The sequence below is a fragment of the Homarus americanus genome, unplaced genomic scaffold (assembly GCF_018991925.1).
Source record: "Homarus americanus isolate GMGI-L3 unplaced genomic scaffold, GMGI_Hamer_2.0 scaffold47177, whole genome shotgun sequence".
In the NCBI taxonomy this organism is placed as follows: domain Eukaryota; kingdom Metazoa; phylum Arthropoda; class Malacostraca; order Decapoda; family Nephropidae; genus Homarus; species Homarus americanus.
Genome location: NW_024723484.1, coordinates 481,384 through 769,741, shown reverse-complemented (window position 1 = coordinate 769,741; position 288,358 = coordinate 481,384).

Sequence of the window (288,358 nt, the reverse complement as noted above, 5' to 3'; positions counted from 1 at the left end):
ACAGTGAACACGAGGCAAGAGAGACACATTGCAACTGATAACTAGGATTTTCCGACTGTGCTGATACCTTATAGTTCCCATTTACCTAAAACACTTAAGAATTGTAAAGCAAAATAACGGTAAATGAGTTTTGTGTGAAGGTCATATTAGCTATCTATTTCACACAGACTACCATCAGGTGTGTTAATCAGAAGTGAGTAAATCATTGATGAAAATAATATCAGAAATTCATTGTTTAGCAGACAGTCGCTCACTAAGTTACTTTGTTGTTATTTCATTCAGTACCATATACAGTAGAATAGCTGTAACGGTCTTAAAATTAAAAAGGAAAATGGAAAAAATACAAAGTAATTTTATATTATATTTGCCTCTGAGTAATGTGTAATATATCAACTTTGTGGAAATTAGAAAAGTAAGACAGACACATACAGTGTTCATAAATTATCTGACCTGTTATAAAAATTTAGTAACTTCAAAATTGTTGTAGATAGAATACATTGGTTTTATTTTACTTGACGAATAACTCCTATTTATTTTGCTATTGTCTTAATAAACTCCTACATGTTCCTTGTGTTCTGTTTTTATTACTTTTGAGATTAATAAGTTTTGAAATGAGTCAGATAATTTATGATCACCCCTTATATTCATTATTTATTTATTGTATTTATATAATTTGTTTTATAGATTAAGATTAACAGATTGAACACAGAGAACTTAACCGGTACAAAGTCATGTCCTACTACATCAATTGGAGAAATCTCAGTCATATATTATTCATGAAGCTACAAACTGAGCCTCTGCATCGGGTAGGCCTAAAATGGAAGTGAAGGGACACCGAGTAGGTCTAGAATACGTGGAGTGATGTAGGATGTGCTGAGAAGTGAGCAAGAAAAGTCTGAGAAGGATTAGAGAGAGAGAGGTAAAGGAGGGTTTAGAAGAAACTTGGTGTGATGGCGCCTCTTGGGGTATACGCGAAGAGGTATTTGTTTTGTTTTGTTTTGTCTCGGGCAATGAAGGAGCGTTGAGTAGGTTTAGATACAGTATTGAATGGTGTTGTGTAATCCGAGATGGAGGTAGACTTACACAGGGACAGAGAATTGATGGGTCAATGTCCACCTCAGTCCCTAGAGTCAACATTTATCGCAATAATCCTACGATAGCAATCCTACCGTCGTCCACTTCGTTCTCAGTATTACTGTATATACGGTATACAATCGCCCTACACTTTTCACAAATGCATTACTTGTTTCACACTATCTTGTCCTATTCTTTACCACATACTGCATATTATTTCCTTTACTGCCATCTGACATCACTTATATTAGATTTTTATTCACAAAAAACAAAAAAATATTAATAATAGTTTACTTCATATATCTTCTTTGTCACTCTCATCCAATTTATCATTTTGTTGATATTCCTTAGCATCTGGTCTTGGCACGAGACTCCTTTATAAACATAAACCTGCCGAATTTCCATCATAGTTTACAGACCATCCTTGCGTCGCTTCCTTATTCCCAGTCCATCAGGCGGGGGCCACCATCCGCTCTGTCGGCGGCTATCCTCCTCGGCAAGCCTTCATAAATATTGCATGGTGCTACTTACCGACAGACGCGAGATACTCAACACTGTTTCCTCCGTCACATCAGCCACACCTGGGAGTCTTGCCCTCCAAAATCATTTTGCTGGGATTTTTCGAAGAACTTTGCTTCTTATCACAGTGCATAAGTGAACAGGATCTTGGGTGAGCGAGTCTTGCTAGCTTGGCTTATATTCAGCATCCATTATAATAAGCTGTACTTTACATTTTACATTCAACGCTAACGCTTAATAATATACATTAGCGTGTGTGTGAATGTATGTGCGCACGTGTTTAGGTACAAAGCTTGATTTTTATGTTAGTGAGGAAAAAGATTTCATTCCATCTTACTGGGAATATAACTTTTGCTTGTTTATCATATTTGTATGCATTATTTTTTTTTTGTAGTCATGACAAATACGTCATCCTGAGATAGTCAATCGTGAAGGTTGATACTTAGCTCATCAGTGCGGCGAATAGTCACTACTGCTGGCACATGGTGGTGTTGTGAGCACCGACAGCGTGGTCTTCAGTTATCCAGAACTGGTGTAAGATAACTACATACATGGCCACGAATCTTCCCATCTGAAAATACAAGTAGAATGGCTGACTGACGTTACGAAATTTCTTTTAACAGAAGTCATAACAAACAAGTTTGATTTCTAACATATTTTGTTATTTATCTCAGTGAATGGCGTACTGTATTAGTATGTAGATGTATATGCATGTACAATGAAAGACATGGATGACACCTTTTACGTTCTAACATGTTATTACTGACGGGTTCTTAGAGCACGTATTACATTATTTTTCTAGTCTACTGGAATTGTGGGTGGATTTAAAAAGATACCCTTTCTTTTTATAGCTTATGAACTTTTTAATGTCTTTTTATTACTTCAAAGCTCTGGGAAGTTAAAAAGGAATAAAGTAAAAATTAGAGACACATAGCTTGCCATACAGTTATCTTAACGGGATTTTTAAAACATTCCAGCAAATAATCCTCTACTGTGGCAACTGGTCAGAGAGGCTTATTTTAGCCCAGACAAGTCACGAGTTTCGCCTCAACAGCTGTCTTATATATTATAGCTATTATGCACAGACTATAAGTACTTATTTCCTGTATAAACAGTATTTAACACTACCGTACAGTCACTATGTAAATTGACTGCAGTAAATATTCGTGTGGAAGACACTTACAACAAGTGTTATCAGCGTTTCCTCTCACGGCTTTCGTGTGCGACCATGGGGGAGGGACAAGGTGCCTCTCAGTAGTTCTACAAGCCGCACAACACTTGTGTATTTCATATAGAATTATGAAGTCGCTCTGAATATGAATCCTCAGTGGTCTGTACATGATCTCAAAGAACAGCTTCGTGTTTCTCGCTTTCAGGATTACCAACTCTCACTCAGGATATTATGCGGTTTAGTGCACACAGTGAAAAATAATTACTGTATGTTCATATTGTGTAAGTTATAAGGTATGGGTAGCAGAGCTGGAAGTACTTACGTCAACAATCCTGGACTTGGCGAGCACGAAGTACCTGCCCATACAGAAGACTGGCGACAACTGCAGAAGTGGCAGCAGCTGGCTCACCTGTGAGAAGTAGTCATGAGTCACACCACTGATATTGTTTAAATATACTCGTCAACATCTTCTAATGACAACAAAGCACTGCAATTTATTGTTACGTGGACACACTCAAGATTTTAGTCACAAGAGGAAAATTGCCGTTACCTTGACAAAAACGCATAGGAAACAAAAGTATTTTGGAATAGAAATATCTTTTGTTGCTGTATTTTTCTTGGGACTAAATCAGCGCCACCACCAGGAACAGCACCGCCACTATTAGCACCACCACCAGCTGTCAACCTGGGGATAAATCCTGACCATAAAATGACTTTAGGCCTAATGGCGAAATTTTGAAGCGGTTTTGAATTGTCCAGTAATTCTTTTTAAGTTAACATGTAACCAAATCATTTCCGAAAACGTTCAATTTATTGGATGTTCGCGATACGTAGAGAAGGTCATCATGGCCCTCACCTTCATCAGTGCGTCACAGCTCGCGGCACTTTACACGTTACTGGGGGGAAAAATAAACCGCCGTCCCCATCTATCCTGGAAATGATATACCACAGCGAGTAATGAGGAAGGTGCAGGAGATATGAAAATATATTGCAGGGTGTTTTCACAGCATTTATTCTCATTACCGAGTTGAGTTACTGAGGAAAAGATCGGGAGGTGTTTTGACAGACTGCTCTCAGCTAGGAATTCCTTACGAAGACCATTAAACAGATCCCCTTACCATAAATTTGTTTTTTGATTGTGAAGGAGAATATGTGAATTGCCAAATAACATATTTCAAATATTAACACAATTTACACGTAAAAGTTCTATGTTATTTATTACTTATGGTTTTACTCCTCCCTGGAGTATTACGTAAGGAATCAGGGAACCTTGGGTGTGGATTTCAGGGTTCATTTCCAGGACTCAAAGGGGACAGCATACTATTCTTGAGCCTCTGTGTCTATGGGATAAAAAGCCACTTGTGTCACGTTACGTCGAACAGGACCAACTGTGAAAACTAGATATCACAATACACAAGTATCCATACGTTATTTTTCCCCAACCGAGTCTTAGTGTAATTTTAACGTCCTTTTACCACCTTCATCGTGTTGTACAAGACAAGAATTCAAAGCTTACACGTGTTCCCTAATGGTTACAATTTTTCGTAATTACCATTTGAATTCTTAATAACATTTGAATCCTTAAGAATGCCTGTACAGATATTTCCTTCCTCCATTATACCAGAAAGCTTATAGCTGGTACGACCATTTATTTTTTTTGTGTGTGTACGAAAGTAAAAGATTTTTGGAATTTCAGTTTCCAGGTAAAGAGTAAGAGTCTCAGATTTGTGCTTCGAGACCTAAACACATTTTTAATCACCCAAGTTAATTTCTTAAGTAATTAGGGGCTAATTAAGGCTGAACTCAATTACCCAACTTCATCAAAGTTTTCCATTATAAGCAGATAATAACACAGACAGACAGACAAACACACACACACACACACACACACACACACACACACACACACACACACACACACACACCAAAAAAAAAAGGGAACACCAGGGAATTGTTGGAGGACTGGTGTGGATGACATAGTGTTACGGAAATTGATGAGTGTTGGAACAGTGATCTCAATTGGTGGAAAAGGAATACCACATGTTGAAGAAATGCCAAGACTTAATATCCAGTGTTACAGAAGTGCAAGAGAAATGACATAACGTATGGTGAAATTATGGAAAAGTCTGGAAGTTATAAAACTGATAGATGAATAATTAACAGATTCACCCTAACTAATACACCTGTTTCGTCTCATGAATGGCAACAGTCTGTCAACTTGTAGTGGCGTAACCGATTGTGTTGATTTATATATTGGTGATTGTATTATATAGATAGAGGAAATTTAAAGAAAAGCCACTTACAGGATCGACAGAACAAAGATATAAATAATAGAGAGCAATGAAACAAGGAATCGAGATGGTAAGAGCGAGATCACGAGACCTTCCGCTGTCCAGAGGTACAGTACATTACTGACCTGCTGCCGTAACTGTGGGTCATCTGTTAGAGTCTGATGACGAAGGATGTAAGACGTCAGCTTCTCTCTCTGAAAAAGTAAAATGTACTAATTAATAAATTATATTTGTGTCTGTCTGCATAGGTGTACTTTAGATTCTTTGTGTATGTGTGAATGTGCTGTATGACTGTAAAGTACTTGAGTCGAGTGCATAGGTGTGTTTTAATTATATTTGTCCGTGTATGGATGTGTGTTTCTATGTTAGATTTTTGTTTCAACACGGCGCTGCAAATACTGTAATTCCGTATAGCTATGACCAGTAATATATAGAATATATTTTAGAATTGCATGTTGGGCAGGTGATGATTTAAACTTATTTTATTGGCCAAAACATGGGAGTCAGAATTTTAAATGTCCTGTTAAAATTATGATATTACTTGTAAACATTTACGCATACGAACGTTAATGATCACCCGCATATATACGTAGTCACAACATACCTGGTCGAGCACATGGTCGGGAGCTGAGCAGATGAGCACCACCATGGCCAGGCACTCCCACACTATGCAGAACGCTGCCATACTCGCCATCGGGAAGGACTTACGTTCCGATGTGATGAAAAAGACGACCCCAATGGCGTCGGTAATCGTCTCCAGCAGCACCATGATGACCGGCCACGAGAAATAATCGTTGAGGAGCTTTTGGTACTCGTGAAGCTCCAGGAGGCGCTCACAAGCTGCTGCCAACCACTCTTTGGTAAGAGCTGCAGGAGGGGCCACTGTTGGCTTGCAGGCCCCCAAAGCCTTACTGAGCGAATTGATGACGGATTTTCTTCTGGATCCCTCGGCAGACAAGGTCACTGTGGTAATGGATGACTGGAGCTTCTTCTGTTCTCTCCAGTTATTGATATCCTTCCTGTTATCTGAGCCACGTTTGCCTTCGTTATATACTATTTTTTTCTCTTCTTTCGCCTCCTCGGTGTCATCGTAACAGACTGCCGGTAACTGTATTAAAATGCTTCCATATAATGAAGCCATCATCTGAGCTGTAACATACAACATGAACGCAATGACTAATTTATAAACGAACTTCAGTATCAGACAGACCATCATAAGCGTGTACGCCGGAATGTTGTGCAATCGAGATATATCCTCATGTTTCCTTATAAAATAGGTAATTATGGGTACCAGCATCGAGGTGACAATGCTGAAGATGACGAATAGAAACTTTCCGTCTCCTAGAGGGTTCCATGTTTGTGTAGGTCGAATTCTAGAAAAGGCGTGACGCAGGCTGGTGACAAGGTGAACCAGACGATGGCTATGGCAGGTCATGTACAACACCAGCACCATCGTCATCACCCCGCCCAGTCTCAGCGACAGACTGTTAGCTGTACTCAGAACACTGGACACGCCGAAGAGTGAGTGTAGATCTGGCACAATAAAGTTGACGTAACACCCAGCTACGGAGATGATCGTTACCACGGTCGACCAAAATACCCAAAGATTACTCCTCTGGAACTGAAGAACATCACACACGTCAGCTGTCACAACATTCGTTTGTTGGCTCTTTAGAACATCAAATCCAGACGTTAGCGTGTTTGCGTTATCTTCTTTGTAGACAATGGAGAAGGGAAATCCCCCAAAAAGTTTGGTTAAGACCAAGAGGAAATTTATAATGACAAAGCTCATATCCATGATTGTTAGTGGTGCTCAGAACCAGTGAACAGTGTTAAGATTAGTCGGGTTACATCTACCACTCCTTACAGTGATAGCTCTAATTGGCGCTAATGATTTCCTCCAGTAGCAGGAAGTTGCCTCTAGAATTTTCTCTTGTCGTGAATGTCTGATATAAACGACACTCCAATGGTTTTATGTGGAAACCAGAACGTTTTCTAGCTGTGAGAGACTGAGAACGTTTATTTAGTTTCATGTAGTGGACACTAGAAATAGCCTCTTGTGGTGACCGAATAACTTTGCTTGCTTTTTCGATTAATGAGTGACTCACACTGTGTTCTTTAGCAGTGGGCGGCTGACTAACAATATAAGTGATCTCTCACACTGGGTCTAATACACCAGACGCGTCCTCAGTTAAGAACCACATAGATCAAGTGCTTACTAACCCTCGACCAAGTCAGGTGTGACACTTGCGAGGTCGTGTGGGCGTGTGTAGTGAGGTGCAGCGCTGGTATCGATGTGTAACAATTATCCCTAATTCGCCTTAATGGCTGATACCCTACACTACTAATCAACCTGATGGGGAAAGTGACCGCCCCTTACTGAGCTAACATACACAAACACGACACCGAGAACCTTGCCAACGAAACAGATGACCCTGAATATTGATCTGAGGTTAACCTTCACAACTCTCTCTGATGACCAGTCTAACTTACTCGGCCAGCAACAGTAATATTAATCACAGGAAGACTTCATATGATTGAACACCTTCAAGTATAAGATATATATATATATAGGTGTTCGATGGGTAATGTAAAGTATGTAAACGGGGATGACTATGGCACCAGGGGGTGGGGGGGGGATAGTGAATGGCACCGAGTTTATGGCAGAAGTTGGGAATGGGAGAATATTATAGACTGTGAAAACTGTAATGTAATCTTTTTCCTCTTTCTCTTCTTATTTTATTTATTTTTTTTACTGCTTTGTTTTTATCAGACATGTGGATCGAGAAAGTGAGAGAGAAAGGATAGCATAACATTCGTATTACACTTTGTAATAGAAGCTAAAAGATGTTTCGTCGGTCCAGAAAAACGACTTTCATATCTGACTTGCGCCGACTTCTGGTCCTTTCATAACAGCTTGTATGAAATAGGACGAAAATAAACTTTCATATTAAGTCGTTCTGCCGCACCAAATGAAAACTTATTTATTTTTATATAAAGTGAAACCAGAAGGAGTTTTATCGTTAGAAACATCTCACTATTAGGAAGAGTATTTTTGATGTGCTCTCTCATATGGTTAATCCCCGTTGCTTTACATTCTCTTTGGCTGTTTCTCATAGTCAAGCGTTCATCATCCCTACCTCGATATTTTCTTTCCTCGTCACTTGATATTGTTTATTCTTTTGTTATTTATCTTACTGAATGTTTTTCTTCCTTGTGATGAAAAAAATGTTTCATTTTGTTTTTAATTTTTGTTTAATTTTTTTTCAGGGTAACTCGATAGTTTCTTTTCTGTCGTCGTGAGTTAAATTTCCTCTTGTTTATTTCCGCAGTAATTTTTTTTTTACGTGTCACTGAATGATACACAAACATTTCTCGCGTTTTTCGAAGTCTTGTGATGCCGTTTCTTCTCAGTTTGTGTTGTTTTGATTTGAGTTTTCCTTACACATTTCACCTGTTAATTTGTTATCTTTTTTTCTTCTCACTTCTTATTTTTAGCATGCTTTTTCATCTCTTATCGGCGCTTTCACCCTTTATCCTTCATTCCATGTTGCAGGAAATTATATTTTTAGATAAGATATACCGTATATAGAGAGAGTGTTTTGGATGCAGAATGTAATTTTCAGTTAAATTTTTTGATAAAAATCAATAATTTGTTGAAGTTTGTTCCTGTTTACGTGATATGGAATTAAAAGAGAAGGTGTTTGTTACCTACTGCTTAGGGCTGAGGATTATGTTAAGGTTTGCTAATATAAGCATCATTAAGTCTCTTGTGAAATACATAAATTATTAATGAGTTATTCTGTGATATATTTAACCTTAATATCAAGTTGAAAAAATTGGGAACTTTTATTAAAAGTTCTGTATGTGAGGGTACGAACAAAAGGAAGTTTATAATCGATAGCTATTTTGGTAATGATGCTAATGAACATCAAGGAAGGGTAAAAAGTTGTCCTTCTCTAGTTCACACGCAAATTTGATGTTGTCACGTTTCATAATTATTAGGGTAGTTTAAAAAATAATGGGACATGGTCTGGTGATCTGAAGATTAAAAATGTGTCGTCCACATAACGACGATAAAGTAAAGGTTTAAATTGACCCGGGTACTCGTCCAGCCAGAGCTTTTCATGGTAACAAAAAAGATCGACTAATACGAGACCTAAAGGTGTGTCAATGGCAACACCATCACAATGTTTATAGGCCTTACCAGTTAATATAAATAATCAGTCATTCACGCCTAATATCAAAACAATTCTAAAGTAATTTTATATTAAATCTCTCAGTAATGTTTGTAATAGAAAATATTCAAATGGTGCAAATGTCAATAGTTTTAACTAGTCGATTACTGTATTGGTGAACAATGATTATATGTCAAAACTAGCCATAACACAGTTGTTGAAAGAAATGCTATTTAATTATTCAACAAAACAAAAAATCTTCCAAACAAAGTTTTTACTAAAGAGTGTTGAATAGGATGGGAACAAGGAATTTGGATAATTTTCAGTTAAATATCTCAACACTGGTGCTCTTGTTTTTCTGTACTTTATTTTCTCCTACACACACTAATATTTAGCTTATACTGTTTATGCAATCTGATAACACTGGCATCCATTGCTCTAACACTAGGTCTAAGTGTAATAATATAAAGCTTTGATACTCACGGTAGAACTTTTTAACGAATTTTTTTATTATATAAAAGTTAAGGTAAAATAAAAAAAAATAAATCACTGGCTAGTTATAATATCTAACTGAAAATAGCAACTATGCTGAGTGCTGTGATGCTGGTTAACGAGACTCGCCGAGGTAGGTTACTGCCGCGACTTTAACAGTAATGGCGTGAGCGGCTGAAATCCAACACTGGGCTGAAACAATTTTCATTCACGGCGCATATTTTGTGGATTTTTTTTTTTATGAAACCTCCTGCGGAACTACACCTGTTAAGAAATAATTTAACTCGTCTCCCACTTCACAGAACATGGATAATTCTTAGTATATAACCACTTCACAAACAAACATCCCACGCGGAATAGGTGGACCAAAGATGTATTTAATCAAAGTCACCACTGCCACGCACCTGTATGTCTGGGCCGACTGAGTGTACCCACCAGGGAAATCATCACTTAGGTTTTTGATACTCGACCATATGCTTACTAGTGTAGTAAAAATTCATTAGTAATTGGAGTGCTTAAAAATTGTACATTTGCATAATTTAAAAATCAGGATCGTGGGTTACATATAGTATTGAGGGCGAGGAGCATATCAACAGAACGTGTGTATATTAGTGGAATTTGTATTACACACATTTATATTAGATGTGTTTAGATTAATTATAGATATTTGTGTTTGTTAAAGATAGCAGATATTAAGTCCTGAAACGTATATAAATGTTTGATCTGATGTTATTTATATATATTTGTTGTTCGATACGAGTGCTATGTAAGTCCATACTGCTAAACTATTGAAAATTGCGAAATTTAGTGTTTCCTTATTAGACATAACCGGTTGTTTTTATGTATTTCTGTATTTCAACATCTAAGGTCTTAAAGCACTTGTGAAAAACTTGCTCTTTTGACAGAAGTCAATTTCTGGTTATTATTATTGTTTCGATTTTTATTCTAGTTCAGCATGTGAAAAATTGCCTAATCCTTCTCTTGTAAATCATTGTTACAGTTGTTTTTCTAATTTATTCTGTGGATTTGTTTCTTAATTCGACATGTGCAAAATTTATGAACTGATAGTCATAACTTGCTGAGCAAATGTTTTGTATTATTTTAGCTAACGTTACTATTTCTGTAATGGGTATTTTGCATTCGTTGTACAGTGTTCCTAAAATAGAAACATTGACAATACAATAAAGTTGGGTGTGTGTGTGTGTGTGTGTGTGTGTGTGTGTGTGTGTGTGTGTGTGTGTGTGTGTGTGTGTGTGTGTGTGATTCATTGGCTTCAAGCTTCATAAACATCATACATGGTAAAAAAGGAATAATTTTTATATGTAGCACGGTCATCATATCGCGAAGTTGGGAAAATAAAACTCTTAACCAATTACGTTTAGATGCACAATGGGAATGCTGTTGTGGTGCAGATGGCAAACTATATAATTTCTCTCTATATTGTGTGAAACGCTTAATGTTGCTCTTCACATTTAGGATCAGGAGTATTAATTGGAATGTTGGGGTCAGTAAACCACTCACTCTCTTGAATTTTAGTCTCCTGTCTCATATAACTTTACATAATAAGCCATAGACGGTTAAGTGCCAAAAAAAATCCAAAAGATGTCTACTGTTTTAGGGTTAGATAACATTTATTTTATATACCAAGGTTGATAAATGTTCAAGAAAGGTGGTGTAGTGTAGAACTCCAAACCAAAGATAGGAAGCGAGAAGTTGAAAGGTGTAATTTTTCCATTAGCAGAAGATAAACTCAGCCACAGTTTCAGTGACGCTTCTCATAAGTCTTAACAAAGCCGAAGAATCAGAAGAGGTCACTAATCACACAGTAAAAATTAGTTATCGTCTTGGACGTTTGAAACTTTAGCCTCGCGAGAAACGTATCTTGTATAGTTTGCATAATATTTTACAGCTTAGGTTGGACTGATTTCTATGACTGGTTCACATTTAAAGTGATGGCAAGTGTAGATGAAAATAAAACTATTACACTTAACCTAAAGGAGTAATATTAAAAATGGCATAAAAGAAACACAAAAATCACAATATCAGGGCAACATTTAGGGAAAGAGAAACACTTAAGAATGTTTTAATCACACGAAGATGGAAATGCAACACGTATTCCTGTAAAAGATAGATTTTCACCCCTGAACGACACCAAAAGCAGAGGCAGCCTTAGGTAGCGCAGAGTATGAAAGGGTCAAGAGGAGGGTGTAGGAGGGGAGCGAGAAAAATCTTGGGAAGGAAAACACGATTGCTGCGATCAAAGCGACGAGAACAGTTTCCATAAGTTGTAAAAGGTTTCAGTGATCCTAAACTGTACTGGAATTTCATTTGGTGGTACATAAGGTTTTATCAGCAACGTCGACCAGGGGAAGCAGGGAGGGGGGATATATGTGATGGGCTCGATCAGCACGTTTGTGTGTTTACATATATTGCTTACCAAATATCCCTAAAACTAAAAGATAAATTTCAATGACACTTAGAACATTCCCACGGTAACAGAATACGACAGGAGTTGGTCAGCTTTTACGATTTTTTTTTATTGAATCGAGGTCAAGGTCACAGCGGGAAGTTAATTCAGTGCCTCATTTTCATTCAAGTCTTGAGGTTTTATTGTTAGTATTAAGGTAGTGTTTGTGTTTAACACATCTCCTCTTCCTCCTCTGATTAAAAATTCCCTATCTTGCCCTGCCAGCTTCATCATCCCGACCTACCACTATTATCATCATCCCGACCTCCCATCATCATCATCATCATCCCGACCTCCCATCATCATCATCATCCCGACCTACCACTTTCATCCCAACCTACCTGCTGTATCATCATCACGACCTTGAACCATCACCAACCCCGACCTACCACCACCACCACCACCACCATCATCATCCAGACCTACCACCTTCACCCACACCCATCACCATCACCTCGACCCACCACCAACACACAGGACCCACCATTCCTGTGCCCCATCACTACCCAAGCGACCCTTCACCTTCCCCCATCAAACAAACACGAGGCCGAAAAAGGAAAAAAAGAATTGTCGGTCCTCTGTATACCACTGAGACTTTTCCTTGGTAAAGTTACTCGCATATGTGCAGGAAGTGTTGTGTAGTAAGAGAGCACCAGGCAGAACTGGATGAATGACAGAAACATACGAATGAAAGTCTCTTTCTCTCTCTCTTTCTCTCTCTCTCTCTCTCTGTATATATATATATATATATATATATATATATATATATATATATATATATATATATATATATATATATATATATATATAAATCTTGATAAAATCACACGGGAAAGAAACAACGGCACCTTGTTTTTATTCAAGACATCTTCAGAGGCAACTGAAGATGAATATCATATATATATATATATATATATATATATATATATATATATATATATATATATATATATATATATATATATATATATATATATATATATATAGTATATCGTGTGTGTGTGTGTGCAGCGATTTTCCAATCGAACGAAATTGGTTTGGACCAAACTCATTCCTTTAAGTCGCTTTTTTTCGGAATTAAATAGTGAAATGGCAACTCTCCCGCAATAATATTTTAGAATCGCACTTATTGTACACAAGTTAGGGAATAGTGTATAAATTAAAAAAACATTTCACATTTAATTTAATAACAAGATAAGTACGGCGACTCTGGAAACTTCGACTTTCGTACTTTTATTGGCTTTCAATTCATTTGATTGAATAAGTTTATAGGCCCTCAAATCATAGTTTGTAGTCGTTCCAATTCTATATTCATGCACGAGTTCGATTGCGGCCTCACCTGCATATATTCGCTGCAATATTTCTACTTCCTTGTTTATTGTTAAGTAACCTTTTCTTTGAGATGAAGATGCTGGTGACGCGGCATCCATTGATCGTTTGTTGGATGCGTAGGTAACACAGGGGTGAATTGATAGTTAAAATAGAATAATGTAAAATAACAAACATCAAGCTGATTTGAAGACCAGTTGATAAAATAGATTAATAGAAAGGTATTTCATTAGAATATTTGTATTCGTATAAGAAAAAGTAATATATAGTCAGAAGGTTTAAAGGGTGTAAGAAAAAACATGCAGGGGGAAGATGGGAAAGAAATAGATGGAGGAATAGAGAAAGCGGAAATAGACGGAGGTAACTTCACGTCCCATCAAAGGAATGGAAACCCTAAACAGAGAGAGTGGCCGGAATTATTGGTAACCTCGACGGGGAGAATGAATAGTGGAGACAGGAGCGGCGTAGTGAGAGGAGAGATCAGAAGAGAGGAAATAGCGGCTGTAAAACTTCGTTGAGTCTTGAAAATTTTTGACCGATAAATAAAGACGTCCGGGGTGTTGATATGACCCAAGAAAATTGGCCGTGTTGTGGAAGAAGAATGTGAGAGGGAAACATTTCGCCCTTTGATTGGAAAATATTTCTTTAGTGTCGTGTTTCCTTCCCATATGCGGCTCTCGCTCCATCTTATTTTATCATGTACTACGCAAAGTAACATGGTACTTTTAACTTGATGCATGAAAATTAAAGTGGATCCTGTAGGCCTGACTGCCCATTAGGGAGTGTGTGGATACAGCAATGTGTTCAGTATATTAAACCTTCGTTACTGTAATCGACTGCTCTTACCTCCCCAGCTGTAAAGTTTGGTACTATACCTCAAGTATATCCTAAGAGTATGGCGTAGAAGAAATCAAACGAGTAGATAAGAATGCGTGTAATGAAAGAAACGTAGGAAAATCAGAAAAACTATATCATTATCGTAATGAAAACCAAGATGAGTGACGCGTTGTATCCCAAGACAACTGTTTACATTGCGGTAAGAAACTAGTCGAAAAATATAAATGAAAAGAATAAATCATTGAATACAATGAAAATAGTTATTGTAAAAGAGAGACTATCTGTGAAGGGATAAAATATGCACTTACTATTAAACAATTGAGTTCAGACCTTTAAACTTTTGTAACCATAAAATATTTTTTTTGTACCAGATACTAACTCCCTAAAATCATACTGAAAAGTGTTTACTAATAACTCTTAAGGATTCTGAGCTATACTTGTTCAAATTTTATACAAGTTATACAAACTGGATGAAGCAAAAATAAGTCTTGTGATCATTGGTGAAAATTAACAACAGTGGTAGATGGAACAAGTGAGCTGTATTCTGACAACTCTTGGCGATGTTCTTTCCCAACCATCCGTTGTAATCCCGACTGGTCAATTAAAGATAAACTTTAATCACTTTGTCTCAGTCTTTTTCTTTTACGTTTGCCAAGGTTAATTGAAATTGGTTTGGTAACTTTCTAATGTGATGAAAATAAACACACTGTATATACATGCTAATGGATGTATGTATACTTGCGTACATATGTGTACACTGTACAGTATACAAACACGAATGCACGCATATATACCAATTGATACACATTCGGTGTCGAAAATTATCAATACAGTAGTAAGAAGAACAGTGCTGGGGACACCACACAGGTAGACGTACGATGAGAAGAGGTGTAATAATTTACAAACAGCAGCCGGGAGTCACCTGAAGGATATAGAGACAGAAGCAGGATGTGGATACGAGAGGGAGGAATTAATAAAAGTCGACAAAAAGAAAAACACGAAAGTTTTAGAATGGCGTAGATCTGTTTGAAGCAGTGAAAATTTTAGAGACTTGTTTGTTCCACTTTATTTATTTAGGAACTTAATGTTGCTTATTTACTGGATTAAGGAAAAAGTTTTTGTTATCATGCATACAGACAAAGGATTCGATGAATATATCGTTAACAATTTAATGAGGAACATTACAGAGGATTAAAAGCCGCGCAAGTTTACACAACAAACTTTATCGTTAGGACGGAATTATGTAAACCAAAGTTTTGTTTGGGCTATAAAGTTGTGCTGTTGTTGTCAATGGTCAACAATGATATTTTTTTATCGACTGTTACAAAATCTGAGAAAAAACTTGGAATATTAATACTGGTGACTGATATAGTGGTAAATTTGTATTTGTTTTTGTTATGAATTGTGAAAATAGGAAGTAACGAGACAAAAGAATGTTAGAGAAAAGAAAGGTAAAGGGGAACAGGAAGGTTGGGTAAGAGAAAAAAGTAAACAGTGGAAAAAAATGTAGAGAGAATGTATACAGTATATACTACTACTGCTCTCATATATATATATATATATATATATATATATATATATATATATATATATATATATATATATATATATATATATATATATATATATATATATATATATATATATATATATATATATATATATATATATATATATATATATATATATATATATATATATATATATATATATATATATAAGGGCAGCGGTGAGCCTTACAGTCGAAAAAACTGAGTTGTTAGTTTTAACTGCTCAGGTGGAGAGAGCCGCACCAATTTAATGGTGTAGAGACTTTGGGACACAACGTTGGTTTCATGTTCCGCACGTGTGTGTGTGTGTGTGTGTGTGTGTGTGTGTGTGTGTGTGTGTGTGTGTGTGTGTACTGTATATGTATGCGTATACATTGAAAATTATAATTACTGAGAGAAAACACATAAGCTGTACGCAATTTCAGTAATTTGAGCTTGTGTGCAGCACTATGGTCTGTTGTCAAAGGGCTGAAAACTGTATTTGGTATAAACTAAAAAGATAAAAAAATAAAAAATACGTGGGGGTACTGTATGTGCCCAACATCAGCACCTCACTTATCTTATCCTAACTCTGTCAGAGGTTTTGTAATGCCACCTGTAATTATATGTATACCATCTTTGTATGACACCTCACACCGAGCCATAATGAAGATGATAACAGTAATTATAAAATGAATGTCTAATAATAACAGTGATATTGATAATAATATAATAAAACTTATAACAATAACAGTGGCGGTAATTTAAGCCTGTCCATCACCACCCAATACTGATCTGGGAGATTACACAAAATCTCTCTTATTTTTTGCTATAAAGGAAATTTATAATTTTTAGTTCTGAAATATGTGAATGAATTAGAGCCATTTATTGTATTAGTACTGCCTGTGCGAATGTGTTCAGTGTAATTGTACATGTATTAACATAGTGATGATTAGTATTACGTTTACATATGAAAATGTATCGTATTAGCAGACTCTGTTATGCTTAATCTTGTAATGTGTATCTGATATAAGTCATTAGAATCACGGCCCATAATACGTAAGATTAAAGAGTGTGTGTTCAGAATTAGTACTAAGTTTTGGTACGATAATTTGCATGTGGTGACAGTTTTAGAATGGTGCTACTTCCCGACAAACACGTATCTAAAAAAAAAAAACATTAAAACACGTACATTATAAAAAAAAATCTTAACGGTATTTACTTAAACACAGGATATTTTAAAACAATAACTTAAAAAAAATTTAAGGCGTGAATTCATTCTTTCAAAACTCTAACTTGACTGAAAATAAATGACCGTGAACCTTATGAGCGAGGTGAAGGACTTAGCTCACTGTGACTCCTGCAACACGAGATGGGAGTAATGGTCACATCTTTATTTTATTCGTGTCTTTTTGACTTATTGTACACTTGGCCTATCGTACACTTCTCATTTGAAAGAGAATATAGTTACAAGATAAAAAAAGTAATCGTATAATTCCACTTTTGTAAAATATTCTTGCTTTCAAAAATATTTAACACCTTATTTTAGCCAGCAGCTTCAGAGGCCACCATCACCATTATAGACTTCAAGTAATAATACACGATGATACGGCGTATAACCTTAATTAATACAGTGACATGTGTAGAGCTCAAAAGGCTTACAGCAGGTAGATCCAACACCCAGTACCCACCACTGCCATTAAAGTACTATTAACAGTCAAAATGTAGAGGAGTAAGGAAACCACGTCACATACCTCCACGACATGAGGAAGGGGGAGGAAGAAGAATAAAAGAGGACTCGTTCTAACTGGAAGATGAATATTTTTTTTTCTCATTTTTTTTTTACAACAAAGGGGAAGACAAACACTACGAGATGGAGGGGTGTGTGTAGTGTGTTTGTGTGTAGTGTGTTTGTGTGTGTGTGTGTGTGTGTGTGTGTGTGTGTGTGTGTGTGTGTGTGTGTATGTGTGTGTGTGTGTGTGTGTGTGTGTGTGTGTGTGTGTGTGTGTGTGTGTGTGTGTGTGTGTGTGTGTGTGTGTGTGTGTGTGTGTGTGTGTGTGTGTGTGTAGAGAGAGAAAGATAGAGCCACCTGTCTCTATTATGGAATACATCAACTTACATAATTTACAACTCCCTTTTAAACTATCTACATATTATGCATTAGTCTGGTGTTGGGACTGTTCTCTCTAATGTTATCTTGAATTTAAACTAAAATGATAACGTATGTGTTATCCTAATCCTATTAAGTGTTATTATTAGCATTATCTGTCTTATAACCTGTTATTTCCACTGTTATCTAATTTGTCATACTGTGATTTCGAATGTTCATCAAAGTTTTCTTCTAAATTGTATCGAATGTGTTATCTCTATATGGTATCATAAAGTTATCGTATTATCGGCAATGTGGAATGTAATCTTAGTGTTCCGAGGAGAAATGTTACGCTGGAGGGAATGTTTACCTCACAAGCGACCTGTGACCAGCAGAGCGGCGCCTCAACCTCGACCGATTTGTTTAGCTCTTAGACCCTCAGGATAACAGGGGCGATCAAAGCACGACGGCGAGGGGTGAATGGCGAATGTTTCCCCCCGGCTGCACGGTACAGACTCCTCCCATCCACCCCCCCCCCCCCGCGCCTCCCTCTGTGTCCCAGGGCGAGTTATCAGCCTTCCTTCCTCCCCTCACCTGCTTGCCTACCTCCCCTCACCTGCCTGTCTACCTCCCTCTCCCTCACCTACCTCCCCTCACCTGCCTGTCTACCTCCCCTCACCTGCCTATCTACCTCCCCTCACCTGCCTACCAACCTGTCCTTATCTACATTTTCTACTTAACTGCCTTGGTTCCCTCATCAACCTTCCCTCACTTATCTACCCTCCTCATCTGCCTGCCCTCACCTGTCGAACCCCTACCTACCTACCTACCTATCTACGTCACATTATTTACCCAATTCTCCCTCACTCACCTGCTCTCCTTTAACCTACCCTCCCCTCACCTGCCTATCTACCCTCCCCTCACCTACTAACCCTTACCCACCTTTTCACTTTCACGTCTGCCTACTAACTCTCACCTATGTGTGTCCCCTAACCTTATCTCCCCCCGTCTCTCATTTCCATTTACGCTCCTTCCCCCTTTTTTCCGAGCTGATTTCCGTCCAGTTCCTCTCACCCTCAGGACCTCACCCATCTACCTCACCCCACCCCTCCCCATCTACCGTAAACCTATTTTCCTTACACGTTCTTCCCAGTTCATTTCCCTCACGCATCACCCCTCACCCACCTCCCTTACCCACCTCCCCTCACCCACCTCTCTCTCAAACCACCTCCCTCAAACCACCTACCCTCACCCACCTCCCCTCACCCCACACCTCCCTCACCCACCTCACCTCATCCACCTCCTCTCACCCACCTCCCCTCACCCCACCTCCCCTCACCCACCTAACCCTCCTCGCTCCAGGCTAACACGGTCTCCACACAGAGATTTGAATATATCCGCCTCCCCCTGTCTTATCTGCGAGACACACGACTTCCCCTCTGACCGATTCCATTCCAACGTGTCCCCTCAGATGTAAAAAACGTGAGGGTAAAGTAGAGGATAAGTAAGGGGCTAGAGAAAGAGAAAGAAATAGAGACAAAGTGAAAGAAATAGGAAGTGAGGGAGAGAGACAGGTGAAAGAGGAGACCTGAGAGACTTAGAGCAATATAGAGTATGTCGGTGAGCAATGAAGGATAGAGCTTAATACAAAAATGGGATATTTATGCAAACTGGTTTTGAAAGAAAAATAAAATAGATACAATAACAGAGAGAGAGAGAGAGAGAGAGAGAGAGAGAGAGAGAGAGAGAGAGAGGAGAGAGAGAGAGAGCAGGTCTGAGACGCACCTGGCCAAGAAGAATGTGACCAACGGAATTAATTTAATGCCGACATTGTGGAGGAACAGGCAGCCAGCTGGTCGTCTGGCCAGGTCGTAGCCAACCATCAGGCTGACAGCTAAGGTCGTGCCGGGGCCGAGTGGAGGGTGGTGGTCGTTGGGGAAAAGCGATAGTCGTTTAAGGGCGGGGTGGCCGTCGTTGGGATGGGCGGGACTCCTTCACAGGCTTACGTCGGAGGCTTCTTGTTATTCGCATCACCGCAAGTTATGGGACGTCCACGCCTCAGTACTGATGGTGAGTTACTGACAGTCACTCACTGCAAATTTTAACAGTTCTTCCATTATTAGTTAATCTTATTTTCTTGCATAGTTTGTAACAGTAACTATAATTCTTAATTGATAGCTGAATACCATTTCATTGTGTAAGTTAACTGACGTCCATAAATTCAGATAACCATTAGTGTTCTGGAAGTCCAAATAGTCCTCTTAATCTTACACGTTCAGAGAAAATCGACAACCAATTCGTAATCTTACATTCACCGATTTAATGCACATTCACATATACGCATTTTTCCTGTACCAAACGTTCATTATAGCATCACAAGATAGCAGTGATAAGACTGGGAAGGAAGGGAGCATTAATCATTGAAACGATGGATTCCTGCTGGCCTCTCCTTGATGATAACGGCCAGCTTTCAATTGGCTGCCCTCTTTTAAGATCTTTGAGTTCTGAGCTTTTCTTATTTTTTAGTTTCTGTTGATCTCTGCATAGATACTCGTGATTTTCTTCCTAATGGACACTTAAGTTCCTTTTGAGTAAGTGATGAGATATAACCGTGTGGTGATTTCTGTATTCTGTACACAGACAGTATCTTTCGGAATTCATTTGTTTTTATTTTTCTTGTATTCTCATTATTGATTCCCGTCCATGTGATATTTAATAATTTTTAAGTCTATTTTTAATTATTTTTGGTTCAGTTATGTTCCTCCTCAAGAAGCTTTTGGAATTGCTCACTGACTTCTGTTTTGGATTCCATTTGCACTCCCTTTCCTCAGACGTCGGTATTTTCCTTGGACTCAACACCGTGCAGAGGCGATGTATCAGCCACAACTGTCCTCTGGAGCCAGATAATACCGGGCCAGAATCCATTCCAGGATGTATCATACAAAAAGTAATGCAGCTTCTGTTGGAATACGTCCTGATGGTATAATGCAGATTAACCCTCCCCGAACACAATGCTGAACTAAAAATCCACAAAAATCCGTTTAAAACATTTTGCAGTGTTCTTTATCTGGAGGCAAATATCTACTTAGTAATGCTACTATATTGGTCAGCGTGTGTTTGGATGATCCCACTACTGACATTAGTTACTAAAGTCTATACTTGTGTAAATGACTTCAATTAAGGTGGATTTCTAAAAAAAAAATTGTGTTAATAAAACGTTCATTGTGCTTATCTTGCATATATGTTTAGCTGATGATGATGTTACTTTTTGTTTGCTGTGATATACCATCTCCTCTGTCGATGCAGTCAACTAGATAAACGAACTGAAAAGTTGTGTTTCTGTAATTTACGAGTATAAGGCGTGATTGATTCTCTTACCTTTCCACTTTGTATGCTGAGTATGATTATCTTATCTGTATAAAACAATGTACGACGACCGAGTGTATACTGAACTAGTCACGCACACACACACACACACATACACAGACACACGCACATATTACAGTCAGTGGAGGCATTTGAGCCTCACACCCTAGATTCAGAGCGTCACCTTTCCCCCTCGCCTGGAGACTTTGTTTACTGGCCACTCAAACAGTCCTTACGAGTCAGCGAACATCGTCAGCCACGCGGGACTGGAATTATACTGATGACAGTCAAGATGCCACAAGTTAGGTTTTTCTGTCCTGTGTTCTTGACTGGGCATTTGTGAAACAGGTTATCACAACACGGTGGTCATATGGCTATTCTTCAGGCTCCTGCATCTTCTGTAGTAATCCGAACTTTGAATCATTGGGTTTCTAGTTCAGTGGAATAATCACTACGCCACTGTAACTATGATTATTGCATGTTTCAGTCACATACATACATACATACATACATACATACATACATACATACATACACATTACACAGTACTACCTCACGATATTTACCATTTTTTTAATATAGCTGATAACATTAATCGGTTTCTTGTATGTTTAAAGCCTCGTGATGTGGTTCCTTCTACTGACCTACTGTAGAAGGGATTTATACAGGAGTTTCATAATCTTGTGATACGGATTTATCCTATCCTCACTGTTGCACTAGTCTCGTTTAAACAGTAAGATACATTTATTCTGCACTTCAACAAAAAATTTCAATAAGAAAATGTTGGTTTATATAATTTCTTGTAAAATATAATGTGAATTATTATAAATATTTACAGATTATGTAAAGACACGTGATCTGTATTTAGACAGTCCACTACACATGAGAATATAATATTTGTTTTGTTTATATAAATGTTTATCGTTGAGGTACAGTACATGGGGAGACTGGTCCGCCTCTCCTCACAATGTGGGCCCACGAACCCCTCCTTCCCCGGCAATTTTTGACCCAGCGAGCCATTAATTTAGATCAGTGAAGTATTTATTTCTCCCCAGTGTAGATAATGATACTGGACCCCATAGTTAATTTAGAAATAATTTGATAATGCGATATTTCTTGAGGATACTAGTTTTAGCCACTAGCATACTGTGCATTAATTTATCACTGACTGGAAGTGTAGTACAGTGGTTTCTGTAGTCTCAGGGGGCAAGACGACCCCTGGGAGGATCACTTCAACTGTGGACTTCCTCCGGATTTTCATACATAAATCTCGAGTAGATTTACCGTGAGGGCACCACATTAACCATTTGTAGGCACACGGAAGAAAAATAATGAAATGACACAAATAGGGAGATATTACTGATTATTTACAGCATAATAGGGAAGAACATAATACTGGTTGCTAGAGAATTCATATTTTGTTACGTTGCACCTAAGATGGCAGGACACCTGTTTGGCTCACAGTAGGACGGAAGTTATTTTTGTTCCAGGAGGAGCTCCGGGTGAGCGTTGCCATTGTAGTAGTAGCGAGACAAGAGGTACTTATACAACAAGTGTAAGAGAGAGAAAGGGCCTTTTGTTCCAGGCTAATTGCACTGGTGGTCATGGGAACACTCGGAGCGGACTGAAAACAAAATAATTTCTTGGTTGCTGGTAAAGCCACATTCTTAACTATTGGTGAGGTTGTTGTTTCCTGCTAAAGCTGTCTGGTGATATTAACCATATGAACAACAACAGGAGAATGTTACTCCGTATTTTTGTGCTGGTGGGTGAGACAGTAAAATCACACAGCCTTAACAACAGTAAGAATGAATGAATTACAACGAATAAATTAAAAGTTGTGTCGGAATTTGTAAGTGTCCACACCTTATTGAGCGAGAAAATGTATAGGGGAAACGGACCAGCGAGGAAAAAAGGCCAGAGAGAGAGAGAGAGAGAGAGAGAGAGAGAGAGAGAGAGAAAGAGAAAGAGAGAGAGCATCAGTGTGGGCGGGAGTGTTCTGAGTGAAGACCTGCCGATATAACAGTAACACAGGTAGCTTCAGTGTAGTGTAGTATTGTTCTTTGTGATAAACTCCTTAATCTTCAGAGCTTCTCGCGTATGGGAACCAATGTTTATACAATAAGTTGAGAAGGGAATGATAATATATAACACAGTAGTCGTGAATATGAGGCAGCCAATGGTTGGAAGGAAATATATATATATATATATATATATATATATATATATATATATATATATATATATATATATATATATATATATATATATATATATATATATATATATATATATATATATATATATCAGACTGAAATAAGCATATCGATAACAGCTATTAAACGTCATATGACAACGTGTGTGTGTGTGTGTGTATGTGTGTATGTAATATTACGTAACATACTCATCAGTGGATGTTCCAGGTGCTTAAAAATTCATTCAATAAAGTGCAAAAGCGCTGAGGCATGTCCTTCGGTGTTTGTTTTGGAATTATTTGATGATATTTTGTTGTATCAACTATGTAAAGATATTCGTATTCCTTGTGAAGAGTCACAACACAGCTCACCAGCAACACAATGCCTGCCTGACGCCCCTCCCTTTGTGTGTCACGTTGATGCCTCTCACCGTGTTTTCACTGTCTCCCGGTCTTTTTGAATATACTGACAGGACGTAAAGGAAGCAATGAGGGAAGGGAAGGATGGAGAGACAGAGACAGACAGACAGACAGACAGACAGACAGACAGACTGACTGACAGACAGGCAGAAGGAAAGAAAGAGTGAGAGGGAAGAAGGGTGATAAATATAGGTCAAAGGTGTAAGAAGAAGGTATGAAGGCTATGTAATGGGAGGAGACAATGAAGATAGTTGTACAAGGTGTAGGACTGTAGGTAGTCCGGTACTCCTTGTTGATCCGCTTCTCGCACAGGTGTGGCAAAATACTCTGGAAATAGTATAGCTATAAGTTTAAATTTGAACAGGTAGGTACAGATGTGCACATGCTAAGTATTATGTAAAAACGTGGAAATACTTAATCGCATTATATAGGCACACTATCATATAGAAAGGCACAGAGATAAATACTGATACACGTATACAGTCTCGCCTATTTGTATTCTATTTACAAACACACAAACATGTACAAAGACACACATCTATACATACACACATATACACCTACACCTTGCAATGGTAAACATAAAACTTCCACTCCAACCTTCCTTCGCCTCACAGCTGATATAACCCGTAATGTCGCGAGGCTTACGGCCAAACATACACATTTTCAACGGCCTGAGAGAGTGGCCCCAAACCCGTATAGACTCGGTAGTGTCACTGAATTTGTTCAATAAACATCTTCCTGATGGTTGACTCAAGATATGAAGCTAATAAACCCTGGAATTTTATCGAATAGGTGACAATATGGCTGCTGGGAAGATCCATAGAGGAATCGTTTGCTCAGAAGATGAAGTCATTGATTGCCTCATCGACGCAGCTAGGATGACACCTATTTCATCCCCCATACTGTTTATGCCTTCATTAGTAGAGGGTGTAATGGGGAAAAGGGAGGGAGGGACATAAGGTAATGGGGTGTAAGAGAAGAGGAGGCTCAGTGGAGTGGGTGTAAGGGAGGACTTGAATGGGGGTAATGCACTGAATATCGTATATCGTGAAGATTTACTGGTGAGCAGATGCTGTCTCTAGCACACACACACACACACACACACACACACACACACACACACACACACACACGTGGGTGTCTCATAGATCACGTAGAAGAAATAATTATTCTGAACATTTCATTCTGATTGTATCTGTATTGTGCAATACTTCTGGTTAAGACCTAAATGTATTGAAGTTTCCAAATTAATACATTACCGAAATGAATTATGAATATACGTATACAATGTTTGGGATTGTAAAAGGAATTGGTTTATTCAATAGGCTTCAAATGTCACTTTTAACACTGCTGGTTTCACCTAACAATACAATGAATATTAAAGTATGCAATTGACCAAATTATTCTCAACTTATTAGCGTTCCTGATTTGGAAACCATTTTAGTTATAAGGAAGTAAAAAAAAAATACATCCGAGTAATTTTGTGTAGTTTTATGAAATGAGGTCGAGTGAGATGAGACAAGAATGATACCAAGAACTGTAAAGTACGCTTAGGCATCTTGACCAAATAACGTAACGACGGCAGATCCTCACCATTTTTAAGGGAGTGGGGGGGGGGGGTTACTAAGTTGTGTTGTAGTGAGGGCACGAGATGTGATAAATATATAAACAAAATAAGGTTCAGGAATGCATATCAAACCCTCTTCGTACACTAACACTGCACCAGATAAAATAGTTATCCCTCATACAGGACTATATTCCCTCTCACTCACATTTTCTCTAAAGCAAAAATGTCTCTTGCAAACGATATATCTAATCAGGTCGGGATCTGGCCTTTAGTGTGTACTCTGTCGCATGATGAGCTGGACTAGTGATCCCCGTGACCATCCCGCAGTATTACCAGGAATAAGGCCATTGCAGAACTTTCGTGTCAATAATACCGCTATATTACAGCTACTTCCAGAACACTGCATAATATGGAGGACTCGCCTAGCTATAAATCCGTGAAAATTGTGCAAAATTGCTAGATAGTTATATCTCCTGCTGCTGGAGTATTTACGCGCCGAGGTCCGTCGCTCGTATCGTGCATCATAAAAGTTTATTGTGTATAAAAGAGAACCAGCGAGGGATGACACACTGTTTGATGCTTTGTTCATTGATACATCACTTTATTGTGTGCTTTCCTCCTTGTACCTGCAGGAAATTTATGATATTGGAGTTGTCTATTGTTTATTGACCACATCGTTACCTAGTAGTAGTCAGGCCTAAAGAGGATGGCACGTGCAGAATCTCACATGTGTTCTCCATATAAACAACATTTTCGATCATTCTCTCCCTCATTCTAGGCTTTCACTTCACTCTACTACATACAGTGGTGGGGGAGCTTGAAGAAAGTACCTTCGATCTTACCTACACAACTCTAGTTTACAAGGCATCGAAATCTTCCGTGGTGTGTGTGTGTGTGTGTGTGTGTGTGTGTGTGTGTGTGTGTGTGTGTGTGTGTGTGTGTGTGTGTGTGTGTGTGTGTGTGTGTGTGTGTGTGTGTGTGTGTGTGTGTGTGTGTGTGTGTGTGTGTGTGTGTGTGTGTGTGTGTGTGTGTGTGTGTGTGTGTGTGTGTGTGTGTGTGTGTGTGTGTGTGTGTGTGTGTGTGTGTGTGTGTGTGTGTGTGTGTGTGTGTGTGTGTGTGTGTGTGTGTGTGTGTGTGTGTGTGTGTGTGTGTGTGTGTGTGTGTGTGTGTGTGTGTGTGTGTGTGTGTGTGTGTGTGTGTGTGTGTGTGTGTGTGTGTGTGTGTGTGTGTGTGTGTGTGTGTGTGTGTGTGTGTGTGTGTGTGTGTGTGTGTGTGTGTGTGTGTGTGTGTGTGTGTGTGTGTGTGTGTGTGTGTGTGTGTGTGTGTGTGTGTGTGTGTGTGTGTGTGTGTGTGTGTGTGTGTGTGTGTGTGTGTGTGTGTGTGTGTGTGTGTGTGTGTGTGTGTGTGTGTGTGTGTGTGTGTGTGTGTGTGTGTGTGTGTGTGTGTGTGTGTGTGTGTGTGTGTGTGTGTGTGTGTCCTCACTCACGTCATTCTTGAGCTCACATCTTATTGTGAAATGAGAATCTCCGCACACACACACACTCACTGTTCTGTCTTCTTCAGTTACAAGTTTTGACTGTTGCAATAAGTTATCCGTTGTGTTAACTGTGGATAGAATCACCATTGCAACAAGTGGACTGGTTAAGTGTGCAGCGTATGGTTTATGTTGTTGTTTGGAATATATTATTTATTAACGTTTGACAGTAAGAGAGTCATTAGTATTTCATATAAAGCCAGACGATAGAATAACTAAAAAATAAATAAATAAAAAACCTTTCCCCTCCCTCAGTCCCTCCCATGTCTCCTCTCCCTGCCTCTGTCCAATCCGCATTCCTGTCCCCATTCCTTTTTCCTACCCACCATCCCATACCTAACCAAATGGGATGGAACAGGTGCACCGAGCCTCACCTGTTCCACTCCATTTCCCGGGAACGAAGTAACGTAGACAGATAGACAGGAAAACAGATGCTTTGTCCTATGAACATTACAATGCCATTATATCCCGGCGAACAGTGAGTGATAGGAACGCTTAGTTAACTCTACTAACCTTACTGTGTGTGTGTGTGTGTGTGCGTGTGTGTGCGTGCGTGTGCGTGCGTGCGTGCGTGCTCGTGTACAATGTGATGCATGTGTGGAAGTGGAAAAAGGAGAGAAGAAGGAAGAAGAGGAAGTTGATTGACTGGTGGTGGGGGGGGGGAGAAGGAGGGGAGAAAGAGGTCAGGAGCAAGATAAGAATATTATGGAGTGAAGGAGAGGAAGAGAAGGGGGAAGAAGACTTATATGAGGGAGAGGAGAGATTAGATTGAGGGGGAGGAGGGGAAGAGAAACAAACGGGGAAGGCAAAGGAGGAGGAGGAGGGGAAAGGAAGAAGAGGAAGATAGGAGGGATAAAGGGGGGAGGGGGAAGAAAGAAAGTGGATAAGATGGGGGGGAAGAGGGAGTAAGCTAAGTGGGAAGAAAAGGACGTGAAAATACAGAAAAAAAAGAGAGAAAGTGAGGGAGGAAGAGATGGATATGAACTCTGAGAAAACGAGATAGAGAGAAGAATAGTAGGAGGATAAAAATGAGAAGGAAGGAGGAAGAAGAGAGGTCGGAAGGAAAGGAAGAATAAGAAAAGCAATAGAAGTAAACACAGACGAGTGTGTGGAAGATGAGAAGGGGAAGAAGATTAAAGATAAGAAGCAGTAGAAGGAGAAGAAACTGTGAAAATGAAGCAAGATCAGGAGGAGGAGGAGGAGGAGGACAGAGGGGACGGAGGAATAAAAAGATAAATAAGAAGCATCAGAGAAAACAAGAGACGGGGTGATGCAAAAAGTCTGGGGAGAAGGAGAAAGAAAAAGTGAAATCGGAAGAACTAGAAGGAGGAAAATAACAAGAATAAGTACCAAAAAAAGTTGAAGAAGGAAAGGGAAAGAAAAAGCAGAAGATAATAACAAGGTATTGGAGTTGCCTCGAGAACATGAATGAAAACAAACAAGACTTGGGACTCCAATTTCAGGATGGGGGACGAGGCGTCACACAAGCACAAAGGCGATGTTTACCTTCGCCACGGGGGCTGTGTGTACTGCTTGGCCGCCCGTTCCCAAAAACAATTCAACAGCTGCCGGAGTAGTGAGAAGTTGTCGGCAAAAGCTGGCGTCTGGCTGTTGAGGTGAGGTGATGTGAGGAAGGGAAGAGAGAGGGGAGGGGGGTGAGGAAATAGGGTAGAACAAAAGTGTGAGGGAGGAAGGGAGGGTGAGAGATAAGGGAGAATGTGAAGGTATGAGGGAGGGAGGAAGGTAATGAGAGGAGAGCGAGTTGCGAAGGTGTAAGGGAGGGGGGGTAGGGAGGTGTGATAAGAGAGGAAAATACATAGTTTGGGGAGAAAATGTGAGGGACTGAGGCATGAAGGTATCAAGGAGGAAAGTTTGTATAAAGCAGGAAGCCTGTTTAAAGGAGGAAATATATGTGAAGAAGAAGAGAGAAAGGAGAAACGTGAGAGAGATTTGAGAATGGCGTGAGGTGAGAAGGAAGAAAAAATGAGGGTAATATGAGTCTGTTAGAGGTAGAGGGAGGGTTATGAAGTATGAGGTGTGTTTAAGGAATATATGAGACAGAAAAGAGAATATGATGAAGAGAAACGGGAGATTGAAGAAAGAGGAGAGAGATAAGACAAGGAAAAAAGTATAGATTAATGTAAGATGCGAGAAAAGAGGGAAGATTATGAAGGAGAAGAGAGGATTTGCTGAGAGAAGAGTCGGGCACAGTAAGGAAAAAACTGCAGCACAACACAGTAGCCCATTAATCACAAGCCCCACAGTCTGGGTTTGCTGCGGCAACTCTCAACGCCGCAGGGGAAGTGCTCACGTCAAGCCGCCAAGACCTGACAGCACTGTGCAGCAGAAACTATTAAGAACTGCCAAAGTTCTTGAAGCTTACTCTCCCATTCTGCCGCTAATTACCTCTTTTGTCATTTTTGGCAAGGAAGAGAAAGAGTAAAATTTTCGTGAAAAGGTTCTCTCGGAAGGCGAGTTGAATCGTGTAATAAGAGACGGTAATCTAATGTTTGCCTGAACAAATGAGCGTTAGCTGTTGCCGATTCTTTCACTTCTGGGCCGCTGCTCCTGAATTGCTTCTCAGTATACATTATTGCTCTTTTAAATTTCCCACGTTCACTTTTAATACAACGGAAAATTATGGAATGCAAGAAAGAAGAAATTAGTGACCGTTTATACTTTATGGCATCATACTCAAGGTTGAACATTTAGGTTGTCCAGGACCGACATACACACACACACCTACCTCTGTCCGTGGACTGTGGTGTCTACGGAGCTCAGCGGAGGGAATTGATAACGATAAACTCACTCAAATTGATTCAGTCGCAGGTAAAACTATACATTAAAGGGTGGTTGTGTGAGACTTGTATAGTCTGGCATCAGAGGAGTGATAGGTAATCTTCCTCTCGTCCCAAAATATTAACGAGTTTTCACCTTTGACTCTGTTAAGGTATCACTTCGTCTGCCTGTGTCTGAGGTTTGTCCTACGTTCCCTTCTAGCAAAGACAAGATCAAGTCTGTCAAAAGAAAATAGATTTATGAAAGAATTTAATTAATATTGATAAATGTGTTGTTAATTAATAGATTTCAACGAAGTAACATTCCAATTTCTGTAGTAGATTTTCAATAGATGAAGTTTAATCATCCGAAATAGAAATAGAGATGTAACTCTACAGTCGTCACATCATATTCTTTATACTTCTTACTGAATGTTTTTTATCTCAGCACTTTTCTCCAAGTTTCAAATCCAGTAGTTGGAAAAGAAAGAAGTTATCATCTGTTGTACTTTGTTGCCAGACGAACAAAGAGGAAACAACCAGAACAATATATCTCGCTGCTACTAAACGAGACATAAGAAGGACAACTAAACCTCGACCTTTGACCGTTATTACAGGTAAAACGAGGACGAGGAGTTGGCCGCCACACAATGGACGGCCAGCCTCACTAAGGTGGCCGCCACGGCTCCAATTTTCATCAACGTCCCATTGGACCAAGAATCATCCCCGATTGATGTCTCAGAAGGACTTCATCGCTCGTTGTTATTGCCACATTCACGTCAAGTTTTGAGTCCATCTAATGACCTAGTTCCGAGTTCAGCTAATGACGGCGCTCATTACAGACAAAAGACTGAGGCACCGGACACAGATTTCGTTGCAGGTCACTTTCACTTTTCTCCCCAGTGCTACACCTCTGTTGTTGTACTGCACGGCAAAGTAGACAAAAACATTATTTTGATCGTAGTTTGAAATTTGTTCTAACTTACATTGGTTTGACACGTTTACAACAACTTTAAATTACATTTCTTTTGTGCTTTTGACGTAAAATACATCCTTTCATGTGTTGCACTAAGCGGCTCATTGAAGTACCAACATAACAAGAGTTCAACTTTGGCCGCCATTGACTTCCCGCTGTTGTATATCCTTTAACCTTTCTTTTTATATATTATTTTTCCTCCCCGTTTTAAAATTGTTGCTGTTGTGTATAATTACTGTGGTAACTCTCCTCCTTTTCATACATTCATGTTTCACAATGTTACCAAGAGCCGACTCCAGCACTCGTAATATAAACAAAACAAAAACACGAAGACTACCTCAACAGGGGCCTCAGGAGGTAGAGTGCTGTTGGGTGCTCTAAAGTCGAGGGTCGTCGTTTGTGATAATGATATATTCATTTCTACAGTGTATACATTATTATTATTATTATTATTATTATTATTATTATTATTATTATTATTATTATTATTATTATTATTATTAATTATTGTTATTATTATTAATTATTGTTATTATTATTAATAATGTTTTGTTATCGATATTATTATTATTATTATTATTATTATTATTATTATTATTATTATTATTATTATTATTATTATTTAAGTTATCTCCATTGTTAAAGAATAAGAACTGATTAAAAGCATCAATGAGTCAAACCACAGCTCAAAGCAAGTTCCTGCCCTCTAATACACAGATCCAGTACTTTATATATAGAAGAACAATAACGCTTATAATGTTTTTCTGGGTATTACAAATGGGACATAAATAACACACACACACATCTCTTCGGTGTAGTTTAATGACTACTGATACAATCCTTATTTGCCACTATCAGGCTACATAATTGATACATAATCTAAAGACCCCGTAGTTCATTGATAGACAAGAGAGTTTTATAATTCTTGTAATATTAAGTTGATTTTGTATGCATAAATTCCATTGGCATTAGGTAACCATACTTTCAAACAGGAGTTACGAGTATTTTTTTTTAAACTGATAACTCTTCCTGTGTCCTTAGTCATACTCTCCGTATTGTCTCGGCTATACACATTGTTTATATATTCTTTCTTAGTATTACAAGTATCTTAGCCGACATGCGTAACATTATAGGCTATACATATTGAACATGTCCATCTAAATGTGTATTACTTTCTCATCAACATGCATACATAATGCTCTTATCCATATACATACATACATACCATTCTCAGCAACACTTATATATGACATTATCCGCACCACTCTTACATGCCATTCTCAGTAACATGCATACATACATACATACATACATACATACATACATACATACATACATACATACATACATACACACATACATACACACATACATGCCAGTCTCAGTAACATACATACTGTACTTGACTTTCTCAGCACCACACTTACATGGTATTCTCATCCACTTGTTCTAAATCTACACATTCTGCGTCCTAAACACACATACACGTCCAGAAACACACACGACAAACACACAAAAATACTGTCTACACACAAATAACCAAACAAACAAACAAATAAATACTGCCCTCCACTAACAAACATACAGACAAACACTGTCCTCCTGACACACAAACAAATACTGCCTCCCTCACACACAAACAAACACTGCCCCCTCACACACAAACAAACACAATCACCCCTCACAGACAAACAAACACAATCACCCCTCACAGACAAACAAACACAATCACCCCTCACAGACAAACAAACACAATCACCCCTCACAGACAACACACACACAAACACTCCCCCCCACACACACACAAAGGTCCCTCACTCGTCCTTAAAGCGGAACCAGAGCCAATCCTGTGTGCGGTTGTTGTTGTTATAGTGGCGTTGTTCATCACTGAAGGTAGAGGTCTCGCCCACTTGAAGCAATACCACTAGGTACGTCAACACGAACCCTCCCACCTGTAGCGAGGAGTGGGCAAGATAACATGGGGGTGGGGAGGGTAATGGGGAATAGTGAAAATGGGAAAGACTATGGTTTGGTTTGGTTAGTGTAAATGGAGAAGCCTATGGGATAATGAGGCAAATCGTGAAACAATGGAAATCGTATACAGGGGAGGGGGTGAGAAAGACTGTTTGTTTCTGTGTGTATTTCTGCATATAATGTATGTATTTGTGTATATGTATGTATATAATCGTGTTTTTTATGTGTGTGTGTGTGTGTATGTTGGGCTCAGAGATAAAAAATTAACCACAACGCGTTGTGGTTGTTTGGAAAATATCCCGAAAGCGAAATTTTGCTACAGGTTAGGTTAGACTAGTTTTCTAGTTCTTTTGAAAGCATCCACAACGCGTTGTGGTAGTTTTCGCTCTCTTGAGCCCAACATATATATGTTTTGATATGAATGTGTGTGTGTGTGTGTGTGTGTGTGTGTGTGTGTGTGTGTGTGTGTGTAGGAATATATCCCGTACACATATAGCTTCACTGAACCATAAATATATACTGCATCCTGCAGATTAAATTGTAATTACTTACTGTACCAACACATGCATTAACAAATTAAAACATGGTAATAATTAAAGTAAAAATGTAATCAAGGTAAAATCTTTTTTCTATACCTACAGAACTCTCGTATTTCATTCCATACACATGACTTGATGTTAAATTATACGTAGGGATGATTAATTATCAGGATACTTAAAGGTGAGGATAATTAACTTTTGAGGTAATTAGGTGAGAATGATTCAATTATGTGGTAATTGTAAGTAAAGATAATTCACATAGGATAATTTTCGGTGAAATTAATTGACTTCAAAGTCAATTATAAAAGTGAATAATTTATAAGTAACATGATTATAGGTAGGTGAAAATAAATCTTATGTGATAATTATATAAGAGAATAATTGAAGTCTAGGCTAATTAGGTGGAAATAATTGACGTTTAGGATAATTATAGGAGAGAATAATTTAAGTCTAGGTGAATTATAGGCGGAAATAATTGCCTGATGATAATAAAAGGCCAAATGACACCTGATCTAATAAATACAAGAAAAAAGTAATTCTCTCATAGATAATTATAGATGAAACAAAAATAACTTCTAAGATTGATATTATCTTTGACTTTTACGACAAATTATGTTAAATTTAATCACTTAACTTATGAGTATCTCTTATAACATTACTGGCACTTATTCTAGTTAGATTACGATGCCTTACTTAACAAGGTAGCTTAGTATGGTGCTCTAGCCCTTCGCTTCTTACTCAATGTTGGTGGAAACATTTGGAAATATTCTGCCATATATAAAAAAAAAATGAGTTACTTCTTGTCATTATTGTCTTAATTTTTTTTAGACTTATTCGAATTCCATTTTTATTTTCTTATATTTGTATTTGTATTTATCTCTCTATTCTATTCATATTTTGTTATATTATGTTTTTTGGGGGGTTATCTGTTTATTGACGTTTTCATATTATCATTCGTTTGGTAACTTACAATAAATAGGTAGAAGTGAGTAACGAATGTTGATTTGAGTAACAGAAAAGTAGAGATAAGTAACTGGGTCACTTACCGATATGAGGACGTGATTACCCAGGGAGAAACAGCCGCCTATGTTGAAATCTCTCAACCTATGTAGGATCCCCCTCAACACTGCTAGCTGTTGACCGGAGATAATATGTTAGTCTCTCTCTCTCTCTCTCTCTCTCTCTCTCTCTCTCTCTCTCTCTCTCTCTCTCTCTCTCTCTCTCTCTCTCTCCTAAGTGCCATCCAATTTCACGTTCCATTAAGCTCCTTCATGTTTTTTCCAGTCGTAATGGATAATCTAGAGTCTCAAATTATCCTCTCAGAAACGACGAGTACAGTACACCGATTTTGATGCCACACACGTGTTGGGTGCAGGCAGAGGAAGAGCCGATTTTATCTTGTAGAATATAAAGGAAAAGTTAGGTACACAGGGTAGGTTGGGTGGCTAAAATAAAGCTTCCAATACGACGGGTGATAAAATAATTTGAAATGATTTTATTAAGACTTTTGTGTTTATATTATATTTCAAAGTTAAGCTCAAACAAATGTCTTTTACAGGAATCGTGATATTTGTGAGGCCCGGTTACCAGTTGTCCTGTAATTAGTGCTCCTACTGGCATCACAGGATCATAGTTCACCAGTAAATACAGATAAAAATAACAACAGCAGCAGCAGCATAGGCGTTAAGGTTTATGTAGTTTGCAGTGCCACTTCCTGTAAACTGGGGAGAGGAAGTATGCTTCCCTTTGCCTCAGTGCCATCATTAATATGTCACAATGAGATAATCACCAATACGAACCAAGAGTCTTATAGAGAATTAAAAACATTGTCTCTCCATTGTTTAGAGGTTTAAATTTGAGGTGTTGGATAAATTGATTGCTGGCGTGACACAAGAATTGAGATGATGATGATTCGAAGACAATTACATTTAATTACATTATTAACTCACTCCTTTATTCACAGCTGCAAGTATTTCGTTGTAAAATATGTTGTTATAGGTTAATAATATTTAGTCTCTTATTACGAAAACTACTATCATGACTATTTTTTTTTAGGCTTTGGGAAAAATATCTTGTAGCTCAGAATCATCGGCTTAACTTTTAGTATTATCGTTTGTTAATACGTTTAGATTAACAATGTGAGATCAGATAATAATGTGATGATATTAATGCTGACGTGAAAGGAATTAGCCGAAGTGTTACTAAAATATATTTTTTTTAACATTTGAATAGAAATAGTTAACTTAATCTAACATCGCTATTACAAACATCAACATGGCAGTTATGTGAAGATTTTTGTGCTAGTGTAAATACTACTGCAGGAGGAGCTAGTGAGACGGGGTGATCTCTCCATAGGTTTCCTCCTGTTGACGTTTGACTAAGCTTCACTCACACCACCACACACACTTAGGCTTCACTCACACTACCACACTCTCACACTTATGCTTCACTAACACTAGCACATAATCACACTTCGGCTTCACTAACACTACCACACACTCACATTTAGGCTTCGCTCACACTAACACACACTCGCACTACCACACACTCACACTACCACACACTCACACCACCACACACTCACACCACCACACACTCACACCACCACACACTCACACTTAAGCTTCACTCACACCACTACACTCACACACTTAGGACAAAGGGTGTAATGAGAATATAAATAACCAAATTAGTAGTACCAGTTTACAAATGCTCAAGATCACGAATTAACGAAGAGTTTATTTTGCTATAAATGACGAACACCTTAATTAGCTCACCTGTTTGTCCTGGGTCTCACAAGTACACGTAAGCTGAAGGCGCTGAAGGACCACATCTACTTCCCACACCTGAAGGAGGGACATTCACATTGGTTCTCTGGGAAGGTCTTAGGATAATCACTTTGCTTGTCTTTGAGAGCGTTAGTTTATATGGGTGTTTGTGGATGTAATAGTGTGATTGATTTTGTTTGTGAATATGTGTGCTTGTGAAATTTTGCCTGTGTGTGTGTTAAAGTGAGGTTGAGTGCGTGTATCTCATCGTGTATACGAACGTTTTCGTGTGTTTCAATTGTCTTCGTGTGTCCACATGTTCTTGCATGTATTTATGTACAATGATATGTCTGTGTCTATATATTAGAGTAGACTGAAACCGCTGAACGACGAACTGATTATAAAAGGAACTTACAGTAAGTTAATGTGAGGAACTTGTATATATACTGTGCAACTAGTAGGGTATTCGCTAGTTACCTTCGTTACTCATAATGATCACTTCATTACATTTTTAATTCAGTTCAACGAGAAAAGACTATCCCAAATTACTATAGAAAACACATTATACTCTGTACACACACACACACACACACGTAGGAAAATTCACCTGTTTTCTAAGGATTTCTGGGGAGGAACAGATGAGGATGATGCAGACGAGAGGTGTCATGACGCTGAAGCCCAACATTTTGATGACGGGGTTGTTCTCCGTCATGGCCTCGTACGTGATGGAGATGATGATGACGGTGTACATGAACATGAAGCAGCTCACCGCCAACCCTACGTAGTCCAGAAACTCGGACTTGATCTCCTCCGTCTCCAGGTTGAAGGTCAAAATAAAGAAACATCAGAGGACATTCATACTATTTAATACAAAGGTCATCTAAAGTGTTTGGTGTAATACTAATCCAAGATAACGGGCATAAGTGACCTTCTACAATGTGCATATGAGAACTCGAAGGAAGTAGTGAAAGGGGGAGTGCGGTAAACTGCGCTGTGGAATAAGTCTTTTTGTGGTCCACGAGGAAGCAGCGTGGTCGGCTCTGCACTCGACCGCTTGCATTTCCTCAGATGTAAATTTAGGTTCCCATTCACCTCTGTTTGGATTTGGGGTGTCCTGAGTGCTAACCAGCGACACTTAAGAGTATAGCGTTGTTTTTACTCGGTTACTACAAATGTAATAAATGAAAGTCTATTGAACAAGGTTAAGTCTTAGCGCATGTGTTGATGACTATTGCATGGGATCCTTATCCAATCAGGACACAGTTATGGATGAAAACTCCGAAATTTTACAGGTTGGCCTAAACAAACTTCTGCATTGGACTGTAAAATGGTATAAAGAATTTGATTGTTAGAAAGATTTGGGGGTGATGATAAGTAAGGACCTAAAACCTAGACCGTACTACATTTATGTACGAAATAAGGTTAGCAAATTACTACGAGTTCGTATGTAGAAGCATTAGTAACAGGAGAAGCGATGTTATCTTAAAACCCGATCTCGCGTGAGACCCCACTTGGATTGTACGGTTTCCTTAGAAAGCATTCAGGTGTTGATGGCTAAGTTAATCCTGGCATTAAGAACCTTGAGTATAGAGGCAAATCAAGAAAATTTAAATTGCATTCTCTAGAGAGACGTAGGTAGGGGAGATTGATCGAAGTGTTTAAGTGGAAGATAACGTTAAAGGCGATATAGTAACTAAGTTAACAAACTATCTTATAAGCTCAAACTAGCTGCGAAGCTTAACGTATATGATAAATGAGTACCTAGAGACAGGTGTAAGCAGGCTGCCTAGTGCTGGCCAACAAGTCTACTGCAATTTCCTTCATTCTTGTGGTTTTGTTAGTGTGTTGCTTTTTAATTATTTACAAATGTCTATCGTTGGTGACCTTTTCTTGTAATAGCATTCAATTCAATGAAACTGCCTTCGTTATATAGTACATATTTAGCATTATAATGTGTATATATATTCTTGTTGATGATGATACTAGTATAATGACTATGTTATTAATATATAATAAAGTGCGAATTGTATCAATGTGATGTATTCTACTGTCTGGTATTTAATAATAACTAAGGTATCCATCATTCAGACACCAAGCACTGATGCAGTGTCATAAACCTGAAGAAAATATTAACCAAACACTTCGTCGTCACATGAACGTGTTTGTTCAATACACTGCCACAATAATACTATCTCACCAATATACACAATTACCGAGGTTGATTACTGCGTTGTTTTGTGTTGGTTGGAGGCTACTCGGACAACTCACTTACTCGGAAAGTTTTAGTATACCGGCTCAGCGACAAATATTTTCAAAAGACTGCTGGGCAAAAATAGATCTACAAACCCGGACATAAACTGAACTTAACCTGCGTTTAGTTATTGTGAAGAAGGTTGTGTTAGAGCAAGGTAAAGTTAGGATTGATTAAGGCAAGTTATGTTATTTTAGGGACAGGATAGGTTAAGCAAGGTTAATTCCTGTCATTCATTTCAGGTTCATGTTTGTGTTGGTCAAGGGAATATCGATTTTAATTAGTAGGGTTAAATCAATTCAGGGTACAAGCCTAGGTGTGTTTGTGACTAGAGATGGTTCCTCAGCCTATGATATGAAGAGTGTTGGCAGTCATTATTATATTGTCTAAGTAATCTTATTGTGAAAAACTGTAAAACAAATATGAATTTGAGGGATTAGTCAGCGCACTTAATCCTTTTTGTTGCATGTGTATTGTATTAGATAGTCTATTCTATTTTCTTTGCATTCATATATCAGTATAATGCCTCCTTGCGGACCAATTTTATGGTCATTATATAATAACAACGAGAGAATAAATTCCATTGGTGTTCATACAACAGTATAATATCTCCCTGCAGAGAAATTTTAATCATAAAAGAAAGTGTTCATATTATTCTGGTAACGTGAATGGTAACAGCCACTATTGTTCCGGCAACTAGAGATAGTTTATATCAGCTGGGGGCAAGAAGGCTTAGCTAAGTTGATGTTAAAATGTTACAACTGCTCTTCAACAACTAATGCCTTAAAGCACGTGTTATAGGTTAATAGATACACCAGTTATCAACAACTAAAATTAAAGTGCACGCATCTCTCTGGTACTCTGGATTGTCAAGTAAAATCTGTCATCCTTTAATAATATTCCCTTGTACTGCGATAGGGACTTTAGTGACGTTAATGTCATGATTTGTAGCAAAAAACTTGAACCATACCAAAGACAATGCCCTTTGTGCCTCAGTTTTGTCCCGAAACCCCTGCTTCCACTTACATAGGCTTTATTTACTGCACAGTACTGTACATAGTTGAGGATCCAAACTGTGATCTGAAGCCAAGTCATCATTTTACTACCAGGAACATGAAGCAATTGTACGGTGTGTGTGTGTGTGTGTGTGTGTGTGTGTGTGTGTGTGTGTGTGTGTGTGTGTGTGTGTGTGTGTGTGTGTGTGTGTGTGTGTGTGTGTGTGTGTGTGTGTGTGTGTGTGTGTGTGTGTGTGTGTGTGTGTGTGTGTGTGTGTGTGTGTGTGTGTGTGTGTGTGTGTGTGTGTGTGTGTGTGTGTGTGTGTGTGTGTGTGTGTGTGTGTGTGTGTGTGTGTGTGTGTGTGTGTGTGTGTGTGTGTGTGTGTGTGTGTGTGTGTGTGTGTGTGTGTGTGTGTGTGTGTGTGTGTGTGTGTGTGTGTGTGTGTGTGTGTGTGTGTGTGTGTGTGTGTGTGTGTGTGTGTGTGTGTGTGTGTGTGTGTGTGTGTGTGTGTGTGTGTGTGTGTGTGTGTGTGTGTGTGTGTGTGTGTGTGTGTGTGTGTGTGTGTGTGTGTGTGTGTGTGTGTGTGTGTGTGTGTGTGTGTGTGTGTGTGTGTGTGTGTGTGTGTGTGTGTGTGTGTGTGTGTGTGTGTGTGTGTGTGTGTGTGTGTGTGTGTGTGTGTGTTCCCTCTTATACCTAACAATACATGTATCCAGTGACTCTCCGGATCAACTGAAGGTTAAACAATCTCAGCTTATTTCACCTGATGATTAAACGCACTAATGCTATTTGGGGGATTACGTTAGCGTTGGGGTGTCTGATCATCAGGTCTAATTATCTGTGGTGTTTAATTTTCAAGTAATCTAATTCTTTTGAATGTGGGACACTATATTTTTCTGTAACGTCCCGAACGATGGCGACTATTAGCTATGTTTTCCGGTCAAATATTTTCGGTCCAAATATAACACCCAACGAGTAGAACCAACGTAAACAGCGAGTGAAGTGCTTCCTTAGACCACCACTAACTTGGAATATTCATCATAGCAACCTTTCAGAATCCAAACCCGTGTAGCTCCTCCATCAATAGGTGTAATGGTGTTCATATGTACGTGTTTTGTACCCAACTGTATCTAGAAAACGTAAATACAAAAGTTTGAAACATCACTTAGCATAGTATAGAGTGTGTGTGCTATGCTAAATGGTGTCAGGTGCGCGAAGTTTGGTCGACTTACCATGAAGAAGGCGACACCGAGACGACGTAGATTCTCCTGAGCGGTGCTTCTCTCTTGTTGGGCCTCCGTCACCTTCCGGTGTGTGGCAGTGACGTCGCATCTTGCCTGCTCTGAGGGCGTGCTTGTACCTGTTACCTCTTTCGTCAGTTTTGTTGTCTGTGATGTGTTGCTGTCGATGGGTGATTTGTCACAATCGACGGGTAGTATATTACGGTCGGCGGACGTTGTGTCACTGTCGACGGACGATTTGTATCTGTTAAGGTCAGTTGCTCTCTTGTCGACAAGTGATGTGTCGCTGTCCATAAGTGTAGTGTTGTGGTCTATGAAAAATATGTCTCTGGCGACACCGAAGACACCATTGTCTACGTGTGGGGTGTCGCTGATAACATCAACGTGGCTATTGTCGACGTGTTGGGTGTCGCTGGTTTCACCGACGAGACCATTGTTTACGCGTGGGATGTCAAGTACAAGCCGACCATCAAGATGATGTTGCCAATAACTGGGATGAAACACATCCGTGTCGTCCATGGCGACGCAAGCCATGGCACGTCGCACGTCGTAAGCCATTAGTTTCATGAATAATCTGTACAGCCCCATAAATGCCCACATTGCCGTCGATATGCTGAAACTGACTACAGATATAAGAACATGGCTGGAAAAGTCTTTAAGCTCCAAATATTTAGTTAAAACTATCTGAAGTGTGACACAGAAGGCTGAATGCCCCAGCAAAATCAAGAGCAAAGGATCATGTAAGATTCCCCTGGGTTGAGGTATCGTTTTGGCTTTACGGATATGAGTTTCACATTCTAAGTTTGTGAGATAAACATCCAGAGTGTTTAGCTTGATGAAGACTTGAGCCAGCTGAGAACCCTTGAAACAAAGAAACGCCAACAAAAAAGTAATGAAGATGGAGAAACTCGCTGAGGTAAAGTAAGCGGTCATGTTTCCAACATCATCTAGGGGTATATTAAATATATCATTAATAAAGAAGAAAGTGGTCATAATTGTGGTGTAACACCGCCACACTAACGCCCACAACAGCAGCAGCTGATGTTGCCTGGCCTTCACCCGCCGCTCTGACACTTCAAGTGCCATGGTGAACACCCCGCCAGCTCTCATGGCAGTTATTATAGGCTGAAGAAACTGAAGGTGACTCTGTCTGGGTAGGGCTTCTTTTGTCATATTTTGTCCATCCTCTACTGAATGGACGTTCAGATTTTCCAAATTTCTGTTTGTGTTAATTAAATAAGAATCTACTTTTTTCCAATACTGAAATATCTTCATCGCAGACAGCTACTTCTCTCTGAGGTACCTAATAAATCCCAGGGAAGAAACAGAATCCATAATTTCCATCTGCTTGCCAACTTCTTCTAAAAAGAAACGACAATTAATTAAGATCATATTCTGATTCGGATTCTTTACTGCCTACATATGTTAGTGTTCATGGCAGAGGCGAGGCAATTGTTGGATCATTTGAAATCAAAGAAAAATCACGGCATAAGTCTAGAGATACAGTAATCATGTAATATCCTTACAGCTAAAGTGCATTTTACAAGTATCAACAAAATAATTATTCAAATGTAATTACTGTAACTGTACTGTATATGATTAAACAACTAGATTGAAAAAAAAATAGGTGTAAAAAACTGCCGACTTTATATCATGACAGAGTTACGGTACATCGCAAACAAACGGCATTAAGAAGAAAAACGTAATGATAATTTTGGTGACCAAGACAAGTTGTACTGATGTTCCTCAGCGTTCACACGTAGACTATCGAAACTTATGATGTTAGAGAGAATAGATTGTAAACAACACTGATTCTGGATATATTGTAATCATGAGCTCTCACAATCACCTTACAATCCTCTCATCCACTTTACTCACCTCAACACAATCATCCCCCTCCCCCTCCCCCTTACCGAACGACCTTCTCCCTCTCTCAATATTTACTAAAGACCATTTTTTTAGTTATCGTTGTGTGGTAACTTTTATTAATGGTTATTATGTTCTATCTCACATCGCTCTCCTAACCCCGGGAACTTCTCTCAGTTAACCACCCCATCCTCCCTCCTCATAGTATATCTGTTAAACTTTCCTCATATCTCCTTCATTCCTCCTCTTGCTCCCTCCTCCTCCCACTCATTCCTCCTTGTGTTTCTAGGGCGCCATGTTGATACAAGTTTGCACAATCCATCTTCCTCGTGTCCGGCATCCCGAAAATTTTACCTTCTATCTCCAAGTTTGTAGATGTGCGTGTGTCTGTGTGTGTCTTTGCCCCCTCCTCCTTTGTTTCTGGTACGGGATATAGATATTACTCGAGCCTTGTGGTACTCTAGGTCTTGTCCTCTTTTTTTTTTTCAACATGCACTTATCAGTTTACTAGCCGTTCGGGAGGTTGGTGTATCCAGTGTTAGTACAGGAGGAAACAGGCGTCCGTCAAATCTGTGATGTTTGGCAAGGTCACACCGAGTGGTTCAAGAATACTCATTCACATCCGTATTGTTGTTACGTAAAACTTGATGTAGATTCATCGTTTAATATCTGTCTGTTTTCCCTTACCCCCTCATTTATCTGTCTATCTGTTTCTGTCTGTCTATATACAGTATATAATATCCCTTTGTGATAATACTGTACCTCCCGGCGCCTCTGTTTAGTCTTCCCTCTTGGTATATTGGAGTTTATACGCAGCCTCAACTCTCCCTGGCAGCTCATCCCTACTATGGCACAGTAACTAAGCTCTCTGAAGTTGTGAATAATCATAAAAACGCTATAGAATCTTTTCGTATATTTTTGTGGTTACCTGTGTACAACCAAAGACAAAAGTCGTGTCGCGGTTTTGTCCGAAGATTTATAACTAATGAAACATTATGAGAGCCCTACCACAAGGCAGAGGGCACCTAAAGTTTTAGCCCTTCGGCATATGTGTTCACCAAATTTCACGACATGACTTTTGTCTTTCATTGTACATACATAACTAAAGAACTATAACTCCCCAATATTTAAGGCCTTACAAACTGAGGGAGGGGCTTTAACCCTTTGTTTTCCAATTTCGCCGAGGGCAGTGTGGCTGTTTTTATCAGCGTCCGTGAGAGGAATGACCGCCTCTACCACATTAATCTCTGAGGCCCGTTAGGAATTTCAGTGAGTACGATGTGCGGGAGGAGGAAGGTGTAGCTGGCCAATAAAATGAACTTAGGACATTTTCGATGGATGGCCTGTGGTTGACGGAGGAATATACTGTACCATGTTTTATTTTTATTTTTTTAGAGTTTTACTGCTAGGCGGAAGAAGTGCATTCATGTTGCAGTAGGTTAATGGACTTTAAATCTCTTGTCACTTGGACTTTTGTGTAGGATAAAAGGGATATTTCAGTATTTTAGATTATTTTATTTGCCATATTGTAGAGTACACTTTTCGTCGTGCCATTTTGAAGTACTTTTGAAGTATAATGTTTGAGGGTTAATTGAATACAGTGACGAATTCCTAGAGCTTTAAGGTGAATTTCTGGACTATATTTTTGACGGATGATTTAGATGTTTATGAACTATACCACTTTAGAATTAATGTGTTAATGAATTCAAGTGCTTAAATGGCCAAGGTCTTCATGCACAGTTCACTAAGTCTTCAGTTTTACACCCAACAATAATATTTAAGAATTATTAAATGATTTTCTCTCTATTTTATTGTTTTATTTTTTTAGCGTATGACCTCTTGATACCGAAGAGAATACAAGAGTCATACAACACATAGTTAAATCAAGTAATTATCATATGTGTTAAGGGATCAGGATTATAGGGGGACTGGGTGTTTGAGATTATAGGACCTCTGAGGGATTATTGTATAAAGAGAGAAAGAATTACAAAGAATATAGGACCGAATGATAACCAAATTTTTTTTCCGTTCGTGATATCTCGTGTTTGTTTTCATAAGCTGGAGGCGCTTGATAGGGAAGGCACTTAGGCTAGTGGCGTACTTATCGTTATACGAGTGGTTTCCAAACATAACCACACGCAATTTGGACAACCACACTAATAATAATAATAATTACAACAATAATAATAATAATAATAAGAATAATAATAATAATAATAATAATAATAATAATAATAATAATAATAATAATAATAATATGTCAATTATAATAATATTAATAATACTGTAACTCCAAACATAAACTAATCGAGTCTTATGAGGTTGAGTATAATATAGAGGCCATTAGGTCAAAATTAAGTTTTAATTGCCGATGTGAAAAAGATTTGAAGAGGATTTTTTTGTTTTCAATATGCCACTCCCAGTGATGAAAAACTCTCAATAAACGAAACTGGGTTGAATAAAAAGCTTCCCCTGAAAATGACATTAACTTTTTATTATTATTATTATTATTATTATTATTATTATTATTATTATTATTATTATTATTATTATTATTATTATTATTATTATTATTATTATTATTATTATACGATAACTTGGATATGATCAGAAATTAAAGGTAAATTGATGGTTGATTTAAAATGGCATGGGTGAAATTTTAGCGTTGTTAGTTTATATACACTGAACTGAACTGAATTGTCTTTTACTACAATATTTATATATGCACTATTAACACATGTGTAGTGTGTCAGTGAGTGTGGTCTGTGTAGTGTGTTAGTGAGTGTGTAGTGTGAACAAAAAATACTTCTGATATTTTTACGAATAAATGGAGGGAGTATATTTTGTTGTATCTGAGTTAAATGCTGTGTTTTGGCACGTTAGAGACAACCTCGTACCTGGGTGTGTGCCTCGAGCAGCTGCCTGATGGGTGACTTGCTAACAAAATATAAATGTCTAGTTTTTGCAGCGATCTAATATACGAGATAAAACCAATTAAATTAATTTAACACTTTGGGGTCATTCACCGGGCTCGTGCGTTAGAAGAGCGCACGACTGTTGGTAAATACAATTAATTTCTGTACGGTCACTTAGTACATAAGGCTCACTCAATAGTTTTCTCCAATACGTCAACAATGGTACTGGTGCTGGACCACATCAGAGTGTTGTTCATAACGATCGTTCAGAGTTCATCACAAGTTTCCGCCACTAACATCTTGGAAGTCGCGTCAGCAGACTCCTTTCGAGGAAAAAAGTCAACAAGGTACCTGAGAGTCGTCGTCCAACAGGGCCGTGTGATAGACATGCACTGAAGCAACACGTCACTGCCAGAGTGGAGGGCAATATTGCCCCGCCCTTCACGCTGTGGATCTAATTGATTGGTTCAAGTGTACTGAGGTGATAACTGCTACACCCCACTTAAGTTGATAACATATCTTGACTCTTGGCTTAATAACTTTACAGTTCGTTATCAAGTTGGGTTTAGGTAGCTAAAGTTATTTAGGTCTCACTGTGTTCCTGCCTACAGAGACTAATGCTATATTAAACAGAGTAGGGTACTTATCGAATAACTACAGCAAGCAAAAACAGAATCCGATGTATCATACACGGTAAAGAAAGGTGACAAGAAACAATGAGTATTAATGACGTAAGAGAGTATAGCAGGTGGGAGAACCAGGTACATTAAACACAGATTCCGATACATATCTTACTCGTGACTAAAGGCTCAGTAAATATTCCCTCACTGACCCCACACACACTCGGCCACAGGCAAACCTAATGTGTTCATTTACTCAGCAAGTCCAGGAAGAGTACTCCACACACTAGAGACTAGACCATCATGTATTTCGCAGCTGTGTACGCGTTAGATCTACCTCACATAAATACTAGCTAAACCTTCTTAGCAATATGGAATTCCGTCATCTCATATATATATATATTCTCTAGACATACTTGATGAAGAATCAGTATGTTGTAAAATGCTCTTACGGGTGAAATTGTGTTTAATCACCATCACGGGAATATTTTCGGATACATATGAATTGTATTACATGTACAATAAAAGTATGACAGACTTAATTAATGTTAAGTAAATTTATCTTGTCGATTTTCCTTACAACGAGGTCATGTTTGATCAACCAAGAGTGAAACACAATTTCAACAATTCAGTCTGAGCTCATTAGTTTCCAGTTATTCAATAAAAGAATAATAGAACCGTCTTCTTGGAAATGGATCTGTGCCAGTGTAACGACGGTAATGATACAATTATATATCTTTTGAAATACACTGTACTGTATATATGTTCCTGGACAGCGACTAGCTACCCAGACTGAGGAAAATAAAACCTTCTATCATGTACTGGTGTTTATTGTACATAAGTAATTTCTTTAGCTTTTGTGATTTTTAAGGTAATAGTGCAAAATCATATTGTTAAATTAATTTTTTTGATCGCCGGATGACAAGATAATAATGCAATTTTGATATTTCTGCCTTGGGTAAATAATTGCTGTAATATACGTATTCAGTGTATTAAACTTTATTAGGCAGCTACAATGTTTTTTTCCATAGAGTAAAATCAAATTCAGTGTATAAATAATAAGCCAGTTTAATATTTTGTCTAAATAAATACCTTTTAATTTATCAAAAGCAGTAATGCATTTTTTTTTTTAGATATTTTTGCTTAGGGACATGTGACGTGGCAAGTGTATGAGATAAACCTTACTAGGATGTGTAGGTGTTGGTGTATGTGACTTATATACATGTTTTTATAGGCGTATCGACTTCGATGTGATATTGATGAGAACAATAGTTTTTGTTTCTTGTTCTCTCCATTTATCCAGTTCTGAGTAACTGAGCGTCCTCACTCACCAGTCCAGTGAGTTTATTCATCAAGATGGTCACACTCATCATATCCTTCATCCTACTTTTCTTTAATTATCATCCTCAAACTTGTATTCATACATCCTTACCACCTCTCTTCATCATCCTAGTAGTGTTATTCATCATGTGGAACAAATTTGTATTTCTCTCGGAAGCATTATTCATCGTACCAACTAATTGAGTTCAACCTAGTGAAACAATTATATAAAAATCTAATATATATCAATTTTTTTGCTAATTCACTCATACCGGGTAAATAGTTCCCGTACTTGTGCTGCTTCGGTATCATATCCCCATAAGAGCATTACGGTAGGAAAAAAGGAATTAATTTTGTTTTTGAGCTCTGGAGAAATATTACCTTAGAGAGAGAGAGAGAGAGAGAGAGAGAGAGAGAGAGAGAGAGAGAGAGAGACTTCGCTATATATAACACTTTCATACTTTATATAGCTATCTGGTCAATGAAACAGTTATATATACCAGAGAACATATTTATTTACCCCTTCTTAAGCCTCCCAGAGAGTTCGTATTGGAGGATTTCTTTTGTCCTCGAGAATTATAGGATGTTGAGCAGTCATCGAGTGGCCGGATTTACATATGCAAATGCCTCTTTTACATATGCACAGAGCCCATCTTAAGGAGGCATTACATTTAGTTTGATTATCTAGCCAAGGAAATGCTTCGATTCGCTCTTTATTTGTCCTCTTTGGCTTCTCTCTCTCTGTCTTTCTCTCTTTCTTTCTCTCGCGTCATTTCTTCTTTCCTTTGATTTTCTGGGTCTTTCTTTATCTCTGTTCACCTGTTCTTCTCTCTTTGTTTTTTTTTTTCAACTATCCTGTCCTCCCTCTTCTGTTTTCTTATTTCCTATCATCGTCTCTCCTCCCTTCCCCAAAACACACACACACATACACACACACACACACACACCTCCATTCTCTCTCTCTCTTGATTGATTGATTGATTGATCTGTCTAATTAATTATTTACCTTTTATCTATCTCCTTCTACTTATTTCTCTATCTGCCATTCTATCTATTCATTCATCCATTATCATCTCTAATAATATTTTATCTTGACTTTCATAAGATGCACAAATGGAAAGGGAGTAAATGTTGCAAATGACAGAAAAATGTGAGATGGAAACAGGGAGAAATGAATGTTAGTATTGGTCTTTTTTTTCTGTCATTCTTTTCTATCTTTTCTCATGTCTTGTTATCGTGTTTCTTATTATTTACATCTAATTCACTACAAACATTTCATCTATTCCCCAATTTATCCACGTATTTATTTTCTCTAAGACTGTTCTCTCTCTTTCTCTTCTTTCTCTATACAATTTATCAATGCTTCAATTACTTTCTTTCCCTCAGTTATCTTACGATTTGTATTTATCACCAGTTTTCCCATTCTTCCACACACCCACTTTCAAACCTAAACTACTTCTCTTCTCTCTTCATATAAACTAACATTCATTTCCCTTACTTACATTGATGTGATATGAATAATGTCAGAAGAATGAAAAGTGAAGATATTTGTGTATTCAAAGAAGGAGAGAGAGAGAGAGAGAGAGAGAGAGAGAGAGAGAGAGAGAGAGAGAGAGAGAGAGAGAGAGAGAGAGAGAGAGAGAGAGAGACACTAAATGTATGTATTATTGAATATTTTGTGAATGGGCTTCGACAACTAAGACTCGATTGCCTCTCTTGGTTTGTATGAGGCGACGGAGGTAATAAAAGAGGGAATCTGGATGCCGTGTTGTGAAAAAGAAACACATAGACCACAAGAACATGACTAATAAACACGCCTATTACGTTAAGTAGGATAAATAATGGAATTAGTGTTGTTCATATTTTCCTTTTCATTAAATGGTGTTACACTCAACACACAACAACTAAATTCATGTTTAAATTAGAGTTAAGGTCCCCGAAAGTAGAAACAGAAGGACATAATCTGAATTTCTCCTTTGTGTGTGTGTGTATGTGTGTGTGTGTGTGTGTGTGTGTGTGTGTGTGTGTGTGTGTGTGTGTTTATAAAGCTTACTGTGGGTTCCTCTATCACCGTTGTTTACAGTTTCGCGTTAGTTGACTAAATATCTCCAGCGTTCCAGGAACCCTAACTTAAGTAACATCCGATCATACGTCACCCTGGAGCCGCCACCCTCTCCATAACTCCTCCTGGAAGGTTTAAGAGCGATGGTAAAAACAGATAACAAACCATCGTGTGTTACCAAATTGCTCTCCAACAGTTACTAAATCTAATGTATTTGTATTATTTTATACTTGGTAATAATTTCATCGATCTATAGATTATTCCTTTTAGGTCAAAATGATTGTTGGAGTGTCTGTCTGTTTATATCTGTCCATAACATTTGCTATATGTTACCTATATACAGGAGAATACCTTTCTGAAGAACAGTCATGCTCCCTAGATCAATTTCATTTTTATTGTGAAGACATGGAGGGAAGAGAAGGGCAAAAGAGATACTGGAAGTGTGGGGGAGTGACAGAGAGAGAATTTCATCCGTCAGTGAGTGTGACACATGTCTATTTGAAAGGGTGTGCGACCTAGTCACTACACAGACAGCTAATTGAGACTTTGAGTAGCATATATTTACACAAGACCGGGCGTGTTGTATCGAAATATTCAAGGTGACATCAAACAATATAGCAATGTAACTAATTATAAAAAGAATAAATGAATAATGCATTATCTGAACGAGAATTGAACGAAAGAAAATTCTAATTCGTAAGTTAAATAAAAAATAAACAGATGGGAAATTTCTTTAATATCATATGTGAAGGAATTTTATATCAATACTGCAGTATAAATTGCGTGAGCTGTCAAGAGCAGAGAGTCGAGGAGAGTAGCTTCGTTAAGAATGGGATGATATACATTTCGTTTCAGAATGTTCAGGGACTAACAATTTGACTTCAGATTCAAGTTTCCTTTCAGGCGTGTCTATTAAAGTTTCATCGGCTCTGAGTAGTTAAGAACTGAATGCTACTTCCCTAAGTTGGCTTCTGTCTGTGTTGGTCTTCAAGGGTTAACCTATAAACAGGTTCAGCCTTAGAGAATTACTCCATAATGTTGTGGAGTTGTGCGGGTAACAAGACTATCACAGCATTTTGTATTTTACACAAAATTACTGTCATAAACTGCTGCATCTAAACTTTTGTGTGGAATGGATTCATCAATCTCTTCGTATTTAATAGTTTCCAGCGACCAAGCCTCACATCAACAGTGATATAGCGTCACTATCCTTAGAACATTGAAATTTATTCCATTTTCACGTTCGTCTAGTGTCATATATTCCAGGCGAGTGATTCCTTTACATTGTATGCCAGATCTTGGCGCTTGATGACCTCGGTGTCCGTCTTGCTATTGTTAGAGGTCTCATCACTAAGATAAGCGAATGTCTTCAACACCGTAGATCTTACTAAAGCAACACGAGGATTACTATCATCCTCAAGTCTCTTTGTTTATATACATACAGACATACACATTACACACACCAAAAGTCCTGGGCATAAATGGTACAGTATAACTACCACGTCTCACCACTTGGAAAAAAAATCTACCTGGGTTTCCACTTTATACCTGTGTTTGACGCCCTGCTGTCCAGCTGTACGTATATACTCAGTGAAATGGGTTATTTCTCTCCTGCATTGTTACGGTGAAGCCGGTCGTGGGTCTATAACTAGGTTTCCCATATCAGTTATCAGTCAATTGCATACCTTACCACAGTAGCATGGTGTGTGTAATCAACTGGCTGAATCCTTTTCATTTCACTATATCGTATCTGCAAACGAATCACGGGCAGAAAACGCTAGATCGCCATCCGGTCCATTTACCCAAGAGCTCGGGATTTTTAGTGTATTGCAGCAGCTCACGAACACTAACCGGAACCATGGCTATAGAGCAGTGCCCGTGTCTCGTCCCCATAAGATACCAGGGATGGATTTACTCTGATAGTCAAAACATTAATACTGGCTAGTGCAGAATGGTCATACACAAACATGACTACATCAACAACACTAAATCTTACGAGAAACTCAACTGAAAGACACATAAACTGTATATCCAGCCAAAAACAGCTAAGATATGTGGCATTCTCTACCGTATTCGCTGCTGCCTGTTGGCACATAAAGCGTCTCGCTCCATTTGCTATTCTGAACAATACCTTCAGTTGATTTATTTCATCTTGTGAGTAAATGTCTCCCGGCAGTAATGTCACGTTGAGATCGGTTATATATCAGTAGCTCATAATTGTACCCTACATCACTCACATTGAGGCCACACATAAACCACAGAGCTTCAGGAATAAATTGTATGTTTAAATATTGTAGATTATGATGTATTGGCCGTCACAATACAAAAATGGTGGTGATTATAAGCTGGGAGTTAACAGTCATCACACTGTTAGCGGCGAGGTTCTCAATATAACGTAACCCCAGATTATACTTAACTCTCCATTATTTACACACTATTTAGTAAAGTTAACATCATAAATACAGTAGTTTCATCTTGTTTATCTGGAGTAAGAGTGTAAATACTTCAAATAATTCGATTAATAAAAATCAGCAGATTACGAAGTTCAACCCGGGCTTCACCTCACCCTCATTTCGGCGCCAAAACCCCCACCCCCCTCCTCTTCCCTCCCAAAAGCTTGTCATTATCCGGAAGGGTCACAACATTTTACAAGACAATTTAATTTGTAAGACTTTTATTTTTTTTCGATGTTGGAATATTATGCCGTTATTTGGTCCTCTGCTATAGGTTCTCAGTGAACAGACGCACGAATAATAATCATTAGTTTCTCATGTTTAACCTGTATCGGAAATCTTCCCCGCCGTTGTTTCACGAGTGTTGAGTGAGGTTCACTTTTGACTCAGCCCTACTGGACTAGCGCCACATAGCTCGCGTCACTCTGCAAAGACTTTAGGATGCACGGTCAGGCTCTCCTCCCATAAGATGTCATGGATCGTGGCTGTCTTGGTATTTCCTCTCAGCAACAAGCAAACTGTGAAATGCCTTCCTGAGTGTGAAGGTGGAACCGTGCAGATTTTTAAAGTGAAATCCATTTTTTTTTTGTGGACTTACTTATTCTACTTTTATTTTTAATATATTTTTATGAATGTTTCTATTTTAGTCTATACCCTGCGTTTTTGGAAGTCTCTTGGTGGTTACAAGCCTATAGTTGTAATGCATTATTAATAGTAACCTACAATTGATACATTCACTAGCAGTAGCCATTTTTTGACATTTTTCTTCTATACGGATTATGTAAAACAGAGATTCTGCAAAGGATTGGGATGGTAAAGACCGTATTCAACAAGAGTCAGAAACTGTTGACGAAAACTGTGAGAACTCGCGGTGTGACGTGTTGGGGTGTACTGCTCTGTAAACTCAACACTTAAGAAGAGAGATGTGGAACAGTTCGAAGCTTTTGAGATGTGGATGTGGAGGAGAAAGGGAATGATTAGTTAAATGGATAAGATAACAAATGAAGAGAGGACTGGATAAAGAAGGAGCCTTATAAGTGTGATAACTGGCTGGTCAAGATAAGCTGGATTGATCATGTTCTCTGGGGTGAGGAACTGTTACGGGATGTCAGTAAAGGTGGAATGAACGAAATCAATCACGGGGAAGACTCAAGACTGGGTTGTTAGGTGAACTGAAGGAAGGACGACGATCATGCGCCATGTTGAAAGGGAGAAAAACAATGATGATGATGATATTTAACATTAATATTTTCCTCCTCAAGACAGATTTTTGTAGTTCTTTCCTTTATTGTTGCTGTTGTTGTTTTCGTAATCGGTGTATTTCTTATTGTCTTTCTCTTCGGTTCTTGTAATTTATTTTTCTTATACTGTGAGGTGAGATGAAAACATTTTACTAAATAATTTACACTGCACTTCCTCATGCATTACTTCATCCCTCTTTCAGATCAATACAAAAAGTCATAGAGAATTCACTTTGTAACTTGTCATATTCTTGGTTAACTGCTTCGTAACTTATTCACATTAAAACTTCCAAATCAGATTTTCTTCAAGTTAAAAAAAAATGAGGTGAATAAAACGTTTCGATTTCTTTTTTTTTGGGGGGGGGCATTACTTTTCATCTTTATTGACTTACTATTTACTTTGTTATTCTCTACCACTTAACCTCATGATTTATCTGATATCATAATTTGTATTTTTATTGCCCTCTCTGCTGCCTAGATCCCCCTCCTTCCTCTTCACCATCAATTCCACTCATCGGCTCCTTTTACTCACTCTTAAGTCCTCTCCTTTTATCAGATTTTCTTTTCTCTTTCATCACATCCTTATCTTTTTTGTTCCCTTGCTCAGATGGGTTTCAATGAGTCTTTCACTCTCTCTCTCTCTCTCTCTCTCTCTCTCTCTCTCTCTCTCTCTCTCTCTCTCTCTCTCTCTCTCTCCTCTCTCTCTCTCTCTCTCTCTCTCTCTCTTATCTCCCCTCTCTTCTTGGCTTCCTCCTCCTTCCCGGCATCTCTCCTTCTGGGCCACTGGTTTCTCTTGATCACCTACCCCCCCTCTCTCTCTCTCTCTCTCTCTCTCTCTCTCTCTCTCTCTCTCTCTCTCTCTCTCTCTCTCTCTCTCTCTCTCCTCTCTCTCTCTCTCTCTCTCTCTCTCTCTCTCTCTCTCTCTCTCTCTCTCATCCTACTTAAACACCACATCGTGCCTCTTACACCGTCCCTCTCATTCACCTTTAATTAAATGCAGCTCAGTATCATTACCGTTGTCCAACTCCAAGACACACACACACACACACACACACACACACACACACACATATATACACACACATACACACACACACACGTGCACGCACACACATTCTCTACCATACCAAAAAAAAAACGCTATAACTTTATCCTCATCGTCTCATATATCTTGGGATTATCAGCAAAATATTGGCGTTGGAAGTCTGTATATATAAAGTGAGGGAAATCAATTACTCGCGGCAGGAAAACTGTAAACAACAAAAAAAAAGCTAAGAGATATTTTAACCTGATGAGTTAGTTGAGTTAGTTAATATCAGATAGTGAAAAAAAATAAAATAAATAAAACACGTCATATAAACACCGAATTTATTTTTCTGAAAGATTAAATACCTAGAGAGTTAAATCCCACTCTGAATGATACATTTTATAAATTGATCGTGATTAATCAAAATATATAAATTAATATGATGAAAATATAACCAGCCAATAATATCTTTGAACGTTCCCCACTATAAATGATATCTCACAGTTAACAATTTAATGATGATTGAATATGTAAAGTTGTGTAATTCTTTATGAGGTTATTTTAAATGGATGAGCTGCCAAGAACAGACAATAAGTAATAAATATATCCAGATCAATGCCATTTTAAATCTATTACCTGTCCATGAGGGGAGTAAATTGCTTTCTCCTTCCACTGATGTTTTTTTTTTAAAGTAAGAGGGTAGGAGAAAGAAGAGAGAGTGACCCTTCCACCTGCCTACTCCACCTGTCCTTCCATCTGACCCCTTCCACCTGCCTCCTCCACCTGTCCTTCCATCTAACTCCTTCCACCTGCCTCCTCCACCTGTCCTTCCATCTGACCCCTTCACCTGCCTCCTCCACCTGTCCTTCCATCTGACTCCTTCCACCTGCCTCCTCCACCTGTCCTTCCATCTGACCCCTTCCACCTGTCTCCTCCACCTGCCTCCTCCACATTACCCCTTCACCTTCTCCCTCTTCTTACTTTTACACTTCTCGTCACCAATCCTTTGATTAACCGCTTGGTGACGAAGAGTAAAAGCTAGAAGGAGAAACACAAGTAACACTTTGAAAATTGACGAAACCAGTAAATAACGGAATATCTACAGACGTGATAACCTATGATGTTGACGGCCAACAAAACCAACCAACCAACCAACCAACCAACCTGGATCCACCACCTCCCTCTTCCACTTGCCCCCTCCACTTTACCCCTCCACCCAATCTTCTACCTGCCCCCCCCCCCTCCACTCTGTATCACCTGCGTTACCTCTAATTAAGCTAATTAGGAGTCCAGGAAATCCTCAGGGCATAAACTTATCCAAAATACGATTCAAAAATGCTTATGTGAGGTGAATTTTTATTTCGTTCTGCATTTGGGTCGGGTCGGGTCGGACCGGGTCGGGTCGGGTCGGGTCGGGAAGGGAAAGAGAAGGAGGAGAGATAGGGGGGATAGATGAGATGAGGAAGAAGTGATAAGATGTTAATAGTTGTATAAGGGAAAGAGGTGGATGGTATGTCTATAAAGGGAGAGAGATTAAAGAAGATTAAAAAACAAAATGAGGACTTTGAGAATGAAAAGGGGAAGGAAGATGCTGATGAAGTTAAAATATGTAGAGGAGAAAGGGAAGGCGAGTGTTGAGGATGAAACAATGGGGAGAAGGGCGAGGAGGGAAGAGGCCAGTTTGGGTTTTCCGTTTCACAGCGTCGAAGACAAAGAACAGACACACACACACACACACACACACACACACACACACACACACACACACACAAACACGAGAGATGTTATGTTACGTGTGTTTTTCATTATTTTTCTAGCAAATATTCTTTACTACATCCCCACACGGTGATGTCACTGGGTAAGAGTTAATGGTCACCAAATTGGAATACTTTGAATCTTTTTCTCCCTTCAGACCCTTAAGAAGGTCATAGTCAAGTGGAGCTAAAGAAGTCAGTCTGTTATTGACACTGGCAAATGTTGGACTCTTTAGCCTTGATTGTGTCCTGGCTGGAGTTAGTGTTGGCAAGTAGTAAATTTGATGGTGATTCTGGCTCTAATAATGGTGGTGTTTGTCGTCGGGGTAAAGTTGATTGTTATTGTGGTGATGGTGGTAGTCGTGAGGTCGATATTAGTGATTATGGTGATAGTGATGTTAAAGTTAATAGGAAGGGAAAATTTTTAAGGTAATGGTGTTAGTTGTAATGTTGTTAACTTCTTGCGTAAGATACATAACTACAAAAGTCATGAAGTCAAATTGCTCAAGGGGATAAATCATCGTATTCAAGAGGTTAAAAGGTGGTCACAATGTTAGTGGTATAGAAGATGATGATGATGATGATAATGATGGTGGTGCTGAGGTCGAAGTTGGTGCTGGTGTTGACACTGACCGATACAGGAATTAATTAATATAATAACGGTCATATACAATCAGAGACACTCATTCCATTCCACAAGGGAGAAGATAATGGCGGTACTAATGAGAATAACAAACTCTAATTTTATCCTAATTATTAAAATCACTGTTCCCTTCAATCATTATTTCTCAACTCTTACCTCACAGCTCAGAAAAGTCTATCTAAAAATGTGAATAATAAAAATATTACTGATATATAAATTGAGTAAGATCAAAACATGGCGCCAAAATACACGACCTAACCAGTATAATCCTTACCCTTTACTAAAACCAGATATTCATTACTCCTTCCCCTTGAGAAATAGCCTTAATATAACTGACTAAAATATTCAGTTTCAGACACACACCATTGACATGTCCGTATCCCACCATTGACATGTCCGTATCCCTCGAGAATTAAAATTTCTACCCTGTGAAACTCTGCCGTTCACAGTGTCTCCTAAACCAACTGGTAATCACGTGTTCGTCTCTTGATATGTTAAATAGTGGCGGGAGCGGACACTCACTCCAGGGATGGCACTAGTAAGTTACATCCCTAGACTAAAGGTGTCACTGGGGGGAAAAAGACGTTGAAGGAAACGAAAATAATTTGATAATAACCAAATGTAAATATATAAACAGTGGGGAAAGTGACAGGAAATACTATACATTGACCGTAGAAGTTGAGGATGATGAGATGATGTGTAAAGTTTTTTTTTTTTTCAAGGTACTCATTACCTCGATGGATGATCTGGGTGAGTGTTAGTTGAGTTGAATGTAAGGAATTTATCAAACAAAGCAACATGACTATTTGTTTCTTGGATGTAATTTTTCTAGCATCTCACGGGAGGAACTTGAAGAATACTATAAAATCAGGCATCTCTCTCAGGCATCTCTTCCAGGCATCTCTTCCAGTCATCTCTCCCATCCTTTCCTCCCCCAAGCAGTTGATGTACTCACCATTATTTCATCAAGAGGTGGATACAATGTATATCCCTTCAGATGACAGGCCCGACAACGGCGATTTCTTTTCGCCTCGAGAGTTTCATTAATATTAGTGATAGTGGAGCTGTCGCCGCGCCAGATATATGACGCGACTGGAAAATTCGCTTTACTTCTCACGAAAATTCCGACGGCAAAATTGCACGCATGAAATTTAAATATAATTGTCTGTATATTTCCCCCGACAACGAGACGATTTCTTTTGAATTTTTCGAGAGTTTCATTAATATTAGTGATAGTGGAGCTGTCGCCGCGCCAGATATATGACGCGACTGGAAAATTCGCTTTACTTCTCACGAAAATTCCGACGGCAAAATTGCACGCATGAAATTTAAATATAATTGTCTGTATATTTCCCGTGGTGATGCGTAGCTGAGACACAAGTTGAATTTTTGCCTCGAGTAAGTAAACTTTTCCTACAGACTAATCATTTCTTTGACACATGAATGACGTATTTTGTTGTTGTTGCAGTTTTCTTTTATTCTGCTATTAAGTATTTCTCAGCTCCTCCACTTACCGTCGCTGACTTATTGAAATTGACGTTATCTGCTTGTCTTATAAATGATTCTTTCATTACACTTGTTATGATATTCTTCTCGTTAAAATTGTCACTCTGTCTGCATTTTGGTTGTCATGTCTTCATTATCTGCAGCTGATACTAATGACCACACTATTAAAAAAACCATCACAACTCCTGCTGTTACCTTCATATATTCCTGACAGTTTCTGATTTAATAATCTTTGACTCTTTCAGGTACAGTATTTGTGTTGTAAAAAAAAATATAATAACAATATTAACTCTCACCAAGAAGAGTGTGTTCAGTCTTCAGAAAATAAACCAAGGGCCCAGAAATATGAAAATTTTCTACCTAAGCTTCACTTGGACTCTTGTGTGTGGGGAGGAAGGTGTTGGTAAACGACCTAAATAGAGAACCAATATTTCATCCAATAATTTGTTTTCAACTCCGGGAGGTAACTATCTCCCTCCTATAACACACCTCCTGAATTATTGGATTTCTATTCTTGAGGCAAAAGCCTTTTACGCTGCGGAAACTTTCTGTCGAAGATAATGCAAATTTCGTGTAGGAGATGGTGTTTCCACATCTATATTAGGACCCGAAACTCTGGTAAAATGGTTTGAGATCAAGATTGATATATTTTCACCTAAAGTTTTGGTTGAATTATCCGCAGACCTTTTTACCAGTGGGGTCTAGTGTTTACTCGTGAGAGAGTTGACGCGGGGGATGGTGATTGATGTTCCTAGATTACTTAAAGGTAAAGCTCTTATTGAAGTGAATAATTTGATTAAACAAACTCCTAGGTAGTGACGGTGTGGGCAGTGGTGGTGTGGGTCGTGATGGTGTGGGTCGTGATGGTGTGGGTCGTGATGGTGTGGGTCGTGATGGTGTGGGTCGTGATGGTGTGGGTCGTGATGGTGTGGGCAGTGATGGTGTGGGCAGTGATGGTATGGGCAGTGATGGCGTAGATAGTGGCGGTGAGGTTATAGGGTTGAGGAAACAAAAGGAGAACATCTCATACGTACGCGTTGATAAACAAGAGGAAAACATGACCTTCTCTGAGTGTATCATATCAGGTTTTAACAATGACCAAAGTTTTAAGTTGATGCATGTGTAATTCGCATGTATGTCCAAAAGCAGATATGAATTTTTACAGCTGCTGTCATCAAGTCGTATCTCGCAGGGTAATTGTTTTTTATAACGTGATGACAGCAAGTTCACTGAAAGCAGCGTACTGAATTATTTTTGTCCTACCTGTTGTTTGATATCTCTGACGCTGCCCTGCCTCGCTTATATCTGTCACATTTATACTGAACTTGTTGAGTATTAATTATATCCATCAGGCACAGTTTATATTGTTAATTGTTATTAGTTTATATTTATATTCGTTAACATTTGCTTAATATTAAAAACAAACTTTATACATTGATGTAAAATGGTAATCGTTATTCCAAGGTTTCAATATAATGATTTCATTCATATTTTTATTTCTTTGGCAGAATTATATACATAGACACTTGCCTTTCCTGTGAGTTTACAATGAATCTATGAGTTGTTTTAAAGGTAAATAGATTAACACAGCCACGAGGATCTGCAGTATCTGGTAGTTAGCGATGGCTGCAATTAAATACGAGGTTTATTTTTTCCTTTAAGTGTTACAGTTTTGGGCCGTCAAACTTAATCAGTAATATATCATCTTCACCTGCCCGTAGGAACGTATCGAGCAACAGTATTTATTTCTTCTTAATAATTCAGCCTGGCTTTTAATCCCCTGCTGATCTACTCTACCCTGCGCATTTACGTGAGAGTGTGTTTGTCATCCTCGGGTCTCTGTAATGAGTTTCGACCATCCAGTGATCCTCGGCAGTGTGCAGGAAGCATATCAGTTATGAGCTCACGAGCCATCAGTGACCAAACTTTGGGACTCCAGTTTCTCCCGCGTCTCAACTTTGCAGCTAATGGTAAGTCATCATTCATGAGTCTTCTTCCTCGAAAAACTTTTACTCGTGAGCTTTTATGAACTTTCCTACTTTACCATGCTCTGACGTATACTCCTGACATAAACGCTAAACTGTTCACGCTTCTCTTGAGTTTCTTTTGAGGTTTAGAAATATCTGCTTCCGCAAAATTACTCTCTTCGTCAACTCCACAGTTTGTGTCCTTCCCTCTTTCTCTATGAAAAAAAGCACAAAATATGCGAGTGATTACTGCATTAGTTACACAGTGTTGTCCTTGTGTGGAAAACTATACAGGAGGCGACAGTCATATTTTACAGGAGAGTTAAGACATTAAAGATACTTGCTGCGACAGTGAGTAGAGCACAAGGTAAATGTCAGAAAAAAACAGTAGTTGGCTGAGTTGTTTATAGTTACACTGGGAGTGAGGGCTGGTGTGTAGCAGCGGGTTTTTTAATGATTTTACAGAGGGAGTTGTAAAGGGGATATTGGGAGGTGATACAGATAGAAACAAAGAATGGAAGAGAGCTGGAGGGGGGGGGCAGGAGAATTACAACACTAAGTAAAAAAAAAAATAAGAGGGATAAAGGTAAGATCAGATGTAAACAAGAGGTTGGTGGTAGTTGTGGAAGTGAGAGAGAGAGAGAGTGTGTGTGTGTGTGTGTGGCTGGACAGTGAGAGTTTAGAAATGGAAAGAGTTTTATAAATTTCATACTCTAAAGACTATTCCTCGTGTGGATGAAGAAATGGGTGTCAAAATACCTGAAAGGGTAATGAAAGGTGAGCAAGCTGCCAGCAATCCGAAGAATGTTATTAAAGGTAAGAACGTGAGCCAGCAGGTATGTGGGAGTTTGCTTGCATACATAGTTCACCCGTTCACCCAGCTTTGATGATGTAGGAGAGTGGAACATGGATGTGATAAAAGTAGCCAGATGGATGAGAGATACTGTAAGCTGTGGATTCTTTAAGATAGGTTGTGAGGTAAAATGAATTGGATCACGTGAAGAGAAGACACCCCAAGTTATTTGATCTAATTATTAATCATCCTAACGCGAACCTAACCTAACCTAACCTAACCTAACCTAACCTAACCTAACCTAACCAAACCTAACCATACCCCCTCTCCCCAGGTAGCGTTAGGGTGCTTAATCATCAGGTGAAATAAGCTGGGTTGCCTAATCTTCACATGATCCGTAAAAAATTCTGAATAGTAACTGTAGATAATTATCTACAGTTACTATTCAGAATTTTAATTATAATTATAATTAACAGTTCTCCACCCATCCGGAATCAGAAGTTATAAACAGATCATTTATTATCCTTTAACACCAGGAATTGTACGATAACATCTGGGTTTGGTTGATCTTTGTCGTATCAAGTTTTTTACGTAATTATAATGATGATCAACTTGTTAGCAAATCCCTCTGTCATTTGTCTTGTATTTTATTCATTCTTGGCGAAAGTTTGCAATATACCAAAATACCGCAACCTGTAATTTTGATTTATGTCTGTTATTTTTCTTTGTCAATCACATTTTGCTTTCAATTTCTTCATTATATATCTATTATTTTCTCAAATCGGGGGCACACAAACTATCGCTCTTCACCTATTTCTTTCTCTTGATATTTTCCATAGTCAAATATAAGCTCATTTAACTTCAAGAGACAGAAGACCTTATACAACATTTTCAACCCAACAAATTTCGAGAGATGTTATTGAAGATCATTCTCATCATCTGTGTGTTCTCAGGAAGGTCTATTTCAAGTCTGTATCACCTTCTGTGGTTCGCTATAGAATACTAAAGATGAAGTATGTCGGAGAAATATATTTGACGTCATTATTTTTCCCCGATAGGTTTTGACTTCCCTCTTTAGTCCACGTCGTTAGTGATGTCTCGAGAGGGGTTCATTTATATACGGATGTGAAAAGGGAGAATTTTATTAGTCTTGTTTGTTTACTTGCGTTCAGCTGTAGGGGAGGAATGGTGGTTCTATCGCCTGAAGAACCTCTACAGTTTTCAGTAAGATATGTTGTATTATTTCATTTATAATACAGTTGACTAACAATGTTATTAAATCCATGCAATACAAAAATAGCTGAAAAAAAAGGAAAGTGTCGGGAAACGTCGACTCGTACATCCTGCTTTGTGGAATCTCATCTTAAAACAACAAATCGGATCCTTGTCAAGTTAATAGGATCCACGGCGACTGGTTAAATAGGACTTAACCCTAATTCGCCACTGCAAAATAATGTAGCGTAACCTATCAGAATTATCGCACAGTCGTAATGTTCCTATTCTTAGTGGCCGTATAGTTAATGGGTTACAAATCTAATGGTTAGTTTCGGTCAGATTGAAACCTTTTAGTACAGGAACCCATTTTGTTTTGTAACTAAATTTGAATCTTAGACCACCAGGTAGAACATCGAGGTTGAATGTCATATTTTAAAAGAACATATCAAATAATAATACAGCAATTGATTGAAGCTCGAGGTGCGGTGAATCATATACAAAATAAACAATCTGTGTAGAGCAACAGCAGGTAACTGGACAAGAAGAACAAGGGATAATCAGGTGTCCTTTACGAGACTGGGATCTTAGAAGCTGGGGGTGAAGTTTACGATCCACTATACGTTCTGGTATATAGAGTTAACCCTTTTATGTGATTGTTTTAAATGTAGACAGATTTATGGATTTGTTTTGTCCAGTCTTAAACTGAAATTGTGTCCCAGTAAAGTTAAGCAAACATAAATAGGTGGCTGCCTTGTGCCTTTCACTTAGTTATTTGTGTATTGCTCAAATAATCATCAGCATAGTACAGTACATTGAATATAGGATGATGCTATTAACAAAGATCTTCCTCTACCCTTTTAAGTATTTGTGTTAGTCATTTTTCATCCCAGAATAGCGTGACGAATTTCTCATACAGTAGTAAGTGAGCAAAGCTTCTCCCTGAGCTGTAGTGCAGTAGTAGCAGCAGTTGGATTCATCTTGGGTCAGTAGGCTGAATCTGAATATCAGCAGGAGTAGGTCGGAGAAGATACATTTCCTACTGCAATGGATTGTAAGGGTTGAGGTGTGAGGCGCTCTAGATCCAGGAATGGGGCGTGATGGGTGAACTATCGGAACGGAACCACTCGACCGAGCACTGAAGGGAAAGAATTTTAAAGTGTAGAAGATCGAGACCTTTAAAATGTGAACCCGAGTCGTGAGGTAATAGTCCTTCGGCGCTTATTGGATTACGAGAGGCATTGTGGAGATCCTGGAGCCCTGAATCGAATTTCTTTGTGGCTCTAATCCTAAGGACTTGGGGAGTCGGATTAAATAGCTTTTACCAGAAACCCTAAGACTTGTGAAGTAATATGGTCGACTATGATACGAGGGGAAAATTTCAAGCGTGACTACATTCCCGATGAGCTGAATTTGTCGCAGGTATGAATTGTAAAACCATTGTGTCGAAGTTAAAGGAGGCGTTAGGTTATTTATATAGATAATGTAATGCCACTATCAAAGACCATTTAGTAATCTGTTAGGATTTTTGAAACCGCATTCATGTAGTACCTTAGACGCACAGAAACGCAGGATTTAATACGCTCACAATAAACATTTCAACGTAAATCCATTATACTTGAATAATCACATTTCAACATTTCAACCTTTTCATTTCACATTCGGCAATCTGATTCTGATTAAAATTCAGCTTCAAACATTCAAGCTGGGCTGTATATAAGGACTATCGTGTAAGGTAATTCTCCCTGTTAATGAATGTCATCGTTACTGATTTAATTGATCTAACTTTACCCAACTTAATCTGTCTTTGCCTTAACTAATTTAGGTCTCGTTTGGGTATGGTGTAAGTGGAAGTGCAAAAAAGAGACCATTAATCAATTACCTTACCTGTAGAATTAGAGGTGCGACAGCTGGTCAAACGAAGAGCAAGGTTGGTAGCGCCTACACCCTGAAGCGCTACTAAATTGTCTGCCGTAGAAGATAAGTGATTTGGAATAGGTGAAAGTTGCCGATCTATTATAGGATGGTTAGGTGAGGTTAAGTTAGGTCAGAGCAAATGTGTTTTTGATGATGTAAAGTTTTAACGTTGTGAAAGTTCTCAAATGAAAACTTTTTGGTTCTATTGAATGAGGGTTTGATATATTTAGTAGTCGTTATAGTAAAAAAGACATTAAGAAGAGTGTGAAGCTACTAGTGGTGAGACAGATGAGGCTAGTATCTTTGGTATATAATAGCAAGTTTCCATTTTAAATAGCAAAAAAAAAAATCATTGGTAGTCATCGTCATTAGTGCAGCATCACAAAATATCTTTCCGACACCTGACATCACCGGTAAACGAGTGAGATAACCAAGTCTCAGAGTATAAGTGATAGCGTAACCAGATTTAATTTGAACTAAACTCCACATATGCTAAAAGCAGATTTACATTCCAAATATGTTACAATTACTTCACTGTGAAATATTATGCTTAATAGTATATAATACGTAATACCGTACACGGCTTGGCATGCCTGGGCGTTATATTCCAGGTGTGGTTTCTTTACTGTATCACCTGAAAAATTATGACGAGTGAATAGATAACCGACATTATCCTTTGACAATATTCATTCTTTAAGGAAAGGTATAGAACAATTTAACTGTTGCTTCCTTGAAAAACATTTATCAGGTTGAGGTTGACTGTTCGCCAGGTTGAGGGAGGCAAGTTTATTATAGTGTGATACTAATTCTTAAAGAGAATTAAGGCAACCATTGTATTCATTAGTGTTACATAATAAAAAACTAATAAAGATAAGATATGTTCGTTTGTTTAACAGTAATTCAAAATTGGAAAAAAATAACAGCTTCACAGTTTGAGAAGAATCATACGCTTGAAAACTTTTTGTCTCTAATTCAATGAAAATATTGACATGATCAATACTTAAATCAATGTGTAATGCAATTATCATTAAATAAACTAGACTGATGTGAGGCAGTAGCCGTGTTGCAGTATCGTTAAGAGAGATATTAATGTAAATTATGACTAACGTTATTACCGATAATGTTTCCATCAGTTACATTCATCTTCCATTGTAAGATTATATTGTGAAACTGTTCAGGAATTGTCGAAATCATTACTCGCCTAATCGATGACAAACCTTATTACAAACCCTTGTGGTAATCATCTCATCACTTTAATAATATAACTTAGTGTAGACAGCTTTTTGAGGCGAGTAGTTAGTTAAATGCTCTCGAGATTAAATTGTAGGAGGAAGTTTAGGAGTTTACATTTGTCTCCGTTGGGTCTTTATTACGTGTATATATCTAATACCTTATAATGGCACTAAATTCATTAGTAAATATTTATTACATAACATGATTACAAAATCTACATTTTAGTATTAATAGCCATTGGTATTATTGATCGTTAATTAAATATTGACATCCAGCATCATTACTTGTATAACGTAACTCATTGATTACTCACCAAGTATTCATCCAATTTAAATTATATAAAAACATTAATTGATAATCTTCATTCATTTTTGTTTTAGTTATAATATTTTTCTTTTTAAAGTATTGAAGGTACACATGACAGCGTACTGGTCGCTTACACTACGGAATTTAAGGGTAAATTTTTTGTTTTTTTCAGCCACGTGGGTCAGGCGTCACGCATCTCATAGGCTGAGATATGAAGGTACTGTACATCTCCCTTATTAGTCTGAGTATTTGTGATCCATTTCGGTTTTAATAACAAGCTAGTGAGGCTATGGTTATACTAGTAGTTCTAACCCATAGCAGAATTAAATCACATATTTCCTACTCAAAGAGGATTCGAACCCACCACACGAACTACCGTGACTTTACTTAAATTACAATCAAAAGTGAAAATAGGAAAAGGAAATATTCAGTAAAATAGAGAGGAATTTCATTATTGACACTGGCATCATAAAGGAATTTTCCATTACAGAAACACATGTCCATTTTCGTCATTTCATAAAAGTTTCCCATAAAAACAATTTTAATGCCTTCTTTTTCTCACTATTACGCTTTTGTGAATATTAGCCGGGGTTACATCAATCCAAAATACTTTACAGTTAGTGGATAGTCCATTTGTTCATGAAAAAAGTACAAATATGACTTACCAGGAAAATATTAAGTAAAATAGTGACTTCAATAGACCACATGAACGGTATCTTAGAACGGCTGTGTGAATAGTGATATACATGCCCAACGATTACTTTCGCTCTAGACGTTAGACTCGTTCAAAACTTTCTATAATTTCTTACCGAATATTTCCTATCGGTCTTTAAATTACCTTTTTAGTTTTTTATCTTTCAAATTAATACTGTCAATTCTGTTTGCAATTCTGAAATTTTTGTTGTGTTTATTTATTTTGTTGTGTTTGTGAGGTGTTTCAATCAAGATTTTAAAAGATATTTGATGAAGAACGAGACAGAGGCTGATAGTGACTGTGATGATGGTGTCTGGCAGTGATTGGACTTGAAGTATTTGGTGAATTAATGGTTGGTTGTGAATGTGTCAGTGGTACCAATGATTGTACTTGGTGAGAGTGATGGTGACAGTGTTGGCTACTCTAAGGGGGGGAATAATGGTGAGATGGTGATAATACTGATGGTGCTTTAAAACGGACATAATGATAAGTGGTGGTGATAATAATAGTGTACAGTCGGTGCTTTAAAGGAGAGTAATGGTGAAATTCATGGTGACAATACTAATGGTGACAATACTGATGGTGATGAGCAGGGGATGAGTTACAGTGCACGAGGTATGGTGGCTCAATAAATTTCAAAATCACTAGATAATAATTTAATAATAAAATGTCGACATGCGCCTTGTTCATGGTGTAGTGAACACCCCCCCCCCCCCACCCAATGGCTCAAGTGTCACTCATCTGTAGGTACAGTAAACAGAGACGTGAGAATAACATATTGTCGCGGAAATGCTGTTTGATCCTAAATAACTCTGTCTTTTTATCATGTAAATGTAGCCCCAACTATACATTTTTAGCTCACTGATATAAGTATTTTTTCTCGTACTGTGTATATTTTATTATGTAAATTACGGTCTGAATACGTTAAACATCTTCAAGGCGATGGTCCCTCTGCTGGGTCTTCTTGGCCACTCGTTGGACTGTAAGGAGTCGGTACTTTTAGCCAAGACAGTAACAGTACTTCACCCAGTCAGTGAATCATTCACTCACCAACAGAGGTGAGATTCAATCATGCATTAATCTGCTATCACCAACCAATCCAATCTTAATATAACTTTGTATAAATTTATACAATCGGTTATACTTGATTTAGTTTTATCAGAAAGGTTATAATCGCTGTCGTCCGAAGAGTGATTTTTTTTCTTCAGTTTACGACGTAGTTCTAGGAGACTTTAGCCAGTAAAAAAAGATAAAAGTTTGCAAAATGATCAATGTCGATAACACGAACCGTAAGATTACCTCATGCCTCTCTCCTGCCTCATGAACCTCACCCGTTGTTCATCCATCAATCTCTTTACCACACACTCTCATCCTTCAGCAAGAGGGGCACGACGCTAAACATTATCTACATCATAGTGCAATTATCTCTTGTCATTATTGAAAGTATAAAACACCTTTACCCAACGATTGATTGGCTTAAAACTGTCCAGATATGAAGGAACTTGATAATACAACCTAAAATTTTGTCGTTCGTCCAATATATATATATATATATATATATATATATATATATATATATATATATATATATATATATATATATATATATATATATATATATATATATATATATATATATATATATATATATATATATAGGTGTTGGTATTATGAACAGTTAACAACTATGCATAATCATTAATCATCGTTTTTAGGTTGTTAGGCCGAAGTTTTGCGACGGAGCGAGGAAACTTTTATCTATCTTTGCCGATGGTGATGGTAGTGATGGTGGTGGTGGTGGTGGTGGTGGTGTTGATAGTAACGGTGGTGTTGTTTCTGGTGGTAAGGCATCAGTAGTGGGTAAATGTTAGTGGTTGTGGTAGAGTGGCGTGGTTGGTATATGCAACTGTGAATAAGGATGGTGGTAGTGATTCATGGTGACTGTGTTATGGTACTGGTAGAGATGATGAAGATAGTGATGGAAACGAAGCACATTGAAAAGAGGAAAATATTGAATAAAGAGAAAAAAGAGAATGCAGGGAACAGAGGTGAAAGAGAAATGGGAATAAAGAAGAAAGATATAGTGGATGACATATTGCATTAATAAGTAGATTAAAATACACGAAGTAGAACAACACACTAAAGCCGACCTTGCCCGTATGTCTGCCCAGCCGCGTATATCTACCAAACCAACCAACGACACACACACACACACACACACACACACACACACACACACACACACACACACACACACACACACACACACACACACACACACAACATTCTGGGGGGCGGGGCGCGGAGAAGGAGGGTCAAAATTCAATCTACATATGAAATTGACCTAATCCATCCTCAATATGCTAGGGCCACCGTCCCCGGGATACAACATGTGTCTTTGTTTCCGTCGCAACACTTTGAGCGTGGGTCAGTGGGGTGGTTCTCAAAGGAGGGAGTGAGGCAAAAATTTCCATCACTCTGCCTGGTGGAGAAAATCTTCAAAGGAGATACCAAAGAAGAAAAAAAAAATAGGCGTCGTCCAGTTTTAATCTCTCTCTCTCTCTCTCTCTCTCTCTCTCTCTCTCTCTCTCTCTCTCTCTCTCTCTCTCTCTCTCTCGTGTTTGCCCTTTTCTTACTCAGCGACGTTGTTGAAATGTTTTAGGTTGAAGAACTTTTAAGTATTATGTAAGCTTAACTTAGTCTTACATGTTGGTGGAAGTGAGTTCTGGTCTGTATTTCCTGAATAGGTTTTTACTGTTAAGATTCGAGGAAAGGGGGAGAGAGAGGGGAGGAGGGAGGGCGAAGAGGCCTTTGAGCTCGGTGCGTATCACGAAAAAGTCTAAAGTAATTTGCATATTTTGAACCTTTTGTCGAGGGGGACAGAGGAGAGGGGTGACTTGTGGCCACCCAGCTGTGATCCCAAACGAGGAGAGGGAAGCAGGTGACGGCGGGCTGGTGGCTACTGGCTGGTGGTGGCGCCTGGCTGTACGCCACGTGAGCCCAGCCCTTGAACAGAGTCACACTTCAGCTAACCCACCAGGATTAGACACCATTAGAAATGAACACCATTAGGTCTTCATTCCACTAGAACTGGGGCTCACTAAGTGTGGGGCCCATTAGCACTGGGTTCTAATCATAATAGTTAAATTAGGTTGGGGTCTATTAGGACTGGGGCCCACTTGATCATTCACCATCTGTTTTGGTCAGTCTCTCCCATGTTCACACGAGTATATTGTATCTCGGTATTCTTGCACAGTGTTCTGGAGTTGTAAAAGTAAACAGAAGCTTCTTTAGATTTACGTCGTTCACTGACAGTTACATTGATGTGAAAAATAGTATTCATACAATAATAATTTCAGTTTCTTATGCCACACTTAACACATTCTGTATACGATGCTGCTTAGACATGAATTCAGGAAGCTCTCAATTTACTGTATTTGGAAAAGTTGTCTTTACTATTATGTCTAAATTTCAGATTCTTGTCTTAAACAGTGTCTGAGATATTGTCAGACAAACATGATGTAAACAAACAATCGACCATAGTATGTCCCCAGGAACCGGCAAGGGGGGGGCAGGTGGTATACAGTAAATCCTTGTTGTCAGGTTTATGTCGTATGTAGTATAGTTTCATCACCCGGCTACCCAGAGTGATAACGTGACGTCTCCACCTTCACCTTATTTGACGAGTGACGTTATGTCGTAGAGCAAAGCAAAATATTTCACATGTTGAGTATAAAGGTAAACACAGGTGGACGGTAACGAAGTACAGTTACTTTGTTCCTGTGTGTGTGTGTGTGTGTGTGTGTGGCAGTAGTATATTGAGGAATGATAAGTGTGCGTGTATGTGTGTAGATATATGTAGTCTTCAATGTTGCTGTGTAGTGGTGAATGGTGTGTAATACCGTGCGTAAAGTGATACACCTAGATCGATAGAGACCGTGCTTTAGTGGTACGCGATTAACTCGTCCGATACAGCGTTTGGCCTTACAAAGTTGCCTTGGCAAAATTAAGTATATTATACGGAAAAAAATATACGAAAAAAATGTTATTTATCATTTTTAAATTTTGTGTGGTGTGATTTATTCATTGAAAGAGTTGGTTATTCATCTACTCATTCCTAAGGCACTAGCCATATTATGTGTTAAACAAATTACTTAAAACACTTTTCAATTCCTTAATAAAACAAAATTTTAATATATATTGACAAATAAAACAATAGTATACTTCAAGTCGCGTATCTCATTAACCCTAATAATTTAAACAATCAACACGACAACATAGACACAATGCTAAATACTGGGTGGGTATAAGCTAGGAGCAGGGTGGTGCCCATGTCTCAGCGCAGCCACAGAGGAGTATATGATGAGGGCGACGTGTAAAGGCTCCGTGTTATTGCGCATAACTCGTTTATGTATCAGCGTTACAACCAATACGCCTACAGCTCAACGTGGTCTTGGGTTTACTGCCGACACTTGCCATTATAACTCTGGAGGAAGGGGGAAAGAAGGTGGATGAAGAATAGAGCGAAGAGGAGGAGGAAGAATTGGAGAATGTAAGAGGAGACGGGATAGAAGAGAGAATAGAGGGAAGAATTGGATGATAGAGATATATTAGCAGACGGATAAGGAGCTAGATAAAAAGGAGGAGAGATAGTATTATGAGTAGAAGGAACTGGATGAAGAAGATAGAGGGTAAAGAGTAAGAATAAGACAAATGAGAAGGAAGAACAGCAGAAGAGGAAGAAGCAAGAGTAGAAAAGGTAGCAGGAAGGATACTATCCTTTGAGACTTTAGAGTGTTACACGTCCTAAAGTCCACGATCAAGGACGTGTATACGATGTTAAGACGTGTATCCCAGCCTGGTGTTGTCAAGAAAGTAGCTGTTGAGTGCCGTGTGTCCTGGCCTTGTGTCGCTTGTCAAGAACTGTTTAGTGTTTTCCAGTTCCCAGCGTTGAGAATCGTGTAGCAAATCGCTGTTTGATCGTTGTGTATTCTTCCACTCCCTTCGTTCGAGAGTCCTTTGATATGGCCTCGCGCCGTGTGTCGTGTAGTCTGTTGGGTTGTGTTATCTTCCCCTAAATCACATCCTGCGTCGTGTTATCCGTCCCAGTGTTATGTGTATTGTTGTGTTGTCGACCCTTATATAATGTGACATTTAACCACTTCGTACACTCTTGTGTTTCCTTCTCCTACATCCAGTAACAGATTTTGTTAGATTGCAATGTCAGTCACATTGAATAATGAGTCTCCAGTGTGCTATATCCACACTGTCTCTAAAGGGCCGTCAGATCTTTGGGACCCAGTTTTGCTTTCAACCTTATCCGAGTTAGAAGAAATATGTGCATCATCCTCTAGAGTCTACCTTATGAAGAGGAAAGATTTGTATATGTCCGTTTCTCGTTTGTTTGTGTCTAATGACATAAAAGAAACACCCGAGACTTGTGCAGTATAAAGCTTATTTCTCTTGAAAGCAGTTTTAAGATATGGTTAAACTTAGGCAGATTCAGACTAATATTTACTGTATATATTAATTCCTTGTCTGGCATGAGAAATTAAGTTGTCTAACCCTTAATTCACTAAATACTTTTAAAAAGGCTTTCAGAAGCATCTGGCATTGTAAGAAAACATAAGATTTCGACATAAATGAACAGTATTGTTAGACATGAGTGACGACAAACAGTGCGATGAGATATGTCATGTGTGATGTGACTGTCTCTTCCTGATGGCTGCAAATCTCTTAAGAGGTGTAGAATTTGTCAGTAGGGAGAATTTAAGCGTAAATAAAGCATAGAAATTTGAAAAACGTGTTTGTGTTTACTATTAATAGTGGGAACATGTTGCAGTGTTGGCGCAAAATGCTATAACCAAGGGAATATTGATGGAACCTGTGAATTAATGTTATAGTTTAGGAATTTGCAATAGAGTGTGCGAATTTGTCATACTACATGGGAAACTGTTATAATCTACGTGAATTATTATTTATTTTTTTAAGGTGGTGGAAATTTAGTATTACTTTTTTTTTTAGAAATATAGGAATTAGTCACATAACTTGAAACTCGGAGTAAAATGAGGACTCGACAATAAAGGGAGGCTGTTTGTGAAATAGAACTCGAATTCATAATGACTCATGGGAATTTGTGACACACAATTGGAATTTGTACTGGAATATAGGTATTAATATTAAAACGCGGGAATTGGTTATTTTTCAATGCAAATAGTATATCCGTGTTTCCATCCTTCCAATGTTTACACGCTAATACTCATGTCTTGCCATTTTATAATATTTTTTACGTGGTGTTACGATAAGCAATACCAATAATCAAAGGACTAAATGCAGTCAATCTTGTGATACTAAGTAAAAGTCTTAACTCAACTTCATTCCCTTTCGTACTTGTAGTGTTTGCCTTTTGTTTATATTGGCAGCTCTGACATCTGTTTTTTTCATGACGTAGTTTCCCTCATAAAAAAATTATAACGATATGTTTATAAGTACGAACCCATTACCAGGTCCATCATTCCTTATATTTACAATGGGCTATAATAATTAAGGCTCTCTCACCCTGTCGTAATTATACTCGTCGCAGTAGTAGTAGTAGTAGTAGTAGTTATAATAGTTTAAGTATCGTATATTAATGATCATGTGAAGAAGGAGTTCATTGTCTTGATTCACATATTTTAAAAAGCATTAGACACAGACACACACACACACACACACACACACACACACACGGCCCAGGACAGCTTACTCCCGCGTGTGGTGCTGATTATTCTGTCATCAATGTGTGGAGGAATATTCTCTGCCAGGCATACACGTAATTAATCAGTATGATTTAATTTATGTGGCAGGTCATTTAAATTGCTCGTTGACTGACATTTCATAATTCATCTCTTTACTGTTCCTCTATTAATTGTGAATTGATGGCTAGTGATAGCTTTGTTTAGTTCATGTCGATATAATACAATGTGAATGTTCTCGTGTTATTAGTAGTTTGGTGTTGTCTTTGATGTTATGTTCATTTATCAACTCATATCATCTGTCTTTCACTTATAGCCTTCAGGGGAATTTAGTTCAGCTAGATACTTATTGTACTCAGGTCCCCAAAATACTCCAGCCCATTGAACCATTTATTTTACGTTTGCTTAATTGATTCTTATTTGCATTTTCCAATATTATTTGACTTCTTCTGATTTTACTTTATTGGCTTTTCTCAGTACGGAATCTGTGAACGTGTAAGGTATTTCAGTAGGTACCGCTGACTCAAACAGGGGTGGTAAGTACCCCTCACACCATTACCGGATTTATGGCTCTGATTTCACAATACGTCTGTGGCTCCCTGGCTCTAACGACCAAACTGTACATCCCCAAGAGCATCTTTCTACGTTCCCTGCCACGTTGAGGTAGCAAGAGTAGGATTTAGGAAGTATCGCTCTGCACTATGCGTGGACCCTACCTCTGGTGAAAAAAATTATTTTGCATTGTTTAGCTTACTCCGTGGTTTGCATCCATATATTGTAAATGAATTGTTTACACATATTTTTCAGAGTTCCCATTCTCATATGTAGGCTCATACAATAATGTATTAAATTATATATAATTATATACTGTAAAAACACAAAAAAACTTAAGCTCAGATTAAATAAGCACATGAAACGCAGAACAGACATTTCCGAAGGCCCATTCACAAAAAAAAGAGCACGGAAAAAAGCAACCCCATACCGGCCTGCAGGGTTCACCAACTCCTTTCACCCCACACGGGATAAAAATAACATAGAAACTAAAAAATGGGCGTGGTCCGTCCAATCACCCTAAATGTATTGAGGCTCTGGGCCGGGCTGAGCGGGCGGTGATGGCGCACCGATAGTGCCATCAAGGTCAGGGTGGGTCAGAGGGTGCAGGTGGAGGAGTCCTGGTGGGTGGGTGTTGGGGGGCAGGTAGGATGGTGTGGGGGCCAGGTAGTATGGTTTAGGGTCCATGTAGGGGGGTGTAGGGGCCAGGTAGTGTGATGTAGGGGCCATGCAGGAAGGGTGTAGGGGGCCAGGTAGGGAGGGCAGAGAGCCAGCAAATTGACGAATGGATAGTACTGGACCACGCCCTTCCTCCTATCTAATACACCCCTTTTAGCCACACCCAACGATATAAATTTTTAGATGCCGCGGAAAACTATGCGTTGGTTCTCTTCCTTTCTTTCAGCTAGAGTGGGAAGGGGCACACTATGAGTCTGTATATTTCGTAAACCCTTCACGCAGAACTTACATTGCCATCATGATTATATTGAGAAGACGATCATTTTCCTGGCAGAGACAACAGTAAAGTATATTATTTACTGTGTTAATTTTTATATTAGAGGACATAGAATCGATAAAAAAATATTCGTTTTTGGACCATACATGAATGCACTTAAAATTTGTTTTAGTGTGTGTGCTGTTCATGGTCATAATGAAGTTGTGGGTAATCGGTCGTAATAAGAATTAATTTGAGTCATATTCAATTAAAAGAGAATTCTTAATTGTAATCACCAACGATATTCTGTACCAAATCGCTATATATACTTGGAGTACCAGTCATTAAACACAGCAGACGTCGTAACATACACAGCTTCCTCCGATATAGTTCTATCTAACAGTTTGGTGATATGAGCCGTATAACATTAACATGGATCATGGAAGTTAACAGCAGCCATTTACTGAAGTGCAGTCATTTACATAACACAGTTCATTGGATTGTCTCCGTATTTCCACGTGATGTCCGCAGTCTCTAAACCCCGGGATTTCTTTAGAATATTTTCCAACGCTTCAATAATTCTTTAAACGTATTGCCGAAAACCATAAATTTATCTTTGTGTTTCTGTGAAGATATTCTCACCCTCCCATTTCTATTAAAATATACAACTCCTGCAAACGCAAATTTCAATCGGGAGAGAATTATATTTTGATACAGAGATTTCCATATTGGTATTTCATAACGATAGCCGTTAATATATATATCCGTGTGGTCGTTTAGGAAATGGACTACTCACCGTATTTTCCATGAAGATCGGATATCGCCTTGATAATTTTGCACTTTGTATCACTTTCGTACTTTGTTTTTCCCATCTTAAATATCTAAGAAAAATACAGTCCGAGGTCCTCTATTTCATCAGGCTCTCCCTTCACAGATTAGCCCTAACCTCACTCTCCCCTCACAGACCAGCACATTTCACAGCCTTCCCTCGCAGACAAACCCCATTCACTATACTACCCTTTACAGACAACCTCTATCCTTACGTTGCCTCACATTTCAGCCTTATCATAACACACCATTCACAGACAATCTCACCTCTCCTTTACTCTAGAAGACCCTCCTCCCCTCCATCTCCTCCCTCTCACCTATCCTCTCACAACCTCATTACCTCAACACTCATTTTCCCCTTAAAGAACTTTCCCTCTTACACTCACAAACAAACTTAACTCATGTTCCCCTCGAAGATCTCCCCTCACCCATCCCCTCACCCCTTCCCCCTTTGAGGACCAACCCACCCTCTACTCCCCCTCGCGCTGCTCCTAAATGACAACAGGGCCCTTTCATTATATTTGGGATTTAATTATTGTACAGCAATTCCCCAGGTAAACTCCCGAGGCTCGCTGGGCCCTCCGTTAACCCGTTATCTCCCTCTGGCAGACGTAACGGGGATCTTCCTGATATAATCTTTACCCGTTGAATTCCCTTTTGGACCACCCTCCGCCTCCCGTGTTGAGGTGGTGGTGGTGGTGGTGAATGAAGGCGTAGGTGGTGAACGTGGTTGAGATGACAGTGACTGTAAAGATGGACTATGATGAAAATGAAGAAGGTGTGGTTGGTTGGTGGTCTGTACCTCACGCTCACCTCGTCGCCTGGAGAACCAACCAAGGTGTTCTTTATGACTTTGTTTATTTCCCGGGTGATAATTTGTGTCCCACTACGAGTTACATCTCTGAGCACGCGAGGAGAGAGAAGGGGAGGATGGAGGGGGGAGGAAGGGGAGGGAGGGTAGATGGATGGAAAGGGAATAGGACTGTACGAGTAAATGAGGGGAAAAGGAGATAAAGAAGAAAACCTCATTGAGACAATATGATAAAAAAAGAGAAGCACGTGAATGTTTGATAATGGTGATGATGATGACGAAAATTTCAATAATGATGTGAGAAGATGGGAATATATTATGATGATGATGATGATGATGGTATCACAGGGGACGCTGGTGATGGTAATAATTATAATGAGGTTGGTGGTGATGATGTTTATAATGATGGTGAGGATAATGATTATAATGATGATGGCAATAATAGTGAATATATATATATATATATATATATATATATATATATATATATATATATATATATATATATATATATATATATATATAATGATAATGATGGCGGTGACGATGTTAGAGATGGCATTATTGATATGGTGATGGTGTTGATAATAGTGGTAATAATAATGAATACAATAGTGATAATAATAATGATAAGTATATTATGACCGGTGGTGATAATGATGACAAAAATCCTTTAGTTCATGATGATATTCATGATGAAGTCTATTAGGATAATGACGATAATGATAATGACGATAATGATATTGATGTATATGATAAAACAGAACAGATTCTCATTGTCCGATTAGACTAGGATTAACGACTGATTATCACATAGTTCAAGAGGAGAGGCACTGACGGTGATGCAGAGAAACGAGACAAAGCCAAAAAGAAGAAGAAAAATCAAGTCGATATCTTATTGTATTTAAGGAGAAAATTGAAAATACAAAAGAAGCATTAATAATGTCAGGAGTAGACGAGATGATAAGACAACACAACACGAGAGAGGAGACAACATATTACACAACGAAACGAAATATCTTGACACAGGGAAGAGAGGGAGCATAAGAGCGACACAAAATATAAAAATACAAGGAAGAGAGGAACTTAAGTTAATATATGAACACACAAAGAGGAGCAATGAACTCTACTCGCCGGCCAAGTTAAGATAGTATAATTGCTCTTAATTGAAAATCGTTGCAGTGAATTAAGCGAATTAATGGAGTCACTTAAGATACTGTAATCTGGGCTGATGTAAGATGATGTGGAGTAACTGTAGGTGATCTGGCTAAGGGATTATAATAATATCAGGTTTAATGTTGATACAGTACTGTATTTGTTTCATCTACGTGAGTGAATTTGTTGATAAGACTGCTAGTGTGAATGCAGGATCCCGTAGACTAGCATCTCACTCGATTTATAGTGATGAAGCCCCGAGTTTACTTAATATTAGAGGTATAGGTTTGGTTTGGTTTGGTTAGGTCAGGGGTAGATTAGGTTAGCTGAAGGTAGGATAGTTTAGAATTGGCTGTGGTAAGTTAGGTTAAGTAGGTGGTAGATGAAGTTAGGAAGATAAACTTTGGTTATATTAGATGTTGATTAGATTTAGTTAGGTTAGGATAGGTCAAGTTTTGTTCAGGTTTATATTAGGTTAGGTTTATCGTTAAGGAATATATATTTCAAATTTATTTATATATTATAACAAATAAGTTCATTATGGCTATGGTCCTCCATTCTAATTCATATCATCATCATCATCATCATCAGCCAACATAACTGTCACTTACCAGTCATCATCAACAAACATCATTATCATTATTATTATTACTCAGACTAACTGGCTCGAGTGAGTAAATCAAGCAGTGCCTTCAATACAGTTTATTAGTGGATCATGTTGTTTAAAAACACTCAAAATCAGCTTCTAAAACTTACTTGAAGTGAATAATTAGTGATGGGAAATGCGTGAAAAAGTTGTCCAAGGTTATTTAACAAAACTATTTACCCAATTACAACTTTTTTGGTTAATCTCAGGTGCTTTATCTACAGATGTAACAATAGTGATATTTTTATGGAAATTCAAATGCAAAATTATAGGCAGTTATAATTGTTGAAATGAACGAAAGAAAAAATCAGCAAAAGTAAATCTGTCTTCATAAATGAGAGAATTTAGAAGGAAAAAAATAGTCATATAGGTTGAGAATTAAACAGGATTTACAGAAAAATAAAACACAATAAAAACGGATCCAGAAAATCTGTTGTTTGAAACGGATCTGGAGAGCATCTTTAGGGAAAACATGTTTTTCTTCTTTTTCCGGGATGTGTTTCAAAAAAAAAAATAAATACAAGAAAAAAAGTCTCGCTAGAGCCACGAGGAAAATGTCTAAAGTCTTATTTGTCCGGGAATATGTTTGTCCGTCCAGGTGGCTGAGTAGTGAGCTCTGTTTGTCCTCTTGTTTCCGTCATCATCTCTAAAGTTTGCCAAATTTATCATTGAAATCCATGCACAGTAAACCCAGGGTCATGAATATTTGTTCGCCAGGTAAATGAGGTCTATAAAAACTAAGGAGACTTTATATCTGAGAGAAAAATGATAGTTTTACGCGTGCAGTCATGAATGTGTGTTTGGTGCAGTTATATGTTTATTAATACCCTGTAATGAGTACCGATATGATGGAGAATAGATGTAATTTCCTAGTATAAGCACGTGCTGTAAACATATACACACAAAAACACACACACACACACACACACACACACACACACACACACACACACACACACACACACGCCCTGAGGCTGAACTTTTCATTGTTCATTTCACTACATGTTAAATGCTATAAATATTTGTTTTTTTGTGACCTTACATATCAGGTTGTTTGTTTTATGAGATTAAGCGTTCAAAGATTTTCTCCGTTTGAGTCCTTATATTGAGGTTGCCTTCCAGACAGGCTGAAATCGTTTGTGTTTGTCTTGAATGATAAAACATACCAGTATTTTTTCTTAGCCGTGTGTGTGTGTGTGTGTGTGTGTGTGTGTGTGTGTGTGTGTGTGTGTGTGTGTGTGTGTGTGTGTGTGATAAAAAGATGAGGAATAAAGATACAAAAACGTGGAGGAAAGAGAGCGACACCAAATTAACAACGAGTAGCAAGAGCCTTGACCTTTACACCATCTTCACCAAGCATTGACTGGTTTTAGCTCCAGTTCGTTTTGTGTGGAAGTCAAATTACCTTTACAGAACCATGAATAGACTGCGCGGTCACTGTGGTACACTAGACAGCTTGACTAACAGCACAGTTGTAAACACAGGCGTGTGAATCATCTGAGGTACCCACAGATGCAGGTATTGGGCCATAATTCATCTGTGTATAGATAATATTTTCCCATGTATTTATGAGAGTAGCAGACCATAAATCAAACTGAAACATTGAAAAGGTAAAGAAAATGTGTTGAACAGATTCGACATAGCATAGTATTTCTCTCGTTTGTCTGTGTTCTTGCTCGTGGATTTGCTGCGTCGAAAGTGGTAGAATTCACTTAAACTAAAACATATCACCGTTACTACTCTTAAATTTATAATATTTTGCGATTCGGTGAAAGAATTCATAACGAGAATCTTAGTATAATGTCGAGTCCTTCCTTTTCGTAACAATGAACTGAACACAATACATGTAGTGCTCTGGCCACACTCTCTTATATTCATTGTCATCCTCTTTGGCTGACTGTGACATACAAGTTTGTACTCTTTGTAAATGTGGACTATGTAGTGTGTGTGTGTGTGTGTGTGTGTGTGTGATGGTTTACATGTGTGTGTGTGTTCATATGTACGTTTATGTGTGTTGGATATTACGTGACTACTTCTTTGTAAGTTACGGTTGTATCTCTCTAACGTTACACCACGCAATATTGAAGTACTGTCTCTGACTCTCTTAATAATTGGCAGTTCTAAGGATGTCGTGGTCCCTTGTCTCCAACACAAATCGTCTTGATGAATAGTGTAATCTCGGCCCAAACTCAGAATTTGATGATGCGTTTCTATTCCTTAGACTCATGATGATCTTGGTTATAGAGTAAACGGGAATAATTAGGCCTTGAAATTATATTATATTTTTTACTTTGTCTTTGTTCTCTTTGGGTCTGTCATTGTTGTTTTTCTTGTTAATACTTCGTTTGAAAAATATTACGTCATTATCTTCGTTTTCTTTTTTGCGCTTCCTATTTTTTTCAAATTTACGCATATTTTAGTTTTTCGTCTCGTTCTGTTTCTTTTGGTTTATCTCCTATTTACCTTTGTTTCACCTAAGGTTCATCAGGGTTTTTCTTCATGAATTTTCCCTGTACACGTATGCGAGTAATTCCAGGTAGCAATAGCAGCAAGTCCACCAACACCTAGCAGCAGCTCAGGTCGTAGCAACACCAGCAGTACCAGAGACATAGGTCGTGGCAACGTCAGCAGTCACAAGAACAAGAACAATAGTTCCAGCTGCCTTAGTTTGAGCATCACTTAACAATAACAGGCACAGTATTAGCAGAAGCAAGAGGCAGCGTGTGGCACTGGTAGAGGAAGAAAACTCAAGAACCATCATAAACCACCACTGGCACACGAAGCACTGGATAAAACCATGAGCAGCAGCATTAGGTACATTCAGCACAACAGGATCGCAGATAGAAGGTGTGTAACATCATCACCGCCTGCAGGAGATCAAGTTCATCGCCATCTGGAGGCAGGAGGTGATTACAGAACGATGATCTAGTAAGATCAAGAGAGCTGTGGTAAATTAAAGGCAACTCCAGTAGCTAGCAGCAGCAGAAAGAAAAACAGAAGCGGCAGCAAAGGAACTAATAAAAACATATGCATTCACCACAAGGGCAGCAGCAACAACAACAACAGCGGGAACAGCAGAGGCCTCACTCATGGAGGAGCGCCATCAGCAGCACCTGCAGCGCCCCGGGTCAGCTCGAGGCGTGGCCTCCTGCTGAAGATTATAGATTTCTCGGCCACTGCAGGAGGAGCACAGGGCCAGGCTCACAGTGGGCGTTGCGTGAGGCCGACTCCTCGTACTTCTCAACGCCTGTCACGGAGGCCAGGAAACTCAAACATGAATTTAAGGACAATTATTTAATTAAAGAAGATGACAAAAATTCACAAAGAGTAATGGATACTTGGACATGATAATTCATTGGAAAAATAGTTGAATTCATAATCAAATTATATTAGAAATATGATGCACCAAAAGAGAATTAAAGGAAATGGTTGAATTTTAAATGAAAATGCTGATTTAATACAGAAACTATATAAAGTGAACACAAATATAATCCTACTTAGAAAAACAAATAAAAACGTAAAATTAAGGAAAATATATGTTGGTTAACATAGAAAAAAGTGTACACTCGCTCCATAAGAATCTTTACGATTTTTGCAAGACATGACACAACGAAGTATTTTGACAACCCTACCGAGACGAGTGTGTATTGATCAGGGAAGAACAAACGGAGTGTAATTAAAAAAATAAGCCTTGATGAAAAGGCTGAATACAATTCATAAGGCACACTGCAGCAAAGAAGAAAATAGTATGCAAATTTTTTTAAGGAAAGAAAATACAGTAATTTCAATGTTACTTAAAAATAAACTTTAGAAGAGATGTACTTAGTAACGAGAGTATCAATAAAGATACCATGGAAGTAGAGAGAGAAATTAGAAATATTCTTGATTAAAGTAAAGGAAGGAAAACAGAGAGGGAAAGGTTGAAAAAAAAAACAGCAACAACACGGAGGTGAGGATTGCGTGCAGGTCTCGAGGAGGCCGCCGGTATTGGAGAAGCCAGATGATGAAGCTGTAGCGAGGTGTTATACATCATGACCAGGAGGAAAATACACTTCACTCCTTATATTTGAAATTATTTTATTTTTTCCTTTTATATTTCACTACCATGACGTACAGTGACAGGTCAGGAAATAATCTTAGTATTTATTTATCAGTTAGTAAGCTACCCCCACCCCACCCCATCCCTTAGCTGGTACTGGTTCCCCGAGGAGTTTTCCACTATTGACAAGAGCACCCGATAACTTCCGATAGTGTGTTCATTTATTGCTTAGCGCCCAAGGGCCAGTATACAAGAAGCGATCCCAAACCTCCAGTACAATTGGGAATCGAACCTGTGGCTTTTTCCCCACATACTTATTACCAGATGGTACCGGAATCGCGAGAGCACACACACACAGACGCGTATATTCACCCTTTATTCGTTATAAATCTGTCCTTACTTCTTTAACTGACATATTCTACTATAGAATTTTTATTGCTCAAAAAGACCCAAAATCCGATTTGTTGTTCCTGCTGCTCCATAGACGACAGCTCCACTCATCAGTAGCTCACTCTCCACCAGAAATCATTACGCAAAATGACCTCCGTTCATTCACATGCTCTGCTGCTTCCTGAATATACATCTGCCTCATTCCTAGTGCGTCTTTCACCCCATCCCTCCATCTCCTTCTTAATCTTCCTCATCCGACTTCCAACATCCACTTCTGTTGTATACATTTTCCTTACATCTCTCGCACTTACCATTCCTTCAATACACCTGAGCACAAAACTTATCTACCATCTTGCACAATCCTTCTTTCACTTTGAGAGCTTTTCATTTTTTTCATTTTTTGTTTCCTTTATCCAAAATATTTCTCTAAAGCTTCTAATATCTAATTTGTTCCGTTCTCTTTCATCCAGTCCAATTTTTCCATTCAAGTTATAATATCCACTATTCTGTGATTCACTTACCCACATATTTTGGTTGATACTGACAGACAGAAGAATGAATGTGATGCTGAACTGCAAAAATGTCGAAATATATACTTGTACTAAGAAATATTTGGCATCGAGTCATATGGATGTGAAAACTGCCAAGAACAGATTTTTACACGGGAATCTTTAAAGTGCAAATAATAAAAGGCAATTCTAGTAAATACATTTCAGTGAGATATCGATGAGGAAATGCAATGTTTTGGGTATTCTTGACCTGAGACTACTATGTGTAACAATGAAAATATCTTGTTCGACTTTATTGGCTCCTAAAACTTTTAATATTCATAACATGAACTTTTAGTGGTAAAGGATACGAGTGAAAGCCACACTGTAGTCACCAGTTACCGTACGAACGCACGCTTCAGAGAGGCAACCACACTAATTGCGTAAATTAGAACGAAAATTATATTTATACAGTATATATCAACTTAATGCCTTTTTTTAAAAGCCGACTCAGACTGTTACCAAGTGATTGAAGGCTCTTAGGTCTGACAGTTTTTCGTTGCAACTAATTCTAACGTTTCGAATCTTTTGTGTTTTGCGATTCTTACTTATCAACGAACAAATAATTCTGTTTACACGCAATAATTTTTTTTTTTGCTATATATTCAAAGTAGACTCCACACAACCCAATATATACCGTACATAGACATGCATGTAAAAGACAAGAAAGTTATACGAGCATAGTTATTCTAACATATCACACGTGGATATAAAAGACACGAACCCTTGCGTATACAATCTACATAAAAGTACAGAACATACACGTTGTTATCTATACACAAAGTTCTGCACGTCACGGTCATCAACATAACTTTTTTTTCTCTTTTCGGTGAGAAAACCTCACCACACTCGTGTGCCTACTTTAGCCCAATCCCCCAACATTTACCATCACCGTTTCAGGTGGAGGGAAAAGAAGGCAAGACTAATGGCGGTGGGATTTTCACGCTACCATAGCGGCCACAAATATAAGGAAAATATTTGTACAGCCTAAAGTTAGGCGGTGTGGCTGTTTCTCGGAAGTGTGCGGTAACTGGAGACTATAGTGCGGCTGTCATTGGTAACTTGTAGCAGCTGGTGCCTGTAGTGTGTTCGTCTCCCAAACACATGAGAAGCACGCACCCCTGAAGCATAAAGGGGAGTTGTTCTCCTTCCTCCTTGCATCAAAGATTTTGATAAATAGCCGTATCCTCGGATAAGTTGATACCCTCGCATCATCTTACAGGAACTTCAAACGTTGGTTCGTGTCACTCCGAAAAACTAGATGCGTATCATGCTGTATGTTACTGTACCTGCGTCCCAAACCTGTGTTACCGGATTTGTTTGTACAGTAGAGGTATAGGGTTTTTTCTTGTACGTTGCTAACCAAACCAATCTCTTCATCAAGCAACGGGTCGGGGTACTTGTGAGCGTCAAAGTTGTTTTGATGTTCGGCATATATATATATATATAGAATATCTGTCCATTCATCAGGGTGTTGCTGGAAAAGGAGCAATAGGTCGTGTGTGTTCATAGATAAAAGACAAGTAAAGGGAAAGCCGCCACGTGTCCTCTAAGCCTCATCGTTCAGCCAGTTTTTGAGATGTATGTAATTCCAAATCCAATTCGGCCGTCAGCATACAAATGATAAACTAGTACTGTATGGTAAAGTAAATAGCAGATGGTGTTGACAATTTACAGTAATGACAGAACGTGTAAGGAGTTTTGTTTGTTTGTCCTTGAGTCAAATGCTGGTCTTTACCGCCCAAATCATCATCGATAACGAAACCAGGATGTAGGAACCCAAGTCATCGGGTAGTTAAGAAGTTAATGAGTAAAGCAATGAAGCAGTAAAATGTAGAACCTAAAAAAAAAAATCCAGGTATACAATATGTGTTTTAAGGGTCTTTATTAAATATAAATTATGTATAGACCGCATGCATCATACATAGTTGTTGGTTTGCCTCACGAATATTACTGGGTTTTCTTTACGTTACTTTCGAAAGACGAAGACATTGACCAATAATGATACCAATTAACTCGTTGTTTATGAATATCTGATACTATTACCGGTGCTCTCCAATAATACAGGTTTTTATGTTCAGTTTTAGTTGGATTACCTTCCTTCCTTCCTTCCTTCCTTCCTTTGTTGATACTACTGTAATTCACCGACTAATTGGACGTGATGATAAAGTGATTGGGTGTGGGGGGGGGGGGAGGCACTGCGTGTAGTCTTATTCTGTGAGGACGTTGCAAAATATTCTAAATACGAATTACTTAATTTTTACTGAAGAAGCTCCAAACTACTTATTATAATGTGTAAAACCTTTCAGGGTTAGGTGAGGTTAGGTTATCCTAATTAAAGTTTCTAAATATTGAGTGTTGCAGAAACGAGATTTATTGAACGTTGCTTAATGATCCTGCCTAAACGGTAACAACAAAGATATCATTAAGCCCCAAAATCATAAATTTATTAAAATCTTCTATGAAATAATTTTGTTCTTATAAATAAAAAATATCTTGGGAATGGATACCTACCAGACGCTGTCACACACACCTTGAGTTTTACCCAAGAGAAGCACAACACACCTCATACTTCAGCTCCAACTTGTTATTCTCGTCATGTTAACCTTTACCCGATGAACGACAACAAGAAAACGACACATGTTCAGAAATACTCTTGAAGTCTAACTTTATAACAAGTGAATCTAATAACATTGTTCACTCTCATCGTGCGGTAATAAATGATAAATAAACGATCAAATTGAGACACAGACGGACAGGAGAGATCAAACATTAGTTACAGGTATTGACAACTCCGGCACCTGTCGCATATATCCCTAACATTTATATAGTATTAATATAAAGTCTTACCAGCCAAACGTCCTCTCTGGTAACGCACAGAGGTAACCTGCAGACCTACCAATTCCAGCCTACAACACCACCTAGTCCCCGAGTACGATGCTGCTGATATATCAGGTGTATACGTTACTGGGCGGGCCTCGCTGTCCTCCACGCCAATTAGTTTGCATAATTACCCGTAGAGGAGCCCTGCGACATACACACTGCGCGTAATTGATCCCTTTGGAACGCTCATATACTCTCGTAAGTAACGTGCTACAAGCGCCCCTTGACTGTGACTGAGGAGAATGTGGCGGAAGTGGTGGTGGTTGGGTGGTGGTGGTGGTAGTAATGGAGGTTGTGGTGGTGCTGAATATGCAAGTAATGGTGAAGTTTTTGTTGGTAGTAATGGTGGTGGGGTTGGTATTGGTAGTAATGGTGATGGCGGTGTAGGTAGTGGAAGAGATAATAGGGTCGAGGTATTGGTTTGTGGTAGTGGTGCTGCTGCTGAAGGTGATGTTTTTCGTGTTGGTGACGGTGGTGGGGTTGTAAGAGGCTCTAAAGAAATATTTTAATTCCCAGGTAAAAAACAAAAATACCGAAAAAAGATAAAATATTTATTTATTCAGGGGAAATATAAGCGTATGTCTCCCCCCCCCCATTCTATTCTCCAAAGAAACATGTCTACACTGGGCAGAAAGAAATAATTCATTATACAGTGAATGGAAATATATTTTTAAACGCCTTTATTCGTGTATCGTCCGGCACTTATACAGTAACCTAATGTATCTCTTCCTAAGCCTCCCATAGCGTAACGTAAGGGTGGTGCTCCGGGTAAAGTAGGGGATGGTAAAATTCATATGTAAACATCACTACTTCATCTTGGATGGATGGTGGCTAGAGGCGACGCTCCCAGCCCTAGTAACCTCAGTTGTAAAGCCAGGGTCAACAAAACTACCGGCTCCTGTTACATATCCCGAGACACTTCACCCAAATTTTCAAACCAAGAGGTCAGTTCTTGGCGATGAAGATGAGTAAGAAATAAATATTGTTTTCCCACATGTTACGTTATTTACTTCTTTATGAAAGTGCTGCCACTTAGGAAATTGCATTTATCTTTTTAATTTGTTTATATTAAAGGTTCCTGAATGTAAATATACTTGTGGGAGGGATGTTGTGCAAATTAGCGTCTCCAAGCTGTAATTCCTGGAATGCCTTCCATTCCAATCGTGAGTTGCTGACACCAATGCTCAGTTTAGTGACCCTTCCCCCTTTTGGTTTAGATTAGATTATTGGGTTAAATTAAATTAATGTACTCAGGTTAGGTTATGATAGTACATTTGAGTTAGTTTGAGTTAGGTTAAGTTAGAATTACCCACCATTTCATTTGGTTTAGTTAGGGTTTAGTTAGGTCAGGTTAAGATCCCACACTATTTAATTTGGTGAGGGTCTGTGCAAGCGCTGCGGAATTGGGTCAGTCCACTGCGGACCTTTAAATAACAAAAGAAATAAAACCCAGGTTGAAAGTGAGCCTTGCAAAGATGCATGACACTTAACTTTTTTCTTTTATTCACTTAATATTCGTATACAGGAAAAGGGTAAGACAAAAGTAAAAAGCCAAACAGGGAAGCATTAAAAGGAAAGTTAATCAGAGAATATAATTAATTATCCAATCACGAACTCGTAGGTGTGGTGGTGATGGTCAGCCTTGTATGCTTTTCCTTCCTTTCCCTATCAGTAGTCCTTGACCTAACACCGTTACCCCTTCCCTTACTCCTCCAGGATAACACTGAGAAGGCGGAGTTATACTCCTTATCCCGAATCCTTCCTAACACCCAGAGGTCTTCTACCTGTGTCTCATTTATGCTTCTCTCTGTCTTCTCTTCCACCATGTCGTGCCCCCCCCCCCCCTCCCACTTTTCAGCCGAATCGCCCTCCCTCCTTTCTCTAACCCCCCAGCCCGCCTCACTTCCCCACGGGCTGTCATATACTAAGAATCAATGTCATTAAGTGCAGTAATCTCTGGCCTCGGGACAAGGGCGGTCATTAAGGACAGCACCTGAAAAAGGTTTTTAATCTCTCGCTGTTAAGCTCCGCCCGCCGTCTACTAACTCTCTTTCTTGGGGGAAAACGCCACATTTCTCAGCGATAATGGCGGACGGAGCGGTTATAGCGTTCTAGGCCTTGTCGCTCGTATATAAAAATGCTGATGGAATATGAGAAATTAAGGAAATTTATGGTAGTTTTTTCTGGCGGCGTTGGCAGGAAGGCAATTCTTACAGGTGTATATCACGCGTGTTTACCGCCAGACCTCACCATTATCCCGGGGAGTGGTCGAGGCGGCAGCAGTGGTGGCGGCACCAACTAATCACAAAACCAGAGAGAGAAAAAAAATACTTTGTTTACGACATCCACTTCGAGACCCTTCAGTATTTTGTGGAAAGGACAGGTAACATTTGGTCAAGGTTGAAAGTAGGTGGTAAAAATCTCCTAAGTTCAAGACGGAGTGAAAATTTTATCAGTATTATTTGTGATTTTTCTTCTTTACCATTTACACCACAATACTCTTGTTAAGTGTGTGTATGTGTGTGTGTGTGCAATTTCTCTTAACACACATGAATGCCAATGGAAAGAAAAATATAGAGAATAAAGGCCAATTTAAAAGGTATGTATGATAAGAGGGGTGAGTGGTAGGAAGGTAGTGTATTATAGCAGAGGAAAACCACAGTGTTTCTGGGAGTGGGAGGAAGGTGTGGTTTGGGCCAATCTATCAGTAGTTTTATTTGTTGATCATTTATGCATATTAAAAATTCTTCCAGCAAATTCACTTCACCTAAATCGCATACAAATATTGTGAGACAGGTAAGTTTTTTTGGTAAAATATATATCTGAATTGATGAAGAATGTAAATGCTTAATGGAGTATGAAATTAGATCAGACTGTATGCAGGAGATCCTTCACAGACCAATTCCAGTGCTCGTATATATGTATATGTAAGTTTGAGTAAATTTATTTGATTATAAAAATGAAGTAATAACAGATAAAGTGTTAGAGACAATTAAAAGACTAATATATAGAAGTGTAATTAAGAAAATAATTGAAATCTAAATGAAAACTACAAAACCATAAACACAAATAAATAAAATACCAATAAAAGAGGAAGACAAAGAGAAATGCAGAGTAGAGCAACCGAAATAGATAGATACAGTAAGAGAGAGAGAGAGGCACCAGCAAAGACATTACGATCCTCGAGGGAGCTGTTTCTCCGTTTTCCAATACTCCTCTTGGATTTATGGATATCAAGAGCATGTAGCTCCTGGACCAGACCAGACCATGTCCTACCAGCAAGTTACGTCTGAAGGACTCCTCTGTTGCCCTGCATTGTCCTGAAACATTATCACATCAAGATTAGCTATGTCTATTTTATTTACCAAGCATAGTGTTACGTTCACTATATCCTGTCCATAATTAACTAAGAGAAAATAGTGTTTTTAGCTATGAGTATTGATCATAGACAAGGTAGTAGAGTATGTGTTAGCAAGAGGTTTAATATTTATTGCTCAGGTTAATTCACGAAGGCGTTTATAAATCAGCCAGCAGCTAGATAGGTTTGGGTTGGGTGGAAATTGGCAAGGAAACGAGAAGATTTGCCAGGACTGACGTATCTGAGGCACAGCAGCGTCTCCCCGGGGTGGTGCGAGGCTCTGTGTGGGGACACCGTGAGTCTGTTGTTTGTGTTAAGCAATCCCATAATATTACTGCATCAGTGACTATGATCATTTATCATTTAATGAAATACGTCTAATCATTTCACTTTCACAATTAAGATATTTATACACTGTCTATGTTAATGCAAGCGTTTATGTAGCTAGTAAATTATAAATGGCAGGCAAAATAGGGACAGTTGCGAAACAAAATTCCAATAATGTAGTTCTGTCTATAGGGATAACCTGTCTGACCGATACTTCTTTTTCCTTCATATCCAATGTCCATACTTTAACTTTATACAGGTATAGCATTAACAGCATATATATATATATATATATATATATATATATATATATATATATATATATATATATATATATATATATATATATATATATATATATATATATATATATATATATATATATATATAATTCACAGCCATGCAAAAGAAGGTAATGCCATTTCAATGCAAACACGTTGGAGATATTTAAACGTATATGTCAGACAACCAGTGTTTTCAAATTACATTTGAATTCAATCTGCACAAACTAACTGTGTCGTGTGCAGCACAATATTTTCCATTGTAAACTTTATACAGTATGAAACAGATATTTTGAATCTGTAGCACCCAAATGTACTTTATGATTGTATCTGTCGCCCACATCACAGACACGAGAGAACACTGAAGAGAGTACTGTAACGTTTCGATTTGTTGTACTGTATTCCTTCTGTATCAATACAGTGGTAGTTTAAACAGACTATATTTAGTGCTAAGCTCTCTGCTTTATTTTTTAGGGGTGTTAGTAATTAAAACAACAAACTACGTTTTTCCATTACTTTTACCAATGGTGGTGTTGATACAGTAAACCTTTGTGGTATGTCTGTCCCACCGTCTCATTTTTGTCTTCATGCAGAGAACTCTACATCCGAGAAGATTAATTAAAACACCATTTCTTAACAAATATATCAATCTGGTGAAAAAACTTGCTGAGAGTTAGTATGAAACGCTTTTTAATGTTATTACAACTGATGATAATGAGTCTCAAGTTAACAACGACGACTTATAGTGTGAAGTCAAAATATAAAAAAAGGGGCTGGCGAAACATACAGTAGTTAATCATTTTGATAGGTTCCATGGCATCAATTCTCTGGCAAATTGATCGATTTCAACTAATTCCTTTTTTCATAGATAATGATGATGATAATAAATATAACAGTAGAATAGAAAATATAAGAATTATAATAACAATAATAATAGACGGACGACCCAGCAGAAAAATAACACACAACTGAATATTCTACGTTATGACGTGAAGAAGTATTTAGGTTACATTATATGAAGGATTATTAGGGTGACGCGTTTAAATAGAAATAATGACATTGGCAGAACATTGTATATGCAGCACATAAAAACAGTGGAAAGTATTAAAACCAAAAAATATGTTGGACTGAACTGGGAGGAAAAAATAAGTCAGTGAATAAGTGCCAAAGTCCCTGCGGTATTTCACTGGGTGCTGCCAGGAGTGAATGGAGATGGTGCTCAGTGAACGCGTCGTGGGTGAGAGTGAAGAGCGTGTGGAGATGTGGAGCTCTTCTCATGACCTAACTTGGTGTGCAAAGTGAATAGACAAGGAACGTTCTTAAGAATCTGAAAGCCCCACTTTGTAACATTATTTACAAAAGTCGAACGTAACGCTGACGAGGATTTATGTTTTCGGCCATTTAAAGATGAGATGTGAATGGGTTATAGTAGTGTATATATATATATATATATATATTGACAAAATCACACAGGGAAAAGGGAAACAATAGAGAACTTTAGCTTTCGTCTTTATTCAAGACGTCTTAAATAAAGACGAAAGCTAAGGTTCTCCATTCTTTCCCTTTTCCCTGTGTGATTTTGTCAATATATATATATATATATATATATATATATATATATATATATATATATATATATAACGGTGGTGTCCACACTGTAACACGGTGTGAATCCATCTTGGTGTGTACATCCGGTGCTTTTCTTTTAGTGGCAATGATCATCTCTCTCCTCCAACACCCTCTCTTTTAACATCTTCCCTCCATCAGGAGAAACTCCCCGAACCATTTATCTTCCTCGCCTCACACACTCGTTACCCCATAATATTTGTGGCCATCTCTCGCACCTCTTTTTGTATTTTAAGAAGTTCCCCTAATCTTTCCCTCGTCATATTTTCATCTTTTCTCAAGCTCCTTTCTGTCAGTGAATTTTTCTCTTAATTTTCTTTTATATTTGACAGCTCTTCTCTTTCTTACAGAGATACAGAGAAGTTCTGAATGCTATGAGCAGAAAGTTCCTATCAGAAGCAAGTCATATTTTGGCCTATAAAATCGTGCTCCTTAATCTTCTCTTCACTTTGGTTTTTTGAACGTTAAATTTAACTTAAAGCGACTTTTCCTCACACTTGGATTGGTCATCACTTACATCACGTTATATAAACAGTACCCACGACTACGTCTTAATTCCCCCCTCCCATATATACAGAGGGGAAGAAGGCACAATTAGAAAAATGGAAGTCCTAAAACTATTCGTTACTCGTTTTTTCCTTCCCCCACGGCCTTCATGAGTCCATTCACAGGCGCTCTCCGAGATGAACAAGGATACCAGCACACCTTTAATAGCCCTTACTAAAGTCTTCACGCCTTAATTACCAACTAATGAAGTAGCTTATCTAATTATCTACACAGCGATGCCCGTGCCAGAACCTTGGTCGCGGCGTGCTCACTGGAGAGGATTGTTCACCGAATTTGTGCCGACCAACTTGAGGGAAAATGAGCGAATGAGGATGATGCCGACCAACTTGAGGGAAAATGAGCGAATGAGGATGATGGAGCCGAGGCAGCTAAGGGAAGACTAGGAGCGAGGAAGAGGAGGACAAGGGTGGAGGAGCGAGGAAAGGAAATAGGAGAGAAAAGTGTATTAAGTGAAAGAAAGAAAGTAGGGAGTGGGATGGTGGCGGATGAGAAGTGTGTAAGAAATAGAGGGGAGGAAAAGTAAATGGAAGAGTATATTAAGATATAAAAGATATGGGAGAGAGAAAGAAATGGGAATAGGAGTGACAGGTGAGGAGAGTGTACTGAGAAAGATGTGTGTGAAAGAAAGTGAGGAAATTAGAAAGCGCCAGGTGGGGAGGTTGACAGTGGCTTGTGTGGGATGACCCTTAAATAAATACTGGAACAGGAAGAGAGACGAAAAAAAAGTGTTTTTCTTGGATCACCTGAAGATTACACACACTAACCTAACCTAACTTAACTTAAACCCCCAACCCACCAGGTAGCGTTTAGCCGGTTAATCTTCAGGTGAAATAAGCTTGGTTGTCTAATGTTCATGTGGTCCGATTATTCCGTGTTGAGTTTATTTTTATAAAAGGATTAACAAAACCATATGGTAACCACATTTGCAGTATACAGTGGTACATGCCTTTTATTTTCATACGAACATCGGTTTTACTCTCAGTCGTCGAAACAATTACGGTATATTGACACTGATGCTGCCTGGAGGGGCTGTGGTGACTTGGAAATAGCGTGCTTAGATGCCTTTCACTCTCAGGGATTTATCTGCTACTCGCCGTTAATCAATAATAATCACTAGTGTGCTCGCAGGAACCTCGCTGGAGTAACTCAATATTGCTCTAGGTAAGGACACAACAGGATACGGTTGAATTCTGAATTGAGAAAATTATATATTGTGATATGTTACTGTGTCGGGATAGTCTTAGGTTTTTTAGTTTCCCTCGTTGTTATTCTGATAAAACCTTTGAATTATACCTGCGGTAATTAACAGTGATGTAGAGAGACTAAGTGTTTATATAACTCTGGTGGATAATCTTACTCTTAGCCATCTTATAGGGAGATGAATTTCGATTTTACGTAATACAAATTTGGAACATTATTTATTCATTAATTAAATGTAATACAGATGACATTGTTAACGATACATATCAGAGCTTGTAATTAGTCCATATTAGCATAATATTACTTTGCAGTCCAAATATACACCTTATTACCGTAGTTATATTTTCAAAATATTTTTACGTTCGATTTATTAAAAGACTTTTTAATGGCCTGTCCTATGTTTGTGTCCAGCAGAAAAAAAAACATGTAAGCACAACAAATTAAATCACTAATCAAAATTGCTTAACCAATTTGTTTTAATTGGGCGCAAAAATTCACGCAGCAAAATGTGCATAAAAAATAATGATTTACATCACACAGCGGCTGTTTACTTTCATCACGAACAACCAGCCTTACAGAATAGAAGGAAGTCTAAACTATACCTTTGTCACTAGGGCGGTCTGAGACGTGATGGCCTCGATCATGATGGAATAAAGGTTTATTTAACAAGTCCATCTGCATCTGCCTAAGAAGAGGGGGTATTATGAACTATACATAAGACACCTCTAAAGAGAATACTCGGTTCAGTGGTAGCAGGAGAGATGTGTGTTTTCTCAGCACTTTTTTTCCAACATTAATTTTTTATTGCCTCGAGAAATTACATCTATTGGACGGGTTATGAGAATCTGACCTGAGCTCCGCTAAAGAATAAGTTTATTTATTTTTGATCGAAACGATTTGTTGGAAAAAAGAGCGTCTTGTATATTGGAAAACTTGATAATGCAGAAAATGTTTGGAAACACTGTTCTTTGTGGTGAATGACAGAGAAAGAAAGAGAGAGTGAGGTGTAAGAGAGAGACAGACAGCAGTATTTGTTCAAGTGGTAAATAATGTACAATACTGGGATAAAACACAAAGCTACGTGGACACAACGCGCCACCATTGACAGTGCCATGAGCACCATTATGCATTAACCACATGTCAATGAAGTGTTCATGACCATAGCCGAAGTGTGTCCACTGCCAGTGTACCAAATACAAACGTTTCATTAATTTACATGCACACCGAAGTGTATTGTAGTAGTTGATGTGTGTAGTGATAATGTGCTTTTTGTAAATATGTTTTATATTTAAAAAAATCTGAAATGCCACTGGCGAATATCCTTGTATTTGGTAATATAATAATTTAATATTTCAAGATTTAATTGTTTACCTAACACAATATATATGTAGTACGCGGATGATTTACATTTTATTTTCACAGTGGACTGAGTAAAGTTATTTTCCGTGATTTGTTGACAACCATGAGAAGTTACACACGTCAACTAAAATTAGGTGGGAGTCAGAAAGTAAGGAAAAATTGCCTCGTACAGACAGTGTGATAATGAATCCGGGCTGAAAGATGAGTCTACTAGGAACCTTAAATTCTAACTGTGTGTTGGGCTGGTCCACAAAACGTGTGCTATTGGAATAGAAAAATAATAATCCACTGCGAAACTTATTTTCGTTTTAAATGAATCAAGATGACACGCGGTGGGATTTCTTAATACTGTATTGTAAATAGCAGATGAACCGGAGAACAGTTGTGTTTAATCTTTCTTATAATGGGCAATGTTATCAAGCCGCTGGGAGTTCATTTTGGGCATCCACACACGACAATGGGACATATTTTTCTGCTCGTATTTAAAACCTCAGGATTGAAAGCCGGGTCCTATACCAGATAAAGGATGTGATAACCAACGTCTATTATATGAGTCGGTTTTAATTTTTATAACTACGCATTTTACGTAATGGGTGTGCCTAAACCGAAGCTAACTGAGATACGAATTACATAAAATTAAGTTTTAGTTATTGTACGTAATATGAATGATTATATAAGTTAACTAACATGGGAAATACATGAAGCTCTCCTTCCATCTAATGACAGATAACAGAAGTAATAAATGTGATTCGACTTTCTACAGTTGTTGACATATTTGGCCAGAAATAGGTTCCTTTGGGGTCGATGAGAATTTATGATGTATAGCCGTATAGTCTGCATAATAATTATTGAATAACAAAAAACTATCTGACACTGCCCAATATCAGCTTTACACTTCTTCTCAACTTCTGGTTTACAAGAATACCAGCACCTCTCTCATGCTTTTCACCACCTGAATATATGAAGAAAAAATCTTCATCGCTAATGCCATTTGAACCTATATATTACGTCACTTAATCCCAAAATGTCCCACTGCAGTCTTTTCATTTCCCTACAAACATTTGCATACTCACCAGCCTCATATAGTAAGTTGCACTAATTTGATGAGGAGATGGTGCTTATGAGATGGGTTTGGGCCAGGACTTAGGGAAGTTTGCCAAGATCTTACAGGTTGTGAGAGCCAGGGCCTTGCGGGTGGCAGGTGCGGGCTCAATATCGTGCCCTGCGCTGAGGCTACATTATTATTATATATAAGGACACTATAAATAAAGACATGCATTAAAAGCACTAATAAAAGAGAGTGATTCTATTTCTCGTTTATATGAGAGTTTTTAAGATTTTTCTCACCTTCACTAAATAGCAGGCGTGATGCTGAACCCCAGAATCTCATGCCGGAGTCCATTAAGTTATCTAAATGTGTGTGGCAGGGGATTTATAAGTTGGTAGCGTGGACCATTAATGCTAAAAGCAGTAAAAACGACATTACTTACAGCAGAATTTAGACTGTAAGAAAAGTTAGCAATATGTAATACGATAAAATTTTGCCAAATACACTTTTAATCTTATGTGCTTTTAGTACGGTGCCATAATAAAGGTACAGTAATTCCTAAAAGGACTTTAGTATCCTTTTTAAAAGTCTCTTTGAGATGTAATATTAATTACACTTGCTGACTAGTGGGAATATACAACACATTTCTACATAACGGACACGTAAACATTGTCACAAATTGCTAAGCATAACATTCCTGGTGAGAAAAGTATTTGTGACGGTCCAAGAATATATATATATATATATATATATATATATATATATATATATATATATATATATATATATATATATATATATATATATATATATATATATATATATATATATATATATATATATATGTATATTTTAGTGATGGATGTCAAATTTTCACATCCACATCTGTTGATATCAGAAATCTGACATCCGATCCATCACTAGTGTAGTACAAAATTCGAAAATTCTTATGTAGCCATCGTAATGTAGAGACGGCAGAAATCAACAGTGTGTATATGAGTGGGGGCATGGGGCGTCACACCAGTGAGAACTCGACGAAGCGGCGAGGGCCGTGATAAGCTGTGATTTGTGTCCCTGGGTTACTGGGAGTCGTAACTCACAGCCACCACGCCAGCCTCGGCTGCGTGTAGGTGCAAGCCTCCACTCGCTGATGGATTGTGCAGAAACGAGTTGGTTTGATGCATCACCCAGCTACGCTTGGTGCATTATTCAAGAACAAGAGAGACTGATGCATAACCCAAGAAACAACGGAATTGATGCATAGCAATAATTCATGAACAAGTTGCCTGTATTCCTTTGTTCTGGAGAGGTTTACGTTTTCCCTTACGAGCAACATGCGGGTTTACTTCAGAGGATATTCTATGATTCATCTCATGTCATCCTTACACCAAACAAACACCGCAACATAAACGACAAGGAGCGAAGAACTAACACACCGAGGCGAGTGTTGTGTTTCACTTCTGGGACGAGAGAGAACACCGCCTCCCGCCTTGAAATATAACTACGATAAGAGGACATAATTTATATCCCTCAGCAGGTGATATCCATGTTCTATTTTTAGAACGTGGAAACTACACCTTCCACGAGCCACACTAATAGTTCTGCCAGCACCCTACACCTTTTCCCAGCCACACCCCACTCACACTACAGCCACATCCCACACCCACCACACCCCACTCCCACTACAGCCACACCCCCACTACAGCCACACCCCACTCCCACTACACCCACATCCCACTCCCAGTACAGCCACACCACCCTCCCACCACCAGCCGTACCAACAGAGTAAGTAACGTGATCCCCAACAACAACAGCAAGAAAGTCTCCAATAGTCTATTAGTCTTTTTCCTCTCCTACCGGTGTCGTCCACATGATGGAGAACACCTGAGTCTACCTTTTTCTCTCCCTCACCTGGCTTGTCCTTTGTCCTCTCGCTTCCCCCTCTCTTTCTCCTCTATTTTTTTCTCACTTCATCTTTCTTCCTTCTATCTCTCTCTTGCTCTCCTTTCATTTCTTTCTCTTTCCTTTTCTTCCTCCTCCCCCATTTTGTCCTTTTGTCTTTTCATCTTCATATCCCTCCATCTCCTCCTCCTCTCTTCCCTTTTCTTCTTTCTCTTCTTCCTCCCCCCCCAATCTCTACCCCCTGCCCCCTCCCTTGTCTTCCTCCTCTGTCTCTCCCCCCACTCGCTCCTGCCCTCTCTTCCTCCTTTCTTCAGGACACAAAGATGACTGTCCTTATGATGTCCACTTGATCAACTAGGATGGGATAGTGACATACGGCGCCTCGTTACACGCGTTATATACATTGTAGTTTTGCCTGTGCTCCTCTACCATTACTGTGACTTGATTAGTGACAGCCGCTGCCAGCACTGTTGAATCAGGAACAGCGAGCGACTCCAACCAGCTTCAGAGTTGACAGTGTGTGATGAGTACAGTACGTATCGTCGTCACCCGTCTCCTCTATCTCACGATCTGTCCTGTTGCTTACTACTAATGTTTTTTACTACGTTAAAGATGGCTTCGAAGGTGACTTACTGTGTCTGGATGTTCGTTCATCTCTGAGTTCCCTCGTATCCAAGGCAGTGGTTCATCTTGCCGTTCTCGTGTTGCGTCCACGTTATTTGTTTGTTGGTTGTGTCGTCCTCGTGTACCGCCACATGGTGTAATTTACCATTAAGGTGGGGATGCCGGCCTCACAAACACCTTCTTCACGTAAAGTTTTGTCGTCTAATCCACCACATGGTGACGGGCGCCTTAAATTTCTCATTTGTCGAGAACATTAAACATGTCGGTGACGTCCTTTTAGGGTGACACTTTACCAAAAACTACTTGAGATGACTTTATAATTGATATTTCCTTTAAATCAACGAAGAGCGCCGAGGATAGGAAATTATTCTGTCAAGTACAGATTGCCAACTAGCTGAGTCGAGATTGTCCCGTTGATAATTTTACTTTTAGAAATAATGCCTGGTCGGCCAAGATCATCATCAACCCGGGACCTCAATACACCGAGACGCAAAACCGATTTAGATTATGAGATGATTAATAGACTTTTCCGGCGAGTCAACTGCGACTCTTAAAGAGTTCTCGAGACGAAAACTTTGGGAAATTGCAGTTTAAAATCCGGTTGGAGCAATAAGCATTTTTCTTGCCGCCTGCAAAAGTTCCCAGCTGATGAATACCCCGACGTCCACACTCTGAGGAGAAACCAATGAAATTGTTTTGCAGGTCCTCCTTTTACTTGCCTGCCGGGACATCCAATTAGCTCACTTTTTGTTTTCATTTTTTTTCATTTCTTGGTCACGAGAAAACACATTTGGTCTCAATATATCATTAGTTTACTTCACGTTATGGCCTATCATATTACTTATACCATGGGCTACTAAGTTGTTAAAAACTGAAGGTAAAAACCTTAATTATATATATATATATATATATATATATATATATATATATATATATATATATATATATATATATATATATATATATATATATATATATATATATATTTCCCAAGAAAGATACCATATATCTTTCTAGTTCATTTTTTTTTATAACCGCAATATATTAAGCAGTAAATACCCTCTCTAGTAAATACAATAAACTTTTTTCTACAGTTAAACACAAACATATTCGTCCAAGTCTGTGTAAATTTAGGGGCTCAAATTTGTATAACCGTAGATAAATTTAATTCATATTTCATCCTACTTAAAGCTGATTTTTTTTCATAATTTCTCTCGTCTTTCGTCCTCGTCATCAAACATCAATTACCATCTCGATCATGTTATATCATCTCGTATTGTATATCATTTCCTTCACTTCTTCTTTCCTTCACTTCTTCTTTCCTTCACTTCTCCTTTTAGTCATCCTTGCTTCACATCTCGTTCACTAGCCAGCGGTTCCGTCAATTTCCAAATTTTGTGACTCAGATTGTATAAGTCGGAAACAATGTCACTAAAGCAAGCCTTAGGGTTAGGATGGGACTTAGATTCCTATGTTCAGGATTAGAATTTTAGGATTTTTCACAAGCCATAAGAGTAAGATTAAGCTCTCGGACCATAATGGACAAGATACGCTAATAATATGTTCATAAATCGCATTAATATTATCACCTTACAATTTAAATGTAGATAATTTGACAGGAAGTAGAAAAAAAAACATAAGTGACTTTATTAAAAAGTTTTCTCATTAGTGTTCATCAAGACTATATATTTCAGAGTTAACGAGGGGCGTCGAATAGTTCAACTGCCACATACTCTTAGTTAGTTCCCAGAAGAACTTCAGGCAGGCTTAACACGTCTTGGCCCTCAGTAAGACATTGGGTGTGGGTTTAGGGTTGACATGATGTAGATAAAATTATTTGAAACTGTAAATTAACTCATCATTTAAATCAGCAATTTTTTATTCGTTATAGCGTAAAAATTAATATTTTCACAACTTTTTTTTAACTCCTCTTCAATCTTTATAAAAAAAATAAATGACTAAAAATAGCAGCTTGGACTAAAACACGAGTAAGAATTTATTTGATTGTGTACTGTTGTATCAAATTTTCTGACGTATAACTAACTGTCTGCTATTAATTTCGTTTATGTCTCTAAGAGCACGCTTCAAAATACATGAGCAGAGGAATTCCTGCCAACACATAAATTTTGGTGTTATTAAATCAAATTCAAGTTCTGGAGCTTTATTTTAGTTATATTTTCCCATATCTAACCTTAATACAAAGCTGCATAAGAACTTCACTTGATTTCATTGACATTATTTAAACCAGTCAGTGTCTTGTCATATATCAATAATTGCATGTCTTTTTCCAACCCTGACGGTATAGTCCTTGGGAAGTATTCATTTATTTACCTCAACTCATACATAGTTAAAATGTATGTATGAATGCAAGTGTATGTATGTGTGTGAGAGAGATAGGGGATGGGGGAGGGGTGGTAGGTAAGATTAATGCCTCAAAGAAAAACTCACTTTAAATCAATTATTTTGCACCAATAATTTCAAAACAAGATTTCCCAGACGTGAGTAGCTTAACCAACAGGCATCACTGTGTCCCTCATGAGTGCTGCTTACCTCTGATTGATTGAACACTTCCTACCCTGACGTTGGTTGGCACCTGGGGATTAGTGCTCGTTTTTGCCAGCGTCTGTGTACATGGCGGCGGGGCGTCTTTGTTGTCTGGCTGCTGTTAAATGACTCTCTGTTCTTATAGACTCTAGTCCCAATAAACCTCAGCCTAATCTAACCATTGAGATTTGTGGAAGAGGGGGAATCACGAGTGAACAGTTCGGGGCCTATTAAGACTGGAGCCTATTAGATCATTCATCGTGTTATGTGAGTGTGTTTCTAGTATATTCACTCGTCACTTTTATCTTCAGAAGACTAATCGTGAAAAACTACGTCGTGTGTCCAGTGATTCATTAATAATATAATTAGTCTAGTTTCCATGGAGACCGACTTAGAGTGTAGACGAGGATTGAGGTGACGAGAATGGGTGAAAATAAAGATAATAGAGTGAAATATATCAATAATTTTTTGTAAGTTGAATAGTGTTTGAGGAATTCGGTATTTTCTGTACAATGGTCCATTACGATTTAATTCAGCTGTAAAGTTTTTTATGAATTTAGTTTGGAGAATAGCGGTATATTACCCCGAAAGGTGTGTTTATATAAAGCAGTATTGAGGAATGAATGAAAAATAATGAGAAACGATTCTTCATATTACCAATCCCACGTTGACTTGCGCGTGTCCACACCGGAATATGTGTTTTGTGGTCACCTGTGTGTGTTCCATATATTTCTGGCAATAATATTATAAATTTGCATATTGACCTCATATTTCTGGTGGATGTGTGTTAGTCTGTCTGTTTGGTTGGATGTGCATGTGTGTGTGTGCCTGTAAATTTATGTGTATGTATGTGTGTGTGTGTGTGTGTGTGTGTTTGACTGTATATAATAGTATATAGGTAAGCAAGTCTTTGCACGTTTTTGTACAATCTACTACACTTGCATTCTTTTTGAAACAGCTATGGAAATTGAGTCATTGGTATCACATAATGATCACTATATGATTTATCGAGCCAAGAATTACATACGTGATAAGTGAGACAATACACCCCAGAGCTGTCAGTGTCTTGTTGGGTCTACCCCCACACACTGTTCCCCTCACTGGTGGGTCAATATAACATCGTTCACATTAACTGAATAAGCAGAGTAATTGTAGATCATTGTGTTCTTCCAGCGTTCACTGTATATCTTAAGTAGACAAGTAACAATTCATTACAGTGCTATATGTTTATGTGGAGTAACTCCATGAATGAGATCTAAAGAATGAAGTCACATGATCACAAAAATTTAAACGAGGTAATATGTATGCAGAGATCAATATATATAAATATAGAAGAGTGATAAAAGCAAAAGGTTGGTAAGTTAAACATGGAGCAACTCATCGTGGCTCGTGCACATGACAAAATGCATCATCACACACACTACACCGCTACAGCAGTCAAACACTCCAGGTTACAAAAAACAAAGTCGGATACTCCGCTAAACAAACACCAGCAAACACACTGACACACACTCATAAGCAAACACAATAGTCCCACATTTGTCCATCATGCTCCGCCAAGCATAAATATAAAAGTTTTGGTTACAGAATGGAAATTCAACAGAATCAAAGCATTCGATTATACGGCGGATATTGCAAGACCGAGCGTTGACATTATTGTTAGTTTCCATTCCCAGAATTTATATTTCGCGTTTTTAATATCGCTCTCTGTTCGACATATCACAGACACGATAAAATTAAAATTATTATTTTAAAAAAGGAATATATAGCCAATATAATTTTTTTCACGTTTTTACATATCCTGGTCTGTTGATTTTATTGCCTATAAATTTTTTGAAATAAATGAATTTGTTGTAACTTGTCAGAGAGCGCGAGAGGATAAACAGAGTGGCGTTGTTAGATACCCGATTCACATTGATTGCCTGGCCGCTCGAGCCAAAGTTTACATACACTCCAGCTCCCTGCTCGAGGGCTGCTGTGGGACTTCAGTCGAACGTGTTATTGATACTCAGCAAGTTTCTTTTGTCTCTACTGGTCGCTGTACTGTCCCCTTCCCCCTCATACACAACCTTAGAGTGTTCTGGACCAAACGTTATTCCCATCACCAGACTTAAAACACCTCTCGTGTACCATAGACACCGAACATTTTCTTCGATTAATAACCTCACCAGTCAGTCACCGAGGTAGTCTCATATTAAAAGGAGCACAATTTCCACTACACTCGTAAACATATCAACATTATAATATGTTTATGCTAAATATAACGTAAAAGAACAATTGAATAAATAAGTTGATAAATAAATCGTTGATAGGAAATTTAAAGGAAAAGTTAATAGAATTTATGAAATTTTCTTGATGTGTGTGTTAGTCAGCAGTGTACGTCTTACATGTTCCTTTTGTAAGTCCTCTCAGCTGTATTGAAAAAAAAAATATTTAAACCTGTCAGTAATAGTAAGTGGTTGTCTGTTGTTATATTATTTCGTTGAAATTGGGTTAGAGTACGTGGCACACATCTTGCTCTCATTGGTTCTGTAGTGAGATGGTGTTGGGTCCGGCCTCACCGATCACTGAAAAATCGCTTCCCCGGCACTAAGGCGGGCAAAGGAGAATGGCGAGCGTTCTTAAATAGACCTCATACAGTTTCTGCCACTTCCTTTTCTTTCTAATAATCTCTGCCAGCTATTCTTTCCACCCCGGGGCACAGCTAGAGAAGTGATACACACGCTGGAGAAAACTCTTCCTTGGTGAGAGAAGGGAAATGTCAAGTAAGAGCGTGCAGGAATTTTGCAAGTATGCATCCCTAGATTAGTCATTAAACATTAAGGTGACGTGATGTAGTCCAGGAAACAAAATAATAATAATAATAATGTGAAAACGACGCCTAATTATTTCTTCACAGTACTCATATCCGTATCTTAGTTACTTCATATTTATAAGACCAATATCTAACAGTAGTCTCTTGTGTTTATCAAAAGCAAGGAAACATCAAAGTTCATGCAGGTACAGACTTTTAAAAGTACGCTTCAGAGATCCTTTTAAGTGGAACAAGTAACACGAAGACCTACTACACACGCACTCGTCCACCAGTAAAATGCAACTTCGTAATCCACAGAACCTTAACAATCACCAGCAACAAGTGTCAGCCACAGGATCAAGAGTTCCGGCAGCAACAAGTAACAGTGTCTTGAGCTGCTTGGCCGTCAGTGTAAATTCGTACGGAGAGGCATGGAACCTGTCCCTTTATAGAAAACAAATAAAGCTGATAACCAAAGAGCTTGTGTATAGTATAAAAAAGCACCATGGTGTTTAGCTATTAAAAAAAAATAATAATAATAAACACTGAGACACAGAGGACACGAGATCTTCATGTTTATTACATCTATTTTTTTTCCTTTACGAGTTAGAAGGTGATGAAGCAACAGTGATATATTCTTGCGTCCATCGTAACGAGAAGGGTCTCCCCCATTAACTATTGTTGAAGAAACCATCAAGAGATGTGCCTATCGAAAATACATTTGTGGTGGCGGTGATTTACAACCGACGCTCCCCAGACGACCCGGATCGTGTTCGACCCGTTTTGAAGCACCACTCTAATAATTCTCCCATTAGTAAAGATGTGAGCCAGACCGTTGTGAGGGCTTCATGCATGACGCACGAAATGTAGAGATAAATCTTCCCCACAATACATTTACCAGTATACTCGACGATGCGAAACACTCAGGTAATCTCAGAATCTTGTTTTGTGAGGACGTTATTTTGTTATCAGATTTGTAACCGATTGCTCAATCATTTTCCCAATTCCTATTTCTTATGTAAATAAGACTAACATTCCTCACATCTGGTAATGTTTGGTTACAACTTTGAATGTTCTATAATAATACTGGTGTCACACTTCGATAGCCTGACTTGACAGCCTGTAGTCTGGCAACAAGACTCCAACCATTTCACCCGCACTCAGATCAAAAGGATGTAAATTCTGGTACCAACTCCGGCAACAAGCACGAAAACAGGGAAATCTACATCAGTCACCAACACAGAGCAATACAGTCCTCAGAATCTCACCACCCCACTTATTATTCCTCAACTGTAGTGTGTCGTCTATAGCCCTTACCTTCTGTGGTTGTTGTTTTAAAAGTTCAATGTACTTATATCTAATATGTCTTCCCCTAGCCTTTAGAAGGGCTGTTACATTCTCTCTCTCTCTCTCTCTCTCTCTCTCTCTCTCTCTCTCTCTCTCTCTCTCTCTCTCTCTCTCTCTCTCTCTTTATTATTTTTTTCGCCATCTGTCTATTCTATAATTCTTTCTCTATCAATCCCTTTTTCTCTCATCCGGTTTGTTCCAAAATACGTCAACATTGAGCTGAATATCAACACACAGCACGCATGTGTCTTCAGCAGACACTCGCTCAATCTGAGATCAATAAATTTGAACGTTGACTTAAAAGAAGCCTAGGATTATCCCCCCCACCCCCCCCACCCCCCATTGAAATTCTCCCGTGCATGTATTTCAAGCACAAGGACTTTGGATGTCTCAAGAGGATGCTGACCCTGCTTGCCTGGGTGGTGCAAATCTCGTTCCTCTGGAATGTTTGGGTAAGGATGGAGTTCTCCGAGGCTCAAGTTTGTGCATGCTACTTTTTGCCACCAATCACGCTCGTATTATTGGGTCCTGTCGACCATGAGAATAGCCCGTAAGCCTTCTTTTCGAGGGTGATACGAGACTTTCTGCTTGCATGCTTGCATTTCACTTGAAGATGTCAATATTACTTTTTGTTTTCATTTTCTGTTCCTAAGATATTGTACGTTTTGTGGCGGCAGATTGGATAGTACATTCTTCTCTTTTATCCAATTTGTAGCCGGATCGAGTTACCAAGTACCACCCGTAGATGACCCACATTCAGTTAAGTTACCATCATAGGGATTCTGGTAGAGAACTTATCATGATTTTAGTTAAATTTTGCTGTATTATTGTTTTTAGTGTTATTGTTGATATATTATTAGTATCATTATTATTGTTGTTTTATTTATATTAGCAATATATATTTTTTCAATTCTTATTATTTCAGTAGCATTATAATTATTTAAATACGTTATAGTGTTGTTGTTTTTTCCGCATTGTGGTGAATTACCGTAGTTTTATTATTATAGTCTTCATCGCCATTAAGTAATACGAAATTTAGTGTTTAGTAAAATACCCGTTCCTCTGAAAGCCATGGGATGATGGGAGTGAGTAAAAAGATCTATTGTTATGCTCTAAGTGATGTGAAGGTTGATGAAAATCTTTATGACCTGAATAATGAAGTGAATGAAGGTCACAAAAAATTATTGACCTGTTATGGTGATCTTTAATCAGTCATCGGAACGTTAAAATAATCCATGGACCTGATAACATTAGAAATCACTTTAAAACAACATAGAAACTTTCTTTATACAAAAATCTTCTGACAGCCTAAACAACCATCGAATTAATTATTTTACCCTGTGACAAAAAAAAAATATATATTAATACCAGAAATATTGGCTTAAGTTATCTGTTGACGGGAGTACAGTCAAGGATACAGATGCATATTTACCAAATAACACAAGAAGTATCTTTCCACGCGACCAATTCCATCGTTGTAAGGAACAATGATAATGAATCGCTGCCGGCAAAAGTGAGAAACCATCTTCACAAATAATAGAATGAATTACGTTATGGTAAACAGATTCAATGCTGTGTTCTAAACAATGATACAAACGTCAAATGCAAACAAAACTGTTATCACAAACATCAAAGGCAGAGGAAACGCATCGCGTACCGTGACCTTATTTAAGTTTCGGTAATCAATGCACAACCTCAGCGTTCCGTCCTTTTTCCTCACTACTACAATGGCGGCAGAGTACGAACTCTCACTATGCTGGATTACTCCCTGATCTAACAGCTGACTAATGTGCTGCTTCACCTCTGCCATCGGTATGGACACACACGTCACAAATAGAAGAAACAATATGGCAGACACTTATGACAACAGTACCGTTGTTGCGATCCTTAAAAATTGCCGCCGCAGATAACAAGAACCACATAACAAATACAAGAAATACAGCAGAATCGTCTTTTAAAAATACATAACCAAAATCGTCTCGATGAACAGAACCACCGTTAACAGAATAACAAGAACAAGTGTCATAATAGGAGTCGGCCGTAGTATCAAGAGCGATATTTCCATGCTACAACCTCCATTGCATCTCACCTTATCGCCGACAACCATTGTGCCAGCGACGAGGGATTGGTGTCGGACGGTGGAATACTATCAGCACCGTGGAGGGAAGTGAGCACTGAGCAGTCATGGCATCACGCTGAACAAAGACTCAAGACCCTCACCTAGCATCACGCTCCAGGCTGTAAAACACGCTATTTCCGTCGTCAGATTGCGTTTCTGTGTATCTATATATGTGAGGTGAATTCGTGAGGAAGGTGACTACGGCTACTACAACTGTATGTGCGTGTGGTGCTCCATTCCAATGTTGTGGATGGTACAGCAGCAGGACTTCCGGTGAGAAAAGGGACACACAACACCCTGAGGTGGTGAGGTTTATGATCCGATGTCAAGAAGTAGCCCATGAAGAACGGACAACTTACCTACCTCACTGGCAAATCTTTACCCAGATATACGATCCTGCAATCAATGAACATCCAGGTCTCCGGTTACTATTGGGTAGACAGAGGCAGATTACATAAAATACTGTACTTGAGAAAATTTTCCGTTTACAAAAATTTGATATGTATAGTGTATATTATGTTGTGGTATGTCTAGGTTACGTTACGTTAAGTTAGATTATGTTATTCAACCAAGATTTGTGAAAATTTAACTATTCTTAAAACTCAGACTAACCTAATTTGACCTAATATATCAAAATCTTATTGTAAGTTAGTTAATCGCATCACATTCTTGTAATAGTTCGTGATACAGATGATTATCACAGATATTTTACAATTTACGTTGTCTTCTTACAAAATGACTGACTTGTAACAGCTCTCTCTCTCTCTCTCTCTCTCTCTCTCTCTCTCTCTCTCTCTCTCTCTCTCTCTCTCTCTCTCTCTCTCTCTCTCTCTCTCACACACACACGAACGGATCTCAGTTTAGTATGTGTGTGTGTGTGTGTGTGTGTGTGTGTGTGTGTGTGTGTGTGTGTTATTATGATCGTACAGGTTTGTGTCCATATTTTATCGCAGTATCATAGTCCAATAAGTTCCTCGACAGTAATATTTACTCATCTTTCACACAATCAATCACATTAAAAACCTTAAAAACAAACTGAATTCCCATAACATTGTTATTATTTCGCATCCAACTTCCTCTTCTCAAAACTCTGAGAGGATGAGACTACTACGTTCTCAATTTTCCCCTCTATTCAGCCATTTAATAACAGGAAATAACCACATCAGAAACTCGTCAGAACCAACGTGGCCAACATTTTTCCCCATTAGTAAATAACTTTCGGTCGTCGTGAAACAGAGTCCAGGTAAATGTTGACAGCAGTAGTGGTCCGGGGCGCCTCCAGCCTGCAGGTCGTCTGACGTGCCTCACGCCGTATCAGCTTTCCATTTCCGGCGAGATAACGAAATTGACGCTACCGCGGGGCGAATAAATGAGCATCGGGTGCTAGGAAGACATGGATGCCAAAGTAAACGTACAGGAAGATAGGCGTTCGGGAAAGACGCACACGAAGGTCGACGTACATTAACGTAGGCGTACAGGAAGGTAGATGTACAGGAAGGCACATCTTCTACCTTGTACAACATTAGTACATGTTTGTGACGGTATTATACAACATAACACAGGGTGTATAAAGTACATTACTGGTGAGGTACTGTACATTAGATGCATCACAACTGTATATTTCAACCTGCTCGCAAATGACGGACACTGCATTGTTTTCGGTCCTGTTTGTGTCCTCTCAATAACTCGAGAACGGGTCCTCGGGTGTGCACCAAGCATGGTAGGTTTGTTCTATGTATAACAAGGTCCTCATATTAAATTTTCGGCAAATCGTGTCAACATTTATCAAGTGTTGCCATGGTAACGGCTCGCGGCCTGTGTTTAATTGTAGATGATTTATGTAACATCTTTATCAATGTTATGGTTGACACCTACAGTCGCTTATCATCAGGACTTGTATTAGTTTAACAGTGCATCTCACAAGACCTGAATCCTTTTACTAACCCTAAATGATAAGATGTGTGTCAGTTGGATATTGAGACCTAAACATGTAAGAATTTATATTTATTACGGAAGCTGCGTATAATTGTCAGTCGGTATTGGTGGGTCTTCAATTCTAGCCCTACCTTTTCCTAATAATGTTTACTGTTTGTTAACACTGTATGGACTTCGACTCTACTTATGTAGTCTGAGGGCAACGAAGTTTAAGAAATTTCTCGAAGTTCAGAAAATTTAATTTGAAAAGTTAGGTCCCTTTACTACAACATGTTGAAGTCCTCTTGTTGATGTTGGTTCAATGTGAAATGTATTCTAGTATGTTTGAATCTATTATGATCTTTCGAACTTATTAATGTCCAAATAGATTTATGTCATTTTAGGAATCATTTAAAAAATATGGTGTTATCAACATCGGAAGGTCATAGAATATTCAGACATAAGGACCAGATGGTTTCATAATATATCATAAATAAAAAGACAAAAATAAAGCTTTCCCTTGTTAAATAAACGGGACTGAGTGAAGGGATTTGGACCCTGCATGTTAACATCGGGGAGAAATAGTTCTAAAAAATTAATTGTTAAGGAGTACAGTACATTACAATTAAATTAAAGTCGGTATTTACACACAAAAATGTAATGTAAAGACTGAATATATAAAGACAAGAACGCTGCTTAAATTGTATATATTTGTATTTTTTTCCGTATTCTTTTTGTAATAATATATCAAACACATCCTACTTAGATGTCAGTCACTCTTGAGTTGGCGGTTTTACTTGATATTCACGATTTGCGTTCTTCAGAAAGTTAATCAATACTGAATAGTGTTCATATGACTAGGTGTACAGCAGTGGTGTCATTTATAATAAATAATTAAATCAAAGCCCATTGTTATGTAATGAGGTGTATTGCAAATAACACTTAAAACATTGAAAATCCTAAAAAGTTATCGCTTGCAATCAAAGAAAACAATAATATTGATGAATTAAAGAAAACGTTTTTGGGTAAACTATAGAATATATATGATTTTCTTGTTTCAAGGCCAGATTAAGTTTCGGAAAACAATACAAGAAGAAATTATACGTATTTTAGTCTTTTGAAAAATAAAAGTAAATAAATTTTTATTTCTAAGACGTGTTTTAGACTCGCACCATTATCGATTTACTTTTATTAGGATTTTCATTTAGTATTTGCTTTTGTTACACAGAGCATCAGTCTTGCGGAGGAATGAAGAAAATAGCCTGAATTGCCTTAAAAAAATAGAATATTTGTCTGTGCATCTGGAAACACCGAGAGTAACGTATTATGTTCAGTGTATATATGTTCCAGCATTATATATAGGATCTTAATTCTCGATAAGTTGTTTTTATCCCATAGTATATTTATTAGTTCCCGTCAGAATGTTATTAAGTACATGATGGTTTTTGGTAACTGTCGGAGGACCGAAGGGATAACTTGCCTCTTAATTACGGTAAATTTACAGTTGATATTGCATTGTCTCTCCTCAGTGTTTGTATTTAGTGCCACGCTCCATTTGCCCTCATCCCTCGTTCTGTTTCCACACACGATCTGTCAGTCGATTAAGATTCCCAATTATTTTTGGGTAGACAGAGGTAAATGACAGAGAAATTTGTCCATAGTTTTGCTCTCCTTGGGGATCGAACCAGGGACTACTGCTACTACCTTATACGGAGAAAATATGGTTATTATTATCCCCTCCCCCCTCGCACACACACGCACCTCTTTCTCTATTCCATCACTTCTCTCCATGAACTTCTAAGTGAATATTGGTTAGCTTTCCTTTAGCAATGAATATACTTTGATGTTGTGGCTGAATTTTCACTGTACGGTATATGGGAATTGTCTTGATAACGTGTGTCCAAGTTAGAAATTGACCGTCCGAGGTAATCTTCTGGAAGAGACAAGATAGGCGGTCAAACTTGGGATATTTCAAAATATTAGCCAATAACTATCAAAGGTATCTGATATTATATTAAACTAGGATTGGGTCAGGGATGTATACTTTGCAGGGTGTATGAGGATAACCGGAAGCAGCCATGAGGCACATAGAAAGCTTGAAGGCAAAAATGTTTAGGTGAAACTCGAGTCTACGTTAGTGTCGTTCGATTTATGATTGATAACTTATAGATTGGAGGAGTAGCTGCTACTCCAAAAAGTTTAGTCTCAACGAATGTCAACAAAGCACTCGTGAGACAGCCCCCGTTGAATATAAGGTTATGCAAAATTACTTCAGTTGGGGATGTATTACCATTTTTCTGTTACATTATTCCATAGAAAACTTATCTTTTGCTCAGGAATTCTTGGGTAATCTAATAAAAAATTATATACTTCTCCGTAATTTCAGTTTATTATTAAGAATATAAGGCGTTAACCCCTTCACTACCGGCACGCCACTTAATTTTTTTTATTTAACTAACGCCAGACGATTAATTTCCTTATTGATAACATACTTCAAATTATCCCTGACATAGATTGCTACCCTGCCTCCTTCCCTCATATTCCAATCAGTATGATATAATGTACTGTATATCCCTGATTTGATATTTTACAGATAACTCATGTCTATGTTAATCCAGATTTTAGTGAATGCTATTATATCGACTTTTCAAGTATATTTAATTTCTCATACTTCTACTGTTCGCATAATACACATTTAAGCTAGTCGTCATCTGGATCTTCTATATTTCGCCTTATTGTTATTACAAGCACATTTTCCCGGTAACCTTTCCATATGCATTCCCGTGCTTACTGCAGTCTCCTTGATCCCTTCGCAATTGAAAGACTTTAACATCCTTTCAACTGCCCTATCAAAAGAGCTGCCCAGGGTTGCCACTCCCTCCCTAGATAAATGTGTCCTATCCCTAGCAAACAGGTCCCTTTTGCCGAAGTTGTCCCAGTTGTCAATTTATGAAACTGATAATGACTTGCAATATCTGTCAAGATGGTCATTGACACCAACTGTCCTTCACAACCAATCACTACCAACTCTCCTTGTAGGCAGGACACCACCTATGATATGGTGTTATTCCTTTCTTTCTAACACGGTCAGTAGCTACCTTGAACTTATCAAGGAGCTCTTCACTCCTACACCGGCCAATATCATTGCCTCGTGCACTGATGCAGGTAATGGGTTTGTTCCCACTACTTGACATGATATTGTCCATTCTGTCCGACTATGTCACCCAACCCAGCTCCTGGTAAACACACCCTCATTCAGCCTTCTCCTTTCATTGTTACAAAAGGCACTTATAATGATTAAAGACCTCGTTGAGTACGTGATGTTTTGTTTCATTCATCAGTGTAAGAGTTATGAGACAAGTTAATGTAGATGAAGGGAAAAATTTAACCAAAATTATGTACATGCTTTTACACTTACAAACTTGAACAAAATGAAAGAGCATCATATTGCTATCGATATTTCAGTAATCAACAACGTCAACTACCTCGACAACTGTAATATAGCTTTTTATTCGTCCCTATTGACAAACGCCACACTTTCACGAACCCTCCTTCCTATTGATCTGGGTGTGTGGGTCAAGCAATAACGCGTGTTTACTTAAGGGGCGGAGCAGCACATGTCCTCACCTGCAGATCACTAGTGCCTGCTGCCCCGCCTCAAGCACAATATCACTCACTATAATCCCCTGCATGGTGTCAGACAGTGAAGAACAACAGCTGGAACTCCTTATAGATGTAAAGAGAGATGACCAGTGCTTAAGAGACGTGATAAAACCACTTTGAATAGAACGCCGGTGGATAATTAATCACTCGCGAGTAAAACACAAGAGTTGCGTTGATGTAATGGATTCTGTTTTATAATTAATGTGAAAACAAATATACAATGGTCAACTTGGCACAACATTACAGTCATAACATTGTTTATGTGTAGTGTCAACACCTCTTTATACACTTGGTAGAGGTAAAAAGATAATACAAAAGGACTCTTTACAACGAAGACAATTAGTGATTATGCGAAAGTGTTAATTGTGACAAAGCATTTCATTCCCAACAGGCGTACCTCTGCTGAGCGTTGATCAAGATTTAAGAACGATGTAACAACATAGTAACTTAATGATAATGGCAATAATTAGGCTATAAACAAAATAAATTTGCACGAAACAATTAGTGAACCAAAGGAATATATATTAACCTTAACAAAACAACATGAGCGGCAAGACCCTGGTGATGGCTGTTGCCGAGACTGATGTGAGAGAAGCTCCAAACTACTCGTGATCTTTTCATCAACATGCAACTTGTTCATGTGTCGTGAAGCTGCAACACCATTAAATAAGATACACGACCAGTTAAGGAAACCCAGAACGTACTCAACAGTAGATCAGTTCACGTTATGAACTAAAGCCAGGCGTAACGAACGAAAGTAAATATGGCTGAACCAATAAGACACCCAGTTATATTGGTCCTCATTATTTTCAGGATTTTCGGAGGATTTCCATATAGAGTAAAAGAAATTCCCAAAACGAAGATGATAAAGATAACAGGAAGTAATAGGGAGATCAAAGCTGATTTTTTCATTGGAGAACATGAAGTGGATACAGAGATCATCGTCGAGTGGAACGGAACGGCCTTCCTGTGTTCCGTGTTGGTCACCCTGGTCACGGTACCCAACTGCTTCCTCTACCTCGCTGTGATGGAATATGGAACGGACAACACCTGGGAGGCGGTATCTACCATAATTCAAATTTCGTTGTGCTTAATGACGGTCATCACACATGTGCACCTCGTTCTTCGAAGTGCCTGTCTCTCTCATATCGTGAGGATGATGATCCAGGGAATGGTTCAGTTAAAAGGAGGGTATCTAAGTGAAAGGTTCCTTTTGTTTTACATTGTTCTTGGGATAAATATTGCCCATTATATTTTTTCATGTGCTGCGGTTGTTAAGAATTGTATTTTTTTCTGTTACACTGAGGAAATGATTATTTACATATGCAATGCAGTGTTGATCATCACATCTTCACCATTAAGTATCATGCTACAAGCGCTCATTCTTGTCATTTTCATTACAATAGCTACTGCAATTGATGAAAAGTTTTTGTATTGTATTGACTCGCATAACTTTACCGTAGAAGACACTTTAACCCCATCGTACCACCAGTTCTGGCTGTCACTCAAAAACAAACTTAGACACCACCGAAACATCGTCTCGCCTGTCAAAATCGTCTGCTCCTCGACTGTCAATGAGCCTCCGATCAAGGGGATGCCTCAACCCAATGATCAGGAACTTCGCTTACATCACAATGACTGGAAGACCCTGATCTCCTTCCTGGACACTGCAGACGACATTGTGAACTCCCTGATGTCCTACCAAGGACTACCTCTTCTCCTCGTCTCCCTCCACACTTTAGTCGCGGTTGTCACCATCCTCTACGGGTGGTTGACTGGTGACTATGCAGATTTTCCATACGTGACAGCCTTCATCCTTCTGTTTCGTCTTGTGTGTCTCGTCTGTACTCCCGATATCCTTATAGGACAGGTTAGTGTAAACTGGGCGAGTGAATGTAGGTGAGAAACAGATTAGAGGACAAGTGGGTGTAGGCACAGTCATGTATGCCTGGGTAAGGACATATAAGTGTATAAGGGACGATTAGAAAATGTATACGATGCTAAGGAATTGATATCCAGAGAAGAGTATTGGTTTTATAGTTTTGTTTTATAATTATTTATCATCTTGCATCTTTAGGTCATTACATCAAGAGACCAGGATCTAATGACCGACAGTAGACCAAGGAGATTCTCGATTAAATATCAGACAAAATTAGATCCAGAAAATTACAAACTACCAGACCGAATTAGAAAGTCTCGTAATGTGTATCTGGGTGCGTATAAAAGAATGTATTTATACTATAGCGTCATTGTCTTCACTCATACACTTATAATGTATTCAACGGGTCCTCAATCTCTCACAGCGCCGGCTCTATCAGCGAAGGGTGAGGAAGCTCATCAACAGTGCCGGCACCCACGACCAGACCAGGGAGGTAGGTCAAGGTCACCCAGGGGCCTGAGGTAATGCAGGGACCATAGAGTTTGATTAGAGGCCAAGGCAGGGAGCCAAGGTGACGGTGGGGGAGGTCAAAGAGGTATTACACTAGATTTAATATGACTAACAAGTTCTTTGTACAGTAACTCCCGATTATTTATGGGGTATATAACAAGTACGTTCTGTTTAGTAATGCATTAGACTTTAAGATGAGTAAATAAATTATAATGGAATAATATCAAATACAAAAGTTATGTAGACCCATATACTCATAGGCGTACACACACACACACACACACACACACACACACACACACACACACACACACACACACACACACACACACACACACACACACACCACTTAAAGGTTACAATAACTCACATAATACAGGAAAATATATATAATTTATTCATAACTAAGGTTGTCTACACCAAGACTTTGCACCATGCATAATAATGTTAATGGTGATGATATAATGAAAGTATAATGCTCTCTCTCTCTCTCTCTCTCTCTCTCTCTCTCTCTCTGCTGTCTTACTTAACCTTCACCTGTACCCGTTCGTTACTTTGTATATCTTTAACGAAGTACTTCATGTGCCACGGGTTTCTCCTCACACCTCTAATCGATGAATAAACGAAGTGGATTATATTCATATCTTATACTTGTCTCGGAAGATATCATTCAGGTTAATGAAACAACCATGACGATTCAAATACTTCTCTGGGAGCAATGGAGATAGATAGATAGGTAGATAGATAGATAGCGTCCAATAATTTGCAGATAACGAGAATATCCTGAATTTACAGCAAAATATCGCTTTAAAGTTTTCTTCATATTACTCTCTTTATTTTCTCTCTTACTACCCTCACTAACTCCACCCCTTTCGCTCTTCTCTCTTGTTTATCTCTTTCCTTCACCCTCATTACCCTCAAATACCTTCCTCACTCTCTTGACCTCCCCCATTCTCCTTCACCCACCCTCACCTTATCTCAAACTACCTCATTAACCCCCAAACTTCCTAACCTCCCTCACTACCTCACACCCTCAGAGAGAGCGTGTATTGTGGATGCTGGAGAGGGAGCCATCGTTCTCTGTATGTGGTCTATTCACCCTTGGACGTCACTGTATTATCCCGGTGAGTGAGAGATATTTGGACTGCTGTTAGAATGACCGTGTGTTTCCTTAGTCCTATTCAGATCACTTGTGACTATCTTGTTAGATTAATGCTGATGCTGCCATGCTGTGTTGTGTTGTGTCGTGCTGAAATTATTAGTGGTCTTTTTCTTTGCTTTTATGGTAAATTATTAAGTTTTGCCGCGTTGAAATTACCTTTTTGTTAATGTTTTTAATTGGTACGTACGCTACATAAATATCTGCATGTTGCTTGAAGTTGGAATTATTTATACTGTGTTTATCTTATTAATCAAACACTTGAGTTGTGTTTGGGAGTAATCGATTGTTGTGTTGTGTTGTGCTAGATCAGCAGTTAATGCCCTACCATGCTGTGTTGTGTTGTATCCTGTTACACATTCGCTACACCATGTTATAATACTCCCTGCCGTGTCGTGTCGTGTGGTGTAAATTAAATTGCTTAATTTTGTTGTACCATGTTGCGTCGTCTTGTTTTGGTGTCCCTAGCTGTCTCACACTCTTGTTTTCTGTTGTATTCTGTTGTATTTTGTAATTGTTTTTATTATTTTATTTTGTAATCCCAAAGGCGTCCATTCCACAATTGCACTTGGCTACCATTTGTAGTATTGGTTATTTGCATTACACTGTTTTGTGTTCTGGAGTGTCTGATGCAGTTTGTTCTGTTATGGTGTACTTCATTATAATGTTATGCATCATTAATATGGTACTAGTAAAGTTCTTATTGGTACTATGTATATTACTCTGGATTACGATTCTTGCTTTAAAATCGGGGCTTAAATGACCTAATATTTTCCATTTATCACAAAATTTTTCATTTTCTCCTGACCGAAAAAAACACCACAGTAGTTTTATCGACCTGACAATGTTATATTTTTGTAAATTTAAATAACATTTGTTTTTTCATAATCTATCCAGCTGTTAGAAGGTAATTTCTAAACACATCTTTTTCTTTTAATTTAACAGTAATAATATAGCGAAATTAACATTCACAATAATTAAAAACCATGAGGGAAATAACAAATAAATAAATAATTGATTGCTCTTTGGAGGAAATATTTGTATTATCATAATCTTCGAATTATTTAAATTTAATTATTTTCACAGGTACTAAGCACAGTGTTAACTTACCTCATTGTGGCGGTGCAATTCAATAACAGCGAGGTGCAATGTGGTTCAGTGGTGGACAATAACAATTTAACACTGGTGAAGAAGCGCTGATGGTGACACAGTGATAGTGGATAGCGTTGGTAAGGATTGGGTGGCGAGTCGGTAACTGTGAAGTGTTGATTGTGAGTCAGTGGTGATGGGTGATAGTGAAGTGTGTTGAGCCAGTCATGGTGAGTCATTGCCGGTGAAGATTTGATGGTAAGTCACTGACGATGATGAGGTGCTGACGAAATTTAATGTTAGTGGTGAAAATTTTATAGTGAGTCCTACAAAGAAGAAAGTGATGGCTTGTCAGGGATGGTGATGACTGAATGATGAGGCAGTGATGATGATTCAGCAGTGATAGTGAAACATTGGATGAAACATTGATACCAAGATAATGATGGTAGACAGTGTTGGTGAATGGTGATACGACAGTTACAATGACAGAAATGGTGTGACAGTGATGGCCAGACTGATTGTGAAACTGGCGGTGCACAGGCTTGATGAGCTGTCAGATATCGATGGTGAGCAGTGGTGTTAAGACGACAGCCATGGTGAAAGAAGTTGAATTACTGTAATGATGAAACCGGTGGCTTAATATATTATACAGTAAGTGTTGCCAATTCATTGTAGTGTTTAACGAGAATGTACTGTTGTTTAACTTATTTATCTATAGAGCTCAACAACTATATCTTAAGTGTGTAAACAACATCCAGTGGGTTCCAGTCCCACCTAAGCTAACCATTAGAATAGGGGCGTATTGGTAATAGGTCCCAAACCATTGAAACTTGATGGTTAGGTTATGTTTGGTTGGGCCAAGAAATATTATGGTTAATTTTTTATCTTATTCATCCTCGTGGCTTGCTGGTAACTGCTGAGATCGTTTATGTTTACGTGTCTCACTTAGAGGGCGAAATGCCTCCAAGTCTTGCCTTGTTAAACAAGGGCCCTTTATACACCGAGCAATCTGTGCTTTAGCCAGTCAAAAGCTGTAGCAGTGAGTCTAATCCGAGGTCTGACTGTGCTAGCCCGTGCTTTGTGTCTTGCCAAGTTGCACTTAAGTTGTTTGAAATGGAAAGATGTGGAATTTGTGACAAAAATGAGTTTTGTTAAGTATCATAAAGTTAAAAATCCCAACCTATATCTGAATAATGATTCTAAAAACATCTCCATATTTTGGCATAATGATATGCAATACATGGGTAAATATCATCAAGCTTTGTAGCTCAATGGCACGTTTTCGACTCTGGTATAATAAACATAAGAGTTCTTACACTTTACTCAGCTTCATATTCCAGATATTTTACAATTCCAAGGTCTCAGAACCTCAGTTAGTGAAGAGTTGTCAACAAATTCAAACGCGAAAGACTTAGATGAGATAGATGATTTCCTAAAAGTATGTACTGTATGTAATTACTGAAATCTAATTATATGATATTAAACAAAACAATACAAAAACATAAACTAATTCATGTGTCGTATAATTAGCGGATCGGGAGGTCAAGGAAGCTTACAGATCCCAGTATTCCGCCTTTTTTTTTTCTCCAAGGGTAACTGCCTAGGGCAAATCACAAGACTTACAGGCAAGGTAGCGTGGGAACACCTCGGTAAGGGACGCCCTGAAGTTCAAACTGGCTCTGATTAAGTAGATAATACACAGGTTTATTACTCACCAGATGTAAGTCCTGCAAATAACGAATTTTTTGGTCGGTAAGGTTTGGAGCCTCGGAACTGTCACTGACTCATGGTAGCGTCGCGATATACGTCTATCTAATCATAAAAACACATCTCTTTGTTCCAACTGGTTCATGATCATTATATTTTGTAAAGCCTAACGTTCGGTAATGTACAGTATTATGTTTCAACTGATATATATGTGTGTATGGTAATATACTGTATAATATTAAGTCAACACTCACTATAATGTTATGAGTTTTCTGATATACTTTCCACTGTTTGTCTTTCGTATGTAATAAATAGATTAGGTATAGGTATTATGGTACTACTTATTAAAACTGATGAAATTTATGTATTTATTCAGACTACCTGTAATTATTACTTGTTGAAAGATCATAATTGTGGGTGCAAGTTTCCTATTTCTGTTTTCATGTTTTTTGTTTATTAAGATTATATTAATTCTCTACATTTTGATCTGCTTCTAAATTGTTATCAGTAAATCATGATGTAACTCACATCTAAAATATTTCAATTAAAAATCCCAAACACGGCTATTTAATAAAACATTTCAATTTTATATTCTATTTTGTCTATCGTTTTGAACACCACTATAAAATGTGGTGACGAACACATAATTCAGAATGACGTACAGTTATCTTCATTATTACTATCCCCTATTAATACTTCACTATCAAAGGTAACACTTTAACATATCTGAAATATTCATATAAATTAGCAAATGAGAAACACATGGTATAACGAAATCAATCCTTGTAATAATCACCAAACCACAGCACACTAAACTACATTGATGGAGAAATAGACAATACTGGCTCCGGTGCCTTCCTACCCTTCGTCCTCAGGTAAATTATTGACTCACACTACACATATTCAAATAAAAAGTATAAGTGGGTCCTTTGGTGTATATTCACTCGGATTTGCATAATATATTCATTGCCGCGATGAGGATTTCATGAATTTTTTGGTCGGGAGAGTACCTTTAGTAGTTATCGGGGAAGCCACCGGCACCACCACACACAACCATTGGGCGGCACCACACGCCTGGGAGCTCTTCAGTGTGATAGGAAATAATAATTGGTCCTAGCTGGGTCTTCGATGGTTGAAGATATAGGAACGAGGTGAGCGCGAAGATCGGCAAGCTAATTTTGTGTGTGCGCACATGTGAATATATTCATGTTTGATTCTTTGTGTGTACGTATGACTCCATAAAACAAAAACAAAAAATGCGCAACTGCATGCACGTAAATAAAGGTAAATACTTGCATGTTGGTACATGACCATTGAAACAGTTGTGGGTATTTAAGCTATTATAATTGCCATCAAATGAAGCCTTGCTGTCTGGGATTACAAATGGCTTCAAGAAATTTATTGCTGGAAACTAATACTTACTGAATTATAAAATAAATACAATTCTTATACACTACCATTTTCTCTATCAGTTTATAAACCATTAATAAGTTGGTTGTGTTAAGAGGAGAGTTTGAGGTATGTAACAAGTTTAAGTGGACGATATGCATTGAAATTGCTTAAGCCAAATTATATAGTTTTGAACTGTGACGTATATAGATAGTGTCATGTGATATTTTATAGCATTTGATGATTTTATGTAAAACTCGATTATGAAGTCGTTTACGCCTCCTGTGCATTATATTTTTTTCATATATCTTCGATTTTATTGTTTTAATATTGTTTAATGTTTAATGCATGAGGGTTTGCTTCATCTTATAATTAATTTTTTTTAGATGAATATGATAAAATGTAAATGTACATCTATGACGTTTTGAAAAGTATTGGCTTTTATTTTGTGTGAAATGAACGATAAATGAACACCAGAAGAAATATGGAAGTATATTTTTGTGCAAGTTACTATCACTGCAACAACTGATTTAAACAAATTAGAAAAATAACGTGGACGCGTCAGTAGAATAATGTATTATGAGTCTGCTGCATATTTACCACTGCTCCTTCACTCACCACGTACCAGACGCTCATCAGGGAGGCACAAACACTTGATATCGTCTGGACACTTTAAACTGTAAGGCTCGGCCATTCCTTCAGGAGGACAACTTTTTTCATGCCCTTCAATGGCAACATTGTGCTCTTGTCCTCAACTCCTTGATGGAGAGCGAGGACGGTCAGAAAGCCCTGAAGGGCAAGCCAAATATACTGGCTTATTACTGAGGGACAACTTGGAAAAAAATGAAAGGAGAAGATGAGACATAAATCAGAGCTGCTGTAATCACTTGTGATTCTCCTGAAATATTGAGTCGTATTTTTCTCTTTAGTTCTGACAGCTCCTGGTGGTAATTAATGCAGTGTCTGTAGTTAAGGAAATTACCTGCACAAAACTCAGTAATACTGTAGATTGATTGGAAGAGAAAAACAAATATTGGTAGACTGCTCTAATGGAGTTTCTGTGTGCCAAGAACACTCGGTTCGTGATCAGGCAACACAGTTTTTATGAGATCGTGGCTCACTGGTACACCTGTCTCTCTCTGTTCCCAGGAGGATAATTCATACCTGCCAAGGAGTGGATCGCTAGATAACAATAATTACTAACTTGGTAATTATCGAGTGAACATCTTCAAATTATTATAAACTCATCCGTATTCACCTGCACGTACACAACGTTCCTGCCTGCCTGTCTGTTATTAAGCACTTCCCTTCTTCATTTCTTACAATTTTGCATCTCGGAACAGCATTGATCACGGACTGCCAAAACCAGCTTTTTTCTTTTCCCTTTTTAATATATCCATAAAATCGTCGTTCGATAAAGTTTTCAATTGTTTGGGATAAATTTCCTGATCATTGAAATTAACTTTCCATTGTTACTTTACTGAGGACATTAGCTAACTTAGGTATATTTTTTGGGGATTATCAATTTCATTAGTATCACTCTTTTTTTTCAATTATTTTTGCTTTGTACTTTACTTATAGATGAAATATTAACACAGCAGTGATGACCTACTTGAACATTTTCATCTCACTAAGGAACAGTCACACACAGGTTGGTTTATTTTGTTTATAAAAGATCATGAAACCGCTGATGACATTAATGCTTGTATATGAAGGTTATATACATTTTAGGTACCAGAGGGGATGTCTCCGAATAATAATTACCGTACTTTTATTTTATCCCCAAATCTGTATATATTAGTGTTCATGATTCTGAATAAAATGATTGAACCAGAGTCTAATACAGTGCTTTAGTTCCAAACAACTTACTCGATGACTTATAAGAATAGTTATTTGAGGAAAAAAACTTACGTGGCAGTAAAGAGAAACGATGCAATAATAATCTTAGTCACTTGTCAGTAAGGTGAAGCGTGCACAGCAGGAGAGGCCAGGGTAAGCGAATTCCTAATACAGTTTACAGCAAATTACTTGAGGTTATTATAGAAACCCTCTCTTAAAGCTAACTGTGGAATGACTTACACATGTTGGATTTTATTTCTTTAATGCTCACTGATCACTCACTGCTCACATTATTTAGTGCATCATTTGGTTGTTAGAGTATCACAGTGTCTGACTCCACTGTATCTGTATAATTAAAAGCGAGCAGTGGTGACGCAGTTATGAAGCCGTTCACCTTGTACGTCTTGATAACACCGGTGAGTTGAGGTGTCGGCCACGGGATGGCTGCTGTACCAGGGGTCATATATGCACAGTCCCCTTCACTAGTGCGTTTACAGGGGCTCCTCATATAAACATTCCAAAATCATTATGTTTGAGATATTTGTTTTAATTTGATTGCATAATGTGTTTACTATTGCTAGTTTCCTTCTGTCGAATGTAAACAAACACAGAGCTGCCACATTGCACCAAACCTGAAGAGCCCCTGTAAACGCACTAGTGAAGGGGACTGTACCACTCAGCCACATGTTCAGGCTCATATGCAGTGTATGTAAAATTAAATAACTACCATAGTGTATGCATATCTAAGCTTAACCGAGAATAAGCAGTCAATTCATGAATTCCCGAGAACACTCACTCCCATGTACACAGCACTAGGAAGGAACACGCACACACACACACACACACACAGGCAGACTGCATCCAAATTGTATAATCAGAGTATAACTTTCTTCATCAAATAATAAATCCCTACTACCCTGTACTCGGAGACTTTAGAACCAGTTTACGTGCATTCCTTCGGACTTAGTATAAGGGTCAATAACTAGTTACTCATAGCTGGGGGTATACACTAAGGAGTAACATGTAAAAACTGGGCCATGCTCTGGTTTCCTTAACAGGTTCATCTTTAAACTTTGGTTCTTCAACACTGACAACACTACCACTGACACTCTACTGCTGACACTCTACTACTGACACACTACTACTGACACTCTACTACTGACACTCTACTACTGACACACTACTACTGACACACTACTACTGACACTCTACTACTGACACACTACTACTGACACTCTACTACTGACTACTGACACTACTACTACTGACACTACTGCTGACACTCTATTACTGACACTCTATTACTGACACTCTACTACTGACACTCTACTTCTGGCACTACTACTGACTCTCTTCTACAGACACTACTACTTCATTATATTGCCAGTACATTATTATTCTGTCTGTGAAGTCATCTTTCTTTATCACTCTTTCTCAAACGCATATTAGTTACGTTGACTTCAGGCGAGGGAACGCAAAACACACACACACAGTCACTCCACGTTACTCAGTGAAAGACGTACGTGAGGCCAAGCGTAAAATAACCCCATATATGGATTACTTTTCTCAGTACCAACATTTAAAAGGTTCAAGAACATATATCGATAACATATTTCCACGCGGAAAGAAATGACTTGAAACACTCAATCAGTTTTTTTTAATTTACTTGAGAAATATAAGCAAGATGCATGCGTGTGACCTGCCTGACTGTCCTTGACGTCATTAGAGTGGAGATGTAACTGGGATAGAAGGCTTTTGACAGTTTATTGTGTGATTTATAATGTCATTCTCCCATCAGTAGAGATAACCAAGGTAGAATTGCCCAAGTAATGAAACACACTTTTATATTGTTATTAAATCATAGTAACTATTTATTTGTTATTTTATAAAACATATGTTACTAAGGTAACCGGTAGGCTGGGGAGATCCGGTGATGTGACAAGAACGATTATGTGACTCTCAGCTGTTACCAAAGATGCTTTTATGGTGTTAGGTCAATTCCCTGTTAGTCCTTTATCATGTCATTTGTAGAATTAATGCGTTGTTGATTTCCTATATAAACTTCTAGCGTATAAAGTTGTTTGAACAGTTTGATGACGTTACGGTGACTGTTTAATACAACTATGTAATTACAATTATAATTAGCTAGAAGCTTTTGTGGAAGGTAACGGCAATAACGGAATACAAATAAAACGATATAATTTTCAGGGTATTATTGTACAGTATATTGAGGGAACAAATAGTTCAAATTTCAAACCAAAGTACGAGATTATCATTACAAGAATCATGGTACTGAATGGTAGATAGAATACCACTCTCGTATTTCAGACGGCCAAGGATGAGTTTGTATGATCGGAGACTGGCGACCTGTGGTGTAATGGTCAACATGCTCGCCTTGCAAGTGAGAGAGGACCCGGGTTCGATTCCCGGGCAGGGTGAAACTATGGGCAAGTTTCTTTACGCCATTTGCCTCTGTCTACCTAGCAGTAATTGGGGATCTGGATGTTAATCGAAGTGCGGATCGTATTCTGGGGTAATGGTTAGCCAGTGCAGTTGGCGAGTTGTCCACTCTTCTCTGACTATTCCTTGACACTGGAACATGCGGCTCGTTAACTTAGGGTGTGGTTGTTGTGTTGGCGACAGCTTCTATACCTTAAACAAATTCAGGCCGAGGAGGCCCTAGGGCCGGCCATCCTCGTTACACGAGGGGCAACCATTATAATCGGATATTTTTTTAGTTGGATATACTGTAATGACAAATATATTTTCTTAGTTTATTTGTGAGTGAACCTGTGAGTTTACCTTTTTCATATAAAGAACTCCACATCAGTATTTACTTGCATGTTCAATATCCCCCCAGGGCAATACAACTTCATGAATAATTGATGTTTTAAAACATCAACGGAGAGGCCGCCGGCGAGTCAGTGAGACAGCCAGACGGGTCTGGTGAACGGACGCTCAAACATATTATCACTAGACAGCATTAGCGCCGCGTTTCTCTCCTCCTCTACCTTGAACACACCTCCACCTTTTGTCCTTTAGCGTTAAAAAAAGCGTGCATGTTATCACCGAATCTGTTATGCATTGTTATTTACCTTGAAAACCCATGGTGATTACATCTTTGTTCTTATACGCGGGACAAAACAGGTATTACGAAGTAATAAAGTAGCCAGTGGGATAATAATTGCAGATTGATGGCGAGGAGCAGCTGCCTGCCTGGCCTTGAAAGCACGCGCAGGCTGTGTGCCAGGCGACCTGATGCCAAACACCACCACAACACTATAACCTGCACCACTGTCCTGCTAAACACCACCACAACACTATAACCTGCACCACTGTCCTGCTAACACCACCGCAATACTATAACCTGCACCACTATCCTGCCAAACACCACTAGAACACTAACCAGCACCACTGCCCGGTCAAACACCACAAATACACTATAACCTGCAATACTGTTCTGCCAAACACCACCAAAACTATAACCTACATCACCAAAACACTATTAAATGCAACACTGCCCTGCCACACATCACCACAACACTATACCGTGCACTACTGTAATGCCACACAGCACCATGGCACAATAACCTACATCATTATACTCTCATACGCCACCATAACGTTAACTTACACCACTATGCTGCCACACACCACCATAACACCACTACACCACTATAAATAGCCACACTTCCGTCTCCCCTTTACATCGTTTATCACACTGACAGATCTTGTATACCTCATTTAAGCTAACCTTGTTTTTATTATTATTACCATTGCTAGTAATATTAGAAGTAGTAGTATCTTGAATAGTAATAATGGTAATAATAGTTGTATTAGTAGTTGTTGTAGTAGCATTAGTTCGCTATTAATTGTAAATTATTTTAATTAACATCCTTGTTATGGTAATAGTAGCAGTAGTAGTAACAACAGTATTAATACTTCCATTAGTAATATTAAAACCAGCTGAGTTACTCTGCTTTGCCCGGATCGCGGGGCAGGATATTCCATGACCTAGTCCACCCGCACCAAATTACATCTATGTCTGCAAAACTGTCGAAATACATAAAGAAAACACACACACACACACACACACACACACACACACACACACACACACACACACACACACACACACAGAATGTACTACATAGAGATATTGTCGTTTGCCGTCCGTCATTCGTATATCTTTTTGTCTAGGAAACAATTGTCGTAATGTCAGTATGTATTGTACTTCTGAATAGGGTTTTCATCGCTGCACGCCAAGTCTGCTTAGTTTAATATTTTGAACTATAAGTACGTGTTTGTTGATCATCACTTTAAAATGAGAAGCATCATAAGAAATACAAGCAATGATTCCAGAACTATCTAGAATCCAGAACAAATACAGGTTACAGGAAAAACCATTTCTTATCTTAGAAAAAAAACAAGTCGGTTCAGCAATCTAAATGATAAAAAACTTCGAGCAAATTGCCTCCTACGATGGACACACTGCAACCTAACATACCAGCGAGTCTTTGTACAAATTAAATCCAGTCGTCTGTTACGTGTGAAGGAGGAGGTAAGGCCAAGTTCAATTCTTTACAGCAGCAAGGAGTCTCCCGCCGTCGTGGGCTGGCTGGCTGGCTGGCTGGCTGGCGGGACAGTCGCTGACCTTCAGCACACGGACGCAGCACCTGCCTCAGCATCCTAATTGTTCTTCGTATTCTTCCTCCAGACACACCATGTTTGCCCTGGGAGGCGCTTCTTTTGCTTCATCGCCCTTTCATTTACCTGCGGCAGGGATACCAAAAGACTATAAGACCTTCCGCACGAGGATTTTTTCTTCCTCCAGCATCCAGTAACCGGAAAGAACTACCTCAGGTTGACCCTGTGTTAACTTCAGACACGGATACCTGCTCTGTTAACACAACAGGTCCGACCTGTGCACAACGAGGGCTTAAATGCTCTTTATTTTGCCATTTGCCTTCGTCAGCCGATGATTAACATGATACTGCATAAAATACATAAATCAAATTATTCAAGACAAATAATTGACACAGTAGCGGTAGCGGTCGAGTAATTGCACTCTGGTGTATAACAAGATGTTATTGTCTGTTCTATCACGGTGAAAGAATAGAACCATGGAAAAAAAATGACAGTTTATGAAAAACAATTTAAGTTTCGGTTTACAGTATATTCGGAATAACGATAAAACCTACTCAGCTCTGTCAACCAAACAAACAAAGTAAAAGACGTAATCATTTGCTCTACAGTGATCCAGGGTCAGCCATGGAACCTAAATGATACACGTTTCCCAAGTAGGGAAAATAAGCGACCGATTCTCCTCTTTTTCAAAATTGATGTAGAAGTTATAGTTAAGATGTCTGTCGAATATTTCTTACCTGATTTTACTCGTCCAACAATATCACATACTTATTATTCTTATTCTTTGTAACCTCACCCTTGACTTTGTGACGTCATCCATATCTTTCAGCTTATCTTTACCTTCTTTTTCATATTTTCGCCTCTTCCTCATCCTTCACATTCATTATCCTGTTGTGTTGCTTTATCCTTCTTCTAATTTTGTAACTCTATCCTTGCCTTCAGTTCTATAGTATACCCTATCTCTGTAACTATTCTTAATTCCATCACTAACATTATCCCGTCTCTGTATCCAAAGATGTATCCTTATCCTGCATCCTCACCTCTCTGTTTGGTGGTTAATGTTTTCTCACTTAACCATTTATACCGACCAACATTATTTGTCTATTAATATGAGCTTTTTTATTATATACAAGAAAGAAAAAACTCAAAGAACTGATTGACTGACCGACCGACTGATAGAACTTTGAGAACTTTTCACTCCAACGTCGCCCCCTCCTCCCCTGCCTGAGGTAAATTGTTCCGCACCATTTAGGTTTCAAATGCAGCTGATAAGTTTTTGTCGCCCTTGTTAAGTGGGTATTGAAACCGAGGTTTTATTTATATATACAAATTTTGTCATTTATGTAACACATACAGGTATCTATTATAGAAGATGACCAGCAACACTTCTTTGATTGGATGGATGTAGTGTATATTTAAAGAAACGAGTAGTAATGGAGTAAAAAATAATAATATATAATAATAATAATAATAATAATAATAATAATAATAATAATAATACAAATAATACAAATAATAGAATAATGATAATATAATAATAATAACTGATAAATGATCATGATTAATACGGATTTAATAATAATAATGATAATTAATACTACTAATAATAATAACTGATAAAGAAATATATATTAACATTAATAAATATAATGATAATTTTGATATTAACAAAATAAAAAAAAATCAGCGAGTAATAATTAATTAATATCGTTTTATTGAATAGACTCTGACAACATGCACGTCAAGCTGTTATCATCCTGACTTATATTCCGTCATTACAAACCTACACATACACGGGACAAACGTACATATGATCTTAAGGGCTAAATCAACATGCAAGAAGATGGCAAAGACGCCGTGCCCAGGGGGAGTGGTTGACCTCGCCCACTTGCTGTAGGAGACCGGGAAGGAGACAGACACAGACAGAGAGAGAGAAATAAACGGACAGACAGAGCGAGAGGAAGATGAGAGAGAGATAGACATTCATGGGTGGACAGACAGACAGACAGACACAGACAGACAGACAGACAGTGAAAGGAAAGTTGACCCAGAGTAAGGAAGCATCACTACCTGTTCGGCCATAATATACCACCCTATCATATCTTGTACTAGAATATAATGACAGTGTCTATCACAAATAACTGATTATTAAATAATATGGAAAAAATACCGTGTGTGTGTGTGTGTGTGTCTCCCATATACTTTTGACAGATACAATATGCCTATCTTATACACAATTTAAATATGAATAATAAATTGGCCTCTTCAAACTGCATTACCAACAAACTTTATTTATTTTTTCATTACAAACACATAATATAAAAATTGTTATATTAGTACTTTCAAGAACGCATTATAGTGTATAGTAAGAGAGTAAACACGGGTTAAAAGATAACTCGTTGTGGTGGCAGTATGAGTGGGGTGGTGGTGGAGGCAGTATGAGTGGTGAGTGGGGTAGTGGTGGTGGCAGTATGAGTGGTGAGACAAACTGCTACATGATCAAGATAATATGTGACTACTAGGATGACCATGAACTGTTGTTGCTACCTGGTCTGGAGAACCACACAGGCGCCCAAGGGAATTGAGGTGTTGAACGATACAAAAAAAAGGAGGGAGAGAATGAGAGAGAGAGAGAGAGAGAGGGGGGAGGAAAAGAAGCACACAGGTAAATAGAGACAAAAAGGAGATAGAGAGTAACGGGTAGACAGGGAAAGACAGTAATATAAGACATGATCTGTGGTAAGAGAGTAACGGGTAGACAGGGAAAGACAGTAATATAAGACATGATCTGTTTTTACCAGTCGTTTCCCTATACACGTGATATATTTAGGTATACCACACTCATCTAGCTGCTCTCTTCCATTATTACCTAAACACATTAAAATGAAAACGCGATAGAGATAAGCAGCAAATTGTTATCCAAATGTCGAAAGTAAATATTCCAGTGATGAAACGCCAAGATGTATAGTCATTCAAAACTGTTTTCTCAGTTGTCATGATATGTGCTCAATAAATGTCACAGAAACAATAATAAGGAATGATTGGAAGAAAACTAGTACAGTAATTCTACAAGACATTTTACGCCCATAGAGAAACATAGATTTGGCAAAGGGTCAAAGACTTTCTCGTGTATTTCATTGAGTCTGCCCAGTGCTCGTCCGGTTTCTCATCAAGTACTGGCACGTACTCAGCAAAGTATGGAATTGTGGTCGCTCTTGTGTTTTCAGTACTATGAATTAATCGCTTCCGTAATAAATCTCGACAAATGCAATAAATCCCTGTATAAATTATAAATCATTTATTGGTCATGTTTGTTGTGCAGTAGAGAGCACTGGGATGCAAATCGTCTCAGTATTCCCAGTCATATTTCATGTGTCGGAGCAGGTGATAGCAGCCTTGATACACCGCCTCAGGGGCCTTTTGTCTTGAGGTCTCTTGAAAACACACGTATGCCTTTGTATACTGGCGCTGATATTACTGTTACCTACCTATGCATTTTCCATCATTACATAAGAGCAGGGCATGCTGGTGACAGAATACCTGAAGTATGGAAAGCAGATGTGTACAAGGTAACGAGGTTTCAATTATACGTGTGAATCGCCGGGATCCATTTTTGGTGGTCAAGCGAGTGTCTGGGGGTAATCCCGGACCCTGGTCGCCTCCACCAACCATCGGCTTGGAAGATATGCCTGGACGGCAGGTCGTGTGCCAGCCACTACAAGTTACCATCCGCCTTGAGATGATAAATTTATTAATTTGTGCTATTTTCCCCCTGTAAACACGCTGAGGATTGAATTCACTGTTAGCAACAAAGCAACATCATCGTTTTGCAACCCTTTAGTACCCTTTTTACACACTAATGTGGTAAAGATGGTTAAAATAAAAAGAAAACGACAGCAAAAACTGGATATAGTAAGCATTCTTCGCGCTGCAACTTGCACGTACGATCAAGGTCACTTGCCCACCTAACCAGAATAGGATATTATCACTAGTGGTTTAGGACGATGTGATGATGCTAATTATCCTGGGCAGACACTACCCTACACAAGCCCTCGGGGGAGTCGTATTATATCTTATCTGGATTTTGTGTTTGCATCAGTTAACATGATATATATTCGAACTCTCTTATGTAAAAGGCCATAGCCTAGTGGTTACTTGCGGTTTATGCTAATTAAAATTTACTTAGTTATGGAAGATACCTAACTCGCTGTAAATATTTTATTTTTATAAATTCTCGACTACACAGGTGGATAAAGGATTATATTCACTGCACAAAGCTCTTAAGTGTGCGCAACGAGTACATTATTGGATGTGTCAACAGTTTCAGATTTGATACATAAACTAACCTTGATGTATTGAAACTGTTTTTCTTCAGATCATAAGTCAAGATTAAGGAGCCCATTAGTTCGTCAAGGAGTGGATGTTGTGGCTGCTTGTATATTGTTCTCTGATAAGTTTACGATAATCAGTAAATAAAATTTAGTTAAGTCATCATCATTTGCATTACATTAAGTCGGAGAGGACGGAACTTTCGTGAGAACTGTACAGTATATTCCTCACTTAAGAGTCATAAAAGTATACAAATAATTGTTTTCTATTTTTTGCTTTCCTAATGGCAAGACACGATTATATTTAAAAAAAAATACTCCTTATCCTGTTACACACACACACACACACACACACACACACACACACACACACACACACACACACACACTCACACCACCGACTGTGTCCGGGTCAAGTTTCCTTGTATGGATTTATCTATTTTACATTTTATTGACATCATTGTAGACTGTATAATTTATAACACGTACACGATACACCAGCTATTATAAAGTGATGTAAATCATACATTATAAAATATTCATAATAAATTGTCAACCATCATCTGAACCGGTCACCACCCCAGGGAGTGATCACAAGGGTAAATGTCAGGGATGAATATTTTTTTTTTATATAACATGGTATAGAGACGAGAACAGTTTCTTCTTTAATGTTGAAAACCACGTAAGGTTTCATTTCCAAGCATTGTAGTCACCCTTAGATAAGATGTTAACTAGATCAGGGGAACCTATTAGCCTGTGAATGGTTTTACACGAGATTACTGTTGACTTGTGATGTTTTGTACCTGCATTACTCCTGCCTATAACTGCAAACAGAAGAGGATCTAGGCAGTCATATGGTATAGGGGCGGAGATAGTGTGTACCTTCAGTTAAGAGGATGGAAATGATAAGTTGGTAGAGTCAGAGTGGAAAAATAGAACAAGTGTGAGTGAGAAGAACAACTTGGTGTAGAATATGTAGATTGTGGCATAACGGACTTGTGTATAGCTGGTAATGGAAGATATTAATGGATGCAGGTAGCGAGTAGGTTAGTGTACAAATGATGTAGGAGTAGAAAGGGTGTTGTGACTGTAGTTGGCTTTAAGGTTATTAAAGAGTGTAGTGGAATGCAAAACAGTGGCCTGGACAGATTCATACCGTAAGCGGATTGGTATGTTTGAGTAGACGGGGATTAGAGAGTAGGATAATAGGAATGTTTGGGTAGGCGAATTTAAACAGTAAGATGATGAAAATGTTTTGGGCAGACGAATTTAAACAGTGGGATGGTTGGAATCTTTGGGTAGACGTGTGGGATGGTTTGGATAGTTGAGGGGCGGTTATAAAAACAGAATGCTGGTAGATATAGCTGGGTGGACGTGTTGTGACTGAGATGCAGATACCTGGAGACAGTATTGCCATCAGGTGGAAGACCATATATATATATATATATATATATATATATATATATATATATATATATATATATATATATATATATATATATATATATATATATATATATATATATACATATATAAAGGAGAAGGAGAGAGAAAAATTAAAAAATTAAAACACAGTGAGAGAGAGAACGAGAGAGAGATAGATTAAGACAATGAGTGAGATTAAAAGATAGTGAGAGAGAAAAAAAAGTAGTGCTGCTTCTCGAATCTAAATTCCAAGTCCTTTTTAAACACTGGCCTAAAACTGGTTTCCCATTGCCAGCTCCATAGACAATAGGTGTGTACCTAATGAACGACAGCGCCTAACTGACCGTAGTAAAAGTAAATTGTGAAAAGAGTTGTATGGACGTATATATAATTACGTTTTATATTATTAAGTAGAGATTAAAATCATGCGATCGTTGACAGATATTTAAAAAAAAAAATTAATTCCTGGATGTGACAACGTGCCTTCTTATAAAGATACTCCACGCATTGTACACTTATTTCGTAGAGATAATTATAATCATTAAATAACTCATATTCTCATAGTTTTTGAATGTTTGTCTTTTTTAGCTCTCGAAACACGTTTTGCTTCCATCTCAAGGTCTAATTTAATCAGGCAATCAGAGCCACGTTTACTGGTTTTTATCTGTTGTTTATACAGAGCGGCGGGGCCCAGTTTAACCAGCCCAAACTCATTCTTAATTAACCAAACTTTGTTATGGACGCTAAAATTAGGCCCACCTATAAGGAAATAGCCAATTTAAAGTATATTATATTGAAATTTGACCATCCTCAAACATGGCCATTCTCGAACATGGCCATTCTCGAACATGGCCATTCTCGAACATGGACATTCTCGAACATGGCCATTCTCGAACATGGCCATTCTCGAACATGGCCATTCTCGAACATGGCCATTCTCGAACATGGCCGTCCTCGAGCATAGTCATCCTTGAATATAGCCACTGCATGGCCTTCCTCGACCAAAGCCAGTCTCGTACATTCAAGGAGGAATCAGTCTTATTATACTCAACAGCGTATAATTAAGCCATAACATTAAGAAGGAAGCTTTAAGATATAAATTTCACTGTTAACTAGAAACATGTTAATACCACATGCCTTCCGCTCTATTGTTTACTTACTTCTGACTCCCACTATTAGCTTGGACTGTCAACAAGAATCTGTATATAGTCGCATCTGGATTAGTTTAAGTACAAGTCAATGTTAGACGAGAAACACTTTTCTTTGTGCTAATGTATAAGTTTAGGCTTCGGCTACTATATTGAAAAATCTCATTTTTTTTTATTTATGGTCAAAGTTTCTTTCAGGATTATTGTATGTACACACACTAAAATATTATTCTGCACCTTTATGGGGTTATACAATATGACACACCGCTGGACCAAGAAATCTGATAACACTCATCACGGCTTCTGTCGCAGTGATTGTTGTGGGTGGTTTCAGAGCCAAGGGTGCAGAATATTTTGTTTAGCGAGCGTAGTTTTATTGGTTAAAATATTAGGACATTTGAAGCTAAAATTTATCACTATTGTTTGACTTTTGTTCCTTCTAAAACTCGATGAGGAAGGATGATAAGTAAAGGAAATTTACATAACAAGAACGATACGTCTGTGAGGGAGGCTTGATTATATTTTATCAGCAAGCTTGTGTGTGAGTGAACAGAAGTGAACTATTTTGTGAATAAAATGTGTAATTTCATCATCCACCACTTTCAATATGGAAATAAATCACAATTGTGGAAACTAGAAAAAACCCTACGTCAATTTCCGTAATATTCAAGTTTCATAAATGATAATGATAATATTTATGCAAGATAAAATATCGTGCCACGTAAAATAACTAAATTTAATTATAAAAGTCCCAGTATCAAATTTTTAATAAATTGCGCAAGTGTAATTTTTTTTATTTTATTAATGTATATACAGTAGTCTTAAATGCATCTGACAAGTTTGTTGACATTAGGATCGCCGCGCCGCCCGGGTGTACAATTTGACGAACAGGGAATGGTGCAATAAATGACACAATAAGTGCTATGTGATACCGCCCTTATGATGTGCAAAATTCACTTAATAGATGGCGCCGGCTGAATTTTTCGATGAGAGTTCTTGGCAACCGGAAGAATACGGCATCAAGGGTTGTTTCTTAGAGGTTTTCTATATTGGTGGTGTTGGTGATCATTAGTATTTGTTTTTCAGATACAGTGGTTAGATGTGTGTGTTAGGGAAGTTCAGGTTACTGCAGGACTCGCTTTAAAAGACAATAGTGATATGTGGTGATGGATAATTGCTGCTTTGAACGACTACAGTGTGATTAATCTTGTTTATTTACTCTGAATGCCGACACATTCGAGAGCAGCCATTTAGTTTCATGACTCATGTTTTCAAGCAAACTGTCGGTACCAAGTGTCGTATTTACAGACCGCAGAGTTACTTTATTATCATTGTGACTCTGGAGTTTAAATTGATACCATAAGCCTGCTGTGTGGCTATAGCAAGCAGTACAGTGTTCGATAAACAAGAGGCGAGCGCTGTCTGTATCCACCACATCCATAATGACGGGGAGCAGCGATATTTTCCACATCTCAATGTGTTTTAGGAGTTGGTGAAGACAAATGCATAATTGGACATAAGTTAGTGACAATTTTTTTCTGTATCCAAGATCCAGACTGAACTTTGTTAACGGGTAAACTATTCCCAAACATAGCTTAGTTAATTTGAAAAATCCAATGAATTCCTGTCGGCTTATCCAAAAAGTGTATTACGGAATGAAGTAACGTTTAAGAAAGAATGTTTTCTCCCATCGTCGGGCAAAATCTCCCTTGCAAAATAAATTTTGGCAATTAGACAACAGTGACGGTAATTTCGTTTTATTCATCAGTGACCAAGGCCTCCACGACATGTAAGTACTGTAATAATTTATCAGAACATGTTTATCCGTTACTTCACGAGTTTATTTACCAAAGATAGCTATTGTAGGTGCATAGATCTCGTTCCTTGTGAGCGTCAGTGCTGTATTACCATTCTTTAAGTGATAGTTTATTTAACTGCTATAGCTGTATTGGGTCTTCTAGTCTCTTTTCAATTGACTGCTTGTGCCGTGTTATTCTGTTATTAGAAAAGGTTACGCAACATGCACGTAGGGTTAAGTGAGAAAGTATGTTGGCCCTGTGTTGTAGTGGTTAAAGGTCATGGAGGTCATCCTCTATCTCTAGGCAGTACTGGTTCTTCACCCCCTTCATTTTTTTTCTTTTTTTACTCCCTTTATGGTAACAACTGCTGATTATCCTAAAAGTTAACGTTACTCAAATCTGTATATAATTACAATGTACAATGCTAAGTAACATGTTGTAGTTTGTAAAGTCATACACACCCAATAATAAGAAGGGTGAATTGTGTTAGGTAAAACCCGTGGGTGTTCACCTTTCACTTCAATATTTATGCAAATTTAAACTTCTAATTGACTCCAATTCTCTTGTCACTGTTTGAAAGATACACAAACGTTCATATTTTTATTTTTTAAGGCAATGCGTCGTGTTCCAAGGGCCTAAATCTCTTTACCTTGTTCTTGGTGTTAATTAAGTTATTAGTACAGTAATTACTTATTTATTTGACTATACCCGTCTACACATTCCTTTGACCTGTTTATTAATCAGCACATTTGGGCTTCCAGTTAGATAATGAAACATGTTTTAAAATTCAGCGCGGTCATTATCTGACGTTCGCAGCTTCACCAAACAAAGAGGGCAAAATAGAATAATATTTAGAGATAACGTTCTATTAAATACTTTTCATTTATTGCATGCACCTAAGGTATTTTTTTTTCTATACTAATGGCATCACTTTTATCACTATACTTGTTTATATTACCGTATTTGCGCTAAGGACGGAGCCAACAGCGATGACACCTCCGTCTCATCGTTGATGTTAGAGCTACTTACTATATTACTGTACCATACTTCATCAAGCGAGGTCCTTACGTGGGTATTCTTTATGTTGAAATCGTTATGATAATAAAATACAGAGAGTATTGTTATGGCTGAAAGTAATTACCCATAAATATCATCTTTTAAATGAATCCCATTGTTTCACTGGAGGTGTATTTGGTGTTAATATGTAAATCATAATTTCTAAAAGGCACTGCTGTGTAGAGAATATACCTAAATAAAATTAAACCCCAGGAATTTAAGAATCTTTACTTTGCATTTGAAATAAGCGACATCAGGCAAACATTACAACTTTTATATTCCAAATGAGATCCTCATCAACTAAATTAAAGTTGATACTGCATATTTGAATTTCACTCGTGTTATCTTAGTTTTAGTATTCAGTCATATTTTCAAAATACACCGGTAGTGAGAGACAGCAACTTGAAAAGGTTGTGCATGAATAAATGATCCGCCTCGTGTGGGTACCAGAGATTTGTAGATAATAGCGAGTTTTGACTTGTGATCACAGTACTGTATATACCTTTGTAATAACTTTCTTCTAGTGTTGCCTAGAGGTTATTACTGGAAGATGGTTTCATCGTTAGTGAATTATGAGTTTTCCTTTGGGTAATGAAGAATCCTGTTTATTGACATTTAGAATTACAGGGGTAAAATAATAAACGTTCCCTCCTTTTATCATCCTATTTTCTTCTGATATCTTTATTTATGGTATATCGTTTGTTCACGATTATTCAACGTAATGGCTACATGAGAGGTAAAAGACACCCAAACAATGTTAAACTCTGGCCATCACAAGTTTACCACAACCTTGAGATTGAGTTTTTACCTCTTTTTATTGATCTCCATCCTTGTTATTACCGAGACATCTCATGTTGACGTGTCTTATCAAACCTTCCTCCAAGGTCATCATTTTCTCATGTATTAAATGCGACCAATATTTTGCGCCTGTAGATTACATCTTACCTAATACAGACATCTTAATCCAAGGTGAAAGAGGAGGTACTGTACAGGAATGAGAGACGTAAGTCAAATTTTCGTTTTGAAATACTTAGGTAAAAACACACACACACACACACACACACACACACACACACACACACACATCTTTTAATCAGTTCAACATTGTTTGTCATTATATTTAGGCTGACTTTACTTATTACACTAGTGAGTTCTTCCCAAGTTACTGCTACTTCTTCAATACGTTCGTTTAGTAATTATACTAACTCCTCTTCGGTAGTTGTTGATTTTATTGAGTAGTTTATATAGTATCATGTAAATCAATCCTTCAAACTTGTCAAATTTATCAGATACGCCACGAATAAATATTATTATCAGTTACGTGTTATTTGCATCACAATTCTCATCAAGTTGTTAAGGAGAAATAATTCGTAGGTCTATACAGTACTTAGGTTTCTGATTACAATGTCAAGCTTTCTCTAATATTTTCAGTACGCATTACAGCTGAGCCTTTGGATAGGGTATAGCATTTTAAAATTTATTATGCGAGATATATCAGTTGCAGCACAGTTAATCTACATTTTTTTCGATAAACTTTCTACAAACGGCTTTCTGTTCTGTGTAATAGAGAGCAATTTTTTTTAACGAGCATTGATTACTGCTTCTGGGTGCGCCACTTATGTGGGTATATTTGGTTGAGTTTATACAGTAATTAACTGATCGTAATAATTTACTTTGTTGAGTGGGGTTTTTTCGGTGCATTTTTTTTTTTTTATTGTTTTTTTTTTTTGTAGTAAAAGGGTGATTCAGATTACATATTCTTTAAGGCACTGAAGACACTGCAGTTCTTTGACAAATTAATTCTACTGCTATTTCTTATTTGGTGGCTTTTGTGACCTTTCTTCGGCATCATCATAAAACACGCTTGGTCCTGGGTTTTGGCTGATCTTGATTCACGACCCAATTTCTTGCTCCTGGTATAACGTTTAGAGACATCATCTGAAGTTAACTCGGCCATATAGAGAGCCAACAGACCTAAAAGTATTAAAAACAAACATAACTCAAGGTTCAAATTACCTGATGATTTTTGTCAAGTGTATAGTTTAATATTGTATAAATTCGTTCTTACGATGATTTTTGACCAGAGTAATTGAAGTTTAGTAAAAGTCTTCGTGCGCTTAAGCCTTGTTGTCCTCACCTCTGACTGACCTCACCTAAAACCTGTTTCTTGTGTGGAAGGTTATAGCTCGGAGAGTTTTAACGCTTGAAAGGTCGTGTGAAACAGCCAGTCAAATCAAGGAGACAAACGTAAGCGAACTTCCAAAGACTAACAAACAAAACCTACGGAACAAAACATTTTGCGGAACTTCAAAGAAATAGTTTTACGTTTTGTGAGAGACAATACGACACAACGAACAAGGATTTTGACAACCCTACCAAGACAACAGGGGTTCCGATGTTCATTTTGAGATTCATTGGACCCCCCGAAATGATACCTTTTGGGGCGAGTGTTTACATTCCAAAAAAACATTGGTCATCAGATTATATATGTACATTCCATGGTAATGCAGACGTGTATTGAGGTTGGTATTGTTCGTATCTTTTATAGTGTAAAACCAAGCATTTTTTCTTCTGATTTAGGTGCTAAAAGTTTTGGCATGTGAAAATATTAAACAATTATGATCCTTATCGTATCAATTAGTTCACAAGCGATTTTCGAGGTGTAGGTAAAAGATAGCTTAGAGACTAAGAAACATCAAAAGAAAATAGTTAAATTAAAATACGAGTCAATTATGACAGTAATCTGGAACGTAATTGTTAATGATTACACACACACACGCACACACGCGCGCGCGCGCTCTCGTACGTTACAAAACTCAAACATTATCTTCCTGCGCAGCAAGCTTTCTTATAGCTAACGTAAAATGGATTAGCTTCTTTTGAACAAGTCTATGTCCTGCATCTTCAGTAACCTAAAGTAATAATAACTTTAAAGAGGTGAATGGGAAGTTGGTAATAGTGTCTCAGAGCGATGGCCGGAGACCATCCACCTAAAACAAAGTCTAAATTTATCCTCACTTAGCTCAGCAGGCGACCGTCAGACCAGCCACAGATCCTGGCACTACTCTGGCAGGGACCTTTGTTGCGATGGAGGTCCTGTATTATGTAGATACCCACGGTTGTATCATTATATCGAAGTCCAAAGATAGGTCATGTGGAACCCGTGAAGGATGAGGCTTGTTCATTCATAGCAAGTGAAACGTGTTAAGCTCCAGGTGATATATGTGTGACTTGGGCAAGTGAGGGTTGTAGGGCCCGCGAATAAATCATGAGAAGTCATAAGTACAGGGGGTTGCAAAACTACGGCACTTAGGCGTTGTATTATAGAAGCCCGGCAGGTGAACTGTGTGGACCGTAAAGCAAGGACTGTGTAGAATCTCGGGTGGAAACTACAAACTCCAGGCAGCTGAGGATCTGTTCTTGTGTTCAGGTCATTTAAAGATACTAGAAAGACTTCAACATCAGTGTGAAATTATTCAGTATTAGTCTGTCTTACAAATATTATGACCAAACAAGAGACTTCACCGAGAGGACAAATTTAAATTGATATACACTGCGTCCGTGGAAAATATTAAAGTCATGTGAGTATTAAATAATATGTCGAGAGGATACGTGTTGCCGATACGGGCACACCATAACCTCCTGGTTTCTACCTTTCTGAAATTATGCAGATTTTTACTTGTGGCCGCAGGTGAGTCTCAGACGCCTACCAGTCGTAGATCTAGGAGAGATTAACCGTATGATAACCCCGATAATGCAGCGTCCATGGGCACAGCCAACCCCTGAAAGTAAATTCATCATATCCTCTCCAGCGAAGTTTAACTACAGCGGTAACGGAATCATCATTACCAGAGTATTAGGTTAAGACTTGCTGCTTAGTACTACGGGTGTTGTGATGAGTAGCAATCTTGTTGATATTAACTGGTGGTGGCAGCAGCTCTCCTTTCCCAATTTATCTATGTTCCACCCGTCATGACAGCTTCTAAATCTAGTCTTCGAGGCAGATCTGAGCTCCGCTTATTCTGACACCTCTCGGCCCACTTTTCATGAAACTTCTCAGCTCCACCCATCATAGCCACTCACAGATCATCTCATCCTGGTAGTTGTCAGCTCTACCCACCATGGCACGTTTCTGATAAATCGATATTACCTCTCAGCTCCAGTGATCACAGCAGCTAATGCGTGTTGAACATGTAAGAGTGAACGTGTCCCAGAGAACATATTTTATTAAAATAAAATACATTCTGTGTCTGTATAATCCTTATGCATTTCCACAGTTTTGATGAGTGTGAATTTGGTGGCAAAGGGGGATGATTTTAGACTGTCTATCCACCCTGGCGAAGCTGGGTAACTTTCTTGTATTCCCTTTTCAAAGCGTTTAATAAGTTTCATTTTCATCTCTAACGAAATAGATTTCCTTTGCCAATGGCTATCAGCAGCGCTCATGTTACTTTTTGGTCTATTCGTATTCATGTTGGTGAAGATTATCGAGGACAAATCATGAACCGACAAAGAATAGCCAGTCACTACAAAATGCCTAGGGGGCAGGTGTGATGACGCCTTGATATCTTGAGGACATTAAAAATGTTTATGTGCATTACTTGTTGTTTATTGGTTATAATTTTACAGATGCCATAAATAATACAATACAGAGTTTATGTCCTGTTATATGTTAGCTTTACAGTTCATTCTTGATATTATTACGAATATTTTAAGGGGTTCACGTGATATAATTTAAGTAATGTTACAAGAACTGCTGGTTATATTGACCTGTTTCTGAGAATGGTATAATCATTTGTATATTAACTGCCCAAAACGTGGAATGAAAATTTACAACACAAATACTCTACTTTAGTAATGCGTGATTTACCAAAAAAGATATTGGTTATGAATTAATAAAAAAATACCGTTATGATTATTAACCCAAAGGCTGCTCATCAAGTACCGGATATTTTACCAAAGCACATTGCAAGTCTACACCCCTTGTATACTACCACTGATACTACTACCACGCCTCATCAATCATCATTATCGACATCATCAACATTAACATGATAGGCTTTCATCATCATCAGTGCACTTTCAGTCTTCATTACCGTGTAAGTTGAAGCTTCAAACCTGATCTGCAATCATAATGTAGTGGCCCAAAACATTTCCTCACAAAGAGTCCATCAGCTCCCGGGGGCAGATACCTATCATGATGTGTGTTCCTCTAGTGGCCATGCCAAGTGTTGCGCCGGTAGACCCATCAGTCCTCCTGGAGACTCGTTCACCACACCATCCATTATACTAATGTCTTGGTATCCTTTACCGTATACAGGCATTGAACTGAGCTACTTCCTTATTCCTGACTTGTATCTTTTATTTACCTCTTAAATCATGCCCATATCTACAGTATATTCCCCTCCTGCACCTCTCACTCCTCGTCTGAGATCCTCACCTGCCGGGTTATCTCACACCTGCATCTTTCTTTCTCACCACCTGCCCCCTTTTTCATTATTATTATTAGTACATCTGTCCTCAGTTCTCACCTGCATCCTCATCCCCTCACCTGCCTCCGCCTGTGCCCTTATCCTTCACATTCTTTCTTATTCCTCCTCTTCCTCTACATGCCTCACCATCGTTCTTACTTGTATCATCATCCTACACCGTCTTCCCTAACATTCATATGCTTCTCTGTCCCCTACACATTATTTCTTTCCTCCATGCTAAACTCCAAGTCACACGCTAAGGCCAAGAGACAGTCGCAACTACTCATTGCTACCAGCAGGGCGTCTCCGAGGTGATGGAATTATAGGTTGTAGAGAAGATAATGACAAGTGCAGCATGATAGGGCTCTAACAGTAAGCTGCCAACTGATGGTATGTCGTAAACAAACAGGTCTGCCATCAAGTTGTGACTCAAAGGAATAAATTGTTCAGAAGCATGAGGTGTATAATTAGCGGAGTTTGTTATTTCAGAACCATACGTGTCACATGTCGATGACTTCTAGTGTGAGAAACATGACTTTATGACCCGGGGGTAAATGTCAGGCTGGTTGGTCAATGATTGTCCTTTTGAAACAAATTGTAGATAACAAGAGCCATTAGGATAATATACAATATTAGGAAAGGGAAATAATTTAGTTAATATATAATATATACTTGACAATAATAAAGAAAATTATTGACCACTGTCACTGAATATAGTGCTGCATGTAACTATGTACTGTGCATTCACGAGGTAAAATCCTTCTATAAATCATTTCCTGTTAAAAGTAGGATGAAGGTGGTGTTCACAGTAACGAGGTCAGTAAGTCATTGTGGTCCTACTAACTGGTATCTAAGTCTAGTTAGAGTAGTTACCGTATTTGTTGAGCTCATTTACGATTATCTGAAAATTAAAAAAAGTTTGACAGCTGATAGATATTTGTTGTCGAACGTTCTATGAAAGAATCAGCCCATCATCACGAAACAACAATGCTTCTATCAGTTAAATTTGATTCTTATAATTCTTTTAAATTATTCAGTATCGTTGAAAACAAAAACAACTAGGTACCAGTAGAAGAGCGTGAGACAGGTCAACGAAGGTCACCAGCGCCCTCCATAAAAGGTCAGGTTGAGATGACTGGCAGGATGGCGACTAGTTACTCCACCCAACTAGTTTTGAATTCTGTCTTTCTGTTTTTCCTTTAGTGTCAGCAGCTCTCACTAGCGTCTTATATGAGAGATTGATTGACTGTGAATGAGGTGATTGGAATATTTTATTATAATTGTTATGATTATGGATGTTGTTATCGTTTGTCGCCATCGGCATTATGATTATGGAATAGATGATTGATTATGTGTGTGTGTGTGTGTGTGTGACCGAAATCATCTACGTCGTGTTCTTTTTCCACACACGTTGTTAAGTCAGTGGAGTTTAGTTGAATTCATTTAACAATGTGATTTTATTTATCTTTATTTTTCTAACGAGCTTGTGTGTATTTATCGATGTAACACCTCTACCGTAGTGATGTTTAGGCGATGATTTATATTCTACAGTTTATTCAATGTTCAGGGTCTTTTAAGCACTCCATTACGTTAGGTTCCTTCAGTGCAACAACTTGTAAGAATTCCCAAGGATTTTACAGCCTGTGATATTGCAGGGAAGTACTGCATACCATGGACACTGAGGCTGGCTGTGGTAAGAGGCAGCCACTTGCTGCTCGTGGAAGAATCACGTTGAAAATGAAATGTTTTTACAGGATCATATGATGGTAGTCTCAGAATTCGATTTTTTTTATTAATCGAATATTAAAATGGCTGAATTAATCATCGTGAAAAAAAAAGTGGTAGCTATGTTTTTTATTTTGGTTTTAATGAACAGATTCTTGTGACCATCAATCATATAGCTACATAATACTACCCCTCCCCCCCCCCAAAAAAAAAGATATTTTTCTACAGATGGAGAAGTTTGTTGTTTGTTGAAGGGCTCATTACCATAAAGATAATAAGATAAGAAACCAATTTTCCGAGCTCATAAAGCCACCACCGCCTCCACCCTTCTTAATGACTTGCTAATTATGTTCAGTGAAATGGAGTTAGAATTAGATACTGTTGGATACTGATCGTCTTTGTGGGAGAAGTTGACTTAGTGGGGGTCGATCCCTTTAACCTTCCTTCCAGATAATATTATAATATATGCGTCCGACCATACAGTCACCTCTATATGCGCACTCATTTGATACTAGCTTTTGGTTTCTCGTGCGTCAGGGTAGTTAAGCGACCATTCCAAATCTCAACAAGTGAAGAGTACTGCATGTAATACAAACAATAGAAACAAAATTACAAATAAATATTGTATTACTAAAAAATAGAGGATTATAAGAACTTGACACTTTTTTTAATCAACCTTATTTAGCAGTATTGGTGTGGGTAGTAGTTCCCGTGAAGGTTACGGTCCCCCGTCTCGTTCGTGTACAGAATGGGGCTGAGTAGGTCTGATAAAGATTGAATATAGTTACCTGCATACCAAAGGTAACGGTAATCATTTTCTCATAAAACTCTAAGACTGACGCAAGTTTTCTTCTTCGACCTTGAGAGTGTTTTTAGAAATTTGCGGATTACAAAGTGCTTTACCCAGAGGGGACAGTCCACACAAGGCATTGTGCAACATTTGTAGAAATTACAATAAGAGTGTTGCCAAAGCTGACAGACTGCAGAGGTTAGAGTGCAGGATAAGTTATTGTTGTCCAGCGTCTATTGTGAAGTCCCAGACCATTCTTCTTCGCTGATTGGTAAATGTTCACGGTAATTTCTTTTTCTTCGTTTGTTGAGAGACCATTAAATTGCAATTCGTTTGGGCCATTCCTTACGGACGATAATTTGGGCAAATAAAAAAGTTAAAAGTAATTAGAATGATATCACTCTTCTAGTAAATGAATTTTGATCCAAAGGTGTTTACAGAACTGGTAGGTTTGCGTCACTAAATAATTGTATCATGTCTTCCCTATCTGTGGTTATTTTTTTTTGTTTACCCGAAGATAAAGATGCGTTGGACATGGTCATTTAAGAATAAAATATTACTTTGCTTCTGGCCATGCCATTAACCTGTAGAACAACAAAATGCAATGTGTAAAAATTAAGTTAGTTAATATGTAGTTTAAGTCCAGCTTCTCAAAATTCCAACGTTGGAAATTTGGGCTTTGAAAATGATGGAGAATATTAAGAGTATTATGTACAACCATGACATGCAGTTTTCCATTTCATCTCTATGGTGAAACTATATTAAATTAAAGAATACAAAGTGATATCTATGTGTTAGCCATGTTAAGGAGACGACACGGTGAAAAAACCCTGATACTGTGAAGGCGGCGTGCGTAATTGCTTTAATTAATCACCTCCATCTTGCTATCGATTGGCCCGCGATTACAAGTGACGTGGGTTGTGTGGCTGATTGGATACACTACTCGGTCCTGTACTAAAGGTCGTTGGTTCGCGTCCAGTGCAACCATAGTCCACCCATCTAATAATGGAAAGTGAAGGCGGTCGAGTGCTGTACAGGCCACACGAACTCTATTTTTGTGAGTCCCAAGATGGCTGAAGAAGACTCATTGACAACCACCTTTAGGCTTCCTCCATTGATGTCTGGATATTTTGAACCAGTGCTGTTTTTTTTGTAACCTAATCAGTATATTGGTAAACAATTTTCTCAATGAATATTCAACCGACAAAGGTCCTTCGGTGATTATTTTGGCCCGGGACTGTTACCATTCCTTGTATAGTGTGTGTATTAAGGCAAATTACAGGTACGCAGCGTATGGTTGTTCATGTCACTGCTGTAGAGGAATATATGCGACACACATTTGACCATAAAGGAACTCTACCACCTGTAATTTCGTTGATCATATCAGAACACAACCTTACATCATGGCGGCTAATATCCTAAATTTTACCAGAGTAAGACGGCATCACACGGTCTATGCAACCATCAAGGCCACTGTTTTTATTATGTAACGTTCCAAGGCACCAAAGGCCTTTTTCTAAGGATTTGTGATTATTACTTATTAACTATTGTGTTTGAATCACCCCAGACAAAGTCAAGATGGGAAATAGTGAATATGAATGTCAAGGAGTACCATTTTTTTCATATGCAACTTATAATCACTTTTTTTTATTAATTAGTTATCCTGGATATCCTTAATTAAACTATATATGGTCGGAAATGTTAATGAAAATAGTTAGTTGTGCTCCATTGTTATTTTTTGATGTGTTAAAATATTCAAATAAATTAAATAAATTACTACTACTAATGTTCATATGTCGAGTGTTCAGGGCATTATTTTTGATAGAGACTGTTTTTTATTTCTACAAATCATCGGCCAGAGTGATTATTTATGAGGCATAATTTGCACAATTAGAATGTTAACAACCAAATAGACTTCGATACCTGTGGAAACTGTTGCCACAAACTGTACTGCACGAGGGTTTAGGATTACGCTTTAATTTCCTCAATAGAACGTAAATTGTGCTTCTCCACAATATTGCGTGACTGATTTTTTAACGATATCGACTAAACCAGTAATCTTCTGGAATGTTATTGACCACAGCTCAAAGTCCCCTGCATAAGATTGATACCAAGAGCATTATCGCACGGGAAAACACCGAAGCAGACAAACAAATATGGGAAAATGATTAGCATACTACGAACATCAACATCGCCATCTTAGTCTTAATGCCAAGTTAAGGTACATTATCTGAAGACGTTACGCACAGCATTATATCATAGACAGTTAGTGGGGAGAGGTTTGTTGCCACGATAGAATACCAATCATCCGCGCCGCCGAGCATGATAAAGTAGGGACGTGTGTGGGTCTGACTCCTGCCACTTTGTGATAAACTACTCAAGAAACAGACGCCGCCTGCCATGTTAGCTTATGGGTTATCTCTCCCTCTCGGAACAATACCACGGAGTATCATGAATTATGTTGTTCCACTTGTGATGTATATTCAGAATATCACTAAGAAAATTCATAAGTATAAGGATCCCTTGAAAAATTATACATATTTCGTGTTTTATTTATCCAATGTGGGTTTTTACTTCATTAACCACTATTACACACACACACACACACACACACACACACACACACACACACACATACGTTAAAACTGACATTTAATAAGTTGGAAATTCAAATATAATAAACGTATCATGTAAAAAATAAACTTCTCGTTTACCACTTCATATTTTTTTTCCTATGTGGTTAGATAATATTTTTCCTTTTACCAATCAAAGTTCATCACTACTAAAGGTTTGGCTAACGTAATTAACCTACTCATTCATTGGTTTTTTTTCTCAGTTTACAGCGTGAGCCTTAAACATCATCATCGCTGTTAATGAAACAATTCAGAGCTTCCGTCGACTATCATTATTCCCGATTAATGAGTTATAAGACAACGATGATTTATGGTTAACTATTAACATATTCATGTCCGGGTTAGTGGCTATATATATCTTGTGTGGGATGTACGGAGTTAAGATAGGGAGATATGAGGGAGGTTGTGGCGAAGTGTATGTGACCAAAGGCGACTGTGTGTGTGTTTTGCATCTATGTCTGTTGTTGGTGGGAGGTTTAATGCTGTTGACTAAGGGGAGTATTGTTAGAGATAAGGTGTATTATTAGAGACAATGTGAGGTAGTAGTGACCAGGGGAGTGTTGTAGGAGACTGATCTGGTGCTAATGGGGGGTGGGGGGAGGGATTATTGTTAATGACAAGGTGTGGCGCAGGTGATCAGGGGAGTGTAGTTTCTCTAAGGTGTTATGCAAGCCGGGTCAAGGGTTAAGTTATGCAGAGGATGGATAGATGGCAATATGGCTTAACCTCAACGTATTGTAACTGGTTTAATAGGTGATTGTGTTCGTCCATCCTTTATTCTTGTTGGTCGTGGCATTCAGTGACCATATATACCCGTACGTGTTCTCTTAACTTCACCTCTAGATCTTTAAGAACACAACAGAGAAAAATCCGCGAATAACAACAATAAGACTCCTCGGTAAAGTAAGACGTGGGAACTGACATTATCACAGATCATATCCTACACTTGTTTTTGTACGCTCTTCGGCTTGGGCTCTCTGCCAGGGTGATTGAGGTCCCGCCAGGCGCCTTTTGTCCTAGGTCATGTCGTAATTATCCTAAATTGAAAACTAAGATGATGGATCCAGGATTTGTCCATGAACTCTCAACTGGAGTTCATTCAGTAAGTGTTTGTTACAAAGTATAGGACGTAACTAAACAAAGTTGGAATTCCAGGGGGCCGTTGTTATGCACTTCTCTTCGTCCCTTTGAATTGTTAATCTGTTTTATCTGCTCACCCGATCGCAAATTACCCATCATCAGATCTGTACTTGCCACCCTCACCATCCGTGGCTATCGTGGTCATTACGGTGGTGGGCTGTGATTAAGGTGCATCGCATAGAATGAGCTGGAAGTGTTAAGTACCATGTTGATTGGCACACCTTGATAATAAGATAAAGTAAACATGAGGGTTTTTAGCATCTGGTATACGACATCAAGAACTTTCTCCCCTGTTTTTAACAATACACTCCAAACTAGCTTAACCTAACCTAACCTGTTATATTTCAGACACTAAAATTGTCCCAAGAAGTAAACGATACTTGTAATTATGGCGTAGGCCCCTTGTTGTGGCGGCGGTGACGTGATAACTTGTCACCCACAGAGAGGAATACGTGTCTTAACCTTCAGCTCGTAACTGGTTCTTTGATCAGATAGGGACTTGACCGTAAGTTCTTAGATGTAATGAGGGGTGATAGGCAAAGGGTAAGATATGGGGTAGAGGGTAAGAATAAGGTATTAGGGCCACATGAATAGATAAATGCGGTGGTACATCACATGAGAGTGTAATTGCAGGAGCCGTGATGAGCATCGGAGATTGTCCTAACAGTTCTCAGGGAATTTTTGCTACTTTTTGTGAAGGTGAAATACCGACGCCTCTACTGTGAGCCGAGACACCCAGGATCTCTGCTCCAATTTGGAATAATTCTAGGACCATCAATCTGAGTTGTTGGGTTAATACAAGAACCTCCATCCTAAGTTAGGATAACATCACAGCCTCTTCTCTAAGCTGAGATACCATAAAGTCTCATTCTAGGCTGAGCTGGTTCCAGAACCTCTACCTGACGATGATATAACATCCAGGACCTTTACTCATAGCTTAGATAACATCAAGCACCTTCAGCATTGGTTAATATAACGTCTAGTCTGCACCGTGCATGGGTTGAGAACATCGCACCCTCCACCGTGGGTTGACATAGCACCACAGCCTCCACCGTGTGCTAAGATGGTATCATAGCCTACACCGTGGGTTGAGAACACCACAGCCTCCACCATGTGCTAAGATGGTATCACAGCCTCACCCTCGGCTGGGATAATATGTACCAATAAGAGTAATATACCACGGTGATGGGACCTTACGCCAGAGATTCTTGGATCTGATGGGTTGAGCGGCTCCCACTCATGATCTCGAGGCCTGAGGCTGTGCTAACATATAATTCACATAATGGCTGATCTTGACGATGTCCATATCTTTTTTTCCTGCGTTAGTCAGTTCACTGAATGACTAACCTGAATAAACGATTGACTCACTGTCCGACCGAAAATTTTGGTCCCTCACCTGCGGCCCAGACAACGCTTACTGTATGCTAATCATGACATGGGAAATACTCCTCTTTGACATAGCTTAAGGTTAAAATTTAACTACCATAACGCTACCTGACGGGAATGGGTTGGGTTGGGTTGGGTTGGGTTAGGTTAGGTTAGGTTAGGTTAGGTTAGGTTAGGTTAGGTTAGGTTAGGTTAGGTTAGGTTAGGTTAGGTTTGGGTCGTTTTTCTTTAACTCCTTCACTATAGGGACACCACGTTTAATATTTTATTTGACTAACGCCAGACGATTTTATTCAGCTCAGAGGCGGCACCGTACACAAGGGGGTTAGTAGATTATATCAATTATATCCATTACAATGTATCCATTATATCCTCCCTTCCGTATTACAGAGCCAGCTATCTAATACTCACTGAAGATTCGTACACGTTGGTTTGGCTATTGTGTGACGTGAAACAGTCGTCCTTCGGTTACATTGAATAACTTGAGACAACATTGAATAACTTGAGACAATATTTGGAATGTGTGTGATTTATAACAAACTGTCTTGCTCAACTTCGAACCCCTGGAAATGTAGAGGGTTACCCCAGTATATACTTACAGACTGTGTTAATGATTTTACTGAAGGAGATGTTTTGTGATTTCCTGCAGCCCAAGTCAATGACGAGAATGGCTCCGTTATCCGTACCATAAAGTGACTTAAATACGAACCATTTATTTACAATATGCGTCTCAAGGCTCACTATTTCAGTCTAAGTCCTGGTGATGAAAATTTCGTTTCACCCAATGATATAAACACCCAATGGCTGGGTTATGGCTCGAGAATGAAGGGTTAAGTCGAAGGTACCGTATACAGCACATGAAAAGCTAACCTGTATTTTTTCAAAGTTCATAATTACGGGATTCTGACTACACACATTCCTTCATCAAACTTTGCCTTTTTTTTATAGGTTAGGTTAGGTTAAGTCAATGTTTTTCCGCTAGACAGCAACTTGAGGTATTCTCTTTGATTTGAATAGCGTCCCATTCTTTACATGTACTAAAAAACTACGGCGGTGTATTCATTATTCATCTTTTTAGTAGAAGAATGATTACGTTTTGAAGATTCGTGTAGACTGTCATTTGTTTTGAGAAAAATATACCACGTAGCACTAAGCTCTGGTTGAGTCGATTTTTACATCAGGATGTTTTCGAGAGAAATTTTGATGATTATATACCTGATTAAGAAAAATGTCTTCGTTAATACAGCTAATGATTTTTCGTCTTGCAAGTTTCTCTGTTGTTATTTTCACACAACCGGTTCAGTGATAATGGAAACAAAATACAAACAAACAAACAGTCCTGTGAAAACGCATCCATGACCAAACCTTGCACTTTGTCGTTGATGGTGTTCAGCCACACACAATTTCTGGCAGTTTTCGGCCACTGTTGTAAATCACGTATTGTAGTGTCGGCCAAGAAAGAGTTATTTCTCACAGGTCTTAGTTTGTTTTCTGGTTACTTTTATCAAGACATGTGATCTGGAAGGTCAGGTGACCACAACTTAAACAAGCATTGCTTATGTCCTGTGTTCGGAAGGAGCTGTTGAAGGAATAACTTACAGTCACTTAACGAAGACTGGCATGTAAAATACCAGTCGACTGTTTATTCACGTTGTAAGTAATTCACCCGCAGATGAGATGGTGTGAAAAAAGTAAGAGGAAATGAGATTATCTTCTAACATAACGTTAATTATATCATAAACTATATACACAGGAAATCGTAAAGCACATAATAGAGAGAGGTAGGACCAGTCCGTCAGCATCCTCTGTGGTGTATACCCTGTTTGTGAATGCTGATGTAGGTAAGGCAGGTGTTAGCCACCACCTGCTGGTGAGATGGTTGAGTAGGAAACTTTGCCCCCTTTGTGCTCTTTGTTGCAGTAGAAACTGAGCGTTGTCGTGTGGTGAAAACAAACCAATAATAAAATGCAATATGTTAGCTACACCTTAAAAGGACCACCAAGTCTTGTCTAGTAGATTGTGATTTTTGGCAGCAGCTGTTGATGTGGTCTCTGAGTCTCTACACAAATATCACTTTCTTTGTTTACCTATATTGCTATTTCCCTTTAAGAGCCGCTCCACACCACCTGACCTTTAACTGCAAGAAAGAGTGTGATGAGAATGTGTTGCTACTCTCGTACTCCGTTGTTTCACTATTATTTGTCCTCTTTGTAATAAAGGATTGTGATAGTGGAAGATAATCTTCAAGCTTATAGAATATCCATCGACATAAAACCCACTTGGAACAATAACCACATCATGAGTTATCGCAGGTGACTGTGTTAATGACCCTTGGAGATGTAGTCAGAAGCGCCGCGGCCCTCTGAGCAACGTCGCCTTTAGCAGCCAACTGATTAAATACCTGTTTTAGCATCATCAGGTGCAAGGGACACGAGCATTACTTAGATGAACCCACGGATGCAGGTGATAAACAAACCCATTAAGCAGCTACTCGGCTGAAAGAAACGCCTGAAGCTGTCCCAGTGGCGTGGCTGGAGGATAAAGAGAAAGATAAAATGGGTTAATCCGTCCCGGCTCCCACGACGGGCTGGTGGCAGGGGCCTTGGTACACACACAGCTCTCTAAATGTTGCTGACGTGTGAAATTGGTGTTGTGTGCGCTTACACTCGTCCAGTGAACCGCAAGGGATTAACTTAACAAGTTGATGTATATTTCATTTACAATTATATACGCCATGAGCAAGTGTGAGACAAAGACTGAGTCAACGGAGTAATCGATGCGAACACATCTATCATCTGTAAATGTCAAATTGATTATCTTTCGCATTTTTTGTTTTTGTTTACACCGTTGAGTAAGAAACGCGATGAGTGTTCGCATGTTGCCTCCTCATGTTTGTATCTAAGAATGGGTCACTCAGGAGTTACGTTGGAAAAAAGATAGTTTTCAACTTGGTGTTACGGCAGGATATGCAGCGACTTTGTTCGAAACAGACACGGACATAAATCTAGTGACAGGATACCGGTATTATTTCTTCAGTACTAAAACGTGACAGTGCGTTGCCACATACTGGATGGTAAACACTTTCTCTTTATTAGTTCACTGTCAGACTCTAGTGCACCGTTGTGAACCTTTTCCCATATCCCCAAGTCTCATAAACGGAAACGGAAAGGGATGTAATTTAATGAAGTCTTCGCAGTCAATTAAGAGATACGGCACAAACATTGTCATGCTACCGGGAACTTCGACCTTGTTTCGTGATAATCTTTGGTTTTATTTACATGTGTATGTTTGTAATTAAGAAATGTAGCAATAAATGAAGGTGTATGATGTGTGAGGGAGGGGTGAGGGATTGGGTGAGGGATAGGGTTAGGGAGGGATGAAAGGGTGATGTGTGAGAGGGGGGAGGGGTGAGAGGGTGAGGGAGGAGTGATGGGAGTGGATGATTGGATAGGGAGGGTGGTATGATTGGGCGGCGTATCCACACCCTTCCCAGGCAGTGTGGTTCTTGGCATCTATCGTAGGCACCTGACGGGATGGTGCCAACCCAACCCATCACACCATCCCAAGGCCACAATCTGATCCTAGTCCGTGTTGTGTGTTGGGTAAGGAGGATGGCCGTCATGGTGTTCCTGATAAGAGGTGAAGCATTAGGTACTTGGACATATTAAATTTGTATAATAATATCTTGTTTCAGGTACCAGGCGCTACACCTCCAAAATAGTTTATCCAAATGCTTTTAAATTAGTTGGTACAGTTTACTATACTTGGGAGAATAGAGCTAGCGTTAGGTAAGTATGTATCAAGTTATTAGTTCATAGGTGTGAGGTACAGGTGATTTATCTTGAATCCTCCATAAGTTGAAAGGGTCTCTCATACATCACGACATCTTTGAATGAAGAGAAGTTTAGGGATTAATTGAATATTTCGATCGCGTGTTTATATTTTTAGTATCAAGGATTTATAATGATGTAACTACCGGAAAAAAAAGCAGCATATAATGATTTTTCTGCTCTAGTCTTAAATCAATATCATTATCTGAGACCCAACAAAAATATCAAGAACTTTACTTGCATCATTTACTCTCGGTATTAGAAACAAACACTACAGGTACACACAAATACACGTACAGCCAAGGCCCTTCTCAATCAGGTGCACAAAACGAGCATATTGTTTGTGGGTGAGATAATTCTTCCTTTTTGGTCCCTGTTGCAAGTAGGAAAGGAAGTACCACCTCTTATCCACACACCCTTGACCTCTGTTTAACATGTCGCGTATTCTTCTCAGTCCTTGGGATGTGAGGTTCTTGTACATTTTGCTATGTTCGACGATATGAGTCAGTAAATGTGTTGGTATCTATGAAAGAATGGGTTCAATAAATTATTTGTGGGTGTTGATGTGTAAAAATTAGGGACAAATAAATGGTGTGTGTGTGTGTGTGTGGAGTCGGCAGTTTCCATTACTGAACTTCAGTATGCAGACGATCTCACCCTTGTTGCTCACACTGAACACGACCTACAGGAGATCCTGAACATGACCTACAGGAGATCCTGAACACCTACGCAGACGCCTATGCTCACGTCGGCCTTGAGGTGATGTACGTAAGACTCAGTTTCTCTTTCAACCTGCCCCTGGTTCAGACACACCTCCACCATCCATACAGCTTAACGATACTACCTTCTCTAATGTTACCCACTTTCGGTATCTCGGCTCCCACCTGTCCACCACCGCAGACGTCGATGAAGAGATTCAGCATCGGATCAGATGTACATCTCAAGCCTTTGGCAGACTCCGAAATCGTGTCTTCAGCTGTAGGGAGCTGAAATTTTCTACAAAGCTGCACCTATATCGAGCAGTGGTCCTCCCCGCCTTGCTATATGGCAGTGAGACATGGGTCACATACAGGAGGCACCTCAAGACACTTGGAACCTTTCACCAACGTAGTCGACGTTCCATCCTCGGAACCTTTCACCAACGTAGTCGACGTTCCATCCTCCGCGTTCGCTGGGAAGACAAGAGAACAAATGCCAGTACTCTTGCTGACACCAACTGTAGGAGCATCGAGGCTACCATTATCCATATACAACTACGTTGGACTGGCCATTTATCCGCATGGATGACAGTAGATTGCCAAAGCAGCAACTTTACAGTCACCTAACGAATAGTAAACGTAACGCCGGCGGGCAATTGAAAAGGTATAAGGATAGTCTTAAGACAAACCTGAAAAAAGTGCCAAATCGACCCCTTCACCTGGGAGTCGATTACTCCACATCGTAACGCTTAGAGGAGCACCACACGAGAAGGTGTCAATACTTTCTCGTTAGCCCGACTACAAACCGAGGCAGACAAGCGCCAACGCCGGAAAGTCGCTGCCACAGCTACTCCCGCAGTAGATGGAGCCGTCCACATGTGCAACGAATGTGAACTATGCTGCGGGTCCCGTATCGGTCTCTTTAATCACTTCAAAACTCACCAACCAAGGTGACATCCCTAATAGCTGGATGATCGTCATACTCGATTCCGAGTAACAGCAAAGGAGTAGTAGTAGTAGTCTGTGTGTGCGTGGAGTCACCGTGATAAAAGGGTCACCGAGAAGAAAAAAATCACTTGTCATATCACCTTCCAGTAGTGACTAGCCGGAGTGTGGGTCTCCTTATAAGGGGAAGCCGCGGACTGTGACGATCTTGGCGGGATTCTCGGACAACACACACACCTACCTACCTCCTCCTCTCCCTCATAACACAATCCTTTACCCTCACCGCACACGCACACACACACACACACACACACACACACACACACACACACACACACACACACACACACACACACACACACACACACACACACACACACACACACACACACCCTCCCACTTCCTCTCACACACACACACACACACTCCTGTACCTCACACACACACACACACACACACACACACACACACCTCTGTCCATTCACTACACTCTCACCTCCTCACTAACCCGCAGACATACTAATTCTCACCACGGAAATACAACTTGATGCACGTAGAGCCTCATCCTCATACATATGCAGTATGACACACATAAAAACAACTGATAAAAGGACGCACAAACATTCACACAGATCTACACTTGCATCATAATGAACGAGCATACACCCAACCTCATTCATATGTTGTTTTTTTTTCTTTATTATATGTCCACAAATGTCTTGGGTTAAATCATAGGTTTTATGTGACTTAGCAAAAGCTTCACTACAGTACAGGGAAGCAGATGAGGAGGAGACGACAGTGAATCTTTGTTTTCTTCCTTACTTCGTCTCTCTCTCTCTCTCTCTCTCTCTCTCTCTCTCTCTCTCTCTCTCTCTCATTTGGTAGGATGGTTATGTGAGTGATTAGTTAGGTGGGATTATAATGCGGAGTGATAAGGTGGTTTATTAATGTGGTGGTTGACAAAGGTATGCTCTGTGATTGACGACGGGACAGGCTCCAAAACACAGGTTAGTTGATGCAGTAGTAAAATGCTGGGTTGTGTATAGCTGGTGTTTATAGGTTAGGTTATGGTGGTGTGTGAGGTTAGGACATGATGAGGTAGTAGGTGACGGTGGTGGATATGGTAATTGATGTTGATGTAGTTTATGCGTTGGTAATCTTCTTAAAGTGGAGGAGGAGAGAGAGGAGGAGGGTGGTGGTGGTAGTTTGAGTAGTATAGGCTAGAGACGAGTGAGTAAATACCGACACAGAGCATCACCTAAATTTATACGAGATATTGATTAGTTGATGGAAATTAATACAGAATTATCATCTAGCAGTTGAATGAATTATCTAAATATGTCACTAATATATACATAGGATTACCAGAGATATTTTTTGTCTTGGTATGGAAAAACGTCAACTATCGTCATCATGGTCGTTACACCCTACCTAATATGAATACGTTACGAAATGTACACCTGAGCTCAAAAGTCCCAGATATTACCGGGCATTGAAAATTAGTTTCATCTACGCAGAGCAAACTTTAAGTGCTAGGGTCTTCAGCATGCGTGGACGGTGAACGACACAGTGTTTGGGAATTTTCACAGGAAGGACGCACAGCTCGCGACAATATCCAGCGTTGTGAAGGATATATCTATTTAAAAAAAGTGAGGTTTTGAGCTATCGTTATTTTTTTTTAATAATACGGACTACTAACACCAAAAAAAGTGACCTACCAATTTTGTTCTTATATATATATTTTTTTTAAACAAACTTGAGAAAAAGGTGTCACGATGTATAAATTGAGAAGCGTTAGTACCAAAGCCCAGCGTGTGGGTTTAAGTGGCGTGAAATTTTTATGTGAAAATCTTTAAGCCATTGTAATTCAAATCTAAGTCTCAGAGACTACCCCTAAACAATCGACAGCCCTTCACAACGCTGCCTTATCGCGCATAAAGGGTGATGGTAATGACAGGTGTGGCGCCGTTCAGGGTATACCGATAAGACGTGCATGCGTGAGTGTGCTATTTTTTTTCTCCTTGCAATATAATCCTGCAGTCGAGGTCAAAGTTAATGTGAGAAAAACAAGCAAATAATTTATAGATTTCACGTTACAATGTATATAATGTACCTGAATATACACCAAGACTTTTGCATTTACGAGGAAGAACACTTGTAAAATTGATCCTAAAATTTTATGTAACTTTAGGACATTGTACTCAGTAGTTTGTGTTTTAAAAGTAAATTATCAATGGGATAATCAAACAGGGACTACAGATCAGTGAACAGATAACTGGGAGGTACAGTTTATTATCACTTGAATACGGACATAGTAAACACACTACTGTACTCTCTCCTCCAGACCTGAGAGTTTGTGGTCTTCTGGACGAGACAAATACTAATGCCTTTGTTGTTGTTGCATTTGGTTTTGTTCTTGCTGTCATCTTTTTGTTGCTGTTGGTATTCACTGGTATTGGCTATTGCTGTCCTAACTCCTTGTCATGCTGTTGGTTTTATCACTGCTTTTATTTACTGTTGTTAGGTCGTTGTTACTGTTGCTATTGTTTCTTGTTGTCCTGTTGCTGTTGTCTTTGTTTCTTGTCAGGATTGTTGTTGTTCATGATGCTGTTGGTCCTTGTCGTCAGGCTGTTGTTGTTGTCGTTACTGCTGTGTTGTTTCATGTTGTCTGGTTCTTGTTATTGTTGTTGATGTTTTATGTTTCTTGTTATCAGGTTGTTGTAATTGATGCTGTTGTTTCCTCGTCAGTCGGATGTTGTTGCTGCTGTTATTGTCAGAGTATAGTTGTTAGTGTTTTTGCCGTATTTGTTTGTAGGAGTATTCGCTGTGTAGTTATGTTTCACTATTGCAGTTATTAATTTATTCGTTTCCTCGTTTCTTATTCTCTCTCTCTCTCTCTTCTCCTTTTTAAGTTGCTAAGATCATTTTTGCTCCTGGTCCCAGTCTTTAACGTGTGTATGCGTGTGCTTCTGTCGCTGTGTATGTGTGTATTTTTGTTATGTACGCACACACACACGCACACACTTCATTACGTGGCCACGACACAGGCAGGGATATGCGTGTCCGGGTCGGTAAGCGTAGAGCACTAGGGTGTGGGGCCTGTCTAACCAGCTTCTACACCCTGGGAAGGGGTCTGGCACGAAGAGCTTGAGGGGGCCGAGCGAGGGAAAGGTGGGCGAGCTGGGGGAGGGGTGAGACTGGGAATGACGACGAGTTAGGGGAGGAGGGCTCGAGTAGGGGGAGAGGGACGAGCTAGGGGAAAGGGACCAGCCGGGGGAGAAATACGAATAGGGGGAAGGAGACGAGAATGGGGAAAGGGGCGAGAAAGGGAGATGGAACGAGCAGGTGGGAGGGAGGGGTAAGGGGGAGAAAGTAAATGAAGGAGGAGAGAAGTAACTGAGAGGTACAGGGGTTAGTAAGAGTGCATGAGAAAGGTTAGAAAGGACGAGACAAGGACAGGTGTAAAGCTCCAGCCACAACCTTTCTGTACATCACCAGGTTGTTTTATTTCTTACTTTCTTGGCTAAATTTAGTCGCTGTCTATAGAAGAAGTTGTACCTGACAGCTGTGTCTGTGGTCGTGTGTAATGTTTTGTGACGAGCAGGCCATCCAGAAAAGGAGCCTGAATTGATGATGCAACTAACATTCATATGACAGGCAGATGCATGCGTAAGTTGGTATCTGCAGATAGTAAGTAGGACCCTTATTGGCTGAGCCACTAGCCAGGTGGCCCAACTCAATGAGTGTCGATGATTGGTCGCCGGGAGAACCCAGCGTTGTCCTGATTGGATGCTCGCACCCGTCGTCAAGGTCAAGTGTGGCGGGCAGCCGCAGGACAGGTCAGCGGGCTGGTAGCGCTGCAGGGCTCTCCACGACTTTTTGTCTTCCCAGCAACAAGTTGTTGTGGGACAGCTTTGTGGCCGCCTAAACACCAACAGTGCCCCACCCCCCCCTACCTCACCTGCCTTACACACTGTCAACTCCCCTCCTGGGATGCTGAAACATAGAGAGCATCAGTAAGCATTGCCACCAGTGACTGAGGAAATATTTGGATTAGTTCAGAAACTGATTTGTACTAGAATTTCGGAATCCTTAGTGATGAATCTAAAACAAAACTCACATTAATGGCCTCCTTCATTACCTTCACCTGACATGGAATGCCACATTAGACCCATCCAGTTTCCCGGTCATTTTTAAGTATATCCTAATAATTAGCTATAAAAGGTTTGTGGTTGGATGTTGTCTTGCTATTTTATCATCATGACCAAAGTGATCTTAGAAACTGGTCGTCTGTCTAGTCACCAAGACTGGCTCTTTATCAGCCCTCCCTGATTGTTATTGTAATGCTATGCAATAATACAGCCCAGTTGACTGTCAGCATAATGTGTTGGATGCCATAACAGGTCTTGGTGAGGTTGCCATGGTGGTAAGGACTTAGGAGAGGTTGGGAAAATTTAGAACAGAATGAAAGAATTTTCTGGGGAACCTTGTGGAAAAGAATGAGAATTAGTTAACGAGGATTGTGTTTAAAGGAGAAGGGAGGAGTAGGAAGACGAGAACATCAAAGGAGAAAAAGACGCGAATATTAGTGTGTGTGTGTGTCACTGAGCAGCTGCGTCTTAACACCTAAATTTTCTAAGCGTCTTTAAGTTAGCCCAAGCAACATACATCAATTAATAAAGGCTGAGAGAGAGACACACAGCTCCCTGATTTTTATAAGGGAAAAAGAATTGGATGGTAAGGGGTTTGAATGAGGGCAGTGTACAGAGGGCTGGGTTGGGAAGCCGGGACACCAAGAATGTATGCTGAGTTCCCTCCGGCAGTGAGAGGCAGATGAGTCTACCACCTGTAGAAGATGGAAGACACTACCACCTTGTGAATCAGCACAAAGTTTTACTAACCTTATGAAGTTTTACTTAATCATCTGTAACAACCTGACCTTATGCGATGTTCTTATTACCACTAAGCTATTGTACTATTCCAAATGATACTAAATGTTACATAAAACTTCCTTGAGATAAATAAATAAATGTATCATATATATCAGGTGCCTACAGGAGAGCTCAGGTTCTCAACTGGCTCAGTCATGTTAATATTGTTATTATTATCCACTCTGTATCTGTGTTTTTCTGGCAAAATAATCTGTTTCAATTCAATTAAATTCAAATCTGTGACCAGTGGTGACGAATTATAGTTGACCTCTGATGAATGCCTTTTGGTCTGTGAAACACGATAATGACTCCGATGGACAACTTTACCTATTTTGACCCTGATACATGAAAACAACAATTTAATTCCCCAGCAGGTTATTTAAACGCCATTGGATAGTTCAAGATATAAATTGATTGTATCGTACAACCGTTTTATACATGAATTAAACAATACGTTCGGATCTCCTGTTCTGACCTGATAGTGATCTGCTCTTGAACATTCAAATAGATGTGGGAAATACACAGTCCAAGAATATTATCTGGTATCGAACGTTTGCAGCATCACAAGTCATATAGCCTCATATTCATGGTGAGAAGTGCGTCAACCTGTCAGTGAAATGGTATATTACGAGAAAGTATTACAGGATTTGATATAATGCGTCACAATGGTTTAACATGAATAAATGAATAAATTTACCGAAGCATTTTATAAGTATTACTGTTATCACGAAACAAATTATATAAGAGAACACTAAAAAAAATCTGTAAAATCATATGAAAAAAGTACAGCAACCTGGCCGCTGCAGTTGGCAATACTTGGCGTCTGTCCAAGGAGGGTATTCGGTCAATGGGTCGACTCCGACATGCATGCCTGGAAGACAGGATTAAAACAAGCAAGTCAACCTCCCCAAGCAGAAACCAGATCAAGGTCAATGCAAGCTTGGCTTGAAATTGTTGCTATTATGGAAACGCCAACATCATTCCCTCCCCCTTCTCCCTTCGCCCTGCACACCTGCTTTGACGTCACACCTGACTAGCCAATCAAAGCGTGTGTGTGTGTAAAGAGCCTTGTCCTCTGCCTGCTGGTGACGTCTCCTGGTATTTAACTCTACGGGGGATTGCAACCACATATCCAGTAAAATATTATCACGTAATGTTCAAATTTTAATATCTTGTAATGTAATAGGAAGACCATTGGATAAATATTTGAACTAAATGACGTCTTTAGAATTATTACAATGTCGCGATGTTTACAGGCACACGAGGGGTTGCAGCAATAAGTATAAACAGGATTAATAACATCCAGATTGTAAGAAGCATCAAATGTGAATGGAAATTTTGGCACTGAAATGAAGTAACTGTTAATTTGCTCTCTCACAATTTGTACTGAAGAGTTCATATGGAATAAAGACATTGACTCACGAGCTCTGAAGAGTTCATTGTAATCTTTGTATCAATCACTATAACCAGGACAGCTGGCCATACGTAAACATTGTACAACAGTGTTTCATGTTTTTGTAGCTACTCTAGATAATTATATTGTAAAGACCTGTAGTTGAAGCTTTGGTCCAAATATTAATTGGCATTTTCCCTGGCAAGAGTAAGGGAGTGATCGACTTGTGGCTTACTTATGAGATAAATCTTAAAGAATTGGTGGTTTGTGTGGTCTGTTGATGTCTTTCAAGTCTGGGTATATTAGTTAGTTAGTTTTAGTTAGTTATTTTAATTAGTTACTTAGTTACAGTGGTTGTTTCTTGGCCTGGGATGACCAGCAGACGTCCAGCAGATGACCTTGGGGTTTATACTAGCAAGAGTCCCCAACATATTATTCAGCTTGTTCAGGGCCACCACTGAGAGGAGGATCCAAGATTTTTTGTATTTATTCCCTTAGACGCTCTACTAAAGCCCTTGGTTTACGATATTACTTCTCATGACTGTCTTATTAAAAGCTTTATCAGAATAGATAGTCGTATAATTAACTTAGTGACATTATATAATGTGTGTGTAAAAATGTCCGTGGTGTTATCTTAAAAGCATTAAAGCAGATTTACTGTACGTTAAGAGTAATGGCTGTACACTTGGCTGAAGGTGTCGCGTCGCCCACAGGTACACGTTGTACTGTTTGGACTCGGTCGGTGATTTCAGTTTGTTTTCATTTTTTATATTGAATTTTAAATTATACTGAAAGAACAAGTAGAGAGATATAATAAATAGCTATGCATAGTAGAATGAAAAACTAAAATGAACATAGAAAAACACGAAAGCGATTCATCATGTTGCTGGCAATACGGTCATTTACATTTGATTTGTGTACAAACAACAGTTGTACTTCGGTTCAGTGTGTCTCGACGCAACTTACTTCCAATTCAATAAATCCTGTGAACTTTTCGTCCTCCTATGTATTCTTGCGTTTATGTACCGGCTTTTAGCACGCACATACGTAAACAAATTTACATACAAACATACATACTCGGTTAATGCAAATGATATTCCCGATTTTAAATGTGTCATGTTTTTTAAAGCTGTAGAAATTCAATTTGAACTACTTTTGTAGCTATGCAGACATCGAATCTGTATTGTTTCCCTCCATACCTCTCGGAATCCCCAATGGTGTGAAGCAGCAGTCCACACAGCGAGGGTCTTCATCAGCAAGGACCCAACCTTTTTCTTCGTTGAACATGTAGTGGAGTCTGGAGAAGGCTATCAGCGAGGGGATCCACTCACTTCTCTGCTTTTTTGCTTAACGAAAAATGAACTTGTAAACAGCCTGCCCAGCAAATTCAACATGAGGTTCTTGGATGACGGCACTGGGTGTTTGAAGCACGTTACGAAACTTTTTGTTTATATTAAAGAAATGATTCATGTAGGGTCTTTATGAACACAAATGTTTACCGATGCCATCATGTAGATATTTTTTAGTTCACATCACTGAAGTTCATTTGTATCATATATTTTATTTATTTATTTTATTTTTTTGTTAATTATATATTTATTTACTTTAACTTTGAGCCATTTTAAGCCGTGTCTGCCTGGGGGCGCTAATGGGGAGAGTGGTTTAGCAGGACCACCTGATCCTCTTCGCCCAAGTTATGTGTTAGGACAGGACAATCCCTGCACGCACCCCCATAGCCTCACCAACGCTGTGCAGTCTGGACCTGTCCTGCATAATCTAATGTTACACTTAAACATAAATTATTAGAATAATGTATATCATTCCAGTGTAGTTACAAATAGTATGTTTAATATTGTTTAATCTATAGAGTTTAATGATAATCTCAGGTGACAAGCCACTCAGTGTGAGCATTAGTATCAAGTCACTCAGTAGCGCCTCAAAAAGCCACAAGTGATCCACGATACATCATACTTAATTAGCCAATTCACCGTGTTGAGAGGACAGATTCCTCCCTTACGCTGTACATGATTCTTTTTTGTTCACGGTCAATTTACTCATGATTTTGGTGACTTTTAACCTCTAAATTTGATCTCCTTCTTAATTTACCTCTTAAAGACCACCTAACGTTGTTTACAAGCTCTTCAGACTCCACGCTGAACGACCTAACATCCCCCACACACGAAGGAGGGAGGTGAGTGGTGAAGGATCGAGTTCCTTCTGGTGGTCCTTGTTATCTGCTGATGAAGATGAGGTTACTGCTTCACCCTCAGATCATTCAACTCCAAACACTCTTGTCTTAAACGTTCATTATTAATTCTTAAATCAGTATCACTACCTTGCCTGTGTTAGTGTATGACGTCACATACCATCGATATCTCGTTTCAGTATTTTGAAAGACAACAATTTTAAGACATCGCAGCATCGTTCACTAGGGCTTAATTTAACTGTTTAGGTTATCAAGCACACTGTGAAACTTGGTATTAACTGTTTCCTATCACTGTGTACTGCTACTCATTCATATGTCCATACTATCCTCATCTTAATTATAATCACACACTATTTTACCATTCGTGAGTTTAGCATTACAGGTCACCTAATTAATATAGACAAGACATTGATAATTTATTTGCAATTCGGTGTTATTTTTATGTTCTTATGGTCAATTCAGTGTCCTTATGGTCACTAAAGTGTTATTTCAGTGTTCTTATGGGAATTCAAGTGATAGAAGTTTTACAGTCACGAATTTGTGTTTCAATCAGCAACACCATCCTCTTATGCAATGATTATTCTAACAGAAACCAACAGTAAGACATCATGCTAGATTTATGCAGTACTATAACTTAAATTAACCCGTTGACTTTATATAACCATTAAACATAGCCATTAAGCATTTCTGCCAACATCTGTTTTCAAGAGCTAACCAATTATTAGCAGATCTATTGGCCATCATTTTATTGCTGTAACACTATTTATTATTATTCTAGCTAATATTAATATTACAATGTACGAATAATGGGTCTCATGTCTCGCAGCGGGACATAGGCGTTCCTGGAACATGACTTGCATCACACAATGAAAACTTTTGTTAAATAGCTCCATTCATTAACATAGTTTATTAGCCTAACACAGTATTAATAATAAAGGCAAAAACTGATATTGATATACTGTATGTGGTAAGTTTTGTTCTCGCCTCAGATATATTACTTTCTTTTTTTCCCCGAGATGTTTATCATAAGTGGAATGCATGAAGCATATCTAATGAGCAACAGTGTAAAAAACATTTGAAGTGTATTGGATCGTGTAGTGGGTATATTAGCGGGGTGATCTTATCGGGGCTGGCTGGCACTCTTGGCCACGAAAAGCCTCTTGAGATAGTTGTCTTTGTTCTATATATAACAGCAAGTGCCGTACCACAAGTTTGATCGTATATCCAAAGAGCATCTTAACAAAAAGGAAACAAATACTTATCCAAAACCCTGTAGTAGACTGGATAGTTTAACTGGTGAATTTTATTTTAAGTGGCCAGACAGTCAGGCAAGGTCTCGGAGTGGCAGGTGAGCAAAGTCTCAAGGACAAGGGAAGGCGTCGAGCCCACATCTGACTGTGTGACAACCACGAAGGTCCTACAGTACACTAGTTAAGAGAATGAATGTAATGTCACGCCTTGAAGTCAAGTCGTGTTTACTTGTTCCCAGGCTGTAGGGACGAGTGATCCGGGGTGTAAAGGGCGAGTGATCTAGGGTGCAGGAACGAATGCTCCAGGGTGTAGGAGCGAGTGATCAGGGCGTAAAGGCGAGTGATTCGGGTTGTAAGGAGCGAGTGATCAGGCTGTAGGGACGAGTGATCCACTCTGTAAGGGCGAGTGATCCAGGTTGCAAGGAACGAATGATCCAGGGTGTAAGGAACGAGTGATCGGGCTGTAGGAGCGAGAGGTCGAGGCTGTAGGAACGACAGATCGAAGTGTAATGATCCAGCCAATTTTACAGAGTATATCTACTTCAAGGTTACGTCCTTAGAATTAACTGTCCTGGTTGCAGAATTAACGGATTGGCTGAAGAACATTATCTCTTATCGCCCTTTTAACGCAGAGGCCTTTGATGTACCGCAGCATAATTACACGTTCACTTGATGACTAGGAAAACTCTATTAACTTACACTAAGAGATCCGTGTTAAGGGGTTTAGGATTTAATACAGCTTCAACGCTCATCAGTAAACTAACTTGCAAACTTAGGTGTCTCTTGATAGTTAATACGAATAGTGAGGGCAGTGTGTACCACCAACAGCAAAAAGTTTAATTTGCTAAGGTGATTTAAAAGCCCAGCTGGAGTACTGTTGGCCACCAGGTATTGTGACGTCCTAAGACATACCTAGGGTGGTTAGGTTAGGTTAGGTTTGGTTAGGTTAGGTTAGGTTAGGTTTGCGTTGGGGTGGGTAATCTTGAGGTGAAATAAGCTAATATGGCTTACCTGCCTTGATAATATAGACAGAGTTTAGGTCTACCATTAACGGGTAGTGGTGAGGTAGTGTGGTAGTGGAGGCTTCACCGTCTACAGTGTCTTAGTGTTACTAATACGCAGGAGGGAAGTGACAACTGGAACTATCCATTGATTACAATTACACTCGTGCATAAACATATTGGGTATTGTTGATTTTTTCCTGCTACTAAAAATAAACTCGATGCACAACAATAGTAATACCGAGCAAAATTTAATACCTTGTGTACGTGTGTGTGTGAATATGTCTTTATGCGTGTGTTTGTGTGAATGCATTTGAGTTAATAAGTAATCAGCAATCTACCCTCGTGCTATTTACGTGCTAAACTTCCAAGCTCATAATACAGGGCACAGTAGTTTAATAATTTAATCCTTCTAAACACTCTTGCTCGTGATGACTACTAATAACTTGGAAGTAGGGAAGATATTACCCCGTGCAGGAGAGGGAGGATGTTGCTGATGGATTTTGTCGGGAGGTGGTGGTGCTGAAGGAGGAGGAAGTGGTGGAGGGAAGACGAATCCACTGCAGGAGGAGCCGTTATAGGAGGAGAGTGGTGGTAGTGTTGGTTGAACTGGTCGGGGAGAGGTTGATGGAACTGGTCGGGAAAAGGTTGGTGAAACTGGTCGGGAGGAGGAGGAATTGTTACAGGAGGTTCGTGAGGGTGAACCTATTTGGAAGGAGGAACCGCAGCTGGCTGATGGTGGAGGTGGCCATGGGGTGGTGCTGGTCAAGAGGTGTTGATGCTGGGAGGAAAGTGGTGGATCTTATCTCAGGAGCCACTGCATGTAGTTCGTAGTGATGGTGGATCTGGTCGGGGGGGGGGGGTGATGAGCTACTGCGTGGGGCAATAGTGGTGTTCAAGAGGGCCGCCTAATACACAAAAACTGGCCCGTAAACTTGGCACATTAGCCGCGGTTCCTCTTGTAGTGGTGGAGGAGGTACAGTGGCGTGTGTAACTGCTGTACCTGTTGTAGCGTAATGATACGATGAAATTTTTTTGTTGTTGCTTGTGTGCATTGTTGTTGGAGTTCAGTCATCCGTTGAATATGTGCATTGTGACTGAAGTTTGGCCTCTGTGATTTATGCGCGCGTGTGTGTGTGTGTTTAGGCATGTCTGTATGCCTAATGAATGTGTGTGTGTGTGTGTGTCTGCAATAAAAAAACATACACACTTGTATGAGTGATTTATTAGAACATGAGCGCGTATAATCATGTTGGTCAAGTTTTTGTACTTCATCAATTAACAAAGGCGCGAGTCTTGAAAAAAAGATAGCATTAGTCGCTTTTATATGCATTACGTTCATTGCTTCTGTAAATCGTGATAACTCTAAGACCGTTTTAGGTCTAATTTAATAGTTCTTTCATGAAATACATAAAGCTAATTTACTGTATATTAACCTGCTAGGTGTGTGCATTTTTTGTTCGTATTTGGTATTCATAAAGCAAGGTACTTCAAAGTTGGTTGTCTTGTAAAGCTTAATAAAAACTGCAGGTGATTTATACTGGTGTGTTGCTGCTGTCTCTATTATCTCTTAGTAATTTTTACAGTCATTTATATCACTTCCAGTTTTGTTCATCATAATTTATACCTTGAAGATGTCTCAGAATTGGATCATAAACGGTAGGAAACTTTTTATCATACATGTGAACATAGAGTTTCCAGAGTTGAGTGATGTGTACGCACGAGTATTTGTCAGTGTGAGTGTGAAGACCAAGAGGAACGAGTCTCCAGCCCACGCCATTACCATAAGCCACCACTCAGGTATTATTACCTGTGTGTTCACATATGTTGTTGGTCAGGCAGGTACTAACAACGTCTCAATTAACCATATTGTTGACTTCTAAATAGGATCCTTTCATACATAATTTTAACCCGGGTTCCTGGTCAATGTTGCCGTCCGGTCGGTGCAGAAGGACGAGTGGTCAAATTCCTTTCAGTTTTTAGTGATCATATAATTCCTGGACGAAATCTTACTGCTGTAAAACTCTAAATATTTCATGATTGTGCCAAGGAATCAAAAAGTACAATATACCACTAATACAGAAATACTGGCTGGTACTTGTGTCCAGACTTTTACAGTATCTCGGATCACTGTATCATCAGAAGACGCTGGTCTGGGTAAGAAGAGGCAACATCGAAGAGGTGAAATGCGCTCTCTACACCTCCCGCATCATCCTCTTAAGCTGGTGTTATGGTGCCTCTCGGGTCGTTTTAGTGCCTCGTGAGCCTGGTTGGACAACACTTACCGTCCACAGCTGAAATGTATGGTCCGGCTTAGCTGATGTGCGCGTATGTTTGTAAAGCTCATCCTGAATAAACTCCAAATTACACTGAATAAACGTATGATGTATATCTCTGCTCCTGTACTCTCTTATTCTCCCTGTATTGTACTCATTCATGACTTTAACCAAGATTTACATTCTCGCCTCACAAGTCTGAAGGACAAATAAGAACGGCCGGCAGTGTGTGTGAACTATACCCACACAGTACTGAGTGAAACAATATCTTAGGAAATCGTTACTGGTTCTGAACGACAATATAAATTATGATCACATAAATTCTCAGCATATATTATACGGGGTGTTAACTCCGCAGTCATGTTGTTTTAAGCTATTAACATTTATCAAACAGAAAACATAGAATATAATCGGATTTTTTTATGCTTAAGGAAAACATTCTGCAGTGTTTTTTTGTTTCTGTATGTTTCATGTACACACAACAAGAAACGCATCTTTACAGCTGGTTATGAAGAATTTCAGAATGAACACTATGGCTCTTGTCGTATCGGAATGGAGGTTGTGCCTGATTGCAAAGTGAATTTCTTTATGTCGTAATAATATTTCTAGCTCCACTTTAGGTTACCTTTGGAATTAAATAAAAGAGTTGTAATATTTAAACCAAGTCACCACAGTTTATTTTGTTTTACGCAGTTAAAGCATCCAACTCGAGAGATGCGTTGTCTTATAGGTGTAAGGTTTATGAACGTTTGTTGTTATAATGTTATTACTGCGCTTCAACAAATGTTATGAAAAGTGGCTGTCACGAAATTGCTGACATATCTTACAAATGCATCTGTTTACCTGTAATGTAGACCCACAGACTTGTGTTCTGTTTATAAAAGAATTACTATTTTCACATTAAGATTGGGAAGTGTCAATGTTTATAATAGCGTTCATGTGATCCTAAGCCTAATATATACGTATGTTAATAATAATTTTCTTTATAGTTGTTGTAGGCAGCTATTAAACTGGCAGGTACTACCGCCTGGGAAGATATTGGAAGTATAATGTGTTGTCTAATGGTAGACCTTGCTGCTATATGGCATCACGAAAATTGTGACCAAGTCCCAGGTTGCTGATCTGACTTTCTGCCTTACAGTATTTATACAATTGCAGGGTCTCAATTGTTTCTCTTACTATTGGCAGCAAAACATACATACTGCCCATCGTTTCTCGCTCTTGATCTTTTTATTATTTTTGTATTTATTTATTGCTATAATTATTATTATTATTATTATTATTATTATTATTATTATTATTATTATTATTATTATTATTATTATTATTATTATTATTATTATTATTATTATTATTATTATTATATTTTCGCCCCCCGTGCCCTTGATGTGGGTTAATGACCTGTGCCCAGGTGGGTTAATCCCAGAAAAAAAAATGCAATAAAAAAAAATCGATACCTGATGAGCTCAACTGCTGAAGGTGCCAACTCCACTTTTAAGAAGCGGCAAATCTCAGCCGTGTTCATCTGTTTGAAAGGTCGACTTTTTGCTGATTATTGTACTGTACAAAGATTTTTTTTCTCGAAATTATATACAGATATGGACCACCATCCGAGTCGATAGTGTTAATTCGTGGTGTGACCTTGGTATTCACTATGGAAGAGTTCCGAAACATTGCACGTAACCGTTATCACTATTTCGGTGAGGACTTACCGTAAGCTTATTTTAGTTACGACAGTATTACCAGTGATGAGAGAGAGAGCCTTATAAAGCAAACACTCAATAGTATGACAACCAAGATTGATATTTATGACTAATTTTTTATATGATTGTCAGAGTAAACACATAATCATATAATATATTTATACTCGTATATCATAGGAAATATACACATCGTGATATAACATCAGTTTTCATCAAGTGTTGTTTACCTGACGCTTCCATCAGGTGTTTAAATACATTAATACATAATTCATCATTTTATGTCGGGTATAAATGAGATTTCAAGTATACTTTCCTTCACACTATCATATATTTTTTTTTGTTTACAGCGTGACCTCGCGAGCCGTAGTTGGATGACTGCAGCCTCAGGAATGTTGCCTCAACCTTCTTCAGGTATGTTACAGAAGGTTTAGTAGACTAGCTTTTGTAAGTAAGGTGATAATGTAATGTGTCAAGGGTTATTAATTTCAAAGTGTAAGTCAGGAAAATTCCTTCTTTGTCGTGTTTGTGCTGCAGTTATGTTCATGTCAACATTAAGTCAGATATTTCTTTTAACACCTTCATCTGGACGCAAGATTCATTATCGTATGGACATTCTCTGTGTGTGTAAGATGGTAATCACAATCTCCTGCATTATTTCAAACAATTAATAAAACTTCACTCGTACAACCCACTCATCCCCCGCTTTTCTTTCAACGCGAAAATACTCATTCTGAAAATAAATAATTTCTTATTCATCAATATACTTGAGGTGTATTCACGTGTTTGTAAAATCAAAATAAATCCAAAGAGAACGAGGGTATGGTAAAGGAACGATTAGATTACATTTTGAAGGTGAGTAACTAATGGTTAGGTGATCAGACTAGTAATCAAGTCAGCCGTCGTCTCGCCTTTGCCACCTTAGTGCGAGATGGAGCGGCCCGTCCTCCCCTGCAGGGTAACAAGTGGTTCAGCTCCATCGCCTCCTACCACCACTACCAACCACAGTTCACTTCATTTTCGTTCTACACTTTAAGTAACACTTTCGGCAGTATCAATACAAATCGAACTTCATTGGAATAAATAGCATTAAAGCCTTACATAATACTGTTTAATTTCACATTGAAGGTAAAAAGAGAGTTATCTCACGCGTTGTTATTTTTGTACTAGATATAAGACTTGATACTTATATTGTTCGGTGATTGTTCAAAACCCTCTGAGTGAAATGAACCATTTAGATGATATCTCCATCACATCACTGCGATTTGTTATGAGTTTTAACTCCGGGGAGGTTCGATGGTTCATAAGACACTAGGAGGTTCAGGTGGTCACAGTGATCAAGTAGACGGCACCTACCTGAGGTTGAGTTACAGGTAGGTCGATCCAAGAGAAGATAAAAATACTCGTTCTTAATAAGGGGACGGCAACTATGCATCTAACACCTGCTGAGATAAAGTTGATCCGTCGTGACTACCTTTATGTATTTTTATGGTTTGAAATATTGCACAATAATAATACAGTACTGTAGTCTGATTCAACGAAGGAAGTGCACAAAAAACTTCTCAGAGGGCTGCTTAAATTCCAGGTATTTAAGGAGGTGTTCTAATGCGTATACAAACAGATATATTAATGACTGTTATAGATGTTCTCTACTTAAAGTTAATCAATTCTTAGATCACGTGTCAGCATCATGGGAGGCTTTATTTACAAAATAAAAACCAGAGCAATCTGAAGTTTAATCGATTTTTTAATATATTGGCACTGACAAACACATACAGACAAATGTATTTAATACTACGTAAACATTCATAGATACAAACGCCTACACAAGGAACACACCTTCTCACCCGTATAAATACCCACATCCAGAAGACTCATAAGACTTAACAAACACTGTTTTATTATGATTCTGGGCAGATTCCGATATTTCTGTCACGCATCCTCAAGAACCTTCATTCTGTTTTGATTTGTGACAATAATAACGAGGAATATTACTAAATTCCCAGCAACTATAACGAAATACAGTAATAGCATGTAACAGTAAGCTAGTAGTACAGTACCATTTATATGATTATGAAAGATACAGCAGCACGCCTTGTATTGTGTTGCCCCCGCGTGAAGGATATCTCTAATGGCGTCTTGTGATTATATGAAAAAAGACCCTCGTAAAAAGTACCATATTCTCAAGCCAATCACCCACAGTTCTACTTTTTGTCTGGGCTTGATGATGTAGTAATAGATATTTCTTGTCGGTGTTCACGGGCGAGTTTAATGATCGAGGTGTGTCTCTCCTTCCAAGACGTGGTTAAAAAGACATTATTAAAAGTCTTATTTCGGTGTTGAGTGCCTCTTAAAAGTATTTTATTTCGTTGGTGAGCGCCTCTACAAAATACTCTTTATTTCGTTCGTTTTTGAGTATTTTCATGAAAAGTTATATGAACAAACGTTTCTTAATAAAAGTTTTATTTCGTCCATTACTAATCACCTTACATTCTACAGACCGGTTGTATAATGGAAGGATGATAAAAAGCTGTAATTCCAGTTTCTTTGACTTTTTTTTTCAATAGGCATTATGTGGTTGCTACTGTAACACAATCAGTTAATTGTATTTTAAACAATGGTAATATTTTTTAATGAGTGTAACTTGAAAAAGCCTGACTCTAATCCTACCACTGTTGGCTTCTTAACACAGTAATGTTAATGATGTCTTACTGCACAGAACCACAGTAGTGTAGGTCCTTAATTCACCAAACTTCGTACAACAGGTAAAATAATAACCCTACTGGTGCTCATACCTTGTGAAGCTGAATCACCAAACATAAAGGAATCGTATATCTTTTGTTGTGTTTCTTCTTGTTGTCTAGTGTAAAGATTAACATTTATGGACGACACTTAAACATTTATTTAGCTGTTGCATTACTAGTGTATATTATGACAACACCGATAACAGCCGCACATGTCAGCAGAGCACATTTATGACAGTGCTTCTTTGCAATTGCAAGAGGGGCGGCTTTTATTGACTTGTTAGCATTGCGCGGCTGAGTGAAAAAAAAATTATAAACATTAGAACTTGTATGACGATAAATAATATAAAGAAAAAAATGCTTAATAAATTAATAAATAAACTTAGATAATTACGTGATTACATTTGATAAAGAGTGAAGTAAATAAGTGAATAAAACGAATCTCAGTCGTAAATATCTTTACACTAGTCTTGGTTTTAAGTCGTGTTTATGTCGAGTTCCAAAACGACCTTAGATTTGATTGAGCCACGCCTCACTCACGCAGTTAAGTGTGTCCACGTTTAAAGGGATAAATATTTATATAATCATAATACAAAATACAGATAGATACCTTAATTACTAACCTAACCTAACCTAGCCTAGCCTAACCTAACCTAACCCAACCTAACCCAAACTTAAAGAAAATGTTTTAGGTTTTCTTTGTTAGGTTTTGATAGAAAATGACGTCTTCAATATAAATATGGACTAATTAAAATTGTTTCAGCAACAAAAACATAAAGTTATCTATATTTGGCAAAAACGTCAGTTGAGCTTTGAGGTTTAATCGGTCATATATGTATAGTGTATAACTGTAAATACAATTTATTATACAGTATATATCAAAACATTTGGAACATTCTCTCCATTCCTCGTACACAATTTACCTTTACAACAATTGTATCAGTAATCACAACGTTACTTAGAAACACCATAGCTCATTATTCTTATATCTGTAATTGAACTCAATTACATCTCCGAAACTAACAAAATATTTAGACGGTGTGATAAGTTTGATGTATGAATATACTAACTTAACTTAAATCAATTTGTGACTAACCATGGAAAAGTTTCTGTCGCCAGTATAACAATTTTCTTTATACCCCTCTGTGGATACTGCTTAGTGTAATTCAAGAGTTTTATTAAAAAGACTTCCACGCGCACAAGCACATATACGTATTTATTACAACACACACACACACACACACACACACACACACACACACACACACACACACAGGACTTTTCAGATCATTAAAGTTAGTTCAGCTTATTAGCTGTGTGAAAGAGTCAGGAGGCACCAAACTGTCTCTCATGAAGGCCAAATCCATGAGTCCTATACTGTGATGTTTTTATTTTTTTTATTTTTTATTACTGTATTTTATTTTTATTTTTTCAAATAGCAACGGTGAAGTTAAGCTCGCTCGGAATAAGTTCAACACTGGATGTGGCAACACTACCCTTGCAATTAAAATTCACGGCCCGTTTTAACCTGAGAGACGGGTGGTGACTCTACTATACACCGGGCCAGCGGAGGGCGAGACAGTCACACCCTCATGAAGAAGCAAGCTTGAATTTGCCTAATGACTGCCAGGGTTGTGAAATTCATTTTTTTCACACCTCTGACGTTCAGTTCCCATCTTCTGTGGCAATCATGAAGAGTTAATATCGTAGGAAAATACTTAAATTCCTAAACAGTCCACCAAATTGTTTTGTGGTTATACCAAGACTGTGGTTAATTGGCGAAATGACAAATGCGGTGCACGTTGTGTTGCTGGACGCGCCTGCTTCAGTCAAGAACGTTTTAACATTTACAGGTGTGGCAAGGTGAGGAGTCCAGACACGGCATTGTAAACACGCGTTGGGTGAGGGGGTGTGTGGGAGAGAGGTGTGTGTGTGTGTGTAAACAGAAAAGAACTAACGGAAGGATTGCACTTGACGGATGAGTTCAGACAAGGTTGGTGGCGCGTGGAAAGCATATTAACTAGTAGGTCGTCGCAACATACCCAGTTGATTAGCGTATTCTAGAGATAATCAGATTGCAGCTGTCGGGGAGTCTCGTTGCTACACACACACACACTGATAGTCAACACTAGCACAGAACATACATAAGTATCCGAGATACATTATTTCATCCGCTTAGTGTAATTAGCCACACACTTATGTTGATACTAGATAGGCTGACCATTAATAATAAAGAAATGCCTTCAGTGTTTTCAAATATCGACATTACGTATCACTTGTATCTTCTTATGTTTTTATTACGAATCATTGACGCTTGATTTTGAACGATGTGATTGAGGAGGAAATAACACAATTGATTATGCACAGTCACAGTTACTGGAAACAAGACGTGGCTAACACTCATAAACTAGATTGTGTCTGCAGGTGTATTATTACGTCCTGTTCGGTGGCAGGATCAGTTTTTTAGTTTTTTTTTATTTATATGATGTAATCAATTATTACGGCTTGAACCTGTAGGTGGTATAGGTGGAACTAAAGGATGAAGTATGTTGGAGCGAAAGTATTATTATAGATCGATATGTAATTGACCAGACTGCATTGGATACGAAGGGTTATATACGACGAAAAAAGAAAAAGAAAAAAGAAAAAGGGAATTCAGAGAAGTAATCCGGTGTATGTTCGATAAGATTGACATAATGTGAGTGGAAATGAAAAATGAAGAGAAAATGAATAAATTGTGTAGTTTTAAGATACTAAACCTTAAACGAGATGAAGAGAAAGGAATTCGTTGACATTCTGTGTGTGTATGTGTAATTGGTGGAGAACATTGTGATGCTGACAAGGCTAATGTGGTGACACTGAAAGAAACAGCAGGTGTTCACCCAATTAAGAGACTACAGGGATAATTTTTGGAAGATCTAAGAAAGTAATGCGTAGTATGGCATGGCAAAACAGCTGTATAGGAATGATAAGTGACATTAATACAAGGGTAGGAACGATAATAAGTAAAAGTTCTTCAAGAAAACCTGAGATTCTTACAGTTTACTTTGTTGTAGATGCTGTCGACTCCTTTAGGTAAGTCCTCAGTCCTTCTTGGTAGTGACCGACGCCTGACTACTTACACGACCCTCCACACGAGCCGTCACACATCCTCCCACCAGGTCTACAACAACAAGAAATAATTACAAGATATATTATATAAATATTTTATTATACTTCGTCGTTCTCTACATGTAATATACGAAGTGAAGGGTTAATGGGTTAATGCGGAAATTGTAGAAGGTGGGAAATTATCTTACCCTAAAAAGTAAACTATTTCATAATTTTTGTACATAATATCAGATATTTACTCATTTATTCTCCCTGTAAATAATGTGATGGTGAATTGTTCTATAAACACCATAGTATATGACTTAGTAATTAAGATAAGATTATAGTTGCTATGATATACAACAGTCAGAGGTCGTTATGATAAAGAAACGCATTTGCATCTGCTGTCTTCTACATAACCTAACCTAACCCACTGGAGGATAAGAGTATGCTCATAATATAGCAGTTCATAGTACTTATCAGAATATTATTTACCATCAAGGAAGACAAACGACTTTGGTCCTTTTGATGAAGTGGGCTGCAGTATATCCAAGTCTAACTCTTGCTTATGGGATTATGTCAGAGGAATTTGGTACTGATAATGCAGTACGCAGTGTTCTATTATTTTCGGTTTTATTTGATGCCTTGCAATCCTTCACTCCTGCGTGTTAGGGAATTACACTCAATCGTGCCACCAACACGCACCCTCAGTCAGCCTACGAGGGCATCTGGGAAATCCATAACTTATGGGTTGAAATTTCATCCTGCGGAACATATTTACCCTTCAGAGGGTTTTCGCCATGTCATATAACCTCAATCAGTTCTTATCATCCTATAACACACCATAAACATTTAGTAACCACACGAATCAAATCAACACTCTCACCTGTGGGACTCGCTGTTACCTTCATGAATGAGAATAAAATAACTTGATGACCTCTTAATAATCGCGACGTCCAGCAGAAGCCACGCTCATGTTTGTATCATGATTCCTCCTGCATACTGCCGCGTATTGTGTCGGTGGCCTTTGATCTTATGAGTCTGGTGAGAAGATAGACACTTACACTGCATGCTGAAGATAATGAAGGGTTATTGCATTGTGAATTAATGTCATTTCATCTCAGCTTATTGATTACTATTTTCCTTGTTTATGGTCTACAAACTCTACATAGTCGAGATTGTAATTGAGGGAAGGAGGGCAAAAATAGTTGGAATAAATGTCTTTGAATGGCAATAATATCCCGCTTCAATTTATCAGTCATAAAGAACATCTGGACTACTTGAATATTAGTCCTAGCCTTAAGATTAAGTATCCTAACGCTACCTGGGGGGATTAGGTTAGGATAAAGTAGGGATAGATTGATTTAGGTTAGTTAAGGGTGTTTAATCTTAAGATGGTATAATCTAGGTGATTAATCTACAGGTGATCAGGGAATTTACACCACACACAGATTGAGGCTTGGTTTGCTCACCTGCTCATGTTAACAACTCCTAGAGGGATTAAAATCGTATATAAAGAGACTAGAAAAATGGTAAATAAAAAAAAAATTGCGCGCTGATGAACGATAAACAAAGATATTTGCAGTGATCAAATTACAGTAACAATCTAAACACAAGAGAACGGGTTACAGCTCTGAATTTCCCTGATGTTTAATGGATGAAATCTTTGGGACTTTGATTCTGATTTCACGAGACCTTAAGAAAATTTACCCAAATCAAATGACCGTGAAGTGAAATTAATGTACTTAGTCAAAGTCGAGAGGGAAAAAATGATGCAGCCGATATTTTGTCAGGTAAATTATGTTCATTTGATAAGCCTGACACCAGAACAAGAGGTTGTTATTACATGATAAAGAAACAAGACCCGGTAGACGAAAACCTGTACTGTATCTGTGATGTTTTATCTTCTAAGGGATTAATCTGTTGCTGTTGTACGGACACCATGAGACTGACTAATCACTACTTAACGCAGCATTAGTTCATATCTTGCATTTCATACCGCATAAAATAACAGGCATTTCTGATTACTCATTTCTTGGCAAAAATGTATGATTTTCTTAAACAGTAATCTGTAATTCCTCAACAGTTTTGACTGGTGTTGCTACAGTTAGTTAAGTTCTACAACGTGCTGGGGGACGGTGGGTGTGGGTGTGTGTGTGTCTGCTGTTCATTAAGATGATCAGGGTATCGGTAACAACACACATGACAGATCTCACATCCATACCTTCCGAGAAAATTTTGCAATGGCGTCCATGTGACAAAAATGTCATTGTTGTTGAGGCCGTGAAACATTGTGCTTCTTAACGTCACAATATATATCTTATTTGTATTCATTTGTAAAAGGAAGCATTCTACTGTACCCAGACAATAAGAGATACCAGTACATAAAAGACCTAGACACTATGAGCTACCAGTACACAAAAGTCCTAGACACTATGAGCTACCAGTACACAAAAGACCTAGACACTATGAGCTACCAGTACACAAAAGACCTAGACACTATGAGCTACCAGTGACAAAAGACCTAGACACTATGAGCTACCAGTACATAAAAGTCCTAGACACTATGAGCTACCAGTGCACAAAAGACCTAGACACTAGAAGCTACCAGTACATAAAAGTCCTAGACACTATGAGCTACCAGTGCACAAAAGACCTAGACACTAGAAGCTACCAGTACATAAAAGTCGTAGACACTATGAGCTACCAGTACATAAAAGTCCTAGACACTATGAGCTACCAGTACATAAAAGACCTAGACACTATGAGCTACCAGTACATAAAAGACCTAGACACTATGAGCTACCAGTACACAAAAGACCTAGACACTATGAGCTACCAGTACATAAAAGACCTAGACACTATGAGCTACCAGTACATAAAAGTCCTAGACACTATGAGCTACCAGTACATAAAAGACCTAGACACTATGAGCTACCAGTACATAAAAGACCTAGACACTATGAGCTACCAGTACACAAAATACCTAGACACTATGAGCTACCAGTACACAAAAGACCTAGACACTATGAGCTACCAGTACACAAAAGACCTAGACACTATGAGTTACCAGTACACAAAAGACCCGCCGTATTAAGAATGTGATGAAGAGATGGGAGTAATCCGGAGGTTAAAACTCACACTTACACTTTAGACGAAACCGACGTTTATCTTGTCCCCGGCGTTCATCATAACCTCCGCCTTATCATTAAAACTAATTATATTCTGGTCAGGGCGAGGATGCATTACTTAACTGCCATCGATAAACACCGGGGATTAGCATGTGGAGCGCTGAGAGGGTGAACGCCGAGTAAGGAGGACACGAGTTAGGAAGACACACTCATCCCCCCCACACACACAACAGTGGCCGAGAATATTTAATAAAGGCCCTAACAATTTTCGGACTACCAGGAGGAAAATTGACAAAACGTAGATCTATATAAAGATTAGAATAATTAGTGTGAACATAATTGATAATAATAAAGCAGCGAGTACATCAAATTGAATGCAGTGTGGAGTAATATGAGCACTTGATATGGTAACATGTATTTGTATTGCGTGATGGGACGAGAGTAAGATTTGAGAAGGTGACGGAGGGGCAGGTCACCACCACGATGAGAAGGGTTGTTAATACGGAAGATATAGCACAAGGAACCTGTATCTCAATGGCATGATACGTATCTCAGTACTTGTGCCTCAAACGTTACCTGTACTGTGAGTTACAAGATGACTATTATTGATATTTCTTTGAAGGAGACCTCGCATATCTAATCCACGGCTTCCATAACTCCCTCGGCATCAGAGTTAGATGCTCGTGTTATTCAAAATGTTTTATATTCCTGAGCGGATCTTAACCAAGGTTAGCTCTACGTCAGAGAACTTAAGGTTATAACTCTCTTTATGTGTTGGGATTTTGCAGGGTTCGCTACGGTTCAGAAAATCCATCATTTTAAGATAGCTTAGTAGAGACAGTCATACGGTACAGGACAGCAGCTTAGGGGACGACTCTTGTAAAGGGAATATATCTAGAGCCACTCGAATCCCCGACGTGGAGGTTTTTAACACTTATCTTGTGTTGTCTTACATGTTTATGCATAACGAGCTGAGAGAGAGACACGAACAGGTAGTCATTGTTTTACCAGTCCATCCACCACATACATGCCACCTCCCTCCTATCTGCCATTACACGCATTACTACCATCAACCCTCAATTTCAAGCCTCTGTTGTCTGGATAACTGACGCCAATTGAGAGAAAAAAGGGAGACTATTAAAGTATTTTTACCAGTCGTGTCATATGAGTATTCTATAACCATCTTACTTAAAACACTCACTCGCAACCTTCTTTTAAGTAGTTAGTTATTGAAAATTTACTTATCTTAAAGCAGAGTACGGTGGTTATATCTGTCAAAATCATCACTGTCTCTAAGTGGAGGTATTATATTTTAGCCATAAAAGACCCAACACTGATGCATAATACATATATCCCTTCGGTAACGTCGTGGTCTTCTAACTCCTGAAGATGGTCACTATCACTAATATTTTACTGTCGGTTTCCAGGACGAGCTGTTAAATCTCTTACGAATCCCTTAATTATGGAGGGAGACCTCAGGAATGGTGTGAAATAACCCCCGTCCAAACAGTCATCTGCAACAGGTCCTAGAGGATGAGTTTTATATAGGATAGGTTGTCCTTGGTGGTTGTTGTGGTAGGGTGGAATAAGTGACGTGCGTTTTATTTTTATTTTATTTATTTTTTGTATCAGCTTCATCATTTACGATAATTACAAGTTTGTTCTTTAATTTTAAGAACAAAATTTTTTGTTGATTTAATGCTGTACACACTTAAGGTTCTAATACACAGTATATTTTAATATTAACCTTAGTTTTTATTTTACGTATTTCTTATTGTTTGTGTTAAGTCAAGGGTCTGGCTTATATTTCGTCGCCTTAGTGTATCCAGAGCCACTGTTACTGAGATCCATTGTGGTGCTAATTTTACCCTGAAACATATGTCTTAAATCCGACATAATTAAATGGATATACAGAACGGGTCCAGGAGTTGAATAAATCCTCGATATATTCTCTAACCTCACCTTGCTAGTGGGTAGTGTCTCCTTAAAATTCTAATTAATACACTAGTGAGGAATAAATTTGAGATGCAAATAACAACATTCATAGTGATGCCACCTGTACTACGATACACATCTGGATATTGAAGACCACCAGTAAACTTTATATTCTAAGACCTATAAGAGGGAAAAACATGTACAATGACGGAAGAAAAAAAAAAAAAAGGTGAAACAGAAGTACAAGATGAGAGATAGTACAGTAGTGTTTGTAATGAGAGGCAGTGGAGTACTGTATTTAGCCAGGCTTCTTGAGTCTCCATCAGAAGGAAGAAGAAAGATACACCTTCCCCTCTCAACACATATAAGTCGTGTGGTATGTTGAGATGGAGATTTGATTTATAACGATGGTAATAATTCATAGGATAAGAAACAAACATATACTTGATGGTGAGCAGGTGTGATGTAGACTGAAGTGTGTGTGTGTGTGTGTGTGTGTAGATACGCTTTATAGTATGAATCTGTATATAAAACAGTACTGTGTAAGAGAGGACGGGCATGTCAGACCCAAGCAGGTGCAGGTGGTGTAGATGAGGACAGACACAACCTTGACGCTCAGGTGAACATCTCTTGAGGCAGTTTAAAAATCCTGGATTGGGAGTATTGACCTCAGTACAAGGTCACTCTTGACTAGTCTAGAGAAAATTTAAGTTTATTCTAGGCAGTGGTGACGTTTTCATTTTGCAGTAATTAGTCTTTATTAGAATGTTTATCCATTATAATATAGAAATGTTATCCGAGGGAATGTGATGCTCATTCCTGCTTGTTCATTGATCTTTGGCTGCCAGGTAAATCCATCTAGACTCCTAAAGACGGTGCTATGCTGGTTGTACAAATGCACTTCACTTTATGAACTGATCGGCAAGATTAGTGATAAAACTTTTATTTTTTACTCCGTCAGTTAGTCCGCCGGTACTTCACTGTGCAAAGTAATGGTCTAAATAGATCTGATATCATCACTGCATGCAATCAGGTACCATGACTTGCTAATTTACCAAGATATGTGGACTAGCTTGTCACCTCGGTTGACAAGAACAAACCGACAAATATTTTCCAGACCTATCTTGGTGTTCCTAAATAAGTTCATGACTCGAGAAGATATACCTTAAGATACTGTAGGCCAAAGTATAAATTAAGCAGCATTAAGTACTATTACGTTTAAGGCATACCGCCACACACAGACAAACTGGGTAACCATTCAATACTCAGCTACCTGTAGACAGAATAGGGGGAGGAACAGGGAAGGGGGGAGGAGCAGGGAAGGGGGGTGAAGCAGGGAAGGGGGGTGAAGCTGACCACCATTTGTACGACCCTTGTCTTATGGTACGTGGCTGTGAAACGAGATGTACAAGATTATAGTATCATTAATAAATCGAGGTGATAATACAAGAGCATACCATACATAATAAACGAACCAATGTGTACCTGACATTAGTGGCTCACATGTTACATCACAGTAAGAAGTTATGCATATAATTGATGTGGGTATAGTATCCTAATGTTGATGTTATAATGTATTATTGTGCTTCAACAACTAAGGTGTTTAAGTATTCTAGGTTAATAAAAGCAGTAGTTATCGACAATTCAGCATTAAAAAGAGGTATTTCTCTTAAGTTAATACTGGAAGAAAAATGCAGACTTGTTTTATTTGAGGACCAGGGTTCGTATCCAGGCCGATTATAAAGGAAATTTCTCCAATGGAATTAGAACAAAATGTAGTCACGTCAAGCCCTCAGAGTTTTCCTTTAATATTTCATTATTTTATATAGAGAGAAAGTTGTTTGCTCTTCCGGTCAGTAATGAGGAAAATCATTACTGTTATAAATAAAGAACAAGTTATGTGGCTTTACTCAGGTGGAGGGAACTATACACTGCCAGGAATGCTTACTTTTTTCTCATTATTATACTGAGTCGTGCCAGCTGTCTTTATTACAACTCAGCTGCTGAATCACTTAGTCGGGAATAATTAGATGGAAGAAAAGCAGTTTGTTGTTCTTATCAGCAGTGAACATCCGTCCTTTGTCTATCGTCTGTCAGTGAAGTGACAGAGACGGACGGGTTACATGTCTACTCCATCCTTCTCTCCTTCCCTGTCTGTCTTCCTAGATACTAAAGGGCTCCTTCTGATGGGTTTGTCTTTCTGTCTAAATGTCTGTTCTTTGGCTGGAGCTTCGTACTGGTTCTCTATAGGTTAGGTTAGGTGGTCCTCTATGTATCTGTCGAATATTATGATCATCGGTTAAGTTTTAATATTAAATGTAGGAATATGTATCTCTCTTTTGCTCTATGTATGTCCACTTGTCTTGCTTCTTTGTTTATCTGAGTCTCTTGTTTTGACTCCCTGTCTCTTTACCTGTCTGTCTGGTATATGGACGGGTTTTAATGTTGCCTTTCGTCAGCCTTTTCATTTAGTCGCCATTCATATTTCTATTTATGCCCCAATCTGTTTATCTGTCTGTCTGTCTGTCTGTCTGCTCTGTGAAATAGTGTCAGAACTTTTCAGCATCTCTGTGTATTTCTTCTTGATACTTGAAATTGAAGTTTTGTTGACGTATCTGTCTCATCTCATCGTCTCCTCCACAACTGGTTTTTACTCTCCGGCTCATCTGTTCAGCTGCTGGCAAGGCATCGATGTTAGGTGTCCATATTAGAGTGAAATTATCATTGAAAGTAAATTTAACACACAAAGACAGAGATATTATATACAAAGACATTATTTCTGGTGTTGCTTCTTATATGTACATCTATTCGTTGTCACCATCATATAAAGTATAAACAAACAACTTTTGATGGTTTTCGGTGTTTCTGTGACCAGCGTGTGCCTTCCTTTCTCACGGTCATTGTTTTTATGTCCAGAAGGAGTCCAAAGAGCTGACGGCAGGTGTTTTCATCTGCTTTAATGAATTCTACTACTACTCTACTCGTTACCTGCCTTATTAAGACTCCTCATATAATCTGATGCTACATGGATAAACTACATACAACTAAGGTATCTTCCTCTATTGTAATATGTATTTTGAGGGCTGAGAATTGTTCTACATCCAGATTGGAATTCACGAAAGTTAATTAGGATACGATTTCCTTAGAGGTAACAGAACTTCTTTAGCACGTGAGTTCAGATTTTGTAGCGACTACGAGGATGGATTGTCTGTCTGGTGCGGAGAGTGGCCGTCGTGGCGCTGTGCCCTGATAGGTTAATCCTCAACTACACAATTTATAGCCAGTAAATAAAGCATTAAACTCAGAGGCTGAATAATATGAATATGCATCGTCATTGAATAATATTTTCAGTATTTGTGCAGGAACATGATATACTAGTAATAATTACCTTAACGCATTATTATTTATATTATACAATCATACATAATCAAAGGTACTAAATAACACTGCGTCCAGAAGCAAGATGTTACGAGTTTGCTGCTGAATGAACTGTTTCGATAAATATTATTTTATTTTATCAAACCCATACTATCTTTAAGGATACTTTAAGCCATGGATTGTGGCTGGCTAGGTGCCGAAGACTGATCTGAGAACTCACGTGGAGCAAGTTAGGTACAGTCCTCTTCACTAGTGCGTTTACAGGGGCTCGCCATAGAAACATTCCACAAATCATTACATTGAGATATTTGTTTTAATACTGTTTTATTTTGATTCCATGGTATGTTTACTTTTGTGAGTTTTCTTCTGTCGAATATAAACAAACACAGGGCTGCCACACTGAACAAAACCTGACGAGCCCCTGTAAACGCATTAGTGAAGGAGACTGTACACCTGAGCTCCAGACAACAAGTAAAACTGAGACCGGCTGAAGAAACTTGGGACCACCTGAACATAACCCCTCCCCCCAGCTTATTTCACCAGATAAGTAGACACCCTAACGCCACTTGGGACGATTTAGTTAGTTTAAGTTAGATAAGTTCACGTTAGGTTAGCGTTAGGAAAGGAAAAGTTAACGTTAGGGTCTTATAAGAAATAATCATGGGGGTGTAATCTCTAAGTGATCTGAAACTTCTTATGATATGAGGGTGTAGAGCCGTCAGCCTCCATCCCTTATTAACACTAATGATATAATAAGATAATTAGAGGGTTTGGTTAAATTGTATATGGGGAAAAAAGGCAGTTTTGTTGAGGATCGAGACCGATTAACTTGATGGACGTTTGAGTTGTGCCGATAATGTTCCCAAGTTTATTGTTTCTTTTAAACGACCACGCGATGTGTTCCAGGACTTTTACAGCGTCTCCACCTCCGCCATAGTGAAGAATCTTTAGCGGTGTTGAGAAGGAAGACGTTCACTGGTTGGGCAGGACAATGGAAGGAATGAGGACAGCTCACCGACAAGAGGAAGGAGGAGAGGACAGGTGACGGGCAGGTGGAAGGAGGAGAAGACAGCTGATGGACAGGGAGAAGGAGGAAAGTACAGCTGATGGACAGGGGGAAGGAGGAGAGGACAGGTGACGGGCAAGGAGAAGGAGGAGAAGACAGCTGACGAACAGGAGGAAGGAGAAGAAGACAGCTGATGGACAGGTGGCAGGAGAAGACAGCTGATGGACAGGTGGAAGGAGGAGAGGCCTAACTGAGTCTTCTTTATGGTGTCATTCTCTGGATAGCTAAGTGTAACAATCTGGTCCTATTGACGAGTTACTGTGAGTTAAAAGTTAAAGAGAGTGAACGAATACTTCTGATACTTTTGATACAATACTTAAGTTTTAATTTCTTTGTATCTCACTATAGATATTATAATATTTCAGTGTGATCAGACATATTTTAGCCATAATGTATTGAGTGAAGGAGTGTTCGTCAGCACTACTTAATAACGATAATTAAAGAAAATTGAGTCATTAGAAATTTTAGCCGTTTATCAGGGCATTATACTCAACCCGTCTCTCTCACACACACACACACACACACACACACACACACACACACACACACACACACACACGTTGAAGACTTAGCTACAATATTACTTTTCAGAGACCTGCTTAAATCGGATGAACTTGTATACCCGGTTGGATGATCCTACTGTTATCCGTTCTAGATATATAAGAGAGACAAAGAGACACCACCGGATACCTTACCTATACACCCAAGTCGGTCGTCGAAAATAATTAATTACTTGAGAGAGAGAGAGAGAGAGAGAGAGAGAGAGAGAGAGAGAGAGAGAGAGACGTTCGTATAGATCAGAGTTCGACAACTTGATGACGTTATAATTATTGAAAACTATACCATTAGATTCTTGTAGCTAAAAACACTGACACATAGCGGGGTCTCATTATGGCCTCAGTCACCTACACTATCATTGGTTGACGTCTTGGGTCAAAATAATATTACTTTGACCCGTAATGACCTTTGGGTTAGCTGTCGTTCCTGTTTCTTGTGAGTTACTGGTTTTTTTATGGCGATCAGGAACCTCAAGGCAGTTTTCCCCTTTGTTATCCTGATTATACTTGTGTTGTCCTGGCCATACCTGGGTGTTGTCCTGGCCATACCTGGGTGTTCTGATAGTCCCAGGTATTCTCCAGGACACACCCGGGTCTTCCACGGGTCACATTACCACAACAGGTCCCAGGTCTAGTTAGTCCCGCCGGACAACCCACAATTACCAAGATGAAGTGGATCACCCGCGAGCCGTGTTTTTATAACCCACCCAGAGCTACTGGAGGAGGTGATGGGGGAGATGAGGGAGAGGTGTAGAGTGAAGGGGGAGATGAGTGGTAAAGAACAGGTGAACGGGTAAGGCACAGGTATGGGGTTAGGGAAGAATTATGAGGTATCGAAATTGTCGGAGGCTTTGTAATTAGGTAAGATACGGGTTATGTAAACAAACTAAACCAGATAAAATTACATACCACAAATACCTCAAATCAAGGCTGACCATCACTCCGCTACTACCAAAAATATAACCCTCATTTAAAACCCAATGTGATACGCCATCTCTGTGTATATAGCACGTGAAATCATGTATGCAAAGTACAAGGATATTCGTCGCTCGTATTATAGGGTTACGAAGCCTTAAACACACCAGTGGAAGGAAGATCATAGGGTTGAGATGGTAGTGACGGAGATAGTAAAGTAGAAGAGGATTTATACCAGTCCAGGTGTCTTGTAGAACCTTAGATATGGCAACAGGTAAACAGTGTGATGAAAGTGGTTAATGGATGGTCAATATATATACAGGCATACTAATGGATAGGTAAATGCATACAGGCAACACGTTGATTATTAGATAGATATATAGATCGATAGATAGAGAGCGGGTCGAGAGGTTGATAGACTTTTATAGGCACTGAAGAAATAAATAATAATACTTTTAAGGGAATGGTTGATTGTGGTTGTTTAACCAATGGTGGTCATGGTTAATGGTAGGCGTGACGCTAATTATAGGGTGGAGGTAATGGTAGGGTGACGGTAATGGTAGGGTGACGGTAATGGTGGGGTGACGGCAGTGGTGGGGTGACAGTAATGGTAGATAGACGGCAATGTTAGTGTGACGAAAATAATGGGGTGACGGTAATAGTGTGATGGTAATGGTAGGGTGACGGTAATAGTAGTGTGACGATAATAATGGGGTGAGTGTAATGGTAGGGTGACACTAATGACAGTGTGACGATAATAAGGGGGTGACGGTAATAACAGTGTGACGGTAATGATTTGACAAAGTCAGTGGTGGACAAAGGCGATTAATCCTGACTTAAATAGTAGTAACCAAAGGGGGGGGGGGGAGAAGAGGATAATAGCTGAGTGCAGGATAAACAATGAAGGAGGAGAAGAGGAGGGAGATGGGGAGGTACAGTAAGTAAAGGAAATGATAAAGGTACTGGAACAAAGGCGGGAGCTTCTTTGTAAATTAAAATGTTGTTTTAGCCAAATTAGTGAAAGTTCAAGATGTTTTAAAATAGCGAGAGATGTAGAGGTGTGTATTTGCAGTATGCTGAGGGGAAGGGGTGTTAGGACGAGATCTGGTATACATGAGGAATATTGGAGTGGAAAATTATGTTGATGAAGGGAGGAGGTGGGGAGGAGGGCGATGGAAGTAGCACATGGGGAATACCAGAATAGGAAAGTACAGTTTGAGGTGTATTTAAGGCCACACTGTAAAGACTGCAGGTCGCGTGGAGCCATAAAGGTGAGAGGGTTTCATTAACACTTACATGGCTGAGAGGGATAACTGGCTCTCTAGGTTATAATCGCGGTCGCTACGGGCGGAGGCTGTAAACGTAAGATAATATAATCAATTACGTTTGCAATTACTGAAGGGTAATTAGCATTTAAAACCCTTATGCGTGAGTAGCCTTCGAGTAATGAGGATTAGCTATTGTCACTTTACAGTATACTCTCCAATGATCTCTTCTCGTAAGCAACAGATATTCGTGAGACACAACACAACACCATCAGTGGCGACAGGTGAATGGCATAGACAGATAGTGATAAACGTCTGATTAAACCTTCCTCAAGTTTTTGCTAATTAAAGATAACCTTTTGTTTTTATTGCCCAAGTAATAGAAATTTGTTCATATTTGGTATACTTTGTGGTTTCATTTAAGACGTCGATTAATGTCATACTGTAACGAAACTAGACTTAGATTATGTTTAGTTAGAATTTTCGGAAAAATAGGTATTTCATTATTATCCCTATTTACACACACACACACACACACACACACACACACACACACACACACACACACACAAACACACACACACACGAAGCTTTTATTGATCTACGGTAGATGACTACAATATCTCCCCTGTAGAGTATGACTACATTGTAACACAAATCCCTAGACCATAAAAAAAAATGAAAGCAAACTACCACCTTGAAGTAATGATCTAAGATCTATTAAGACGAGAGGTACATGTGAATCATAATTAACGACGTGCACGTGACGTGTAGTAATCCGTCAGTATCGTCTGTGATTGAATGACAATCCTATAATCTCGATGCGTTTTTGCTTTGTGCTGAACGAAACTGCGGGCTTAACCTTGAATGAGCTGGTTGTCCTCGGACTGGACAGGTGTAGCGACACACCTTACCGCTGATTAGTGATTGTGGACTGATTAGTGGTTGATTATTTAGCAATTGATAGAAGGTGAGTGATTGTGTTATTTTTTATCACAGTTTTACTTGATTTATTGCATGTTTGGTGATTTATATATGACTGGGAATAAGACATTTTGTAGTTTTTGTTCTATGGTAATTGATTGGTACTTGGTGACTGGTGGTTAACAATCACTGGTTGATAAGATGTTAAGTGCACTGAACCTGATAGACTCTTGACAGGCGGTGGTTGATGACAGATATGATCGAGGCAGACATGTCTGACAGTAAGAGCATCAACTCTTCGCAATATCTACCACATTTACAGCATCTCACTAACTTAGATAGAAAGAATACAGCTACTTTAACCTCAACTACACTAACTGCTACAAAATACCAAATAAAACAGCATTTTTTACAGCACAGCAGCAGCAACATTCATCAAACTACCATCATGGCAGCTATTTCTAGAGAGACTTTTCAGTTTAATGGTAGAAGTTTAGCCTATACCACCTTTACTTCTCTCCTCCACAGAGTTCACATAACTTTACCCTCCTACCTATAGATGTGATCAAAGTCGTCTTTCATCTCGACTCGAGGCATTCGGTCACAAACACCTGTACGTGTGGATAAATAAATTACCTAACGTAGCTTAATTATAGTAGCTGTGTAATGTGAATAGAATCTCGTGTAGTGTTACTATGAATATTTTACTCACTCTTCACATTACTTAATTTGCTTTACGTTTAATCTTGCGCTCATCAGACATCACAGACTTGGTTTAAGTTCAAATTGTGGATTAATGTGAAATATACATGCAGAACTTACTGAAGTAAATCTTGGTGGTTGTTTGGACTTATTTTTCCGTAAATTACTAGAAAAAGAGCAAGAGTGTAGGGGTATTAGACCAGGGTGCTGTACATCCTTGTCAAATTTCATATTGATTGGCCTAAAACTGATCAAGTAATGATTAATTGTTATACCTTTGCATGGAAAATGTACCATGTCTGCCTGGGGTAGCAACAACTATATTGACCTCTTGATCCTATTGTTATTACCTGCACAATCAGGATGAAAGGGTGGTCAAGATCGTGTTCTAAAAGAATAAACAAGTGCCTATTCAAATGACGTATGCAAATCACTGATCATCATATCTTGTTTAACAATTAATCAGCCAACACACTTTAGGTCTCAAGGTTTGTGAGGGCGTCGATCACCCCAGAGGAGCGAGGTACTATGGATGCTACACTCCTTCCCCCGAGACTAATGGCGTCAGGGTTATCCTTATTACGATCTCTGGCAGATATTGATGGTGCCTACTGTAGGTCAGTAAGGGGGCCATCATCAACAACAACGCATGTTGCCACGCTGCAGATAAAGCCACCAAACCCCGCCTCCTCATTTACTAATAGTGTGTTAATAGAGAAGACTTAAGTAGAATCCATATCCTGTATCCCATTTAGCCATTTTTCTTAGTGCTAGGATATCAACTTAAACCTCAAGCATTGTTCAGTGATAAAACGTTCACTCTTTTCATTAATCTTTTGTAGCCATGATATAAGAACATCATGCTGTTGCACACGTCCAGCTGAACGTTGATGACTACTGTGTATCACATGCACATCTCTCTCCATGTGTGTGTGTGTGTGTGATAAGATATTTTTTTTTCAACTGAAGCGAAACTATAGTTGTACGTCATTTAACACCATTTCTAATACGTCCCTTAAGTTAATGAAACATTGCGACCATTACTTTGGGAAACAACACAGTTAAAAAGACTGATTCAATGCTGTTAACTACACAAAATTAAATTAAAACTTACTCGCCAGCTAATCTATGAATAAATAACATTAGTGAGGGAATTGAAGATAACATTTCCTTACAATGCAATATAAATAAGTATGGTGCTTTTGATGATTTTTTCCTAACATCAGGAACATGACCTTTCACATTTGGATAATCTTACACAGGCTTCTCGCTAACCAGTTGCAGTCTTCATGCCTACAACTCCAACTCTCAGCGTTCTCTACGCTTCTTGCAAAGTCTCCTCGTTTTAAGATAAAATACTAACCATTATGGAATAAATGAACATTGTAGGCATGTTCAGGTGCACCTGTTGAAGATCAGGTATACAAAAGCTGCCACCCGTCAACCTTGGCAGAACCAGCGGACATTCGCCACACGCTTCACTTCTCGCCTGCTATTGGTTCACATGTTGAGTGAGGCGAAGTGTTGGCGCGCGCCATCGCCTTCCCTGATTGGTTGAACCCACAACCGTCCACGCGCAGCGTTCATAAAATCTTTTACAGAAAAATTATATCTTTGAATACTGTTCCATTTACTCGGCTATCAGAACTGCAGTGAAGTATTTTGAAGTTCTTAATATGAGGTAAATGAAAGTATTGTACATAAAATTGGATAGAACATCACACCACATGATACTGTACGTTAATTTCCTTGGCACAAGGAATATGTCAGTTAAAGGCTACCGAGCAGAGGGACATGATCACTTGTACAGTTGAGGTTCAAGTACGTTTGCCCTTGAACTTGTTTTTTGTCAAAGACTCTGTTACTTGGCGTCAAGGCCTCCACACTGTGTGTGGTGTGGTGTGTGTGACGCTCCCACTGCCTTGTATGTCCTCGCTGATCATCCCTGTTGGCTAAGTGAGTGATTATTACTATTGGCGGCTAGTGATGATATCTGATGGTTAAGATGGAGAACATTATTATTGGCTGCTAATAATGATAACTGATGGTTAATTTAGAGAGCAGTAGCTAGTGTTATCACTACTATTGGTAGTTAGTTATTAATGATGGCTGGTTGTTGAATTAATAATGATTGTTGGTGAGTTATTAATCATTACTACAGACAATAATAATGATAATAATATAAAAGTAAAAATAAGGATAATTGTACACCATCCCTCTCCCGCATTCCGTCTCCAGCAGCTGCAGAAGAGCGTGCCCCGAGGATAAGAGTTTCCAGAGGGGGAGGGGGGGATCCATTTGTTTGTTTTCTTTCTTGTCCGGGTGATACCTCGGACATTGAACAAGAGTCGTGACGTTTTTTCTCGTTTTATTCATGGCATAGCAAAGGTAATAATAATAATAGTAATAATAATTAATAATACGACCTGTGAATGTAGCGTTGGTCCATTCATGTGTGGTAGTTATTGATGCAATCTGCATTCCGTTCAGACAACGAGCCAGGTCCTCCCACCACCGTCTCCCTCCTCATATCTCTTCAGTCAATACGTGGACGATGCCTCATATTGCAAATACAGTGAAGCCTCCACATAACGGACTTCTCTCTCCATATAATCCGTTAGTTGGGGGTTTCACATATAATGGACCCACGATATAACGGATTTTCATTTGTTAGATAGAAGTTTTACATCTAATTAACCCTCGATATAACGGAATTTTCTCTCCACGTAGTCCGCTAAATATAGGTTTCACTGTAATTACTATTGAAAATATCGTCTTTTAATGCACATCATTAATATATTAGGGTATGGTTTTGCTGTTACCTTTCCTGACTGAATCTAAAATCTCAATAAAAATACAACTTTCACTGAGGTAAAACGCAGTGATTATTTCTAGCATGAGCAGCGCCAGTGACTTGTTGCCGTGATCCGATACCACAAGCAGATTAACTGTATCGCGCTGTGGAAATAATAATAAAACAAACTATTGATACAAAATGTGGATCTCCTTAAGATTTTGACGACGAGCTTATTTCACCTTTAGATCAACCACGAAAACAATAACCTAAGCTAACTTAACTTAAGGTAACCTAATTCCCCAGGTAGCGTTAGGCTGTTTAAATCTTTAGGTGATCCTATTTAACACACACACACGCACAATTATTGTCAAAGGTCTTTTCCTGGTTATATATGATACGTGCAGTGGTCATCCTACACTAACTTGGACACACCTCCATTATTCAGTACACACCTTTACTAATTAGCTCATACCTACACTGATTATCATATCAACACACCCCAAACTTACAGCTGCAGTATTTTTTTTTTTTTTTTTTTTAGGGTATCAGCCCACCGGGCACAGGTCATTTTCAATAACCCACATTAAGGCCTAGGGGGCAAAACTATAATAATAATAATAATAATAATAATAATAATAATAATATAATGATGATAATAATAGTAGTAGTAAAATTAATTAAAAATATATAAAAATAAATAACAATTATAATAAAGGAAAATATTTTTTTAGTATAAATAAAAATAATAATAATAATAATAATAATAATAATAATAATAATAATAATAGTAGTAGTAGTAAACTTAATTAAAAATATATACAAATAAATAACAATTATAATAAAGGAAATTATTTTTTATTATAAATAAAAATAATAATAATAATAATAGGGCCATAAATAAAAAAATATTAAGAGGGAGAAATGATATATGTATGTTGTGTTGTCAAAGTAAGAGAAACAATTGAGACCCTGCAATTGTGTGAAAATAAGATAGATAGTCAGATCAGCAACCTGGGACTTGGTCACAATTTTTTTGATGCCATATGGCAGCAGGGTCTACCATCAGACAACACATTATGCTTCCAATATCTTCCCAGGCGGTAGTACCTCCCTGTTTGGTAGCTGACTACCTACTACTATCAATCATGATACACATGCACTAAATTATCTCACACATTCACATATTCACTATCACAGGCGTGTAGAATGGGTGATGAGTGCAGGTGTGGAAGATGAGTGAAAGTGTGGAGGATTAGTGCAGGTGTGGAGGAGGAATGATGAGTGCAGGTGTGAAGGATGAGTGATGAGTGCAGGTGTGAGGGATGAGTGATGAGTGCAGGTGTGAAGGATGAGTACCCTGAAGAATGAGTGTAGGATGAGTGATGAGTGCCCTACAGACACACACGCACACCACAAAGCCTGGCAGACTGCCGGTGGTGTGAAACTGGCTCACAATAACCGGCTGGCTACCTAGACCGTGAGAATATCGCTCAAGTCACTCCCGACTCGCACAATTGACCTTATAAAAACGTGTTTCTCGTGAACAAATTTACTTTAATAATCATTAATTGAGATCACTCCTGACAATGATTGTTCATAGCTCACAACACAACTCGTATTAAATCTCTAAAAATAAAAATTGCTATTATTGCATGATAATTTAGAATAACTTATTAATCGAGAGGAAGTTTCTGTTTGATACATAAGTAACATAACGCTGTCCATTATAAAGAGTGGGAGGTTTGGTGGTGTACAGTACAGTATTGTTGCCTGCTGTGTGAACGTTTCTTATAGCTCTGGTAATTGATCTTCAAGGTACTATTTATTAGAGATAAATTATAGTCTTATTATTACAAGTACATTTGATATCATCGTTTATTTATTAATAGCAGAATAAATTTAATCCTGCCAATTTAAAAGAAAACGAATGTCATGATTATTGTAATAAATTAAATACTTAATTATGGTGTTTATTGTCTAGGTTTATAAGTGTTTTTGATAGTTAAAGGCCATTGGGACAAAGATTAAGAGTGGCACAATACCATTACATACTATACGACAGTAAAAAGTGGAAACTCTATTGCCATTACAGTATAAAGGAAAGGTTTTGCAATGTCAGTTGATGTTACAATGTATTAATGCGCTTCAACAACTCAGATTTTTAAGCTCGCATTCTAAGATAAGAACACAATAGTCATAAAATTTTCACATAACTCCGGGTTTATTTGTTCAATCACACAGTATTATTCCTGCATATTATATAAGTAAATAAAGAGCCATAACTTGGTTTAATGCAGTGTATCAACCTCGATTCGTTGTTTTTTATAGGGTTATAGGCTAATGATTATAAAGCAGTCAAGTATAAACATCCAACTACAGAACGATAAAGAGAAAATCTATCACGGGGAAAAGTCTTCGTTCAAGCTCAGAAGAAAGGCATAAGTTCATCTTGTTCATCGTGGTCTTTTATGATAGTGTAGTGAGTAGTTTTTCCTACTCAGTAACAAGAAAAAAGTAAATGACATGACTGGTGTTGATGTTGTGCTCAGTAAATGATATACAATTAGTTTGAGTCGATAGATTAGGAACGGGTGATCTCGACGAATAAGTATATTGTGCACAAAAACCAGAAGAACACACACACACACACACACACACACACACACAAGGAAAGAAATAACCACCATAGTAACTAAGGAAAATGCACTACCCACTCCTCGACCAAAATCACCAAGGGTGTTCCGTCCTTTGAATCCTTGGGAGTCAAAGGGGTGAAGCAGGTGCAGGTAACAGCAGAATTGCAAGCCAAAGTTATGATCCAAGAGGCGCCAGCATACTCGGGGCGCATCATTACCTGTCTGCTGCTGTTCTTGTTGACAGAAACTCAACAAGGCTCATTAGGTCATCCTCTACTTTATCAGAGTCGAGAAATTTATGAGTCCAGATGGTGGCTCTTCTTTAATCCTGTTGGGTGTCTGGATACAATCTCTTAAACACGATCCCTTTTATTACAACGGAGAGCCATTGATGTTAACAACTGACTCACTGTAAGAGTTAATAACTGAGATAACACAGTTTGAGTCACGATATCGTAGGTGTTAACTATCATCGTTCACCCTCGATGATGGGTTTATACAGGTATGGTCAGGTTTAATTATACAGTATGAGTCATTATTTCAACAGCGCTTCGTGTGAGGCACATGAGTTATGCATCAAAAAACAATGGAGCACATTAATAGTGAGTTATAAAGGCACCTTTCCTTGTATACTGCTGCTAACATATGACATAAGTTTATCACACAGTTAATCTCCCTAGTGTAAGTAACGACACTAAGGTGTTTTACTTATTTAAAATATTTGTCTTGGGCTGCCAAAGCAATTACGGCTGTGACTTTCGTTTCGGACAGGATATGTAGATTGTTTGGCGACACACACACACATTTTTATATTTGGTGTAAATTCTTACTGATTCGTTTAATTTCCTGTCACTGTGTGCAGGTATATCGATCCTGGTTTCTTGGAGTTTTCGTATCCTTCTTGGATTACATCACCTTGACCTATAAGATAGCTAATTACCATTTTATTTGATGTGTTCTTGTTTTCATTTCTGCTTCATTCCTAATACCCAAAAATATTCTCATTTATTTTCCCTTTTGTTTACCGTAAATATTAATTTTCGGTTTGTTTTTAATTTGAGCACTAACTCTAGGCTCATATTGAGTAACTTTCCACCGTATAGTGATTATGGCGCTATATTCACGACATGGCGGTTATTGTCCCGAGTTCTATTTTCACAATGCGTTGGTTTTATTATTTTAGGTCTGAGACAAAAATCACCGCTGGTCGGGGTCACAAGTTCTCTTTCTCGGCTTCAGACACGAGTTTATTTCATCCATTCATATCCCAGTCATAAGTATTGTGCGAAATCTGTTAACCTTTACCTACTGTTGGTCAGTGAGAAGGTCGTATCAGTTTCAAGCCGCATGAACCTCCTCGTAAAGCTTTCACCAGGTTGACAGATGAGCAGTTAGCAAAAAAAAGATGCAGCTTTGCACCTCTGTTACATGCGGCCTCCACTACAGCCTCCGAGTTTGTATTCTACGGTGGTGTTATTATGGTTACGCAACTGTTTATAAACCTTCGTAGCAGTTTGAATACTTTTACGAGCATTTTTGTGGGGCTATGCAAATTCGACCGTCTATATGGTATTTTTTTTTGTGCTTTACGTAATTGGAATACTAAACATGGAAGACACGACGGTCAAGCATAAATTACAGTGTAAACACCAGCTTAAATATTATTTTTGTTGTGATTATAGTGTATAATCATCCCTACGTGGTGGTGGAGGCTCTTTCATGTCTCCAACGTGGTAAATATTTTATAGGTGCTGTTAATTCTCGTTTTACGGCCGAAGCGTGACAGCCTATCGTCCTACCTTGTCGAAATTCTCTTGTGATACTCATGGAATTTTCTTATAATACCAAGATCAGTGGCCATTACTTTCAAATACATATTGAGATGATTTATTCAGGCGAGTTTTATCTAATTTAAAACTTGATATATGCTCATGTTTCTAATTTTTTACTAAAAGATGCACAACAGGACTAAGACATGTATAAAGACCTAGAACCGATCCAAGGAGAAACAGATGCCAGAGAACAGTTTACCCGGCGTTGTTATATGGACGTGAAGGATGGATTTCGGATGTAATAAGAAGAAAATAAGAAACGAAAGAAATTACAATACTAGAGAGCAATATATAGGATAAATACAATGTGGCTGTGAAACAAGTGTATGACAAGGAGCTGATCACGGTGTGCTCAGATGCTATAAATAAGCTGAGAGACTGTGTTGTAAAATATTAATAAAAGGAGAAGACCAAAACAAGTGAAGGAAGGACGCATTGGAAGTGGGTGCGTGTGACTTGGCGGAGATCATAGTGTCATGTGGTTTTTGGCTAAGGACGTGCTGCCTTGATGTAGAAAGGAAAAGACATAGTATATTACATATTTTACAGCAGTAAGAGTGAATGAATGGCAGATAATTAAGGAAAATTTGTATATTTGTGTGTATGTGTGATCTTGCCTCCGACAACCTTGTAGTCAGCAGAAAAAGGCTTGAAAGAGTTAAATGTGTGTGTTTGTGTGTGTGCAGACTCGTGTTTTTTTCCATAAAAGCATTGAAACCTTGTTCCCATCTCCCGGCTGGCCGATAAGACCTTGGAAGGACTCGACGCACAAGGATGTTGCTCCAGCCGTGTTGTACCTCCGATGTAACTTCATTAAATTCAGTGTTTTTTCATCGAAAATCTTCTTATACATGAATCACGTATCCAAGAGATTTCCGTTCACGTTTTTGTATTATCTTTTAACATCATCAAGTAATGTCATAAACACTCAAACAGGTAAAGTAAGATGTATGTTAAGCATTCATTTTAAACCATCTAAGCAACCTGGTAAACACATATATTCAGAGATAAGAAGTCATGGTTTTGGCATCTTGACAGTGCAGTAGTAGTAAAACATAAGAACCCCATTATTGTGTCACTTAAACATCCAAAACTTCACAAAATGAGGCATAATTGGCAGTTAAACGAGAGAGCTTCTAATGTGAGGGTCGTAGAGTGGTGAAGACCAGGTAACATTCTGACTTGTGTGGCTTCCATGATGTATAATTCATGTGTTGTGTGACTCCCGTGATGTCTGGCTCCTCTGTGTGCCCCCATGATGTATAATTCATGTGTTGTGTGACTCCCGTGATGTCTGGCTCCTCTGTTGTGTGGCTCCCGTGATGTCTAGCTCCTGTGAATTGGTGGCTCCTAGATTGTATGTCCCTTTACACTGTCGATCATATTGTAAAGCTCTCATGTTTTGCAAATTCAATATATCACGTCTCCTAGTTCTTTTATATTATACCTAGGCAGTCATCAATAATTTTACGAACTGTCATTGAGTGGCTAAACACGAATTTAAAGATTGTCGATTTACATGTAGAGACAATGAGAAACATGTACGAAGTTGACAGAAACAGACAATCTTCAGAGAACATCTAACCCACATGATTGAAACAAGCATCAGAGAACTTGGTGTCCATGGGATAAGCTGGGATGGGTCTGCCAAACGTTGAGCTCAGAGTATCATCGCTCAGGTCATAACAGAGAGGCATTGGAATTATTTTTTTTAGCTTCTGTTCGTTGTCCATTTTCAGGTTATGGTGAAGTCTCGCGGTCTAGTGTGATCAATTGGGTGAAAATCTCTTGGAATATTGACACACCTTGAGGGATAAGTTCAAGTTATTAGGAAAACTGCCTTCTTGAGTTGACAGTGGCGAGTATGCTATATGTACTCGTATAATAGAGAGTTTATTGAGTTAATTTAACAAACATTCGAAACTTAGGAGTTGATGATCGTCATTTATTGGTACTAATGAAATATTACTTGTACAGTGCGTTATCTTGCTCATTACTACTACTACTACTACTACTACTACTACTACTACTACTACTACTACTACTACTACTACTTCCACTACCACAACATAAATCATCACTGTAATAGCCAATTAGTTGCATCTGAATACATCAGTTCTTTTAGTTAATCGTACCCAGTAGCGGTGTTCTTTTTGATACTGAAATTCTAAAGGCTAGTGAGACATTCATTCACGGAGGTTTTTCAGCGTCATTCGCTTCTTAACTAAAGCTTATTATGACATGATTTACAGCGGACTAAACAGGTTTTCTATGTATTGGTGCGCGCCTCAGGGTCTTTACAGGATACTGGACCTCCCTAAATGACCCCAACAGTAGAGTCTCACAAGGGTGATATTAGCTAGGATATAATGTGTTGACTTCTAACCAGAATCTCACTGTTGTTAGGGGTTATATGTCATATGTTAATTTTTTGTCGTGTTGATAAGCTGAGTGTTGCTATATTTGGATGACTTTGTCGTGTTGGTAGTTTTTCTGTGTGGGATTAATTAGAACTGTTACTTCCTTATGGTTGTCTCTATAATGAGCGATTGTGTTTTGTTCTTTGTTGTGTTGACAGTGTGATTAATTAGTCAATGTTTCGTGTGGTATTCCTAATGATCATGTTATCAATAGCAAACAAAAAATATTTACATTTTCTTCATAAATTAATAATATAAGTTTTACCAAACTAAAATAAATTAGCTTATTTGTCCAGGTAAGAACACGTGTACTCATCCTCAGTGATAGAGGCGAAAGCAATATATATTCTCAAATAACCTCAATCACCTTATTAAGATAATGATTATTCCAAAATTTTTATTTTAAATTTGGTTACAAACTTAATGAACTCTCATCTTTGTTTCTGTATTCCTTTATGCTTGTACCAAATGTAAATAAAACAAATAACACAGAAAACACACCAAATTTATTTATGCGGCTTCCATGATAAAAATAATGCCCAGCAAATCACCATTTATATTCCAGTCAAATTTTGTTTTTTTATTTGTTTGAGATTGTTTGTCATGAACACGTGTGTGAGATATAGTTTAAATATATAGTCATGAAAACATTAATCTTTATTTTGGAAATTACATGAATGAAAGTTTAGTCTTATCTATAACTGAATTCTACTGAGGGAGATCGTCTCTGGCAGTATGTATGTGAGGAGAATTTTACGTCCTTCTATGCTCACACGAGAATAGTCTAACATCATGATAAACTCGGACTCGCCGCCGTGTAGTCATCAGTTATAAACGAATCCTGTCAATTATTAATCTCATTAAAGCTTAATTTTATTTTACACCCCTTCAAGGTTTACCAAATTCATACAATGTACCGGACACATACACGAGACGCGAGTGATTTAGTAACATCCCGTGAATTGTTAGTACAGTGTAGGTCCTACACTGTACTAACAAGATAATCGGCAATAAAAATCATACTTCCTGACTTGTCATAGACAGTGTGATAATTATAGCAAGGATGAATATTGAGATCAGGAAAGACACACACACACATACACTCACACCACCTGGAAATGCCATCCCTCAGTGACCTCCACCACCACGCACTAGCAGGGTTTGGTAGTTGACTACTGCACCATCCTCGTCATCGCCACCTGCAGTCCCCCGCCCACCTCGCACAGTCCGCCACTGCAACAAAATTCAGCCCATAAGAGCCCGCACTGATAGATATATGATTAGCACCAACCCGTCTAATGTTAAAATAATAAACAGCTCCTGATTTATGTACTGTACAGCCCTGTAAATGTATTGAACGTATATTATTATGTCTAAATCACATGTAAGTTTGTATATTTTCAGCCATCGGCTGCAACTCTATTAATAAACCGTTTATTATTATTATTATTATTATTATTATTATTATTATTATTATTATTATTATTGCACACACACACACACCCACACCCACACTCGACAGGAATATAAAACGGCTTTTGCTAAGCTTGTGGGAAGTAAACAATAAAATCATCCATCATTTTATAGAAGTGCAATAAGAACATCTTACAACCATCAGGCATAGACTTACACGAGCTTATACACAAACTGGTTTCACAGACTGCGTGACGTTACATCTATAATAAAACCGCCTGAAGCTTTAACCTAATGACCTCTGACAATCTGTTTCCACTTGAATACTGTGTGTGTACGAAAATGGCGAAGTAGTTTTGTTTTTGTACCTTTATTAACAGCAAAACAGAAATGACGATCTGTTCTTTTCCATAATACACGATGGAGTTGTAGGGACGCACTTATGATAAAACAGTTTATTCACTAGGTAATGATCTGAAGGGATTTGCCAGAAGGTGCTCATCCAGGTGGCATCTCTTACCTGTCTCTATCCAATTAGACCTGCAGTATCTGTTGCCTGTGTGGCTCAAACACAGCCATTAAGCTATACCCAGAATCAAACACTTCTTGGAGTATGACCATTATGTAACTCCCGGCCGTGTGTGTGTGCTTCTCTACACCAAGAAACTGTCGGTAAAAGATCCATATCAGGGTCAGGCGGGGTCTTCAGAAGCAGCGGAGCGTGTGGTGTTGTTGTCGCTGATGTAATAAAACTTGACTGCGCTTCAACAACTAAGGTCTTTTAAGTGTGTGTTCTAGATTATCACGTGCACTAGTCATCAACATATAGAAATTAGGAGAGATACGTGGCGTGTGTGGCGGGGAGAGGAGGAGCGACTACTGTGTTAGATGCTGAGTTAAAGTTTTGTCTGGTGGCAGGAGAGACAACCTACACGCTGGGCGAGTTTTGGTCTGTTCTTAGAGAGGCGTGAGGGAGAGAACCTCAGCGGTGATCAAAAGAATGCCCAAGTAACACCAAATATAACATAACGCTAAAGAGTTTTATTGTTACTCGTTAGTTAATTATAAGACTTTAATTGTCTAATAAAGCAAAAAATGAATTTAGATGACAGTTTTTTTGTCAGGAATTTTAGTTAATTGTGGTCAATGGAAGTGCAATATGAATGTAAGCGCACTATGACAAAATATTGAAAGCATTTTCGAAAAAAAAAAAAAAAAATCTTTACATATATTTACCCGGTGTGTTATACATACAGACAGGCACACACACACACACACACACTTCATATGTTTAATGAACGTGCGTCAGCTGCCAGGGTTACTAAAAATAACCAGTCCTAATATTTGCAATAAACAAGAAGTAACTCACATTAATTATAAAAGACAAACTTGTTTCTCACATTATTACATCAGTTTACTATCATAACACTACCATAGTAACCATAACCATAACACTAACAAAATACAACAATGACAACCAAATCATTACCTTAAAATCACGACCACAACACTACCCTAACAACCAAAACACTACCAAAATATAACCAGCTCACTACCATAAGCATAATACTGTCAATCGCTGTCACATCACTTATCATAACACTACCATAACATGAAGAATTGTTGTTACAAAAAGTTCACCATCAAAACGTACAAGTCTTTCTCAGGTGGCAATGCCCTTTCACTTTCTTTAAAAGGTTAGAACCATTACTTTCCTTCCACACTCTCGTCATTCATTACCGTTATCAATGACAATAAATAATAATGACTTGATAACGATGCTGAGTTCTTTAGGTGAATTCAATCTCTAGTCATGTTCATTAGACGGTGGGGTTAACGACGGACATTACCCAGTGATTACCTGTGAAGAATCTTAAGTCAGTAAAACAGTAAGTTGATGTGATTACCATAATTTAATGAGTGAGATTTATCTTCGTGCTTCCCAGACCTTCATATACGTACTGATGACAAGGTGTTGGTTCTGTGTTTCTCTTAGTCTGAGAGAAAGAACGATCCATAACATTATATCCTTTGGTATTTAAGAATATATCATTATAATGGAATATCTGTAAGAAACTCCAGAGGCAGACATCATCAGTTCAGTCGTATTATTGACAGCTTTTTAGGTTCGTGATGACTTTGATATTGAATCGTCGTAAATTATTGTCTGATATAACTCTTGCATTCCATGTTTTTTTTAAACTTATTTTTAGCTCTTTTACCTTGATCATATTCTTCTCGTCGTGTTTCACATATCACAATAGTTGCATCAGCAGGTCTATATAATGAGAGTCATCGATACGATACGATACGAAGTCTTTAGTTAAGAGGTGAAAGAAGATTATTAGGAGTTGAAGGAAAAGTGGTGAAACTGAAATACAGTAGGAGTAGAAAGAATCTGGGCTCAACCAGATCGCTTCATCTTTCTTATTGGTGTTTTGTCTTTGTTCTGCTCCCTTGGGTCGTCAGACCTTTGTATTAATATTGGTTTATTTATATAATGCTGCTTATTATTATTATTTTTATTATTGTTGGAGTTAGTGAGCCCGCCCAGGTCCTTGTGTAACTGGGAGGGTAGTCACATTTTTTTTTTTGAGGTGTTAGTTAAGTGTTAGTTGTGTTAGTCTAAGGGTACACTGTATGGAGAGGCCTGCCAGGTTCTTAGTGGAGCTGGTTGGTCACTCTCATCTTTATTCCTCTAGTAATGTTTTATGTAGAAATGTGTATATTGAGGCAGGAGGTGGTTCAATTACTTCTTCCTGGCTGATATAGCTGGGAGGGTAATCACATTATTACATATATTAATATATATATATATATATATATATATATATATATATATATATATATATATATATATATATATATATATATATATATATATATATATATATATATATATATATATATATATATATATATATATATATATATATATATATATATATATATATATATATATATATATTTTTTATTTTTTATTTTTTTTTTTTTTTTTTTTTTTAGTGAGCCCGCCCAGGTCCTTGTGTAGCTGGGAGGGTAGTCACATTTTTTTTTTTTTACTAAGATGTTAGTTCAATGTTAAATGTTAAATGTTAAATATTAGTTATGTTAGTCTAAAGGTACACTGTATGGAGAGTCATCGAGGTTGCGGTAACGTTATTTATGGAATTCGGGAGGTGGAGGAGTCTGGGTATTCAGCTGAGTCACATTGGTCGACAAATAACACGATAACGGGCTTTATCCGGTCTTTTTCGGACTCGGTGAGTGACGAAGCACATAGTTCGATCACCAGACTTACACACCTACAGTACATATGCTTACACCTACACCTACGGAAACTATGTGTCTGCATACAGAAGTAGAAATTTTAAATTGATCAAGTGGATACGACGCAATAAGTAAATATAAATAAAAAAAAAGATAAACAGAAAAAACCCACATGGTCGCAAATAACTATTTTTGTACAGTGTAGTATGTGTATAATACTGGGTCATTGAATTCTATATACTCTTTCTCATTTTAAACATTTATTAAGACAAACTAAGAAAACTAAGCCAGATATACTAATAATGTGGAATTAAAAAAGTATTATCTTCTATAGAACTTCAATAAGAGCTCCTTTTGTGTGTGTCTGCAGACATCCAAGTGGTATTGTTTCCCGCCATACATTTTGTAGAATATACCAAACTTTTGTAACATAAACACCTATCCCTTTCCTTCATATTTTCCTAAGTTGCTGGCATTGGTAGAACAAAACAATAATTTTTACAATCTGGTGGTGTATCATTATCAGTGCTGCCAGGAGCGATGCATCCGGAGGTGTGGTGGACGCCTGGTTTCATTGGCACTGACTGGCAACCCCCGCGCGCGCCGACATCCACGCAAAAACTTTTTCAAAAACTTGTCGGGATATCCGTTTGCAGTAGAAAATCTTGTAGTTATTTTTTGCAACTGTTCTAAAATTGTTTTCATATTAGAAATACAATTTCCGATCTCGATCTGAAAACTTGTAGACAAATATTAAAAGGATGTAACACTTTTTGTTACCTATTTTTTTTATAATGGTTTTGACTTTAAGTGGGTAAATTATAACCTACTGTACCTAATTCGGACTCTGTTACATCCGGCTTCTATCACTGTACTTTGTAGACTTAAGTTACTATTGGTCCGATAAGCTTTTTCAACAATGTTAATCACGGGAGGAGTTGTTGTTTCATAAGTAGAAATTACAAGCTGCCTTCCAGTGACTGGCCCAAAGACACTAATCGTTGGTTGTCTTTCATTGCAAGAGAGTATAGTTGGTATAGTTTAGAAAAAAGACCCAAATGAACATCTACAAGGAATTAATGGCGTCAAACAAGCACCTAATGACCATGGTCTGAAGAAACAATATAATGTTTATCTCCAGTGTTCAGCTTGGAATAACTCTCCGTCTTCCAGCATAAGTGAAAATGAGATCACTTTTTAGCCAACTATATCCAGACTAGTACCCAGCCAGCCTCCTAATGGTAGATAACAGCGCGTCACAAAACTTGGGCGTGTTGTAACAAAACTTCCAGGATCTTGAAAATGAAACACCTACTTACATTTTCTTAAGATTTAAACATGATACAATTGTTTTTATTTATTTTTTGGCCACAACTCTTATATATGCCACAACAAAACATATATACTTAGTAAGTACGGAAAGATTCATCTCCTCAAACAGTCTACCATCACCAAACTTGGGTGTGGGAGGTAGTCTTCACGTAGAGCTATAAAACAAGAGACCTCGTGTATACTGTGTTGCTCGAGGGTAAGGAGAACATGTTTTGGTAGTAGCTATTGTTTGGTTTTGTTTTTTTTGTTTATTGTGGAAATCGATAGCCATTACCGTGAGTACCTTGCCTCTATTGCTATTGATGTTTTTTTTCTTTTATTTATGAATGTTCTCTAAAAATAGATTTGTTGCTTATGTGAGTTTGTGTGTTATGAAACGCTTGTTAAGTATTAGCTATTCTCGGTGGCCAACCTTGACCGAAGCGTAGCAGCTTATTGATGCTACTTCTTGTTGTCTTAGTGCTTGTATTTATTCTGATGAAGATTCCCAGACTATCAATGCTCAGGATGCACTTCTCCTTAAACAGGAGTAAATACCCAATTCATGGCATACTATAACAATTTCTCTGGGTGTTTATAGGTCTTGTCTTTTGCTAACCTAACCTAACCTGCTAAATAAGGGCCTTAAATCTACCAAATAAAATGTTTAGGTGTTTGTGTATTCAACGTGTACTCCCAAATATGGAGTAATACCCCCTAAGAATTTACCCCAAGGAAGTTCTACCCACACTTATTAGGCACTGCAGCCACCACCCCAGACACTGTGTTAAAGGTCACAAAACAATGCTGTGACCTTTACATTCAATTAGAAAAATTTAGTTTTCAGTCACAAATTTATCATCAGACCGTAATGCATTTATTTTATTTTATTTTATTTATAAACAATATTTTACTTGCTCATTTAATATCTCGTTCTAGGTGCAGCAAACACATATGTAGTAACAACTGCTCTAGAGGTCCAAGCTAGCCCGAGACCACATTGAACTTTGTGTCTGAGTACAGTATTTGAGCGTTTTAGTGTTGTGTCCGTGTGTTTGTATAGTGTTTGTCTTTGTATGTGTCTCTGCCTGTCTGCTTACATAGATATACGTATATTGTGTGTACTTTGTTAAGCACCTCTTAATTTTTTAGCGAAGGACAACTTCATTATTTTCTTATCTGGTAATAAAATTTAAACTTTTGTAAGGATGGGAAGTTTATATTGTAGCTTAGTGGAATTCATCCTTCTTAATCCTACTCCCCCTCTTCCTCACATCCTTCCTTTCTTCTCTCTTTCTTCATTCTTCTCCCATCCTCCTCCTCTTTCCTTCCTCTTCATTCTCTTCCTCTTTCTTATCTTCCTCTTCCATCTTCTCTTTCTTTACCTTCCTCCTTCTCTTCCTTCTCGTAATTCTTCTCTTCCTCCTCTCCTCTTTCTCTCCTTCTCCTCCTCCTCCTATTCCTGTTCCCTTGAAACTTCAGAACCAGTGGATGGCTTCTGCGGTCGAGCGCTGTGGGTCTTGAAAATAATAACAGAAAAACCTTATTGGGGCGTAGAAAAAATACTTTATTGCCCATCCACGCGCAAGGTGTGCCGCGCGCTTTTAATGCTAGCCAAGCCTGCAGGTTGCCTTGTGCAGTATTTTAGTTATAAGGCTCACCATAACCTTTTGAATACACACGTTATAAAGCTTGTTTATACTCTTGAGCAACCCTCCAACACACACACACACACACATTGTAGCTTTGGTCAGACTGAAATTCATATCCTTTCATATCCTCTCGTGATCCTATATCCTGTTGAATGGCGTTCGTTTAATAGAGCGTTTTCAGTCTTGAACATTCGCTTCATTTGATCACATTCATATTTAAATTTTACTAGTTGTTTAATTGCTAAAGGGTTCTTATGCCCAACGTCCATATCTATTCATAAAATTACAAAGAATATTCGTTTACAAAAATCTTCATTACAGAACCTTGATGAAACATACAATAACAGCATCTTCGTGTAGCCTTCCATCATAGTGTCCCGTCACGTCACAATGTTCGCGTCTACGTCCATAAAGATTCACTAATCTCTGGGTCCGCACACCAAACTTATACGGAAAATACTACCTGTACAGCACGTATTTACAATAAGAGTCGGTGGGGGTAACAGAAAGGTAAGGTTAACTAGCGTGGGTGAGTGAACCCAACACAGCCAGCCAGGTAGATAGTGATGGCTGTGGTGTTAGGTTGTTGTGATGGTGGGTTGGTAATTGTGATGGTGGTAGGTAGTTGTGATGGTGGTAGGTAGTTGTGGTGGTGGTATGTAGTTGTGGTGGTGGTAGGTAGTTGTGATGGTGGTAAGTAGACGGTGATGGTGGTTGGGGTAAAGATGGTATTGTTGCTGAAAGTATTGTTCGGAAAAGTAATATTGGTGATTATTATTTAGTGGTGCTGGTAGTTCTGGTATTGGTGATAGTTATTCTGATAGTGGTGGTAGTTATTCTGGTTGTGGTGGTAGTTATTCTGATTGTGGTGGTAGTTATTCTGATTGTGGTGGTAGTTAGTCTGATAATAGTGGAAGTTATTCTGTTTGTGGTGGTACTTATTCTGATATTGGTGGTCATTCTGATAGTAGTGGTAGTTATTCTGATAGTAGTGGTAGTTATTATCATAATATAAATGAGGTAATTTTAGAATAAGTATAAATATAAAATACTTGTACAGAAACAAACAATCAAATATTTTTTACAGTCTTTTAACAATTCAGTCAGAACACACAACACGACGTAGGTTTCAGACCAAACACTTTGACCTTACCAGAGACAGCAAAACAAATTTATTCGGCAGTTATCGTAAAATCCCGTACCAAAACCCCAGCAGCCAGTTTTAACTTTCAAGTGATTTAGCATGAGATACTAAGAAATAAGAATAACTAGATGGAGGGAAGAACGTGAGGGCAAACACACAAAAAACACAGAATCTAACGTCTTACTTAATCAGCTTATGCAATCAAGAATACCCCATTGATTACACAGACGAGAGCTGATGTTTGCGTGAACAGCTGTAACTCAACAACAACAATAAGATCGTAAACACCAAAAAAGTGTTACCACAGCGGGGGTGTGAATTCTCGACTGAGTTCTCGAGAAGGAGTGAACCTCTTGCATTGTTGCCACAGCAAACTCAAAGCAGTGTTTTCACAGTGTTTAAATCTTGGGCGATAATTTCCCTTGTGGTATAGTGTGAGACGGTGGTGCTAGTGGTGTCGTTGGTGGTGACGTTAGTAGTGGTGGTGGAGGTTCCTTGAAAAGCTCCTGACTGTGGATGCAGCAGGGAACGTCTTAATAAGTTAAATGATTTAAAATGAAAAGAGTTGGGAGGATTGGTGGGGGACGGAAGGGCATGGGGGTTGATGGTGCAAGGTGGAGGGGGGTGAGGGTTGATGGTGTTGAGGGGGTAGGGAGGGTTTAAGAATTAGGGGTGTGGGGAGGACTGGTGTTGCCGGTGGAGAGGGGAGAGTAGGCGGGGAGAATCATCATTTGTTGGGGGAGATAAGAGTCGCTGTTACTGGAGGATGAGTGAGAAGCATCCTGAGGTGTGCGGGAGAGTTGGTATTGCTGGGGGAGGGGAGGAGGCTAGGAGGAGAGAGTCGGCATTTCCGTGGGAGGATAGGGTTGGTGTTGCAAGGGGGAGGATTGGTGTTGCAGGGAGAAAAACATAAATTTGTAAGGGTGAGAGTTGGTGTTATAGGATGGACCGGTGGGAGTAAGAACCACCTTGGTATGGAGAGGGAGCAGTGGTGTTGATGTTGAGGTGAGCGAGAGAGAGAGAGAGAGAGAGAGAGAGAGAGAGAGAGAGAGAGAGAGAGAGAACAGTGTGTAATAATAATAATAATAATAATACAAATAATAATAATAATAATAATAATAAACGGTTTATTAATAGAGTTGCAGCCGGTGGCTGAAAATATACAAACTTACATGTGATTTAGACATAATAATATACGTTCAATACATTTACAGGGCTGTACAGTACATAAATCAGGAGCTGTTTATTATTTTAACAATAGATGGGATGGTCCTATTCTTATATCTATCAGTGCGGGCTCTTAGGGGCTGAATTTTGTTGTAGTGGCGGACTGCGCGAGGTGGGCGGGGGACTGCCGGTGGCAGGTGGCGGCGATGACGAGGGTGGTGCAGTAGTCCACTGCCAAACTTTGCTAGTGCTTGGTGGTGGAGGTCACTGAGGGATGGCATTTCCAGGGTGGAGAGAGAGTAGATGTAGCCGGAGTAGTCTGCGCCGAGCATGATTCTGTGCGTGTGTATGTGCGCGTGTGTATGTGTGCGTGTGCATGTGTGCGCGTGTGTGTGTCTGTGTGTGTGTCTGTGTGTGTGTGGTATCAACATAGAAACAGCCCACAGTAGAGGCAGTGGTGTTGCTGGAGTCCTAGATGTACCTATAACCACGTAGTCTGTTTTTCTTCGAGTCTTGATATTGAAAGGGAAAGGCGACTCTTCATGATAAAGCAATCGTTACCCGTCATGTCTGTGTAACTCCTGACTTGATAAGATATAATTCAAAGGCTCGGGGTAAATATTCGACGTAACGTATAAATTAACTTTTGAAATGTATAATTGAAATTTCCAAACTAAATTCTATCATTTGTCTACAGAGAATCGCTAACTCTACATAAAGACTCCCGACTTTAAACTTGACCATATCTCGAATATTTACGAGTATATGCTGTAGATATTAATTTTTTCATACATTGCATGCTGAAGTACTAGTAACAGAGTTTGTCTTTTCTTATATTGTTATTTTAATGGTTTAAAGAGTCGATGTTTATTGCGATACCTTGCGGGAGTCAACAGAAGTACTGTTCGTTCAGGTAGACTTGGTTGTATTCGTGAAGATAAGTTGGAATGGACAGTTTATTAGTTAACTCGTGTTGTAGTTCAGTAGAATGCTGCGTGAGAGATACATATTGATAACAACACCATTACCTTTATTACTAAACACTTCAAGTGGGCCTAATTATACACTAGTATTAACTGAAGAAAGATAAGTTATCTCTGTGATCATAAGAATGGGCGCCCGTCCTCATCACCTCCTGTTAGTCTTGGGATATGAAACAACAAAGTAAAGTCACATGTCAGCTTGGAGATCTGAACATCAATTCCAAGAACGAGTTAATAAAAAAATAAAAAATAATACAGGAGACTGCCTGCCACACGTATCCTTGACGACACGTGCGTTCCCCCAGTCAGGGCACGCCTGTGAGTCCTGGCGACCAATCAGAGTTAGCCTTGAGCCGCCACCAGCCAGGGCACCTTGTCCTTGCTCAGCCAATAGCGTTATCGGCCGGTGTCTTTAGTTACTAACTCACCTGCCGTGCAACTGGATATTAATTTTCCATTATTCAGGTTCCCCTTTCGGATGGCCAGTCTGCCATCAGCGCCACCTGCTTCACTACAGGGCGAGTTAAGATGACTTTCTGACATGAACATATCCATAATATACCTGCGTGGCGACTGCTGATGTCGAGGCAGATCATATGACCAAATAAAATAGTAAGCGTGAATGCATACTGTCAGCGCATATGAACTAAGACTGCATACTCACAGCTCATTATACAAACATATGGTGCGTATAGCATTGATTGAAGAGACTGAATATGTTTGATGATGTAAAATAATGTTCAGTAATGGTGCTTACACTACCCTAGAATATACTGAGACCGATTGCCTGACTACAGCACAAAAAATACCTACTAGGATAAAGTAACATTGCCTGCATGACGATGGTACCTACTACTCGTATGGGCTAATGCATGATTACAAGTGTTGTACTTTGGTGAGATTGGCGGTAGGATATCAGTAAACGCTGGTAGTGGATGTATGGCCGTAGTCACCGGTGAAGGACCCCATGACCGTAGGGTGTTCTTGGGATGACTGATCGGTGATGTGTGCGTGTGTGTGCGTGTATGTGTGTGTTTGTGTGTGTTTGTGTGTGTGTGTGTGTGTTTGTGTGTGTGTGTGTGTGTGTGTGTGTGTGTGTTTGTGTGTGTATAACAGGACTGATGGTAAGTCTAACGTAACGGTGAAAGAGGAGCGTGAGTGGTAGGGGTCACCTCACTAGATATATATGTGGGCGGCTTTCTCCCGTCTACCCGACTCTCTCTCTCTCTCTCTCTCAAAAAAAAAAAAAATCACCATACCAGACTTAAATTATATAAGTTGTTGCAATTTTATTAACTCAAACTAATCTGCTCTTTTTTCCCTCATGACTGCTAATGAAATAAAGTGCAGAAACATTTGAAAACCTGTTGAGATATCTTCTGGAGTCTTGCAGTTTATACCTTCTTGTAACACATGACTCTGGGGTATAAAGTTCTTCTCATTCTTCCACAGAAAAGTTCATTACTTATTTTCGTTTAAACTTTTTTAATATTTCATCTTTCTCGATCGCCTACCATTTAATGCTTTATGTGTTTCAATATTTCTGGAACTCTTAGCTTTAGTATTTTAGGGTTAAGAGTAATATAGAATTGACATTGCTAAAATAATTCATTCCGTAAATAAAAAATAATAATTATTTCCCTACCAAGAGATATAGTGTACATGTTTTATTAGGAAAGTTCTCCCTGTGATGATGACCTGCATCAAAGTTATACTGTAGGTGATGGTGCCCTGTTTTCCTGCTGCGTCCCTTCAGGCAGATTTAATGCTAACTCTTGTTTCCCGACATTCCTCCTATTGTGAAACTCTGGCTGCCTGAAGGTTCTCGAAAAAAAATATTAATCATTCTTATAAATTTTATTCCCGCTGCACCGGATTGTGTGTAGTGGTTAGGACGGAGACGCTGCTTCTTGGCCAACAGTGACGAACTCGTTATTGTGGGTGTGGTCAGTCTCGCCTCAGGCTCTACGTCCTCGTAGGAGCCACTTGGCCACTTGTAGTCAGCTGCCTACACTACGGGTGTGGCCATGATGGTGTAGGATATTTACTTTTTAATTTGCCACTGTTTGTTATTGTCCCCCACCTCTCTCTCTCTCTCTCTCTCTCTCTCTCTCTCTCTCTCTCTCTCTCTCTCTCTCTCTCTCTCTCTCCATAGCTGCATAACGAAGGTGTTCAGGACTTCCCTTTACGATGTTTAAGCGTTATGTAGTGGTGTAGTGAACGGTGTGGTGTGGTGTGGTTCTTCTTTTCATTGTCACCAACACAACCGTCTGTCATTGGTATTATTACTACCACCATAACAACCACTATAGCACACTACCTTTACCCTTGCCACCATGGAAACCATCTACCAACATTTTCATCACCTCTACTGCTGCTATTGCCAACATTATTTTAACCAACAACATTTCCATCACCACTTACAGTACATCACTCACTATCTTGCCGTCACCACCACCACCATCATTATTATCACCATTACCACCATCACTGCCACCATCACTGCCACCATCCCTGCCACCACCACCACTACCAACACTACTACCATCATTGCCAACCCCCACTGCTACCATCATTGCCAACATTACTACACTACCACCACCACTACTACCATCACTACTACCATCATTGCCACCACCACTACTACTACCACCGTTACTACGATTACTATCACTAACCGGTAGACGCCGCGCTCTGACTGGCAAATGAATGTCTTCACTCGCCTAGACTAACAGTGTGAGTAAACTACCTAACTGTTCCTTAACTTCACTTTAAGATAATATATTATTTTCTTTTCTTTAACCGTTTATTCATTGTCATTTCTTCCTCTTGTTATTTAATTTCGCTTGTTATATTTACTCGCCAAAAACGTACCTGTCTGGGCCCCTCCCCCCCCCCCCCCCCCTGTCAGGAACCGGTCGTGGTGGTGAGCTCCTCTCCTCACCGGTCCTAGACTCTGTCGTAAACAACACCACCACACAACTACACACGTCGCCGTCACAGCCCATTGCTACGAATTAAATGTGCAGAGGCTTATCATTACGCCTCTTGACGGGTTTAATTAAATCTTGGGAACATAAGCTTTTACGTGGTGGTTAGGTTTCCTTAGGTTAGGTTATCATGAGAGAGTGAATGGGTAGGTACACGTACAGACTCGCTTATAAATGTAATCTGGGAACAGTAGTTCTTTCCTGGTGCTCCGTTGTGGATCATGATTGACATAATAAGCACACTCTACAAACTCAGACATATAAACATACATACATGCAGTTGGATAGACACTCACACACACAAACAAGGAAAGAAGTGAAATAAACCGGCCTCAGGAGTATTGGATAAGCACTAGCCTGCATCACCGAAGTAACCTTGGCGCAGCTGTGACTTGTTTTTACATCAAACAAGCAGTATTTTTTTCTCTACATATATTACGCTTATACATTATACCTCCCCAACGTGTCTGGTGTAGATCACAGCCACAGGGTACGTGTTAATGCACTCGTATATCACATATGCTTATACAGGTTAAGGTAGGTGCCTGTTGAATAAAATGCTCAAATATTATCGTATCGGCCAGAAGAGGATAAGTGGATCCAGTTCTTTAGCTGTTGTTTAATATACGTGACTGATATTATTGAGTTGGTACAGTGGTTTTCATATAGTATCTGATGTGTGTGTGTGTGTGTGTGTGTGTGTGTGTGTTGTATGTTTTAGTGGTGTGTGTGTTTGTTAGTGGTGTGTGTGTGTGTGTGTGTGTGTGTGTGTAATGTGGTTGTAGCATTGGTGTGAGTTTGTGTGTGATGATGGTGATAGATGTTTTATAGTGGTGGTGACTGTGGTGATGGTATGTGTTTGGTGGTGGCGGGAGTATGTTGGTGGTTGAAGGTAGAGTTTCTGTGTGTGGTAATGAGCGGCAGTTTATGGTGACTACAAGTGTGTGGTGATGATGGTAGGTGTGTTTTGGTGGTGGTGACAGGTGTTTGGTGGTGGTGACACGTGTTTGGTGGTGGCAGGTGTTTGGTGGTGGTGACAGGTGTTTGGTGGTGGTTTGGTGGTTGTGTGATGTTCTTACTTGTGTGTTAGTCTTAGGTGTGTGTGGTGAGGACTTACAGACGCTGGTCTTGTAATGATATGAGGAGTGGGGAGGAGGGAGCGATCCTTTACCTGAATGGTGCTTAACATTCCTGCAGTATCTCAGGACTACCTGCAGACGGAGAGTAACTGCTTGGGAGGAGCCCGTCGCGAAGAAGTCATCGAGTGCATACAAATGATCGCGTTAGGCAAAACTCTCCCACATATTGTCGCTGTAGCCTAGCATCTTACTTGTCTTAACAATACCTCTAGCACGTTCATATTTACATGATGCATGACTGGATGACTTAGTTATCAAGGAACACACGAAAAATTCTACCTGCAGTTTGTAAATCTTTTGATTAATCAGACAAGAATAACCTAACCTAACCTAACCTATTCTATCCTGGGGCAGCGTTCCTTAAGTATGATTACTTTTTGTGGTCAGTTTTGTAAGTGGTTTTTAGATTTGTGTTTTTCTCTTGTTTCCTCCACGAGATGTTCTGTCTTTGTAATAAACACGACTGTGAACATCCCTAAAGAAGTACCAAAAATAAAGTAATAGATTATAAACTAAACATATTACCACTGTTTAAATGTCTTGTTCTGTAACACCTTTATGTCAGGCATCATTTCGTTATATTCCTTTACTGAGTTTATGAATTTAGTTAAAGATGGCATACGGTCATGGAGGATTAGCCTAGACAGTAAATGGTACAGAAACGTGTTAGCAGGTTGAGTAAACATGTCTAATAAATTTGCATGTCTCTTAGATTGGCATATACGCTGTACACAAACATAAGGACAACGAAATCCTCAGCCGTCAAGAAAAATTTTGCTGAAATATAAATAGGAACACAAAAATAGGTCGCTAAGAAGTGTGATATATTTTAAATGTTATATATTCGCAATGTACCCAGTCACTGCCAGAGATTTTGTTTAAATCTTGTTCGTTATCAGTTGTAATAATTTAAGACTTTGGACAATCAACAGGCACAAGTCTTAACGTCTCTCAAACAGTTTTAGACTATACATGAGTTTATCAATTTATTCCAGAAAATATTAGTTCAGGGATATATCCTATAGTATATCGATGGTCTAGTAACTATGGATACTGACTAAGCTTACTAAATCAGTACACTGAACATTGTTGTGCAAAAGTTGGTGTTTTTGTGCGTTTGAAGTATCTACTGGGAGCTTTTTTAATATATTCGTACCAAAAACTGCATCGGATAGCATGGTTGGGTGACTTTTCTTATAGGATGAACTGCCGGTGGGTCCAAGCGGCCACTTTATACCCTTACCTAACCATCTCCCTACCCTACCCTACCCTACCCTACCCTACCCTACCCTACCCTACCCTACCCTACCCTACCTTACCTTACCTTACCTTACCCTACCCTACCCTACCCTACCCTACCCTACCCTTACACTCTCCCATCACCTCCTATTATTATCCCACAATATTTGGTACTACCCATACCATTTAGTGCTATTATCACTATTCCACACTATCCATTACTATCCCACACTATCCATTACTATCCCACACTATCCATTACTATCCCACACTATCCATTACTATCCCACTATCATTACTATCCCACACTATCATTACTATCCCACTATCCACTTCTATCCCACTATCATTACTATCCCACACTATCCATTTACTATCACACTATCCATTACTACACACTATCCGTACTATCCACTATCGTGCTACTCCACACTATCCATTACTATCCCACACTATCCATTGCTATCACTGTCCATTACTATCCCACACTATCATTACCCTCCCACACTATCCGTACTATTCCACACTATCCATTACTATCCCACACTATCCATTACTATCCCACACTATCCATTACTATCCCACACTATCCATTACTATCCCATACTATCCATTACTATTCCACACTATCCATTACTATCCCACACTATCCATTACTATCCCACACTATCCATTACTATCCCACACTATCCATTACTATCCCATACTATCCATTACTATCCCACACTATCCATTACTATCCCACACTATCCATTACAATCCCACACTATCCATTACTATCCCACACTATTCATTACTGTCCCACACCCTCGCACCATTGTTCACTCTCATACATCCTTTATCCTCGTACACATTCTTTATCCTCCTGCACATCCCTTATCCTCTTACACATTCCTTATCCTTTTTCACCATTACACACATCCTCAGCATCCGACACACACACACACACACACACACACACACACACACACACACACACACACACACACACACACACACACACACACACACCACATCATCCTGCTCCTACAAACCCTTATTATATCCACGCCTTAAGCCAGATACTTATAAGAATATATAATAGGGTACATACTATTGATTACAACTCTAAGGAGACCTCGTTGTTAATATATCAGATTAAAGGGCGACTATTAACCTTCAGGGAACATCACTCTATACTTATCCTTTATTCCATGTTAATATTCTCCATGTATTCAATCTCGTTTTTTAATTCATAGCCTTAAATTATGTTTCATGTTAAGTTAGAGCGTTGGAGTCACTTTTTATATTACCTGAATGGCCGGTGATGTGAGGGCGTTAATTGGTGGTTATTTCGGTAGCAAATCATCGTTATCTCTTATGTTGTTATGGTAGTTATTTATTTTGACGTAATGGATTGGAGGAGTTATAACGTGAGAAATAAATACCCAGCAGAGAAAATCCAGTGCTTATGAAACTGATTAATCCTTCGACTTTAATCTGTCAAAAGTCAAATGATTTCCTTCACTTGATAATCTCGTATATAACTCTTCCTAACCTAACCTAACCTAACCTCCTAACTACACTCAATGCTTAAAGTCTTCTACCCAACAATCTTCAATACTGGAACTTGCGACATGACCAAGTATGTCAAGACTCGAATTCTCAATGTTAAAAATTTTCCTCCATCTCCCATACCTATACACCCGACTTCTGGAACCCAATTATCCCCAATCATCGTCTTCTGAAACCTTACTAATACTATACCTTACACTCAATCGTCCCTACGCATACCTTCTCGTATCCTTAATACCCCCCCCCCTCTCTCCCCTACACCCAGCCTTTTAAAACCCGACAGACATACAACTCTTGACCTTTGGCGAGGGATTTCATTATCTACATGGTTGGGTTCCCCCTTCCTTAAGAAACAAAAGATGCCTCCTCATATTGCCTACCACCAGCACAGTTCACGCTGAGAGGTGACTTGTTCTTCGCTTCGGTTTTCGGGTCGTCCAAAAGTTGTGTATCTTTCGTTGCCATTATATTTCACGACTTATTCAGGGTCTGCATGTTTCATATTTTAAGCTGTGGTGAAGTCTCCCTTTTCTTCAGTCTTATAGATTTATGGAACGTTCATTGTTTCAGTTGTAAAGTCGAGTCTAGACTGTGGTGCCTTCATTGTTCCAGACTTCAAGAGCTGTACTATAGCTCCGTTGTTTAAGTCTTCCAGATGTGTGGAGTTCCGGTGTTCCAGTGTTGCCGGTTCAAGTGCAGCCTCAGTTCTACTTTACCAGAGCTGGACTGCCTTCGTTTTTTCCAGCCTCCTAAGGTGTCACACCTGCATTGTTACAATCCTAAGCTATTGTGGCGTCTTCATTGTACCAGTTTTCAAATGCTACCTCACCTTTGTTAATTATTATACTTAGTTTCATAAGGTGTTGTGTTCCCCCAGGCCGCTATGATGAAAAAGCTGTGAACTTGTGACTTTTATCGATCTGTTGAATTAAATTAGATATATTTGTACCTCATTCTGTGATTGTTATCACTGAGAGTATTGATCTGACCAAACACGGAGCTACTATCTCTGTCACTAATCTAAGAGAAGATGTACAGTATGGTAAGCTCACAAGATGAACGAAATAAACACTGAAGAGGAAAATAAAACTAATTGTGGTAAAACAATCTGTCAGCAGATACCTATTATCGCCCAGTTTCCAGACCCCCTTGCTGTAACATCCTTTGAACTCTTTTGTGCGTATTGGCACACATTGTATCTTAATATCATCTCTCTTGACCTGCTTCTTATCCTCTACACACACATACACACACACACACACACACACTATAATCAAGCTCACGTTCAAGGCATCTCTGTAAATTGCTTATTCGCTATGCTGTAGTTTAATGTATTATTTTTCTTCCTGTACAGTCATATCAGTTAACACCCCTGAGTGCACTGTCTTCAGATATAGGAGTTTGTCTTGTGAGGAGTCAAGACACCTTTGTGTGTGTATATGTGTGTGCATGAAACTCTTGCCAAGAGAGTCGAGACGAGTTTTGTGTTTATCAGAAATCCTTTAAAGTTTCATTGTATAATTAATTTGGATATGTGAACTCGTTTTCTGTAAGACTGTACAGTTACTTAACCCCTTAATGTTAATTACAAATTTTCTTACTGCACATCACAATCGGCTTTATTATCTTTACCACAGTCAGTTATTGGTTCAGCTAACAGACTGCTGGTCATATTAGCCCTCGAAGTCCAGGATGGCAGGAACGCTGATATTACGTTTGGAGAGGTTTTTGTATTTCCGGGATGCAGCATTATTGAGATGCCTAAGACGTCAATCTGGAATGCCAACGCTGTAAAGAATCCTTGAGACTGATGAGAGAGCACAGCAGAATGTTACTAATTGCTTAATTCTTCTTAGTGCGTATCGCCTGACAGATCATGTTGATGGTCTTGATGAATCTTACTCCTACAAATGATGGGTAATTAGTTCATAAAATATAATATATATCCACACACCATCAGTAGCAGTTTGACTTAAGGGGGTACAGAAAAACAAAAATAGATACCTTACTTAAAACTCACACTAAGAACATGATGTAACTCAAAACGTGACGCTGGCATAGGAATATATATATATATATATTTTTTTAGAATAAATTATCTCGTGTGCTGTATAAGAGCTTTTGCGCGAAATACTCCCAACAAATTTATTCATTTTTTTATGTACAAATTGTATTATGATCAACTTATTTTATGCTGATAATATATAAACAAAGTAGTGTCTAATGATTCAGTAAATTATGGTCGTTAACGGGTAATGGATAAGGAGGAGTATACATGGCCACTATTGTGTCTAAATTTCAGCTTCATCAATCTAAAATTACCTGACAAACCAACCAAGCAAAGCGACAAATACACTGAGATACCCACCATGAGGTTCGCACAGTCCCTGGAGACGGAATGGGAAGAGGGGAGGGAGGCGGTTTAGAATTTAGATACCCCTTAAGATAATCAACTCTGCAAACAGGTGGCGTTTCATCACGGTGTATTTCAGGTAGAAGACTTTCGGATTATATGAAAGATTTTAAAGTGTGTCGGCAAGAGTTACACTTTTTAGTTGTTTGCTTTTCTTTAGTTGATCTGGTGCCAATTTTCTTTATGGGGAAATACAGATTGCCATTATTTTTTATTACGTAGTCTTGTATATAAACACATTGGTGACATCTGGTAACAGCTGAAGGTACTTGAATATGTTGAATAAATGCAGTTAAAGAAATGTAAATTGAATAAACGATGTAAACAGACACGACAGTATAAACACTAGTCCCAAAAGCTGTAGACTTCATTATGTAAAGTGTAACTAAAGTGAAACACGAGAGAAATCAATGTAATGGTAAATGAGAAGATGAGTGAAGTCATAAAAAGCCCAATAATTCATAAGGTGTTTAAACTCTTCCTTACTTATGCTGTCGTGCCCCAACTGCCACCTGACCCCGGTGACTTCGTGAGAACTTAAGCACGGCTGACGAAGTTCCTCGTGGGAGAGAGATCACCAAGGGTCATACTGGGATAGTTAGACCCAGGGATGATTATTATGGAGGTAAGTGAAGGGGGGTGGGGGGCAACGACGGGAGAGGAAGATAGTTACGATCCCTCCACCATCTACGATACCCCTGGTAGAAGGGTGAAAAGTTTAATGTTCGTTTTGCCTATTTCCCGTACAAAATGGTTTAGTATGCCCTCTCGAGAAGTGTTGACGTAATTTTCCGAGGTGTAATGTCAGAGAGACGTCACGAGTTTTGCCTTACTTGGTCATAGCGTCATGTGTTGATTGGTTGTGTGGAAATGCAAATATGATTTCTGTCTACCTATCTGTCTGTCTCTGTATAGATAGGTAGATAGATAGAAAGATAGGTTTTCACATATATAATCTGAAAATTTTTTTAAAGTTATATTGAGGTTAATCCATATGTCAGATTACTGTGTGTGTGTGTGTGTGTGTGTGTGTGTAACGTAATCTTGGAACTATGAACAACACGTATCGCAGAAATCTCCTGTAGATGCTTACATGTTGGTTACCTTGACGTCCAGAACAGTAGGACGATATTTAAATCAATATACTGTGCGTGTTCTTCCCGTATCTCCATTTACACGGTACAATTCCCTACACACGCATCAATAATCCTTCTCTCCCTCCCTACTAGCATATAATCGCCTCATCTTGTCTTGGTAATTGTCCACTCTCCTTCCCTCCCTCCTAGCATGTAATCACCTCGAGTTGTCTTGGTAGTCTGTGTCTTGGTTATATAATCCTCTCTCCAGGCCTTGATAAATCCTCTATCCTAGAATCATGTAAATCGCATATGTTGACCATTGTAATTAACCACTTTGAACCATTTAAGCATCTCTTCTTGTCTTCATATTACTTCCCCCTTCAAAATGTTATCTCACTATGAACCATTTTCGTAATCCCCAATCCCCTCCCTTTCACCTCTCATGATAAAATCCTTTCCCCAAGTCTTATTAAATCCTTTCCCCAAGTCTAATTAAATCCTTTCCCATCACCGTGGTTGAAGTAATTATACTCTCCCATCCTACTTAACGCTCAACACCTTGCAGTTAATCCCCTATCCAGTTTAGTTACCCCAGTCTCGTGGCAATCTCCATCCATCTCTTTCTCACTCTCTTTCTCTTCCTCTCTACCCCTCCCTCTCTTCCCCTCCCTTATATCACTAATAGCTCTTTCCTCTCTTCGTTTTGGTAACTTCATCTCGAAAGTCTTGGAGAAAAAAAAATCCATTCTTGTAACCTTGTTCTCACTGGCCAACTTTCCTCTCCCTTCCCCCGCTCTATAAATACGCTTTCCTCACCCTTAGTAACCCCCCCCCCCTCTCCCTGCCTCAAAAACTAACCTTTCCCACTCTCAGTTATCTACCTTTCCCATGGCTCGCACTACCTACCTCATCTCTCGCGAACATTTGACATTTTAGCCTTGGTTTAGCAGCAGACACCGCCGATGACTTGTTGACCTCTAACACGACCCCCACCAGCAGGAGCCGGTTACTACACCTGTCCCAAGGCTGTGGGTGTGTGGGGGAGAGAGATGATTTGTGGGTAGGGGTAGGTTGTGTTTCGTGAGAGTTTGAAGCTGTGTGTGACGGTTGTTGTGTGTGTGGGGGGTCGTGTGTGGGGTTGTGTGTGGGGGGTTGTGTGTGTGTGTATGTGGGTGTGTGTGTGGGGGTCGTGTTTGGAGGTTGTTGTGTTTGGGGGGGTTGTGTGTGTGTCTGGGATGTTAACTACAGTAGTAACATTTATACATATATCCAAATATAAAACTGTATGATAGCTGTAAATATGTGAAATAGTGGTATTTGTGTGTGGTTAGTGGTCACGTCTATTAGAGGGATTTTTTTTTTTTTTTACAAATATGAAGAAAAAACTTTGTAGCTAGCATAGTTTCTTCCTGTGTCTGGAATGGTGAACTACCGCTGTACAGGGTGTAAGTGGGCGTGTCTCATGCTGTAAAGAGTACTAATAGAGCATTCTTGGTGGTGTTTAGGGCAGCCAGGCGTGAAGCATATATGGCCACAGCGCCTCGTATTATTACGCTAAACACATAGGTCGGTCATATTCACTGATGGTGACTCTCCTTCTTTCTCGACGCAGCTCTTGTTGACCTTTACAGACACACATGCGAGATCAGATCAACACACTCTCAACTGATCTCATTCAGAGGGATGCTGCATTTACATCTCCTTGGTCACACATTGATGGACTTACAAACAGGCCAATATCCTTACCAGCCCTTCGTGTTGTCAAAACCTGGGATACCAAGTAGTGCTCTGTGTGGCCAATCTATATGAAGTTTACTGTAACGTTCCCTCACAACCTCACCACACGCGCTAAACGTTCTTAGACTATGCCCTAGCTTCCTCTACCTCATTTAGCCTTTACCGCCACTTATTGTCTACACATCCCTTCTCTCACCTCCTGTGTAGCTCCCTGCACCGTGAATAATTTGAAGAATATGAGGGCAAAGACGTCGCTAACAGCACCGCTGAGAATGAAGACATTTCTTGCCAATGGCAGAGACCGCCTCGCCGGGCCGGGCCGGGCCCAGAGCGGTATACCCGAGTGCGTGACGGGGTGTGGACCATGGCTGATTGCTTGTTAAGGATAATGGCATTACTGTTGTTAAATAACCCGGATCCACGGATACAATTGGCAGGTCCAATGCTCATGCCCTTTTCATTTTGAAATTGGTAGGAGACATTGGTATGGTGTGGTGGCTGGTGCGGGCTGTCTGGGAGACGCGGACATCTCGCCTCACCTTCCCATAATGTTTATTTTAGGTGACCAGACTGGCGTGTGTCCCTTGTCACCACTAGCTAACTCCGAGTTGTTCTTACCACCTTACATTGTTTTTATCTTCAGTACCAATATTGTGTGTTGTCTTAATCTCTATTGTGTACAGTTGTTATAGTTTACTACACGCAGATGATTACATCAGCTGTATATTCAGCAGTATGTTATAACAGTAGTATAATTGTCGACTTATGTATCTTGGTGGTATTCAACAAGAGTACGTTAACCCGCCAACTTTCTGACCTGCCAAGAGTACTCGAAAAGTCTTCGCTTGATCGTCCTTTGCCGGCACCCAGATGACAGAGCTGATAACCAGACTGATTTATCTGAAGGATTTATCTGAAGCAATAACAACACAGACTCTACGGGTCTCGTGTTCACGGCTGGCGTCTAATAGAGGGCGCTGTACACTGTTAATTCATACGAGGTTATAATGTTTGTTGTACTGTGTGTAAGAAAATATTTAGTGTTTTGTGTGTGTGTGTATTAAGAAATATGTTTCAGGTTATTGCAGGCTGGAAAGATTTATACCGGCCGGACTAGCCGGATATATACCCGGACTAGAGTTTCTTACTGTATGTCTGCCCGGCAGTTGCTGGCGGACAAGTAGATTTTTCTTTTAAACTCAACAAAACAACTGACTAAAAAGTTATGATAGGCATGGGGAGAGAAGCCAAGACTGGGACAGGTATGAAGGGAGGGTAAGGGACGTGTGTGTGTGTGTGGAGGGTGATGGCTAATTGAGTGTGAGGTGTTGTGGGTGAGAGCTGGTTGTGTGTGGTATGAGGTGTGGTGGGTGAGGGTTGGTTGTGTGTGGGGTAGGGACCATCACTACGAGAGCCTAATAGAAAGAAATATTTTGGTTGACTCTAAATGTCACCGTACACATGCCGGGTTGCTACGCCGTGGACGGCACCATTGAATAAATAGACACTAAACGTCTTTGGTGCATCTCTGAAGAGCCAAATATGGAAGGAGGAGGGGATCACCTTCATTGCAAATTCTCCTCAGTGTTTCATTACGGAGTTGAAACTGATAAATGATCAACTAAAAGTGCCCCCCCCCCAGGCTGCCACTATCTTCCACGCCCATCCCAACCCAGATGGCAATTAATACGACGAGTAAGAACTATTTTACCCAGTTGTATCACGTGATTGTTTTCCTATAACAAGCGAGCTGGTAATTAGGCATGAAAGGATGTTTTATTCACATTCCGACCAGCGTGAACATTCCACCTTAAAGGGAATCAAACTAATGATGTCATGGCAAATTCCACGTGAGAAAAAAGTACATTTCTGTGATGTTGGGTTTTTGTCTCCATACACGGGACACACCGATGGTCACAACGCGTACAAGCACGAGAGGTACGCGTACGCGGGTCTGGTGAGCAGTTATTCCTTTTTCATCACTGATATGCGGTAAAATACTTGGGTACATGGACATTAAAGGGATGATGCACGACACACACACACACACACACACACACACACACACACCTCGCCTTTCTAAAATACAACACTATTAAAGATATTTCCCCAGGGTGTATGTACGTATGTCAAGGCTACTCAAGTATTCACCACACGACTCCCACCAGAACCTCACTAATCTATATCCACCTACAGTAGTTCGAATATATCCACATAAGAGTGCTAGTGTACTGTGAGTGGCTCCCTACACAGTATAGAGTCCCAGCACATCTTTACACTAGATCCAGATTGTCTTGTATTGGCAACTCAGAGACCCACTATACCCACGTAGACTTTCACTGTATAATATACTCGTAAAGGGTCTGTAGTAGTCTCTTGGCCGATCTACTAAAGTTTACTGGTCTGCTGAAGGTAAGTTTATGTGTTGGGTAGACGTGTAGTAGTTGACATATTCACCTCAAAATATTACATATACTTTAATTGTTCTGAACGAAGGCATCAGGTCTGTTTGTATATATTCAAATTATTGTGCTACTACACTTAAAGTTTTATTTTATATGATGAAATTATTCCTATAGGGGTCCTACCGGTTTTCAAGGTCCCAGACTAAGGACCCGGCCACAGTGGCGTCTTCATGAACTTTGCACTTATTAACTGCACAAGCACATATTATCCCTGAGGGGAATATGTCTCTGCTTGACTGAAAAAGGGCAACATACAGGTCATATTTCTCAATGCTTCCTTTGCGCTCGGGCATTTGAACTAGTCCCTGCCATGCTAAATGAAGAGAAACGTGATAAAGTCAGTTTCTACTTACATTGTTAATCTGTTTTGACTATCTTTGAGAAAGTCTCCGCCCCCAGACTTATCATGTTGCTAATATATTTACCACATACCAAGTCTCACCAATACCTGTACCTCTTAATATTTGATTCTTAATTGTAATCTTAAGCGTATGACCTTAACTTTAATCAGTTATTTTCCAAAATTAGTCTATTTCCCTCTTAGGTAGTAAGTATCCCTGCAAAGTTCGATCAAAATTGGTGTGTAATATTTTTTTCTTCTAGATATTTGCCATTTGAGTTAGGAGTTAAACGGTGACTTGAAGGAGCGGAGATTAATGATGGGCTTGAAATACTGGCGGTGCTCCTGGTCGGCCATATATATTAGCCTCGACGTGGTGGTCATACACTGAGGAGAATTCTTAATGATGACTTCCAACCCTCCATAACTGGCTCCTCTTGGGTATTTCTTGTTTATTTTTTTATTAATATCAGTGTGAAAAACCATTCTTCTCTTCTTTTCTCTTCAATAATTTCTCAAAACTGGTTTCTCATCCAGGGTGTGCCAGGAGGTATTCTCTACGACAGTTAGCCAGCACACCCAGGGCTGACACGGGACCTTTTCACTACATAAACGGCCGTCACGTGACAGCGCTGTGATAGGACATGTTTTGTCATGGTAGGACATGTGGTGGTATGCTAGGATATAAGGGTTGCAGGAGGTTACACAGTGTCACGGCGAGGTCACCACAGCTTCATGGCACGATTTACAACGTCACGACGGAGCCACGTAGGGTCATGGCTAAGGGCGTCAATGGCCGAGGTGTGACTGTCTGCTGTTAAATGCTAGTTGCCCTTACCCGCGAGTAACATCCTTCATTGACCAACTTATGTGACATCTCCTCCCTCCCAATACCCACAGTACACTTTAGATACTATACACCCTATACTGTCCTCAATCCTACACCCGCTGCATTCACCCTTTTTCTTGCCCCTCCTCCCCCTCATATCCCCTACACCTCCACCTGCACTACCCCCTACACCCCCAATTTGTACTCTTTCACCTGCTCCTTCACCTGCGCTTCTCTCAACACCCCCTTTCCTGCACCACGCACCCTTTTCTACCTGCCCATATGTCCTGTCTTAACCACACCACTGTCCCCTCCAGTAGACCCCTCCACCCCCTTCCCCTAAACCCCCCTATCATTCCCTTCCGCATACCCTCCTCTAAACCCTCCTCCTACTCCCTTCCCTAACCCCCACTCCCTCCCTTAAACCCCCACTCCCTCCCACTCCCTAATCCCCAACCCCCTCCCATTTCTTCCTCTAAACCCCTCCTCCCACTCCCTCCCCTAAGCACCTTCACTTCCTTTTATGTGCATACTCCCTTACCTAACCTATTAGGTGTGTACCCTACAGCCTCCGGGCCACCGTTTATAACTCCGTCACCTGTCGTCCCGTAGAGAATTTTACCCTATGGGGAAGGCTTTTTGTGCCTGTGGGTTGGTGAGTGGGTGGGTGTATGCAGGTGGGTTGGTGTAGAAGGTGGGTGGGTGGGTGGGTGGGTGTGCGCGAGTGGGTGGGGATGTGTATGTGTGGGTTCTTTTTTTATAATAATAATAATAATAATTAACGATTTCTTGAAAGAACATGGCAGCCAAAAGGTTGAAAATATACAGTTACGTAATTGGGGAATGGGTCTCTTGAGTGACAAATAATATACAAGTAACATACAGTAACTGATACAAATATTATATGTAATAACGTGCTTGTATGGGCTGGATGCGGTTGTAGTGTCCAACAGCAGTTCGCGGACGAGGGATCTCGGGTGGAAGCAGGAGCAGGTGTGCGTGTTGGTGGATGGATGTGTATGTGTCTGTGTCACTGTTTCTCTCTTTTACATCTCTCTCTCTTTTTGCTTATTTCTCCCGTATTTTAAGAAACGCAAAGGCAAAGATAAAGATGAAGGTATTAGATACACAAGCCTTATACCCGGATTTGAACTAACATGATCATTGGTATTGGATGACGTTTTGTAATGTCTCGTTCTATCGTTTTACCTTTAATGACAATAGTTTTTGTAATTTATTTTTACAGATATAAGATAAATAATTCTCTATCAACACACACACACACACACACACACACACACACACACACACACACACACACACACACACACACACACACACACACACACACACACACACACACACACACACACACACACACACACACACAAGAGAGAACATATTATAGACACCGCATAATGGGTGGTCACTTCAACTAGTCCTCCATCCATATAGACACCATTGACCTCGAGTTTTTCCTAATATATAGGAACTTGTCTGCTTCCTTGACCTTATCTTTAACTCTTGCCTCGAGCCAGTCGTGACGGAGAATGCCAGATCCATAGTTACATAAGGACTCTTAGGGTAAGTCGGTGGATCAGATAACAGGGTTGTCCATACTAAACCTACCGTCCCAGTTGATCGAAAAGAAGGATCCTACTCGGACAAAGTAGCTGTAGAAGAAGGGGGAGATGGGTGTGTCACTTCATCTGAAAACATTCCTCCTGCGGCTGGGCGGAGGCTTTACTGCAGGGGATGTCAGCAAACAATCATCAGTCCCTAGCACCAAATCACATATTGGAACTCTTGGGTTTAAGTATATTCCCCCGGGGCGATACATAACCAAGTCATTATATTAGTCTGTGTTTGGCTACTATTGGTTCAAAGTTACCTGAAGCTAAACACAGAGTCTGGGTGCGGTATGAGAGCCACACGCAATTACACACAAAAAGTCGCGCCACAAGCAAGAGCCTGTCATCAGGTGAGATAGATATAATGGAGGGTCATCTCCCGCTAGGAAACAAACACCCAGAGTAATTGGACTGTGAAAAAATTAGCTCCAAACCTTCGTGGTACCTGATTACTGACCGTCAATATTACCCACAGCATTATATAATTGTCAGTAAACCAAGGTATGGGACAGTGGCGGCTCCGCAACAGAGAAACGATTAAATTATTGGCCACCCACTTAGTACCAATGACTCTGAGTCTCACACCCATAAGGTAAATATCTAATCTTATTGCACCTGGTACTTGGGCATAAATGTTTAAGGCACTTTATATAGGGAAGATATATATGAGCTGATAGGGGTATAACACACGTGGTCGAGTTGTCTTATTACCGCCGCCTCTTCACTTACCATATCTGCCTTATTACAGATAATGATAAATAGTTGAGGAAATAGCTGACGTAAATCCTGTCAATACAAAGGTGTGCTTCTATAAACTACAATATGTATTACCTATTCTAACTAATAGAAATTTGATGCCATAATTTCCCAGTAAGTGACATATTACTTTAACTCATATCTGGGTCTGGTTTGAAACTTCTATGTAAACGCTGCCCTGTAGCTGAACTGCTTTTGAAACTCCCAACTACGTGCGTGTTGCACCAGACTTAACATGACTCTAGAATTGGTTGTGTCATCGCAGGTGTTCTTAACTGCATTCTCCTCCAGGCGCTTCGAAACTGTAGAAGTTTTTCGCACCTTCTCCAGGGACTGTAGGTGCTCTCTTACAGTATACAGTATTAAATAAGTCCCTTAATAGGATCATCTTATAAAACTAGGGAATATACTTGTCCGTCTCTCATGAAAGCTTTTACGTAAGTGATCTTGTAATCTCAGTAACAAGGCAGATGAATGCAGTATAATCTTTATTCTTTTCCAATGGACAGTTACCGCGACGGGATTATATCAACTGGGCATAAAGAATAGCGGCTGTATTTACTGCCTCGAAGATGATAATTTGGGAGTGAAATTAAATTTTGAGAAGAGAGAGAAGAGCTATATGCAGAAGCTGTCTTAATAAAACAAATTAGTTATTTTTAAACGTAGTGAGAGCAATAAAACCTCTCAACGAGTCACAAGTTCCCTCACAATGGGAACATGTACGACTATCGTGACTAGTTTCTTGGATGACCTGCTCTCCATCCCACCGTCGACTATAGATAAGACAAGACGCTGCGACACTTATCATTCCTTGACTCGAACTGGTAGAACCTGTCTTCGGCATTATACAGCATTCTCCTTACCAGTAAACTTCTCCATCACATCAGTACACGTTTCAAGAGTTGGCAGACCAACATGTGCTCTCACATCATAACAAGCTTCAGTACACTCCATTTAGTATATTTAATTCCCGGGAAAAGATGTGATTTTAAACAATAGTAATATTGGGTTATGGTGTAAAATAAGCTGAGGTGGGAGAACAGTATTGGGGTAATTTAAGAGGCGCTGAGAGACACGTTGGGTACTACTCTCTTGTTAATGGTACTTAGGGAAATGACAGTGTAAGGGAGAGAGATGAATGTAATGAAGTCACTTTCAGTTGTGTAATTAAAAACTTAACTTCATCCTATGCAAAGCAGGTTGTAATTTAAATCCCTCGGACACACACACACACACACACACACACAGTGTCTACCTGGGACATCCATGATGATCCGTATCGGGCACAAATTCCAGTCATCGACTCCTCTTCGAAACCTATTGGATACTCTGGTTTTATAACACAACTAAGGAACACTTGCCAACATTGGTCTCTATTAGCAAAGGGAGTATTTTAATGCCTTGACTACAAAACACAGCTGACTCCCTGCTAAACTGTTTTACACAATACCCTTAATGTAACACTTCTCGTTGTAGTTTGCACAACAACTGCACCCGCCCACACCACTCTCCTGATCACCTATACCACAGCTACACCCGCTTACAACACATCCCTGGTCAACTACACCACACTACACCCTCTGGCCACCTGCACTGTACAGTACTGAACTCTGTCTTGTTATGCCTCCAGTGATCAGTAGACAAGTTAACAAGACATGACTTTTGACTCACCATAGGACCAGCTCTCAGCAATTTGCATACGATTACGTGTGAACAGGATACACTGGCCTGTCTTGACGCCCTCCAGATTGTTTTTTTTACTGTGCTAACGTTAAAGTTGTAAGGCGCTGGTGACAAAATTTGAGGCCAGGGTTCTCTAAGACGGTAACACAGGGGATGTCAATGTGATCTCATGTATTACTTATGGATGATGTCAGACTGTCACGATGTGCTCTAGAGACTGTCAGCATGTATTGAGACATTATCAATATAACGTTAAATGTTACTTTCGGTTATATCAGCAAGTTTTATGAGGTCAGTTTAAGTGATGTTAACCTATCTTAATAAGCTTCTGCACGTGGCGTCAGCTTGGTACGAGATTTCTGTTATGTGGTTTATGAAAGCAAGGCAGATAATCATCCGCTGATAAACAGAATTTCACAGATATTGGCTTAACACAGCAGATAACTGGTGCGGCGCGACCAATCGTAAACTACCTGTTATGCAACACATTGTATGATATAATTTTTCTCCGTTACACAGAGTCGAGAGTACACACGTTGTGCTTAGGTGTGCACCGGAGCACTGGACCGTGACTGTACGCAATACGGACTAGTAACGTGTCACTAAAAACAACGTTTGGAACAAGGATACCAGACAAAAACTTGACTCATTGAGGTGTGTGTTTTTTGGGCCGAGTTGTATTTATAACAATATATTTAATCCTGATCTCTTTGTCTGATTCTCTTTTTTCCCCTCATCGTATATCAGTCACCAAGAAGGTGGTCCTAATTATCATTTTTGTTGTCAGCTTCACTTAGTTGTTGTGCACGACCGCCGAAATGGTAATTACATGAGATATCAAGTCATAAAGGTATTATCCATGGACCATGATGTTGCTGATAAGGTTTAATCGCTCGGCTAGAGTTGCAGTTAACCATTGAGGATCAAGAAGTAAGTTATTTTTTGTATACTCAGCAAGTACCGAGACAAAGAGGAGTACAGGTGGTCGTACTGCCCCCATGCAACCACCACCACCACCACTACCTGTCTCCTTATAATTGTGACCCAGATGAGCCAACAGCTATCCTTAAGGGCAGCTCGCATGTCTTCGTACTCCTCAAAGGGCATCCACCACGACCGAATCTTTTTTGCTGGCTAACTCAACAAGTCATTGAATTATACGGCCTTGTTAGTGTCCCAGGGCGCCGCTACCGTACGAGTAAGGGTTTGAGGTATTGTTATGTCCATCTGTAATTACTGTCCTGCTCACCTGTAATCGTGGCTGCCACAACAATAACAGCGGCCAGGATAATTATCTCACAGCTGGGTAATCTTTTGGTAACTTCAGTCCAGCGGTGAGTTGGGGTTACAAGGTCAGCGGGGGAGGACCAGCCACGTTCCGGCCTCCCCTTACAACCCCATTCCCTTTCATCCCCCTCCCCCTTAACACACCCCTCCACCCCCTTCCCTTTAATACACCCATCCCTTCCCCTCCAATCCCCCTTCGCCGCCCATTCATACCCCTCTTTCTTCGCCCATTCACCCACCCCCTCCCCTCCACATCCCACCCCCGTTATATACATCCATTATTACCGCATTGGTACTGTTCACGGTATTAATACGTGTGTAATTTTGGCCTGGTAAAAACGTAAAGTGGATAATAAGATACAGGCCCTATAATCTGTGATCGTCGCCGATATTAATGATGGCAATCTTGCATGCATCACTCAAATCATGATGAAGTGCAGCAGCTGCCGCAAGCATGATAGTAGTAGAGGTAGTTCGGGATTTTTTTGCTGGTATACATTAGTAGCTCTTGTTACAGTATTTCTCTCGGTATTCGCTCCTAAGTTATGTGCAGCGACTCAATTGGAGAGGTAGAAAGAGGGCCTGAAAGACTCATTAGTACTTGTTATGATCATTAAATACCTGTTATGATATCATTAAATACCTGTTATGTAATTATTAAGTACCTGTTATTATATCAACTCATCAAAACCTATCCAATAATTTTTAGGAGTTTGGACACATATTTTCTGTTAAAATCTGCTTAATAAGAAAGAAAGGTACACCATAACCTTTTGTTCTCATAAGTAATTTAAATGAAGTGTTTTTAGCTTGATTTCATCTACTTGGAAATACACAATACCTTCGAACTAATCTATTATGGTAAGTGTAGCCGTGTGAATAATGAAGGTCTCTATCCAATCCAGTGCCTCACCTCCACTCTGTTGTACACTGAGTCGTTTTATCGTTTAATGAGCTTTACATCTTCATTTATCCTAATTTGCACATAAAATGCCGTTCTTTCCTCTCTTTCCAGGGTTAGTATGGTCTCTCTCTCCGTGTTCCCTTCACACATTAGTCACTATACGAATGCACCAAAAGAATGAGGATATGTTAAGATACAGATACCTACACACGTTGAGAGGAGAGGTTAAGAAAACTTGGTGGGATGGATCATAATTATACAAGGGGATGTGGCCGCCAGGAAACCAGAATTAGGGGTTGAGAGGTGATGATGAGGAGGTGTGAAGGAGCATTAAGACGTTATAGTGGAGGTGATGAAGAGATTAGTGGAGCACCTTCATTATGGAAAAGTTGGAGGTATCGATGGTTGGGTTTATAACTGTGTGTGTGTGTGTGTGTGTGTGTGTGTGTGTGTGTGTGTGTGTGTGTGTGTGTGTGTGTGTTGAAGACTGGAGGAGAACTGAGTGATGCATCAAGTATTAGGTAAAGCGAAGGTGTTGAGTGGAATCCCTCGGTGTTCTTTAAGCTGATGCGGCTCCTAATAATGTCCATGAATATTAACAAGTATACGGTCACCGAAACACACTGTTCATTTATTCCATCAGTTGTTATTTTATTTCGTTGGATCATTTTATTATTTCCAACTACCTTCTTTCACTTCCATCGAATCAGAACTGTGAAAAAATCTAGCTATTTTTTCCTGTTTCATTATCTCAACAAATCTTTCTTTCCCACTTCAATACATGATGCGTAAATAATCATTACATTACAGCATTAAACCCAGATATGATATGTGATTAACAACTGAGGTATCATCTAACCACAGGTTTTTCTTTTTCAAAAATGAACTTGTCGACTTTATTTCCCGCGTTCGTGATTTCTGATACTGGGCGTATGAGCGGCTCTGGTCTTACCTACTGCCTGTGTCAGATCCTAACCTACCTTACCCTATATCAGGAGAGATACAACACGACGGGAGTAATACAAAGGTGAGGTAGTAAACACGTTGCCTTGGGTGGTGGTTGTTCACAGGGAAGCAGTAGGAAGGATAAACAATGTACATCACAACATACAACGGTATAGTCTACACTTTACAGGGCCACAAGATCACAGTTATTACCTTTCCCAACATAGAATCGGCCTCTGACAACACAACCATAGCCTCTTCCAGCACAGAATCAGCCTCTCCCAACGCAGACAACTACAACCTCTACCAACGCAGACAACCACAGTCTCGACCAACACAGACAACCACAACCTCTGCCAACACAACCACAACCTCTGCCAACACAACCACAGCCTCTGCCAACAGTGGTCAGGGCAGGCCTTGGGAGGTGATGATGAGTTGCACAACAAGTGGCTCTCCTCCACCTGGGTGACGCCGTCTCTCTCCTGCAGCCTTGATGATAATATCCTCACCTGTCGAGGCCGAGTAGGTACATGTTCCCCAGCACATCCCCCCTCCCCAGCCTCTCCTCAACACATTCATCCCTCCCAGCTTCACTTCAGCACATCCCTCCCTCCCCAGCCTCACCTCAGCACACCCATACCCCCCCAGCTTCACTTCAGCACATCCCTCCCTCTCCAGCCTCACCTCAGCACACCCCTACCTCCCCAGCTTCACTTCAGCACACCTCTACCTCCCCAACTTCACTTCAGCACACCTGTACCTCCCCAGCCTCACCTCAGAACATCCCTCCCTCCCCAGCCTCACCTCAGTACATTCTTCCCTCCCCAGCACACTCCTTCCACCTCACTAAATCAGTAGGTGACCATCCACGTTCCTTGCATCCTCTATCAAGTCCCATCCTGTCACTTCTGGCTGTGGATCCACCACCTCTCCTTCCTAACACCTCATACTTAGTACCTCACACGTCACGCATAGTACCTCACCCTTCATGCTTAGTACCTCACACTTCACGTTTAGTGCCTCAAACATGACGCTCTGCTTAGCCAACCTCTCACTGGAAATATTCTCTCTTTCCCAAAATACACCGAGAATATCAACAGTCGCTTTTGGCTGTACATGAAGACATTTTTTCCTTATTTAATGAAGTAGAATTGCGTGTGTGTTAACCCTGACCCAAGCTGATGTATACAGTCGATGTTACCTGTTTGTCTGGTTCAGTCCACTAAATGGTTCAAAAAGTAATATCACCAAAATGGTCGCCTGAAGCGGCACCCAATTGGGGAAGAAAAGTCGGTCGATGGCTGTACCGTCTTCGCTGTCTCTTTACCAACCGATGGCTTACCATACTGTTTCTGATTCAGTGATCGTCCCTAATGTTTGTTTTTCTTTATAATTTTGTATTTATATTAAAATTTATTATTTTATTCCATTTATATCATTGCATTTGTGTCAGCTCAGGACTCACTACAGAATATTAAAGTAGAATTTACCTTTCCTTTCAGGTCAGTAATGAGGGCTGCTCATAACTAGCTGGAACTATTAGGATGTGAGGTGACCCACTGCCACAGATAATGTAAGGTAAGGATGACACAGTTCTTCCTTGTGTTTATCGTATTTAAATTTGTCGTAAGCTTGTACCAGTCGTCGTACGTCAGGTGCAGCAGTAAAGGTAAAGAAACATTTCGTGCAAAACTCTCATTTCCTAAGGAATATGTGCACTGTTATTATTATTATACCCGGGAGGTAACTCCTGTAATTTGCGGAGTTTTAATAAACATCTTCTTGCCGTAACTAGAGGGTAGAGAAGGTGAAGGTAAGATTGGCGCCGGTGGGCAGGGTGACGCACTCCCTTATACATACACACACATCAGTAAACAAGACGGCATCTCTCCATTAGTGAGTTAGCGTCAGCACCTCCCAAGCCTTACCTGTGGTGCTCCGTGTAGGGAACAAGACAAGTCATCCATAATGACACTGTCAGATGACATACGACGGTGCATTATACTAATAACTGAGTGTGTCATTTGTCTGAAGAACTAATGAAAGGTGGAGATTTTCTTACCAGCATATTTGGCACTGGAAATTATGAGAGACAACCGTGCAATTCTGGTCGAATATATTGAGTGTAATTACGTAATTTAATTTTGACCACTGCACATTTTGCCTTATGGTCTACCAGTCGTATACCCAGACGACGCCTGGCCATATACAAAAATGGTATATTCACGTTAAGTGGTTTAATTAATAATGTTAAATGAGGTTTTAACAGTTACTTAGCATTACCATGACAAGGAACATTGGTACTGTATATGAACTTCACATCTTCGGTCGTTGCAGCTATCTGTAGATACGAATTTAAGTAAAAAAAAAAAGTTGCAGATTCAAATATGGCCATGCACAGTAAGGGATAATGTCAAGAACTTCCCACCTTTTGTGGCGAGGAGTTTCTATAATTAGAAACGTGACTGTCGGCCTGAAGACTCTTACAAGCACAGTAGTTACCATCAACCAATTTCTCCCACGCAGTTATATCGAAGGTTACTCTTATACGTGTCTGTTCCTCGTTACTTGTTTACTGCAGGAGGAAACTGGCACGATATTATGTCTCGTTGGTTCACAAAATCGAAAACTTCCACGAAAAAAAAGACGTGTGTGTGTGTGGATAGTTGAAGCTAAAATGAAGAAAAGAGTTAGTGAATATATAAACGCTTTAAAATATGCAAAGCTGTGATTTATACGATACTTGTCCTTGGCGTGTTTCTGTTCCATTATAGTTGTTTATTTAAAAGTTGTAATATTTGTCTTTCTCTTTTTATGGGAAGGATGGTGGCTTCAGTTTCTTACCTACCACTTACCAACACGCCACTTGATAACTCCTGACTCGACACTTAAAAATTTTAGGGTAAAACATCCCTAAATAGTGTACCGAAATTGTCTTTACATATTACATAACTCAGTGGACCAATTTTTAGGAAGTAATTACAGCTTCGTCGACGGGGCCTTGTGGCTTAAGTCTTCGTCAGCAGAATATAACATGGACGAGTTCCCTAGTTGGGGGATTTGGTCGATATCTTGCGTGTCATCTTGGCATTCTCCCTCCCCGCCACACCCCCCATCTGGCTTTCTCAAATGGGTAGAGCCTCAAATTCAATAAGTTGTTAACGATGAAGTGCATTAAGTTTGGCTAAATTAAAGTCTAGTATGTCTAGGTTAGGTTAGGTTAGGTATGGGTTAGTGCTCAGTGACTGTTACAGGATGTTTATTATTTGAAGGACTTACACGCATTATTTACCAGATAGTGAAGGAGCTAATGGAGTTGTTTCTCAATTTTTTTGTTCTTATTTTTTTTTATTGTCAATCATAAAATTAATTCATAAGATTATAAAATGTTTTATAATGTGTTTTTTTTTCTATAATTTTTGGTTGTACATTCTATTTCAACTGTAGTAACATATTATTTTCATTCTTAATTTAACCAAAATTTATCATAGCCAAGAAGTACCTAGTGTTTGATCTGTGCTTTCTGGGTTTCAACCTTTTTTTTTAACAAATAAAATCACAGGGAGAGAGAAGACAAATTGCATTATCAAATCTATCCACAATATTAGTCCGGGTGTGTAAATGAGATATGGTAGACAGAGACTCTACATTATGGAATTTCAAAAGTAAATTCTTAGGCACTCCCAGATGTCCCTGAAGGCTGATTGAGGATGTGTGGTGGTGGCACTGTCAAGAACACTTATATTCGGAAATATCAAATGATTATCAAAATCGATGAGTTATCCTTGCAAATGTTCAATGTTGAGAACATGTTTGATGTGTTTGAGTTTCTTTTTTATTCTTCACAGAGCCTGGGAGGTGTAGTGCCTCAACAACAAACCCGGCCCAGAAATGACGTAGTATATCATCTGAGAGCCAATGATTTAAGAAATGGTTGCCAGGTGTTTATCAGTAAAGTAGGGCCTGACTCTAAACATGACGACAAATTTTATTGAAATACGTTTAGTTAAATTTCTGAGGACATTAGTCGTGGTAAGATTTAAAATAAGGGTTATGCTTAAAGTCTATGGGTTGTGTTTTATTGATATGTAATATGATAACTGCTGAGTCGATATCATCACCTACCATCACCTGTGGTAACCAGGACGTGGGTGGAGGCGTCGCTGCTTCGTCATTCATTTATAAACATTGAATATCTTTTTCAGTTTTGTGAATCTTGTACGTGTAAAGGTGACCCCATAAAGGTTTACGAGTCATTGAACTAAAAGGGTTGCGATTATCACAACACACACACACACACCACACACACGCGCGCGCGCTTTCATACACATTATTTTTTCAGTAATATATATAAAAATAATTAGACTCATCAACACCAAAAAAGGACAACTTATACTTACCTAAACCAAGAACTTAACACCGCCGCTGCCTGATGGCGGACGGTGCTTACACCTTGGGCTTAATTGGCCTATTTTAATTTTAACTGCCGTATCTTAACGTAACGGTTTGAATATATTCATCCAATAGACATTCAAATTGGGTTGTAAATACCATCTGTTAAGAGGGTCGCCTGCCGTGACCTAATCTGAGCATCAATATATACAAGTATTCTGAACGCTTCTGGCTAACCTCAACCACTTTTTTTTTTCGATTTTACAGACATGGAAACTAGCTTAGTCGAGGAGATGATTTGTATATGTAATATGTTATACACTGCCATCATGTCCAATCATCAGTAGTGTAGTTGGAAAAATGTTATATACTTGAGCTTAACTTTTGTTTGACGTAGGCAAGTTTGTTCGGGTCACCGTTTTGTTCGCACCAAGTTGTTCTCATCTCGCGCTCTTCAGAAAATGTATTGTATATTACTCATAAGAAAGTAATCCAAAATAATATTCCTCCATATTGAGAACATTTCCCTTCTAAATTATTTAAAGAATACCAAAACCTTAAAAAAATCTAAACAGTAATAATAAAACAAAAGCATTATTAATTTTCCCAGTGGCTGTTGTTTCTCACCATATGTCTGCGATAGAAAACAGCGAACTGTGATTTTGTAGAGCTTAATGGAGGTACTTACTAACCCCTTATGTACGGGCGTCTCTCTCTCTCCTGAATAAAATCGTCTGGCGAAATAAGATATTAAAAGTGGCTTCCCCGCAGTGAAGGTGTTAAACCAACGGCTGCAGAGGCTATTGTTGTGTTAGGTCTGCATATCAACTGCCAGGGTCACACAGCACAAGTGTTAGTATCCTACAACAGACATTTTCAGTAAATTTAGGATATAATCGTTTTTTATCCTCATTCGTTGATTTTACGTTTCAATAAGACTATTATGAACTTCGTTATTATAGCAAATGTTTAGTTTCACATAAATGATTTTTGTTTTTTCATCGTAAGTTTTTATGTAGGTGGAACAACTTAAAAAAGTAAATAAGGTTTATATCTGCATGACTGACTCGACTTGACATCATTACAGTGTGGCGGCTGAGTGACTGCATAACATCCAGTAATTAACACGAAGACTCTGCTTTAGATTTATGACGTAAAGGTATTGGCCATGAATGTATGACATGTTAATGGCGAAATTATCGATGAATATCAGAAATAATGGTAGACGAGTCGGTATGGGAGGGAAGGTGTTGTGTATTAGAGCGTCACTGCTGATGGTGAACCTGACGTGTGTTTTGGTACCGAGTTCATACATCATGATGAACTTTTGATTCTAACGTGTTTCTTCATTTCTGGTACCAAGCACACTTCTTACCCGAGCTCTGACTTCCTCATGAATAAGTCCGATGCTAACGAGACGGTGAACTAGACGTTTGAGGAAGAAAACAGTTTTTATTTTTTACCATGGAACAAACTATGGTAATGTCAAAACCAGTACTATTATGATGACTCTACATAATTAGTATTGTTTAACAGCGGACATAGACAATATGAATGCTGCATTATGGGTTCAAAGGCAGCGCTACTGACTGCAGTACAGCACTAACTAGTTCAAAACCTAACCTGTCCTGTAACGTTGTTTGTAAGTTCCTTGGGGCTTTTTGAAGATAATTTTACGCCTTAGTAGTAATTTTTATTTTCATCTGTTTTTGATGTTTATAATTGTAGAAACCGACTGAGTGTTGGCATTCATGGAATTCACACGTCAGTCCTTCGTTTTATGGTTGATCGCCTGCCAGTCTGTATAGATAATAAATTGTTCAGGGGGAAGTTGCTCAGTCTCGGGTAATTTATTTTGTTAATGTTTCAGTAGATCAAATCTAACATAAATGAGGTGACACATCTTATATTCACTCGTAAATGTCAGTGTTTATTGTATCGGTTAATAGTATTGATTTTGCTCTTACAGTTATCATTATGAAAGGTAATCACTTTGATTTGTATTATAGCTTTCATGTGTTCTTAAGATAACCTCCACTTTTTGCCATTAGATAAGACCCGTAGTTGTTCAACAAGTTCATGTCTGGGAGGGGGGGGGGGTTGCTAGAAATGATATGCTGGTGTGGGGTGAGGAGGGAAAGGGATCGTGATCAGTATGCAAGTTGAGTTTCACAATATAATTGATGGTGAGGATGAAAAAACCGAGATGGTAAATCAAGAACACAGGGAAATATATTCACTATCCTGTAGTTAACGAACGGAGTGTGCAGACTTTTCATAGAGTATTATCATCGTGCGGGCACAAGTCATCCTTACGCTTTTATCAATATAACCTAAATTGCAGTTTTAATATATTTATTTATATATATCACACACTAACTACAGTACTGCACTAATTTACCCCCAAATGAGTTCTTGTTATTGAATATGTATCACATAAATTTTTTTATGATGATTCTTAAAGAAATCGAAGCTCGGAAAAAAAGAATTGCACACACACCCCAAAAAAAAAAAAACGGGGGAAATTCAAGCAAAACCAGTTTGAGTGTACGGTCAACATTCCTCCCCATAACAGAGGTGGGGGAGGAGCCTTATACGGCCGCCTCATTACCACCACCCACAAACCTGTTTCACTAATACATTTTGTGTTTTGTGGATCATCGTGAGCTGAAACTTTGAAATTATGCTCCTACTTATTCTTGATAAATCGAGTAGTTATGTGGTCCTTTGTGTCACTTAGCTAATTAATGTTTCCTCTGGTGTAAAGTAACATTTATCTTTCCTTAAAACCATAGGATTAATTTCAAACCATATCAGGCGATTCTTAAATATTTCTGGAAGATACGTATAATAACAATATAAAATATTCACTATTAAACATTAAAATACTTTCGGTCTTGACAGGAAGAAAAATGTGCACGGATGCAAAGGGTCAGCTGAGAGCAAATTTATGAACATTGTAAATTCTGTGTTACATAAAATACTAATCGGCAGCTGTTATTTTATCCAGGGAGTAGGTAGGGTTCAGATGTGTGAATAGATAACAAGGAGATAAATTAGCCCCAAATCTGGTAACTTTCTTTATGTACTTAATGATCCTGCATATCAGAGCAATACTCATGCATATAATTATTGTAATCCAATAGATAAACTTATACAACTCCACATATGTTTAGGGTTAGCATGATGTAAATAGTTTTAAATTAAGGCGCAACAGACTCCACCCTCTTACGCACTCCTCCAGCAGTCTTCCTAACGCACCACCACCGTTCATTATTGCTTTACTTTAAGGAACTTCTAATCATTAACTAACACATTTTAATAGATATGTAATGAATAAAGTGTGTTATTATCCATATACATAAATAAAGATAGCTTTAAGACTAATTGCCCTTTCCAACTAAACGAAAAAAAAAAAATATTTTACTTAATCCAAAAAAATCCGAATTAAATCAAATATATCCAATATATTTATTAGAAGAAAATTCACTGTCTCTTCCAACCCAGCATTAGCGAGGCAGATAATTTTTTTTGTATCTATTCGTAATGTCATTCAGCTGTATCTAAACATGTTAATCCTTCATAACATTCCCAACATTATTTTACCTCCTTTGTTTATGGTAGATGAGACCAACACTTATTTTAATCGTTTTCGTTGTTTTGTGACCATATTCACATTACAGGTATTCATGTTTTCCATAAATTTCTAAACTCAGTAATATCATTAGTGCATATTCACTTAGCTATTTATTTTTTGTTGTTTATCAGTCTATAGATCACGTTCAAGTACCTTCTTATCTGTCATTGATGGATGAGGTTATAATGGCCACAGCAGCTCCTGAAAGTTCGCCCTCTCGTCTTGTCTTTACTCTCGCCCTTTATCTCTTAGTGATGTTGATATCTTGGCGGAGAATGTCAATCGCGTTCACCGGTACATTTGTTGTATGTCTGTATAAGCAACCTCATTTTTTTTCACATATTTTTGTTTGTTAAAGTAGGCACGTAACGCTTGCATCAGTTCTGTAATGGGTGAACAAATGTTTATTGCTCTTTAAACGTTTCTCGAAAGTTCATGTCATTTAGTACACTGGAGAGGACTGGAATTATATATGCTAAGTGGAAGGTTTTAAGCATCACCCAGCTTCCACTGTGTAATAGTTTGATATACAGTAAATAAAGAGACCGACAACGTGTTTGGGTGTCCACAAACAGAATTTATTTGACGTTTGTGTATGAACTTAACTTGGGTTACAGTTGTACAGTCAGTGTCTACAAGGAGGTAATATGTAAAAAAGACGGTAAAGAAATATTGAAAAGAAAAAGAAAAACAAGAGTCCATGCAGTAGTTTCAAGAGAGAGGTGGTCGATCGTGATAAGGCTCTTAAATAATACTCGTAAAAAAAATATCAATCTTCCCGTCGAAGATACAATAGTATGCATCTCTTGACGCAAACAATGGAGCATAAAAGTCTAATAGATAACGATGGCATCCTCTTAAACTGCCTCGGGATGATCTCTGCCCAGCGTGATCCTTGCAACACTCACCTGGTGACGACGAGCTTAGAGAGGCACTCCCCTCCCTGGTAATGAAGGATTAAGTAATGAGCCGTGGCATCACAACCATGAATGACTCGTTTAGTAATTGATGCAAGGAGTAAACGTTTAACTTGATTTTCCTAGTGAATATTGTATCACCGTAACAGATCTTCCCAGTTAATTCAACACCGGTCCAGTACCCTGGTTGATTGAATATAAATTTGTAACGGACGTTCCAATTGACACACCCTAGTAGTCCACACGAGGCAGCTGCAGCAGGAAGCACTTACAGCCATCCCCATTGTTATACATAGCCACCCCACTGTTTGTGTGATTGTTATATCAATTCTATCACTTCAGTGTGGCCTCAGCTAGTCAATGCTATGCTGTCACTTATGAATATTGAGAGGCATAGATCGTGTCTGCTCTGGCGCCAGACTTAATGCCATAAAAATGAAATATGGCAGCTGTCGGTGGAAGGAACAGGAGTGGAGGATGAAGGTGAAAGTGGATTACGAAGGAGTGAAGGAGATGCACGAGAAGAGAAGATACAGAAGATGAGATACGAAAAGAGGATGAAAGTGGAGCGAAGAATAAATGTTAGTGACAGAAACTAAATCAAGAAGAAAGTGAAGAGACTTAACTAGCCACTCCGAGGTATAGACTGTTGACAAGAGCATTAACTGTTCTCTTAAAATTTGCAATAAAGGACATTAAAATAATATTAAGTACTATCCCTTTGGTTAGTAAGCACCATTCACTTGGATTAACTTTTATATTAGATAACTCTTAACAGAAATACAAAATTAAGTCACTGTTTCAACACACATGACTAGGATATTTATTTTAGTACGCACACTGTTTATTTTATATTTTGTATATTGTTTATCTATATTGGTGTCTGGGTAATTTTCTGTACACATTAGTTTGAATTGTGAAAAGAATATATATTTAAATTATCACTTCCGGAATTTACCCTAAAAAAAAATATATATCGTAGCATTAATAACCTTATGTTTATATCTGGGAATTAAGTACAGATATCATTAGATGCCAAAGTACAATAAAAGGAGTTTATTACCTAAACCATTACATGACAAACACATGTAGTGAAGATATTGGAAAATCCTAATGATAGGTTTGATAGATAAATAAAATAACACGAGAACTAGGACACTGCTTGCTTTTATGTCCTACACAAAGCTCAACAAAGAATAATTTCCTCAGTTGTTACAGTTCATTGTTAAGTGTTACAAAAGAGGTTGACTGACGCATGTCCCAGTGTTCAGCAGGAGTGTTTTGCTCCATCCCAGGAGCCTCGAGTAACGTGAACAGACTGTGAATGATGTTGGCAGTGAGTAGTGGCGATGGTGGTGGTGGACATATCGGGGTTAAGAGATCACTATCTATTCTCAACCAGATCTAAAGTACAGTGGGAGGCTTTTCTTCCCCGGTTGTGCGGATAAAATGACAGTAAACCGGGATTTTGCTCCTTAAAAACTCCTGCATACACGCGTCTAATTTTGTTTTTGGTAATTTTACACTATTTTGCATAATTCATCTAATATCCCTTATGTGTAATGTGACTAATGTATTCATGGAAAATCTGAACTGATTATTGTGATGGATATCGGAGGTTGGTTTTAGCCGTCTCGCTTAGTTCTGTGATTATCTTAGTTTGCCCATTGAGGTGCTGAGCTGTGATGACTTAAACGTGTAACAGTAATCAGATGGGTATTATACAGTCTAAGAAACAAGTATCTTCTCAGTCTTGGCCGAAGAATATTGAAACCTGGCGGATAATACTGAAAGTGTAACCGTGACTACATCTGGTTAGTTGGTACGCCTGACTAGATTCAAGCTTTGAGTTGTTGAACGAATGAAGGTTCAAATAGTGGACTTACTATTGTAGTTGTGGAATAGAAACTTCCACATCACACAAACCAAATATTTTTCCACAACATCAAATCATCTTACAGTATCAATGAACTAATCATCTTTTAATAGTCATAAGCGGATACATCACTGTTAACCGTGTGTTGCATGACAACGACAAAACAGCACAGCTTCTTTCACGGTTCATAAATCATTGTGAATCGGTTGTTACACTGTCGGTGGCTGACATTAAGTATGTAACTCTTGTTCCAATCAGTGTAGGATACCTAGCCACAGCATTAATGTCATCAAATGAAATAGATAATACCCTATCAGGAGAAAAGACCACCATATGTTGTCACCCAGTCCATCCATAAATTAAACCAAGAATTTTAATGTAAACATCGACACATAATTCCTTTGCCTTATAAACACGGTATATTTTATTGACACGATATTTTTTTTTGTCGTATTTCATTGCAATCATTGAGTTAAGAAGCGTGGTATTAGGTGACGACAGGGGGAGGACATGATGGGAATGGAGATGAACGTGTGAGGTCTACTCATTGGAGATATATCGATCGATTTGTGGGAACCCATAATAAGGAACTTAACCCCAGAGGAGCAATTGTATAGCCGATCATCTGGAAGGGCTGTTTATGAGGGACGTTCAGCCAGCAACCTATCATAAGGCCCCGTCATCATCCCCCCCCAAAAGCTAACAATCCCTCTTCTTGGCTCCTCCCTCATCAGGACATTCTCGAGATAGGAAATCCATTACCGCACTGGAAACCCTAATTAGGATAGATTTGTGGGTCACTGTTGAGTTCACTCCTAAGGGAAAAAAAATATCAATATGGGTGGTACGTAGAACAATGATGGACGGTGTGTTAGTGGCTCAGAGGTGGGCTGACCAAGATTAATTCTCGGGTTGAAGACGACATGATGACGAAGGATCGACGCTCGAGGACGTACTACATTAATTCCAACACGCGATCCTGACGTTCTTGACTGTACTGTATAATGAGAAACCTTTCCTCGGCTGCTTAGGATTCCGTGTCGAAAAACGTAAATTATCTTTTCATTTTATGTTTTTTAGATGAATAAATATTATAAAAAAATATATATTTATATGAAGGTGGTGGTAGAAAGCAGTGTTACCAGATCATTGTGTACCCAAACCAATAGCAATACTGATACATTCATCATTGCGAATAACCAAAACAGTTTAAATATCTAATATAAGAAACAACACAATACTTAGCCTATATGTGTATGTTTGTCCCCGTGAGTCATCCCTCAACTACCGACGTCCACACACATACTTTATATGCAAAGTCACTTGAACTACCGATAGTTTGTACAATATATTAATATCCTTCCCGACAACACCGAGATATGAAGCAGCTATGACGGAAAGACAGGGAAACCCCTCTGGGTGTGATGGTAAAAACGAGAAGACTTGGTAGTGGGTACGAGCTCATCTGGTGTAGTTACGGCTCCACTGGATGTCTGGTCGTATCTCCTGTTTAACATGACACGACCAAAGATCTCTGGTAAGGGTCGAGATATAATCACTACTAAATTTAGGATTATCATCGCGAGAAGACTGTCGTTTGAATGGGATTAGATACAGATTATATGACGTAATTCAAGTGTTTAACAATTTAAGCTTAAATATACGAGTTTCAGCCAAGTTATCATTAAATCTTTATCTGATCTCCTAAGAGCTGCGCTTTTTCTGCGATGACAGCATAAATATGAGCGTGATAAGGAACGCAATATTTAACAAGGACGGTCTCGACAAGGGTTGTGAAGACGGTACTCTGGCTGGTCTGATAGTTTAACATGTTGGGCGCCATACAGTCTACAGTTACCAATATCCGAGGGAATGTGGATTGTAGATAATGAATGAATTTTTGTATGAATATTTTAACCGGGATTTGCAAGATGATAATTACATCTAGTGCAGAATTAACGTTCTGGTAAGTAGCAATATAAGGAACTATGTACAGTACATATATGAAATTGATAGTTTTGAGAACATGAGTCATTGCAAGTGAACCCAGAAAACGAAAATCTTCAGATAAGAAATATATGGTGTCTCGCTCTCTTGCAGTATTCTGCTGCACGCCATTTACTGGTAAACGTGACACTGAGGTGTTCTCCTGAAGATCACGACCCTGACTAATATCAAGAGCGCACACGATTTACCTATTACCGCCTCCAACGTCCTGCGATTCATAGCTGCCTCAGACCGCTCACGATACTCTTTATAAAAAGTTACCCCGCGGACATGGAACGTTTAGTAAAGAAATGCGTGACAGAATTCGCTTTTTCACAGACGCAAGTGTCAGGAGAGCTCCAATTTCTTTAGTGTGTTTCCTCAGGCCCGCCGCCACACACACTCAGGTGCACGCTCGAGTAACCTGAGGAACGCAGGCGGGATACATTATGACCCCGGTACCTGTATATGAAATGGTTCTTTCATTGACTGTATCACCTTTAATATTCCGTTGATAATTGGTCCGCGGTTTATTACAAGGCTTTTATCACCGGTAGAATTGCTATTGTGGTGTGTATGAAAGGTGGGATCGTTACTGTGGTGTCAATGAAATGATTGTTGAAAGGACTGTGGTGTACTGTACAGGTAAAATTGATAGAGTGGTGCACCTGAACTTGAAAATATTACATTCGTCTATATGAATATTAAGACTTGTTCATGCGGTGTATATGTTAATGGTGTCGCTGTTGTTATTACTTACCCCAACTTACCTGTGTGATGAGTACAGATTTCACTGTTATATGTGTGTAATTAAACTTCAGTAAGTATGTCCACTGCATAACTCTAGCGCGGATAGACCTTTATAGCCACAAACAAGACATTTTGGGACTGTATGGACGAAATATGTCACATTCTTGTATGCGGATGTTGGTCACTTTCATTTGTATTATTTTACGAGTATGTCAGAAAAAAGGGTTTAAATATTTATTCCAGTCATAACTTCCATCATTTAGGAATCTGAAACTCACATACACGTATTAACTGCTGCAAGAACTGAGGGACATTTATCACAGGAATATTGCCTCTTGTGTTAAGTGGAAAAAAGGTCAAACCACTTACAGCTTTAGCACCGTCAATAAACTGGAGTTACACTGTCTATGAATATTAAGTGAACTCTATTTCATTGCTTCACTCTGTAACTAAGAATATCTCTGCATTACTATTTTATTCCTTCAATAGATTGTAACATATCTGCATTTCTTGCTTTATTTAGAGACTAACAGTACGTGTGATCTCAGAGGTTATAACACGAGAGACAGTTTCCTCTGGATAATTGAACCTTTGGCTTCTGTTTTATCTTGGAGATCATAAGAGGTGGGAGGGGCGTCGTGGGAGGTGTTTCTCATTAGTGTAGGATCATTTGGGTTATGTGATCGTAAACCAGCCAACCCTTCGGAGGTAAGCTACTGCACCTCACAAAAAATAATAGTTATGGGCAGCTAATTTTGCATCATAATACGACCGTGCATTTAAGTGTTTTCTTCTGATCATAATATACACCTGAATAGACGTGTGGTTTTCTTATATATAAATGCGATGTGAGATTAAATTCCTTCATGACAGTCAAGTTGTTCGTGAGCTCCTCAACATGAGGTAACGCACAGCTACACCACAATGTTCAGTTTTAGGAACAATGATGACAGCCCGACACAAAGAGACTATAGATAATACGATCACTATGTTGTACGCTTAATAAGATTTAAATATTTCAGACAGTTTAGTTCACACTTCACTACCCAGTATACTTGACTGATGGGACGTGATGCCCAAATGGATACAACACTCGCCTACTGTTCTAAGGAATGCTGGTTCGATCCCGGAGCCCTCTCAGTCCACCCACCTGTAAATGGGTACCTAACTTTACGGGGAAAAGAGCAGGCAGCTGAGTGTAGTGTCGGCCATGCAGTATCCTTGTGTACATAAGAACATAAGAACATAAGAAAATAAGGAGTCTGCAATAGGCCGGTTGGCCTGTGCATGGCAGCTCCTGTCGAGAGTTACTACCACTCTCTATCATCCATGAATCTATCTATCCTCCTTTTGAAACTTTCCAGGGTTCCCGCACTTACTACAAAGTTGCTAAGCTTGTTCCACTCGTCCACCACCCTATTTGTGAACCAGTTTCTTCCTATCTCCCTCCTAAACCTAAACTTATCCAACTTGAATCCGTTGCTCCGAGTCCTATCCTGCTCGGATATTATAAGAACTTTATCTATATCCCCTTTATTGATTCCTTTCACCCACTTAAAAACTTCTATCATATCTCCCCGCACTCTTCGTACCGATGTGTTAGTGAAGTTTATTATATCCATACAGTCCGTAAAGGGTTGTTATGCCTATGGGACTTATTTTCACTGTCACTAGTGAATGAACGTACTAAGACTTCTTCATGACTGACATGGCCCCCCCCCCCCCCCTCCGCCGCCCCACCCAGCAGCATTCACCAGCGATATAATCTGCTCACGGCGCCATGTTAGGAAGCATGTTATTATGTCTCATTAGCATAATAGATCTTAAACCTCTCATATTAGTGTAGTCGCTGATATGTATCTGATAGTGAAACCAACCGACCATCGCCTCCAGCTGTCCGCCTCAGTAGGGGTGGTGACGGTGGGTTAGGTTCCTAGATGTAATGATGAGGTATGGTGGTGATGACCTATTGTGTGGTATGGTGATGACCTAATGTGTGTGGTGATGACCTATTTAATGGTATGTGGTGATGATGTGCATGGTAGTGGTGACACAATCCACGGTAGAGTGTTGGTGATATGGTTCATGTTATGCTGTGACTTGATTTATAGTATAGTGGTGTCAAGGTTGTTGTTGGTGGAAGTGGTCCATGAAGTATAGTAGAGGTGATATGATTCATGGTAGATGGTAGTGACAGTCTTCTCAATATACTGTAGTTCTGGTGGAATTTGTTTATTTATTCATTTTATTTATTTATTTTTTACATCTCACTCCTTCAACCAATGAAATTTATACTCAAGGTGTGAGGATGGAAAACAATTAAAGACACCAGAAGCCAATCATTACTATGCTTCGTTCGAGAGCCACTGTTAAATCTTCCTCAAACATGAAAGTCAGACTGGCACAGGGTCAATGATAAGGTTCTACGTGTATGTTAATGGCAACCTGTACATAACTCCACATGCCTTAACAGGATAATGTAAATTAAGCTCTTAGTAAAAAAATCCGTTTGAGTCCTCCAGAGGTCTATGTGATGCTAATTATCATGTACTCTCAGTGAAAGTTTTTAAATATCATAAATTAGTACAATATAACGTACTGTATATTAGTCAAGTGTCAGGCACATTATTACCACTAAGGGTGTGGGATATTGAGGGAATGGGGAGGGGGGGGGGACTACGACAACATTAGCTGACGTTGAAATTAGATTATTCCCAAAAGTGGAGATGTTGTACCATACAGGAATGTTCCCATACCAGTCAAGATCATTAGGTTTTGCCTGGAGGTCTGTCTGAAATCCATATATGCAGGATTATTCCATATATGGGATATAATCTAATGGATCTTTCAATCTTTATAGTAGATTTTAACGACAAAGACAATGTGGCTTGTCCATGTTTAGTCTCGGTGCTTCGGGTTGAAGATTCTCAACAGTTTACAAGTGATTCGCTTTTAGAACTTGACTCCTGCATTAAAATCCTCTCACATCCACTTTTTGCTGTCTTTTAGCCCAGTACTTACAGACTGCTCTTGTTAGGGTTTCAGGGGTTCTGAGCTGTCTAACTACTGGTTAATGAGGTTCACTTTGAGATTATAGGAGGTTCACCTACTCGGATTAAACAAAGTTCACCTCCTGGGGTTCAATAAAGTCTAGCTACCGTATTTCATAAGGCTTACTAAGGTTTCATAAGGCTTCCTGGGGTTTTATTAAGCTTCCTTGGGTTTAACTATGCTTACAAGGTCTCATAGCATCCACCTCTGGGGTTCTATAAAGACAACCTGTCGGGGTTTTACTGTTTATGGTGAAAAAGAAGAAGTCGTGCACCAAAAGAGGCTTCGGGTGAGACAGGTAGAACCCATGGTAGTCGAGGTCATTGTTTGTGGGCGATAACCTTCAATTGAGGAGGACAGGGTGGGTGGGGAGGAGGTGTGGGGTGACCTGTTATTACGATGACTCTAATATTACACTTGTACTGTACGCTTACGTGGAGGGAGGGAGCAAGTTACAGGTATTGTGTATGTGTGTGTGTGTGCTTTTGAGTTTGTATGCGTGGGTATTGAGAGAGAGGGGGGTGGGATATGAATAGAATATATATAGACGTACAGTTAGATTGATTGATGAATAGACACAGAAAAAACAGATTGTGGACGTGGGGAAGGGAAGGGAGGGGGAGATGGAAGTAATCCGATATCCAGTAGAACTAATAATCGGCTCGGGTTCTCTCTCTCTCTTGTCTTACGGGCTTTAGTAATTACCTAATTATTGCATAAGGTCAATTACGCAATTAAAATCTTCGGATGCGTCTCAGGTAATTAAAGTTAATTGACTGTGTCCGCTAACGATGTCCGAGAAACAGATAATTACATAACGTGAATGTACCATAAAGGTGAGTATCTTCTCTCATACGTCACGTCATATTACCTGCATCTCACAAAGGGATTAGTGCATAAATCTTTCAAGGTATTACAGGTAAATACGCAATTGCAGGGGCGGATGATCGACAAGGTAGACAACGGATAGGAAAAGTTGCAGGAGATTGTTGGAAATATCTGAAGTACGGTATTAGTTAAATTGACCAAGAAAAATGCGTCTTAAGATTGGGTTTTGAAGTTTCCTGAGTAAGTAGAGACCCACACACCCAGGACAACAAGATATGATTTATTTGTTTATAGGACCGTAATGTGTGTTTGTGCGGTCTCGTCGTCATTTTAGTGTGTTGCATTGGGTCATCGTCACCTCAGCGGGAACGTGCTGACTACTCGAGCCGTAAAGAACTGACTCGTGGCTCCGTAAACATGACCATTATGAGATATTGTTTCGTCTAAATGCGTGTACTGAGTTTCGGTCCTGTCAACATGATCATACTGAATACTCGCTGTCAACATAATTACACCTCATCATCCCGTCGTCAATACCAGGAGACGCTGTTCCATCAATACGGTCGTACAGTGTCGTCGTTTGTTTAATATGACCAAAAAAAGGTCGTCCATTCGTCAGTCTGTTATCAAAGAATTGCCGTCAGTGTATCAGGAACACATGACTAGGGCGGTTGTCTCTCATATGATATTAAATGGAATATTTCGCCGTCTGTAAACGTTATTCAGGCATGCATCAGTGCTTGCCCAGCAGGCGTTTACCTCAGACATGTCTTGCTCCTATAATTTTCTACAGTATCAATGGCTGCCGGTGATGTAAACTTATTATCTCAGACGGTATAAAGGTTTGTCATGTTCTGTATTATTTTCTCCCTAAGTGTACGCTATGGAGTAGTATATAACGGTCAACTAGATTCTTGTTGATAAGCTCGTAAAAATACATGTAGGTGAAGGTATCTGTGTCCACTTTGATCCACCGGTTAGTACATGACTCGGGATACTCTGCCATCAAGTAAAATTGCTGAACTCTTAATTATATCCCTCTTAAGATATCACGTTGTCCATTCATTCTCAGATGCATTTAATAAAAAAAAAACAGACACGTAATCAGTGGCCCTTAAAAGCCACTCACAGTCCTATTAAGGTAGCGATGGCTATCTGTGCGCGACAGAGCGGCTACACTTACATGATCTTGCACTCCAGCACCACACCCAGCGACCCACCACTTGTAGAGCTCTGGCCATTTGGGGAAGGTGCGAATATTCACCACCAGCTGCACCACTCGAGGCCAGCTGGAGGACAAATTCTAAATATAGTATCTTACCAACTTGGAACCGTTGATATGACCCTTAAACATGGTACTGTGATTATGGCGTCTTTTAGAACTCAGGAGACGATTATGTAACCGTAAGCTTAACAAACAGATCAAGTTCTCATGCCCAGTCATTGTTATTCCATACAACAGGTGATATAGAAATTGTTCTTCAGTCTATTTCTCAGTTTGTGCCTCCTTCAAGAACAAGTTTTTCTCTAGATCACTGTAATACTTTGAAGTTTTGTACCAACACGTCTTTGACAGTTGTTATAAATTAGACATGGATTACATAAAAAAAAAAAAAAATTATCCCCCTCACCACCAAAAGAAACTGTTCTTCTCAAATATTTTAATTATCATGTTCCTCTTGTAATTTGTCTTTAAAATCAAGAAGAAGCCATCTTGCTCTCCACACACCCTACCAGTCAACTACAGCTCGTCACCCTCTTATGGTAACAACCCTAGCCTCCGTTGCCGTCTTCATTACCTTGATAATCTGTGTAAGGCAAGGATCACCTTCCTTAACTCTGTCTTTGCCTGTATACCTGGTATCACTCATTCACTGAGAGATCGAATTCATTCAGAGAAAAAAATACATTTCCTTCGGTTTACTTTAAAAAAGAATAAGTTTATATGTGCATTAGGTAGCGGCATTTAGCAATATTCTTCATAACTAAATATTTAGATGGTATCATGGCTCGTTGTCTTGAGCACCTGGAGCAAGGAGACAGATCCAGACAATGGTGAGGGTCAGAGAGGATGTTATATATCATGATGTAATAATATCAACTTATTTTGAACACGTGAGAGTGAGTATCTGTTTTTAGACCTAACATCACTTTTTTTTTAAAGTGTGTTGTTAAGAAATGCATTTTTTTTTTTTTTTTCAACTGCTTAATGGCTCTGGCAGTTGAACCACCTCCATGTAAATCTTCAAGAACGATTTATGTTCAGGCGTGTGGTGGTTGGTGCTTCTATCTTGGGCACTGTGTCGAGCGTCAGGTTGGGTTGTCAAGACTGAATTGTAACTCAGACAGCGACAGACAAACATATCGACCAAGAAGTAGGATAAAAGGCGTTTCGAACCTGCGCGACACATGCTTGCAGATGTTTATAACCTGTTTTTGCTAGGCTGTTCGCGTGTCCGTCCAGGATACCTGCCCTTGACCGAAGCCATTTTATGGTCAAAGATGACGACGTCACGTTTTTATACAGATGATAACAAGAGGTTCTGGGTGCTGGACACCTCATCCACTTTTCCCTTTTATTAAAAACAGTAACATCACATCGCGCCATGACAATGTTCGGTGTGGTTGTCTGCTGTTCGAGTTATCAAGGCTTGTTGTTGTGGGAACTGACCCATTTCCGTCAAGGGTTTTCTTTGCTGTAAAATATTATATCCGTATGCTTGTTGCAACGTCATGCAGTAAACTCCGGCGTGAGACCCCTAACATTGTTAAGGCATGCAATATAACTGCCTCTCCGCCCCTCTAGTGTGTCAAGTCATGTGCTGGGTGCAACAGGAAGAACGCTCTTATGTGTGTATGCATAACGTCCATACTAACAGGAGTGTCTTCACTATCTGATGGGTGCAGCGTCATGGGCTGAGATCGTTACATGCATACAAATAGGAAGCTTTTCAGACGAGGTTCAGCTAAACAATCTCCACGGCAGGGAAGTCATCAAGCCACCATGACCACAACCAAGATTTTTATTGTCCTTTATCTCCTTAAAGAAATTTGAGGTAATAGGTTATTAGTGATAACGATCTAGGTGAATATTGTACTTTTTTGTGCAGTGATTTTACCACAACATTGTTAACAGAATTCAAAATACAAAACTTTGTTATCATAGTGACGACAGTTTACTGTTGAATCTCTAAATCTAGCGTCTCAAGTCTGATTAATGATACACGACGAGTAAATGTTTCCGGCATCCACGAACAACACTGATGTATAAAGTAACTCATATGTAATGGGAGTTGCTACTATATCCAGTTAAAGGAAATTACGTATACAACGCTGCATCAAAACTGCAAACAACCCTATCTTTAACATTATTGCGTGACCGCATCGCTTGTTAAGATGCATATATTTTTTTACGGGGATTAGCCCACCCGGGCTAATGTAATAATAATAACAATACTACTACTACTAATAATAATAATAACAATAACACTGCAATAATAATAAAGACCATAAAGAAATAAACAAATTAAAAAAGATCAAGAGTGAGAAACAATATATGTATGTTGTGTTGTCAATGTTAAGAGAAACGATTGAGACCCTGCAATTGTGTGTAAATGAGGCAGAAAATCATATCAGCAACCTGGGACTTGGTCACAATTTTCGTGATGTCATATGGCAGCAGGGTCCACCATTAGACAAGACATTATGCTTCTAATATCTTCCCAGGCGGCAGTACCCCCCTGTAAAGTAGCTGCCTATCTACCTTATTGGCTAAATAATGTTCTTACATTATAGATATACAGTAGTCTATTCGCCTGAAGCCTCACTCCAAGTGGAAATCCACTCTTCTTGGATTAAGGGGAAAATATGTGCAAATTTGTACTATAGAAAGGAATGTTATAGAAAAACGTCTAATATTATGCAATACACACCATATGGGATGACACACACACACACACACACACTCACACACACACACACACACATTATATTCACCGTCACTCGGGTCATTGATACCACGACAGTCGCGTGCATCATTAAAACTACCACATAACAGCACATAAAGGATCGACAACAACAACGTATAAGAAAAATCAAAACGCACACCTTGGAGTAGCTTCATCATTAACGTGAGCTGTCCTGCCGAAGATAATATCCTACGTTTGAGGTTTGATCAGGGTGTCCTTGGGTGCACGCGGGGCTGCAGCTGAGGTGATGGGTTTGTTTACCTATTAACTTTGTTTCAGTAAATTCTCATATCAGACTTTAAGACAAGGTAGATACGTCATATAAAGGTGGAGATTGGATTAGTTGATGTCAGCATAAGTGGTTTCCAATGCCTCTACCGCCAAGAGTGACTGTTAATAAATACACCATGTACAGCGGGATGGGACTTCGGCACAAGCCTTTGGTCTGCATGTTTAACAAGCAGATGACTGACGGCAATAAAGAAGACATTTCATTTGCTAATATATATTTTTTTAATTATTGTTGGATAAGTATAATATTTACTTGTTACGAGCTTAATGACCTTTGATGTTGAAGCACATTAATAACATAAAAACGTCAACGTCAGTGAGTCCTGGATCGCTCCAAACACCCGATTGTCTACACCGACACTGAACCCAGCATTTTCTTACTTCGTTATCCTTAACACGATTTCGTTGTCACACGTAGACTTCTTCAGTATTGTCTCATAACTGCAGATAATTTCTTTGTGGCGGGTGAGTGTTTAATATGAATTTATATTTACGACGCTTTGACACACTTGACGGCCCTCTTTTGTGACTTGTACGGTAACTTCATACTGTAGGCGAGTGATGGCGGAACTCATGAACGTCCCTCTTGAAAGGAAAGTACACCTCTTATACTAATACAGTACTATAATGACAAGACCCAGCACAAATTGATCACAAACGAACAAATACACACATGAAATTATACAAGTTATTGTTCTATGATGGCATGTGGCAGTAATGTGTTGCAGGTAGTGTGTTATGGTGGCGTGTGGCAGTAATGTGTTGCAGGTAGTGTGTTATGGAGGCGTGTGGCAGTAATGTGTTGCAGGTAGTGTGTTATGGTGGCGTGTGGCAGTATGTGTAGCAGGTAGTGTGCTATGGTGGCGTGTGGCAATAATGTGTTGCAGGCAGTGTGCTATGGCGGCGTGTGGCAATAATGTGTTGCAGGTAGTGTGCTATGGTGGCGTGTGGCAATAATGTGTTGCAGGTAGTGTGCTATGGTGGCGTGTGGCAATAATGTGTTGCAGGTAGTGTGCTATGGTGGCGTGTGGCAATAATGTGTTGCAGGCAGTGTGCTATGGCGGCGTGTGGCAATAATGTGTTGCAGGTAGTGTGCTATGGTGGCGTGTGGCGGTAATGTGTTGCAGGTAGTGTCTTATGGTGGCGTGTGGCATCAGGACCCTCTGGCACACTGCCTACGCGTGAGTCCAAGGCCATCCCAGCAGCTGCTCTTGGACATTAGTCTGCAATTATAATCCCTCTTAAGTCCTTCACCACTGTGCCCTCAGGACATACTGCCTCCATAATCATACTCACCGACGCACGAGCAAAAAAATAATAGGCGTTTAATCAAATAACAATATACAATAAGAAAAAATATTACATAAACGATGTATATTTGTCTAGTTTTTCAAGGCAAATAATATAAAAGGGGGGATATTGACATCATTAAGTACAAAGTTGTGTGGTAAGACATTTTACCTTGAAACTTGTTTTACCTGTTTACGAACTCGGAACTAGTTGGTGTTGATCTCTGGATCTCCTGGTGTGAGTCTGAACCAGCAAGATCTTTAAGTCAGAACCAACTGCTGTTTGAACAAGCTGATGTGTGCGTATTATAATGCATATGATACAACTCTGCCCGACATGGCGCATCAATGACGTTGCTGTTATTATGTACTGCTCTGCTTTCACACGTACTCAGTAGCTCGATCACAAAATTAGATATACCTTTATAAAAGTAGTATGTTATTTATACAATTTTTAAAGTATGTAAATTTATTCTAATTGCCTGATCACTAGATAGTGTCTTCTTGAGTTGTTACCCTGTTGACTTTGTATTTCGCGGGTTTGATGTTTTTACATGTTGCTTGATATCGAAGCTAGTTGTTGTTTGTGTGTTGTTCAGTGATCCGGCTCCTCACTTTCGGTCTAACGTTATCATGTTTAATGTGCCTGTATCTGTATAGTGTTTGGTGCGCCTGTACCTGTTTATTGTTTGGTGGTTCTTACTGTAGTCTTGTTCTATCTTGTTTATTTGCTTGGTTGTTTGTTTAGAGCCGTATAGTTAGCTATTCAGATGGCACGCTGGTTAGGTCTCAGGTCATATTTAGTTTACTATCTTGATACTCGTAGTTTGGCGAGCTGTTTATCGTTTGGATGTCTTTATTAGGTATCCGTTGAGCACGATAATGTAACTTTGCCACAATTGTATGTATGCTCAAACATACATACGAAAGGAAAATAAATCGCCTGTATCAGTATGTTTTTTATAAGTAAGCATAAACCACAATAATCTAAGATAAGAGGAAATCCATTCATCAGAAACAAGTATACGATTGCATTTAATTTGTCGCTGAGATCATATCTTGGGTATTAAATAGTACTTAGAAAAACAGTGATGACGAGATATGTTTATTTTATTTTATGACTATTGTGTGAATGGATTCTCAACACTGCAGGTAATGAGAGAATCTTTATAGGGAAAGTTGGGTAAATTATAGTTGTGAAGCAAACGTATTATTTGGATTTAGTACCATCTGCTATAGCTAACGTTTATCTCTCTATTCACTCTTTTAAACCTGAATTCAATAAGAGATTAAACTTAATTTTTCGTACAGTTTGGTGAAGTACTGTATGCAGTATTGTAGCTGGAGAAGATCAGCTGTGGATATGAGTGGAGGTTTATACAACATTAGCATCTCGAAAACTAACACACACACACACACACACACACACACACACACACACACACACACACACACACACACACTTGCATTACAATATATCCCCTGAAGCTAGGAAAGCAGCTCAAGACCGGTTCCCCAATGGAATTAATCGAGAATTTGGCTTCTTTAATGATGCAACCGTAAGGACGAAATCCCCCCATCTAATGCCGGCTAACAAGATCATAATTCCCTTATTAAAAGGACGGAAGTACACCAGACTTGCTTCATTCCCTCTTAACTAAGGGTTAGCCGAGATGTTTGATGTTTCATGGTGTACTTTGCAATTTGTTTAGAGGAAAGGGTGACTTTTTTGTGTGCCATTATTGCGGTCCCTTATGTTAAACTCTCTTTGGTAATTATGGTTTTCAACTGTATATTAGGTATTATCCAGGTGAGTGTTGTGGAATGTGTGTGTGTGTGGGGGGGGGGGCGACCTGGGGTGTAATGATCAGCATGCTCGCCTCGCAAGCGAGTGGACCCGGTTTTGATCCCCGGTCAGGGTGAAACAAAGAGCAGTTTCTTTACGCCATTTTCTTCTGTCTACCCAGCAGTAATTGGGGACATGGATGTTAATCGATTTGCGGATCGTGTTCTAGGGTAATGGTTAATCAATGCAGTTGGCGAGTTGTCCGGTCTTCTCGGACTATTCCTTGACACTGGGTCATGCAACTCGTTAACTTAGGGTGTGGTTGTTGTGTAGGCGACAGGTTCTGCACAAACAAATTCACGCCTAGGTGGCCCTTGGGCTGGCCATCCTCGTTACTCGAGGGGCAACCATTATTGTGTGTGTGTGTGTGTGTGTGTGTGTGTGTGTGTGTGTGTGTGTGTGTGTGTGTGTGTGTTTAAGATAACTCGAGAACAAGTTTGTGGATTTACACCCAACTTGGTAAGTTTCATCAATATATAGCAAGATCTACAATCAGGGTTTCTCAACCTGTTTTTTCCCAAGGCCCCTTCCTGAGCCTCATTTAACTCTGTGGTCCCCCTCATACTTGGAAAAAAAAAACTTAACCATATGAACTGTGTATTAATCTGAGCTGTATCATAGGGAATTATAAAGCCAAAGTCTTTGTAGTACATAACAATAACTATCAGTTCTACAGACATAATTGTGTACAAACAAACAAATTTCCATAAAGGCATTTACTAGACCAAATTTCAATTTATAAACTACCGAACTTAACACAAAGAATGAGATGTGACGATGATAACAAATTGATCATACGCCTGGCAATGAAGTTTGGGTGGTCCCCTCAGAAACTTACTGTGGCACACTAAAAGTATGGCATGGCCCCCTAGGAGGGCATATCGCCCACGTTGAGAACAACTGATCTACATGATAAATCTTTGGTGAACATCACGAAAAAATAACCAAGTTTATCCATGGTAATATTTTTTTTCGGGGATTAGAGTAAAATATTAGGATTTTCGGAGGCTGAAGAAAACGAGGATGTGGGACAGACTCAAGGGGTGACTAATTTACTGTAACACGTCACTAGCTCCATATTATACCCTTCCATGGCAACGGGTATTGGGCAGAACTTGCTTGGTTGATGTCTAAATGTGTTAAATTACAAGTGATATATTCTAAAAGAGGTTAAAATGAAGATAATTGCAGTGAATGGTAATGTTCCAGTTGGACATCTGGGAATAAGTGAAATCGGATTGACTACTTCAAAGTAGCATTAGTGGAGAAGAATGATATTTAATGTATTCAGGTGATGACAAGTATATTAGGTTAGGTTGGGTTGGGTTGGGTTGGGTTGGGTAGTTGAGTAAGATGATGCTGGGGGGTATCCTCTACTCATAGTCTTGGGTATAATTCAGACTTATGCACCAACAATTAATAATGAAGGTGAGGCTCAGAAATTTTTACAATGATTTAGAAAAGGCCAAAGAAATTGTGACGTTTCATGATTGTTTAATTCTAATACGTAATTTTAATGCAAAGTTAAGGGAAGGGAAAGAAGCACCAGAAGCAGGACCTAACACTGTAGAAAGGTCAGTTGACTCTTGTGAGGAATAAAAAATTGAGTTAATTAAAGAAGCAACATTAGAGTTAGGATAAATATTAGTAACAAAAAAGTTACCAAACAAAAATTTAATGGAATGAAAAAATTAAAATGTAGATGGGAGAATAACACTTGTGAAGAGGAAATTATTCTGTCAATTAATTTAATAAACAATAAAAAAAAATCTAATGAGATGCAAGATGGCGACTGGAGAGAGGACTGAGGGGAAACATACAGATATAAGAGAAATGAACCAATATATGATATGAGGTTAAATAAAAATAATGAGATCCTGTTTGATGTAAAAGACAGAGGTGAGCAGTGTATGTGGAGAACTGAACACTGGTAAAGATATAGAGTTAAGAAATACAAGGAAAACAGTGTTAGGATCAAGTTACCAATTTTGGAAACAGGTTGAGGCAGCTGTGAATAATATTAACAATAGTGAGGCTTGTGGGGTTAGGTTATCTTGCAGCAGAATTTCCAAAATATATGGACAATGATGAAATAAAATGCCAAATAAATTACTGAATGTAACTTCATCTACCACAAGGGGGCCTTTCTGTTTATTTCTGTGTGTGTTAGGAGCTATGGATTGCACTCACTATAGGACAGTTAGCTAAGGAAGGTGACAGTATAGTTGGTGTTAAGAATTTTGAGTGAGTGTCTTTTTGCGGTCCAGAGAAATTTTGATTATGTAATTGGTGGATTAATTATTTGCTTCAGGAAATCACGGAAACGTCTATGATATATGTCTTGGGGAAAGATGGGCGGAAATAGATTACTGAATATTTATTTTTTAATGCAACAGGAAGGTACAGTGTTAATAATGAGTGAATTTGTTGCAATAAGAGTTTGACTGGGCTGGCACCTATCTTTTACATTGTATGATAGCTGTTCAAAATATTTAACGAGAATTATAAAAAAAATTAAATTGAATGGTAAAGTAAAGTCAAATACATTAAATACAGATAATACACCTCTTGTTGCAAATAGTGAAGAAACGTTATGAAAGAACAATTTGATTGTTGTTTCCAAATCAGAAATAAATCCCAAAATATAAATTACAGTATGGAATAGGAAAAGTAAACAGATGGTTTGAGAGTGTCATTACTTGTGTGTAAGGAAATTAGGTTAAGCATTTACTAATCATTAGAGGACTGTCAAAGAGGGAAAATAAATAGTTGGAGAAAAAGTCTGAAATGTAGAGGTTAGAGCTTTAAAATGTGGTGCCGAAGGAGAATGCTAAAAATATGTTAATAATGATAGGAAACAAGCGAAGTAATGCTAATTGGGGAAGATGAGATAGTTCTGTCATAATTATACGGTAATTAGGGATAAAAGGATAATGGTAGGATTATTAATGAACAAAGTTGAGGGTAAGTGCACCAAGGTAAAACTGACATTGGGTTGGATGAATGAAAAGACGTACCGTGAAAAGATGCAAAATTCTATAACTTTTGGCACGGAGGGGCATGGTCGCCGACCCTCAGACATGAGTTCGCACCTTCATTGATTGATTGATGTTATATAAACGAGTAATTCAAAGTGTTTTTATATCTATCTGACTATAGCTTTATTGATGAAAGATGTAATACATATATAACATGATTCTCAAAATATTTTTTTAAGCCAATGATGTGTATATATATGTGTGTGTGTGTATAATGAAAGTTACTGGTCATATGAAAGAAAACCTCCTAAGCTCCATGAAAGAAACTAACTGTTGCCTGACATTTTATTACTGTACTTCAGATAGATGACAACCATTGATCCATGTTAACAGTATTCTGCTACATTAACGCTGGCGACACTCGAATAACAAAATATATCTTATGAATGTAGAAAATGTGTTCTTTTCAATATGGATCGAATGTCAACGAGTACATTAATAATATTTCCCCTGGTTTGTTTTCATTTGATACAAGCCCCACGCCCTCTTCCTCGGATACAGCCTTCAAGGTATAATTTCCGACGCCAATTGATGTGTGCAAACGCGAGTCACGCCTTTCAATACAAGAAACTGGATTTCATATTTTTTCTCTCCGATCTGAAGGTCTTTTGCCACATGCCTGCCTCGCTATGATTGTCAGGGATGTCTAATGAATTTCGTCCGACACAGATCTACATAAGGTAGTGATGATTTAACTCCTACCAACTAACATTTGCACGGCAGCAGCGTTAAGCTTACAGGCAAGGGTGCTCACTTCCCGGCCCCAATGATGTATCGGATGTAATTTTTCACATATTGCGAGTTCCCCTTAATTTCTTAGTTTCAATCAGTGTTGCTGAGGCTAGTGTTCCCTCACAAAAGTCAATAATCGGTTATTTCGGTATTGTGGTAACAGTTAACTTACCTACTGGCATAATGGTGGCTGGGAGGTTGTACTCAGGTGCTTTCTCTTCGATATCTGTTTGATAAGGGCAATTTTATATAAGAAATCACTCATTTGCTGACAACTGGTGTGACACAATGTCTTTCGTATATGCATTTATTACTCAAGTCTATGGTTGTGATGAAAAGTTATGAGCATATCATGGCAGAAATACTGTTGATTATATTTTCTCATTGCTCTGTTGGCCGGGTGTTTACGAATACTGTACACTCTTCTCTTTGATTCCACCCACCTCTAGGGTCTGAGCTTCGCGCAAGTGGTTGCTCCGTTTATTCGTTTGTTTTCTTTCTCGCTAGCTGATCCGGACGGTATCTCAGGAAGCAGAAAATTGGACACGAAGTGTTACCAAGTGCTTTGACATTTTTTGTTTTCGTATTTTTTCATGGTATACTATGGAGGTGGGGCGATGTACATTGAACATACCGGTACTTGTTAGTGAAACATTCTGAATTAAAAATAAATTCTGGAAACATGCTGACAACATTTTCACACCAATTTATTTTTGCCTAGAACTCTTCAGCACCTGTTTTTTATTTATAAAAACACAAAGATCCTTGTCCTGGTTCAAACTTTAATGTCAGTAGTCAACTAAACACATCCCTCTTGTAAACAATGTAAACGCAACGAAAATTAAAGACTTACTTGTTCTCATAACTTATAACCTTGAGCCTGATCTGGACGACTTGGCCGGAACCAATCTTGTTGCCCTTGATTCTAAACCTTTTGATAAAGTATGGCACCAAACTTTCCTTCTTTCGGTCTCTCTGATTCTTTCAAATCCTAGATCTCTTTCTTTCTCCCCATTATTGCTTTGGATGGTTCACATTAAGACTACTTCCATCAGTGCTGGAGTATCTCGAGGCTCAGTTCTTGCTCCTACCCTCTTCATACTTCATATTGATGACCTGTGACTCCTTCCCGGGCAGCAAACGTTCTTTTGTTGATGACTTTAGCCAACACCAGTCTCTCCTATCGCTCCATTGCCCATGCACCTTAATTGAACACAGATCTTGAGTTCATTTCTATGCGGGGTGCAAATTATCTGGTTACGTTCAGCGCCACGAAGACACTTTTCTCTCTGCCTCTCGCTATGCCAGTGTGTTTTGCTTTCATAGAGAGACAATGTTTAAAATTACTCCCGAATGGAATTTCTGTTTATTTCTCTAATTATTGTCATGTATTATCTCCTATTGAAATTTATTTTTTACACATTTGACGGAGTAACTATTTTATTATCCCTATACTGGAACAAATGTACAAGGTCTAGTATAGGTAATGCGGGCCTGTTATTGGTCACCATTACTGTACCTCGAATGACGTCATGTCTCAGTCACAAATTTGGGGAATAGTTTTACTCATCTTCTTTTTCAATACTGTGTTGTTTGTTGTATTTTATTATTATTATTTTTATTATTATTATTATTATTATTATTATTATTATTATTATTTTTATTATTATTATTATTATTATTATTATTATTATTATTATTATTATTATTAGAGTACCAGCCATAACATTGAAATAGTTGGGTTTCGGGTTGACCAATAATAAATCAATAGAAATACAAAAATACTTTGGTTAACTTACTTTCTCAATATACAAACACTCGGAGTCAAGTGAAGATGACAAAATGACAAGATAATTTGCATATAAACTCATGTTGTTTCACGATATTCTAGTCTTAGAAACTGGAGTGAGAAAAGATTAACTATATTTTCCACATTCAGTAACATCCTTATCAACTCAACCAACAACGGGGAATCTGAAGACTTCATTAAGATTCTGTCCATCCCAATTAATTATCAAACCTTCAGTACATTATGGTCTTTACTTAAATCTTATATATTTGAGGTAATATATCTGAATTCCAGTCAAACTTAGACTCTTGTCACATAAGTACTGCTGCTATGTTTAACTCTAACGCAAGTGATTTAGTCCAGTGTTTTTACTTTTAGCTGGGTAGTGACCCTGACTCGCCCACTTTACTCCGTTCTTTTATGTAAGAGGGAGGTGAGTTGGTGTAGGAGAAAGACAAAACAAAAACGATAATAATAATAATACTCCTGTGGGATATGACGTCGTGATTATTATGATATTATTTTATGTCATCTGGTAAAGTCAATCATCCAGGTTGGCCAGGGATCTGCTTGCCGACTTGTTCACCTTTAAATTTACAAGTATTTCATATTTTGATTAAATTTTCTTATGTAAGGACACCACCTTTTTCTAGTATAATGCAAGATGTCTCTGAATTCTCGAGGGTTGGAATATTATCACGTATCAGGCATTTTTTTGTTTTTGTTCATTCTACTCCACACCATCCTCCTCCCCAGGACTCTCTCCATAGGTCGTCTCACTTACCTACTATCATTCCACATCAATTCCTGTCAGTCAATGAAACTGATGTTTAAATCTGAATGTAAAAATCTTAAAGTATTTTTAAATTAATTGTTGTGTTTGCTTATACATTTCCCTCAGATTCGTATTTTAGGAGTTTTTCTTTTTTTTTCAGCTTCTTCAACATTTAACTCTTATTGGTGCAGCACAGTACAAGAGTTAATATAACATAATATCCCTATGAACGTTAATGGGAGAATCTAGTAGTTAATGAAAAAGTTTGTGCCTGAAAAAAAATATATATGACAAAGTGCAGCACGGTGGTCATGAAAATAGAGTACCCACGATATATAGCAGTTAACTATATAGCCTAAAAACAATTAAGTGCTGGAAGGATAAGTTAACAGTAAGGTGAGTTTCGTTCCGATTAAATATATGTTTTTCAGTTAATGTCAAATAGTAACAATCAGTGGTACACGAGATATTTTCTCCTCAGACCGTGGGTAATGACTTGAAGTTATTAAAGACCTTACCTAATTAATTGTTGGTTTGAAAATGACTTAAACTCAATTTTCGCCAATTTTGGTTCGTTTAATGTTGACCATTATTGTCTTGCTAGTGTTGATCCACTTTAAATGGTTTCTCGGTATCCCAGACACTGATTATCTGTCGTTAATGACTTTAGGAACGAAGTGTACCTGGTAATTAAAACAAATACAATTATGATTACACTCAGGACTTTCAGCGGCGTTCTTTTTACCTTTTATGTTCGTCATCAAATACTGTATTTTTTATGTGAAACCAACGTAAATATGAGTGAGCAAATTAAACTGGTTTTGATGGGAAGTAGTTTTGGATTTCTCCGTGAATTACAAGACACTGAGAGGCCGAATCTTTCTCTGTAGTGTCGCCAACTTGAGAACGTGAAGTATCAAAATAATTGCGGAAACAGGTAACCAATATTAATCGCATTCACGATCTCCAGTGCGCATGCGTCACCCACTGTCGCTTTAACAGCGATTGGCTGCCCGCTGAGTTAACGTATATAGTAATGTAAAAGCATTAGATTAGTGAAAGGTGGGAGCAACCTTGTGAGAGGGGATATAAATATAATGAAAAACATTTAAATCAGGCGGGAGAAAAGGACAGAAAATTTGTTACAAAAATATCAAAGAAAAGTAAATGAACCAACCTAATCACACTTAACCTAAAGAACTTGTGTTAGTTTTCGCTAGATTAGAAGTGATTGGTTTTCACTCGAGTTTTCGCTATCACTGAATTTCCACTTTACGTAAACAAATCAGCCAAGGATCATCTTTTTTGAAATATTGAACAATTTATTCTAAGAGCTTCAAGTCGGGTCACTCAAAGGTTCAGGACGAGTTTAGTTTCAATTACCAATGCCCAAGAATCTTCTCTTTTCCTTTGTATTCAGGTTTTAATTCGTCAGAAACTAGTTAACAGTGATTCATTCCAGTGCTTGATACTGGGATATATTTTCATTTAAATTTTCAATGATTTTATGTTCAAAGGCCTGATACCCGAGTCATGTTTAAAGGCACATTACTAGACAAAGGAAAGTACAGTGACAGTCAATCATCTGTACTAGTAAGCCAACAGTACTCAACGTGAGGAAAGTTATGTCCATCAATAAAAACACAACACAGTAATTAACACGATTGGAGTTTTAGAACATTTTATTTTTAGTGGTTTATAACAGCGATTGTTTGACAGAGTTACAAAGCGAGGGCTAGAAATGTATGCCTTAGGTTAGGTTAGGTTAGGTTAGGTTAGGTTAAGATAATAAAGAAGGGCGACAGGGAGAAATGAATGTTAACAAAGAGAAGAGAATGATGGACCTGAGGTGTATTCAGTATCCAGGAAAGTGTGTGTGTGTTTTGGGTTGATTCCAGTTTCTTCATTATTATAGTGTGTGAGAGTGTATGTATGTATGTATGTATGTATGTATGTATGTATGTATGTGCGTGTGCGTGTCTGTTCCATTGGATACATGATCTATACTAAAGGTAATGTGGGTGATATTAGATATGGATATCCAGTATTACTAATTAAATAAGACAACAAAAACAAGAGACCAACAAAAAAATTATAAGTTACATGGAGACAGTGTAATGATCACACTAATAACACAGGTTGCTCAGTCCTTCCTTAATGACAAATGATAGACAATGACTGTGATCAAAAAATTAGATTAATGTGCGGAACAAATTGGAAACATTCTCGTTCAAACCTTTATCTCTTGTTCTACGGTGAGGTTAGTATGTGCAGCACTGGTGTGTGTGTGTGTGTGTGTGTGTGTGAGAAATAATTTGACCTTCAAATACTCAGTCATGGAAGCGTAGTGACAGGGAATTCAATACAGTACCTGGTTTCATGAAAAAAAAGTAAAATTCAATAAAAAAAAGAATCGGTCAGTTACAATAAAGGAAAAAAAAACTTGTGCTGATGCATGGATAATCACAAATGAATAGTCGGTGATAAATTAAACCAACCAGACGAGCCATAACTATCATTGCGAACCTTACTGGTATGTGCTGAGCCATGTAATCTGGTTAACTCAACTGATGTTACGACTTATAAATGATTTTTGTGTAAGGTCTACAAAACCAACTATTCCATCATTTATATTTTCAGTATGTCTTAAATATTAATTCTTCGAAGTTTATTTAATAGAGTTTCTCTTCATACTTTTGAGGTTTTATATTCAACCTCCATTCTATACTTGTTTTCTCTCTCTAGTCAGTTGTGTCTGCCTCAAAACTCCTGGCTGTCACACAAAATTTGAGTAACATTCGTCCAAAGTTCCTCGTGATTGACAAATATAAATCACACATATTGGGATTAAAATTACACTGGTTTATATGATTTACAATATAATTTACGTGTTTTATGATCAATACGATAATTACCAACACTATTGTATATTAATTGTAGTTAAATAGCACGTGATTGTTAAAATGGCTTTACTTGCAATCCCTTGAACCACCTTATAGGAGAACTTCAGTGAGGTTGAACTATATATAATTGTCTCTAAATGAACATACCAGGTCAAGATAGTCTCACTATACAGTAATTATGATCTTACCTCCAATGTTTTTTTTTTTTAGTGTTATAGTTTAATTAAATCAGTTAAGTTCGGTCTTACATTATCACACACTTAGAATATTTATCATATGAGTTAAAGTTATCAGTATTTGGTGTGGTCTTGCAAGTGTATTTGTTCAGTTACTCCACTAGTTATCGTTTTCTATGAACTTAGTGCTTTCTACTAAACACACACGTACACGCGTCCTAAATTTACTATGAATCTTGCGATGCATGATTTTGGGTCATATTAGTATTTAGTGGTATCACAGAATTAAGAAATTACGTGTATCCCAGGGTGTACTGATGCCCTAAACAGTGAATTGATTACCATATAATTAGGTACAGTACTTATGTATCTTAGTCTAATGAACTTTTTTGTTTGAATTATTATTTATCATTTCACAGCTACTCAGTTTACTAGCCATTCGGGCAGTTGGTTGTTCTTAGTTACTTTTTCATAATCTTTAATATCTAGTGTTTGTACAGGAGAAAACCGGCGCTATTTGGCTGTCACACTGATATCTGTCCCGGGCCGGGCATTAAACTCGGGACACGAGAAAAATAAATACAAATAAAGATGTTAACGCTGTATCACCAACATAACAACAAGATCCGGAACGAAGACACGTTTCAGGAGGACAACACGGGTACAGGACAATAAGATACAGAAGGAAGTTACTTAGAATTATTATCAGTAGATGCCTATTACATCAAGTATTGGTCAAGGAACTACGGTAGTTCTGCATGGTTTTATAAAGAACTAAATGCTTCTGCGACTATGTTGTTAATTGGCCATAAGTTACGTTGTTATAACTTACCACTTCGGTTTTTAGGCCAGTACTCAGGCTAAAATCATCAACTGGCCACCAAATTCTTAGGAAATGAGCAGGACACATGTCTGGTAGTCCATATGACGATGTTCATAATTATAACTTAGTTGTGTTGATAACCAATGACTTAATACACTTAATTCAAACTAGATCATATAATTATTAGATATGAACTATATTTAATTAAGAGTTTCATAATTTTGTTTTGGTAAATGGTAAATAAATAAACATTAAACCATGTCGAGAGATTTTTTTTTATTTGCTAATTTGGTCTAATTTTATTATACCAAATTGAACAGTTAATATATATTTTGTTTTTATTCACGATTTACATTCAGCATTGGATTTATAACCTTGACTCATTTTACAATATATTTTGACTTTGTTGTTGTTATAATGTTATTACTGTGCCTCAACAATGAAGGTCTTTCATTATACCTTTTAGTAATAACTTTATGCTGTCATAGGCCTATTTTAATGCACTTTTTAAGACCATGTACTGATGGTATACTGCTTGAAGTTTCCATAATTACCCAACTTCATTAATTTATCTTTGCATTGTTTATTAAGTAATTTTTTACGGTTCGTTTTCTTTTATATGTTTAGTTACAACTGGCAGGGTTATCAAACACCGTTAACACAATATCCCGCCCTAGGCAATACGAGTTACCTCCTGTTATTATTTCTGTATATTATGGAGGTAAGTTTTAAAGAGTATGAGACTGGAGGTGTATAATTATGATATAGATCGTTGGTACCCGTGAACATACACATCCTGCCTCAACCAGTACCAGTCACAACAGGAGCTTCATTTACTGTACCTAGACCACCCAACAACATCAGACGATCCAAACAAATAACAGCAATGTTGCCAGCGAGGATTGGGAGCGTCACAAACCAGCTGTCAACGTGAACATCAAACAAGCCATACTCATGAAGCCAATCATCAACAGCAATAGAAGTTAAACATCAACGAGCAACTGTATCAACAATAATAACCAGTCATCAATATCGATCAACCATAGACATCAATCAGCTATTAACGTAACCATTAATATGACAGATCAACCAGCAACATCAACAAGAATCACTCAGAAACATAAGTATTTTAAAATTGGTCATGAAGTAACGTCTTAAAGTGTTGAGGTTGGGCAAAGTAAGAGTCCTTTCTCTTTCTTCTTGGTTCCTGTGGCTCTTGGGTCCTCGTCAACAAATAGTAGATAGGTTACGTAAACACCGCCACATCCTCGAGAATAAACCAACCTACTCCTGCACGAACATATGATTGACACATGGTTGTGAATATGTGAAATGCACATAACCGCTGGTCAGTGTTAAAGGCCACACACACCTCACAGGAGGAACTGGGGGAGAGGCTAACCAATGCGATTTTTTTTTTATGTATTTACCTGTTTTTCGTGCGTTAAAGATTATTTAAGACATTTGTGTTCCAACTTACATAGGTACCAAGGAAGGATAAGATGACAAATGGTCTCAGAGGTACCATATATTTATCTCAATCATTTTGTTAAAGATTATTATCTGCCTGTCATTATAGAAATTTTATCTAATTGGTGTGTGTTTTGGTTTATAAATAGATAGCTAGAACTTGTCTAAAATAAAAAAAAAATCCACATTGTGAAAAAACTTAACGGATTGGTTATTTATTCGTTAAGGTGAAAACAGCTTAATTAGAAATACATATTACATTTTCCTTTCATGCTAAAATCAAAGGAGAAATAAATAAGAAATTTATATACTGATTTTAAATGTGATATTTCAGTAACAACAATTAAGACCTTGACAAACTGAAAAAATATGATTTCTAACTTTGATGTTCATAGATCGATGATTAATGGTTAAATTATAGACTAATTTATTGGGTAGAAATATTACGTCAAAGTTTGCTTTAAATTTATCTTCCAAAAGTAATCGTTTTTGGAAATATTGTCAATACATGTCAATTTGGGCTAATTTTTTATTAGCTTGACTATAATTTGTTTCACTAGTCTGCAACTTTTTCCTTTGGTTCAGTCAGTCGTCTGGTTTCATGCAGCTGTATTCTCATGCACTTAAATTCGCCCACACACAACGCTTGTACACACACACACACACACACACATTCGAACTACTACCTGAGTACAGAGCATGGGAATGGTTACAAAAAAAATATTACTCCCTTACATTGATTCAGACTGTTTTGTTTTTTTTGTTTTTTGCATACTCTAATTGAGATGTTAAATGCCAAGGTCTCGTCTTAGGTGGAAACACAAAAAGGAAACGGCTTTCAGCAAAGTTCACACTGAGATGAATAGCGCCAAATTGCCTCTTAGAAGGCTACGAAAAACACAATTAAGGGGATTCTCCCCTGTAACCCGACTTTAACACTCCACCCCGTCTGCTTGATACTGTTATTGATTTCTTGGGACTGTCAGTGTCTCGTTGATATTTTTACTTGCCTATTTCACTTCTATCTCAAACTCAGACTTTGAAAATCATTGACGTCGATAAAGAGGATTAATATCATGTTACAAATATTATTTGTATTATCTTTCAAACAAAATTGAATACACACACAAAACACACACACACACACACACACACACACACACACACACACACACACACACACACAAGTTCATAGTTAATAAATGAAGGGAGGTATAATGTCTTTTAATTTTATACAGTATCCTTAAATGATCAACGTGATGAGGTGAATTGCCCCGAGTTGGATCTTAATGGTAATCACATCCGCTCTCAGTCGAGCTTCCTGCCGGAGGACTTTTAGGTCTTTTGAGCACCGTACACCGAGTCTTTGTTTCAACACTAGATAACAGATTTTAAGATATCAGAAAAATAATCTATTTTTGAAAGTAATGACTAAGGTTTTTTGTTCTAAGGGTGAAGGATTATGTCTAGTCTAGTTGAGTCTTGAACAGAGAACTGGGTGCAGTATTGGTCGGGTTCTGAATATAATTGGCTCTGCGGTGGTGATGTGTAATAGGTTGGTGATTTGTGGATGGCCGCCTGGTGGTGATGTTCTGATTATGGTCTCTTGTGGTGGAGTCGTAAACGTTGTGGTAGTGATTCAAGAGGAGGATGTATGTTCCCTCCCGGTAGCCTTCGGGTTTATCCAAAGGTGGTAGTGTTGGAGTGGTGGGAGTCTTTTGATAATACCTTAGTGAGGATGAATTACCTGGTGGTGGTTATTAGCTATGGTGTAATGGTGGTGGTGTGGTGTTATTCATCAAGTGCTGATACTGTGGTGCTGAGTGAGGTCTGCTATTTTTATAGTACGGTGATGATCTAGTGCGGTTGGTGTAACCTAGTGGTGAAGGAAGGTCTTTGGTGTTTGGTGCTCTGGTGGTTTGTAATGCCTCGCTCTTTGTTGCCTGGTGATTGCTTGGTGAATACGAGTCGATGGGAATCCTCTGGGGTGTATTGGTGTGGTTTAGTGGAAATGGTTATTGACACACGTTGGTGGTGTGGTGATACAGTTCTGGGTTGGTTGTGATGGTGTGGTTGTGGTGTTAATGTGCTATCGTTTTCAGTAATAAAATTTGATATTCGTTATTATTTACTTTAGTTTCCCTTGTCTAAAATACTGTGTCAGGATTATCAGGTTCTCACAAGTATATGAAATAATTTATTATAAACAAGCTGTTCAACACCTACAGTATAAACAAGATAAAAAGATACACACAGAAAGATAGATAAACAAAGTCTGAACGTTACTGCGATCCAGCGAGGTTCATTTGTTTTTTACACTGAAATCCGGCAAGACAAATAATTATCTTACCACAGTGTGTTAAAAATAGTTCTCAGTAATGTATATGATCTGTTTCACCTCCGTCAGTATATCTACTTGGTGCTCTCTTGGAAGTCACCCATTTGTGCCTAAACTTACTCGATTTTATTTTATTTTTTTCTATACAGGTATTTAGGATTAGTTAGACCAGTTACTCTTAACCTGTGGTCCATGGCCTATTTGTCAGTGGTCCACACAAGGGTAAATATAAATCAAACTTAATTCTTCCGCTGCAACTGCACAGTGTTTAAGTTGATGGTGTGACGATGATTGGTAAAGGTCCAGTGATGCACTGCAACCTGACTATTGCTACAATTCATTGAACTTTACCAAGATAAATTCTTCTTAAATTTAATTAATCATCTACACCTACAGTATGAAAAACGGAGCTTTGACATTTTATTAATAGGATGTTTATTGTACATCATCGTCAACAATATCATGTGGCATTTTCCGACATTAATACGACTTGTTAAGGTTTTCAGTAATCGATAAGAATTTAATACTCCAGTTGCAAAAAACAACAACAAAAAACCCATACAATTAAGGTTTGTAGGGAGTGACATTGTTTTATCACTCCTGTATTTTAGGATGACAGAGAAGGATGGAGTGATGCATCTTGATCACAGCATCACGGTCGTTGGCCAACCCTGGGTAGACACGAGTTAACCGACTACTGGCAGGAAATGGGGATGGCTCCAGCATATAATTAGTGACATAGAAGATAGTGGTATTCAGATGGTCTATTACAGGGATTATCTGAGAATGAGAACGCGTCCTAAGTAAGTAGCCATATTTATAACTTAATACTCTACAATATGCACAACTTAACACGACATCTCCCAAACAATCTATTGTTCTTGGTCGTCTTGAAGAGAATTTCCTGGTGATTCCTTACTTTCCAAGGATATAATATTGGCAGACATTTGCAGTGTTCTCTTGTGATATCGATTTTCACGTCGTTTTATCTTAAAAATACTTAAAATGTAATTCAAATTATATAGTCAGTGTAGAGACTTATTTGCCACAACAGAGGAATCATCGAATCCTGCCTTAATGAAGAAAGTATAACGTCACTAGCTTACTGTTATGTAGTATGTCGGAGGTGTGTCTTGCAACAAAATGGATGCTGCTCCATTTAAGCACGATGAACGCATCAGATTAATTATATGCTTGGAGACTGTGAAATACTTCCACAAATTATTTAAGCGTCATATATTAATTTCAGCACCACCCTAAATATGCAGTTAGAAGATAAATGCTACAACAGAAGTTTTTTTTTTTTTTACTTGCTATGGAATGATGTGACGGGATAATACAAACGGGGGGATATGTGACCTTTGCCCGATGGCTTTAGGAAAACATTATTCACCTGCAAGCGTCCACCCACAAAAACTTCAGATTTAAAATTAGATTGGCAATTATACCCCTCAAGCACCTGCTGATAGCATAGAAATTATAAAAGTCAATCCACAATAACTACCGATCAAACATCTAAAAATATTATAGGGTTGTCATAGTAAATCTCTGAAACTATTATCTTATTCATTTTGGTTAAGTTTTTTATATACAAATATTACTTAGCCCTTAAGTATATTGTTTACTCAACGTTAAATATCAATTAATGCGGACAGGTGTGTAATGTTAAAGGTGGAATATAAAGAATGATCAGTGTACATGCATAGTTTGTACGTATATGAATATCTAACTGTTCTAACACATAAGGTGGGCGAGAAATGATTGGCGGTACTGGACTTGCAGCTGTCTCGGTATAAACAATGTGTCTATCTACTGTTTACATATATTTTACGTGTATATGTTGTGTAGTATGTATGATAAGTTGTTTAGTAAGTATGGTGTATGTTACGTACTATGTATTAAATATGTTGTGTAGTATGTATCCTGTATTGTGTATGATAATGGCAGAGATTCGCCTCAGTTTTATATGTGTCCGAATTTTACGCCCACCCGGTACTGTATATTATGGTCGCCTTATTTGTTGTGGGTTTTCAGGTGCTTCAATTGCCAGGACGATTTATACCATTTTGTCTATTTCTCTTGAGTATCGCCTATAAGAAGTCTTTTGTTATTTTTGTTTGAAGTATTTTAAGTTGATGCCACAATTATATTTGGGTATTTTACAGGGTCCTCTTACGGTAGTCCTTCCCATTAGTTGGTTTGTGTAATTTCTTATATAAAATCAAGGGGGTTGAATGCATTTGTAATAAAATATATATATATATGAACCATAATGATATCTTTTTAGTGGTCAGAGAGCTGCAACGTGAGGTCATACCAATAACTGAATGGTACGTTTTGTATCGCAATTGAGTACAGTCTTATTAAATTTGATAAAGTTATAACATGAACAAATATTTATCATAGGTCGTCTGGTGGGAGTCTAATGTACTAAGTTTTCACAACGACGATAAATAAACATTAGACAGAAGATAAAATTAATATAATACAGGAAATTTAAACTTCTTTTGATGTTTACAGTTAAGTTAGTTTCTGATCTATATTTTTTCATATTAGTTCCAAGTGCCAAAGCCTTCAAGGGAGCTCTTTGAAACGCCATTACTCGTTTTAATTTAATGATTGTCAGTAATTCTTGTAAAAGGTCCATTAAAAACCTGATGATTATTGATTAGCTAATAACCAAGGACGTGAAGAATATTTTATATCATTAGTATTTATGATTACTGGAAACCTAACCTAAACAACATCGGTAATTTTACAGCTCCTCTTTTATTAATCCCCAAGACAACAGTAATTTTCTCAACAGTTACCTATAAAGTTGTTTCTTCAAAAATCGACGTAATAATGTGGTATCGTTATTATGTAAATGTAACAGTGTCTAGCCCAGGCATCTGTATCCTCATGTTTTTCTGTTTTTCTGAAAATTCTGGTTTTTTTTTCCTTGTCCAGAATATTAACACGCAGCTCTGAACACTGGTCATAACACATGTACAACGTGTTATTGATCATGGGTTTTCGTAGTGTGTGTGTGTGTGTGTGTGTGTGTGTGTGTGTGTGTGTGTGTGTGTGTGTGTGTGTGTGTGTGTGTGTGTGTGTGTGTGTGTAACTTTGTTTTCCTACTCTAACTACATATTCTACTCACTGTTTACTATAAGAAAAAATAGCCAATAGGGGATTGGGGTATGGAATTGTAAGATCATTCCATATTATTTATACCAGCACCAGTACTTTCTACTGCTATATAGCCTCGTGTTTATGTACACTCGTAAAATACCGAACATAACTACCGCATAACGTTCTAGATCGCTGGTGAACATCCACCTCCGGTCCATAAATCCATTTGTTCAACAGCCTCTTGTAATACCATTTAGCCTGGGTGCTGCCTAGAGCACTTTTTTTTTTGTCTCGTCAGTACATCCACTTGGGTGGCATCTACACCAAGTTTTTCGCAGGAATGGACCCTGACGGCAAATAGCCTGACGCTCTGATCAATTAGGTGTTCTTAGGGAAAAAAAGTGGGCGGATTTCCTGGCCTGGCTGGGTGATGGTAAACCTTGGTTGTGTATTTTAAGAAACGGTGGTTGAATGGCCGTAGACACGTACGCAGTCACTTTACATCACAACCAATCCCTTGAAGAAAACATCGCTTGATGAAGCATGTTTTTCATAGTCATAATCTAAATGAGATCTTACAGTGGGGTCTGTATAACAATGGTAAGTATTTCTTGTCAGCCCAACAATACGAACCAGAAATTTATTTAAATGCAGTTAACTTTTCGCTATCCTCAGATTTAACAGTTAATCGATGTAGTATCTGTAAGTCCACTTGTAACAAACTAGACAAAATCATTTGACTGAATCTTTGAACGGATGAATTTATTACACACGAGCAATTTGAAAACTCAGTCACTACACAGCTTCGGATAGTTTGAGTCTGCATTGATGATGTTATGTACTGTAGTAGTTGAGGGCCAGATACCAAGTGAACAGTCGCCCTTCTACCTTGGAATCTGAGATGATCACACAATATCTTTGACCATTACTCTTGGACGAAACTGCCAGATTTTTACATTTGAATATTAATGTACTAAATCTTAAGCGAAATTTCTGTATGTTGTAAATTTACTTACAATTAAAAGAAAACTTCAAGTTGAACCTGTTCATGGAATTTAAAGTGTGAGTCCCATTTGCTAGTTAATGTGTTAATGTATTTATTTATTTGTATTTTTTTATGAATTTTTATTTGTATTTTTTTGTAGACGAGGAGCCTCAAGATGTTGTATTTATTCCTTTATGAAATTCTAATCCTTTATTTCCTCGCCATTACTGTCGACATTATGAGTGAAGGACTCGGTTCCTATAGGCATGTTCTACGCACGTGTTGGAGGAAATGATGAAACTAATTTTAAGGCATGATGTGTACTAACTACCATCCATAAACGTACAAGTCCAATTGGTTGCGCAATGTCCCATAATGTGCCCTAAGATCTCAGAATATGCGCCGTCACATAATTTTCATCGAATATCCTGGTTAGCTCAAGTCTCATAAGTTAAGTGATGGAATCTTCACGATTTATTTACTCTTCCTACAACTTTTTATGACTGTGGGCGTTGTCTCGAGTTGATTTTGATTTATTCTTGTATTTTCAGACGTTGTTGTTGTTTTTGTCCATTGTCCTGAAACAAAAAGTAAGACATTATAAAAGAGCTGCTTTTTACATATTTTCTCAATTGTTCTAAAAATAAATTGCAGGAAAATATGTTTATGGAAAAACCTAACTTGATAATAAATAAGCAAAATAAAAAAAAAATCTTAAGACACTGTAAGGTTTATTTCTTCTCTTAACGAACGAACGGAAGGTTTCTGTTCTAATTCACAGTATTTTGTTTAAGTTAATGCACAAGAAACTAATTTTAATCTCCACTCTTGCAAAATTTTCTTCTTTTATAATGGGAAATATTATCAATAATGTAAGTAAAATCACCAACCAACACAACGAAACCACGCCACACATGATATAGAGAAACCACGCCACGCATGATATAGAGAAACCACGCCACACATGATATAGAGAAACCACGCCACACATGATATAGAGAAACCACGCCACTTCAATCACCTACAAGTTATTGGTTGTCGGTGGTGGTTGGTATTTTAATTAATTTATATGCTTCAGCGTCTCTAAGGGCCTTTAAACACGTACACGAAGTCAGTATATATACGAGATAACAATAGTGAAAATAAGAGTAATATCTGTTTCTTTACTCTCGGTGGCAAAGCCGTGAGGAACTTACTGTTGACTACGTGGCTGTGGTCGGTTTACACTCGTGGAATAACAGGACAACGTAGCTATTAAGGAGTGAAATGTTTGTGATAAAATATTAAACTTATGGGGAAAAAATTATCAAGTTGAGGCAAGAATGAGGCAAGGTAGTAATTTAAACATGACTTTTCTTGATGTTATTGCGCCACGAAGCACCTCTGTTACAGTACTTTAATTCACGGAACCTCTTAGTTGTTGTGTTTTTTTCCATCCCAGAGCAAAGAGGCAAGTCTTCTAGATTGGTATTGGGATAAAAACTAATTGACCAAGACAGTTTAACTGTACCTCTATCTAACGCTGATAAAAAGAGAAAAATACAGTACATATTAAATAACCAACATATCCTTAACGAACTCGAGTGGCGTATCAATTAATTAATGTAGATAGTGTGTTATTATCCTCACAGCTTGTAAGGGCCCTTGTCAAGTTTTTCTTGAGTAATTATTATTTGGCGCTGTATCATTATCTGTAAGAGAGTTCAGCTTATGTGCTGTCGGTGATTGCCTGGCCGGAGCCCATACTCGTAAATAATAAGGCAGTCCCACCACCACACACCGTCGGTATCTTGTCACTTCTTGTCTGGATGATGATGTGCGTCAGGTTGTTAGTGTGGAAGTATATTATGTTATATACGAGTTTCTGAGGTGTTGAGGCTCTTATAATAAATGTTCCAGTGGACAGGTATCGGGTTTTTAAGATTGGTATCAAAACTGGACTCGGTGATAATTTGCTCGATAGGATTTCCCAAGCAATGTTTATGTTGAGTTTTCTTGCTCTATTAAGTTTAACACAACAGTTACAAAATCAGGTACGGTGAATTCTGCCGTATATTATTTTCGATTATGTTTGCTGAGGTGGGTGACTATGGCTGCCGAAATGACAGCATATTGACGACAGGCTGGTAATATACAACAATAATTAGTTCGCTTACTTACTACATCTGTGATAACTTCAAGACACCAGACGCCACACAGATGCCTCCTGGCGTCGACGTCCATTACCTGTAGTTTAGGGTGACTTTGAAAGCGTAGAGTATACCGTGAAATGTTGGTTCCCTGTGGAGGCAGCGGGGTCTACTGTACCCTCCCTCATCTCTCTCACGCTGTTATAACCAAGCCATTAATGTGAAGCATGGTAGCAGTACACCATTCTTTAATTATATGATGATGATTATCCAACAGCAAAATGTGGGATTACCAGGTGCTGCTGAGTTGTGTAATTTGTAATCTCGTTGTTATACATAGCACCGCGATAGATCATTTATTTTATACGAGTTTCATGTGTTGTGATATTCATGTTACGCCGTGACCATTATACCTCAAGCAGTTTCTTCGTTACGAATACCATAACACTAATTGTTAGACAGCGAACGTTTTCCTTAACTGCTCTCTGGTGTTCAATTGGTCAAGCAGCGAGTAGGTTTCTCAAAATCTAATTACTGTACTACTGTACCTTGTATTTAATCAATTTGGACAGAACAAGTTTTTAACCATAAGTTGGGAATTTTTTTTATCTAAATTTAAGTCATGAACAGTCTCGATCAGTAAGACGTGCAGTTTTGATTATTGTGTTACCACTAACCTTTCTGTTTACGAAATCCACTGATTATATAAGTGGTATATAATTATTTTTTGGAGCATTATCACGTTGATGGCATCCATCAAGGTCCCAGAAAATATTCTGCTGTTATTATATCATCTGATATATGAGATAATTAGTCATATATTACGGATTTTTTACAACACAAAGGAACATAGTAAGGAGAAACACTGTAAGTGGGCTGGTGATTCACTCTGAGACAACCAGCTGGAACCACACCTCAGTTGCTGCTAAGTCCTGAAAACAAACAACTCGAACCAGATGTCAGTTGTGTCTTGGTGTGTTTGATTCCCACAAGAAAGGAATCGAATGTCCTCAAGTCTAACATCATTATGATCAAACCAGCCAGGAGTAGACAAACTCCACCAGCATTCATTCGTTCCCCAAACCGTGTAGTCCTACGTGGTCTGCGTGTCGAGTACTGCTTGGAATTTTGATTAAAAGTGACTCATCTAACATCTAGTGTGAGAGACGGTACGAGCCATGAATAAAATTCCTTCCCCTGGTTTTAACGACGCAGTTATTAGCGGATTCTCGTTTCTACTTTTGTGGCGGGATGGAAGGACCAAAATTTGATAATGGAGCGTCTCGTCTTTACCTGTTGGGTCAGTAAATTCGATGATCACACTGACCCACTAAGAGATCTTTCCTTCTGCGTTCCACCATAGGATCATCACTCAGCCCAGGTGCCAAGCTCTCCTCACTCAGTCCAGGTGCCAAGCTCTCCTCACTCAGCCCAGGTGCCAAGCTCTCCTCACTCAGCCCAGGTGCCAAGCTCTCCTCACTCAGCCCAGGTGCCAAGCTCTCCTCACTCAGCCCAGGTGCCAAGCTCTCCTCACTCACGTAGGCTAATCTAGATAAGGTTGTACTGCGGTTTTGAAGGAAGGAGGAAAAATAATAAAGAGAGAGAATAAACCAGGAGAGAAAAGATATCAGTAAACAACGCGTGAAAGGGAACAGTGAATATGGAGACATCTTTGTTTATAAACTGAGATAAAAAAGCATTTCTGTAAGTCATATTGAGGAGTAATTTTGGTATTAAATTCCTTAATACGTCAGAATGATTAACTTCTCCTTTACTGTAGAAGTTACTTGATCAGCGTCACTTGCACCGCACTGTAAACATGTCACTGTTCCGTCACCTCGCGCCTGTGTGGTGGACTTATCGCTAGTATACAGTAAATAATCAACTACTCACATAGTTATATAAAATCATAATATGATATTGATCCATTACTAAAAGGGGATTTGATAACATCTAAAGTGACAATTCAGGGACGATTGCAATATACTCCAGCAAGGAATAATAAAAACTCCCCGCCAATTACTACGGACATTCATCACAGTAAACACGCCACAAAAAATTGAACATAATATACTAGTATTCACTTGTAACATTCGAAGGTAATAACAAAGGCGCCTGACATGTTGACCTCAATGCATGCTTAAATTAACTTGTCGACCTTTGCAAATTATCATCCTGACGATGACGTCAAAACTCCGCTGCTTCCTATTGGTTGATGCCACGCGACACCTGCTTTTGCAGTATATGATCGAAGAATGCAGACACGGGCTATTGTTGAGTGCTGGGTAAAAACGTGTGTACCAAGAGGGCGGTTGTACGTCTAGTGTGTGTGTGTGTTTGTATGTGTGTCTATTTTTATACACGCACATAAGTGTGGGCGTCAATAACAAAAAACATTGACCAATTTCAGGACAAAAACGTACACGTCTTCGCGAGCGCAATTACTTAACATATTTAGAGCGTTATATTCTGACCACTGTATAACCAGGGGTGCCAAGGATCATACTTAATAGCGGATGTTATTCCATCAGGTTGAGAGAGAAAAATAATGTCAGGTGCTGGAAAGTGGTGATCTAAATGTCCTTAATGTTAACGTGTATTTCAGTAATGATAAACAATGACATTCTATTTAACAATCACACACACACACATATGGGTTGAAATTTGTATTGAATTTTGAGCTTCATGAGCTATTTGTTTCATTTCGGGAAGGTTTATAGATAGGAAATGAGAATAGAGAGAGAGAGAGAGAGAGAGAGAGAGAGAGAGAGAGAGAGAGACACTACAAATGAGGAAATTAACCATTTAAGTGGCTGGTCCTCTGTACAGCTGCATCTCCACAATACTTGGAAAACCTCCAATAACGTGAATGTCATCTTAGAAACTAACATTACAACAATACAGTTTTGTAAGTGCATAGCCACCTTCAGTGATGTGACTGTTTGTGCACTTTGTGACCTCTGTGCCTTTAACCTTTGGTCGCGGGAGTGAACAATAGTGTAGATCATTCAGAAGGCCGCTTCGGTGTTATTACGTTTGATAATTATATTTCAACTAGTTACTTTTTCATACATATACAAAAAATACTCACAAACTGTACAATTACAGATCATAAAAAGAAAATTCTCAATATTAGTTATTTGGAAAGATTTGGGGAATTCGGCGTAGTAAAAGCAATAAATATGTTATGACTTCTCGTGCATATAGACATGTTTGTGAAGATATAACAATTGTGTGATTGTACTTGCTTGATCACACAAGTAGTTTTTAAAAATTTAAATTTTTCAAGTTCTTGCCATCAGAGCTTCACCATGAATCGTCTCCAAGAATGTTAAGCCTCTCTTGCCTGGTAGCTAAAGGTGTGTCACTTATTCATCATTTTTTTCTCACGGTATGTAGTGTGAGTGTAAATCAGAAGAAAAATCATTTAACAAAACAATTCATCATCATTTTGTCGAAACTTCAGACTCGTAACTCAGATGGTGCCTCAGATATCTCCTGGACGAGAAAAAACAACAAAAGAACAAAGAAACGGAACCACCACTGAGTAAACCCCTCCCCTCCCCCCCCCCCAACCCTTACTTACATTACGTACTTCCCTCGGCAGCTGGAGGCAGGGGGGAGGGAGGAAGGGCCGGTATACTAGGAGGCTAAAGAAAATGTTTTGAAGGTGGATGTCGGCCGAGCCATGCTGAAAGTCTTGTGATTAATTGCGATACATGTTTACCCCCACACAGGACACATCATTCTACCTTGAGATGAACCGAAACCCACCTCCTCTATTGTACCGCAAACTACTGTGTGTTAACTGTGCTGTTGAGTGGCTTGTATGCTGTATTATGAAGATATGACAAACTACTTCTACCTCAACACACTATCTTCTAATGTATAAACGTCTGTGTGTAAGACAAGATAATTTTAAGTAGAACAAAAAAGAAAAAGAAAAAAGTACTTACAATGGATTTTTTTTCTCATCTGCCAGTGTTGTCCGCGAAGGAGTACCGCCCTCTATGAGCCACTAACCCTGCCCGGAGCCACAATTACCTACAATACCAGTAATGAAACTCAGGTTACACAAGAGAATTACCGCGACCCTCTGTTGATTACCTCTGTCCTCCGTAGTTTGTCTTTACTGACCATAAATGTTAGGTAAATAGGTGTTAATTATGGTCACACCAGTTTTTCCACTTAAGGAAACGAGATATTTAACTATGTAATTTTTCCCTATAACCAACTCTCATATCCAAGTATACTGATGGGGCCTCCACGATGAGTGTATACTTTATTATGTGTATCATTGTGTGTACGTACAGGTAGTGTGTGTGTGTGTGTGTGTGTGTGTGTGTGTGTGTGTGTGTGTGTGTGTGTGTGTGTGTGTGTGTGTGTGTGTGTGTGTGTGTGTGTGTGTGTGTGTGTGTGTGTGTGTGTGTCCTAAGATGTGTTTGTTTGTATATGCACTTTTAACATTCCAAAAGATTACAAGAAAACCTAACCTTGCTGGAAACAAAGAAACATACCATTGTTGTTGTTAATATTATTATATTTTTATAATGATTATTGCATGAATATAACAAAAGGATTCTGAAGTTTTGATAGTGATTAACTCGATGCTTACATGTCATATAAACTCTTACTCTCATGACGCCAACACAAATTATTGGGTGTCTTTTTCTCTTATCTCTCTACTAAGCTTTTCCTTTATTCCCAGGTTTAATTTAACAGTTGATAATAATACGTTGGGTAGCGTAATTTTCTTTTATCTGAGGAAGTCCCATACGCTTATGCAATTTGATGACTACAAGTTAAAAGTTATGTTATCAGATACGCAAAGAGGCCGAAACAATTTAGCTGAGTAGTTACCGTAAGGCAGGACGAGATAATCTTAAGTTATAGAAAAACGATTTTTTTTCAGCTTTACTATTAATAATAAAATATCGCACCAGAACTCCATCTTCGCTGCTCGAGGTGGTGAGTCCATTATCACTATCCCGTTATAAAGTAGAGTGATCTGATATCGACTATTAATTGGCTGGATGTCAGGGAACGTCTGATATCGTGATGGTACGTTATTTATGCCAACATTATTTAGGTCAATATAAATTAGCACTCATTACAGGGATGCTGTGTATTGTAGTGTGTAATCATATATCGATGCTGATAATTACTGCAGTCTTGGTTATCTTAAATACGTCTGTTGTGTTGATTAAATTAAAGGGTTACGCTTGGTAATTCATTTTCAACGGTACACAAAAGTTTGCTTTGTTTTAGGAGTTGGTGTACTGATGGTAATGAACACTTAAGATAGGTTATAGGCTAATAATTATTGAAGCAGAGATTACTGTTAAATCATCGGTGAACCGCTCCTTAGTTCAGGATCACACACACACACACACACACACACACACACACACACACACACACACACACACCAGCCAAGTAGCGATTACATTTACACTACTAAGGTGAAGTAACATTGTGATTGATATAAATGTGTGTGTGTGGGCGTGTTTAGTCCTCCTCCGTTATCTTTTCTTTATCCTTGTGATGGCCCACGTAGGAGCATATCCCCTACAGGTGTATATACTCGGATCTTCTTATCAAGGATTGTTCTCAGCTACGCTTGTTTTAGAAGCGTTGTGTGTCATTTATTCTCCCACTTCAGTTCGTGTTAATGAATTTCATCAGCGTCTCAAAACCCGGGACAGCAATCTACATTTCCCACCTGAATGTGTTCGTTTATATTGATGTGTGTGTGTGTGTGTGTGTGTGTGTGTGTGTGTGTGTGTGTGTGTGTGTGTGTGTGTGTGTTCGATAAGCAATTTCACTTCTGCCCGTGAGAAACTTCAATCTTTTCCTCGTGTTTTGACAAAATGATTTGCCGTATTTTGACTCAAGCACCTCTCACCTCGCTACACTTGGCAAGTTTATAACCTTAGTTTAAACATGACCAGGCAACACCATAACGCAAGAAGAAAAAAAACTTATATTGTTTTTATAACTTAGCGAATACAAACTGTGGACATAAAGATTTTAGTGAGCTCATAACACTTGAGTTTTAGACACGACGAACGTGGGGATAATTTATGTGATGGTGTGTGAGCATGTTAAAGAGATATTACTCTCTTGTACAGCATTAGTTTTGTCTCTGTCTATACTTTTTCTTCTCTTACACACACACACACACACACACACACACGTACAGGTATTCAACATGCTATAGAACTCCTCACTTCTAATCACGTACATAATTTTCACATTTTTACACCATACAAGAGTTGCAGTTTTAAAGAAATATGAGTTGTTTAACGAAGATCAGAATATATTATAAAATCTCTATTATGTAGACATGTTTTAATTCTATAAAATATTTTTCGTGTCTTTTGATAAAATTAATGACTAATTCATACAAATATTGTTAGAAATTATAATCGCCGGAATGATGATGATGATAATGTGTTATTATACTGTGTGTGTGTGTGTGTGTGTGTGTGTGTGTGTGTGTGTGTCCATCGAATATTCATGTTTATATCTGTGAATGTCGCTTTGGAGATTGCGTGCATTTGTAATCCTTCCGACATACCCATAAGTGTGTGTGCGTGTCTAACAAGTCTGTCTGTCCGAGCGTCTGAGGGAATCTACGAATTACCCCTTACATATAGTACTATAGGGACCTGATATAATACATATCTTTATACTGTGGTCCATGCAAACTGGACACTGGCATCTGAACATAGAGAAGCTTGTAATCAATACAAATTATACACAAGTCTCTTTCATTCCACTTTAATAGCCACTAGTTACTTGCATCAATACGCCAAGTTCAGAAATATGTTTTTAATGGACGTGAGATTCAACTACGGCAGCAAAAAGTACACCCTCGGCCATTGGGTTTCCTCACGGTAATTTGGAGAAATGATAAGGTTCTTAGACCAACGTGGGAGGTCTCGGGCCAAGGTTTTCAAGACCCTATCGTCGTTCACCAGATATTATGTAACTATTACTCATTTGGCGTTGAAATTCCTAAGGATATGGTGACTATACATGACAGGGTATTTTGGGCGCTTGGTATTAATTTCGTGGCATTTAAGACCTTAATTATGGAGAAGATTGTATTACGGTCTAAAAAAACCCGACACAACAAGACAGTGGTATATACGTGCTGTGGAACCGTCCTTCATCTGTAATGCCTCCCTCCAGCTTCAAGATTTTTTTTTCACTCGGTGTTACATGTTCTGTTCAACAAATCAGTGATGCTTTTTTGTTTTCGTTTTTTTTAGGTATTGTCCTATTGATATCTTACACTTATTTGTTATAAATATATTCATCTTGGTGATAGAATTTCAGGAGAGTAAGTTATTATGACTTACATGTCTTCCTCTTTACTGGGTGATGGTGCTTTGTATTCGTGTACAGTACCCACGCAAGAAGCACTGTTCCTTCATCACTGTTGTGAGTGTCACTGGCGGCTTTGCATTTGTAGGCTGTTGTAAACTGTAGACGATATTTTTTACACATGCAGCCATATGCCTCGTCGAATACCTGTGAATTATCAGTTCCATACATAACACTGGGATAGGATGTAGAAACATTAATCTGAAATGGGTAAAAGTCTATTTACCAATAGTGCCTCATAGACTCGAGAGGTATTGCATGTGTATTGTTTCCACTCTGCTGCCTGATAATGTTTGAGGTGGTAAAAAAGCGTCGTTTTAGGTGAAAGAGTTTATGGTGCATGGGAAATGACAGTCAAGTTTGAGACAAAATCCTGTGGAAATGAGTAAAAGCTCCAACAATATTTTTTTTTGCCAAACTTTACACAGCGGACAAAATACTTGGGTCAGCCTCCTCATATTGGGCTTCTAATTTTTAAGTGTTTAGTTCTGGGTCAAATGATCCCACACTCTCTTCCTTCACGAGCCATCAACAGCTGCAGTATTCTTGTTTGATATGCTTATAACATTGCTAGGAGAGGAATCTGGCCATGTCAGCTCTGTTTTCGGGATTTACCAGAAGTGTTTCCCACTTGGATGGCCGCGGTACATTCGTATTCTCCATCGATCATCAGGGTGCCCTGAACCCGGACCACGCCTTCTCCACGTTCCGCCTTTGATTGAAACTTCATAATAACTTGAATTTACTACATCCATCACCTGAATAGTGCTCCGTGTGTAGAACAGATCCAACGAACACATGAACAGGTCCCAGAAAGTGGTGGCTCTCTGGGGTCTCCAGGCTTCAATCACCAGTGCCTGTCCATCAGTGATAAATGATGACTCCTTACCAATGTATGTGGCCTCTAGGTCGGGGCGGGAGGGGGGGGGGGCAATAATTTCGGTAGTTACCACCCGAGATGGTCCTCTGACCCTGAACAAAGGCCTCCGTTCATTATATCGTAAAGATCAACATTGTTCATAGCTTCATACGCAGTGATGTGACATTACAAGACTATATCTACTTTGGTACATCTATTTTGGCCAGTGTCTGAATCTTTGTTCCACCTACAACAATGAAGGATGGGTCAGACTTGTCCTTGATGTGTAAACTGTCAACTTTACCTTTCGCTTATAGCAAGAAAGAAACTTTGTCTTTAATTAACGTGTTTAGCGGCTCCCACTAAGGTCTTTGGTTATAATGTTCTGCAAGTCTCCGGTCATCTCACTAGAAAACAAGTTGGCGTTTGTTAGGTGCTCCTCCTCATCCAGTGTGTGTGTGTCGTCTGGTTTCATTTACGAGGTGAAATCTGAGATTACATGATAGATCTTGTCTGCTTAGAGTCGAGGATGTCTTTGCATTGCTAATTCTAACAGGACACAAAAGAGATGAGGGGGAAAGGCTACTGTCATTTGAACACTGTTAGGTAATAATTGGTTAGTTTACGGTAGATCTGGTTAGGGTAGAATATGTCACTTTACATTTGTTTAAGTTTAATGTTGACAAAATCCTCCAAGATCACATGTTTATTGGCCTATAATCTTATATGTAAATGTGTGTCCTAAAGTCTCGAGTCTGATTTATGTCCGTTCATGTAAATAATTTAGCCATCAATTATTTACACGCGAACCTTCACAAACAGGTTGATATTTGTATAAGATACTTCATTTATAGATGTTATTTTGTAATTGATGTGTTGTCTGGCACCCGAAAAACATCACTGGAATTCTGTTTTATTATCGGAAGATACGGCAGTAACCCGAAACATTGATTACTAACAATACTATTTGATTGCAGTTTTGTTTATGAGTATGGATTGGTGACAGTAGCAAATAAAGGACTCGTTTTAGTGAACCCGAAACGATAAATTTCTATTGATATTGTTTTCTTGCTTTGTTTTAGTTAAAATTTATTACAAAGTACAGTTGGTGTCCGAGAATGTGGCCGCAAGACCACCAGACAAAAGCAGAGAATTTTAAAACCTGCTTTGCCTGAAGAAGATCTGGTCACCCCAGTCAGCCAGACCTGTTTGCTGATCTTGAAACTTTCTCTTTAACCTTCACTTGACGCTCCCCACCCCCTCAGAAAAGAAGTACTTTGTTTTGCACGCTTCCTTTTTGTAACAATGCCCCTCACATACTAAGGAAGAAGTAAAGAAAAAATAACAAAGGAATGCTTACCAATAAGAGACGACGAAAAAATCGGAAATGCTTTTAAATGCAGTACTTGTATTATTATTTATTATATACGGATAAATATGTAAGTAAAAATTGATTTGTGAAAGTATAACTTAAAAATGTCATTTGGGTAATGCTATATACTCTCTTTTATTCGTCTACATAACCAGTTACTTTTAAACTGGACGGTCGTAGAGTTTGTTCACCGGCGCTGGTCAGCAGACTGAGACAGCCGGGGGAGGAATGTCGGAGTAGCGGGCGCTGACCCCAACATCGTGGAGCCAACCTGATGATAGTAACCCACAGACACACATTTACTCACTCAAGGTCAGGTCAGCAGTGCTTGCATCACATTGCGTGGACTTTTAAAATTGAAAGCTTTCTGGATTTTTTTTATGGAACTACAAGAATAACGAGCTACGATAGAAGGGTTGTATTGTGTGATGTGTATACAATATATTCCTTATCTTTTCACATTCAGAAAAATAGGATCTTTGCATTTGTCGTCAATATAATTTACAAATGATGAAGTAAACATGCAACATGCTACTGTGTGTGTGTGTGTGTGTGTGTGTGTGTGTGTGTGTGTGTGTGTGTGTGCGTGCGTGCACGCGTGTGTGCGTGCGTGCACGCGTGTGTGCGTGCGTGCGTGCGTACGTGCGTACTG